This window comes from Tiliqua scincoides, chromosome 1, assembly GCF_035046505.1.
Source record: "Tiliqua scincoides isolate rTilSci1 chromosome 1, rTilSci1.hap2, whole genome shotgun sequence".
Lineage (NCBI taxonomy): Eukaryota > Metazoa > Chordata > Lepidosauria > Squamata > Scincidae > Tiliqua > Tiliqua scincoides.
In genome coordinates this window covers 119,462,439-119,695,950 of record NC_089821.1, presented here as the reverse complement: position 1 = coordinate 119,695,950, position 233,512 = coordinate 119,462,439, and the positions used below count along the sequence as shown (strand labels likewise).

At 42.8% G+C, this 233,512-nt stretch overlaps 1 protein-coding gene across 4 annotated transcripts; it reads left to right on the top strand.

Moving 5' to 3' along the window:
- Positions 1-39,521: 39,521 nt before the first annotated feature.
- On the top strand, positions 39,522-224,201 carry HECW2 (HECT, C2 and WW domain containing E3 ubiquitin protein ligase 2). Of its 4 annotated transcripts, XM_066615068.1 has the most exons (30): positions 39,522-40,149; positions 44,571-44,622; positions 87,294-87,624; positions 132,452-132,559; positions 137,257-137,351; positions 139,598-139,670; positions 141,079-141,248; positions 146,158-146,300; positions 151,726-151,826; positions 153,854-155,206; positions 156,283-156,378; positions 157,366-157,516; positions 159,362-159,465; positions 160,769-160,893; positions 162,020-162,205; positions 167,787-167,921; positions 174,722-174,824; positions 176,626-176,722; positions 179,955-180,038; positions 182,259-182,368; positions 187,830-187,950; positions 188,771-188,884; positions 204,171-204,323; positions 207,836-207,934; positions 208,677-208,806; positions 211,783-211,929; positions 213,417-213,531; positions 215,528-215,613; positions 216,422-216,534; positions 220,970-224,201. In XM_066615068.1, exons 3-30 carry the CDS (start codon positions 87,333-87,335, stop codon positions 221,079-221,081), a joined length of 4,716 nt encoding a protein of 1,571 aa, XP_066471165.1. In that variant the 5' UTR covers positions 39,522-40,149; positions 44,571-44,622; positions 87,294-87,332; the 3' UTR covers positions 221,082-224,201. The 4 variants fall into 4 exon arrangements, with proteins under 4 accessions (XP_066471165.1, XP_066471078.1, XP_066471335.1 ...); XM_066614981.1 differs by lacking the exon at positions 44,571-44,622; XM_066615238.1 differs by lacking the exons at positions 39,522-40,149; positions 44,571-44,622; positions 87,294-87,624 and adding an exon at positions 116,096-116,169.
- The last annotated feature ends 9,311 nt before the right edge of the window (positions 224,202-233,512 follow it).

Sequence of the window (233,512 nt, the reverse complement as noted above, 5' to 3'; positions counted from 1 at the left end):
ATAGGACTTGGCTGACAATTAACTTATCTCAATGGCCATATGGAATTATCATACCCTAACCCAATGATCTAGATCAGTATGGTCCACTGACTGGCATGGACTCTCCATAGTTTTGGAGCACTCTTTCCCAGCTCTACCTGAGGATGCAAGGGACTAAATCTGGCACCCAGCTGTGATGCCAGGCTGTTCAACACTGAGTGCTCCTGTTCCCACCAGTGATCAGAAGGATGAGAGCCTATCTCAGGCTGCAATCCTATCCACACTTACCTGGGAGTAAGCCCCATTGACCACAATGGGACTTACTTCTGAGTAGGCAGGCAAAGGATTGAGCTGTCAGGCTGCAATCCTATCCACACTTTCCTGGGAGTAAGCCCCATTGACCACAATGGGACTTACTTCTGAGTAGACAGGCCTAGGATTGGGCTGTCAGGCTGCAATCCTGTCCACACTTACCTGGATCAGGCACTTCAGTTCCCTTCCACGGCCTCCCCGCAGGAGCAGCTCCCTGAGTGCGACACTAAACCCGCTCCGTTTCCATGGAGCTCCGTTAAAGCTTCAAACTCACCCGCTTCCTGAGCAAGTTCCGTCTGACGCATGCGCACCCTGGCTCCTGCTGCATTGTGGGACATGTAGTCTCTTCGCAGAACGTAGCGGTGAGGAAATCTGGATGCGCATGCGCCGCCCGCCCGCCCGCCCGCGTGTATAAAAGCATGCAGGGAGCGGTAGTTTTTGACTCTTTCTGGGTGTCATAAGTCAGCAGTGTTGGTTTATTATGAAACGAAGTGCAGCCCTACATTTTCTGGACTTTTATATCACATTTAATTGTTGCCTTTTGGTGTCAGCTGCCTCAGGCTTCCTTGCATGTAGAAACACCTGCACACACCCCTGCAGGGTAGAGATATATTGTTGTAGCTGCTCTCTGGTTTCTCCTGGGGGTCTTAGAAGTAGTTTGCAGTGCCTGAGCTGGGGCAATTGGTTTGTTCTCCCACCACAGTCCTGATGCATCCAGCTCTCTTAGCACGAGGCTTCCATCACCCTTTACTCTCTGGGCTGTTTATCCGCCTCCTGCATAAGTGTGCGTGGCAGTGTTTCCCAACGCTTGTGCCCCACTGCACATGGTCCACCTATTTGAAGTGCACCACCAGAAGTAACTGGTGATAACATCATTGCTTGGGAGGTAACAAACAGCAGTAAGAGGCTCAAAGTGGACAGAAGGGCTTTTCAAGTGCAGAAAAGCTTGCTTTGGAGCCTCCAAGTGCTGTTTGTTGTGCTACATTCCTGGTCTCACTGCCTGGTGGCAGGGTTCAGTGGTCCCACATGTACTACCAGACACCACCTCAAGTACCACTGGTGGCAGGGCTTAGGAGAGGGGGGGGAAAGGGGGTAATTTGTACTCAGGCCCAGGGTCATAAAGGGGGCCCAGGAGCCAAAGGAGGTGGCTGGAAATTTCCTGAGATCTGACATTTTCCTATCTATTCAGATTTGTTGATACATGGGATGCTGGGGACACTACAAGGAGCCTGCAGCTGCAGCTACTGGCAAGCCATATACACTGGGCTGAGGAATGCATACATGACACTCCTTAACACAGTGTCAAATCTGGGAGGAAATTGGCTTGCTGCAGTAGCTCTGGCTTGTGGATCTGCTTGCCATGTTGGAGTGTATAGGAGCTCAGGGACACAGCCGCAGGGCTACAGGAGCTGCAGAAGCTAATTTTGGTACGCACAGGACACTTTCCATTCTAGTGTGAGCCTATATATTATGATGCTCATTTTCTGCAATGATTTTCTATATTTAAAAGATTTTAGAGAGTCTTAGGAGTGTGTTTGATATTTCTGTATTACTTTATCTGTCTGCCAATGCCACGTGGGTGGGTAGACCTGGGCTCCAAAGACTTTTCCAGCTAGTCTCCACCCTCCCCGCCCTGTTTTGCCCCTCCTTGCCCCCATTCTGCTTGCCTGTCACTACCCTCCCCCACTCTGTTTCAACCCTCCCCCTTTGCAAAGGGGCTCAAAAGTAACTTTGTACCCCCAGATAAAATTCCTCTCAGAGGCCCTGACTGGTGGTGTACACACACACACACACACACACACACACACACACTTCTTATTGATGAGGATGCTCAGTGCCTTTAAGAGCTGTGTAAGTGGTAAAAATTTAAAATCTGTAGCATTCCTCATCAGTGCATCTTCATGCCAGGAAAGGTTGGCTGCACTTCTGCCCTTTGAGTAGTATTTCATAAGGCACAGAACCCCCACCAGGGGAAAAAAAAGCTGTGTCCTAAATAACATATGTCTGGGTCCAACACTGCTATTTTGTGCACTGTGCGCTTACTTGATAAGTTCTGTTGAATAAAGTGAGACTTTTTTTTCTGTAAATATGCATAGGGTTGGGCTTGTAAAATACTTAGGACCAGTGCTTTTTTTGTGGAAAAAAAGGTGCAGGAACTCACAACTTGTTAATCTTTTTTTAATTATTTATTTATTTATTTTTAAACCATTTTTTATTGGAGAAATAAAATATTTTTTATGTGCTTCCCCCCTAAAGATGAACTTACTTCTGAGTAGACATGCATAGGATTGGGCTGCCAATCTCCACATCCCCTTCCCCCTAGCTATTTTTTCTACACATGGGGGAAAATACTGTACAGGTGCACTTGTAGCATGTAGTATGTAGTGTGGTACTACTTCGAGGAGAGGAAGCAGTAAATGGATTCCGAAAAGTGGCTTACATGAGTTCCATGTAGTAAAATTACTCTAAGTAACTGTGGGAGTAAGAACAAAAAAGAAATTCTTACATGAGAGGGGTCCTTAGGTGCACACAGAAACAGCTGCATTTGGAAACAAGCGATTAAATATGGTTTAATTCAGGTATCAGAATACTCTGTGTCTTTGGGAAGGTGCTTGGCATGTAATTGTATGTTCTCTGCTGCCCTGAGCAGCTGCTGTGCATTGCTGGAGAGGAGCTGCAAACGCTGGCTGGCGGAGGGCATGCTTGTGGGGGAAGGAGGAGGAAGATCTCTGGCAAGGCTGGACAGCACGTTGTACACAAGTAGAATCCCTTTTCACCTGCCCTTAGCATGTGAAAACGGGTGCAGATAATCTGCCAGGATTAAGAGCCCAATCCTAGGTATGTCTACTCTGAAGTAAGTCTCGGTCTAGTCAATGGAGCTTACTCCCAGGAAAGTGCCTAGGATTGCAGCCTAAGAGCCCAGTCCTATGCATGTCTACTCAGAAGTCCACTTTAGTGAATGGGGCTTACTGTGGATAGGATGGCAGCCTTAGAGTCCAATCCTGTGCCTGTCTACTCTGCCTCTGTTTTGCTCCCCCCTCCTGGAATGCCTCCGAAGGGGAGGGGCCCCTACAAAAAGGTGCCGGAACTCCGTGTCCCCCCCCCCTCCATTAGAAAAAAAGCCCTGCTTAGGACAATCTTGATAATGGGATTGAAGTGAGATATTTGAGTCTTGGGCCATTGTGATGACAGCCCTTTACACAATATATTACCTAAAAAGTGCTTGTCATGTGGCTACTGACTTGAGTTGCAGCCTAGTCTACACTTCTTTACTCAGAACAAAGTCCCACTTCCTTCTGAGTAAATCTAACCTGTTTTCAAATGTTTATAAGGCTGCAGCTGTGAAATATTTGCAGTAGTAACCTGATCTCTTCCTTTGCTTTTAATTCTGCCTGATGCAGATATTTTATAGAACTATAATTTCCAAGACTGAATAATTCTGGCTAACTAAAGACAGGGCTACTAGGATGCATTGTCTTATCCCTTTTCTGCATGAGAAGCTGAATTATTTGCCTGTGAAGAGGGAGGTATATGCTGGAAGGAGCAGAACTTCTGGTCCTTTAAGGCAGGGTTTCAAACTCTTTTATACAGCTGGTTGAGAAGCAGTCATGGTGCCTGCTGAGGAGTGGAAATGATGTCATTAAGCAGGAAGTGACATCATTAAACAGGTAAGCACTTTTTCTTACTTATAAGCTCATAGCAGTAAATGACAGAAGAAAAAATATGCAAATTTTGACAATATTTTCAGGAGATGGGAAATTTCGCCCAGACTTACCTGAAGTGGCACTGCTGAAAGGGTGGCCTGCTTGATAATTGGGTTCCCTCAGCACCTTGGCAGCTTCTCCCTTTCTCACTTCTCTTGGTCTACACTTCATCCCTTGTACTGTTCCTTGCCTTCTGAGACTTTCCTTCCATCTCTCTCTTAGTGCCTTGGCAGAAGCAGCACTACTGAAAGGGTGGTGTGGGGAGAGTCCAATTATTATGTGGACCAGGGCCTCTGAGAGGAATTTTGTCAGGAGGTACAAAGTTTCTTTTGGGCCCCTTCCCAAAGGGGGAGGGGTCAACGAGGGGGGAGGGCAGCGACGGGGGTCGATGGGTATAATAAATATAAATAAATAAAAGAGGATAAGAAAGCACATTTGATTTGAACATATTTGTTTACGCTATAATGCAGATGAGAAAGAAAAATACAGATGAGACAGAATTCACATTGAAACATCATTTTATATTAATACGCAAATATGATCATCAGAAGACATAACTATTATTAAGAAACTTACAGTGCAATCCTACTCATGTCTACTCATAAGTAAGCCTCATTGTGTTCAATAAGGCTTACTCCCTGGAACACATGTATAGAATTGTAGCTTTACTGTTTACTTTGCAAAAAGAGCTTTCCTGGCCTTTTTCTGTGAAGTTTTGAATTACAACATGGAAATTAATTGTTCTGGCAAGGCTTGATTCGATACTTAGCCTGGCCAAATCCACAAGTCGTCCCTGAGACATTGTAGATCTTAAATAATTCTTAATTAGCTTTAGTTTGCTAAATGACTGCTCTGCAGAAGCTACTGTTGCTGGAATTGTTAACAATATTCTTAAACTAATACAAACATTTGGAAACAGATCACCTAGTCTGTACTCTGTTAACCAGTTCAACAGATCTAATGGTTTTAACTGTGCAGTTCCAAAATTTGCTTTATACACTGATGGTAAATGTTGCATTTCTTTTCCAAAGTCTTCACTATTAAGGTCAGCAGGATATTGTTCTGACAAAGATAAAACTTTTCTCTCCACATCACATGCAGACATGGAGAGATACTGCCACAAGAAACCAAATTTTTCTGCCAACTGCTTAACAGCATTGAAGCGGACGGTTAATGCTGCTATAACATGGTCCACCAAAACATAAAACACACACTTTCTGAAATAGGCCTCTTCTGGAGTATCATCTGTGTCTTCCATTTCTTCCAAGTCAGCATCAGGTGTATTGTCATCATGTGGCCTTGCCCTCTTGCGCCTAACTCTATCACCTCTGTGGGAGAGTGTTATTTCTATATTTAGATTTGATGCGACCAATTTGGCTTCATTCCATATGCATTTCCAGTTGTTTCGAAGTTCTTTTATCTCTGTGATAAGAGTTTCTATGTTTGCTACTTCAACATCCAGCATGGCATCTCTAGCTTGGATGACCTTGTTGCAAATATCTATATGGCAGCTAATATTTTGTACCACAAGGCTGACTTTAACACACATGCAAACAATGTCGCGTATACTAAAGTTCCAGTGACTCCATTTCTTGCTTTGTTGTCAAATTTAGTTCTAGGAGGTCTTTCAGTGCTAATTTAATGCCAGGCAAGTGAGCTGCAAAAGGTCGTACACATTCAATATGATCAGACCATTGTGTTTCAGACATACCATGAAGAGAACTAATACCGTTTTGTAGTAATTCCCACCTCTTAGGGCTGGAACTAAATAGGTGGTACACAGTTTGAATTGTTCCAAAGAAGGTTATTGCTTCAGGTAGGCATTCAGTAGCATCATTTCCACATAAGTTGAGTATAAGAAAACCACAAGGTGGAAAAATGGCTGTAGAGCACTGTTCAAGAATTTTTGCTTGTGCATCTTACTTTCCGGCCATATTAGCCCCATTATCATAGGCTTGAGCTCTACAATCACTGAGAAGAATACCATGTTCTTTCAATATATCAGTTATCAACTGAGCAATTTCTTCCCCTCTTTTGTTGCTACAATCTGCAAATGTGAGAAATCTTCCTTGAATCTCACACTGCATTTCTTTTAAAAGTACATATCTCAAAAGAAGTGTTGTTTGTTCAGTATGGGAGGAATCTGGTGTGGAATATACTAGTACTGCAAAGTACTGCAAAGTACAGATTGCCTCTCAAGCAAAGTGTGTTGTTTCACAAGATTTGAGCATTCTGCAATAAACTCATTTTGTGAGTCAGGGGACAGAAAATGAACCTGAAGCGGCTCACCCCTTTTCTGTGGCTCCTCCACACCTAGTACATGTTCCTGAACGATGGGGTCCCACCTGGAGAGCAGTTCAATGAGTCCTAAAAAGTTTCCATTGTCTGGATCACCAGTTCGTTGGGATGAACCAGTAAATGGTAGACCACGTTCTCCCAAGACGAGTACAACATCTATTATATGCTTTAAGAGATTATACCATTTTGCAGCTTCAGTTTTGATTGATGCTTGTAAGATTATGTCAGCTCCTGTCCCAGACAGCATGCACCTTTCCAGATCTCGCCAAGCCAGGTAACGTTCTCTGTGGCTATTGCCTTTTTCATGTTTTGGGATCCTGTAGAAAAGTTTCTGCCACTTTCCATTAAAACCCCAGCCTTCAGCAGATACCAGGGCAGACTTCTGTGCAGCAGAAGTGCTAATCTTGACTGTCTTGTGCCAAAATAATCTACATGGTAAGCAATATAAAACTTGTTTCTGTTGACTCCAAACAAGCTAGTCTCAGCCACCAACATTTTTTTCCAGACGTTGAAAATGTTTAGGGAATATTTAGGATGCCAGCAGGCCACAATAACAGATCTCAGCCCCTCATACAGCTCAGAGCACAGGCCCACCTCATGTACTAGTGCTCAAGCCCAGTAGGTGGCGCAGCCACTTTGCCTTAGGGGAGTTGGAGGCCAGTTTGTCGGAGCTAGCATCAGTGTCCTGTCCCCTCAGGTCTGCTGAGCAATCAGGAAATTGTATGGCTCCAGGCCCCCACCTCTAGCTCCCGGGCCCTCTTTCAGACCCCAGGTCCGGGTACAAATAACCCCCTTTACCCCCCCTCTCCTAGGCCCTGATGTGGACCACTCTTTCAGCAGAGACACCTCAGCAGAAGCAGCTCTGCTGAAATGGTGGCCTGCATGATAATAGGGTTGTCTCAGAGCTGGACACTCAGCAGTGCTGCTTCTGCCAATGCACCACTTTGCAGCTCAGCAGCTAAGAGCAGCTGATGGCATGGTCGAGAGACTCCCATTATCACATGGGGTGGATAAAGAGCCTCCACAGGCTGTATCTGGCCTGAGAGCCTTATGTTTGAACCCCTTGCTGTAAGAGCTCTGAACCTGGCAGAGATTTAGTAAGTGACATCCCCATTCCCATTCACTTGTCACAGTGGTAGGCAGAAAGTGTCATTCTAGAACTTTTTCTTTGAAAGGCAGAGAGAAGCGTTCTCTTGGAATGTGATCACAGCCCACCTGCTGATAGAATTGGTATATCTGCTCCAACTTGAGAGAATATAACAGACTTCTTGTATATTAACTAGTCTTAAACAGTTTCAAACTGGAGATGGAAATATTTTTTGTGTAACTTGACTTATTTTCTCTAGATGGCAGAAGAGAACAACCAGGCTCATAGGGAAGAATGCCTGAGAAAGAAGCTTGTTGAGTAGCTTGAGCTTATTTTCACCTTGTTAATGTATGAAGATCTACCATTAGTATAGGGAAGGGAAAAAATTAAGGCTGTTTTTAAAATGATGCTCAGAAGTTAGAAATGGCATGCCTTTATCAACATAAGTTGATATTGTGACAGAAGCCTTCCTCATATGGGTGGAGACGTAGCAGTGGGTATTGCAGTGGGTATGAGCTTGCATATATCTCTCACTGTGCTAATGGCATGTAACATGTTCACCAGGGAGTACATGTGTACAGGCACCTACCCATATCCACAAGGGATATGTTCCAGAGCCCCCAGTGGATACAGACACCATGGATATGGGGGAACCCTATCTCCATTTCCCCACCCCCACACCCATTAATATCACTTAGGTCCTTCCCACTGACACCAAATGAAAATGTTTCTTCTTTTTGCATGATACTATAAACATGCAATCTTATAGTTCGATGTGCAGGCAAAAGACGTGCAGGCACGTTCTTGAAAAGACTAGTTGAATGTTAACAGGAAACAGTTAACTTTCTGCTTTCTGTTAACGTTTGATTAGTCTCTTCAAGCATTCAGGCTGCCTGCCTGCACATCACGCTATAAGCTGGCATGCCTATAGAGTCCTGTAAAAAGAAGAAAGATTTTTGCTTGGAACCGGGGCAAGCACCAAGGCAACATTAATGGGTGCAGAAGCAAGGGAGAGCAGTAGATCTGCGGATACGGGGGGGGGGGGGGATGCCTGTATATTGACATGTACAGTAGCCCCTGTATACGTGGGTCCCATATCTATTTCACTTATCTGTGGTTTTCACATCCCCCCCCCCGGTCGCACTCACGACTCACCTCTCTTTGTTTGCAAATGCTTTGCAAAGTGAAGCTTTTTCTTCTTTTTGCTTTGGAATACTTTAGAAAAGGAAGCAGGCAGCAAGAACCTAGACTTGTAGCAGCTAGGGGAGGCGACAGTGAGAAGCAGAGGATTAACCCATTTCACTGGTATACGCATTTGATCCCTGTTGCGTATATGCAATGTTGGGCAGAAATGGCTTAAGTTTCCTTCCCTCTGTTGTCCCAGTCTGGATCAAAGCTCCACATGCTTGCTATTTCCATTTGAAAAATCAAGCATGTGACTCCCAGTGATGTGATAGACACAGGCCACAATTCTATCCTGTGGCAAGCCAAGAGGCTTGCGCTGTATCCAGTGCAGGATAAAGGCCCAAAGTGGCTCAGCCAGAGATAAACTTTTCCCCTTACCTCTGGGTAAGGAACATTGGCCCCTCTGGGTCTCCTCAAACATGCACTACCTCCAGAGGTGGCGCAAGTCCGGGAAGAGCAGAGTGGCTTGAAGCCACTCCGAGCTTCCCAGGAACAGGGGTTGGGATCCCGCCTCCCACTCCCCACTTGCCCACCCCTGGGGCCGCCCACCACCTGCCCTCCCCCTGCCTAGGAACACCTCCCTCCCCGCCTCCTCCCTGCACATCCCAGAGCCTTGCGTCAGCCTCCACAAGCCAGCACACCTCCATGTGCTGGCCTGGCTTACTCCCGACGAAGCGCAAATGTGCTTTTTACGGCAAGGGACTTGCGCCAACCCAACTTGTTTTCTGGAATGCACCCATATTCTCATTTGGCCCTTAGAGATATCAAGTTCTAATATTGGAATTCTGCCATGTTTTCCACAGGAGAAGCCAAAACAAACTGGAGTTCTCAGTGCTTAAGAGAATTAGGGTTTTAATCTTCTATAATAGTTAAAAAGTCGACTGGATTAGTTCTTATGTGTTGTGCTGAATTCTCCAAAGTAGGCAGAAAGTTGGCAATAGAGTTCCTAGCAACTAACCATGGCACCAATGGGAGCTTTACTCCTGAGACTAATAGCTGTGGGGGTGGGCAGAGGCTGATCCAGCCAAAGATCACAATGGGGCAAGGGATTAAAGATCCCCTCTCTGCTCTTGCTACATTTGAAAAATCAGGAGGCCCCAATCACACAATAGGCATATCATCTAGTAGTTCAGTAGTCTTCAACCTTTTTAGTATCATGATGACCCATATAAATAAATACTGTATGAGACTGGGGACCCACCACATATCTGCCCCCATCCTGGGACCCTATCTTCCCCCCGCCCCTGTTACCATCCACTCCCCACCCCTGTAATCCCCTCCCAGCACTGTAACCAAAAATTCTTATTATAGAGAGCAGAAAAAGTGACCATGAAGCCTGGCACTAGTGAAAGCTTAGCACAGTCGCTGAGAACCTGAGCAGGACTGGGACGCCATCTCCTGGTTCCTAACAGGCGTACATCAGTTACCTCCCCCTTTACTTGGTGGTGCTCTAGTCCAGTGGTCTTCAACCTTTTTCATTACTGTAAGTTGCTGTGACCCCATAACTGAGGCTTTGCAACCCCATTGGAGTCACAACCCCAAGGTTGAAGAACACTGATCTAATTTGTCCCTGAAGGAACACACACTGTGTGGAGAAAGGAAAGAATCTTTTTGTAGTATTGGTTTTAAACTGTATGTATTCTAATACAGGCATGCGCCACTTAACAATCATTCGCTTAATGACAGACCGCATATATGACGGTGGTGAAAGCACAATAAAGATGCGGTTAATGAGGCAATCGCGTCTCCCGTAGCCTACAGCAGAATGTCTGTTTACACAACAGAGAGGTTCTTAATGCAAAGAAGAGGCAGTCTACTTCCAGTAGCCTGTGCAGCCAGCTAGTGTCTGGTAGGGAATGTCTGTTTACACACCAAAGGCTAACAGATTGGACTGAATGTTCACTTAATGACCTAATTGCATAACAACAGGGATAAGAGAATGTATCCCCGTCGTTAAGTGGCACACACCTATATTTTCTTATTGTGTATTCCAATAGAAAGTCAACTGGTACATGTCATATGCTGCTACTACCCATATGTCTACAACCATTGTCTCCGCAGCTAGTTACCACTCTTCCTCTATATATTTTAATGCAGTGTTTCCCAAACTGTGGGTCACAATCTGATCTTTGATGGGTCATGAAAAGTTTTTGAAATGTGATTTTTAAATTATAAAAATAAAAAAAACACGGGAAAAAATAGAAAAGGGAAAAAAACAAGGCACATTTTATGTAGCATAGCCCCTCCCCCCTGTATATTATGCAGATATGGGATTCAACGATGACTGCAAAAACATGGATAAGTGCTCAGCCATACCTCAGTGCTGCTATCTAATGATGAAGACTGAAACTGACTCTCTATTAAACATTTCTCAATAAGATCCCGACCGTATATGACCACCATAGGCTTAACCCTTTGGTTCTTGCACATGTCAGGACCATGTTATCTTGGGCAGTGTTTCCAAGTGGAACCACATGGAGGTAGTAGATTTCTCAAGTGTGCTATCGATCACAGCATGCATCTATTCGAACTTGAAAACATTTTACAGAGAAAACCATGAAAAATAAATGTGTCCTTACTAATTCTTATTAATAAATTATATTTCTCTCTCTCTCTCTCTCTCTCTTTGGGCGCAATTCTAAAGTTGACTTGGGCTGGCCCAGGGGGGCTGCAAACTTGCCATAAAGCATGTTTGCGCCTCCATGAGAGGAAGCCACGTCGGCACATCTAGATGCTCTGATGCACGGAGGCTTGTCTGCTCCAGCGCAGGTTTGGATTGCACCCTTTGTCTAGTAAAGCTATGTGGGTCACAATAGTTTGTCATTTAAAAAATTGGGTCGCAGTGCTAAAAAGTTTGGAAGTACTGCTCTAATGAGCTCCTGCAGCTGTCACATGAAGAGCCATTCCTTAATCAGGATAACATTTGCCGTCATAGCAGCAGTGCCAGCAGTAGCAACAGCAGCTTTGCTTTTGGAAGATCAGGTTATGTTTGTGGCTATAAGTGCTTTCCATTAATTTCATCAGAGGCTGGCTGTGCACCTGCCTAGAGGGCAGAGTTGGTGCCTTGGTGAAAGTGTAGCCAGATTCTCAGTCACAGACCAGCCACAGTCTTTCGAAGGCTGGTGCAGACATTCCGGCTGAGAATATGCTCGCCTGCTCCTGCAAAACCTTATGACTTATTCTATAGGGTTAATAGGCAATGATCACTCAGAGCAATGGCAAGGGCCTTTCAATCACTCACCATTATGCCGGGGGGGGGGGCAGGGAACAATACTGTAGTGTAGGTCAGGGGTGTCCAAAGTTTTTCTCATCTCTCTGACACTGTGTCAGGGGCTGGGGGGGGGGGGGCGGGGAGAATTAATTTACATTTAAAATTTGAATAAATTTACATGTTTACATAAATGAATATATTAAAGATGAACTTATATGAATGAATGAATGAAAGTCTTGCAATAGCTCAAGGCCTATAGAAGGCCTTGCACAAAGCAAGGCTGACCTTTCCTTTGCTGCCGCTACTGCATCACAGACGTGAAACAGCAAGCAGTGGAGGGAGCCCTCATCCCACAGCTCACGCGAGAGGTCAAACAGTCGCCCTCACACAGAGAGCAGTTGCGTCGGGCCAGTGCGGGCTCCAACAAACCTCCGGAGGGCCAGAGGCTCATTGGAGACTGGGAGCTCCCTGAGGGCCTCATTCAGAGGCCTCGAGGGCTGCATGTGGCCCCAGGGCCAGGGTTTGGGCACCCCTGGTGTAGGTCATCATGCCAGTATATGGTTACTGATTGGTCTGGAAATCTGCATGCACCTATAGGTGATCATGCACTTGCATGGTGCATTTCATTGCTCCCTATGCTTAGGGTATGATGAGGTGGGGATTGAAAGGCCCTGCATGACTATTATCTATTAAATGGCCCTCAGGAGTCCCATATATCCCTTTATTTTAAAGAACATTCTTTGTATGACTAGATTACAGAATATATATGACTCCCAAAATGCAAATGGCCTCATATTCCTTAACACAGTTGTGATTCTTCCTCTTTAATTAATTTAATAATATCCTTCCTATTTAATAAGAAAAAGTTTAACTTTGGGCTTCCACTTCAGTTTGGAACAATTGAACCATCATTGTGAAGATTGCCAGTGCATATGCTCAAAGCGAGTGCATACGTACTCTGTTCCGCCACTGCAAAAGCATGTTGCCTTTCTCTCAAATCACAATCAAGAGGCGAAGCTGTATCTTGAATAAATGCAAGTTGTTTCTGACCAGAACACCGGATAATTTAAATGTGGCCCAATCATATTTAGAGCATATGAAAGCAGATCTTGTGATCCACTGTTATCCGCCCCATTCTGGTGGCACAGAAACTGTGTTGCCCCCATGTGCTCCAGAGCCATTAGTGCAAAAAGTTAGAAGCTCCCAATGTGCACCAGTGGCTCACACAGCCAGAGCGGGTAAGGTAGCAGTGGAAGAGGTTCATGCGGGGATTAGGGCAGGGACTGAGCCAAAACCAAAGGTGGGAAGGGGAGGAGCTTGGTGGTAGTTGCTCACTCCGACATACTATCCCTCTTTTCCTGGCGTGACATGCGTCCTGAGGCTCCTCGGATTTATGTCAACTAAACAGCAGCTTACGGCAGTGGTGGTAAGTAAAATTTCTACTTAACTGTCCTGGGCTGTCTGGTCGCCTCCTCCAATATCAGATGCAGCAAGTGTTCCATTGGCACCACTGCAACGTGCAGACTTGTGGGGGATAGGATCGGGATGCTCATCAGGAGACAGCAGATTGGTTATCAAGCTATGCAAAGCACAAGACAGAGCGAAATGCCAAGAGGTGTCCAGTACTTCTTAAGTGAAAAGTAATACCCTTAGTTCTCATCAACCTCTGTTGTAACTGAAGAAGCTAAAAGCTTTGTAAGAGATGTACAGCTGGCAGTCCAGAGAATACTTTATATTTGAAGCTACCATAAGCATTTCCACCTGCCTTGATGGGCATAGACATCACTCATCTGACTGTGAAGTTTCTTGTGTACTCAAAGTTTTTTGAGTACTCAAAAGTGTTAAAAGTGTTATATTTGTTTTGTTTTCCTTCACGATAATTGCATGTACAGGTGCAGCCTATTTGTAAACTAAAAAAAGGCTGGATTCCGATTTTCGACCGTTTCCACTTTTCAACACTGCTCCGGTCCCTAAACTGTTAAATAAGCAGGAGACACCTGTAGAGATCTTTGTGTGGGTTAGGTTTAGGGCACAATCCTAACCCACTTTCCAGCACCAATATAAGGACAATGCAGCTCCAAGGTAAGGGAACAAACATTGCCTAACCTTGAGGAGGCCTCTGTGATTGCCCCCCAACTGCAGGATGCAGCACAGGCCCCACTGGCACAGCTAAGCCAGTGCTGGAAAGTTGGTTAGGATTGCGCTCTTAGTGTTTTTTTAGATAGAGAGTGTACCAATCTGTGCAAAACCAGAACTGTAGCACATCCTTACATTAGGTGGAACCATTTCTTTGGGGTAGCACCCACCTTGCTTGCAGCCTTGAGGGAAGCTGTAGTACAGATGGAACAATACAGTGAACCCTTGATTTAATTGACCTCAGTTTAATAAACTTTGGAAACGACAATTTCTGCTTCATTAAAAACTAGTCATATACGTTGTGTGCATGTGTATCTCAGCTGTCTTACATGAATTCAGATTTAACAAACTTTTGGCATTAACAGATACCCTTTGCTCCCTATTTGCCTATTAAATTGAGAGTTTGTTGTATTTAAGTCAAAGATGTAGAAAAGCAATTTCTATTGGTTGGAAGGGCAACAGCATGCGGGCTAGATTTGATCAATAACAGTGGGTGCATGTGTCCATCCTTGATAGCAGAAGGTGCTGATACCTATTGAGTTTTTAGTTTAAATATTTGTGTTATGGGTTGCTCTCTACTGCTTTGATTAGACTCCTCATTAGTTTCTTTTCCTACCTTGGTTTTTTTTTAACTCCCTGCCCAAGCAGCCATGACCAGTTGCTTCTCTTGTCGTAATTTGCAGTATAACTGTACACTCTCTGTGTAACTCAGATCTGCTATGAATGAGTTGTTTTTTTCCTACAGCTCTGCTAACACTATTTAGGTCAAATTAAAACTTTGGAAGGTGTTTTCATAATTTGAGCTGAAGAGCCAGTGACAATATTTGGCAAAGGGTCTTGTTTTGCAAAGGCATTGTGTTCTTTTTGCAGGAATGGCTGTCAGATCAAACCAGCTTCCTCTCCTGGTTTTCACTAAAGAGCGCAAATTGATCTCAGGGTTTTCACATTCTTCTGAGAAGCTGCCATCCTGTTGAAAGCGATGTTGCCAACATTAATAGGAGGCATTAAAGTTGTAGGAGTTAAAAAAACAACCAGCAGGTTCAGACAGTGGTATATATGATCAAAGTGCTCAGTACTGAGAAATTAGATGGGATACTTTGATGCATTTTGAACAGTTTTGATCTTCTCTTTCTAGCTACTCCTGACACTATTTTATCAGTGCAGCAACATTCCAATTCCCCTCCCCTCTCTAATGCTTCAAATGTCAGTGCGAACTGGCATCACTGAAAATATGTTTAAGTGTGGGGGTAAGAACAGAATCATAAGGGCTGAGCCTAGTATATTGAGGACACTCTTTAAACCATTGCAAAAGGATTTTGATGCGTTGACATAGGTATTCTATGCAGGATGATCTTTCAGTGATAACTAGTGAACTTTTCTAGTTACAAAGATATTTTGGAATATGGAATGGAATTTACTTGTTAAATGGGTCCTCTCCCAGAAAACATAATTTAACATCCAGGTAGGAATATCTGAGGTTACCTGCTGCTGAATCAGATTTTCTGCCTATCTAGAGTAGCTCAGTATTATCCATGCTGATCGGCAGCAGCTCTTCACAGTTTCAAATAGGTGTCTTTCCTAGTCCTACCCAGAGATGCCAAAGATTGAACTGAGGACCAGTCTATTAGTGAAATCTGTGGATACAGGCAGCTCTTCCTTTACATGGTGTTATGCTCTCGAAAATCAGCATGTATATTAATAACATATAAATTAAAACTGTTTTCTCAAAGGAACCAATGTAAATGGTGTAGGTTAGGGCAGAGATGTCAAACTAGTTTCATACAGCAGACAAAACAGTATTCATGAATCTTGATGGAGGTCAGAAGTGATGTCACCCCGCAGGAAGTGATGTCATTAAGCAGGTCATGACCAGAAATCAGCACTTTTTTCTCACACAAGAACTCATTAGCTGCAAATGACAGAAGACAGACAAAATATGCAATTCTTCACCATTATCACATGGGTTGCCTTTTCATCAGTAACACCTAAGTACAACTCAGCAGCAGCGAGAGAAGCTGATGGTGATGCTGGAATAGCCTGAGCGCCAGATAAAGAGCTTCTGTGACTGCATCCGGTCCACGAACTTTATGTTTGACACCCGTGGGTTAGGAGGGAAAGTCATCTAACACTCATGCTGGCAACCTCTGCTTTCCCATGATGCCACAGGGCAGGCAACACAACACTCAAATTCACCACATAACACCTCTCCACTAAATTCATTGCAAGTGGTGAGCAGAGGTGCAGGCAAACCAACCAGAAAGCATGGGAGAGCATCATGGTGCAGATGTGAATGGTGCTAAAGTCTAAAGAATAGATTGTGGAAGAGAAGTAGTATATATATTCTCAACACTGTGGACTTCATATCTGCATGGTAAATCGATTTAAGCACAAACTGATTTAACCCTCATGTGTGAAACATGTTTTAGATAACCCAACCTAGAGTCCAAGCCTATGCATGTCTACTTAGAAGTAAGTCCCATTATAGTCAGTGGGGCTTACTCCAGGTAATTGTGGATAGGATTGCAGCCTGAATCTGGTCATGCAGTGGATAGCCTGTTGTTTGACTGAAGGTTTGTTTTTCAGATCAGGGCGTAGGAGAGGGGGGTAAAGGGGGTAATTTGTACCCGGGCCCAGGGTCAGAAGGGGGACCCAAGAGCCAAAGGAGGGGGCCCAGAAATGTCCTGAGATTTTACATTGTCCTATCTACTCAGACTTGTTGCTTGCATGGGATGCTGGGGACACTACCACAACTGGGGATGCTGGGGAAACTACTGATGCCACATGGGTTAGTCGACCTAGGCTCCAAAGACATTTCCAGCTGCCTCTACCTTTCCCCCACCCTGTTTCACCCCTCCCTGCCTCTATTCTGCTCTCCCGTCACCACTCTCCCCCGTTCTATTTCACCCTTCCCCCTTTGCAAAGGGGCCCAAAAGAAACTTTGTACTCCCTGATAAAATTTCTCTCAGAGGCCCTGTTTCAGATATTTATTGTTCCTCTGTCAGGCCGGCTGCCATGTAGTTTCAGGATTCCAGGAACTAGTGTTATTAACTGAAATCAATATCCCACTCAAATTGTTATTTTATTGGACATCTTCCTAAGGTGAATGAATAAATCAGTGCATGAAACAAGGCTCCTAATTAATTTGCTTCTTGCCATAAAGGTACCTTTTCCAGGCAGACATGATTGTGCTGTGCTGGGCTGTGAAAAACTATTTCATCTGAACATTTTATGTATCAAAGATACTGACATTGTTTTAATTTCTTCAAATCACCCTCTATTAATTTGCCCTTAGAGCCAAGGATCCTAAACTGTGCATCCTCTCCTAGAGGGTCATAGGACAACCTGAAGAGGAGCACCAGTTTTAGATAAGAGAAGATCTGTTTCCTCTATTGCAGTGATTCTCAAACTGTGGGTCTGGACCCACTAGGTAGGTCGCAAACCAATTTCAGGTGGGTCCCCATTCATTTCAAGATTTAATTTTTAATATATTAGACTTGATGCTGCCATGGTATGTGACTGCATTTGGGGAAATGTTACAGATCTATACTTTGAAAAGGCTATAATGTATAGGCTTTTAACAATGATAGTCAATGGGACTTACTCCTGGGTAAGTGTGGGTAGGATTGCAGCCTAGAACTGTTAAAAATTTTGCTGCTTGATGATGTCACTTCTGGTGGGTCCTGACAGATTCTCATTCTGAAAAGTGGGTCCCAGTGCTAAATGTGTGAGAACCACTGCTCTATGGGACAAGAACTGAATATCTTGAATACCTGCATCAGAGGGTGTTCACTCATCCACATTGGCTTGTGGGAGGAGACTGCACCCTCACTTTTCCATCTCCCACTCTGGTCTGGAAAAAATGGAATATCAGGAACAGCTGTTGCTTTGCTCTAATTATGTTTTCTTGAAGCAAGTTTTTTGAGGAAACCAAAGATGTTTTGTTGTCTTGTCCTGCATGACGATCTCAATACTACAAAAGATGATTGAGGCCAGGCTTTGGGGAGAAGCCCAGAAGATAGTGGAGCAGCTGGATCCACTGTTGTGTCAGTGCCAGCACTGCTACCATACAGCATTTGTCACTGCAGACAAATGTTGTATGTTTGGAATAGGGTCCGGCTTCAGGAGCACATCAGCATGGGGGAAGGTTTTGCCAGTGTGCTTCCCCCCCAAGTGGATTTTTAACCACTCAAAGGAAATGTATGAAAAAAGGCTAGAGAAAATGTGGGCATGTTCTAGGGTAGTAGTTCCCAAACTGTGGGTTTAGGACCCACTAGTGGGTCGTCACCCAATTTTTGTTGAGTCATGAAACTGACAGGGCAGATTAGGCTATGTGTATCAAGGAGTAAACAAGCTGCTACTGGGGGGGGGGAGCACAGCTGCCCAATCACCATTATAGCCACATTCCTTGGCATTTATAACCAGGCAGCAGCCACTACAGCCTCTAAAAGGTTTGGGAATCACTGTTCTAGGGCCTGCACTCAGTTCCCAGAGGGCTTTCCGTTTGGAAAGCCCTGCATCCTTGAGCATGTCCTAGAAAGATCTGCAATAATTGGCAAACCTCAATAAATACATTGATGTGGAAAGGATTCCCTGAAGCTACAGATATTGAAAGCACCTGACTTAAATGATACTATAGTAGACACGCTAGAACTGTACTGCGTATTCTATGGTCTATGACAGGGGTGCCCAAACCCCAGCCCTGGGGCCACTTGCGGCCCTTGAGGATTCCCAACCCGGCCCTCAGGGAGCCCCCAGTCTCCAAGGAACCTCTGGCCCTCCAGAGACTTGCTGGAGCCCCTGCTGGCCTGATGCAGCTGCTCTCAGTGTGACGGGCAACTGTTCGACCTCTCACATGAGCTGTGGGACAAGGGCTCCCTCCACTGCTTGCTGTTTCACATCTGTGATGCAGTAGTGGCATCAAAGGAAAGGCCTTTTATAGGCCTTGAGCTATTGCAAGACCTTCATTCATTCATATAAGATCCATCTCTAATATATTCATTTACGTAAATTTATTCAAATTTGAAATGTAAATTAATTCTTTTCCCCCAGCCCCCAACACATTGTCAGAGAGATGATGTGGCCTTCCTGCCAAAAAGTATGGACAGCCCTGGTCTATGATATGTCTTCCTCTCCCTGGCATGAGGTTGAATAGATGAGGCACCTGTTTCTGTTTTGGCTTATTTCTGCTTCAGGATGCTAAGTCCTTGTCTTGGGATAGCTGTGTTTGGCATAGTTTTTGAAAGCCACCATTCTATACTTGCCTGGCATTGAGTCAAGATTTGTTAGAATGTAAAAATCTGTCTTTCAGATACTGAAGACAGTGTAATAGGTTTTATTCCTTGTTCTTAAATGTGGATTGTAGAAGGTACCTGGAACTAGTATCTTACCATGTAATCCTATAATGTTTACTCAGAACTAAGTCCCATTGCATGCATTGGGACTGACTCTCAATTAAGAGGACTGTAACTTTAGTTGCAGGGGTGCCCAAACCCCAGCCCTGGGGCCACTTGCAGCCCCTGAGTCCTCTCAATGCGGCCCTCAGGGAGCCCCCAGTCTCCAATGAGCCTTTGGCCCTCCGGAGATTTGTTGGAGCCCGCACTGGCCTCACGCAACAGCGTGAGGGCGACTGTTTGACCTCTTGCGTGAGCTGTTGGATGAGGGCTCCCTCCACTGCTTGCTGTTTCACATGCAGTAGCATGTAGTAATGCATGCAGCATGTATGCATGTATGCATACATGTATGCATGTAGCATGCAGTAGCATGCAGTAGCAGCAGCAAAGGAAAGGCCAGCCTTGCTTTGTGTAAGGTCTTTTATAGGCCCTGAGCTATTGCAAGACCTTCATTCATTGATGTAAGTTCATCTTTAATATATTCACTTATGTAAACCTATGTAAATTTATTCAAATTTTAAGTGTAAATTAATTCTTTTTCCCCCCGGCCCCCGACATAGTGTCAGAGAGCTGATGTGGCCCTCCTGCCAAAAACTTTGGACACCCCTGATCTAATGGAATCATTATATAAGGAATATTATATATACACTAAGGCTGCATCCTAACCAACTTTCCAGCATTGACATAAGGGTAGTGCAACTCTTAAGTAAGGGAACAAACATTGCCCTACCTTGAGGAAGCCTCCATGACTGCCCCCCAACTGCAGGATGCAGCACATGCCCCACTATGCGAATGCTGGAAAGTTGGTTAGGATTGTGCCCTAATTCACCTATAGCGTTGAAAAAAGTATAATCAAGAATCAATTTTTTTTTTCAAATAATTGAGCATTGACTGGATAAATTATTTCCTGTTAGGTCATTCAGATGCTGGTAACTGGAAATATACAAACAATTCTAGAGATGGGCCAGCATTTTGTGTTACAAGCCAAAGTTTTGACCCTTCCAAAGACAAGCCTGGGGCCATAGTAACCTGGTACCAAACTTGACAGAGGAAGAAGATGCAACTATCATGGACTGTGTTGCTCAGTGTGTTGACCATGCCAAACATGTATTGTATGGCTACTACGTATACTTAATGCTTTTAGTTAAAACATTTGAGACCCCTGTTAAATATTAGTGAAACCTCAGCATACAGAGACTACTCTAAGAGGACTGAAGTGAAAAGAATACCAGAATCCTAATGGAAGTTACAAGGAGGATTATGCAGCCATTAGCTTTATTTTCTATTTCTTTACATCTCAAAGTATCTCATCAAAATTACGTCATATTCCTCATTTTTATCAAATGAAGTTTAAATCATAGGGTGCCATGGTACTCGTTTCTGATTGAGAGCAGAATGCTAGTGAAGATAATATCGGAGACTATTTTTCAAATATCTGTTTCTCATGCAAGCTGAAATAAAGGTCACATGAAAGAGTATTTTTAGTAGTAGGTGTATGGAAAAGACACAAGAGGCTTAAAATAGAACAGTACAAAAGTGGTGGTGTTTTTGTCCTGTAAGCAGGACTGAATCAAAGAATTGAGGATGGGGGAAGGGACTTTGCCAAAGCATGTTCAGAAACCTCCCACACATCTCTTTGGCTAGCATACATGCAAAAGCAGGCTCTGTACCAGCCATACCCTGTCTAACAGTTGTCATAGTATTGGCCATTCTCTTCCTGCCCGTTCTGTTTTTAATGTCTACTAATATATTCTCTCATAGTAAAAAAAAAAATTAAAAAATTCCAGTTCTTTGTAATGTGCTATTCAAAATTCATGCTGATGCTGAATTTTTGGATAAATGAATGAATCAAAAACATATAGCATGCCTATCAAGCTCTTCTACTCTTTCTGTATCTTTGCCAATGGAAGTAAGGAAGGGGAAGGTGGATATCTGTTGGCTATGATCCAAAGAACTAACAGGGTTTCTAGTTTTCTGGGCGCAAGAGGAGATGTTACTGGGAATAGGTGGCAGGAGCAATTGAGCTGGAGAGAGCAGGAGTGGTAACTAGGAAAGGCCATGCACTATTTGTAAGAGTGGTTCAGGATTAGTCTAAGACAGGGGTGTCCAAAGATTTTGGCAGGAGGGCCACATCAGCCCTCTGACACTGTGTCGGGGGCTGGGGGGGGAAAGAATTAATTTACATTTAAAATTTGAATAAATTTACATAAGTTTACATAAATGAATATATTAAAGATGAACTTGTATGAATGAATGAAGGTCTTGCAATAGCTCAATGCCTATAAAAGGCCTTGCACCAAGCAAGGCTGGCCTTTCCTTTGCTGCCGCTGCTGCATTACAGATGTGAAAGAGCAAGCAGTGGAGGGAGCTCTCATCCCACAGCTCACACGAGAGGTCAAACAGTCGCCCTCACGCTGAGAGCAGTTGCATTGGGCCAGTGTGGGCTTCAACAAATCTCCCGAGGGCCAGAGGCTCATTGGAGACTGGGGGCTCCCTGAGGGCCACATTGAGAGGCCTCGAGGGCCGCAAGTGGCCCCCGGGCCGGGGTTTGGGCACCCCTGGTCTAAGACATCCTGGGAGCTGAGGTGACATGCCAAATACTGTTCCTCTTGCCTGCTGATGTGCCAGCCCCTGCTCCTCCTAGTCTCTGGGCCGATAGGGAGAATGGAGCAGGGGAGATGTGGGGGGAGGAAGAGGGATAGAGCAGAAGAAGAAGTGTGAAGGAGAGTGGAGCATTAGGCAGAAAGTGGGAGGAAGGCAATGGAGGTGTGGGCAGCTGGAGATGGGAACTTCCCACCAATCTGCCTTCTGAGATGACTGCCTCAGTTGACCTCATGAATGGACTGGCCCTGTGTGGGAGAACATGTGTACTGGAATAAATTGAACTAGCAAAGAACTGGGGGGAATAAAGATAGTTGCTAGGATACATGAAAAAGGACAGGCCTAGTCTTGGCATGGGAGACAATGTGAGAATAAAGATGTGACTAGAGAGCTGGAAGCAGATGAGGTAGAAAGAAAGGGCTGGGAACTGATGTTTTGGTGGGAGGAGGGAATGGAGCAACAGAGAAAGGAGAATGTTTCTTTCAGTTGCTCCTCAGCATGGCTGTTCCTGCTCTTCTCCTGATGTGCTGAAGCACATTATAGTGACAACAGGGGATAGAGAGAGAGAGAGAGAAGGGGGAAAACCTCCCCACGTAGGCTCTATTGTTGCCGATTTTTCTGCTGCCCTGCCACAGATGTGCTAAGGAAGAGATGGAAGGCTGACAGAAAGGGGGTGGAGGAGTTCTCCAAGACAACTCAGATTGGGGTGGGAAATTATTCCGGTCCAATTTTGGGAGCAGGAACTCTGAAAAACCTCCAAGCAAATCCAGGATGAGCTTTGAGCAGCCTGCCCACCTCTAAGTGTTACCCCTAGGCATTCACACAAATGTTTTAGGGGCAGGGCAGATCAGCCTTGATAGGAGGTAATGACATCTGAATGTCTGAACAGAAACTGCTGGATAGAACATCCTTATCATACACAGCATAGACTGAAACACAGAACCACCAGAATTGCCCCAATGATGCATGAAGGAAAAGTGGTGTCAAAAAAGGCTGGTTTGTTTATCATCTGTTAGCATGCAAGTCTGCTGACACAGCATAAGGATGTCATAAAACATGTGGTAACTACCTTTTGATCCACACAGCAAAAAATACAGGGTCACCTGAGGCAAACTTGCAAGAGTATACAGTATGTAGATCCAGTGATACCAACTCTAAATTCCAAAATTCATGATTCTTATCAGCTAGTTTTCATCGGCCTAAAGTCAGCTGCTGGACACATTGAATTAAGGCTATGTTGGTAACAGGTAAACTTTATTGTAATTGTTATATTGTAATGACAGTATCCAACAGATCCATGTACAGCAACTGGTGCTAATGAAAAATTAATTACACAGGCCTGTAATTGGTAGCCACAAATTGAATGTCATGTGTTAGAAAAAGCATAAAGTGTTAGAAATAAGGGCAAAATCAGCTGCAGGAGCTCCAGAGCATGACGTAGCATTCCATAGGCAGGAGTGTTCTAAGAAGCAATTAATTAATAATAATAATAATAATAATAATAATAATAACAACAACAGGTATTTATATACCGCCTTTCTTGGTCTTTATTCAAGACTTTATTCAAGGCGGTTTACATAGGCAGGCTTTATTTAAATCCCTTATTAAATAGGGATTTTTACAATTTCAAAGAAGATTCTTTCTTTCAAGAACGACTACATTCAAGGTGTTTCAATTCCGATCTGGCTTCACATTCTGGCCTCCATCCTCCCACGCTCAGAGCAGATGGAATTGCTCGGCTTCAGCTTGTCAGCTGCTCCAAGGTTGCACGGTGCGGTGGCCTCGAACTGGCGACCTTGTGGATATTATCTTCAGGCAGACGGAGGCTCTACCCTCTAGACCAGACCTCCTGCCCAGATTAATTACCTATCAATCATCTGTGACAGGTCTTTACCTGAACTTCTAGAGCAGGGCTGGGTGAACCCTGGCTCGAAGGTCGGATGCGGTGTTCAGCTGAATCCATCCCTCCTGTGACCAGAACACTTTGCTCCGGAGTGGCTGCTAGTCTCAAGATCAGGGCAAACTGACACTTTGGCCCATCATGTCTATGGTGCAGCTGGCATTGCGACTGAATTTCCACAAAGATGCAATGGGCCAGAGCATCTCGTCATCCCAATCTCAGAACCGGCAGTCACGCGGCACTCTGGAACACAAAGTGCTGGCCGTGGCAGAAAATGCATTCCGGGTGCACAGCGATTAGCACTTTGCACACTATTGTTCTAGAGAAATGGATGTGCTTTGTTGAGCTCCTTTCAGCAGTTAGTACTCTCAAACCAAGCAAGATTAACAAACCGACTTATGTTTATTCCATAGCACATTTAAAGTAACATCTAGTTTGACTTTAAGACTTAAGGCACAATCCTAACCAGGTCTACTCAGAAGTAAGTCTTATTTTGTTCAATGGGGCTTACTTGCAGGAAAGTGTGGTTAGGATTGCAGCTGAAGACTTTGAAAGAATAGATTTAGAGACATTCATCATTTTTCATGAAGTTATAGAAAGAGTAAAACTTCATATGATGATTACAGGGTAAATATGATGCAAAAGAGGGTCTCTTGCTGCTTTTTAATGCTAATTTTAAAGGCAAATTTAAAGCGGCATATAAATATTTTTAATAGTTATTATTATCATTTTTGTAGGATTCATAGTAGCAAATGTATAAAACATATACTGCATAGATAAGCTTTGCCATAAAAGATGTCCAAATTAAGGTGACTTTACAATACTATATTTTATGACATCTACTCTGCTAGCCTAGGCCTTTCATCCTCTTTGCCCCTGCACTAGATGCTCTCAAATGGGATTTGGATGATTTATGAAAACTGTACATAATCACATCCAGCAAGGAGACCATTAAGGTTATTCAGGGCAACCCCCATTGCTGAAAATTTATTTGCTGTCAGGTGATCCAATCTGAAATTTCATATACTGTTGAGCAGGGCTCTTTTAAGCCATGACAAGAGCAGTTCCTCTTTGCTGGTATGATGCATTTCTCCACTGAGAAAGGGAAGGACAAGTGGCCCTCCCCCCTTATAGAGACCATAGAACCACCAACTGCCCTGTGAGGAGGAGAAGAAAGATATGTCAGTGAGGCATAACTCCCCACTCCCTTTTCTATGGAAAGATTTTCCCCTTGTTTTATTTTGTGTAAGCCATTCTGTGAACTTTGTTGGCTGAAGAGTGAGCCACAAACACTTTTAAAAAATAAATAATTGAAGTATGGAACAAGAAAAGGGAAAGGCTTGTTCCCAGTCTCCTGTCTCAAGATGGACTTTTCTAGCACATTGGGAGCTTTTAAGGACTTTAAAATAAAGGTTGATTCAGACTGCCCTCCTATATAGTCTTCCATGGAAGTAGATCCCATTCAGATCTGTGGGATTGATACATGTCTGATGACCAGTTGAAGTGAAAGCTTCATTTGTTAATAGCCTGACTCATTCTAATGTATACAAATCTCATCAAAAAAGAGTAAAACGTAATCAAACTAAAAATTGTTGTGAAATTTCTTGCCAGCTAAGCCTTAACCTCCAACACGTAGACTAGGGAGGTTAGTCTCACAGCATTTCTGAAAATTGCTGAGGTGAGCATGACTGATTCTCTATGGGAATGACATTCCAGACAGGTATAGCAGACGCTGAAGCTTCTCTGTCCAACCCTTGCAATCTGAAGCCAGCACAAAGCTGCTTTAAAAGTATTAAACTGTGATATAAATGTGTCAAATAATGTGTTAAATAAATATTGTGAAAAGGAAACTTATCACACTGTAGTTTCCCTTGATGAATACTACTACTACTACTACTACTACTACTACTACTACTACTACTATAGTACTAATACTACTGCATCTGTATTCTAACCTGTCAGTACTAGCTGCTCTATGATTGCCACTTCACACAACCATGCTTATATTATTCAAAGCACTGGCATAGCTAGAGGGGGGGTGGAGCACTAACTCTTGCAGGGAGCCTCCCCGCAGCGTGCAAGCGGCCCCTTCCCCTCCCCTTGGGAGCCATGCACCTTCATCCCCCCCCCCCGCCCAAATGGCTCCAAAGGGAAGGGGAGGAGCCACTTGCACGCTGCGGGGAGGCTCCCTGCAAAACTTAGTGCCCTGCCCCCCCAGCTAGGCCAGTGATTCAAAGGGCTTCACAGAAAACAGACTAAGGGCGCAATCCTAACCAACTTTTCAGCACTGAGGTAAGGGCCATGGACTGCCACCCAGCTGCAGGATGCCACACATACCCCATTGACGCAGCTATGTCAGAGCTGGAAAGATGCTTAGGATTTGGGCCTAAATTGTAGAATTTAGGGCACAACCCTAACCCAATTTCCAGCACCAACAGAAGGGTGATGCAGCACCAAGGTAAGGGAACAAACATTCCTTTATTTTGAGAAGGTCTCCATGAATGCCACCCAACTGCAGGATACAGCATACATCCCATTGGCACCGATATGCCAGTGCTGGAAAGTTGGTGAGGATTTGGGCCTTAGGGAATAAAACTCTGAATGTGGTCAAGAAAATGCTGAGTGATGTTCCGTCCCTTTTGAAATGAATGGGATTGAATTGTGCTTACATTTAACTGGATTGGTGCCACATAAACATAGTGTGATTACTTAAAAGGTTTCTTCTCAGGCAGATTGTTTCTGCATCAGATTCTTTTACATCAGGTTTACATGACCTCCTCCTGATTATTTGATATTGACTGAAACCAGTCAACCAATCTCCAGGTTGCTTTGAGTGAGGGCCGAACTATATGAATCTGTGATTAGATTTTTTTCTATTAACCTGAATGAATTTTGTATTCAGCATTGGTAAGGGAGAGTTGTTTTTTTTTAAATCCTTCTGACTCTCTTCTGTTTTCCTGATCAAAATTGACCCTCCCTCTTGGTGGAAAATAGGTACATTGTTACCTGCAGACACAGGCAGTCCAATCCTATGGCCACCGACACCGCCAGATGCAGCGGTGGCAAAATAGTGATCCGCTGTATCCAGCGGCTTCATGGAGGCTGCAGGAGGTCTCCTCTGGGGAAGAGGACATTTTCTCCCTTCGCCCGAGTAAGGGCACAGGCCCCGCAATGGGGCCCCTTGAGTCTGTGATGGCTATTTTGCCAGCGCAGACTTGAGAACCTCCATGTCAGGTTGAAAAGCCCAACATGGAGGATAGGATCTGGCAGAGGAGGCATCCACTGGTCCCATCCCCTCCCACCCCAGCCCTTCCCCTGTTCTGCCCTCCCCCACTCTGGAATGCCACTCCCTGCCCTGAAGACCTGCACTGCTACCTGGTGATGCCACTTACTGCTGGCCAGCATCTTTCTGGCATTGGGCCCAGTACCAACTGGTACTGGCCAGGTGTTGGCACCTACTTCTCCCACTATACCATTAACATGCTTTATGACACATTTACCACACCTAGTGCCAGTTCTGGAGCTCAGCACCAGTGCTACAGGCTGATAGGATTGGGCCCTAAGGGCACAATCCTAACCCCTTATGCCAGTGCTTTCCAGCACTGACTTAAGGACAATGCAGCTCCGAAGTAAGGGAACAAACATTCCCTTATTTTGAGGAGCCCTCCGTGAGTGACACCCAACTGCAGGATGCAGCACACGTCCCATTGGCACCACTATGCCAGTGCTGGAAAGTACTGACATAAAAGGTTAGGATTGCGCCCTAAGTGACATTGTTCAGGAGGCAGATGACTCACAACCCAATCCTATCCACACTTTCCTGGGAGTAAGCCCCATTGAGTCTAATGGGACTTACTTCTAAGTAGACATGCATAGGATTGGGCTGTCAGAGATTACCTGATTAAGGCCCAATCCTATCCAACTTCTCAGTGCTGATGCAGACACAATGCATCCGCAAAGTAAGGGAAAAAATGTTCCCTTACCTTAAGGAGGCCTCTGTGACTATCCCCACACCACAGGATGCAGCACACATCCTGATGGCACAACAGCATCAGCATTGGAAAGTTGGATAGGATTGAAACTTTTACTCTTGCCCTCTTTGACTTATGAGAATGTGTTCCAATCTTGTTCTCTCTATCTCTCTCTCTCACTCACACACACACATTGACCTTGCAATGTGCAGGACCTCCCTCTATGAGCTCTGCCAGCTGTATGGAGTTCAGCATGCCATGAACTCACACACAATCATGTACAGTCAGTTCTCTTTATATGCAAATTTGCTATCTTCGAATTCACTTATCTGCAAGAGGCAGAATTGCCATCTACCTCTCTTTATCTGCAATTCTGTTCTCGTTATCCATGAATACTACACTAGTGCACTTGGTGCAGCTATGAGTAGGTTTTATTGCAGTCTAAGTTATTGCTGATGGTTGTAAACAAAGGTCAGCAATCATGGGGCTACAACCCTGTGGAGCAGGATCAATGGTTCGATGGATTTTATGACACTTCTGTCTGCAGTGCCATGGAAGTCACTAAGGATGCTTCTGAATTGGAAAGACTGTTAGTCTCAGGATGTGTGCTGGGTGTTCTGAGGCTTCTGCCACTGCACCAGATATATGTCTGTAATATTATGCTTTAAGTAATTTTTTTTAAATGCAAAAGCACTTTCAAGCTGTAATCATATACATGCTTACCTGGAGTATACTCCACTGAATTTATAGGGACCTATTTCTGAGTAGACATGCCTAGGATTGTGCTAGGTTATTAATAACCTAGGTACATTTTTAAAATGTATACAAATGCTAAATATATATTGTCTACAGCACTTAAATATGTACTATTTGGAGCATTTGCCTTCTTGTGCTAAACATACATTGAACATAAAACATTTGTGCTTACCATTTAATATGCACATAAGAACATTGCTTCACTTATGCTAGATGGGTGTTTTGCATATATTTTTAAAATAGAAATTCTTGAATAAATTTTTTTTTAAAATGATTTTAAAGAGAGCTTTGCTCCTTGTGAGGATGAGGGGCTTATCAGATCACTCCTTCTTCTGGACTTGGAACAAAAATGGTTTGTTATATATAGTCCTATCATTCATTCATTTTTGTGCTTGAAAGTTAATTTTAAATATCTTCAAGGTTACTGAATGACAACTTCAGCTTCTCTAATTAATGGCACCATCAGGTGGTTGCATGCTTCTGAGTGGAAATATTTCCTTATTTATAAGCATGACCCATGAACTGGACAAATGAGATGACTGTCCTACCTAGAGGCTAGACCATCATAATGGACCAAGTAGCTAGAGGACAAGTTAGGATGCTGGCATAGGAGGATGTGGGTGGGGAGAATGCAGTATGGCCAGGTTTTGTAAAAAGCAATGGTGATATGAATCTTAGTATTAAGAAACCACAATGTGTCTGACTTAGAATGTGGGTATGTTGTATCTGAGGGATCAGAGTGTTCAGTTTTAACACTGTCTTTAAAGTTACAGACCCAAGTTGAATGAAAGCTAGCTATATTTAAGCCACTTGTTTCAATGGGAGTTGTTCTAACTTTAATCCAGGGATGGGGACTTGTGATTTGCAGACTTGAGTTGTGAAAACACACTTTTTTTTGCAACTCATGGGAACTTGAGTTGTGCTCGTCAATGACTCTGGCACTGACTCATAACTTGGGGTTTTTACCCAAAAAGAGTTGTGACTCGTATAGACTCGAGTCATGAAGACTCGTCATTTTGGGCTCAAGCCTTGGCAACTTGGCTTTGTGTGTGAGCGTGCTTAATTACCATTTTTTTGTGCTGTTTTTGTGAGAGTATATCCCAAAAGACTTCATGGGTGATCCAGAAGCTGGCATCCAAATCAGCGCAAGCAGCAGACTTGGTGGGAGGAGGGTAGGTTGGCTTCAGGAGATGGGGCTGGAGAGTGGAGTGGAGGAGGGAGGTTGCACAAGGCTGGGGGGAGGAACCAGAAGGTGGAGGCAGCCAGGGCATGGGGGGGGGGGAGTAGACTCTCTTGTCCATCTCGGAAGGAATGGATGATTGATTGGCTGAATGGATAGCTTGATTTTTTTTTCTTAATGAGGAACAGGAGAAGGATGAGCCCAGTGAAGGGCGTATCCTTAGGCAAGCCTCTCTCAGTTCTTTGGCTCCAATGTGAGGATAATGATGCTTCTTGACCTTTAAAGGGTTGTTGTAAGACTGTTGGCCCAATTCTATTCTTTACTTGTGCCAGCAGAGTGTACGCTCCACCAGTGCATGCTGTTGCAATAGAACTGCAAAGCACTTTGCAGCAGCACACCTTCTAGCAGTGCTGGTGGAAAGGTCAGAGCCTTCCCACTGGTGCTGGTGTGCCAGGGATGTCTGGCATTAGCAGGGACAAATGCCCCCTTAGCCCAAAGAATTTTCCCACAGAATGCAGAGTAGCCCACTGCTGCCACTGCATCGGAATTTAGTTAGGACTGAGTTGTAAATCATTGTAATATGTGTGAAGTGTTTTGCATGAGGAAAGCACTATACAAATGCCAAGTGTTATGAGTAAGCACTCAAGTGGGGGAAATCTGAAGGGTTTTGCTATCCATGCAGGAGGGGCAGGAGGTCTGGCTCAGTTGGTAGAGCTGCCGCCTTGTATGCCTGAAGATCTGAGGCTGCCAGTTGGAAACAACCTGAAGTAGCTGAGAACTGACGACACGCCGATATACTGATAAGCTGACCCTCGGTGGCAGAGAGGAGTTGCTGTCAAGTGGAGTGTGGGAGGCGAAGGGCCAGAGAGAGGCCCGACCGGGAAGGAATCCAACTGGAAGGAGGAGTTCTATGAAAGACTAGAACTATTCAATTGTAAAAATCCCTATGGGGGTTTAGAACAACCTGCCTATGTAAACCGCCTTGGATTAAAGTCTGAGGAGAAATCTGATGACCAAAGAAAGGTGGTATATAAATACCTGTACAAATATAAATAAATAAATAAATAAATAAATAAATGCCACATCCTGGGTGGAGAGACTGAGGGCCCAATCCTATGCAACGCATGCTGAAAGTAAGCTTTCTTGTGGGGGGAAGCTCCTTGTGAGGTTTTGTTAAGGTACCTAAAGATTTCAAGGAGGAGGGAGAAAAACCCATAGCTCTTTAATGCGGTCTTTACTTTCTGGCAACAAAAGGTAGCAGTGGAGCTTCAAAGCTCAATTCTGAGCTGCCTGGTGCCCAAGGCTGTAGCAGTGCCAAAATGGCTGCCACTGCATCCTATGGATGTCAGGCAGCTGCGGGTGGCTCCCAACACCTCCTTGGGGAAAGGGGATATTTGTCCCCTTCCCCTGAGTAAGGTCAGAAGCCCCTTAATGGGGCTACTCAACTCTGCCCTGGCTATTTAGCCAGCGCAGAGTAGTCTCATGTCAGGCCAGGGGGTGAGTTACCTGGTCCCATCCCCTCCTGCCCCCCACCCTCCCCCATCACGCCTTCCCCTGCCTTCCCAGACCCCGGAATACCTCCCGCCCCACCCGACTTACTGTTCCACTGCCTGGAGTGCCAGGAGGCAGCTGGCCAACCTCCAACTGGCATCGGTCCAGTATGCATTCATACTGAGCCTGCTCCGGTGCTGGACTAGCACTGACTGCCGCAAGTGTGCTTTATAGTACATTTGCGACAGTGCACACTGGTGGTGGGCCAGCATGCGTTGCATAGGGTCGGGCCCTCAGTGTCTCCACCCAGAATGTGGCATGGATAGCAAAACCCTTCAGATTCAGGATAATATGCAAAGGAGAGTATATTTATTGGCTATATTGCTGGTTTTAGTTTTTGTAACGTATGTGGTATAGTCTCTTCATATTTTCTCATGACTGTGAGGGATTTTTAAAAAATCAGGTTTACATTCCTTTTGGATTTTTCTTGTGATGTAGATGACATCTGCAGGTCTCTGAGTATATTTCCCACTGAAAACAGCTAGTGTAGGCATAACCCTCTACATCAGTGGTTTTCAAACTTTTAGCACCGGGACCAACTTTTTAGAATGAGAATCTGTCAGGACCCACCGGAAGTAATGTCATGACCGAAAGTGACATCATCAAGCAGGGAAATTTTTAACAATCCTAGGCTGTAATCCTATCTACACTTACCCAGGAGTAAGTCCCATTGACTATCATAGTTAAAACCATATACATAAGTAGCCTGTTCAAAGTACAGATCTGTCACATTTCCCCAAATGCAGTCACATACCATGGCAGCATCAAGCCTAATATATTAAAAATAAAATATTGAAATGAATGGGGACCCACCTGAAATTGGCTCGCAGCCCACCTAGTAGGACCCGACCCACAGTTTGAGAAACACTGCTCTACGTCAGTGCAGACAATGCCATGCTGGTATGGTTGAAGAAGCCTGTTTCTAAACTCTATCTCAGGTTGTGTAATCTCTCTGATAGAACAGATGGCAGTATCTTATTTGAATGTACTTGGGTGATTTTGTTTCACTGGGGAAAAAAACCCTGGAAACAGCTTTAAATGTTTTAATCCAAAAAGTTGAATTTCTGGCAAACAGCTGTTTTCATGTGGTAATATATCCCACTGTAGGGGGGGGGGGAACACATTTAAGCACAAATAGGTTAAAATTTTGCAGTTGCTTTCATTAGCTAAAAATATTACACACACATTCCTTTTCACTCATTATTTTTTGTTGTTGTGCACTGGCCCTATTCATGTGCTAGAGCCCCACACTAGGCTTGATGACCAGACACAACCATGTCCCAACCTGACCTCTTTAAATCTGATAAATGTTCTAAGGCGTAGAAGTAGCAAGCTGTTTGGTATTTGTCAGATGTAGCTAAATAACATTTGTTTATTCTATGCATAACAGCCCAATCCTATCCAGGCTAGAGAACATTGGGACAGCAGAAGGCACTTCTGCTGTCGCAAAATGGCCACCGACAGCATGTAGAGCGCTTCACCAGCCATTTTGGAAGCTGCTGCAGGAGGTAGCAGCGCTTCTTGGCTTTTACCAGTTCCTGCCATGCCTACCGGAGCAGGTAAGGCAGCAGAGAGGCAGCGAGGATGTAAAGTTGGGTGGGGAGACTGCAGGATGGGGTGAATGTGTAGGCAATAGTGCGCCCCAGACCCTATCCCATCTTTTAGGAGTCTCCCTGTTCCTCTAGCTCAGGCTGGAGCCAGCTACAGACCTGGTGCAGATCTGAGGAGACCCATTTCTGAAGACCCAGAAATAATTCCCCTTTCTCCTCCAAAGCTTCCCCACCACCACCACTGGATACAGTGCCGCTGTATCAGCGGGGAGGGGGAGGATAGGGTTGGGCCCTAAGAGAATCTTCTCCTGAAGAACTGAGTGGCATGGGTGACTAAGGGTCCAATCCTATCCAACTTTCCAGTGCCAGTGCTGCAGCAATGCAGCCCCAAGGAAAGGGAACAAACATTCCCTTACCTGGAGGAGGCCACTGTGATTGCTCTGCTACCACAGGATGCAGAACATACCCCATTACAGGACTTAGGAGAGGGGGGTAAAGGGGGTAATTTGTACCAGACCCAGGGTCAAAAAGGGGACCCAGGACCCAAAGGAGGGGGCCCGGAAATTTCCTGAGATCTGACATTTTCCTATCTACTCAGACTTGTTGATGCATGGGATGCTGGGGACACTACCATGAGCCTGCAGCTACTGGCAAGCCATATACACTGGGCTGAGGAATGCATACATGACACTCCTTAACACAGTGTCAGATCTGGAAGGAAATTGGCTTGCTGCAGTAGCTCTGGCTTGTGGATCTGCTTGCCATGATGGAGTGTATAGGAGCTCAAGGACACAGCCGCAGGGCTACAGGAGCTGCAGAAGCTAATTTTGGTACTCACAGGACACTTTCCATTCTAGTGTGAGTCTATATACTATGATGCTCATTTTCTGCAATGATTTTCTATATTTAAAAGATTTTAGAGAGACTTAGGTGTGTGTTTGATTTTTCTGTATTACTGTATCTAGCTGCCAATGCTACATAAGTGGGTAGACCTGGGCTCCAAAGACTTTTCCAGCTAGTCTCCACCCTCCCCCGCCCTGTTTTGCCCCTCCCTGCCCCCATTCTGCTTGCCTGTCACTACCCTCCCCCATTCTGTTTCACCCCTCCCCCTTTGCAAAGGGGCCCAAAAGTAACTTTGTACCCCAGATAAAATTCCTCTCATAGGCCCTGCCCCATTGTGTCAGCTACACCAGCACTGGAAAGTTGGATAGGATTTGGCCCTAAGGCTGCAAACCTAAACACACTTACTAGGGAGTAAGCCCCACTGAACACAATGAAACTTACTTCTGAGTAAACATGCTTAGGATTGTGCTGCAAGTGGCTGACACCTAATGATATTTAGAAAACTTGCACACACATTTCTACACACAGCAGTGTAGTTGAAAACTGTAAAGTACAAGACCTCATGATAATACCCTTCATAGTCATGCTCTATTGTCACGCCTCATTAAGACCAATCATAACTTTATACCTTCATTAGAGTATTTTATTCTCTTCTTATTTCTACTTTGAAACTTATTATTCTTCATATAAAGATCTAGTTCATTCCATTCCAAACTCTTGGAGTGAATTGTAATAGTTTTAAAGCACATGTATAAAAACATTGAAAAATGGGATTAAAAATATCACGTTTAAAAAAATATTTTGCAACAGTAGCCCAGGGGTGCCCAAACCCCGGCCCTGGGGCCACTTGCAGCCCTTGAGGCCTCCCAATGCAGCCCTCAGGGAGCCCCTAGACTCCAATGAGCCTCTGGCCCTCTGGAGATTTGTTGGAGCCCACACTGGCCCAATGCAACGGCTCTCAGCTTGAGGGAGACTCTTTGACCTCTCGCGTGAGCTGTGGGGTGAGGGCTCCCTCCACTGCTTGTTGTTTCACGTCTGTGATGCAGTAGCAACAGCAAAGGAAAGGCCAGCTTTGCCTTGAGCTATTGTAAGACCTTCATTCATTCATATAAGTTAATCTTTAATATATTCACTTATGTAAACTTATGTAAATTTATTCAAATTTTAAATTTAAATTCTTTTTTCCCCCAGCCCCAACACAGTGTCTGAGAGACAATGTGGCCCTCCTTCCAAAAACTTTGGACACCCCTGCACTAGCCTATGCATGTTTAGTCAAGAGTTCTATTACATTCAGCAGGGCTTATTCCCAGATAAATTTGCATAGGAGTGTAGCCTTAATATACCATGAGCTACATACTGTCTCACCATTGAGAAAAATGATGGCTTAGACACAAACGTATTTCCTTAGGCAAATTTGTAAGCTCCCCCCCCCCCCGTTGAGTCTGATGCTTAACATTGGCTAAAGTCCACTGAAAAGAGTTTCAGAGGCAGCATCTGAGCACTCCTGCGGTTGTCACCACTCCTGCTATAGGAGATGTATCAGACATTACTCTCCCTTGGCAACACCCCAGGTGGGGAATATCACCAATCTTTGTATTTCCAGCGATGTGTACAAATACAGCTTCTAAGGACAATGCCTAGGATAGAATGGGCCCCTTGAGTCAGAAAAGTGCATGTCCATTTGAATAAGGTGCCTTCCCTGTGTTTATTGATTCTCCTTCTTCTGCACCTTCCTGAGCAACATGCCATGCTATTCTGGAAGGTTCCCCCCACAAGTTGCTTTTCAGGGGTATGGTTGTGTATGGTTTTAGTGGAACTGAGGAGTCAAGAACGCCCATTGCATGAACAGATTGGAATATGCTTGCACGTTTTGCTAGCAACATGTTGTTGACCTGTTTTAAAAGAAACCTTGAAAAGTATTGCTGGTGCTCTTCTTTAGTTATTACTGTTTTATTCTATGGCTGCTGAGAGACACTTCCTAACCAGAATGGTTGGTGGTTGTTTCCTCAACAGGACCTAATGATTAGGAGATGGTTGGAAATCCCTCTGTGAGCATTTGAATTAGATGACCAAATTCTGATGGGTACTGTGATCTCTCCCAGGTAAGGGTAGGGAGGCAGGGCAGCAGTGTGTATAAGAAGGAAAGAGAGCAATCTGCAGATCGGTTTGGAAAAGAGATGCTGAGTGTTATCTGATTGTACCTTGAGAGTGCAGTCTAAGGTGGGGAATTGAGTCCAATGACGTGCCTCCTATTTGCTTCCAGTTATGCTTATAAATAAAAACAAATATTAGAAAAGTGCTGTAAGTCTGCAGTGCTCTTTTATCCATAAGAAATCAAATTTGGGCAGCATTGCAACTGAAATGTTTCAATGTGTGAGAAACTGGGAAGCGTGCCACACTTCTGTGCAAACTGAATGGGTCTGGAGGATAAGGACTGAATGGGACTCTCCTACTGTAGCAGCAAAACAGGAGAATCTGCGTGAGATTTTGTTGAGCTCTTGAAGAAACAGCTGCCACCTTTAGACTGTAAGGTGTATGTCCCATACCTTATATATAATACTTGCTATTCCTGAGTTAATACTTGCTGTTCACAGAGTTAACTGACACACTACTCCTTTCACTTCTGGTCACACATTTGTTGCAATGCTCTTGACTTTGGTTGTTTCTCTTGGGCTGTGTCCATGTAGCTTAGACATCACTGAAACAGTTTCTTCCTGACTTGACATGGCTTTGGCTAAATTTGCTATTGAAACAGACAGGAAAAAACTGACTTATCTGTTAAAGAGCACAGTCCATATCCCATAAAAAAAATAAATGGAGAACTATTTGTTTTCCAAGATCTCAAGGGCTCTCAGAGTTTCCAGACCCACAATTTGACCATGAACCAAATCTAGCAAGATGAAAGATCATCATCCATCTGTCCTAACAAAAGATGCAGTAGTTGTTAGGTGTGGATGTAGGAATTCCAGATTGAAATCCCTTCTCAGTAAATAAGTTTATGGGAGTTTCGGTGATATCTCAGAATAACCTGCCTCAAAGCATGAGGAAAATGAACCATAGTCCAGTGATGTCTACCATGGATGTAGACATCCAGTGAGGTTTACTATTTTTGGAAGGTCATGAAATGCTTGCTGCTGGTGGAGAGTTTTGCAAAAAATGATGGACAATTTGGACCTTCATTTGACTGTATACACCTCTTTCTGTTCTTAAGGAAGAGTGCATATTCAGAATGACTTAATACATAATAATGATGCTGTAGCAGTTAAGAAATTCTGAGCATGCAATTTTATTTGGTAAATACACATCAGTGGATTATATTTCTGTAGAATCCCTAATCTGCAGAATGAAATTGGCCCATCCCTGACCTACATTTCAGGTTTTTGTGAAGCTCCACTTGCTGCTCTGGCCTCCTTAGAGGAATGGTGGTGTTCAAATATAAAAATAAAAAAAAAGGGCTGTGAAATTATTTACTACTTTTCATTTTTGTGTTTGCATTGATTTGGGAGAGATTATATTTAGTAAAATTTAAAAGTTAATAAGTAATGCAAACAAGCACCTTCCATTTAGTTCTGAATTGCGTTCTTGTTCAGTGTCCCAATGCACTAGGTCAGCCATTTTCAACCACTGTGCCACGGCACACTGGTGTGCCGTGAATGGTCTGCAGGTGTGCTGCATGAGTTTGGGGAGGGTCATTTATTAGTAGGACCATTAGGTGATGCAATCTCCCCACCAACAGCATGGTGCGCCTTGTCAATTGTAAAAAAACTGATGGTGTGCCTTGACAATTTTAGTACCTTGTCAGTGTGCCATAAGATGAAAAAAGTTGAAAATCACTGTGCTAAGTGTTGTGGTTTGATGTTCTTAACAAACATTTATGCTTATATAAATGCTTATATAAACATTTTGCAGATATCAAGGCGGGCTGGATTTATTCATTTTTGTGTGTTCATTTGGGGGGTGTTTCTGTTGTCTGAATCCTGTCCTTGTTGGGATAATATTTTACTGCCCTATTTCAGCAGTGGTAAAAATGTGAGGAAAAAGCTGTTCCCAAATGTGTACAGTGTTATGGGGAAAACGGCAAATGGAAGACTTCTTCAGATAGAAAGTATCTGTTAAGAGATTACATAAAAATCATAGGAAAGTTGATGTGTTATTATAAAACCACCTTCTGTAAGACCTCAGTTGACTTAAAATCCCCTATTGCAATTGAAAAAACTGAATTTCTGTGCCTGCACATGACCATGAGAGAGGCCCGTAGCGCTAAGTCAGTGTTTTCCAACCTTGATATCATGACCTCAACAAGGCTGCGAAGCTTCAGTTGTGGGGTCGCAGCAACTTACAGGAATGAAAAAGGTTGAAGACCTCTGGACTAGAGCACCACTAGGTAGAGGCATCTGCTGTGCCCCTTCAGGTACTAGGAGATTGGAAGCCCAATCCTATCCAACTTTCCAGCACCAGTGCAACTGCAATGCAGCCCCGGGGTAAGGGAACAAATGTTCCCAAATCTTAAGGAGGCCTCTGTGACTGCAGCCCCAACACAGGATGCAGTGCTTCCCCCATAGGCACAGCAGCACCGGCACTGGAAAATTGGATAGGATTGGGCTGTTCGTCTCAGTCCTGCTCAGGATCTTAGCAACTGTACTAAAATAGCTTTCACTAGTGTTAAGCTTCAGGGTAACTCTTTCTGCTCTCTCTAGAAGAATATTTGGTTACAGTGAGCAGTGTTGGAGGGTATTACAGGGGCAGGGAGTGGGTGGCAACAGGGATGGGGTAAATGGATAGGGTCCTGGAAGAGATTGATGATGGGATTGACTGCAGTCTCCACTCTCATATGTTATTATTTGATTCATGGCACAAAAAAGGTTGAAGAAATCTCTCCATATGTGGGCATGTCCCTAATTCAGACCTCTTCAGGCATCCTCTGATGATGCAACGGGTAGGCATGCTCTAGAAGAGCCCCATCACAGTAAACCAATACCAGTGGTATGTAGCCTCTTGTTGAAGTTTCTGATAGTTTAGGATATTGAGGGAGCCTGCTGGACTTTTTATTTGACCTGTTACTTGCTGTTTGATATTTTAATCTGCTGGTTTTAGTCACTATGACTTTAAAGTACCCATATTGTTTATGTATGTTTTAAAAACATGTTTCTAACCTTCTTGTAAGCCGCCTTGAGCACCAGGCTCCTGGACTGGGGAAAGGCAGTATATAAACCTTCTACATAGATAAAAGGTGGAGGATTCAGAAAAGTTTTGCAACGCACAGTGATCTGGCAGTGGGGTAGCCAACATCTGGTATTCCTGATGTGAGGCTGTGGTGTCTCTTGATGCCTTCTAGTGATCTGGGGTTACTGTAGGGGCTTAGTGGGTCTTTCCCCCAGGGTGTGTGCAAGATTTGGGGCTGGTGCAGCCATGTCAATGGGAGGTGCGCTGCATCCTGTGGTGCGGGAGACAGTCACGGAGGCCTCCTCAAGGTATGGGAACATGGGTTCCCTGAGCTCAGGGCTGCATTGTGGCTGCAGCGGTGCTGGAGAGTTGGATAGGATTGGGCCTTTGGTCATCTTTGACAGGGAGGGACCCCAGAGAGTGGGAAGCCCCTGGAAAGCACAGCTGGCCTGACCCACAATTCTCTTCAGCCCCTGCAAGGAGGTGGAGGTTCGGGTTAGTGTCCCACCCTCAGGCAGCTGGAGGAAAGGGCGGGAAGGGGGCTTTGTGGCTGGAGAGTCCAAGGCAGAAGGCAGCCGCAGCAGCAGGAGGGACTGACTGAGAAACAGCGAGGAGGGCTGGTGGCTCCTGCGCACGCTCACTCTTGAAGCGGAGGGGGGAGCCGTCTCTGGCTGCCATCCTAGCCACGCTTTCCTGGGAGTAAGCCTCACAGGCCACAGTGGGACTTGCTCCTGAGTAGACAGGCACAGGCTGTCTGGCACCCTGCAGCCTGGGCAGCCTCCGTGCCACACCGCACGCTCCTCCTATCCCCACCGCCGCCCCCGGGCCGGGAGCAAACGCCCCGCGCCTCCCTTCCCCCGGCGGCGCCTGGAACATGGCACCTCTCGCAGCTCCTGCCTGGGAGGAAATGAGGGCCGGCGGCAGGCCAGGGCGAGAGGAGCGGAGCTGCTGAGGGAGCCCTGAGCCGAGGACGAGCGGCATGCCCGCCAAGCAGCAGCCGGAGGAGGAGCGGGCGGAGGGGGGAGGAGGGAAGGGGAGCCACTGACAGCAGGCAGGCAGGCAGGCAGGCGAGGGGAAGGCGGCCACGCCGGTGACAGCCCCCGTTGCCAGGAGGAGCCCAAGCCTGCAAGGACTGGGGGACTGGGGCAGCCTCCCTTTCCTTCGCCGGCGCCTCCTGCCCGCAGCATCGTTCCCGGGCGCTGCTGCCTGGTGCATGGAGGAGACAGCGGGCACCCTCGCCCACCAGAGCGCAGCGGCTGGCTGGAGAACTCCGCGCGCTCCTGCCTTTTCTCCCCCAGGAGCGCCCGGCCGCGGGCTGCGCTGCTGCTGGCGGTGAGTGGAAATGGGCTTGCCGAAGGGGCAGGCAGTGCCATGGGTGGCTTGTTTGTTTGGCTTGGCTCGCTCAAGCAGGTGGGAGCCTGGGCAGGGATGGATGGATGGATGGAGAAAAGGCTTTGTTTGCAGGGGCTGCTGCTGGGTGATCCTGACAGCGCGCACCCGCCCTTTGGACAGCATCTGGGGGGGGGGGGAGAAAGAGCATCTTTGCCCTCTTGGGTGGGTGGAAGAGGAAGAAAAACAACAATGGCCCATGACTCAGAGGAGGAATAGCGTGTCATTCTTCTGTCATTTCCTTAGCCCGGCCAAAAACGTTCGCCTTTGGTCCCACAGCATCCTTTCTGTTTCCAGGGGAGGCATTGTGTGGGTGAAACCATGGCTGGCGTCAAGTCACCTGGATCCGCAGGCTCCCATGTAGGCGCTTCCTGTGTGATGATGTGCAGTGCAATGGCAGATGTGTCAGATTCCTCCATCCCCTTATTTTCCCTCCCCCCCCCTTTCTGGGCTTCTGCTGCACACACAAGGGGGTGGTGACACAAGGATTTCCTTATTCCAGGCCGGTCATGTTGGCCACATCAGGGTCTTCCAGTTATGATCTAAAAAATGAATCAAATCGCTCTTCAGGAATGCAAGGGTTCGTACAATTCAAATGAACTCTGCCTGAGTCAATGGGAATGTATGGCTTTTAATGTATGGCTCTCTGGGTTTAATGTATGGCTTTTAAGGGTTCCTGTTGCAGAGAACCACATTTGCAGGATTAAAGCAGGGCAGTTCATGGGTTCTTGATGCCAGCTGCTTTGTTTTCAAAGTATTTAAGAATGTCCTATTGGGCAAAAGACATCATGTGTGATCTTTCGATGATTGATACTCTTTGTTTAGTTCAGTGGTCATCCTGTTGTGTTTGCTTTTGAAATTGGGTTGATCTCTTTGATTTGTTAATATTATTGAGAGTGAAACTGTAAACGCCTACCTGACTGTGTAGGATCTGTATTGTTTGAGGACTTGCCTCCCTGCTTAATTGGAGCTCCCTATGGGAAAATATGAACAAGCTGATAAACATGTGGTAGTCACTTTGACACAGAGGGGCTGCTTTTGCCTCATTTTGTGGAGGTTTTTCTTACTTCTTTGGCCTCTTCTGAACAGACATCACTGCCAAGCAAAGGTATTCGAAAAATATAAGCAGCATTATTGAGGGGGGATGAGGAGAAGGTTAACAGTGTCACTGTTTTGGATGGGATAGTGGTTACATAACTGGGTACTATCGCTTGTCTGTGTGTGACCACCAAGAAGTATATAGCTTGCGTCTCCAAGGACATTGGCTTGTTTTTAGTAGATAAATATAATATATAAGAAAGTGTTTTGGAACAACAATTTTTTTGCACCAAGAAGCATCTATAAAACAACTAATACAGAATTTCTTACATATAAGGAATGATAGACTTCACTGTTTTGGCTGTAATTGCCCTACACATGTTTAATCATATGTGCAGTGTTTTTTTTCCTGCTCTGTTTTTCTGATAATGTTAACATCTTTAGTGGGACAATATTATGTTAATACTGAATATTATGCTAATTTCAAAGATGTTTTCCACCATTCAGAAGAGCTTCACAAGTCAACAAGAGATTTTTTTTCCCCCAACGTAATATGTAAATGAAGTAATTATTTTTCCCTGATGACAACCTACATCCAATGCTTATACAAATCTTTAACAAGAATTTTTACCATTTGCTTTTAGGTGTGAAGGTGTAATCCTCAAATTTGAAAAACAAAATGTTAATACAACTGAAGTCATGAAGACTTTCTTGTTGACCTTCCAGATAATCTATGTTTCATCCAGTACCTTTACAAATTTCATTCTTCTTAGTAGCTGAGGATACAACTTCCCAAATTTGGGATGGATGTTAATATTTTATATTGTGGTAAATCACTGACCTAAAATGTAAAGCAAAATCTATAATTTAGGTGCTTTAGGTCAGAAGATTTGTTCATTCAAACACTTCTTTCTTTTCGGTACATTGGCACATTGTAATCATTTTGAAGTAACTATTCTTTTACTTTAATTCAGATACACTTTATTTCTTCAGTGTAATTTGTCCCAATCTACCTGAAGTTCAGTCCTATCTAGCACAAAAGCAGCAGGCACCAGACAGCTACTGCTGGATCCTGTGCTGGATCTGAGCAGTCTGGAGGTCACCTCAGAGGAAGGGGACATTCAGCACCTTACTCCAAGTAATGTCCCAGCTGTTCACTGGGTCTTCTTGCAACTGGGCCTGTGAAATTATAAAATAATTTTGCGGTTATTTTTGTATTTTTAAAAATTGTTTTTTATTATAAAAACAGCACCTCCACCAGATCCTGAGACCTGTGTCAGACCTTGTAGCCTGACACAGGACTCCTTGATTCTGCACCAGCTCAAGACCTGCGGCAGAATGAGTAGCCCCATTGCGGGGCTACTTCCCTTACCCAGGGGAAGGGGACAAATGTCCCCTGAGGATCTGCTGTGGGCTGCCCGATATGTGTTGGATGCTACAGTAGCCATTTGGGCTTTGCGGCAGCCTCTCATGTGGGACAGCTCAGAATTGGGCTGCTAGATAGCTGCAATACAAACACCTTTGCTGTTGTGATACAAACTATGGTAGACTTCCGATAATCTGGTATCTCTGGAACTAAGGATATGCTGAACTATCAGGAAGTAGAGGAGTCCCCCTGTATTTGTGAGGATTAATCCTTGCTACTGCCGTGGATACCTTAAACCACATATACAGTGGTGGTGAACTCTTTTCAAATTCCCCCCCTCCCCGTCACACTCATGACTCGCCTCTCTCCATTTGCAAACACTTTGTAAACAGTAGCTTTTTGGAAAGAGAAGTAGACAGCTGAATGCTAGACTGGTAGCTGCTAAGGAGGTAACAGTGGGAACACTAACAGGAAGTGGACAACAGAAGAAGCAGACGGTCAGCGAGAATGCTAAACTCCACTTCCTGTTAGTGTTCTCTGTGTTGCTTCCTGTAGCGTTCCTCTAGAAGCTACAAGTCTAGTATACAGCTGTCTACTTTCTTTGTCAAAAAGCTTCCATTTGCAAAGCATTTACAAAGGAAGAGAGGTGAGTCAAGAGTGTGATAGGAATTTGAGAATTGTGGATATGGGGCCTATGGATTTGGGGGAGATGCCGGCACTATAAACTGTTATATAAATTAAGTATCTTCAACAGCCAAGAGGTGAAAGGCAAAGGGTTGCCTTTCAGACCATGATCATCTGGCCAGGATCTCTTTTCACACCAACTTCCAAAAGTGTCAGGTAGTGCTGACAGGGTGGGAAGGACCCTGCTGTGCAATCACGGGGCATAGACCTTAGTGGTGGCACAGGTGGCTTCTCTTGCCCTTCACAGCAAGAAGAGTGTCAGCTGGTTTGGTGTCAGCTAATGGGTTTCCAGTTTGTTGACCCATTTCAGTTTCATAGTCTTTCTCATGAGCCTCTCACAGTTCAGCAAACCTCTGAAAGAAAAACAACATGCGTGACAAAATTGCATCATGCCACTTTGGTAATGAAGATAATATGTAAACAACACTTCACAAGGCTGAACAATCATTTTCAGTTGAATAACCTTTCACCATAGAGAAACACAAATATACAACCCTGCAACACATGTAAATTCTTTACAGACACAGTATTTTGGTTTATAAAGCCATACCTAATAAAAAAATTATACATGCATGCTCAAACTTACCCACAAGAATTCTATTTGAATGTTATCAAACTTCCTGCTTTCAACAATGTGCAGATTGTCAAAATGATGTGTGTATACAATAGCATAGACTTTAAAGTTACTTACAATAAATATTTAACACTCCTTCATGCCATAAAATGCATCAACGAGGCAAAAATAACTTTTTATAAACTTGCTTAAACAAACGTATTTCAAGAAATCCTGTTTTGGTATTGCAAAAACTCCTGACCTCAAAAGTGGAGATCAAATGCAGTGAGGGCTGCTACAGGCTGCAGAATTTAACAAAATTCACTTACTTGCTGATCTTTAAATATATATAAATTGGCAACCACACTTGTTGACTTACCAATAGTGAATAATCCCAGCCCTGTGGCAAGAAGTATGCTCAGCTGCGCACAATCCCCATCCCTGACTAATCACTGCACTGAGATTTGGAGAAGGTAAGAAACAGAGTTTCTCTGTTTCTTGTTTTCTCTGTACCAAATCAAATAAACCTCTGCCTCAAACCCACTCTGTGCATGGTGGTAGAGAAAGGGGTTGATGGTGAGTACAAGTAGAGGCTGGCTGGCAAGCTAAGCTGATAATTGTGGACCCTTGGATATATTGTAATATACATCTCATTCTGAACAACTGTTGCTGTTTGGGGAATCTTTCAGTGGTTATATAATTTTGTATTTCTATCACCAACAGCGCAGTCCAGAAGTAAGATCCGTTGTGTTCAGTTCGGCTTACTCCCAGGAAAGTGAGTATAGCATTGTGGTCTAATATTCATAGTTCTAACAATATGTGAGCTGTCAGACATAGAATTCAGAAGTTCCCTTGTCCAAAGAACATGCAATTCACATAGTATCCAGAGCCTTTTTGCAGTATCCAGTAAGACTCTAAATACCATGCAAATTGCAAGTACCTGTACTCTATTCTGGAGTCCTACAGGGTGCAGTCATGGGGGGCACAGGGAAGGGAGTGGAGTTCCAGGACTTCTACATCTGGAGCAATGATGGCATCAGGAGAAGCACTCAGGTGCTGCCTTTGAAACTTTGAAAACTTTAACTTGACCTGAGAAGAAGCATCAGGCTCAGTAGAAGGCATACATTTGCCTAGGTATGTTGACATGTAAGCCATTACCTTTACCAAGGAGTACCAGAGGAGCTTTATGTAGCTCATGTGATGTTGCATACATGATGTTGCATGCCTGATCTTGGCTGATCTTGGAAGCTAAGCAGGGTCAGGCCTGGTTAGTACTTGGATGGAAGACCGCCTGGGAATACCGGGTGCTGTAGGCTTATACCATAGTCTTTCGAGACTGAAGGTTGCCAACCAATAAGTTTCAAAGCAGAAATTAATAATATAAGAATAAGACTTCCTAATAAATAAATTTTTCTTCTTGTTGTAATAGTCTTAATCTGGCATGGCTGTGTGGTTGTGGCTATGGAGAGTGTGATGACCAGCTCTTGCAGTTTAACATTTACCAAAACATCACTGATCCTCAGAACTAGTGTGAGAAAGGACCTGAAAGGAGTTTTGCTTGGAAAATTGTTGCTAAGTGTAAATGGATGGAACTCCCACCTCAACCATAATGAAACATAAATAGGATTTATAATCTAGCCATGCCACTTTATACTAGACCTTGCCTGTGCACCATAATTATCTTTAAACACAGACACACATACACACACACCCTTTAACTAGGTCTAGCATTGCTTCCTGATTGAAATTCAAAGTTATGTTTCTTTTTTTTAATAATACAGTGTGAATAATTAAAATTCAATGGCAAACACATAGCATAGTCTTTGATCTGTCTTGACAAAATTCTGAAATATTTGGTGCTTACCATAAAGAACTTTTGCTTTGTAAAAAAAGAAGAAGAAGAAAGACTGCAATCTATGACTGCTTTTATTTTTCAAAGCAGATCTGAACCGAAGACATTTCTGTTTGTTTTTAATTGACTGGAAAAAATATCATCTCCACCATACCTATTAAGAAGCTTATTGACTACTGATAGTGGCAATTGCCTTCCAGGCACTAAGGAACACTGCCAACTTATTTGAAAAGAAATATAACAAATTTCATAATAAGTGTTTGGTAAGATTTAATTTTGGGATAATAGTTAAAACACAGGAAGTCAATCAACCTTTTGCAAAAATTTATATCTTTTAATGTTAAATGTGCACAGTGAAAATACTCAGCATTTAAAACAACTTACATGCAGCACTGTGGGAATGATATAGGATGAGTTTTGAAATCCAGAAATTAGGTAACATGAAGCTTGATTCCATGCATGTTTTCTTAGAAGAAAACCCCACTGAATTCATTGGCGTTTATTCCCAAGTAAACATATAGCCTTAATCTGCAAATCACGCTATCAGGTAGTTGAAAGCAATTTCCCTCTTTTAATCACATTCACCATTCACATGCATTAAAAAAAATTAAATATCTGAAAACCCAAGGTCACCAATTGAGCTTCATTTATGAGAGGGATAATATAAACCTACTTATCTTGATGCTGCCATAGATAACGTTATGTAATAGAATTATCAGAAAGTTAGCATCTTGTGAACTATATTTCTGGAGCTGAAGAAACTAGAGTGCCCAAGTGCTTCCCTAGTCTTACTCATCAATAGATTAGAGTTGATTAGAGTTTAGATTAAACTAGTGTTTCCCAAACTCCCACAAGGAAGTTGGGAGCACTTTCAGTATGTGTGGAGGAGGGGGATCACAGGATCACACTGCTGCAGATGGGGTTTTCAACTTACCTAAGGGGGTGCTGGCCTCCTAGGGGTGCGGGGAGCTTTGTAGGGACTTCTTCAGGGCTTCCCAAGCCTCTGTAACCGTAAAAAACACTTGAGAAGGGAGAAGGTAAGACTACTGGGTTTCTCTTTGGACACCTTAGTTATGCTTCCAGAGCCAGAAGTGTTCAGATAGCTGACCAAAGGACAATGGGATTTGGAAATATAAAGCAGAGCAGACCTTGGAAGCAGTAGAGTGAAGGGTTTGGAACTCAATATCAAGGAGTCTTTGGTTCATCTATCTCCCTATTTGTCCTTCTTAATGGATGCAAGTTAGCGCCAAATGGTTTCTTGCTCCAGATTTAATGTAACTCCTTCCCAAGTTTCTCTGGGAACATACCACAAGGTTCCATTCCTTTGGTGCCCTTGTAACTCGGACACTATGGAAACCTTAGCCCACAGTTGCTTTTATTGTGTAATTCATGCGAATTCTCGGGCCACCTATGTGGATCCAGCTCTAGAGGGCAAATTAGGGTTCTGGGACATAGAGAAATTGCTTTTTCTCCTCAGTGATGCCCGCCCCCCCCAAAGTCATTGAGTGAGCAGCAAAATTTGTTCTGTTAGTAGACCAGATGTTCTGGGCCATACTTCAGGAAATTGTCTGTTTCTATGATTAACACCTTCTGGTGAGAGTAGTTTGTTAGTATGCCCATAAAGTTTGATTTGATTTGATTTGAACTCCTCCAGGGGAGTTGGGAACCAGGTAAGTGTTTGTGTGGGCGGGGAGGGGGGCAGCAATGACGCTGCAGTGATCGCATTGCCACCGCTACCAAGGGTTTTTTGTTTTTTTTACTTACCTGGGGGGCAATGCTGGCCTCCAGCAGGGTACAGAAGGCTTGCAGCCCCTCACTGCTGTAAAAAGTCCTTATCTCCTATCAAAAGGCGCTTCTGGTTTTCATGCAAAAATCAAATTATCAAATCAAATCAAGTACCACCGGTGATAAGAGTACACTGGTTGAGAAATGCTACTGTAAAAGTTGGATTGGCTCACTTGCTTAAAACATTTTATGTTGAACTTTCATCAAGACTTGATCTAAAGCAGGCATACTATCTTTTATTGACTTGGGTTACCAGTAGAATGTATCACTTCTGTAGGTACAGAATCAATTTACCATTGTTTGAATAGGAATATTTGGAGGAGAAGGAAGAATCAATTTTGTACCTCTTTCTTATGTCAGTGTCAGACCGCTCCCTATACATGCAATGCTATTGACCTCTTCTTGCTCCCTCACTGCCTCCAGAATGTGGGGTGGTAAATTGGGGATCTTTAGATAAATCATAATGACCAGATAGATAGATAGACAGACAGACAGACAGACAGACAGACAGATGACCAAAGAAAGGTGGTATATAAAATACCTGTATAAATAGATAGGGATGTGGGATTGCTGACCTTTGGATGCCCCTATTGCACCAATTGCAATAGGTGTAGCTGCTCCCTATTGTGCTTCCTACTGTTCATTTGCAGATAGCTGGATTGTACCCTTCATTTGTCACATTATATCCCATCTCAAGTTATCATCATTGCACTCTTGGGACTGGTTCAGATACACATGCCCTTCACTTTATTTTTCTATGCCTGATTACTCTGTGCTTGCTGACTGGAAGCTTGTATTAGGAGGGAAGCTTACTCTGAAAGTCAGAGTAAGTATAAGATTTGCTTTTGTATCTCTGCTGCAGTGTTGCCCTTGCTTTTACCATTGCCATTATTGTATTTTATTGTAATTGTATGCATTTGTAGAGTGTATTTGTGGACTCACAAACATAACTCCTGAGTCCCAATGGGTGAAACCTTCAAGTTCAGTTGAGAAGGAGGAACATGTGCTTGAAAGACTGTTTCTTCAGCGTGGAGGGAGGAGACTGGTAGGAAGAGCAAAAGGCAGGGAGACATAAATGCAGGAAAATACCCTGGCTATTGATAAGCCCTAATCTTTAGCCCTGGCAATCAGCTGTTTTGCTGTTGGACTTGAGGGTCCAAACCTATCCAAATTTTCATGCAGATGCAACCATGGCAATGGGGCATATGCTGCATCCTGCAGTAGGGGGACAGTCATGGAGGCCTCCTCAAGGTAAGGGAATGTTTGTTCTCTTACCCCAGGGCTGCATTGCAGTTGCATCAGTGCTGCAAAACTGGATACGATTAGACCCTTAGGGCCCAATCCTATCCAATTTTCCAGTGCTGGTGTAGTTGTGCCAGTGGGTGTGTGCTGCATCCTGTGGTGGAGGGGCAGTCACTGGGGTCTTCTTAAGGTATGGGAGCATTTGTTCCCATACCATGGGGCAGCATTGTGGCTATACCAGAGCTGGAAAGTTGGATAGGATTGGGCCCTTAGTTGGCAAATATACTGTTTATTTGTGCAGTCTCACTGTGGGCTAAACATCATCTTATTTAAGGGGCCAGATCTACAAGACTAAGGGAATATCCCTGGCTCACAGATCAGAACATGTGAACTGACTCAGTTGAAAAGCATTATGTTTTGAAGTCATGCAAGGTCATGAGGTCATGAAATGCCTATCCTTGATGTATGTTTAGGAATAGCTCATATTCACATATCCATCATCATGATATGCAAATGCATGCAGAATTAGCCCTGGTAATCTTCCCTTAGATACCTCACCTGTATTGTACCCATATCCATGGGTATGGAATATTTCTATGCTTCTTGTATACAAATGCATCTTTGAAGAATGCACCACTTCAGGAGAAAAAAACCTGCTTTTTACAGTAAAGAAATAAGTTTCTTTAACACTGTTAAAGATAAGTTTGTTAAACACTGTTTTAGTGTACGCTGCCCCCTCCCCAAGTTTAGATTTCAAAATCTGTATTCCTCTTCATTTAGGCCAGGGGTCTCCAAACCCTGGCCCAGGGGCCAGATGCGAGCCTCTCTCCGGCCCGCGGCCAGCCTCTAGCCCCCTGTAAACCTCTGGCCTACTTGACTGAAAACGACCAGAGTTGTACTCCTGTCATGTCTGGAGGGTGTTCTGAGGGCCTAAAAACATCACTTCCAGGTTTTTCTGAAAAATTATAATTTTTTGTGCCCTCTGAAGGCCTTAGAAGGCCTTCCAGGGGTCAGGGTGGCCTCCCCAGCCCTCAGAACATGCTTTGAATGTTTCCTGTGATGTGCTGGTTCTGAGATATTTACTCCTACATATTTAAGTAAGCTGGGGGAATGGAAGTTCATTTAAGTGTGTGCTTTATTTCTGTTGGTGCTTGGAGAAATCTTGGAAATTTGAGCCCATTCATTCATTTTTTCATTCATCTAAGTTTCATCTTAATGTATTAAATTTTATATTTCAAATTAATTTTTTTTCTCAACACCATGCCAGATTGGTTGAAAAGTGTAAGGAATTCTCAAGAAATTTCTACAACTCTTTCACTAATTTCTCTTCTCTCTGCAATTTGTGTGAAATGAGTAATCATCTTTTTCATGTCTTTTGCTTTGGGGAAAACTATTTGATATTTGCTTGAGCTGTGAATATTGAAAGGGGATGAAACAATAGCAAATTGTCCAGTCACTTTAAGTTCAACTGGTTGGGGATTTGTGGTTTTGCAAGGTGTTGTGGTTTTGCACAGCTCCTTGACTGTGACATTATCGGACACAGGAAATTAATATGGCCATTGAACAGAACTGTGTAGGTTTAGATTAGGTGTGCACACTATAATGTGTGACAGTCAGGGAAGGGGCTACAATCAGCCTATTTGTGATCCCAGGAGAATTCTAACCAGCTGTTGTTTGCAGCCCTTTGCTGTCCCTTTGTGAGAGCATCTACAGGCTCGAGAGGCCCATCAACAGTGAGGCTGGGAAAGGGGAATGCCTATGTTAGGTTCATATTTCTCCTTTCTAGTTTCAGAGGAGCATGGTGGAATCAGCAACAGTTTTTTTCCAGGCTGTTGCAGCCATGCTGCATGGCCCACCTGCCTCTAACATTTCCTCGGTATGTGAGTTACTGGGAGGCTAAAAGCTCCCTACGCTGCCGCTGAAATCAGCCAATAGTAGTAGCTATAAAATGACAAACTAGAGGAATAGGATGCAGTCAGAAATGGAGAAAAGAGTTTAAAAGAAGAAAAGAGTAATGGAGATGAGAGCACAGAGAGAGCAGTATTGAACATATGGGGGGGGGGAGAACTTTCATAAATGATCTGCAGTCAATATGAGCAATGATGCTCAATCCTATGGTGCCCGGAACATGGGGCTGCTGCAAGCATTGAAAATGGCTGTCAGGGCACGCTGAGCGCTAACCAGGCAGTGCTGGCGGCATCTCAGGAGAAGGGAACTTTTGTCCCTTTTCTCTGGGTAAGGCGAATAGCCCACAGTGGCATTACTTGATTACGGCAACTCTTGGGTCACCGTAGAATCAAGAGCCTCCATGTTGGGCGGCGGACCTGACATAGAGGCTCAGGATCCAGTGGAGCAGAGCTCCATAGGTTCTGCCTCCCTCCTGGCTCTCTCCCTCCCCCTAGCACACCTCCACTCCCCCCTCCCTTCGCCTCCCCCTCCTCTGGAACGCCTCCTGCCCATCTCCCCCCCCCCCATGTTTCTGCTCACCTTTTCGCTGCCCGGTGGTCCGCATGACCGACGAGCCCAGGAGCACTGGTGATCCACTGTGCTAGCCCAGCGCTGGGTGGCGATGGGTGGCGATGGGTGGCGATGGATAGCACTGGCGCTGAGGGCCACGAACAGCACATTTGCAACACTCACTGCTGGCAGAGCGCCAAGCGGTGCAAGCTCAGGATTTGGCTCTAAGTTTGTAGATGACTTCAAATTATTCAGGATTGTAAAAATCCAAGCAGACTGTGGAAAGGTTCGAAAGGGTCTTTCAAAACTGGATGAAAGGGCAACAAAATGCAAATGAAATGCAATGAATGGTGACAGGAATGTTGCAGTCCCAAGCTGATAAGTCATTTACTCATGGGGGGGGGGGGAACACAATGGTGAGAATTTTTGGATATTTGAATTTGCTGGATTTTGGATATTTGAATTTGCTGAATTTACTGGATTCTTGAATTCGGGGGATGCCTGTATTACCAACACATTAAAAAAAATGAAATTAGCTTTTACCCAATGTTTAGCTATATGGCGGAAATCATTTAATTAGATGATTCAGCAGATTGATATTAAGATGCTATTTTTTCCATATTTAGATCAATAATTTAGATTCAGTCTATAATTATTAGTGCTATGAAATTGCTGCCTTCAGTGATTATAAAATTTTGATATGTTGTACATAATTTAGCACAGAGCCTAGTAAAAGCTAAATATTAATTTGATCTTGTAGGCCTTCTCAAATATAATAAAATTGATTATGTTTCTCATGGGACTTCTTGTGAGGTCTAAATAAAAAAAAAATTACTCCTTTTCAGATTCTGTGCTCAATTTCTTCCTCTTTAGTTGTTCCAATAAGAAACAGTTGGCTTTCACTTATCTGGAGAGTTTCAGAATTCATGATGTGTCAAATTTCCAGTCTTTCCCAAAGTATAGTTGGCTTATGTTTCTACATCTTTTGTCCATCATAAGACTCAAGGCAGCATATGTGAAGTTCCCAGGTAGGCACCCATCCAGGTACTGACCAGACCCATATTTGCTTAGCTTCAGGAATGTGGCTGTATCATGTGCCCTGAGACCATTTTCCAGAAGACGTGTAAGTCACTGTAAGGATTTATTGGTGTTAGGGAGGTATTTGCCAGCAACTTTATAAGGGGCTAGGCTTCTGTGGCTCTCTGGGCTGAGCTCTTACTGCAATCTGCTGCATCTTTTCTTTGCTTCTATCTACCAGCATAGAACCATTGCTACTGTTTCTGGTCACTATAATAATAATAATTAGGAGGTCTGGTCGAGAGGTTAGAGCCTCCGTTAGCCCGAAGATAACATCGGAAGGTCGCCAGTTCGAGGCTACCGGTAGCTCCGTGAATGGAGAGACCTTGAAGCAGCTGACAAGTCGAGCTGAGTTATTCCACCTGCTCTCTGGTGTGAGTGAAGAAGCGTCTTTGGCTGCCTTTCATGTGAGAGATGAAGGAGCTGCTTGTCAGCCTGTGTGGGAGGCAACTGGAAGCCAGAAGTGAGACCAGACCAGGAAGATCCATCTGAAATGTTGTTGGTTCTTGAAAGATAGAACCTTTCTGTGATTGTAAAAATCCCCTCAGGGATTTAGAAAAAGCCTGCCTATGTAAACCGTCTTGAATAAAGTCAGAGGAGTAATCTGATGACCAGAATGGCAGTATATAAATACCCAGTTATTATTATTATTAGTAGTATTAGTATGAGTATTATTAGCAGTATTTATATACCACTTTTCAATGGAAAGTTCACAAGTTTACAGAGAAAACCAAACAAACAACTAATGGCTCCCTGTCCCAAAATGGTTCACAATCTAAAAGGATGCAAAAGAACAGCAACAGACAGCCACTAGAAAAGACACTGCTGGGGTGAGGAGGGCCGGTTACTCTCCCTCCGCTAAATAAGAGTACCCACTTAAAAAGTGCCTCTTACCCAGTTAGCAGAGGTTTGACTCCTTTTTTTTTTTTGCCTTTCTAAAGACAAATAATAAAATTAGAGGATGCAATCTGATTGTAGGAGGCTCAGGTTTAATTTATAAAATGCTACTCTAAGCTACTGAATTTGATGTACTGTATATTAACATTTGAGTCACACAATTTATACTTGCATTAAAATAATTTGCAAGATGGGTTCCATGGCCACTGTAACTTGATTCAGTTGTTATGGTTGCAGGATCCTTCCCACACATTTATTTTTCTTCTTTTGTCTCATATACACAAATAAGGGTTGTGGGATTGTGCTTTACTCTCTTATGAATACAGGAAAGCTTTTATGAAATGCTGTTTCACTTTGTGCTCTGAAAACTGTTAAGTGTGGGCTTATCAGCTGAACTGCTGATGGAAGCAGTTATACAATGCGAGGGTCTGTTTGAAAAAAAAAAAGAAAGTTTCTCACACATGAAGAAATACATAAGAAGCAGGTTAGGACTGGGAACTGGAATGTATCAAACAAAGTAGTCAAACACTGGCTTCTCTTAATGCAAAGTTGTTGGTTAAATTGCTGTTGGTGGCTAATGAGGTCCATGAGCTGTGTTCGAATTTGTTTTGTTTTTATAATGACATTTGGGCTATAAAGGTGGTGCCTCGGTATCCTCAAGGGATCCGTTCTTGGACCCTTGTGGATACCAAAAAATGCAAATAATTAAGTGGTTTTGGCACCTCTGGCTGTGGCCTCTGTGCGTTTCAGAATGACCCCGGAGTGGAAAAAACCGTGACTTCAAGCCCTTGGAGGGCTTCCCTGGACCTCAGAATGCCTTATAAGGGCAAAAAAGTAACTTCTGGTTTCCCAAGGGAAACTGGAAGTCACTGTTTTTGCATTCCAGGGTCATTCTGAAGCCCATAAAAGTCATGGGTGGTCACATATGGTCTTGGGGGCTTCAGAAAACCCTCAGAGGTGACTGGAGCACAGCTTGGGCCGAGTCTGGCCCAGGTCTTTTGCACATTTTAACTGTAAATTATGAGAAAGCACCTTTGTTTTGTGCTCTGTCCAAGGAAATTGTGCTATTTCTAAAGTCTGAAACTTCTAGAAAAGATTTTGCTACCTTTCTATCTATCTTAATTCCCTCTCGCCCCCCATCCATAGCAAATGTCAGTGACAAATCTACTACTATAAATAGTTTTTGAATGGCTAGTTTCTGCTGTTCATTGATACTTTATAAATAGCAAGTTATCAGATCCTTTGAGCAGCGTGTGATTTTTTGTGTGTGCCTACTTGTAGATAGAAAAGAGAGGCTACCCTTGACTTTTGCTGATTTCACATAGGAATCTTGAGGATAACAGTGTGATGCTTGGAGATGCAAGATAGGCTTATTGCCAAGAGAGCATCTCAATTTCCCAGCATGGCGAGAATAATCTTTGGCTGCCTTAAGAATATGCTTTGACAAGTGGAACTGTGAAGTATTTACTGGAAAAGAAAGATGTGTGACGAAAAGACCAGTTGGGATCTAAAAGATCCTTGTGGTTTTCTGTCACAAAATGGTATTTCTCTTATTTCACTGAAAGTTCCTTTGGCGTCAAGTGGAATTGAGTTCTGAGGATGTTTCTTCCTGTTCAGCCCAACACAGTCCTTCTACTCCCTATAGGTCCAGCATCTACACACTGCCTTCTACTGTTGAGGATATTCTCTGGTGCCATGAGGGAAGAATGCATATGCAATTAGTTTGAGAAGGCAAGGATTGTTCCATCCCCCCTTTTTTTAAATGTTCAAGGGTGGGGAGTGTATACCATCAGTTGACACCCTCTCTTAGCCTGCCTTCTCCCCTCCCCCATTTAGGTGTATGTGTGTAGAGTTCCAGCTGTAAAAAATGTTTGATGGCAAGTGAAAGCCTGCAATAACACATTGTGGTTAGCATGGAGTTAACTCCATGCAATTGCAAGAATAAAAAGTGGTATCTATCTAATTTGCTTGGCTAAACAAAACCAAATATGAATACTACTTTTCCTCTTGGAAGCAGGAAGAAGCCAATATATAATTATTGTTTATTCTTTCCTATTGGATGTTCTCTAGAGTCTCTGCTAGACCAGGGATGTCAGGCTTAAGGCCCAGGAGCCGTATGTGGCCCTCTAAAACTTTTCATTTGGCCCTTGAGCTCTCAGCTGCTGAGCAGTACTGAGGTGGTGCTGCTGAGCAGTGCTGATGTGGCACTGCTGAAAGGGCGACCTGCATGATAATTGGGCTCTCCCTTACCTTGAAATATGATCAAGATTTGCATATTTTCTCTTTTTTGCAGCTAATGAGTTCCTAAGTGAGAAAAACATGCTTATTTCTGGTTATGACCTGTTTAATGACATCACTTCCTGCTGAATGACATCATTTCCAGCCCTCAGTGGGCATCATGAATGCTATTTGGCCCGCTGTATGAAAAGAGTTTGACACCCCTGTGCTAGATCCTCATGGGTATATGTTGGGAAGGAAGGAGGGGCACAGACATGTTATTTCCATATGTATTGAATAACAAGCCTGGCAGAACAGGGATTTTAAAATGTTGAAATGACTAATTCTGACTATCATACTCTGTGAATGAAGTACCGTACAAGTGGATAAGTTAACTTAAGAACTGGAGGTATCCAAGATGGTGAACATTAACATGTTGTCATCTCAAATATTTTTGCTTTAAGCTAAGAAAAAGTTCTGCTCCAGTAACTTTGAAATTGAATGTATGTGTATTACTCATTGCCACCCCATCCCAAAAAAGCTTGGGTGTATCCCTCCGGGTTCCTCCTTAGCAATATATTTTGTGGTCTGTTAGAAACAGCATGATGTTTTGGTGCCAAGTTAAAAATATTCAGTCTGCAGTGCAGTTCAGATTGGTGACTGTGACTAAAGATAAGAACAGTTGGCTCTCTTTTCTGCTTGACCTTGAAAGCACTTTGTTTTGATAGGAAGCTGAAAATTAACCCTTGGACTTTATCCAGAATTAAGTCCATTAAAGACACACATTTTTTTTTTACTTGTTTATAGTTGGTGCAATTTGGTAAAATTTTATTCCATAATTTAAACTGGAAAGTCACTTTATAACTACTTTGGTTCTATTTCTATTTTGACTTTGGATACTTCCAGTAGTCAACCTTTAGATTTGTGTTTCACCACCCATTGCCTCTCCATACAAGTTAGTAACAAAAATAAAATGATCTAAGGTGCTATTTATGCCCTACTTAATGCCTTCCTGAAGTTGACTCTATAAATACTTAATTATTGGATAATTACTATTTGATTCTTTTACTGTTCAGGCATTTATCCATAGTTCTGTGAGAACTGCAGGTGAAACTAGATGTTGTTCTTGATAAGGAACAGCTGCCAAAGACAGTCGAGTGTCAATTTCTCCACGTTTCAGTGGCAGACCTCCAGTTCATTTGATGGGACAAATGCCCCAGGTGTGTAGCATGTTTAGGACCCCACGGAAGCCTCTCTGAGCTCCCGATGGGGTTGGAAACTGTGACTCAAGTTTGCCAGAAGCACAGTTTAAAGTGTCGGGGAACCTTCAGGAGGCTTCCCTGATGTGTCCTGGAGTTGTGCGAGTCACCGTGTGCTCCAGGTGGGGGGGGGGTTAGCACATGGGGGTGCTGGAACCCCACGGGGAGGTTGCCATTGTGAACATTTGGCCTGGGGAATGGGGCTGGGGAGGTCTAAATGACTAAACCATTGAACATAAGAACAGCTCCACTGGATCAGGCCATAGGCCCATCTAGTCCAGCTTCCTGTATCTCACAGTGGCCCACCAAATGCCCCAGGGAGCACACCAGATAACAAGAGACCTGCATCCTGGTGCCCTCCCTTGCATCTGGCATTCTGACTTAGCCCATTTCTAAAATCAGGAGGTTGTGCATACACATCATGGCTTGTAACCCATAATGGATTTTTCCTCCAGAAACTTGTCCAATCCCCTTTTAAAGGCATCCAGGCCAGATGCCATCACCACATCCTGCGGCAAGGTGTTCCACAGACTGACCACACGCTGAGTAAAGAAATATTTTCTTTTGTCTGTCCTAATCCTCCCAACACTCAATTTTAGTGGATGTCCCCTGGTTCTGGTGTTATGTGAGGGTGTTAAGAGCATCTCTCTATCCACTTTATCCTTCCCATGCATAAGTTTGTATGTCTCAATCATGTCCCCCCTCAGGCATCTCTTTTCTAGGCTGAAGAGGCCCAAACGCCATAGCCTTTCCTCATAAGGAAGATGCTCCAGCCCTGTAATCATCTTAGTCGCTCTCTTTTGTACCTTTTCCATTTCCACTATGTCCTTTTTGAGATGTGGTGACCAGAACTGGACACAACACTCCAGGTGTGGCCTTACCATCGATTTGTACAATGGCATTATAATATTAGCCGTTTTGTTCTCAATACCTTTTCTAATGATCCCAAGCATAGAATTGGCCTTCTTTACTGCCGCCGCACATTGGGTTGACACTTCCATTGACTGGTCCACCACCACCCCAAGATCTCTCTCCTGATCTGTCACAGACAGCTCAGAACCCATTAGCCTATATGTGAGGTTTTGAATTTTTGCCCCAATGTGCATGACTTTACACTTACTTACATTGAAACGCATCTGCCATTTTGCTGCCCATTCTGCCAGTTTGGAGAGATCCTTCTGGAGCTCCTCACAATCACTTCTGGTCTTCACCACTCGGAAAAGTTTGGTGTCATCTGCAAACTTAGCCACCTCACTGCTCAACCTGTCTCCAGGTCATTTATGAAGAGGTTGAAAAGCACCGGTCCCAGGACAGATCCTTGGGGCACACTGCTTTTCATCTCTCTCCATTGTGAAAATTGCCCATTGACACCCACTCTCTGTTTCGTGGTCTTCAACCAGTTCTCAGTCCAGGAGAGGACCTGCCCTCTAATTCCCTGACTGTGGAGTTTTTTCTGTATCCTTTGGTGAGGGACCATGTCGAACGCCCTCTGAAAGTCCAGATATATAATGTCCACGGGTTCTCCTGCATCCACATGCCTGTTGACCTTTTCAAAGAATTCTTAAAGGTTTGTGAGGCAAGACTTACCCTTACATTGACTAAACCATTGGTGTGCTGAGGATGTAGGCCAGGGTTTGATGCAGTTGGGATAGGTTGTTTCTCTTTGGTTGGGAAAGAGGTTTGAAGGGAGGTGAATAATAACATGGGGATGATCTGTAGTGGATGTTTGTGCATCTGTGGGTGGATTGCAAGGTACCTGTAGAGGCTGTGTTCTGTAAGTCTGAGGGTAGGAGCTATATTACTTGGTCTTATTTCTGATTAGATAAAAAAAGGGAATCTCTTGTCTCGAAGAAGCTTGGCACTTTTGTTTCATTTACTGTATCACTGCATCTGATCCTTCCTGGATACAGTTGGAGATGTGATGAAGTCACTTGGAGTGTGGGGTAATGATAAGATGAGTTACATCAGGGGTGACTAAACTTTTTGCTAGAGGGCCACATTATCTCTCTGACACTGTGTCGGGGGCCGGGATAAAAGAATTAATTTACATTTCAAATTTGAATAAATTTACATAAATAAATATATTAGAGATGGAACTTATATGAATGAATGAAGGTCTCTCAATAGCTCAAGCTTGCACAAAGCAAGGCTGGCCTTTCCTTTGCTGCCGCTGCTAAATCACAGACATGAAACAGCAATCAGTGGAGGGAGCCCTCAGCCTGCAGCTCACAGGAGAGGTCAAACAGTCGCCCTCAGGCTGAGAGCAGTTGTGTCGGGCCAGCACAGACTCCAGCAAATCTTCGGAGGGTCAGAGTCTCGTTGGAGACTGGGGGCTCCCTGTGGGCCAGATTGGGGGTCCCTCAGGGCCGCAAATGGACCCCGTGCCAAGGTTTGGGCACTCCTAATTTACATTGTAGTTGAACATCTGAAATTACCTTTCTTTAAATCTGTTCAGTGCCATCTATGTGGAAATAGCTATTTCACTGTAAAGAGTGTGAAACTCCACTGTTATTGGCTTTTCCAAGTCAATGGCTGTCTATCATTTTTTGAAGGAAATTCCATCCAAACTTTGGCACACTGTAAATGTAATCAATACACATTTATGACTAATGCCATAGTCATTACTGATGTCAGGAAGCATATATTAGAATTAAAAGCAGTGACTTGTCTTAGTGCCAGTTCACACGGCATGGTGGTATTGTTCTGTGTTATTGTTCTGCCACTTCAAAGTGTGCATGTTTGAGAGTGCCTTTACTTCAAAATCTTCTTCATGCAAAAATCTTTGCAAGTTGTCTGATAATATATACAATTATTCCTCTCTGAGGACTTAGTTAAGGATAATTAGGTATGCTTTTTCACTGAAATTTTTGTAAATCATTTGGGCATGCGTACAAAAGTGATGTACAATTGAAAACTGTTGTAGTGTAGTTCTTTTGGAGTGTGAGCTGTAAGAATGTCTAAAAGGAAAAATTTTGGACACTCTGTATCTTTACAGGTGGAGCCTATTTATCTGCATTAGTTCTGTTCCATGACTCGGAGCAATTAACAAAAAACGCGTTGTGCTGAATTCCATAGAGTTACGCAAACACACTGCAGCCTGACACTTCTGGATGGAAGGAAACTAAGGCAGCTGTTATCAATTCCCTTCCCTCCGCTCTGCTCTGCTCTGCTCCATACTCAGCCCTCCTGTTGCCAGCTGTCCTGCTTCTTTCACAGTTGGAATGGTGAGCTTGCTTGGGAAGCCTCATCCTCTGTGTCCCAGGTGGCCTCCCAACAGCGCTGCAGGTTCTCCTCCTCCTCCTCTTTGCTGTTGCCGCCCCTGCAGCCCTCCCTGGGTTCCAGCATTCTGGGACTTATAGTCCGGCTCTCTGCTCACCCTCACCTGGCTCTCCAAGGCTTCCCAAGGCTTGCTTGGGAAGGCTTCCTGGAGCAGGAGAGCCTGCATCATCTGGGGAGGGGAATTCGGCAAACACTCCTTGAGTTTTTTAAAGCAATCCCCTCTCCTCCCCCTCCTGAGCCCTCCCCGTTGCAGGCTGCCCAGCTTCTTTCACAGTTGGAATGCTGAGCTTTTAAGAGTCCAGCCCTATGCGTTTCTACTGAGAAGTAAGCCCCATTCCAGTCAATGGGGCTTATTCCCAGGAAAGTGTGGAGAGGATTGTAGGCTAAATCTCATGCTTTGCTTGGTGGGAAGGCTTGCTTGTGTCGTGATTGCCTGCACTATGGGGGGGGGGGAGAATTCGGCAAACACTCCCTGGTTTTTTAAAGCAATCCCCTCTGTTGCTACCACACCTGCTCCTGTGTGGTGTGTGTGTGAGAGAGAGAGAGAGAGAGCAAGCTCCACCTCCACCTCCACCTCGCTGCACATGTTCTGGTTACACAGGGTTTTCTGCTCCCCCTCTTCAGCCTCGATTGACTCAGGGGCTCCAGGAATGTTACTGTTCCTTTGCAAGGGGAACCTCTTCCATGGCTCCAGGGCTGTTCCCTGCCTGGGCGAGGCAGAGCCTTTTTGCAGTTTTTTGGGCTGCCTGGAAACGGATCAAGACACCAGCCAGCGAAGGGCAAAGGAGGCAAAGGTGTGTGTGTCTTTCAGTACCCCCACCCCAATTGAGTTGAGACAAATATGCAGATAAAAAAATCTGTGGATAAATAGGCTGTACCTGTACTACCCACCTTCTTCCTCCCTCTGCCCATCCCTGCCCCTAGTAATCTCTTCCATAAAATGTCAAGGTGTTTTATTCCTTTAGTTAAAAAAGATTTGTGGTTGTATAGGGATTAACAAGTGCTTTGGCTAATCCTGTACGTTGACAAAAAGGGGGGGGGGAACCAGGGCATTTTTGAGAAATCAACAGTATGTGAATGGGAGTCTTTGCTTAACAGCTGATTTTAAACACTTGCAAATTATCAGTAGTTTGCATGTATTCATTAAAGATGCACACAGGCCTCATTTGAAGTATGTGTTTTGATTGTCTAAAGTTCATTCAAATTAAACTGACTCAAAACAAGTGTGCTCTATGTTATATTTCACTTGGATCCAGATTGCTGAGAGTCCTGGGGCAAAGACCTGCACTGAACTCATTCATTGCAACTTGATGGTACATTGGGGACTGCTATTGGTACTGAAGGCTCAGGAGTCAGCCAGGTTAGGTGCTCCCTTTAATCAAGGGGAAATCAAGTGGGGCACTACCATTAGGGGTAGACCAAATGGGGCATTGGTTGAGGGCCCAAGCCCATCAGAAGGCCCAACTGGCCACATTGACCCCCTAAACCAGGGGTATCAAACTCATTTCATACAGCGGGCCGAATAGCATTCATGATGCTTGCTGAGGGCCAGAGGTGATGTCATTAGGCAGGAAGTGATGTCATTAAACAGGTCACAACCAAAAATAAGAACTTTTTTCTCACTTAGAAACTCATTAGCTGCAAATGGCAGAAGAGAAAATATGCAAATCTTGATCATATTTCAAGATATGGCAGAGCCAAATGTTCATGTGGGCTGCTCTTTTAGCAGTAACGCCTTGGCACTGCTCAGCAACTGAGAGCCTGATGGCCAGATTAAAAGCTTCTGTGGGCCACATCCGGCCCCCAGGCCTTATGTTTGACACCCCTGTCCTAAACCATCAGTGCAGTGGTGGTGCCTAGTGCACTCTTAGTGGGCAGGGGATGCCATGGGAGGTGCAGTGAATAGATTTGACCCAAGGCCCCTGCAACCTGGTGCCAGCATTGTATCTGATATGTGTGGGTTTTTATGTAGTGCCCAACCCTGATGCCATCCCTTCCTGGAAATAAAGAGTACTTTATTTAGATTACCATTTCAGACATGTTCAGCATTTGTAAGATAAAAGGAATGGCATTTACATTGGTTCTTTAATGATGTATGATAGTACTTAGTTGGCATGGAATACCTGATTTTTTTTTTTCAAAATTATCTCATTTTATTTACAAGACTCTGTAAAAAGTATACTGAGCTCCCTTTTCATGAACTTGCAGTGTTAAAGTTCAGAATTATGGCTCATACTTCATTTTCCCTAGGTAAATAGGTTTAACTCTATTAAGTTTACAACCTGTGCGGTTTAACAGCAAGAAGGTAGGAAATTGGATTTTGGTGTTTTTTTCCTTGTTAGAAGGCATTTAAAGGTGGACCCCAATATCAGTGGTGAGTCAAATTAGTGGATACTGAGGTCTCATCTGTAGTCTGCTTTGATAATACTTAGTAAACTGTATGCATGAAAACAATTTCTAGATCATTCATTTTGGGGTGTGTGTGATATTTTCTGGGGTGATAGAGCCTAAAAAAGAAAAGATAAACGTTTCCATGTGAAGTACGCCCTTACCTTCAAAACTCTACTACACGTTGTTGTAGGCTGTTCTCCATGGATGTATGACTAGATGCCAAGTTACTAGATTTATCATAAAATACATTTGAAAAACAGAAATTAACAGCCCACTTCTAATTGGGCTTTACAACAACAGAACTGTGGTTCTGCTGATGTAAATGGCTATATCAGTGGTTCTCAAACTCTCTGGGAGAGTTTGAGAGCCACTAAGTTCTTGCGTGGGCGGGAGGGGGGAGTCAGCAGGGGCGGGGGAAGGCAGCGGTGCGATCCCCAGGATCCCGCCGCTCAGGGGGGCTGCAGGGGCTTGGGTACACGTACCCAAGCCCCTGCAGCCTCCCGGGGGTACAGGGAGCCCGGCGCAACCTGCAGCAGGGCTCCCTGCAGCAGTGAAAGTGGATGCAGGGCAATCGTGCCCCACCTCCGCTAGGAAGTGGAGTGTGATCACTCCGCATCCACTTTCACTGCTGCGGGGAGCCCTGCTGCAGGTTGCGCCGGGCTCCCTGCAGCCCCCCTGAGTGGCGCGATCCTGGGGATTGCGCCGCTACCTCCTCCCTATCTCCAGGCTGTCCCCGCCCCTTAAGGGAGCAGGGGCCAGGGCCTGCAGGCTGGGGTGTTGTGAAGTCCCAGTTTGAAAAGCCCTGGGCTATATGGATGTAAATGGCTGCATGGTCATTATGGAACTGCCACCACAAACGGTGGTGTTGGGGGCCCACTGCCACAGCTGGCTATGTGTGGGACTTCAGGTAAGCCAGCCCAAGGGGGTAGGCAATAGGAAGAATGGGGATGGGAGGGGAAGGAATGCAGTAGTGTTTACGTGGGAAGGGGTGAGTGGAAGAAGGAAGGAGGGAGGGAGGTGATGGTTCCTGGTGGCACAGGTGTGTGCCAGGATCCTATCCCTGTTCCTCTTGCCTTCCCTCTTCTTTCTTCTCCCCAGTTATTAGCCAGCAAAATGACTAGCACAGATCAAAGAAAGTCCCATGGGGCAGTGGAGACTTACCCTGAGGTAAGGGAACGTTTGTTCCCTTATGTTGAGGCTGTGTCCTGAACTGCTGCACCCCCTCCCCCCGCAGGATGCAGCACACACTCCACTGGCACAGGTGAATTGGCAGGGGAGGGATTTAGTTAGGATTGGGCTGTGTAAATATTTGATTTCATAATGGGTCTGGTTGAACTTATTATAGAGTGGCTATAACTCAAACAGATTTGTTGTGTGGCTATAGGTTTTTTCTGAGGCATGGTAGAAATGGAAGTGAAGCCCACTTTGTGTGTAAGACAGCCAAGGAAGAACCTTCTGAGCTCAGCCTGGTCTTGGACAAGAAAAGAAGTGGCATTTTGAGTAATGATTCACTAAAGAACTGTAATTGTCTCATAACATATTAGCAGTAGCTCTTTTCAGGTTTTTATTCTGGGTAGAATGAATGTGAGAAAGGAGTGGTGACATCATGGTGTCAGGCTATGCACTTGACATCTGTGCATCTATTAAAATGCACACGTTCATTCCTTAGAATGAATAGAACTTCTAACACACATAATGTGGAGAGTCTGTTGAACTGCTCTGATGAAAGCCTGAGGTCAGTGGGAAGAGCCAACCATCACAATGCTGCCCCCTCACCAAGGCACATTCCTCCTACTCTGGATAAACACTTGAAAAGGGTTATACTGTACTTAGGATTGAGCTACACTGTGTGCAAAAGTGTAACAAGCCCTGGTGTTTTCCTTTTGTTTTCAAAATAGCAAACTGGGGGTGGATAGCATGAAATGGGGTAGAACTATAGTGTGTGTGTGGGGGGGGGGGAAGGGAACTTTAGATCTTTATTGCTACTATGGTTCCTTATACCTAAAGCTGTGCACTACATGGAGCCACAGTGCTCATGCTTATGCATTTGCACAAGCACTGCAGTCAAGAAGCATCCATTCTCCCCCCCCCATGTGAAAGGGGCTGTACCTAAGAATAATAATTCTAGTGCACAATTGTAAATTCTAACAATGTTTTAAAAAGACATTCCTAAAATCTCCCCAACAAGCAATATAGATACCCTGATACCAAAGTGTTGGTTTTCTTGTTAACAGATTTTTTTTAGGGAAAAAAGGAGTTTGTGAACCAGTCACTGCTAAGCAGGCCAGCAGTATATTGCCAAAAGAAACAGAGGTTTGTTTTTTTCAATATGTGGAATTACTGCTTTCACAACTGAGCACCAAAGTCTGGCTGTATTCATTTTGTGATGTATGATTTTGTTCCTTCAGAAATCATGAACTGGAAAAATATGTGACTCTGCTACTTATCAATGTAGTTTCCCTTTCCTTTTGTCAGGAGAAATCTGTTCCATACCACTCCGTTTATGTATTATTTAACCAGAAAAATATATATGACTACACTACTCTTCTGCAAAATGTTTCACATCCACTGAGGCTTCTGAGTATGCTGTTGCTAATAATTTATTTCTTACTCACTAATGCAGACTTATGAATGATTTACTAGCCACAGCGGGAGGAGGTTGCATAATTTAAGAACAAGGCAGAGTAAGGATTTCATTCCACAATGGGCACTAGACCCCAATACATGAAAGAACATTGTTACGGGATTGAACCATTTTCTGTGGTCAGAAAATAAATTTGAGAATGTATTAATCTAGATGGCAAATGGGAAATGATGCTAAAGATCAGGCATGCTATCTTGAATGTGCATCTCTTAAGAGAGAATGGTAAGATAGTAGAATGGTACCATTGGGAATTGTAGATAGTAGACCCTTGGAAATTAGTGCAAACAAATGATGCTGTAATACTGAAGAATATTATAACAAAATTGTTCTATAATTAAGCCAAGATTACCTAGGCTCTGTTTTTGCTAACTACCGTATGTCTTTAGAGATTTTAACCTCACGGAAGCCCACTAATACTGGATACCCTCTGTCTGTATTGTATTTGGCTAATGCCATTGTAGCAAATAAATGTGTCAGCAAACCAATGTTTCACAGTATATTTACCAAGTTGTTGGTGAGTACCTTATTGATTCTTCTTACTGGAGTTTACCTGAACAATTTTCATAGTTGAAAATGGAATTTTACATAGTGGTGCAGTTGTAATTTCCTCCAGTCTTTTTGTACTCTTTGCTTCCTCCCATAGATAAGAAAGCATTGTGGCAGAGAGAATTTTTTGTTTTGTTTTGCTACTCTGTAACTATCCTGCCATGAACAGCGTAACAGAATGGAATTAAATTACTACTGATTTCTTCTGGCTTCATGAACTGTTCTTTTGCACTACAAAATGAAGCTCTTTAGTGTTGTCTGTTGATACCAAGAAATGGAAAGGAGTTGTCTTGAGAGACACAGAACAAATTAGAACATATTTTCCAGCATGGTGGAAAACACTGTCCTAGTCCTGACTTCCATTATTTATGTGGGGGTGGTGGTGGTATAAAAATAGAACCTTCCAGTTGCTCAGAGAAAACCCTTCCACAAGTACAAATGTAGATATATAGGCTCTGTTGTGTTCTCCATGGAGCTTGGAAGTCATGACAGTGCACAATCCTGCTTCCCCCCTCTCCATGCACATTGAAAAATGTTTGAAAAGAACTATTGTAGGATTACTACTGGAAAATTCAGCAGTGGAGGTTCAGATACTGTAGTGAAATTAACCCTGTGAGGTGAAACATCCTCCCAAAGAAGAATAGTAAGGAGAATCTTCGTTGATGTTTCCTTCTCATACAGATGTAGTATTATCTGTGTTCATTGTGAGGGGGTTCATAAGGTGAATATTATTGTGTTTTTTGTTTTTTTTTTAGCATAATGCATACATTGGGAGATGAATTACTGGGAACTTTGCTATTTAGTGGTATGTCAAACCCCTCTGTTGAAGTGGGAGTTGCAAGGGTTGGTGATGGAATGTAGATTGTCATTAGGAAGTCACTCTTCCATGTCAGCCATGGGGATAGTAAGACTGGACTTAAAATGCAACAATTGCAAATGAAGGACAGAGTCTTACTGAAACCAAGTAAGGACTCAACTCTATCCAACTTTCTAGTGCTGATGCAAGTGTAATGCAGCCCCAAGGTAAGAGAACAAATGTTCTCTGACCTCGAAGAGGCCTCCGTAACTGCCCCCCCCACTGTAGGAGTGAGCGTATCTCACTAGCATGGCTGCATCAGCACTGGAAAGTTGGATAGAATTGGGCCCCAAAGGACTGAAGTAATTAAGTTCTCAGCATTTTCCAGCCAGGACTACTGGTTTTACCACCCTGATCCGATAGTGCTGACTATGTAGGATTCAGAAAAAAATAGTATGTCGGCTAAAAATATATCTCAGTATTAAATTACAAGAGAAGTAGAATTAGGATGGGGTTTTTTGTTGTTGTTTAAGGGCACATGGGAACATAGCGACCTGGTTAGGGTGATTGGTAAATCATAGTAAGGGTGGGTGAATAAGCCTGCCCTTTCTTCAGGCTTGTGTATCCCCTCTTCTTTCCTCCTGTTTCATGCGCTAAAGGAAGCAGGGCTGGCTCAGTGAAGCAGCTGCCTTAAATGGCAGATTGGCAGGAAATGCCCCAGGCCCGCCACCCAACTTCCACTGGCTGCCTCCATCTCACTTGCTCCCTTTACCCAGCCCAACGTGGCCATGTACCCGCTGTTGCATCTCTTCCCTCTCACTACCAGCATTTGCAAAAAGCAGACAAAAGTGGTAGAGAAGTGTGCTCCTCCTTCCCATGCAACATCTACTCCCTTTTTGAATTGCAAAAGTAGGAATGGAGAAAGAAGGAGGTGTCAGCAGAGGTGGAGGTGATGTGAAGAGCCAGGACGATGCTGTGATTTGGGAGTTGAACTTGGAAGATTCAGGTTCAGATACCCACTCAGCCATGAGCCTTCCAGGGTGACCTTGGGCCAGTCACCTTCTCTCAGTCTCACCTACTTGACAGGGTTGTATTGAGGACAAAAAAGGAGGGAAGAAACCATGTATACCATCCTGATCTCTTTGGAAGTACGATGGTATAAAAATGTGAAAATAGGGTAGGCTGTGTGCACACATCAAGAGCCAACAATAACTCTCTGAGCTGCCTCAGGCATGTGGGGGGAAGGGTCTTGGTTTGACTGTGAGATTGTCAGTGTCTGCTTTTGAACTAGCCACAGATTCCTGTTACATCTGAACTCTGGGAAATGTGGTTTGTTAAAACTGTGGTTTGTTAAAACAAATCATGATAACAAACCATCATTTGATTGAACCAGGCTGGTCTATGACTTCCCTCCTCCAGGGATTTGCTTTAAGGCACCGTTTTATGTCAGCTTCTCTAAGTGGAAAAAGTACTGCTACGTAGTTCTTTGATTTCAATTAATTCTAGAGCTAATTTTCTCTGAATTTTTCCCAAGGGAGGATTGTAGTTTGATGTTTATCAATTTGAGTGTGTTGGTCTTGCAGAAGCTGATAACACTTTTGTTCTGTAATTATACAGGCACGGCAGTGCCTGTATTATTAATGTGACGTGAACAAAAGCATTCAGTTGCTATAAGCCTTGAATGTTCTGTCAGTCATAAAATCTGAATTTGCACTAATGCCTGAAATTTGGCAGGTGCTAACAATTCATCAGGTGTATTTCAAGCAAGGAACTGGGGATACCTCACATGTTGAATTTCTACCTGGATGCATTCCTTCTCTGCTAGATATGGTCGAAAGGCTAAAACATAATGTCAGTGCATAGAACTTGATTTGTAAAGCCAGATAATAGTATATGAGATTGTATATCATCTGTACTCTAACGTGGTACAGAAATTAAGATGAACACTTTAATTCCAATTTCCCTTACTTTTTGGGAAAGAAAGGAAAATTATAAACACCTTCAAAATTATAGAGGGAGATAGAAAAGAGGAGGAAAAACAATGAAATGGATAGGTTTAAGCACAATGGTTTATTTCTTCTTTATTTCAATCTTTTGCTTAGAAGTTTCCTAGCAAATTGTCTTATGTTGCAGTTATTACATATTACAAAATACTGGAAACAAATTCTGCTTTCCTAATTTTTATTATGTTTCTTACAATTGTAAACACACTTTCTTCAAGTGAATTCATGCAAAGGAGTGGAGATTATTTCTGAGCAAGCGTGTCAAGGATTGCAGCCTTTGTACTGCTTCACATATCCAAGCATGTTTTATCATGGGAAATGAACCTGCCATGAATCCCATAAAGGCACTTGTGGATATATGCAGTTTTTCGCTTCACAGTGTAATACTGTGAAGACATAAACAGATCAAGAATTAGATAATTTACAATTACCATTCGTCTCTTGAATTTTCATGGAAATGGGACGATGAAGAGGGCCATCTGAGGAGGGAAGAAGATCAGTGGGTGAGTGACCAACCTCTGAATTGCTATATACAGAACCAAAAGTCTGTGTACAGGTTGCTGTATACAGAACCAGAAAAGCATATGTTTGTTCTTCACTGTGTTTTTTTCTACTGTGTGGAAATTGGCAAGGGAAAGGTAATTATGAGTACAGTATTCTTTTATATATTATTTTTAAAAGGATGGAGAAACCACATTGGTAAATGTGGTTACAATATACAGGTAGCTGGGGAAATCTGTTAGGGAAGTTGTGTCACCACAAATGAAATGGCAAAAGGGAGAACAGCACAACTCCACCAGATAAAAAAGAGGAGGTGGAGGGGAGGAAAGATTGGCATACATGCGTTACTAAAGAATGTTTTTTTTTTCTTTGTCAGGGCTTAGGCTACTGCTCTGACCTTGCTTACTTGAGAGTAAACTCTACTGAACTCAGTGGAACTTTTTGATAAAAGCGCTTGGGATTCAGTTTTAAGATTGGTAAATGCTTACAATCAGTGTTAACATAATGGGGGATGGCAAGTGACCCAAATTATTGGGTTCATTGTGGGCTGTTGGTGGAAAGCAAGCAATTAGAACACATTTTTATGCATTCTGATGCAGATTTTTGTAGTCTATGTATGTATGTATGTATGTATGTATGTATGTATGTATGTATGTATGTATGTATGTATTTAAAAAAATGTGTCCTGCTTTCAACATAGATGAAAATGATTAATAGTAATTCCCATCAGATAAATGGATCCAAATAAAACACAAAAATATAACTAAGCAGCACTGCAGGCATAATAGAAGTAAATATTGCACCATAAAACTCAAAACCAATGAAATGGTACGCAAAAATTGTCAAAATCGTATGCAACAATTGTAGAAAATCAGTTAAACTCAAATGCTTTTTAAAAAGTCAGGTCTTAGCCTGATAACTTAAGGTACGCAGTGTGAGGCTTCATCTGAACCTTTTTGGGAGGTTGACACCAATCTCCAAAAGGCTTTGCTTCCTTTTGTTATGGGGATGTCAATGAAAGCTGAGAGTTTACTGCTTTATTTCTAAAATATAAAAGGCACGAATCTGTGGTTAAATCATTTCCCCTTACCCAGTGCCTAAGAGAGAGGGGTAAAGGAGATAATTTGTACCTGGGCCCAGGGTCAAAAAGGGGCCCTGGAGCCAAAGGAGGGGGCCCAGAAAGTTCCTGGGTTCTTACATTTTCCAATCTCACCCAGACTCACTGTTCATGTGAAATGCTGGGGGCATTACTGTGGGCACCTGTCAGTGACTAGTACCACAAACCACACACACCAGGCCCAGGAATGCATACATTCCTTAAGCCATTTCTGCCCAACATTACATATGTGCTCTGACCAGCAGGAGAAACTAATAATAGGGGAAATTATATTATAGGTGATTACAGGTTATTATTGGTGATTATAGGGACAGTCCATGGCAAAAAGTTGCCTGAACATACTTCCCAATTCTGCTGCCCATCCCGTCACCCCTACCAACACATTATGCCCCTGAAGCACACATGCACTCACACGCACGTGATGCATCTCCCCAAGCATGCACCATTGATGGTGTGTCTGATGTCCCTAACTTCTTACTGTGCTCCAGGAGAGCATGCAAGGAGGGTGAGGAGAGCTTGTCTTAGAAGAAGCAGTGAACATGGAGAGAGAAGGTGGTGGCAAGTCATCACTGTCAACACTGAACACTGGCCCATCTCAAGCTTCAATACCACCACCTCCTCCAACAACCAGCTCCACAATGGAGGGAGTAAGCACTCCCTATCCTCTTTTGTGCTAGTGTGCAAGAAGGAGATATGGGCAGCCACTCACCAGGTGGTGGGGAGGCATGGGGTATTGAGCCCTTCCCCACCAGCTTGCTGCCTTCCCCAGCCTGAGGCAAAGTTTCCTACTCATTTCATGGTTGAGCTGGTGCTGGGTGATTATTGGTTTCAACAAACATACGAATGCTTCCTTCCCCTTCAAGATCCCTATCATTGGTGACACTACTACCTCCGCGGGGCTAGCACTGGGAAGATAGTCTCTTTTCTCCCCACATGTTTGCCCTGTTACAGTGGTGGCAGAGGCTATATAGCAGCTGACACAGACTATGAAGGCAGACTTCCCCGGCAACTGTCTTCTCTTTCCCTTGGTCACATTTGGCCATTTTCAAAAGGTGTGTCTTCTCTAGAGGAGAGGAGTTCTTGCTGCAAATTTTAACTACATGGCTAATTTTCTTGTCACATGCTTTCAGACCTTTTACCCTTAGATAAGTTGATTAGCTCAGGGTTTACAAGAGTTAGAGGCTGTGATTCAGGGCAATTTAATAGACACATAGGTCTAGCTACCTTTGTCTGTTTATACCTCCATGTGGATAGCACTTCTGTACTGGAGTGTGTCTACCCTGAGATTTTAGAACACAGTAGTTATATGTTGGCCGTGTACTTTTGAAGCAATCCTGTCAGGCCCACCCCATTAATTGGCTGTCATCAAGAGGTCCATATAGCTGTACATTTTTATCTCATTTCTGCATGCTTGCGTGGGCTGTGTTCAGCATCAACCATATTGCCTGTGGTTTAAGAGGCTTTTTGAGTACCTTAGGAGCACTATACTTTGGCTGCATCAAAGTGGAAAGTATAGTTGTATCCTTACTGCTAGAACTGCTTGAGGGTGAGCTTGAATGCCTGATCCAGCTTGCAGTGTTAAAATTCTTAGCTGGAGACTTAAATTGAGAATTGTTGTTAGCACTCAGATACTTGCCAATTCAGAAGAGTGGATTGAGTGATGTTTAATTTATATGGTGTACAACATCATCACAATGGACCGATTACCATCTTCTAATTGGCATGCTGCTTCCTCTGCTTAATGATCTTCCTTACCACAAGAGTATGTTGTTAACACATTTCTAATTGTTAATTAATTTGTTTTTCATGTAACCCTTCCTCTATTTCTATTTGAAAGCACTGACCTCTTATTCGATTGGCACAGGTTCTTATTGCAGTGGATGCCAGCTTGGTGGCATGATGCTCTGTGTTGGTGCCAAACTTTGCAATGTGCTTCTTTGGCCTTCTTTCCTTCTCTATATGCAAAGTTTGAACAGCTGCTAATGAGTCGACTGCACTGCCAGCATAGTCCAGGGCATACTGCACTTGGCATGCAACTTGATTAAACTCTTTTGGAATGACCTTGGGGAATCCGGTGTAGTTCTGTATCAGTTCTTTACTTGTACAATAGAAATTAGAGGTTCCTTGTAAGGTGGTTGGGGTTCAAAATTCAGGGGTGATTATACCACCTTGGAAGTAGGCCAGTCATCAGTGAGTGAAATTTTAAATTTTGGCAAGCACATTCTGTCATTCATGTGGAGGAAAATGATTCTGCTATATTTTCACTATGAACAAGTAACTTGAATACATTGACTGCTGCCTTCTTTATGCACAACTAAATGATGACTTGGGAAAGCTAGAGCTTTCTTTTTGTAGCATGAGACTGTACAGGCCTAGCCAATTATAAGAACTGATCTGGTATTTTTTCCTGCCCTAGTTCCAAGCAAGGCATCTTCTTGGTAAATGCTTTATGGCTTGCCATTACCGAGTATAATCAGTTCCATGACTTAACAATTCTGGCTTTTGGCACCAAGAATTCTGGTGGAACCTTAAAACAACATTGTATGTGTCAAGTGCTAGCAGAGCTAACAGAAAACACAACACTGCAAGTGCCAAGTGTTAGCAGAGCTAAGCGGTTGTTAAGAACTTTACCACCACAACAAAAGACATGCTGCCATTGTTACACAAGCAGAACAACAAGACAGGCAAAAGAACCTAATGAGAGGTTTAGTCAAATTAAGAGAGAACAACCAACAAGCCTTTATATTAGGAACCAAATAGATAAGAGCTTCCTCACCTAGTGGGGTTGAACACATACCTATTGACACCCCCTCTTGTACAAATTTAGCTAGCACGCTGTTGCTCTTCAAAAACCAAGTTTGCTGTAACTGCACCCACTTAAACGTCATGCTTTAATATATAATAGGTTGGCTTCATGTGTAAGGCTTATTACCAATAACAAGTAGCTTGTGGAACAATTTCTAGGCAGTTTCACTCATTTTCATTGGACAGCTTAATGCAGTTGACATGAAGCACAACATTCATTGCCTTATCGTTATTAACACTGCATTGCCCTGCCATTTTGACAGACTTGTAAAGGGGGATGAAGAACCTTATCTGAAAACGTCACCCCTTTTCTATGCAGTCATACTTCTGAAAGTGCAACATCTGATAGAGAGAGACTTATATCTCAACTCCGATGGGAGTTTATAAGGAGAAAATGTAAGGAGAGCTTTTCATTACACTGATCTCTCCAGCATTTATTTTTGTTTCTTATCTTTGCAAATCTGTGCTGGAAAGGCAGAGACATTCCAGTAACTTTCCGTGCAGATAGTAATATCAAATAGGCAGGATAACAATAATTGAATTTGAATCAACATACTGTGCCCAGCTGGCATGATCAGTGCGGTTTTTATAAATGATATTTGTAGTGAGGCCTGTATTGGAGATTTGCTGCACCAATTGCCACATCTTTATTGTATTGAGATTTACGGTATATGATTTATTTCTGAGAAGCAGCTGTCATCACTGTTCTCTTTCTCGGTGCTAAGTAAACAAGAAAAGAGAAGGGCTTTTGGGATTCATCCATATTCTCTTTGAATTCTCTTTGAATTGTGAAGTTCTCTTTGAATTGTTTCTAGCTTCCCCGTTGATTCCCAAAGCAAGGTTGCTCACTGTTTGTTGGGGGACCTTTCCTTCCCCTCCCACATTGAACCTATGCAAGTTGATTACTGTACATTCATGGTGCTGAGCAAGCAGCACCTAGCAAGATTTGTAGCATGCATACCCTCTGACATTTCACACCTGAAAACATGGACCTCCTTCCACAACACAGTGCTGGAGGCTCTTCCTCAAGCTTGTTCTATTCCTTGTGTAACTAGGATATGTTCTTATTTTTTTTTTATGGAGGACCTCTATTAAAGAGACTTCAGTCACATGACTGAAAACTGGGAGAGAGATCAGTGCATCCTGAGCAGTCTTTCCTTCAGGTCTTTATCACTGACACCAAGCACAAGCTTATATTTCATTCTTGGTATCTCCACATTCACAGAACCTGCCCTTTTTCTTGAGTTCTGTGACATATGAGTTTGTTAGCTCATTGCCAATTCTGACTGAGCCTAGAACTGATAACATTCAAACATAACTTTTGTTTGGGGATTGTAATAATATCAGCCCCTCTTCTGGAGCAGGAGCATCTTCAGTTTTTGTATGTTGTGTGCTTAAAAGGGCACCTTGAAAAACCTCTGGCTTTTAATCTGCTCTTGAGAATGCCTTGTAATGCTAAAGATACTGTCTCCACCACCTCCAGTTGTCAGCAGGATTTCCCACTAAAGGCAAAAGCAGGGTGATGATGTATAGCTCTCCATTGTGGATCATTAAAGCAGTTACTTTGTGCAACTGCATTAATTAGTGTCCAGTTTCCAGTACTCACTGAATTGAGTGAGAATTAATTGATTCTTATGTAGCTATCAGTAATTTGTGGCCACTTTTACAACTTGAAGTACTATGTTCCCTTTAGGTCAGGAAATAGTAGTGAAAATAATGGCATTTGCTAACTTACTAAACTAATTTACTAAACAATTGCATTTACTAACAAAGAAGCAACAATTAGCTATCTAACATTGAAACAACTGACCTTAACTAGACTCAGGCTACACTGAACTCAGTTTCTAGCAGTGTGACTGGTAACCCAATCCTAAGCGCATGTTAGGCTGGCAGAATGCATGCTCCTCTGGCATAATGTGCTTTCTAGCTATCGCAAATGCAGCAATGCTGGAGAGCATGGCCTGGTCACTGTCAGAAGCTGTGAGTGGCCAGGTCTGCGCAGCGACAGACCATGGACACCTGCCGCCTCAGATAAGACCGTGCAGGGGCTGGGAAGAGGTGGGGAGGGGGCAGAACAGAGCAGGGGTATGCCTAACAGGAAGGAGATGGTGTGGGGAAAAGGCAGATTGGTCTGTAAGTCTCCCTTAGTATGGATTTGGACTATGGTTGGTGGTAAAGAGTAAAATTCTCTTCCCCCATGCAACAATCTGGATTAGGCCCTTCTGTGGCTGCTATTTATAGGAGGAAAAATGGATAAATGTACTAAAGATGCATGCCTCATAGTGAATAATTTGAATCTTTAATGTGAGCAATTCATACAGGAATTTATTATATTTGTTTTATACTCACACATGCACAAACATACACGTACACCCTCCTTCTCTTCTATAATGCCATATACTCTCCCCTAACTGAAATGTAGTGTGTTTTTCTGAGGCATCCCTATTCGTAAAGCCAGAGGCTTAACTTCAAAGTCATACTTGCACAGAACTCCCTCTCTCATGTGTAAATACAGGCTGGGTCTGTGCCTCTAGGTCCACCCATTCAATGATCTATTTAAAGTAATTACTGTGGGAAGAGACTGTGTTGGCAACTGACAGCCTTCAGCTACAAAAAGAGATCCCTACATAAACAAAAAATGATTCACTGACACTAATATGAATAAAGCAAACATGACAGTGCATGAGCTCAAGGAGACTGTGCTACCTTTAGATTTAGTGGCAGGATGCCTTTGAATATCTTTTTTTAAATTTTTCCCAAAACAAAATAACAAACACACACAACGTAAACACAATATTAGAGGGAGAGGATGCCTTTGAATATCTGATGCAGGAGAGCAATGATGGCAAGAGAAGCATGTGTTTCTCTCCTCTTAATGGACCTCCCAGGGGCAGCTGGTATGACGCTGTTGGAAACATGCTGGACTTTTGTCCTGATCCAGGAGGGCTTTTCTTCTGTTCTCATAAGACCCTTTGACTTAGATCAGGGGTGTCCAAACCCCGGCCCTGGGGCCACTTGCGGCCCCCGAGGCCTCTCAATGCGGCCCTCAGGGAGCCCCCAGTCTCCAATGAGCTTCTGGCCCTCTGGAGATTTGTTTGAGCCCACACTAGCTCGATGCAACTGCTCTCAGCATGAGGCGACTGTTTGACCTGTCGCGTGAGCAGTGAGATGAGGGCTTCCTCCACTGCTTGTTGTTTCACGTCTGTGATGCAGTAGCGGCAGCAAAGGAAAGGCCAGCCTTGCTTTGTGCAAGGCCTTTTATAGGCCTTGAGCTATTGCAAGACCTTCATTCATTCATATAAATTCATCTTTAATATATTCATTTATGTAAACTTATGTAAATTTATTCAAATTTGAAATGTAAATTAATTCTTTCCTCCCCCCGGCCCCCAACACAGTGTCAGAGAGACAATGTGGCCCTCCTGCCAAAAACTTTGGACACCCCTGACTTAGATGAAGGAACAGAAGGAATTCTTATCAGTTTTGCAGATGGCGCTATACTGGAAGGAATAGCAACACTGCAGAAGACAGTAGGACCATTCAGGAGGATCTTGACAGAATGGAATACTGGGCTGAAAATAACAAAATGAAGTTCAACAGACAGAGTCAAATGCAAGGTTCTAAGTTTAAGCAGAAAAAAATTAAAGGCACAAATATAGAATGAGGGATATCTGGGATGACAGTATAACATGTGAAAGGGAACATGTGAACATGAGTCATCACGCTTCTGTGATGTAATTTCAAAAAATGCAAATGTGATTTTAGGCAGCATTAGTAGAGCCATAGCTTCTAAGTTGCGATAAGTAGTGGTTCTACTTCATTCTGCACTGGTCAGTCTTCAACCAGAGTACTGTGTAACTCTGGACACCAAGGAGGATGTGACCAAACTGGAGCAGGTTCAGAGAAGGTCAAGTTGGTTACCAGAAAGAAATTCTTAGCAGCAACTGACTACTGAAGAAAGTGGTGAATTCTTCATCACTGGTGGTCTTCAGGCAGCGTTTGACTGACACCTTTTGGAAAGGCTTTAGAGAGGATTTCCTGCTGCAGGCAAGGGGGTTGGACTAGATGACCTTGAAGACACCTCCCACTTCTATGACTGTTATTTGTTTTTCACACTGCTAAATTTCTGTCTTTAATATTGGTCTTGTCTTACAAGAAAAACAAAGCATCATTTTTTTTGTCTGATATTAAATAACTTATGTCGCATTTTCAGTATGCATGTTAGTTCATAATCCATATTTAGCTATACAAGAATTTTCTGTGGAAATTTCATGGACAATGAGAAGTCCTGAGAAATGGGACAGTAGGGAAGGTGATGAGATTTGATGAGACTAAGCATTTCTAAGGAAATTCAGTGAGTCCATAGGTGACCTGGTGGAGTTGGAGCCAACCTTTTCCAGTCAGCTTAACTCCATGGGCTATATTAGCCCTAGAGATATCAATGCATGGGGTACGGGGAGCAGGATTTTACTGGAACAAGCTGACTTCTGCACAAAGCTTACATGTGTACAAGTTTTCATTGCTTTATTTGTGTCCTGTGTAGAATATATGTAGTGTGTAGAACTTTATGTGTGCATAGCCTCTGTACAAAAGAGCCCATCAGCACATGAATGTCAAGGAGCAGGTTCAGCAGGTTTGATCCCAGATATTTCCAACATTACATCATGCTGGGGGAAAAATGAATTCCAGAAATGGCTTTAGTGAGAGTTAGCAGCTGTGTCGGTAGACAGATTGTGGCCTAGTAGGTCATACCAGGAAATGACAATACTGTACCTACAGCAGCTACCTTTTAATAGTCTGGGTAAGAAAATGGTCTTGGAAAAATTCATCAGGTTGCTCAAAGTACAGAGGGAGAATTAGGACACATCTTAATTTCAATTCTGTTGCAATGGCAAAAATATATCTCTCTCATATGCCTGACATTATACCCAATGAAAAAGAAAATTAAGTCAGGCTGCACATTACATTGTGGGTAAAATACCATTGCTGCCTTTGCAATCTTTCATAAATTGTCATACAATTTACAAGACAATCAGTAAATCTTATTAGCAGATCCCTATTAGATTTTTCTGGGATGCCTAAGTTTGATTTCTAATAAAAATACTTAAAAGAGGGTATTTGTACTCAGGCAATTTTAAGACGTCACATAATGTTTTGATCGTTAATTTTTTTCAGTTTGCTTTTATTGAACTCATTTCACTGTTTAAGAGAAAGAGTACAGGGTATCTCTGTTTTTTTGAAAAATTGAGCCAGCAGATATTTCTACTCAGGTATGTGAAATTTAATTGCAACTTGCTCTCATTTGTAGGCGCCATGCTTATGTTAGGTTGCAGAGCAGAGGCACAGATTTCCACAAATGTTTTGAACTGTATTTGTACTGTATTATCTTAAAATGGACCTTGAAAAGCATTTTTAGCTTGCATGTCAAAAAAGAAAAAAAAAAAAAAAGATACTGCAATGTGCACTTGACTTAATAGCATATTGAAACACACAGGGAAAGAGGGAACTATTTAATCTGTTCTGTGCATGCATGGCATCTGGCATCTGCCTTGATTCCCAAAGATAGAGGTGGATATTTAATCAAAATAAGTACTCAAATCCGTTCCACAGACATACTGGTGCATCAGACTGGAAGGCGCTGCCTCCTGCCTTTTTTTCTTTATAAATGCTACCAGATAACCTAAATGTGCTCCTAATTTCCAAATTCCAGTAGTCTGGTTTCTGTTCATTGGGTAGCAAAACAGGACCACCCCAAAATAAGGTAATGGACTCTGCATACTTGAGAAACTCCCCAGATATGGAGAAGTATCCCCCTCAAAATAAGCACCCATGCTACTGAATTTCAGAGCTTGCAAAATGCTTATGGAGTCAGTTGAGTGCAACAGGAGAAATAGGGAATTGGCTTGTGGACCTAATATTTTTAGAATATCCTGGAAGTGGGGCTTGGTTTTGGGAAGATGTTTAGTATGAAGTTAAAACAATCTCCTCCTGCACTGTGTAGTAGAGTAGCATGGCTGCACCACCCCTCCCTACACTTTCGAAGGGGGAAGGTCTGTGTCAAAAGGGTTGGGGAAAGACATGATCAGGATGCTGTTTGCTCCAGGGATCCCATAGGATCAGGAATCTGCTTCATCTAATCAGGTTACAGATCTTTGTACAGACCAGGAACAATCCACAATCTTGAGTAATGTCCAACCTTCTGTGTTATTCTTCATCTCCCAGTTACCCACACTGGGGATAAAAGTTTTGGTTTAGTTTTGAATTAATTAGAATAGTTTTTTAGTGCAAAAAGGGAGGAGGGAATCTACGTAAAAGTAGTGATGGGTTTGTAGAGTGTGAAATGATTGCAGTTTAAAGTACTGAAGTGCTTTATAAGAAATATATGCATGCTATTTATTTACAGATCAATCCTAACGGCGGCACTGCCACAGGCTGTGGCGGTGGCAAAGTGGCTACCACTGCATGGTGTGACCCTGTGGCAGCTACCGAAGGTCTCCTCAGGGGAAGGGGACTTTTGTCCCCTTCCCCTGGGGAAAGCCCCAGGCCCTGTAATGGGGCTTCTCAAGTCTGTGTTAGCTATTTTGCTGGTGCAGAGTTGAGAGACTACGTGTTGGACCTTCCAACCCAACACAGAGTTCAGGATCTGGCAGAGCAGAGCTCTGCTGGTCCCACCCCCTCCCACCCTGGTTCCCCCCAACCCTGCCCTCCCTTGCCCCAGCACTATTTGGCCAGCACTCCTGGGAGTGCCAGCCGGCCCTCCGAGTGGCGCTGAGGCTCAGTGCCGGCAGCCCCTCCTCTCTAGGTACCGCAGATGAGCCTTACAGCACATTTGTGACACCCAGCACCAGCAGTATGTTCATATCACCTGTGCAAAGGAGCTCAGGATTGGGTTTTTAGTCACAGTTCGTGTATGAGTAATTATTATCCAAATTATGCAAATGTGAGCAAATGTGTTCATCCATGAGGTATTGTTTCATGCTACAAAAGAAAGCAATAGTAGACACATGTTAGTGATAGCAGCATGTGCTTTTCATGGATCCTGTATAGTGCAATTCACAACAAGAAAGCATGCATGCAGTAGTATCATAAACACCAATCACATTCACAGTCATCCCCAGATATCTGTGTGTCCTTCACCAATTGATTCTCATATTTGTGACAGTCACTCTTATCTGTCTTTGTCCAGCTACATGTTGGTGCATGAAATCCATGGAGACAGCAGCTGTGAAGTTTGTTGCACATCTTTTCTTCCTACATTAATATTTCATAATTCTAAAATAGCTTGTGCAACTGGTGGCATCGTGGCATCCGGCATACAAAAATATTGTCTTGTATCTCCTATCCATACTCTGCTTCTGGATGTGGAATATCTGGGTTAGCAATAATGTTATTTTACCATACCATACATTGGCAATGTGCCCCTTAGTACAGCAGATCCAGGAGCAGACTGTGTTGGTGGCATCTCCTTTGATTCAGCAACAGAATCCATCTGACAACTCCAGCAGTCGTTTTTGCAGAGTGGGACATGAACAGCTTTTGCAAACAAAATGTTCCAATGCAGCAGTTGAGGCAGGCATCTGACGATGGTATCCACTCCAAGGTCATGAAAATGCTTAGAGCATTCTAACAAGAAAGCTTGATTTTACTACCACAACCACCATGGTATCATAACCAGTAAAGTCATGAAAACCAGGTCTATCCTCTCTGACCCTTAAGCATCATAAATAGGTTGAAGAGCTTTCCTTTTCCTTTGATCAGTGCCTACAAGGCAGGCTGTTATTGGGCATAGCATGGGTTATAATTGAGATGCTGCTGTCACTGCATCTGTACCAGATGCATGAATGTTGACCAAAGTAGCTCCAAGTGAAGTTGCATTAGGTGCTGGAAGCATCATTTTGGATGAGGTGATGACTTGGATTAGGGCAGTGTTTCTCAAACTGTGGGTCAGGACCCACTAGGTGGGTCGTGAGTCAATTTCAGATGGGTCCCCATTCATTTCAATATTTTATTTTTAATATATTAGACTCGATACTACCATGGTATGTGACTGTATTTGGAGAAATGTTACAGACCTGTACTTTTACAAGGTACCGTGGATATTCTTTTAACAATGTTAGTCAATGGGACTTACTCCTGGGTAAGTGTGGATAGGATTGCAGCCTAGGATTGTTAAAAATTTTCCTGCTTGATGCCATCACTTCTGGTCATGACATCACTTCTGATGAGTCCTGACAGATTCTCATTCTAAAAAGTGGGTCCTAGTGCTAAAGTTGTGAGAACCACTGGATTAGGGGATACAAGGGAGCTTCATCAAATTTGTGGATGATACCAAACTGGGAGGAGTAGCAAATACAATAGAAGACAGTAGAAGCCTTCAGGAAGGCCTAGGCAAAATGGAATACTGGGCTGAAATGAATAAGATGAAGTTCAACAGGGATAAATGCAAAGTTCTGCACTTGGGCAAAAATAACCAAAGATGCAGGTATAAAATGGGAGATACATGGTTTGGCAGCACTACATGTGAGCGGGATCTTGGAGTTGCGGTGGATCACAGGATGAACATGAGTCAGCAGTGTGATGCGGCTGCAAAGAAGGTGAATGCAATTTTAGCCTGCATTAACAGAACCGTAGCTTCCAAGTCACAAGAAGTTGTGGTTCTGCTTTACTCTGCACTGGTTAGACCTCACCTGGAGTATTGTGTCCAGTTCTGGGCACCCCATTTTAAGAAAGATACAGCCAAACTGGAGCAGGTTCAGAGAAGAGTGAAGAGAATGATCAGGGGGCTGGAGGACAAGTCCTAGGAGGAAAGGTTGAGGGAACTTGACATGTTTAACCTGGAGAAGAGAAGGCTGAGAGGGGATAAGATAGCTCTCTTCAAATATCTAAAGGGCTGTCACATGGGAATAATTTATTCTCAACTGTCTCTGAAAGTAAAACTAGAACCAATGGGTACAAACTGCAAGAGAGGAGATTTCGATTAGACATCAGAAGTAAATTCCTGATGGTCAGGGCGGTTCGGCAGTGGAACAGATTGCTGAGAGAGATGGCGGACTCTCCCTCACTAGAGATAACCATGCAGAGTCTTGACAAGCACCTGTTGGAGAAGCTCTAAGAGCATTTCCTGCCTAAGATAGGGGGTTCGACTAGATGACCTATTAGACCCCTTCCAACTCTATGATTCTATGATTTTAGAATTTGTTCTCCATATATTAAAGCTTCAGCACTTAATTGGAGACCACAAGTTAATGGTACTGGTTTTTCTACAAGTTTCAACAGATGTGTTGTAGTCTGGTGACATTTCTGTCACAAATGCTAAGTACTCGTAGGACTGGGTGCAGGCTCCTCAGTCCTCGTAGGACTGGGTGCAGGCTCCTCAGACCAACTTTACTGACCATCATTCATGTCCATGCTCTGGTTTACATGTTGACATGTTGACATGTTGCTCTGGTTTACATGTTTACATGTTGACAGCCCAATCCTATGCAGGATTGGGCTGTACTGTGGAGGGTCTTACAACAGCAGAAGACACTTCCGCTGTTGCAAAATGGCTGCTGCCAGAGCATGGAGCCATTTTGGTAGCACTGGCAGAAAAGGCCTCCCAGCAGTGCAAACATTTATGGACACCAGAGCAGGTAAGGCTGTGTAGAGGGAGTGGGGAGGGGGCAAAACTGGGCAGGTAGGGGTAGGAACAGGGGGCAGGGAGTCTGCCAGAGTGAGTGGATCCAGTGGCAATGGCACAAGCTGGATCCTATCCTCTCTTTTTGCAGTCTCCCTGCCCCCTTTCTCGCCTTAGATTTGTAGTAGCTAATGAGTTGGCACAGGTCCAGGAGACCCATTGTGGAGGAGGAGGAGACTTATGGAGGGGTAAAGGGATTTAAATCCCTTTTCTTTTCTGAAGCCTCCCAGTCCTCTCCTCCCCCACCAGATACAGCATGCTCCTTTTTTGCACGGTTACACTAGTGGGTCCAAAAAGGATTGGGCTTTGGGAGCATGATCTGCTACTATGGCACAGAACAATGCTATGTTTTTGTTAACAACCCAATTGCCTTGACAACACTTAGCAAATAAATCAGGACTTGCCACTGGCATATTCTGCATCTCTGCAAGATATAGGGTTATCATGTGTGCATGCTGTTGTTTATCAGAGACCAAAAAAAATCACAAATGCTTCAAGGAAGGATAGGCAGAATTGCAATTTCCTGTCCTCACTGCCTTTAATGAACAAATATAGGTGCACACCATTGTTATGTGTATCAGTATGGTCTTGGCATTGGGTGCATTTCTGAGCACTGTATCACACACAGTCATTGTCTGGAATACATCTCTTGACTCAAGAACTTGTAAAAGTTGCTCAGCAATCGGCAATCTTAGAGCTTCTTGTTCTTTTTCAGTACTGTATATGAAACTTGTAGGCATTCAACAGCATGTATGTTATCCTTCACATCTAGATTAACTGCAGTAAATACATTCGTACGCAGGATGAACAGAGCTTGGGCAGTCATCAAATATGCCACTGTTCCTCTTTGTCTGTGTTTTTCTGTAATCATGGCATTTGTTATTGCAGATCCATGCAAATCACTTTCAGTTCATGTGGTATCAGATTCACTGTTTTTAAGAAAAGAATTGATGCACTTTGTCATCTCTACCTTCTTGTTCTCTAAACAAGGGAACTATTCTGCAATTCTTTTTTTTTTTGTTTTGTTTGCCCAAATGTCCCAGTGGATGAAGAAAATATAAAGGAGGCATCCTCCTCCCATCTTTGGGTTGATGTCACTGTTGTCCTTCTGGGGATACCTGACTGACTGACATACATGGAAGCCTATCTTTGGTGTTGTAGGTCAAGGTAGGGCCTCCCAGGTGGTCTGTGATGGAGCCCTGAGCCCCAGGGTTTCCTGGGCCTTCCCTTTGGTCAAACAGTACCAAGCCTGAGGTGGGGCTAGACTACAGTATTTTGTTGTGGCTCCCAGCTTGAATGCTCCTAAAACCAAACTCTCAGTTGAAAATTCCAATCTGTTCTAAGATAGCTCCTTAGAAGTAAACTCTATTAAAATAAGTGGCATTTGCTTCCAAATGAAATATTTTTGAAAGAGGCAAATCATTTGCTAATCTGGCCTTGGGTTGTGTAAGATTTGAATTTATAATCAGTCTACACTCATAGTCATTTTTATTTCATCTCAGGAAGCACACACACAGAGTTATTTTTCTCATACTGCCACTTACAGTGTTGTGGCATTTGAAGGAAACTTGAGATGGGAAGATGTTTTTTGTTTCCAGTGACTGATTATATGTAGTGGGTGAGTCATTCAGAACACCTGTGATATTAAAATACTAGTCACATCACTAGCTCGTCTAGCATGTTTTACCTGGTGAGGCTTAAATTTGGTTTGTGTCCAAACCAGCCTATGCCACAAATGTAAATTTTTTACATTGGATAGAATGGACACTTGATTTCTGTTTCACAGTCTCTGCAGCATTAAGAACATTTACATGCAGTGCAAATAACAGATCTTTAGCTTTTTCCAGTGAGATCAAGAACACTTTCACTTTTAGAGAGAGAGAATTTGTCATGATCTTGAGGCAGTGCTGCCCAGTACATAGGGTCATTGGATTAAAATCCCTGTTCATAAATTCACTGGCTGGCATCAAACAACTACAGTACTATATTTCAAACACACTTCCACAGCCATGTTACAAAACTCCTAGCTTAATCTGTTGTTCTGCAACATTTAAGGTGATTGAGGTTGTTTTCTGCCTTTCGATCTGATAAATCAAAGGGAATGAGAGAGACAGTCATGGAGGCAAACACTCGAGACACAATTGCAGGCATCGTAACTCCTTTTAAAATCTTATTCCTACATTGTTAGAGGTGCAGTGAAATGAATTTCTAAGTAATACATGTGACTTGTATGTTAGAAAAAGGCAGTGTTGGGAACTCGAGTCAGGTGACTCAGACCTGAGTCACAAAAGTGCGTGATTTTCAGTGACTATGCAACTCATGAGTCATACGAGTGGAAGACTGAAAAAGATTTGAATCAGGGCTCCCCGACTTGTCCCCATGCGTGCTGACTCGACTCTGCCTGGGTCTGGGGGTGCTTGCTTACTGTTTCTGTAGCGTGGAAAACCTCGTGGGGCCATAATGACCGGTGAGCAGCAGGGAGTTCCAGCTAGGAGGCAGGAAAGGATTAATGTGAGCAGGAGCAGGAAGGCAAGACTGGGCTCTCTTTTCCAGTCTGTGATAGGAAAGAAGGAATGGATGATCATTGGACAAAGGATAAGCATTCTCAGATTTCCATTGGCTGAGGGATGGCAGGGGAGGGGAGGATGGGCAACCCTCATTGAATGAACGGCTGAAGTGGGACTACTTCTGTGTAGGGCTGCCAAGGATTGGGTCGTTCTGGTAAACCTCCTAGCTGCTGCTCGTGATCCTCTTGCTGTTTCGGTCTCTATTCTCTCACTGTCCCTCCCACCTTGTTTACAGATGAGCGGGAACAGCAAGGGAGTGAATAAAGAGAGCTCCAACACACACACATACTCCTTGGCAGCAGCCCGGTATTTTTCTACGGTGGGCTTCTTAAAGGGGGGGGGTCGACTCAAGTCCATTTGAGTCATTAAAGGGTGACTCGGAGACTTAGGAAGTGCCTCCATTATGACTCTTTTTCCATTATGACTCCCCATGCGAGGGCTGAAGCAGTATTCCTTAACCTGATCTCCATGTTAGAGCTTTTCTGCAGAACTAACATATCCTTTGGCCCTCATATATAAGAACATGTTGATAGAATCCCCTTTAAACAGTCTGTATACTTATCTTGTAGTTTTGTGTAGTTCAACTTCAGTTATTCTGTTTATTGTAAGGGATTCTATTTTATCATCATGCTAGTATTGTACCCTGTTGAGTTGCTTTTTAAAAAATGTACTATTGGTAAAGCATATACTCGTGTGAATTTCCTTTCTGAGGCGATTTCATTTTATTTTGTGTCTGGATTAAAAGACTCTGATATCGCTATTTTCGAAAGTATTTTGTGATCTTTTGGTTAAAGCAGCTTGTTTGCGTACCAATTATTTTGAAATAGCATCATTCTTTTACCGTCTAAACAATGTCTTGCAACTGGACTCTATAGGTCTCTGTGATAAAACTTGGCTTTCTAGGTGCTCATTTTCTGCTGAATAAAATTAATTCTTGTGGACCCCTGGAGGTAGTTTCTGTTAAGCTTCGCGGCTGCAAAAATGGCATCTAATTACAAAAGGAATATTTTAAATCTAATGTATGCCTATGCACACACACATACACAACATTTAGCATTTTAAAATACACACAATTATGTGTGTGTGTGTTTAAAATTACAGTGAAATCAGTGGCACTTGCTTAATGTGAAAAAAGAAGCAGCACTCTAGGTATTAAGATTGCAGTAAACTCTACTGGAAGGAACATGTCCCTATCACCTTAAAGCAGCAATTCTCAAACTTTTAGCTCCAGGACCCACTTTTTAGAATGAGAATCTGTCAGGACCCACTGGAAGTGATGTCCTGACCAGAAGTGATGTCATAGAGCAGGAAAATAATCTTAGGGCCAAATCCTATCCAATTTTCCAGTGCCGGTACAGCCGTGCTAATGGGGTATGTGCTCCATCCTGCAATGGGGGGTGGGGGCAGTCACAGAGGCCTTCTCAAGGTATGGGAACATTTGCTCCCTTTCCTTGGGGTTGTATTGCGGCTACACCAGTGCTGGAAAGTTGGATAGGATTGGGCCCCTAGTCTGTAATCCTACCCACACTTACCCAGGAGTAAGTCCCAGTACAGTACAGATCTGTAACATTTTCCCAAGGCAGTCACATTGCATGGTAGCATCAAGTCTAAAGTATTAAAAATAAAATACTGAAATGAATGGGGACCTACCTGGTGAATCCCAATCCACAGTTTGACCAACACTGTCTTAAATGATATACCTGTATAGTTCATTCCACCAGTGAAGTCTGTTGCATCTGTTGGCCAGACCTGAGTGCATGTGAAATGATTGATCTACCTGTGGTTGGGAAAAACTAACAGGCAGTTGTTTGAGGAAGAAGCAAGGTAGCTTCTCCTGGAAAAAAAAAAGCACAGCAAATGATTTTTGTGATAACATAGTGAATCATGGATTTGCAAACTATGTAATCACAATCCCCATCATTTTCCCTTTTGGGATACATCTCCTTATTTCAGCTCTTGATAGTGCCATTCCATATATCTTCCCACTGAATTTTGTCCTACTTGTGCCTGGCTCACAAGTGTTCTGGGTTTTTGAAAATTGACCCAAATCCATTCCTTAAACGAGAGACTAACCTTGATATTTGTTAAAGTGAATACGCAGGATATTTCTGAATGGCACATGCCACTGAGTTTGGGTAAAGTAGGTAGGCTCAAACCGGGCAGTTTCAAATAAATGTGTTTTGCTGTCTGCGTGGGGTGACCTTTTGTTTCTTAAGATGAAAGTCTATCCCTGAAACCCTTTGTAAAAAATCATGTCGCTCTCCCCATCTAGTTTCAAACTTGGCAGATATGGGACAGAGCTGGTATTTTAATGCTTTCATTTTGGTCTTTACAGATCTCTAGTTGAAACTTCTTCTGCGTGAAGAAGACCAAGATGACCAGCTCAGCCCGGGAACACCTCCTTTTTGTGCGACGGCGCAATCCCCAGCTCCGATACACTCTGAGTCCAGAGAACCTCCAGAGCCTGGCATCTCAGAGCACTGTGCCTGAAAACATGAATTTGCAGCGTGCCAACAGTGACACTGATCTAGTGACCTCAGACAGTCGCTCCAGCTTGACAGCGAGCATGTATGAATGCACCCTAGGGCAGTCACAGAACCTCATCATTTTCTGGGATATTAAGGAAGAAGTGGATCCCACAGACTGGATAGGACTTTATCACATTGGTAAGCGAGACTGTTTTTGTTCCCTTTCTGTACTACTCTCCTCTCTTTGTCTTGTATTCTATTATTAAAACATGGAATCATTCAGTAAAAGTGGAATCTGAAATGAGTCATTCTCCCAGTGTTTGAAATATTGAAGTGTGAATACATGCCACTGTTTAATAAAGATTCTATCTTAATCTGATGCCAATGGAAAAGTTATCTTAAATTATGGAAAATGTTTTATGTGTAAACGCCTTCCACTCTTACATAGTGCTGGTTGCAATATTGCCTTAAAAATTCAAAGGGCATTTTTAAAACATATTCAGATGATATAGTTGTGGGGAGAGATAATTTTAAATTCGTTACTGTATTCCAAAATCCTGGGAATGTTTTTAAATGAAAGACATTAAGGGCTGGGCACTGTTTTTGAAACTCTAGGCACATGGTTGATAATGTGGTGCCAGTGAAACTCTGTATTCTTCTATCTAATTCAAGAGCAGAAACTTATTTTTATATTGTGCATTCACTTTTGAGGGTGGTTGCATTCCAAAACGTACAGTACTTAGGCTGCAGTCCTATACCTGCTTATTGGGGAATAAGTTCCATTGAATGCAATGCATGGGATTGCATAGGATTGTGCATGGGATCCCAATGCATGGGATTGTTCTGTTAGGCTGCAAATCTGTGTTCAAATATGCATTTTATGCGCCACTTCAATCAGTGGAATTTATGCATGAACAGCTAGCCCCCTGGATTGCAGCCTATAGTTCTGCATAACAATGACAGTCCAGAGAGTGAATTTTCCTGCTCATTTTGGCATGCATTTGTCATCCCATAATAATGGTTTACTACCTTATCTTACTACTACAGATTTGGTTGTATTGATGGTATTGGTACAACAAATATTTTGGATGATGCTGAGTGGATTCCAGTTCTCCCCCATTTAGTTTATCTTCACAACATCCTTCAAACTCTTTTTATACCATGATTGACTTTTGAAACCAGCCCTCTGACATCACACTCTGGTGATGGTGGCTTATGTTAATATAGTGACACTGATACTGACCCTTCTTAGTCTTGGGTTGACTAGCAGCACCTATGCAACTACTTGGTTCCGGCAGTCTATGTATCTAATTTACTTGCTAGATAGTGCAGCATCTCATATGTGCTTAACCTCAACAAGCACTCACTGCGTATACTCGCCTGTAAGTTGATCTTGTACGCGAGTCGGGGGCAGGTTTTGAGCCCAAAATCATAGAATTTGCTATAACCTGTAGAATAGACTTAAGCTTGCCTTGTGCATAAAGAGAGATCACTGACACAGAAGCAGTATAATGCAGGAGCTCTTATGTAATTTTTTTCTCCACATAGCGGAGAACTGTTTGGTGGAGTCAAAGGAAGAATGTTTATTTCTTAGCTCACAAAAACAAGAATAAACATAGCTGGTGGTTTTGTGCTTTTAAAACTTATTAGTTAACTCTTGTGGTGCAAAAGAAAATCAATTGCTTCCTCGCCACAAAATAAGCATACTTATCCAACATAAGCAAACCTTCTGAGAAATTAGAAATGGTGGGTGTTAAGAAAAATGATGAACTTCCATTTCATTCAAGGATAGTCTAACCAGTCATAGGTTAGTTTCTTAGCGGACTTAAGGTCCAATCCTGAAGGCTCTGGGAAGGTTCCTCTGCTGGCGTGGAGTGCCCCAAACGTACCATAAGGCATGCCTGCGACAGGTCAGCACTGGCCATGGCTCAGTGCTAGTTTGCACTGAGCTAGTCCTAGCTAGAGGTGCACCGCCTGTTGCCTGGAGCAAGAGACGACCTCTGGGCGGTGCAGAGGTGAGTCAGGGTGGGGCTGGGGTGGGTGGAGGGAAAGAGGGGCATGAGGAGAGAGGGAAGGGATGGGACTGGCGGAGCTGTGCTCCACTGGATCCACACCCTTGCATCAGGCCTGACATGGGGCCTCTCAACTCTGCACAGTGCAGGCATGAGTAACCCCATTGCAGGGCCTGCTCCTTTACCTGGGGAAAGGGGACGAATGTAACCTTCCCCTAAGGAGCTGCTGCTGGCTGCCTGGCGCACTCAGGATACAGTGGTCACCATTTTGGCACTGTTGCTCCTCTGGGCACCGGGCAGCTCAGGATGGGACTGCCAGTGACATTTTTGAAATGTGTTTTTCATGATGATATTGCAGATTCCTCCAGGCCTTTCTCTTTTCTGTCTTCCTGCAGCCAGTTGCTAGGGTTGATGCTGAGTATAATGCACTTCCAACTATGTAACATCTCAGATGTTGCATCTGCAACATGGAAAGCTGTTGACAATCAATGGGTTTAGATAAACCTTACTTTATTAGTGATCTGTAATAGGAAAAGGCCAGATTGGTGTTAAGGTGTATTTTATTTTTTATTTCAAGTTTTTTTTAAAAAAAAAAAATATAAACACAAGGTTTATGCTTATTTGTTCTTATTTACCTGGCACAGTCCCATTTGGAAGCAACTGAAAGGGCAAAACCAAACTTGCATTTTTGGGGGAAGGGATGGATAAATAGTTGTGTACATCTTTGGTAGCACCAGCTCCTTTTTATGGAATTTTAAATTTTTAGGATCTTGAAAGTGGATGGGACCATGTTACCACAGGAGGAAACAGAAAGAGTGGTCTCTTGTACACTGTAATATTCAGTGGAAGCAAGTCACTAAGCAAACCAAAGAGGAAGAACTAGACGGGAATGAATAGATGTTGAACAAAAATTGTATCATCACCATTATAAAATACAAATATAGCATGAGATGATAACCCAATCCTGAGCAAATTTACTCAGCAGTAAGTCTGAATTAAAACCAGTTCATTTATTTATTGACTTCTGACCCTGTCCCATGCTTTGTAAACCTCATGGAATTTACTTTCTGGTAGATATGATTACAATCATTGTCTATCTTTCTGTGGAGAAAATCATAAGGTACACACAGACACTGTTACAAATTGGCACTTAACACCCATAGTGGTGGCACTATGTTAAGTGTCAATTTGTAATAGTGCCTGACCCTAGTTGTGCATTTGGAGTTTCCCTGAAAATGTTGCAAAGGCTCAACTTTTTAAATGTTGTGCAAACGTAATTGTATTAATACATTGAACAAGCTTTTAAGGGTTGATTTTTAGGCTTAAATTTTTTTACTTATGAGAAATGTCTTTATTTTATGAGAAATGAGAGAAAAAGAGAAACAGACTTCAGAGAAATGGCTGGTCTTTTTGACAAGATAATAAATATCCAGAAGTAGGGTTGCCAACCCTCCAGGATTGGCCTGGAGTCTTAGGAATCAGCTTCAATTTTCAAACAACTACACAAGCAATCAATTTCAATAATTTTTTAAATTATGTAGGCCTAGCATTTCAGCCTAATTGGAACCTTGGAGAAAATATTAAGGGCATACTCCTAACTGCTGTAAAGCATGTTTGCGCCTCCGTGGGAGGAAGCAGCATTGGCTGGCAGAAGCCTCTGCAGCGGCTTCCTTGCCGCCGCTTGTGTCGGTGCACCCGCGCCAACACAAGCAGTAAAGGTATGCATGGGGGGGTGATGGGAGGGGGCGTTTCTGGGCGGGGGGAGGGTGGGTGATGGGTGGCCCTGGGGCGGGCGTGCAGGGAGCTGGGGGCAGGGCTGGGAACCGGCAGTTATGCCGGATCCCAACCCCCTTCCCCATGGAGAATGGAGCTGCTTCAAGCCGCTCTGCTCTCCTCTGACTTGCACTACCTCCAGAGGTGGCACAGGTCTGAGGAGACCCATGGGTGCAAGCAGCCCTTACCCAGGGTTAAGGGGAAGAGCTTCCCCTTGCCCCTGGCTGAGCCGCTGCAGCCAACAAACCTGCATTGGATGCATCACAAGCCTCCTAGCTTGCCTGCTCCAGCGCAGGTTTGGATCGCGCCCTAAATTTCACTTTTTTACTACTCTTCAGTAAATAAGACTGTAGTTTTCTTGGGTAACAATTTGTCATTTGATGTGCAAGAATGACAGCCAGCTTTTCCAGGATTTGGCCTTGGGTAAAATTAGACAAAATGATCTAATTCAAAGAATTTCATAAATCATTAAGTCTATTCTACAGGTCATAGCAAATTCAATGATTTTGGGCTCAAAACCTGCCCTCAAATTATAAGCAAGATCAACTTACATGTGAGTATATGCAGTAAGTGCTCGTTGAGGTTAAGCACATTTTGAAGTTAATTTGCCTGCTTCTTATTAGTAGCACCCCCAAAGATTACACAGAAAGTTTTGGTTGGGATAGAACAGTGGTTCTCAAACTGTGGGTCAGGACCCACTTGGTGGGTCGCAATTCAATTTCTGGTGGGTCACGAGAAGCTGGTGGCAGCCATCTTGGAAGATGGCAAAAGACCTAGGCAACACTATTTTGGAAGTGGGCAAAGCCTGGGCATCGCCGTTTTAAACTTCCCAGCATTGAGACGTGACTAAGAGCGGCTTGCACATGTGCAAAGAAAGCAGCGTGCCGCTTTTCCCCAGAAAGCGTGCTGCTGCCTTCCAGCTGGACCTCCCTCTGCACTTGGAGGCTTCCCTCAGGGGGACCGATCGCAGAGTGCAGGCTTGGATTGCAGGCAAAGAAGGACCGGGAGAGACGTGGACGAGCCAGCCAGGCTTCTTCCCACCAACCTTTGTCAGCTTGGCTGTCTTGATGGGATGGGCTGCCTCAGGGTTGCAAGACAGAGCAGCTCGCCCCCCTCCCCCACACCTGTACTGGGCTGGAGAGTGTAGGCGGAGACCTGAACACAGGGCTTGGGTGAGTAGAGGCAGATCCGCGTGATCTCCCCTCTTGTGAGCCTGCCTTGAAAGCAGCATCGCCGCCGCCGCCACCCCACTGCTGTTCTCGTCCTCAGCATCACAACCTCTCTCCCTCTCTGAAATCACCTGGAAGCCACGATCCTTTCCTGCCCTGGCTAGCACGTCCTCTCTTTATATCTTTGCTGGGGTGAGGGGGGATCCCTGGCTGCATGGCTGCCAAGAGAGCAGCCAAGGGGGGGGGAGGGAGAGCAAGCCTGGCATGTGGGGGGGGGAAGCACCCAGGGAGAGTGCTGCTCCTCCAGCCGCTTCTCTGATGTGCACCCTTCCCCTCTTCTTACTTCTCTCTTAGGCTGCAATTCTGTCTACTCTTACCTGGGAGTAAGCTCCATTGCCAATAATGGGAGTCAATTCTGAGTAGGTGTGCTTAGGCTTGGGGGAGATGAGGGGAAGCATCCCTGCTTATCTTCCTTCTGAGGGGGATACTACTGTTTTTATTTCCGTTATTTACAAAAGCTCAAGTACTTCTTGTATTGAGGTGCATGAGTAGGGTGCATTTGTTTCTGGCTAGTGCTGAGCACAGTATCAATAGCCACATCGATGTTTGTTAGTTTCAAGTGCAATACAAGAAGTAACTTAAGATTTTGTAAATAAAGACAGAAATAAAAACAGTAGTAAATAAATACACAAATATTTTGTTCCAGATGTTTTATTTTTTGCTTGATGGCAACGGTAGCGAGGGCAGGGAGACTTGGAAGAAGCTTCTGAGCTGGAACAGGGTCTCTTGTCATTTACAGTTTGAGTTTCTAGGCAAGAACGTCCTGCTTGATGGCATCACTTCCGGCTCTGACATCACAATGATGCAACTTCCTGTTTGATGTCATTTCTGGCTATGACATCACTTCCAGGTTGCTGACATCACTTCCGGTGGGCCCCAGACAGATTGTCATTCTCAGAAGTGGGTCCTGGGCTAAAAAGGGTGAGAACCACTGGAATAGAAGGTGGTAAAGGTATCAGTGGGATGGAATGGAGAAGAATTGCATGACCTTGCAGATTTACAGCTTAGTGTTTTTATCTGTCCATTACTTTTATTGCTTGAATTTTATATTGAATCCAGTTTCTTCTCCTTCTGTGTCCCAAACTTTTTAGGGGGGGGGTAGTTTTTTTGCCCTGACATCTTAGTGGGGACAACTGGAAGTTTTCTTAATGAAAATTTAAAAGGTTTTTGAAAAAAAAAATCTGCATGTATATAACCCTGTGAAAACTTGCACTTATATCTCTTTAAGCAGAATCCAAGGCCTTCAAATAGACCAAGAGTTAAAAGCTGTTTTTTCCATGTCAAGAAATAATTTTTTGGGGAAAAATTAAATCTGCTTTCTGGTGTTAAGAACATAAGAAAAGCCCCACCACTGGATAAGGTCAAAGGCCCATCTAGTCCAGCTTTCTGTATCTCACAGTGGCCCACCAGATGCTTCAGTGAGCACACAAGTTGTATAACATTCCTGCATTCAATTGTCACTCCCTTGCATCAGGCATTCTGAGGTAGCCTACTTCTAAAACCAGGGGTTTGTGTGTACCCATCATGGCATGTAATCAGTGATGGACTTTGCCTCCATAAATCTGTCCAATCCCCTTTTAAAGGTATCTAGGCCAGATGCCATCACCACATCAGGTGGCAAGGAGTTCCATAGATTAATTTCCCGCTGGGTAAAGAAATATCTTCTTTTGTTTGCTCTAAGTACTGAAGTGTATTAGCAGTTATCATTGTCATCATTGTTCATTATCATCATCCTTATCATATACAGCTCCCCCCATATCTACTGTTTCAGGTATCCACGGATCAGGTCTGCAGAGCTCCCTGCAGGCCCCCCCCCCACGTATCCCCTCTGGAGGTGAGGGGAGCCTGGCTCCCCTTGCCTCTGGAGGGTCTTCTGAGGCTCTCAGTGGCTGTGTGCAACCACATGTGGTCATTGCGGCCCTCAGAATGGCTGAAAAGGCGAAAAAGTGACTTCCAGTTTTACAACAAAACCGAAAGTGACGTTTTTAATACTTTATAAATCAGTGGTTATCACACATTTAGCACCGGAACCCACTTTTTAGAGTAAGAATCTATCAGGATGCACCAGAAGTGATGTCAAGACCAGAAGTGACATCATCAAGCAGGAAAATTTTCAACAATCCTCGGCTGCAATCCTACCCACACTTACCCAGGAGTAAGTTCCATTTACTATCATTTTTAAAAGAATATACAGAGTGACTTGTTAAAAGTACAGGTCTGTAACATTTCCCCAAATGCAGTCGCATACCATGGTAGCATCAAGTCTAATATATTAAAAATAAAATATTGAAATGAATGGGGACCCACCTGAAATTGGCTCGCGGCCCACCGAGTGGGTCCACAGTTTGAGAAACACTGTTTCAAGGCATTAAAAATGCCACTTCTGGTTTTATTGTAAAATTGGAAGTCATTTTTTTTTGCCTTTTCACTTGTTCTGAGGCTCTTAGTGGCTGTGGGCAGTTGTGTGCGGCCTCTATGGGCCTCAGAAAACCCAGAACCCCCACGGATACTGGGGTGCACCTATCTTAGTACTATTATTTTCCCCATACTGAATATGGATTGAGATTGAGCGATAGTAGCTTGCCCACTTAGTTCATGGTGGAGCTGAGATTTGAATTGTACACTACCTGATTCATGCTTTCTTCACCACTGTGCTACATTACTGAATAAATATGGTACAACAGAACATGCATCATATTTATTATTACATGCTTGACACAGAGATCAGGGGCTGGCAAGCAGGTCACTACAGATACTTTGATCAATGAAGTTTTCAGAGTAATTCTTTGAACAGGAGGCTGTTGCAGATAGAGAAAAATAGGTCGGATGAAATGGCATTTTAGTGCAAATTGATGCTTTTCGCATATTATCATGTTTCTTGATGGATTAGTCGGTTCTGTCTTATCTTGATGGAATATACTCAGAAAAGATTCGAGGTTCAGCAGTATGTCTTATCAGCATTTGGCTCTAGCTCTGAAATTTCAGACACAGCAGGATTTGGAGTCTTGGCAAATGGGTTATGGTATTAAGAATTTAAAGTTTCTGGGACACAGCCAAATGTTGGTACAGTGTGACAGTATAAGACAATGAGATACCCTTCCAGAAGTGCTAACCTCTCTTTGATTAGTCATTTCTATTTATAAGTTGGTATTGCTAGGTGCGGAATATAATCTCTGTGTTTGATTTCATTTGTTTTTAGTATTTTTCTTTTCTGATGGGTGGTGGTGTTCACCTTGACTTGGGCATACATTTCAAAAAATCTGTGATCATCATGTTTTGCCTAGAAATGAAAATTTGAGTTTACTTTGCTGGAATTCCATTCTTGCCTATTTCACCCTGAAGAGATGTTTAAGCTTCCTTGTTTGTTTGTTTTGCTCCATGCCATGGAACTGAGAGTTTTCAAGTACTGCTGGACGTAAGAGTCATTGGGTCAGCAAGCTTCACTTGGAGAAAGTCCTTCTTAATTCATCCATGCTCACTATATCAGCTGGATTCAGTCTGCTGGGGTGCTCAGATTTTTCTGTTTCCCCTTATAATGACATTGACCAGAATGGTAAAACTCTTTTCAGATGTTCAAAATAGATGTTAAAAAAAAAAATACATGGAGCAGAAGTGTCATCACAGTGGCAGTCTCCATCTCTGACTTATTCACATTCATTTGAACATCTGAAGAGAACCTATGTACCTACATGAATAGGGAACTCTCTCTATAATCTATATGATCATGAACTCTTCTTTTGCATGACGAAGTCTCAATGCATGTCCAAAATATTTATACTAATTTAATCTTTTTCCCAGTTGAAGCTCTGATGGTACAAGTGTAATGCATTATATTTCATTTACAGAATAATGCCACAGTAAACGTATAAGGACTCTCCTTTTCTTATCTCCTAAGGCAGTCGTTCTGGAACATTTCCGGCTCGCACCTCCCCTGATCCTTGTAGCCATTGGCCACGGCTCCGCATTACAACACCTCACTTCCATAACCCCCCAAATGGGGATGAAGGTGTTATAATTATACACTAGAAACAAAAAAAAAAACCAAAAAAAAAAACCACAGCTGCCAGCACTTGGTGCAATCCTAACCACACTTACCTGAGAGTAAGCCCCATTGAACAAATTAGGACTTACTTCTGAGTAGACCTGGTTAGGATTGTGCCCTGAGTTTGTTAGCAGCACACCTGGAGGGTTTTGGAAAGGGAGGGGGGAAGTGATGAATTTGCTGGGGGAGGGGAAGACTTTGTTTTGTGTGTATCCGCTAATTGCAAACTGATGCAAACTGAGACCTAGAGACTGTTTGGCTAATCCTAACCCCACTTTCTTGGGAGTAAGTCCCATTGAACACAATAGGACTTACTTCTGAGTAGACCTAGCTAGGATTGTGCCTTTTGTCTTACAATAGCAGCCAACAGAGTATTCCCCCCCCCCCAAAAGGAGGCAGGAGGAAGAAGGGGATGGCTGTAAAGAAATGGGGATTTTTATTTTTAATCAATTTTTGGGGACAAAGCCATCAAGAGTGGCTTTTTTTTTTTCTTTTTTGAAGGGGAGGAAAAGAGAAAGGTGAAGATCCTGGGTTAAGCTGACACAGACCCCACGCCTATGTAGGTCTACTCAGAAGTAAGCCCCATTTGAGTCAATGGGGCTTACTCCCAGGAAAGTGTGGAAAGGTTTGCAGCCACATACAGCAAGATTACAACTCACCCCAAAGCAGATGGGGGCTGCTCACACACATACACCCAGCATACAGATGCCACCCCTGTTCCCCCCAGGCAAGACGGAGGGATGGCGGCTGGGGCATTTGGACACCCCCCACTAAGAGCAGGTTGGCTCCCTCCTTTGCTGAGCTGCAAACTCTACCCTCCCAGTTTGAAGCTTCTTTTCCTCTCCTCCAGCCTTGACCAATCCCAGGATGTCCAGGGCAAGGGGCACACTGGGAAATGTAGTCCTTGGGGTGAGGTTGCACATGGAGAGAGCTCCATGATGAGATGCGGCACCTCTGCCTGCCCAGCCAGCCTTCTCTCCCCCCTCCCCTCAGCATGTTTCACAGCCCTCCCAGCCTCACGCTGCCCCACCCACCTTGTTCACAGCTGCAGAAAAGCAGCAAGTCAGCAGGCAGCACGTGCAGCAGAGCAGCCCAGCCCAGCCCAGCCTCTCTCCCCGAGATGCCTGGCGATGCTCCTGGAGGCTAGCCACGCCTCACCAGGGAGGCGGGGCACACAGATTGAATATCTCAGTCCTGAGGATAAAAGGATTTTATTATGATTTTGTTATTATGACTTTTGGAGCCACTTAATATGCTACTATGTTTACAAGTACATGCTATAAATCTTCTTTGTGTATTTGCGAAACCAGTAACCTTTGAAACGCATATACATTCTTTTTTCTTTCACAAACACTGTAGTAACAAGCATCAGGAAGCTATATCCAACCATATAGTGCCATACCGTGCTCACAAATCTGTTAACATTCTGAAATGTTTCTTAGTGGTCAGCATCAATTGCTGCTGTTCATCATTTCTGCTTTTGCTGTGAGCTAGAACTGTTTTGTGTATATCTAGGCTGCAGGAAATTGGAAAGAAACCTGCCTGTTTCTGAGCCAATATGATGCGAATATCTGAGGCTGATTTTTGTTTTAAATCTAACTTGCTCACTTACTTTACTATGAACTCCCCTGGTTAGAACATTTCACCCTGAGTACATTCAAGCCACTAATTTCTTTTCACTTCCTATTGTATTGCAAGGCTGATGTATTCAGTGGAATTTCAGAACTTTTCTGAACATTGTGGAGATGATAGTTCCCAGGGCTTGCTGATCAATTTTTGCTAGTGGTGATCTTGCTTGTTGTTTAGAAATATTTTGAGCCAAAATGTGTCCTGGTTTCAGTAGTACAGAATATAAGAAATGTATCACCTTTGCTGACTGCACATGCCAGTGAGTCCTGTCAGTGTGAAGTTCTGTGGAATGTTGGTTGGAGAGATTTGTAATATTGATGGTGCATCAACTCCACTTCTCCGTGGTGATGGTGTGTGGGCATGTTGCCTGGTGTAATTTTCCCAAAACCTGAAAGTATATTATGACCCAGAAGAGATGTCTTTCTCTCAGGACAACTCTTTCATAGTGATACAGCAGTAGCGATGCAAGTGAAACTCCCTGGACACAGATATGAGCTTTGGTGGCTTATAATGCGTATGCCGAAAAAGAGGTGAGCATTATGAAGCTCCTGAATTATTCTCTCGTTTGAAATCTGCGGCAGAGAAGATTTTATGGTCATGATCAGTTCTGAGGTGTGAGGAGGCTCAAAGCAGTGGTGTTGCTAGGGGGTGCGGGGGGTGCAGGCAGCACAGGGGGGTGACGCGCACTGGGGGGTGAAACGCTAAAATTGTGGTGGTTAGGAGTAACTCCATCATATTATATACAGTTGGATGTGGAATTTCGAGTGGAATGCAATGCAAAAAACCAGAGCGAAATATCGCCTTTCTATCAAAAGTTATGGCCAAAAAACTGGAGAACAAAAAATGCATGGATCCCTATGGAAAGTGAAAGTGAGCTGTATCGCGCGTTTACTCGTGAGTAGGTGAACTTGCCTTAGTCTTTCAGAAAGGGCAGGCTGAGAGAAATCCAACAACACCTGAATGGTCCTGATCCAATGAATGCAGCCCCCAAAATCACCTGAGAAGGAAGTCCCTCCCTCCAAGCAGATGAATGTATTGAGCCCTATGGAAAGCGAAACTAAGCCATACTGTCATGTTTACTTGCCAGTAAGCAAACGTGCCTTGGCTGTTGTGGAAGATCTGGTGAAGGAGAGTGCAAGGCCACCAGAATGGTCCTGATCCTATGCACCTGGAGCTCAACAAATGCTCCAGAAGGCAGCCTTCCCCCCCCCCCCCACGAAAAAGGATCAAAACAGAGGCTTCAGCTGATAAGGTGAATCTTTTTGAGACTTGCGAAGCCAGGTCGATCCTGACAGTGATCTGGTTTAAACAGAAGTTCTTAAACTGAACAGGGCACTGGGTAGGGCTGAAAACCTTACTGGTTTTGGAGGGGGGTGTTATTGCAGGCAGACTACAGAGGAAATTCATGTGGTGGAGCAGGGCTGGCTTCTGCTCATTTAATTATTTATTTTACTTTAATTATTTATACTTATTTATTTTAATTTGCCTGATGATGTCACTTCCACCATGACATCACTTCTGGTGGGTCTTGGACAGATTGTCATTCTAAAAAGTAGGTCCTAGTGCTAAAAGTTTGAGAGCTGCTGCAATAAGGTATTAGTAAGTTGACACCCTTGGGGGGGTGACACCACGAGTGACCAAAATAACTAAAATCACAGTTTGGAGGAATAATACCAGTATGTTATATATCAATCAATGCATAATTTCATGCAGAATGTGTTCTATCTTTGTTCTATCAAAAGGTACAGCCAAAAAACCAGTGGGGGCGGAGTGATGTTAGATCACCACACCCACTACCTGGGGTGTTACCCCGCCCACTGCATGGGGGTGACGCACTGGCATCCTGCACTGGGTGATGCAAACCCTAGTGACGCCACTGGCTCACAGAGGGGGCCATGGGCTCCCTGCACCTTCTGGAGGGTCATAGTGGCAGCCAGGTATGTGTAAAAGCCCTTTTTGTCATGGTGGCAGTACAATAATGGGAATGCTGTCACTACCTTCTCCCCCAGAAAGACTTACAAGATCTCTGGGACTCTCTGGGAGAGTTTGGGAACCTCTGGATTACGGTATTTGTGTGTTGATGTAAATTTGGCCTGGAGAGTTGCAAGTTGCACCTGCTGTTAAAATCAAAGGCAATGCTGATATGAGAATATATGTCTGAATGAGAACAGAATGCACAACATTAAGAATGAAGGAAAACATTCTCTGTTTTAAATGCATCAGCTCCCTTGCTCACCTCATATTCTGTTTTTGGCCTGTTTTCTGGGACACAATGTATAGAAATCTGTCTTCTCTAAATTTGGATCTCGAGTACAATTTTGATAAAAATGTAAAACTGTTATTTCTATTATCCTTTCTTTGTTATCATTTCTCTTGAATAAATACAAAGCTGCTTTTTCATAGCTCATTTATTATAAGGACTATATTTGACAATTTAGATAGGATTGGTATTTATACTAAAACTAACTACAGTTGGGGAATTTTAGAGGCTTTCCATTTTAGGTCAGACAAGCTTAAAAAGAAAAAAAAAGCTTTCACATAAGCTGTCTTTAATACACTTATGCTTGTAGCTCTGATTGAGTGGAGAGATTGAAAAAGTTAGACACTTAATGCGATATTCAAAAGGCTTTGTCCAGCCTGTTCATTGACATCTGAATTGATAACTTGCATAGATTGAAGAGGATGTGATGGCATTGGCATTTTCAACTCAACATCTGTACAGTGCAAGCAGAGCAACAATATTCTGTGATTGTTTTAACTGTGAATGTAACATTTCTGTACAGGTATGCCCCATTTAACGATGGGAATATGTTCTGTTGTTAGACCCATCTGTTGTTGCTTGGACAATTGCAAATGGCAGCCAGGTCAGGCCCCAGAATGCTTGTGGCAACCATGTAACATCCCAAAATACCTTCTGGGGCTGGGAAAACAGGAAGAATAGCTGGTGAAAGCGTGCAAAGCACCAGTTAGCCTGTTGAGCTGGCAAAGAGGGAGAGAAAGAAGCTAGCTTAGTGAGTTCATCAACCACCATTGTATATTCCACAATTGCTGACTAGAATGTTGCTTCATGGCACATACCTGTACTGTAAATTATTTTTAATACATTGGTATACTAATTGTATGTGATACAAAGAACTTTATCAAGTACTCAGAGGTGTGGGTGCACTCAGTGAGATCAGGAGTGGTATCAGAGGTCAACCAGGTTGGAAATTCATTGAGGGTCCACCTGACCAGGCTGACCTTGAATCCTAATTACTGGTTCATTGGCAGCACTCAGTGCTCCATTGGGGAGGGTACCATGGGAGCTCTAGTATAGGGCTTGCCCAAGTTCCCCTACAACCTGGTGTCAGTATTGAGTGAGATGTTTGAAAAGAAGTCAAACTGCCATGCAAAATCACAAACTCATTTTGAAAGAGCTCTCATTTTCAAAAGGGGTTAGCTGTGGAGTCTATTGTTCAATACACACAAACTCAAAATGCCACTGGATGCAAAGAATGACATGTGTAGGTGTTTGAATCCCATTTGTATTTTCCAACACTAATCTGTAACTAGTCCTGATGTCTATAAAGTGTAGGCCCCAATCCTATCCAACTTTCCAGCACCAATGCAATTGCAGTGCAGCCCCGAAACACAGTCCCTTTACCTTTCTGAGTCCTCTGTGACTGCATTCCCACAGCAGGATGCTGTGTATACCCTGTTAGCATGGCTGCATCAGCACTGGAAAGTTTGATAGAATTTGGCTGAATATGTATTTCTTTGCACATGAACAAGAAAGCTCTTCTGCTTCAGTGGGAGTACTTCCTCAGAATCAATGCAATATTAAATATTTAAAATAATAATTTTAATTTTAAAATTTCATATTAATTTATAGATTTAAAGGGAAATCTCCTCCCTGTTCTGCCCATGTTCTTCCCCATTCCACCCACCCCATGCCCCATCCTCTGCAAGCTAACCAAGACTGGCAGTGATGAAGGGTCACCCCAGCACTACTCTGGTGCTCTGGTCACTTGTGACAGTACTTAGTACTAGGAAAGTGGCCACCAGCAGTGCGCTGTGCACATTGTTGGCAGCCTTTTTACAGCAGCAGAACTCTGTTCTGCTATTGTAAATCCCTCTGCACAGTAGCCCAATCCTAGTTAGGATCAGGCAGTCCATCAATACCATCCCCCCTCTGGTTGGTCCCAATTTAAGGCGTAGATGTGCACACTTCACTAAACACTCATTACAATAGATGAGTGAATTGGAAACCTCCAATAACTCTATAGGATGACACCCTGCGCTGACATTGTCCTTTCTGATACAAAGCAATGCAATCCCATGTTTTTCCAGAGTTCACATTTTTTTCATTTGTTTGTAGTAGCCTTCTGTAATGTACAACTTAACTATTTCCTTCCGAATTCTTCCCTTCAGTAGAACATTACACAGTGTTCTTGGCTTGGCTTGGCTGTCGTCTTATATTATTTGGGTTTGGTTTCCTTTCCTTGTTGAGGAAGAGCTAAAAAGCTTACATAAATGTGCCTTTAGCATTGTTAAATTGATGGCCACAACAAAGCTAATTGTTTCAAAATTGGTTCTGAATGTGCTAGCTTAATAGCAATTTGCTTTTGAAAGCTCAGTATTTAACCTGAAGAGATAATTTTGAAAGTTTTATTCATTTTACTCTTAAAAATTTTTTTAAGGGGTTTCTATACATAGAATTTGAGTTTGCTGAAATTGTTTGTATTTCAGAATCCAAGTGCCATAATATCTCTTCCTATACACAGTTCACAATGTGCTGTGATACATGTTCAGGTTGCATTGCAATCACTGCGACTTAATCTGACATAACCATGCACTTGACTGTGGCCATGGTTGGAATAGTCCATTAGGAACCAAAATTAAACACATATATCATTAAGAACATAAGAACATAAGAACAGCCCCACTGGATCAGGCCATAGGCCCATCTAGTCCAGCTTCCTGTATCTCACAGCGGCCCACCAGATGCCCCAGGGAGCACCAGATAACAAGAGACCTCATCCTGGTGCTCTCCCCTACATCTGGCATTCTGACTTAACCCATTCCTAAAATCAGGAGGTTGCGCATACACATCATGGCTTGTACCCCATAATGGATTTTTCCTCCAGAAACTCGTCCAATCCCCTTTTAAAGGCGTCTAGGCTAGACGCCAGCACCACATCCTGTGGCAAGGAGTTCCACAGACTGACCACGCGCTGAGTAAAGAAATATTTTCTTTTGTCTGTCCTAACCCGCCCAACACTCAATTTTAGTGGATGTCCCCTGGTTCTGGTATTATGTGAGAGTGTAAAGAGCATCTCCCTATCCACTCTGTCCATCCCCTGCATAATTTTGTATGTCTCAATCATGTCCCCCCTCAAGCGTCTCTTTTCTAGGCTGAAGAGGCCCAAACGCCGTAGCCTTTCCTCATAAGGAAGGTGCCCCAGCCCCGTAATCATCTTAGTTGCTCTCTTTTGCACCTTTTCCATTTCCACTATGTCCTTTTAGAGATGCGGTGACCAGAACTGGACACAATACTCCAGGTGTGGCCTTACCATCGATTTGTACAATGGCATTATAATATTAGCCATTTTGTTCTCAATACCTTTTCTAATGATTCCAAACATAGAATTGACCTTCTTCACTGCTACTGCACATTGGATTGACATTTTCATTGACCTGTCCACCACCACCCCAAGATCAGTAGCATATATGTGAAGTTTTGATTTTTTGCCTCAATGTGCATGACTTTACACTTACTTACATTGAAGCGCATCTGCCATTTTGCTGCACCTGCTGAAATTCTGACAAGCTGCACCTGCTGAAATTCTCTCTTCTATATACTTGTTAAAGGTCCAGCATCCCTAAAGTTGAAAGTTTGAGCACCCCTGTTCTAACATATTTGAAGAAGCTTTTATTATTCCCCTTAATGTTGTTGGCCATGTGTTCCTCATAGTCTCTCTTGGCCTCCCGTATCACCTTCTTACATTTCTTTTGCCGCAGTTTATGTTCCTTTTTATTCTCCTCATTAAGGCAAGACTTCCATTTACGGAAGGAAGCTTCATGGCTCTTTACGGCCTCTCTAATTTGGCTTGTTAGCCATGCGGGGACCTTCTTGAACTTAGTCGAGCCCTTCTTCCTTTGCGGTATACACTTCTGCTGGGCCTCTATTACTGTTGTTTTAAGCAGCCTCCATGCACTCTGGGGAGATTGAACTCTTGTTACCTTCCCTTTCAACCTCCTTCTAACCAGCCTCCTCAATTGAGGGAAGTCTGCTCGTCGGAAGTCAAGGATTTTTGTGAGATTTGCCCGGTATTCTTCCCCTGACGTGTATGTCGAAATGGATTGCAGCTTGATCACTATTCCCCAATGGCTCAGTAACATTGACATCTCTAACCAGGTCTCTAACCAGGTCTAACCAATTTAACAATATTAAATCCAGAGTCACCTGTTCTCTGTTGGGCTCCATGACGAGCTGCTCTAAGGCATAGTCATTTAACATGTCAAGAAATCTGGTCTCCTTTTCATGACCAGAACACAAATTGACCCAGTCGATGTGAGGATAATTGAAGTCCCCCATGATTACAACCCTATCCCTCCTTGACACCTCCCTGATCTGTTTCCTCATTTCAAGATCCCCTTCCGGTTTCTGGTTTGGAGGACGATAGTACGCCCCCAGTATTACATCGCTCCTGAGGCCTGGTAATTTAACCCACAGAGGTTCTATGGTGGAGTTGGACCCACCTTCAATCTCTACTTTGCTGGATTCTATCCCTTCCTTAACATAAATGGCCCCCCACCTCCAACACGCCCCTCCCTGTCCCTTCTGTAGAGTTTATAGCCTTGGATTGTGGTATCCCACTGATTTTCTGCATTCCACCAGGTTTCCATTATGCCCACTATGTCAATATTTTCCATAGTCACCAGACATTCCAGTTCTTCCATCTTTGCTCAGTGACTTTGGGCATTTGCATAAAAGCATTTGTACATGGAATGCCCCAGGATGGGCTGCTTATTAGCTCCTTTGTCCCCGCATCCTCTCATTGTGCCAAACTGTCTATCACAGGGTGTCAAACTCGTTTCCTACAGAGGGCCGAAGTTAGCATTCAGGGCTCCAGATGAGGGCCGGAAGTGATGTCATTAAGCTGAAAGTGACATCATTAAGCAGCTAATGGCCAGAAATCAGACCCTGTTCTCATACAGAAACTCATTAACTGCAAAAGACAAAAGAGGAAGTATGCAAATGTTGGTCATATTTCAAGATTTTGGAAAGCCCGATTTTCATGTGGGCTGCCATTTCAGCTGTAACACCTCAGCAGCTGAGAGCCTGAGGGCTGGATAAAAAGCTTCCAGGGGCCGTATCCGGCCCCCAGGCCTTACGTTTAACACCCCTGGTCTATCACATCCCATCATGCTACCATTCCCAATTTCTTCTCCTACTCTGTCTTTGCCTTGTTGTTCTCTAACCTCCCCATTCTCGACCCATAGGGATGAGGAGTCCCGAACCGGGTGCCCCTCGGCTCCTGTCGGCTTTACCCCAGGGATCAGTTTAAAAGCCGCTCTGCCACCTTTTTAATGTTATGTGCCAGCAGTCTGGTTCCATTCTGGTTCAAGTGAAGCCCGTCCCTCTTGTACAGGCCCTGCTTGTCCCAAAACGTTCCCCAGTGCCTAACAAATCTAAACCCCTCCTCCCTACACCACCGTCTCATCCACGCATTGAGACCCCTGATCTCCACCTGCCTAGCTGGCCCTGCGCGTGGAACAGGTAGCACTTCCGAGAACGCTACCTTTGAGGTCCTGGCTTTCAGCTTCCTACCTAATAGCCTAAATTTGGCCTCCAGGACCTCCCAGCTACACTTGCCCATGTTGTTGGTGCCAACGTGCACCACAACCACTGCCTCCTCCCCAGCACTATCTAGCAGCCTGTCTAAACAAGAAGTGATGTCCACAACCTTCGCACCAGGCAGGCAAGTTGCCATGTGGTCCTCACATCTGTTGCAAACCCCCCCCCTATATTTCTAATAATCGAATCCCCCACTACAAGATTTTTTTGCTTCTGAAAACTGGAAGTGGCTTTTGGAGGCTTCTGTGGGTCATTTTGAGGCCTGTGGAGGCCTGTAGAGTGGGTCGCCAGCCTGGTGTGACCAGAGGAGATCTCCAAGGCCTCTCCTGGCACCACAAGGTGTGTCACAGTGCAGGAAACTTTGGGGACCCCAGTATAGGCTGTGTGTGCCAAACAGCTGAATCAGTACATGGAGGGAATCAGCAGGTGTGATCTCTATCCCAACATACATGTTGAATAAACCTTATTTAGTCAATTGAAGAGCGAGGGCAAAGTATTCTAGCTGAGCCTTCTCCTGATTAGCGAGTATTCCAATTGCAAGGAAATCTTGACGTGTCATCACTTTCACATAAGCAGTTTTCTGTCTGCATATTGAGACAGTACAGAGTGTACCATGTGTTTTAATGTTGGGTCTGCTCATAGTTCCAGTGATGTTATTTGAAGTCCAGTGCATAATGTACTTGCATGTAAGCCTTGTTCCAGCGGGTGCTTAGAACGTATTTCTGGATTGTGCTAATCCAACAAGAACTTTTATTGGCCTTTTGGCTGCTTTCTAAAAGGGCATTTTCCATACTTTCAGTTCACCTAAAAACCAGTATCAAATAAAGCCAGCAAATGGTTTGAGGCAGATATTCTTATAAATGTCTTATATTGAGTATCTTTTTCTCTCATATATCATTTCTAGGTCTTTTGAAATAATGAGACTCAGATATGTGTAGAACTGAGATATAAATTTGTTCATTTCACCACAGGGCCATGTTTTCAAAGATAACAGCCAGTGCATTAGGTTAACCTTTCAAAGCCTTTCACAGCCAATGCTTAAATTTTTCATGCAATGTGGAGTTGGACCCCAATACATCTGTATCTGCAGCAATATAATGACTTGTTCTGAAAATTAAAGCTATGGAATTGTATATCATTACTTGTAATATCTCTGTCTTTGAGAACACAGTATGGATCCTAAATATTTATAAAAAATTAAAGTCCATTGATTTTAATGTATGTAACCTGCTCAGGATAAGAGTCTTCCAACTGGATCCAAAACATGTTTACTTGGATGTAAGTCGCACTATGTCTTTGATACGTGTATTTAGGATTGCAGTTTTCAGACTGTAATATTTACTGATTTTTTAAACTTACCTTTCTCCGTAAGGATCTGAAGGCACGTGACAATTCAGGAAAAACTAAACCAATTATAAACAATACAGTTGAGAGGTAGTATGCTGACTAATTTTCCACCTTCAGGGAACATTTTCCACCTTGGTTTATTCCCTGATGATCAAAAGTATTCTGTGACATATTTTAGAGCACTCAGTGTTCAGCTGGGCTACAGGTCAGACCATGCAAACTCAAAGCACAGCCTTGGATAAATCTGATACTTCCCTGCATATTGCAGATGGAAAATATCTGTGGTGTGGACAGGATTGTCAACACTAATTTTATCGTTTAGGAGTTCCCCCAATAAGCTTCCAAGGAATCTCAGATTCCCTTGCGACTTATTGGAAATCCTTGCTATTCATCCATAGCTGGTCAGTGAGTATCGCTGGTTCCCCCAATAAGCTTCCAAGGAATCTCTGAATCCCTTGCGACTTACTGGAAATCCTTGCTATTCATCCATAGCTGGTCAGTGAGCATTGCTGGTCTTGCTTCATGTGTTCTAGATGATTTATTTTCCAGCTAGGTTGAAAGAATGCTCCAATGTTTATGTTGTACTTGGGACTGTTTGTTTAGGTTTTTCTGTTTGTTTATAAGTTTGCCTTTGAATCATTTAAATATTTTCTGTTTTCCTGGAGCTTTAAAAATCATAGTTTTCCCACTATACCAAAACTTCTATTCTCTCTCTCTCTCTCTCTCTCTCTCTCTCTCTCTCTGCATGGTGTCCAGTAAACATGAACTTCTGCTTATAGGCAATGTCTGGACTAAATCCTAGAAAGTCATGGTCCCCTGCCGATTTGCTGTTATTTCTTGACAGCGTTTGATGTATGATTTGCTATATTATAACCACAGCAGTTGACAGATAGTAGTTTGCTTCCTGATTGTCGGTCATTTCTCAGGTCATGCCCCAGAAAGCTCCTAAAATGGATATGTATACAAGGCAATTAAAAATATAACCAAGTCATGTGGTAAGCTATGTGACTTGTGAGATGGTTTGTACCTCCTTTCCTTGCTCGTGTTATCAATGTAATATAGATTAGGGAACATCAACTTGTGTATTCTTAGGCACCACCTGATTCTTCAAAAAGTGTTTTGTTGGCCAGAGGTTGTATGTATTTTGTGTTAAACATTTTAAAAATGGCACACATGGCTCTGCTAGATCCTGAAGTCCTTGTCAGACCAGAAGGCCAAACATGGAGTCTCTCAAGTCTGCACTGGCGAAATAGCAGGCGTAAAATATTGCAGGGCTTGGGACTTTCCCTGGGGGAAGGAGACAAAAGTCCCCTTCCCCTGAGAAGACCTCTAGCGGCTGCCAAGGGGCTGCAGAATGCAGCAGTAGCCACTTTGTCTTTAGGATTGGGCTGTTAGCAAAAATGAAAAAGGAAGGAATTTGAAGGGGAAATGACAATATTGTACTTCTGTTTAATTCATGTTCTCCCCAAATGCTGAGAAATACAATTTGCCTTCACTAAAGATTTTGTTCTGTCAGAGGTGTGGGCAAACTTTCAACTTTAGGGATCCTGGACCTTTAACAACTGTATAGAAGAGGGAATTTCAGCAGGTGCAGCTTGTCATCTCACAGAATTACCTACTGAAATTCTTTCTCTTACACAATTGTTTAATGTCCAGGATCTCTAAAGTTGAAAGTTTGCCCACCACTGCTCTATAACAGACAAAGTTGAAAGGCTATTATGTCTTCATTAAATGAGTTTGGGATAGTTTATGTTGTGGCTAACATTCATGTGGATTGTATTCCTTTGTATGTGCCTAATTTGGTTCAAATATGACACTTTGAGTCAGCAGAGAAGATCTGTGGTGAATCCATTCACAAGAATGGCTCCTGAAAACCCCACATTAGTGCTTTGTATTAGCTTGTCTTGTTCACAGACTTTGAGAAATGAAATGAAAGATTCATGATATTACTCAAATGAATCAGTGTCTGACTGAAAGTTTGTTCTGATACAACATTGCAGGAGTCACTAATGGGAACTAGCTGGCAGTAGCAAAATGAAGAACATCAGAGAAACACAAAGACTGTAACATGTTGTAGCCATCAACTCTAGAAGCTGCAGTATTAGAGTATTTTTTTTTTTGCTTTCCTTGAAAATGTAGCTGAATTGTAGACAGGTTTCAACCATCATTCATATTGCAGTGTCACCTGGGCTTGGCCCTCATAGCGTGGGTCTCATCGGGAGTAAGTGAGCTGAGCAAGTATTGCCTGGAACTGGCCCACAAGCAGAGAGTCTTCCTGAGAGTAAGGCCCAAAAACTTGCAGGATCTCAAGCCAATTACCTGGCCAGAAGTGGTGATGCTGGCTGGGCTGGCTACTGGGCTCATAAGGAACCTGGCAGCCAAAGGGAGAGATCTCTTTGCCTCAAGCTGGCTGGGCTAAGGGAGGGTGACCCAGGGAGGTGGAAACCTCCTCTGCACCTTACCTTGGCCAATCTCTGGCCTGAAGGGGTCTAGGGATACCCCAGCCCTGAAGATGGAGAGTAGACTCCTGAACTTGGAGGGAGCTAACCCTGACCCTTGGGGGCGCGGGCTCTCCTCCACCTGGACCCCTGGGAGTACAGACCCCCTTCACACAGGGCAGGAGCAACAACTCCCACCTGGGATCTCAGCACTTCCTCAGTGAGCAAGCCCTGAGGCACCTCAGATCTATGGCCCCCAAGGATGAGCAGGGGTCATCCCCAGTGCCCTGCCCTGCCAAGCAGAAACCCCACAGCCCTACCAACGCCTGAGAGAGAGGAACCCTGGGCCAACCTACCTGCCTTCAGAGAGCCTTTGGGGAAAGCTTGGGGGCCATCACCCTGAGCTGCGGAGTGGGCCATAAGGAACTCAGTGTAAATGGTGGAACTGAGGTCTTGTGAAATAACAAGGTCCCAATGAATGTAAAGACATTAACCAGAATAATCTGGCTGTGCAAGACCTTCCAGAGGACTGTGTGTGTATCTCTGAGATGTGGTAAACCCCTGATTCCCCAAGTCACCCTGCATGAATCCCCACACCCCAGTATGGATGTGTCATGCAGTTAAAATAAATAGACATGGCACCTACCAGTCAGGCATCCTTTTCAACATCTGTTTTCTTAACTTAGTGACAAACATGCTGCAGTTATACACGCAAAGTGTTTCAAACCCCTTCAAATATTTTCCTTCTGTGTTGTTTAAGTGTGAGAGCCAAGTTATCTTGTGCAAACTTTGTAGGATTTTCTTCCAGGATGTGTTGGCTTGTTTCCTTGAATACTTTTTAAATTTTCTTTTTTTTTTTAAAAAAAAAATAAACTCAAAACAGATAAGTAAGGAAGTGAGTAAGTCTCTTGAAATAAATCACTTGGCTGACTTTAGGTATTCAGGAGCACATGCTCTTTGACTGACCTCAAGAAACTGATCCAGATTCTCTGAAAAGAGAGCAGGACTATTTCAAAAGATAAAGATAAAAATTCCTAAACTAACTCCAACTTTGTTGTTACTAGTTTATGACCATTTGATATTATGAAGCGAATGGGAATAAAAATCTAGGGTAGTGAGTCCCTAACATTGGTCAGGACCTATCACTGGGCTGTAACCCAATTTTTTGTGGGTCACAAAACTGACAACCTGATAGCTGACAAGGGAAAAGTATTTTCCCCTATGGAAACTGAAAGGAGCTGCATGTGCACATTTGCTCATGAGTAGGCAAACATGCCTTCCTCTGCTTCAAAGAGCAGGCCGAAGGGAGCACATGCCCATTGTAATCGTGCTGATCTGACCAACGTGGAGCTAAACAAATGCTCCAGAAGGTGGTACCGCCCCCCCCCCATAAAAAAATCGAGTGGCTGGTAAAGTGAAACTTTTTTTTTAGTCTTTAAAGCTAAGTGGGTCCTGACAGACTGCCATTTTAAAAAGTGAGCCTTGGTCCTGAAAAGTTTGAAAACCACTGATCTAAGATATTAAAGATTACACAACCCAACTGAAAAAAATGTTTTTTGTTGTCGCATAAGTTAGACATATTCTCAGATATCTTTGGGGCACTGATTCCATAAATGGCATCAGTTTTGCCCAATCTGCTCTAGTTTTAGAGATGCATATTTCATAGATTCAATGGAAATTTGATGGTTGTCCATCAAAGCCTTATTGAATCTATGTGTCTCCAAAACTAGAGCTGATTGACAAAACCAATACCATTTTTGGAATCAGTGCCCCAAAGACACCCGAGAATAGATCTAGCTTTTAAGGCACCAAAATGTGTGTTGGGCTTATGCCTGCTGCAATCCAATTCATTTTTACCTATTCTGAGTGAGCATGCAAAGGATTACACTGACAAAGTACGTATATTGAGTTTAGTGTCTCTTTGGACATGACTCATGGACATCTGTTTCTACTTATTGCTCAAATTATATTTAACAAAAACAAATATTATTTTGGTAAAGAAAAGTTGAAGTTCTCAGCATAAAGTTATTATACAGTTTTTTTTTTAAATGATGCCTGGAAGCAGGACACTAGTTTCAAATCACCAGGCATTGCAACAGTCAAGTTATGTTCTGTTTCCACCTGTGACATAATTTAAATATTCCTGTAATTCTTGGAATCTGTAGATCTGGAATCAGAGTTCAGCAGTGTAAACTTTAGTGCTTTCTTTTACTTTGTACAGTTGTCTGGAGTCTTCTCATGCCCCCCCCCCCCATCTTGGTACCAGGCAAGATGATGTGCACACTGAAATCTGCTGGATTGGAAACCATGCCCATAGGAAGGTGCTTATATGTGGTTTCTGATGCTTACCACCCACAGATGGTCTCTAACAGATGGTCTCTATCAAAGCATTCCTAGCTTGGATAGCATTTGTTCAGCAGTTTTTTGGGGGTGGGCTTAATTCAGCTTTTCTTTAGCCACACCGGAGGCAGGAAGTATGGCTTAGGTTCAGTCTTCCTATCCCTGGCAAGCAGGCAGTGAACTTTCTTAAAGCACAGTTAACTCTCATTTTATTCAAGGATTACATGCCAGAGTCAGCAATGTAAAGCTAAAATAGTGCTCAAAATTGCCTTGAAAATCCCTTACACTTGGAAAATATGCACTGCCTCTTTAAAAATTACAAAAGACAGGTGGTAACTGAGGGAACAGCAGTTTCATTCTCCAATCTCACACTCACAGGCAGGCATCTATTTTGTAAGTGGAATGATGGGCAGAATCACCTGCACTATTTAAACTGCTGTTTTCCTCTATTTTTTTTCTTTTTGCAACAGAGCAGCCCACAGCTGCAACCATCTATCTTTGGAGAGTTATTGGCCTACTTAATTTCTCAATGTGTATGTTTAGCGGAGATCTTATACACAAGCAGCCAGGCATTATAGTGCAGGGGCTTCAAACATAAGGCCTGGGGGCTGACTGCGGCCCCCCGAATCAATTTATCCAGCCCTCAGGCTCTCCCACCACCATCATTGGCTGCTCTCAGCTGCTGAGGTATCACTGCTGAAAGGGCGGCTCATGTGATAATTGGGCTCTCCCATATCTTGAAGATATCAAGATATTTTGTGTATTTTTTCTTCTGTCATCTGCAGCTAATGAGTTCCTGTGAGAAAAAAAATTGCTTATTTCTGGTCGTGACCTGCTTAATGACATCATTTCCTGCTTAATGACATCACTTCCAGCCCTCAGCAGGGATAATGAATGCTATTCAGCCCACTGTATGAAACAAGTTTGACTCTCTAGTGAGAACGTATTCAGTACTCCAATCTGTTGCAGTCAGCATTCTGAACAAGTTATGGAACTAGTTTGGTTTGAACATTCTCTTCTATGGAGCTTTCTAAATTACACTGGGATATTCAAGGATTTCCTTATTTTCTGTAACTGCAGTGACAAACTTAATAGTGCTGAACTGCCACACTCAGAGCGGTTCTCAAACTCAAATGGAGAGTTTGAGCCGCTGTAATCTTGGTGGGGGTGGGTTTTGCGGAGGCAGAGTGCGATTGCTCCACTTTCACTTTTAGAAGGCTGGGAAGCCCTGCAAACACTAGTTCAGGGCTCCCTGCACCCCCAGGATGCTGCAGCAGGAACTGGCAAGTAAATGCCAGTCCCTGCGGCCCCCTGAGCGACACGATCCTGGGGATCATGTTGATGCCTCCCCCTGCCCCCACCCTTTAAGGAGGCAGAGGCTAGGGCTGTCTGGCTGGGGCATCACGATGCCTCAGTTTGAGAAGCCCCGGGTTAGTGTATTAAGGCCATGTTGAATATGCTCCTTTACCTAATTTTCTGTGTCTTATAAATTGTGCACCATAGCTGTACATTAACAAAATGCTTGCTCTGTGGATGTGCAGAGAGGTTCGCATAGAAAAGCATTGGTTTGTAAGCTTTAAAAGCTTTTTTTTTTAAAACCTGAAAGTCACGTGAGTGTAGTGGGAAAGCCACATATTGCTGGCTTCATTTTGATTCTCTTTTCATATCCTTAATCTCATTTAAGTAGTTCATTTAAGCTAATGAAAAATGTCTGTTAACTTTGTAAATGGAGTGAAGGATGAACTAGCTGCAGAAGCTGCTGCAGTGATATGGGATCTAGCATTGTGACCTAGTTGCATACATAAATAATGAAGGGGGCTGTCTCTTTGAGGAGGAATTTCAGACCTAGTGGTTTTATGCTTGATGTATCTCTGACAAAATGATTTATGATTCTGTTGTGAATATTATTTTATTTTAGTTTTGATGCAGGTCTTCATAAGTTTCAAGAAGGGCACTTGGTAAGTTCATGTTTGCAGAGAATGAGGTTAACCTCTGAATGAGTGTAGGCTTCTGTTCTAATGGCTCTACGAGGGCAATCAAACAGTTATCAGCTAATCATGCAGAGGGGAAAGACATGAAGGAAGAAGGAGGGAGACTCGGCAATTTCTTCTGCCCAAATTTGGACGGATAGTTGCGCAGATGCAGGAAATAGGACTTTAAATGCTGTGAAATTTAAACCCCGCAGAGCTGAGTGAGCTAGTAGTGCAACCTAGCCTTAATTAGATTAAGGCATCCAGTTGCAGCATTTCAGTGAATCTATATGGAGAATTGGGAAGTGTCAGTCGTTCTATTTATAAAAGCATACTTAAAATGTATACAGGTCCAGCCTTGTTATACATGGATTTTTTATACACGGATTTGACTCAACACGAATGGCCCCCTGCAAATGAGAAGGAATGTGCTAATCCCTGGAGAAGAGGAAAAATGCACCCCTTTAAAACCACAGTTTAAAAAACTGCTTTTTACTGTTGCAGAGAGACAGTCATACAAGTGATTACAGGTATAACCCAAGTATACACGGATTTTTCTATCTCAAAGCTGATGAAAAGGGCCCCTTAAATTAAAGGAAAACAGTCTAATAATGCCAGAGAGGGCAGCTGGCTGACAATCCATCAATCATTCTCTTTGCAGGCTTCACTCCCCCCTTCACTCTGAGCAGGTGAAAGAATGGCAGCGATTATCACCTTCTCCATTCTTTCCCCCTTGTTGGGGCTCCCGGAGAAGGGAGGGATTGCTGCCTCCTAGTGAAGCCTAAGCTCCTGGAGAGAGACTGATTGTCTCTGTGTGCATTAAAAAGGTCAGCAAGGCTGTTTTTAAATCACCAGAGAAAAGAGACTTTGTTTTTTAAACTGATTTGCTATAGTGCGTTTTTTGCCATCCATGTGAATTCTTGGAACAGAACCCTCACGAATAATGAGACTCAACCTGTATATCCAATACCAAAGAACTGAAACCAGTTTCAGTCACATAGTCCTCAGGAAGAGGGGAAAAAAATCTGTTTCAAGATGACCAACTACTCACTAGTCTCTTGTGTATATTGTATGTGCTGCTAAAATAAAGTACCGGTATGTATGTTTTATAATGTTTGGAATGAAACACTGTTACATGCAAGCAGTGTAAAGATAGAACACAATTTATTCTAGTCTATTTTCAGGCCTGTCAGCTATGTGATTCTCCTTTGTGTATCTTGCTAAAAGACAGGGCTCGTTGAAGAATAAGTTATTTATGAAGTCAGTGTATGTGAGAGATGGATGGGTCCTTATGATGTTTAATTCATAAGCAGATTATTGTGAACATTGCACTTAAGTTGGTCTCCAGTTGGACATCACATGATCTATGATGTAAGATCTGTGGTACAACAAATTTCTGTTTTTCTTCTTCCTTCCCTTTTCCTGCTCCTCTCATAGAATCAAAGAGTTGGAAGGGTCCCACAGGACCATCTAGTCCAACCCCCTGCCTGTTGAAGGAAATCCTCCTAGAATATCTCCATCAGGTGCCTGTTGAGCTTCTGCTTGAAGGTTTCCACTGAGGAAGAATCCATCACCTCCCTTGGTAATGGGTTCTACTGCTGAACTGCCCTTACAATTAAGAATTTCTTTCTGATATTCAACTGGAATCTCCTTGCTTGCAGCTTGAACCCATTTGATCTAGTTCGACTCTCAGAGACAGTTGAGAACAAATTTGTTCCTTCTTCCATATGACAGCTCTTCAGGTATTTGAACAGTGCTGTCATATCCCCTCTCAACCCCTCTTATATCTTCTTAGCCAACATATCAAGTTCCCTCAACCTTTCCTCATAGGGCTGTTTTCTAGACATCTGATCCTCTGCATTGCTCTTTGAATCTGCTCCAGTTCTGCTACATTTTTCTTTAACTACAGTGTCCAGAACTGGACACAGTATACCAGGTGAGGTCTGACCAATGCAGAGTAAAGTAGAACCACTACTTCTCACGACTTGGAATCTATCCTTCTACTAATGCAGGCTAAAATTGCACTCATCTTCTTTGCAGCTGCATAACACTGTCGAATCGTGTTCATCTTGTGATCCACTGCAACTTCAAGATCCCTCTCACATATTGTGCTGCCAAGCCAGGTATCTCCCATTCTGTACCTGTGTCTTTGGTTATTTTTGCTAAGGCACTAAAATTGTTAAGGCACACCATCAGTTTTTGGACAATTGACGAGGCACACTGCACTGTCTGCTGGGGACTCGCATCCCTCAATGACTCTACTATGTGACCCTTCTGCAAAGTCCTGTGGCACACCTGTAGACCATTCATGGAATACCAGTGGCATTCCACTGGTAGTGGGGACAAGGGGGGCAAATGTTGCGGGAAACCATGCCTGCAGGGGTGGTGCCCTCTTCCTAGCCCCTGCTGCCTTCCTTGGCCCCTACATGGAGGGCCGCTGTCTCCCTTTTTTCTGAAAACCAGAAATGAAGTTTTAGATGTTCCAGAGGCCTTAGAACATCTTCAGAGAGCTGGAGGAGGCCATGTACAGCCTCCCCCAGAAGGCCCCGTGGCCATACAGTGGCCGATTACAGTGGATGTAGCTATCACATGTATTATGCTTTTCAGTGAGTTTGCTATTCTCTAAAAACGTATTCGTAGTAGTCCCACTTCTCATGCTTTGATGATGGAACTGCAAAGGAATTCATGAATGTCTGTTTTTGTGCTGAAATTTGCATTTAGTGAGAATTTTTCATCAAGCAGCCACACAAAACATGAAAATTGAAAGAATTTCTTTGCTTTTCATCCAAGTCCTCAATGCTAATCACAGCTCAGGAAGAACTATGTAAAAACCCCAAAGACTGAGGTGGGCTTGGAGGAGGCAGCCTCACATGGGCTGGCGGAGAGCTTATAGAATATAAAGGGATTTTACCTAAGCATTAGCTCGTTTGGTTCAGGAAGTTTCCCTGCTTAGTCAAACTCTGAGGTTGCACAGTTCCCTGGTTCCAAGATTCAGGAGCTCCACTTAATTGTTCCCATGGGGCTAGCTCAAGGACTGCTGTTAGCCTGTGACTTAGAGTAGGGCTGTCCAAACTTTTTGGCAGGAGGACCACATCATCTCTCTGACACAATGTCAGGGGCTAGGGAAAAAAAATTAATTTACATTTCAAATTTGAATAAATTTGCATAAATGAATATATTAGAGGTGGAACTTATATGAATGAATGAAGGTCTTGTAATAGCTCAAGGCCTATAAAAGGCCTTGCACAAAGCGAGGCTGGGCTTTCCTTCCTTCGCTACATCTCAGATGTGAAACAGCAAGCAGCAGAGGGAACTCTCGTCGCACAGCTCATGCGAGAGGTCAAACAGTTGCCCTCCCGCTGAGAGCAGTTGTGTCAGGCCAGCATGGGCTCCAGCAAGTCTCTGGAAGGCCAGAGGCTCATTAAAGACTGGGGGCTCCCCTTGGGCGGGATTGAGAGTTCTCAAGGGTTGCAAGTGGCTCCCAGGCTTGGGTTTGGACACCCCTGACCAGAAGTTAGGCTTTGGGAGATTTTGCAGATTTCGTTTTAGTGTCAGGACTTGGTTGAAAAATAGATGAACTGTTGAGGATGTGATTGAAAGCACACTAGAAAGGGCGTGTGTTTTTCAGTAATAATAGAAGTGAAAGTTAAAATGAAATGCTTTTGGCTCAACTCATATTTTATACTCATTCTTCTGTAAATTATAGCATTAATTGTCACTAGTCTGAGTTTTGTAGATCTGAGGCACAAGGGGTGTGCTCTCCTTCATCTTCTACAGTCCAGATGTACTGGAAACGAATAGAGCGTATTATCTAACAGCATATTATCTCTGTTACTTCAGAAATACAGTCAATTCCCCTTTTTAAAACACGTTTATCATTAATTTCTAAACATGTTAATGAAAAACGTGGTCACAAAAATATTGTAATGGGCTTTTGTGAAGCTCATGCATAAAATTTAAAAATAGCAGAACGAAATACACAAAACACACTAAGCACTATACAATGATTTTCACAGCAAATACATTTAAACCAGTGCTTCCCAAACTTTTTTGAGCCAAGACCCATTTTTTAAAATGACAATCACAACCCACTAGACTAGACAAAAAAATCTACAAATAAATATTTTCTTTATTATTATTAATAGTAGTAAGAATTAGGGTCCTGTGCTTCCAAGGCTGCTAGAGACCTTACGAAGAGAGAGAGAGAGAGAGTGGACATTTACTAGTCTCCCAAGAAATGGAGTCCCTAGAAACTCCCTAAAGACTGTTTCCCCAAACCTTTACAGTCATTCCAGGATACCCAGAAGGCTGAACTAAAGATGTGCAGTTAGATTTCCAGGCCAGAGAAAAGGCTGAAACTGGATTCACACATGATCTACAACATGTCAATTACTAGAGAAAATCAGAAAATGTGACATTTTAATTTAAAGCTTATCTCAATTTAACCCCTGGGAGCTGGGGGAAAAGAATAGGCCTTCAGTTTGGCTGTACTTGTTGTAAGAGGTGACTAAACAGCGACCGGGTAGATGGGACTCGTTAGCCTGGGAAGGCAGCTCATCAGAGAGAAGGAAAACTCTGATCCCAAACCTCCACTGCCTTGTGGCTACATCCAGTTATGGAAAAGGGTTCAGGAGAAAACCTTGAGGCAAAATCAGGAGTCGGAGTCCCTGAGGCAGTTCGCGGCTGTATATAGTCACGCGCTGACAACTCCTGCGACGCCGCTGGAACCAACCGTACTGGCTTCTGCCTTTCCATTGGACCATTTCAGTGACGTGGAGAGGGGGGATTTGCTGCATGGGTAACAGTCTATCCTCCATATCTACTCTACCCAGGCTTTGCACACTGGAGAGGACACTCTGTTCCAGAACCACCATTCAGAGCACAATACCATAGTCTTCCGAGACTGAAGGATGCCAACAGACTATCTCAATTTGAAGCATGAAGTTTAGCTCATTAGCATTCTAGTTAACAATTACTTAAAGAATAACTGAAAGAGTAACTTCCAGAAAGCTATATTTTGTATATGCAGGTATGACCTAGTTATCCATGGATTTTTTTACCTGGTTTTATCTCAATGCAATGAGAAGCACCCTTTAAATTAAAGGAAAAAAGTTGTTTAACAATAGCCTCATTAATGTGGGAGAGGGCAGCAGACCATCAATTATTCTCTCTCCAGGCACTTAGGACAGCTTAACTCTGATGCAAGTGACCCCTCCGTTCCCCCTGAGCACATGAAAGAATGCAAAGGGAAGTTCTTTCCCAGCTCTGCACTCTGGGTGAAGAGAGGGGTCCCTGCCTCAGAGTAAAGCCTTTCTATTCATCTGGAGAGAGAATGCTTGCCTGCCTGATGCCTCTGTCCTGCATTACAAAGGTCAGCAAGACTGTTTTTAAATCGCTGAGCAAAGGGACATTGTTTTTTAAATGGATTTCCTTTAGCACGATTTTTGGCATCCACCTGGGTTCTGGGAACAGAACCCTCATGAACACCAAGACTCAACCTGTATTGTACACAATTATGTTTTAAAAAACCAAAAGAGAAACTTCTATAAGTGTGTCTCTAAAAGTAGGGAGCAAGAGGTATATGGCTTAAAATTTGCTATGTATGTAGGCCAAGCTGCACTAAAAATAGTGCGTTCTTGTGCCCAAAGCTTGTGGGATGAGGTTTACCTCTTGATGTGTGTGAGTGTGAGTTCCATGGCCTCTACAGACTTGGATTTGAGGGAAGGGACACTTCCAGTAGCAGCCAGACTCATGGATCTAAACTTGTAGAATATAAGCTTCATTTGTAGCTACTGCCAATTAAAACAGCTGTTACCAGGAACTCACAATATTTCTTCATAGCTGTAAAAGTTGCCCAGATGCTATAGTTATTCTCCAGAATAATGTTTTTGTTCAGAGGAATCACTTCATGCATTCATCTCAGAGTCATCAAGTGATGTACACCTATGTGTGGACTTGTCCACTGTGGGCTTACTTTACTTTGTGGTTACCCTTTTCATTTAGTTTGTGTTAGATTTTGTGTGAAAGGAATTTATTTTGAATGGCTCCCATGTCATCAGCACAATGCTAACGAGACTTAGGCTGCAATCCTAACCACGCTTTCCTGAGAGTAAGCCCCATTCAACAAAATAGGACTTACTTCTGAGTAGACCTGGTTAGGATTGTGCCCTTAGGCCCAGATCCTAACCAGCTTTCCAGCACTGGCATAGCTGTGCCAATGGGACGTGTGCTGCATCCTGCAGTTGGGTGGCACTCACAGAGGCCTCCTCAAAGTAAGGGAATGTTTGTTCCCTTCCCTCAGAGCTGCATTGTCCTTATGCCAGTGCTGAAAACTGGGTTAGGTTTGTGCTCTAAGGGCCCTTAGAGCACAATCCTATGTATTTGTACTCAGAAGTAAGTCCTGTTGAGTTCAATGAGATTTACTCTCAGGGAAGTGTGTATAGGATTGCAGCCTTAACCAGAGAGATTTGAAAATCTGACTGCTTTTGTGATCTCCTGTATAATAAGGATTCAGTAACCAGGATGAATTTATTTATCCTAGCATAGCCTATGCTGACTGCATTTAGCACTCTGGCTAGTGTTTCTTCTATTCAGAGGGAGCTTTTGTTTGCATAGGGAGCTTGGACGATGGGAACACTAGTCAAGATGCTACTCTTTTATTTTAACAGACATTTGTGCTCTTACCTGATTCCTTTTATTTACCCCTTTGTCTGTACACTTCTTTTTTATTGCACTTGGAGGCTAATGGGTAAGAGATCACCAGTGCCAGGAATGAGTTGTCTGTTAGCTTCTGGGTCAATCATGTGTCTGGCTGGTCTTCAAATATTTATGGTATGCAATTTCTAAGACCTCTTAGGTCAAATATACTTTTCTTGCCATTTTTAGTGGCACCTAGTGTATGTTGAAACTTTACTGCAAAAATCTTAGGCCAGTGTTTCTAGTTAGTACAGACATATACATTCATCTGCCCTGTGTTCAGCTTCCCCTGTGTTCAGCTCTTATGTTCTAAAAAGAGAGTTGCTGGTGTATAAAATTTCCTAGAAGCAGAGATGGCCCAAATGGATCTGCCACCTGACAACATGCTTGACCTGCTGTTGCACATCTCTCTCCCCCCCACACACATTTTTAAAGAAGAATGCAGACTCTTACCTTGCTGCTTCCCAAACATCCTTTCCAATAAAACAGGAGGTATGGATCATACTAGGAATCATGTTTTATTTTAAGGGACCTCAGAGAAGGAGCAACACAAGTGGATAAGGAGGTGGATTGTTGGTGCCTGTGTGGTTTTAAGGTACCTACAAGAAAGGAGTTGTGGTGAGTGAGTAGGAAAATTGATTGATGTGGTTCCATCTGCAGCAGGCTGTAAAGAGGCTGTGGCAGACTTGGTGTGAATGGCATCCTGAGTCACACTGCTTCTCTCGCTGCATCATTTGCTTCATGGATGGGCTGGTCCTGCCTGGAATTAATACACTCTACATTAGCAGTCCTTATTCTTAATACAGGATGTGCCAGGGTTGATTGTGATACTTCAGTAATGTTGGGAGTGAAAGGCACTCTGCAGATACTAAAGAAAATACACCTCTCTGTTGCTGCTTCATGGGGGCTGGGGACAGAGACTGCCATTATATCCTACACCCCCCCCCCCAACCTGGGCCTGAAATCCCTACATGGGGCTACTTGGTTCTGCATAAGTTACTTTGCTGGTACAGATCTAAGTAGACCCATAGTGCCTGCTGGGAGTTTGACACAGGGTTAGGGAAAAAATGTTTCCTTACTTGGAGAGACCTCCAGCTGCCTCTGTGCCCATGTGGGATCCAGGACCGGCCATTTTGGTGCTGCTGTATTGCGGTGTGGGCAGCCCATTTAGGATTGGGCTGCACATCTCATACCAGGTGGATAAAGTCAGTCTTTCCTGGAGAGTCTGTAGGGTGCTCTGCAAAGCTTGACAGAGACATTTTGGAAACAAGGGGCAGTAAATATGATGTAGGCCATAAGGATTGCAGGCATTTAGGAAGTAGATCAGAGTCAGGTTCTGCAGGCCTGGGTAAGATCCCAGGGTTAGAATGTTGCCTCCGTAAAGCCAGAAATCAACATCTTACTAGCAGAGGATGCTTGCTGGCTGCAAAAACATCCTAAACATCAGTAGTGAGTAGGCATCAGTTGCAAAAGCTGGTGGGCAAATTTCTAGGTTTAATGCTTTGCAAATCTGGTATTGGTGGCTAGTCTCTCAGCTGGAGCACAGGGAAATCAGGGGCCTTATGTAGTTGGTGTGCCTGGGAAGCAGAAGATTCAAGCTTTTCTTCTTCAAGAAAAACATGCCACTGGTGCGAAGATACCACCCACAACATCAGTGTGATTTAGGGGACGTTAATACCACTCAGCATATGGCGATCATTGGTCATCCAGTTTATTTCATTTTGTTACATTTATACTCTACCTTGCTTCCATTTTGGTACATCAAATGGTGTATGTAGGGTTTCCAGCCAGCTTGCCATCCAGGCACTGACTGGACCTAGACCTGCTTAGTTTCAGCATGGTTGCTGCATTATATGCCCTTCAACTATGACCTGAAACCAGAGATGACCTGGTTGTATCTTTCTACTCTTCTTATAGCCAAAATAGATGCTCTAGTAGCAGAAGATGTGTATGGTTCATGACTATACCATGTCCTGGCAAATTATACTGCTTGTTTAGTTGGTCCAGGCATGTAAGAGATGCAGGGCAGTTTGAAAGACATCCTCAGTTATTGGCCCTGATCAAGAATGCCGTACAAACAAAAAATATGTTCTTTGGCCAACTAAAATGAAGTTGGTGCAGTAAAAAGTGTAATTGGGGGGTGTGTGGGTGGGTATATCACTGCAGGACTAACTTGGCACTCAGTAAAGGTGGAACATCAGGCTTTACCATGATGCATCCCTACAGTCAATGTAATGACGCAATAAATATGAAAGACTTATCATTCTTGTGTGTTTTTCTATGATTAATGAACATGTCATTTCTGGGTTTTAAAAATTCTCCCTGTATATCTCTGTCTGCATGACACTGTGCTGGGGTGTGATTAGCTCTTCAGGATTCTCCCATGGAAAACAGTAAAGGAAGGAAGTCAAAGGAGGATGGAGGCTTTGCATCCTGTGCTCTTCAGAGGGGAGTGGCTCCAAATAACATAATCTGAAGTTCTTCATATATACTAACCTGTGATGTTTAAACCTAGATAAGCACTTGCTCAGAGCACTGGAGGGGGTTAATTATCTGCATAGGGTAGTGTGGCTGGTCAGAGAGATCTTTAGAATGATCAGAGCTTTTTTAAAACCTTCCAGTCCAACAAGAAACAGAAGATGGAAAATAAAGAATTATTTTTGAAGTGAACGTATCATAGTACCAGTCACTGAGCAGCTCAGTGTACCTCACTTTTCCGAAGTCAGAAGACAGCTTTATTTAAAATGGAGCAATGAATTAACATAAACCTTAGAGAAGAACTTCCATCACGTAACATCTCCAGATTAACTGCTCTGAAATTGGACAATGCTATAACCTCTGTAGGATAAGTCAGGTAAGACCAGGAACTAGCAGTAAAGTGTGACTTAACCAAAGACAAATTTAAAAGTATATAAACTGTTCCATTTAAATGGCATAAGTTTTTGGACTGTAGATGTGCTATGGAGAGTGACTGTTAAAAAATCATCGAAATTATTTTACTAGTCAAAAGGGCTAAACCAAGTTGAAAGCTTTTTACATTTGTAGTTTAATGAGTAAGTTCAGCCATACACAGTTTGCTTACACTAACTTACTTAAAAGTTACTTTTTCAGTACTGTCTATTTTGTGCCTCGGGTGTTCAGTAGCCGGACAGTAGGTGAAGTCATTTGATGTGTGGTGTTGTAATCCTTTTAGATTATTTTTAGGTATTTACATACGAACATAAAAACAGCCCCACTGGATCAGGCCATAGGCCCATCTAGTCCAGCTTCCTGTATCTCACAGCGGCCCACCAAATGCCCCAGGGAGCACACCAGATAACAAGAGACCTCATCCTGGTGCCCTCCCCTACATCTGGCATTCTGACTTAACCCATTTCTAAAATCAGGAGGTTGCGCATACACATCATGGCTTGTACCCCATAATGGATTTTTCCTCCAGAAACTCGTCCAATCCCCTTTTAAAGGCGTCTAGGGTAGACGCCAGCACCACATCCTGTAGCAAGGAGTTCCACAGACCGACCACACGCTGAGTAAAGAAATATTTTCTTTTGTCTGTCCTAACCCGCCCAACACTCAATTTTAGTGGATGTCCCCTGGTTCTGGTATTATGTGAGAGTGTAAAGAGCATCTCCCTATCCACTCTGTCCATTCCCTGCATAATTTTGTATGTCTCAATCATGTCCCCCCTCAAGCGTCTCTTTTCTAGGCTGAAGAGGCCCAAACGCTGTAGCCTTTCCTCATAAGGAAGGTGCCCCAGCCCCGTAATCATCTTAGTCGCTCTCTTTTGCACCTTTTCCATTTCCACTATGTCTTTTTTGAGATGCGGCAACCAGAACTGGACACAGTACTCCAGGTGTGGCCTTACCATAGATTTGTACAACGGCATTATAATACTAGCCGTTTTGTTCTCAATACCCTTCCTAATGATCCCAAGCATAGAATTGGCCTTCTTCACTGCCGCCGCACATTGGGTCGACACTTTCATCGACCTGTCCACCACCACCCCAAGATCTCTCTCCTGATCTGTCACAGACAGCTCAGAACCCATCAGTCTATATCTAAAGTTTTGATTTTTTGCCCCAATGTGCATGACTTTACACTTACTGACATTGAAGCGCATCTGCCATTTTGCTGCCCATTCTGCCAGTCTGGAGAGATCCTTCTGGAGCTCCTCACAATCACTTCTGGTCTTTACCACTCGGAAAAGTTTGGTGTCGTCTGCAAACTTAGCCACTTCACTGCTCAACCCTGTCTCCAGGTCATTTATGAAGAGGTTGAAAAGCACTGGTCCCAGGACAGATCCTTGGGGCACACCGCTTTTCACCTCTCTCCATTGTGAAAATTGCCCATTGACACCCACTCTCTGCTTCCTGGCCTCCAACCAGTTCTCAATCCACGAGAGGACCTGTCCTCTAATTCCCTGATTGTGGAGTTTTTTCAGTAGCCTTTGGTGAGGGACCGTGTCAAACGCCTTCTGAAAGTCCAGATATATAATGCCCACGGGTTCTCCCGCATCCACATGCCTGTTGACCTTTTCAAAGAATTCTATAAGGTTTGTGAGGCAAGACTTACCCTTACAGAAGCCATGCTGACTCTCCCTCAGCAAGGCCTGTTCGTCTATGTGTTTTGAGATCCTATCTTTGATGAGGCATTCCACCATCTTACCCGGTATGGATGTTAGGCTGACCGGCCTATAGTTTCCCGGGTCCCCCCTCTTTCCCTTTTTAAAAATAGGCGTGACGTTTGCTATCCTCCAATCTTCTGGCACCGTGGCCGTTTTGAGGGACAAGTTGCATACCTTAGTCAAGAGACCTGTAACTTCATTCTTCAATTCCTTAATAACCCTTGGGTGGATGCCATCAGGGCCTGGTGACTTATTGATCTTTAATTTATCAATGAGGTCTGAAACATCTTCTCTTTTAACCTCTGTCTGACTTAACTCCTCGGTCAGGAGGGGCCGTTCGGGCAGTGGTATCTGCCCGAGGTCTTCTGCCATGAAGACAGATGCAAAGAACTCATTTAATTTCTCTGCCATCTCTAAGTCTCCTTTTATCTCCCCTTTCCCTCCCTCACCATCCAGAGGGCCAACCGCTTCTCTGGCGGGTTTCCTGCTTCTAACATATTTGAAGAAGCTTTTATTATTCCCCTTAATGTTGCTGGCCATGCGTTCCTCATAGTCTCTCTTGGCCTCCCATATCACCTTCTTACATTTCTTTTGCCACAGTTTATGTTCCTTTTTATTCTCCTCATTAGGGCAAGACTTCCATTTACGGAAGGAAGCTTCCTTGCCCTTCACAGCCTCTCTAACTTGGCTGGTTAGCCATGCGGGCACCCTTCCGCATCCATTTAAGATGGATATAAATGCAACACAGCCTTGCCTTGTAACTTAACATTATGTAGAAAACATTGTCCAGTTTGTTTTGTTAATATCTGCAGGAAACAAAACTCATTTTGTATGGTTACAGAATAAATCTGTGTATCTCTTCAACTGTCAAAATGAAAACCATTTATGTGAGGAAGTAAGGAACCATATGGGATGCACTGCATGTTGGGGAATAAGTTTGTGGAATGTTCAGAAGATTTTAATGCAAATGCTATTGCTATATTTATCAAAACAAGGACACTTTTGCAGAAAATTTGGAGATATATGCCAAGGAATTGGCTCAAATATTTCAATGTAATTGGATCGAGTTCATCTGGAAATCTGTATTTTGAAGTTCCATTACTTTCAAAGGGAATGTTAAGCACATGCTTAACTCTGTTCTGTTAAAATCAATCAGATTAAAAAAAATGCTTACCTTTGCTTATATGATGCTAATTACAAAGTGCTATGATTTATAATTATCAGTTTACCATAGGTTGGTACTAAATTGGAATTGGTGTAGTCCTGACCTGCAGCATGTAGATGTAAAATGTTTGAAAGTAGTGTGGGTACCATCACAAGATGGGATTATATGTTCTAAGCCATTTGTGTCTGGTCTGCCTGGTATCAAGCAGATGGCCAGGTTTCAAGCAAAGCATTTACTTCATGGTTAAAAAAAAAAAAAAATCTTATTTTGCCTAATGATGCAGATTCCTGTGTGATTTCTTCAGCACTGTTATACAACTCTCCACATTTTTTTAAAAGAGGCAAGTAAACATCATTCATATTGGAGAAGACTTCTATTGCTATCTTTCTGCACTACTAAATTTCAGTACTGTGGCATGTGTTGTATAGTTTAGAAAAGTGACAAGCTCTGCTCTGCTGGGAGGAATGGGGGCAGTTGCGCTCCTGCTCCCAAGTGTCAGAGTGTCACCACTTTTGAAAAGTTACCTTTGCCCAGTTAGCAAAGATGACCCTTTCCATAAACTTTGCATTTTCTAGTTCAGCACCCTCAGTGTTTCCAAGGTCTCCTCTGTTTTGATTTTATTCATTCTTGCCCTTTGTAGTTGGACCTTGCTCCCAGATCACTGGCATGGTGCTATCCTCTTTCTTCCTTCAAACCTCTCCTCAAGACCCATTGGCACTTAGGTGTGCCAGTATTCTGTGCTCCTTCCTTCTCTCGTACTCAGCTTGGTTTTATGTTAGCAAAATGGCTGGCGCAGAATCAAGGAGACCCATTGGGGAAGGTGTGGTTTTCCCCAGGGTAGGGGGTGAAAGTTTCTTTACTCTGAGGAGACTTCTGTGATTGTCCCCCTACCATAAGATTCAGGGCACAATCCTATCCTGTGCTGGAACAGGCAAGCCAGGAGACTTGCACTGTATCCAGCGCAGGATTGTGGCCAAAAGTGGCTTAGCCAGAGGCAAGGGGAAACTTTTCCCCTTACCCTTGGGTAAAGGCTGTTGGCCCCTATGGGTCTCCTTGGTCTTGTGCTACCTCTGGAGGTGGCACAAGTCCGAGGAGAGTGGCGCGGCTTCCGAATCCCAGTCCTGCTTCCCTCTCCCTGCCCACCCGCCCCCGCACTCAGAGTCAGTTTTGCTCCTACGGGTATTTTCTCTTAAGCATGAAATTGACTAGATTTGGAAGAAAAAGCTTGTGGTGTGGTTGGAAGAAAAAGCTTGTGGTGTGGTAGGGGAAGGAGGTAGCATTTACTATTAAATGACTTTAGGGTAAGTGCTTCTGCTGTGTAGTGGAAAGGCAGTCATCCTTAAAACAAATTTGAAAAAGTAAAAGCAAAACAAATTTTTCTGCTTCTCAAAATCTGAATTAACATTGGGGAAGAATTGGCCAAAGGGACACAAGAAAACATTTAGTACTGAACAATATGATTGTTTATACAGCGTATCACATAAATCAACTTCTTGGAGATTCAGGTCTAGTTACACATTACAAGGAATGTGTGTTGCATAATGAAATGAAATGAAATGAAAGGGGGAGGTGGGGGATTCTAGTATTTAGGACCTGCTACAGTTTCTATTCTGATTGTTCCCTCCCATGTGCTGTTTCCACAGGGAAACTTTTCTTTTTTTTTAAATTGACTGTAAACAGTGAGGTGGCACAGCTGGGATAGAAAAAGTACTAAAGCCCCCTCATTCCCATCACTGTTTTACCAACCCTCTTTAAAAAAAAAAAAGACAAAAACTAAAACCCCACAGTGCACTAACACATGTTGTACCTAGTTTTAGCATGTGCTTTCAGAAATACTGTACTGTCTGTAATTCAAGTGTCACATTTTCACTGGCTACAATTATGCATTTACCTTTAAAGTGGTTTAGGGCACAATCCTAACCAGGTCAACTCAGAAGTAAGTCCTATTTTGTTCAATGGGGCTTACTCTCAGGAAAGTGTGGTTAGGATTGCAAGCCTTAGTGGAGGATATGGTGAGGATTGAGATCTGCTTTCTGTCCCACATTAGCAACACCTTCTGTCTATGCAAGTGGCCAAGAGAAGTTCAAAGCCACCATGTTAGTGACACTCAACAACTGTAATCTGTTATAGGAATGTTAAAGGTAAGCCACAGGCCACTGAGCAAAAGTACACCAAATCCTTGTGGACAGCAGCTGCTTTTCAGTGATGCAAGGTCACTCCAAGTCTTATTCCACTCATTCTGATGCAAAGTCTTATTCTGCTTGCTCTTTACAACAGTACAGATAGAGTGAGCCAGTGATTGAAAAGAAATGAGGGGGTTAGCTATATACATCCTAAATTAGATTAGTCAGCTTGACTGCTCAGGCGCTGGGTTTGATGAGTGTCTGCCCCCCCCAATCGGTGTCATGACTGTATCAGTCATATTTTTTGTTACTAGGTTATCAGCACTACAGAATGACTCTTGAAGCAGTGTTGCTTTTAACAAAAGCATTTCCTGTTTAATAATAATAAAATGAGCATGAGGCAAAGCTCATAAGTGTGAATTTCTCTGTTAGTGCAGTATGGAGTTTAATGCCTGTTACCCTTCTGTAGCCTCACTTCCACTGTGAGTTACTACTATTAAATGGGAATTCATCTGAAGAGTTTCCTGCATTTGGTTTTGTGACTCTAAGGCAAGAACACTGCTTACTAAACTACTAACCTTTGGCAGTATTTGACCCTGTAAGTGTTTGGGTGTATATATAGCTGAACTGAGCTTCAAGTTCAATTCCCAGTTTACAATTTCAGCTGGTTAGAAGAAAGAGGAGAGAACCATGTCAGCTGAAGCTTACAGCCTTGGATGATATGATGAGGCAGCAGTGGATTTGTACTTGAAGGGGACTTACCACTTCACAGAAAGGTGAAATCATGGCTTTATTAAAGTCAGGGGAGCTTGTGCCATGGATTTAACTGAGGCAAAATTTCAAATTCAGTATCCTTACTCTTGGAACTCTGAGTATGTGGAAAAGTATTAACTCCCTTTTGCTAGTTTCCCTAGCCAAGATTAGTGTATGTATATATGTATGGTGGTTAAGCGTGGTTAAGTGTCTGAGCTGCAACACAGCTCAGAACTTTCCTAGTTGGAATCTCACCACTGCCTTGAACTCTCTAGGACAGGTGGCCTCAGGCAAAACTGCTCCCTGTCAGCTTCAGCTCCCTAGTGCAATATGGCAATAGTAATATTTATCTTACAGAGCTGTTGTAAGGACAGCATAAAGATAATGTATGTGAAGCAGTTTGCACTCTCAGAAAACATTATACAAATGTTAAGTAGTATTCTAAATTCACTCACCATTTTTGAAAACAGGATCAGGAATCTGTATATGAGAAACAAACTGACCTAGTGATGTGCCATTAGTATAAACCAGGGGTGTCCAAACTTTTTAGCAGGAGGAACACATCATCTCTCTGACACTGTGTTGGGGGCTGGGGAAAAAAGGAGTTATATTTCTAATTTGAATAAATTTACACAAATGAATACATTAGAGATGGAACATATGAATGAATAGCTAATGGCCTATAAAAGGCCTTGCACAAAGCAAGGCTGGCCTTTCCTTTGCTGCCACTGCTGTATCACCCATGTGAAACAGCAAACAGTGGAGGCAACCCTTGTCCCACAACTCACACCAGAGGTTGAACAGTTGGCTGTCACGATGAGAACAGTTGTGTTAGGCCAGTGCAGGCTCCAGCAAGTCTCCAGAGGGCCAGAGCTAATTGGAGACTGGGGGCTCCCAGTGGGCTGGATTGGGAGTCCTTGAGGGCTGCAAATTGCCTCAGGGCTGGGGTTTGGGCACACCTGTTATAAACCATCTGGAACAAACCAGGATGTCAGGCCACAGTTTGGGCCTGGTTTGATATCCTGGCTTGTAGTTAGTTAACCCACAGATTCCTGAGTTGCTACATAATTGGGAATTGTGGTTTAACAGTGAAAGCTTCTGCTCTCTCTCTGAATGGAAGGAGGAGATGGGAAAGGCCTCGAGGATGCCCATTACTCCTTTAGGTTCATGGTGCAATACAATCCAACTTTCCAGTGCTGATGCAGTCGTGTGCTGCATCCTACAGTGGGGAGGCTGTCACAGAGGCTTCTATGCTAAGGTGAATAGATGCAATTGCTTTCCCCCTGCTTAATACAAGAAGAGCATCACTTTGAAACGTGTCTCTTTACTCAGTTAACCTGCTTAAAGGGAATACTAATTTCTCCAGTGTTTCCTCCATGGCAGGGTCAGTCCTTCAGATCTGGGTTGCCCCTCCTCCTCAGACAGGCAGGTCAGGTGGAAAGTCTTACAGAGGAGAGGAGCACCATCTGAATTTGCTGTTAGTAGAAATGATGAACACACACAGAGAAAGTAGATATGACTACATTTCTACCCAATGTTGCATATAAACAACAGGGATCAAGTGTGTACACATGTGGGCTGGACAAAAATGTGTTAAACGAAAACTCCAGAGGTTCTAGATTAAATATGTGGTCTCTCTGCAAGGTGGATGTGGCCCAAAACAGTAATTTCTCAAGCACTTTGCCTTAACTCTTCTGTCCTACAAAACTATTGGTTTGCTTTGACCAAGATTATTAACATGTAGGAAAGCAAAATGCACAGAAGAGTCATAGAATTCTTAGAAGACGTAAAATGTTCATATTTTACTATATTCACATATTTTGTTAAATGTTAGAGGTGCTTATCCTTCCCTTTCCACTTCTTATTTCCCTTCTTAGTGGTGATTGGAGATTGTCTAAACTGAGGCTACAATCCTATAAAAACATAATGCTGACTGCTGAGTAGATGTGCATAGGATTACACTGTGAGCTTGCTTGGTTGAAGCTCCTTAAGAGGCATTCATGGAAAACCCAACCAGATGTGAACAGTATACAAGAATTCAAAATGTACCCCTTAGCCATGCAGAGTGGGACTTTCACTCCCTGCTAGTCTACTTGCTTACCAGTCACTCCCCACCCAATCATCTGACCTCCCTAGGGGAATGCAGTAGAAAAGAAGAAATTTTTCCCAAGGGTTAAATGTCAGGACAGCTTAGTATTTGCACAAAGCCTTAAATGATTAAATGTGAAAGATAGTTTCAATTGTAACATGTTAGTTTTGAACTTTGCTTATTTTGTTGTGAAGAAAAAATATTTAGATTGTGAGCCCCTTGGGGACAGGACTATTAACATGTAGGGGGAAAAAATATAATAAGCCACTCTGAACTCAAGGGGTAGAGTGGCATATAAATAACTAAATAAAACCTCTGTTTGATCAGCCTTAAAATGTAGAACTTAACTACATTTGTCTGCTGTCTTATAAAGACCACACATACACCCACATACCTGTCATTCAGTTAAATAAATTGTGGTTCGTTAATCAAGTTGCAGTCAAAAAGTTTTTAGCCATTGAAAGTGTTTTAATTTAGTCAATAGATTAAATCTGTTGTTTTAAAAGCAATTACTCTAAAGGAAAAGTGTATGTTCTGGATGCACATGCGAAGGAATCATCATAAAAGGCATTCTTTTTGTTCCTCACACAGAAGGGAATCTCTTTTATGATGAAGTGTGCCACACACACACACACACAAAATTTGCTTACTAATCAGAAATACATATTTAGTTGAGCAAAATGTTGTAATTAATCTGATTGAATAAATGTTTGTAGACTCAATAAATATTAATGTACGATTAATTTACTCAATTTACTCGTATATTACTCAAAATCCTTTCTAAAGATTTTGATCAGGCAAACTGATACAAAGATGCACTCAGGAGAGTGAATCAACCTTTTGTCTCAGTTAGCTGCTGACTACTATGTAGTATGCTTTCCCTGACACACAGTTTTACAGTATTATTGCATGTTAACAGTTTACAGAGGAAAAAAGCATGTCCTTTGTCTTTCAGATGAGAACTCACCAGCAAACTTCTGGGATTCCAAGAATCGTGGTGTGACGGGAACACAAAAAGGACAAATCATATGGCGGATTGAACCTGGCCCCTATTTTATGGAACGTAAGTAATCTGGGTAATACGAGATGTTTATATGAATAGTAGTGTCATACTTGCTTTTCTGAAACTGTTATCCTCTGTAGTCTTTTGTTGCTGAAGAGGGTGGGAGATCACCCTCAGAATCTGAGTGGGAAGGAAGTGGTGTGATCGCAAAATCTAAGCATTTTAAGGGTATTGATAAATTATCAGTTTTCAGTTAACAGAATAGATAGGCTTATTCTGCAACCAATGCAACAGATTTTAGGTGGATCATGAAACATAAGCTTAGAAGAATGTGTTGATAGTATATGTAATGGTTTGTTGAGAGAGAGGCTGAAATTGGAATATAGATGATACATGAGCAATTTCAGCTGTTAGAAAAATGTTTGGCAATTTTCTTCAGTTGCTCATCTTTTATGTAACTTGTGTTGCTGTGCTTGTTAAAACTGAACTAGCAGGCAAAAGGGAACGATTATTTTGAAGAAAGTCTAATTTTAAAAACCTCAAAGAAGTTCAAGCTTCTTGCTCAGAACAGCTGAGGCTCAAGTGTTTGGTTTTTTTCTAAAACAGCACAGGGAATTGAACTGCAAAAATGTAATTTGAAGAACATTGTACAGTGATTATGGTCCTCTTGGTTAAAATGGGACCATGTCAGAATAAATGGCTCTTGGAGATATGAAAGGTTATATGCAGCCTGTTCCAATTGTAACACAGTGTTTGTCAAAATAAATTAAAAATGTGGATTTACTTCTTAAACATTGCTGAACTTCAAATGAAGTTGCACTCATATTCCAGTACATCATATATAACAGTTCACCTAAACAGCTGGCCTAATGACCACCTTTCCTACGGTTTTGTGTCTTTCATATCCTAGAATCAATGGTACAGCAATGTTCTTTGTCCAACAATTCATGATCTTGGAATCTTCTGAGTTAGAAATTTTTCATAAATACCTTTTCTCCTTCTGCTGTTAATGCTTTTTTAAATCACAAGATTCTAGTCAAAAACTTACTCTTAGTCATCAGCTTAAATATAAAGTGGATATCTTAAAGGAAAATTGTGTGCACAGTGATTTGAAAATTATTTCGTTTCTGTCTGCCTAATTTTCCCTATAATCATGCTCTGCCACTGTTATCAGTTAGAAAAGTCTGATGCTTTAACTGCTTTCTTTCTGTTGTGTTGTGTTCACTTGGGGACAAAAATAGAATTATTTCAAATGACAAAACACATCTGAGAACAAAAATTTTGTGCAACATCAAATATTTTTAAAACTTTAAAGGTTGCAATCTCACATGTTGCATGTTAGGCTGGAAGGGGCGATTTGGATCCGGTGGGAGCCTTTGTCACCATCCATGCCCCTTCTTGGGCCCAGTCTGCCCACAACCTGCCCCATGCCAACCTCCCCCTCCCCACCCTCCCCTACCCAGGCTGTCTTCATTCTGTTTGGTGGGAAACTTAATGTTGTCACCTCCGAGAATCTCTCTGACCAGCTTTAAAGACCATGCTGGCCTCCACGCTCACGTCTGCCTCAGCTCAGCTGCCGCATAGTGCTTTCTGGCACTTTCGCAACAGCTGTTGCCAGGGCAGCATGCCAGAAACTGCCATTGCGGCCCTGGTGGATTGGGCTGTTAACACTATTAATCACTGTGTGGAAGCTCCTCACAATCATGGAAATATAGTGGAGGAATTGAGTGTAAAAGTAATGGTCCAGACTTAAGACACCCTTATGTCCACAAAACATAACAAAATTATACATGCCTCTATTTTTTTCTCCTTTTAGCTCATAAATACCACACCAACTATTCTGTCACAAGAACTCTGAAATCCCCTGTCCTGATCTTTTTAGCATTTAGTAGTGGGAACTTAGAGTTAGGAGGAAGTGAGGGAGAGAAAACTAAAGGTAAGGATGAAGGGTTATAGTCTTTCTTAAAGTGCTTCTTTTTCACACTCAAAATGGAGCTGTAAATTCATGCTGGTGCACAGAGCAGTGGCACCCAAAGCTGCAACTGCGGTCCTACAAAATTGCGGTCCCCGTCGGGACCGCAGCTTTTTGTTCCGTCTCTGCGTGGCTCGTCCTTCTGGTAGACCTGGGGACTGGGATGATCTGGGAAGTCATGTTTGTTGCCCAGCATCCCAGAAGTCTGCGCAACAGGACGTCTGGGCAGACGCAACTGCCCAGAACACCCTGGTGCCTGGATCTACCCTGAAGAGAAGCCATGCAGAGGCGTAACAAAATGGTCCGCTCACCGAGCAGATAGATCCATCTGGACCCCAGATCCAGCTCCTGGACTGGGCTGAGGTTTGAGTGGCCTTGCTATAGAGTACGGCCTATTGTTAAAAATTTGAGTGAGGGCTATAAGGCATGAGCCAATCTGAATGAGTGCTATGAGTGGCACAAGCAGGATACGTTTTTGGCACTTCATGACTAGAACACAAGGACCTTTAGGCGTGGCCGTAGCATACAATTAGGCCTCCATTCCAGCCTGCCTCTCTAGTGGTATCTGGTGCCCACTCTGGTCTAGTAAACTGGAGCTAAAATACTCCAAGGCAAAAGATGCTGCATATATACTATGGTGTTCCCTGGAGTGGTGCTGTCACCTGTCACATTTACCAAACTAGTTTGGGACCTCTCTGCATTAAAGTCCACTTTCAATTGCTGTATCAAGTTCAGTTTCTCCACCCACTAATACCTTCTGTAACTCTTGCCATAAATAACTGTTAAAGGCATAGCACAAAGGGTTTCTCTCATGTCTCAGTTTCTCCCTAGTACAAAGAAAAATATAACTCCCCTAGATGCTCCAGAATATGCAAGGACAAGCATAACAATATAAAAATCATTTAAAGGCCCTCTTTTTGTCCTGTAAGACATCATCATATCCTACCTGAAAATGTTTTGGGGATAGAGGGGGGGAAGAAGACTTTGACTCAGAATCCAGATACAAGCTGAATGTGCTTGATACATGAGAATGTGCTGTCCAAATGAATAAGTTGTATTACTCAGGAGAGGACATGAAGAGGAGACTGAAGAAAAGGAGAATGATACAGCTGCCAAATACAATGTTCTGATCTCCGTTGCAATAGACAGGCACCCTCAGGCTGTCACCTGCAAAAAAGACTTCAGTGCTAATGCCATCAGAGGTGCAGGAAAGTGTCACTCTTCTCATTGCCGGCTGAGCAAAGAGTGAAATGGCAATATCTACATGGAATGTCACTCTTTTTTTGGCTGTGGAAGTTGAAAAAAGCAGCAAAAAAGGTGGAAAATTTTCACTGATGGGAATGCATCAAAAAGCTCTTTTGGGTTACTGTTGGTTTTCTGTGACAGTTTTTGTGTGGAGAGGAGATCGCTGTCTTCTAGCTTTTGCATACAGAAGAGCACCTTTAAATTCAACCCAATTTCTTTTAAATTCTTAGATTTACTTGGTTCTGTAATTTTCATAGAGAAGCAGTAAGCCATGCAAAACTGCTACCAGTGTTTTTTTTTAAAGACTGAATTAATGTAGTAAATAAAACCTGATTTATTTGTGTACCTACTGTTCAACTTATAGGTAGAGGCAAAGTAATATACTTGGATTTTAAACTAAAAATATGGAAAACATATACAGTCATGTGTTGCTTAACAACAAGGATGCAGATCAGCATCCCTGTCGTCAAGCGGGGCTTGATGCTATGCGAATCCTACAAAGGTGGGGGAAGCTCTGCTCCCCTTGCATCGAGAGGCTTTTCTGAGCCTCCCAGAGGCAGTACATGACCGCTCGCTGCCTCTGAGGCTCAGAATGCTAGAATTGCGCGAGAGACGTGACTTCTGGTTTTCAGAAATTGCAGAAACCAGAAATTGCATCTCTCGCTTGATTGGGGCATTCTGAGCCTCTCAGAAGCAACATGCAGATGTGTGCTGCCTCTGGGAGGCTTAGAAAAGCCTCCAGAGGCAAGGGGAGCAGAGCTCCCTTCAGCTTCGGAGGCTTTAGGGGGTGCAACCTCCTGACTAACATACTGACTAACATACCCATTGGGTATGCATGCCTCTGTATTTCAGCAGAAGAAGAAGATCATCTGTGCATGCCCTAATCCAACTGCATGTAGCAGAAGAGCCGTACCAAATCTAAAATAACTATCATTAGATGACTAACATACCCATTGGGTATGCATGCCTCTGTATTTCAGCAGAAGAAGAAGATCATCTGTGCATGCCCTAATCCAACTGCATGTAGCAGAAGAGCCGTACCAAATCTAAAATAACTATCATTAGATGACTGTCATCAGATGACAAATATTTTGTTTAGGAGACTTTCCACATATTTTTAAAATATGCAGTTTAGATAGGGCTGATGGTTTTTAGCTGTTCAGCTATTTGGGGTTATCTCAACCCTTTGGGGTTGGCCATGATAGGGTAACTCAGTAAAGGCTGGTGTTTACAACTACCTAGTAAGAGAGAAATAGAGGAAAAATTTCAGGGCTGGAATCCTGCACACATGGTTACGTTGCTTAATCCTATTGACTTCTGTGGGGTTTAAGCAGCTTTACTGTATGCGATTTGCAGCCAAAGTCTTTGAGGATCCATATCAGAGTAATGGTTTTTCCCAAATTTCAGTACCACATTATAATTAATATGAACTCAATGACTTATGACCTCAGTAGCTACAAAAGCAACTGTTCCATTGTCTGTTTCTATTCAACACGAATCTTGCATAAGATCTACATCATGTTTTAACTCTTCTTTTCAGCTGAAATAAAGATTTGTTTTAAATACTACCATGGTATAAGTGGAGCCTTGAGAGCAACAACTCCGTGTATTACTGTAAAAAACCCAACTGTAATGGTAAGTATATTCATTGGTTGTTTTTAGGCCTAAAGTTAACATTAAATCTGCAACAACAACAAATTTTCGTCATTTGTTTGTTGCTTGCTTATATATACCTTGGCACTTGGCGACCAAAATGGCCTCTGGCGGGACTTACAACAGAATAATAAACCAGCCACAAATTAAAATGCCAAATATACAATAATCAAAGCATAAAACCAATTGTAATTAATAAAAATTTAAGGACCCAGGGAGAAGGAATAAATTCATCAGGTGATCAAAATGAAATGCCTGGTAAAACAGAAATGTCTGTGTCAGATGCTAAAAGCGAGGGGGCCATGTTCCAGTGTGACTGGAGGTGCATTGCAATATTAAAACCATTTAAGCTTAAGTCTTTAAGGGCGCAATCCTAATCCATTTTCTAGCACTGACATACGGGCAATGCAGCTCCAAGATAAGGGAACAAACATTTCCTGACATTGAGGAGGCTTCCGCGACTGTCACCCAACTGCAGGATGCAGCACATGTCCCGTTGCCACAGCTATGTCAGTGCGGGAAAGTTGGTTAGGATTTAGCCTCACTTACAGCACAATCCTAACCTGCCCTAGAGCAGGCCGGCCGGAGGGACTACGCTGCATCCATGGCAGGATTGGTGCTGAAAGCAGCTCAACCCATGGCACAAATCCGAGCAGCCTGGTTCTGCCTCGAGTTGCCTGGGAACGGGGTTAGGCCAGTATAACTGCCGGATCCTGGCCCCGCCTCCCACTTCCTGCCCACTCCTGGGAATGCCTGCTGCCTGCCCTCCCCCTACCCAGAAACGACTTTCTCCTTCCCTCCCCAGATCCCTGTGTCAACTGAGCTCGGTCTATGCAACGTGCCAAGGCCCATGTTGGTGTGGGGAGGCTGGCACAACCCTAACCCAACTTATGTTGGCGTGAAAGTGCTTAACGACGATGGGCCAGCGCAAGGGACTTGTGTCGGCCCAGGGGACCCTCTGGATTGCACCCTTAATTCCCAAGTCACTTCAGTGACTACTGTAATTACTCTAAGTAATGACAGAAAATGTAGCCACCCTGGCAACATTCCAGTTTAGTATTTCCTTGTCTCTTTTTTCCCATGTCAAAGTGTAATGTTGTTTATAAGGTACAGTATTAGCATCTAAAGAAGAAATATTCGTGTATAATAACTTTGGTGTGTGGTTCTTAAACTCTCCAGGAGTTTGGAAGCCGCAGTAAGTCTTTGCAAGGGAGGGGTGAATGCAGTGACATGACCCCCAGGATTGCACCACTGCCAGGAGCTTTGTTTTACTTTCTGGATGCAGCATCCTCCTGGAGGTGCAGGGAGCTCACGGAAGCCTCTGAAGGGCTCCCCAAGCCTTGAAGAATGTAAAAATAACAATCAGAATTGCAAACCGGAAGTGGGTTGTGACTGTTATTTTTACATTCTCCAAGGCTTGGGGAGCCCTGTAGAGGCTTCTGTGGGCTCCCTGCACCCCCAGGAGGCTACTGTTGTGACCAGTAAGTAAAACCCAGTGGTGATCCTGGTGATCATGTTGCTGCATTTTTCCCCCTCCCTGTCCCTTAAAAGGGCAAAGGCAGAGGTCCTCAGGCTGGGACTTCACAATGCCCCAGTTTGAGAACCTCTGCCTTAGATACAAGAATCAAATATGAGTTATTCCACCCCTCTTCATTATATGTTGCATATGTATATTGCAAACAGTTTCTAGGGCTGATTCCAAGGTGAATCAGAGTGAAGTACTGCAGTAGACTCTGCGTAACATGGATGCTTTTTGTTATTTATTTGAAGTAGCTGATGTCATACAGTAAGATCATAGGTTACCAGTTACTGGGATATGTTTGGAATACTGGGTGAGCCAGGGATCTTGTCATTGGCTGTTTGGTGTCTTTGAGCAATCAAACACATTCCAATCACTCCAACAAAACATCCTCTTCCTCTCAACATGGGCACTTGGGTAACTTCACTGCATCAGCTATTCATCTGTATGTAGCTTTGTATTATATCCCTTATCACCACCACCCCTCCCAAGGCTCTCACTTATTTTCAGACATACTAAAAATAAACAGTCCTTTGTTTTCTAGAAATTCCCATTTTTGAAAGGTGGTAATAGATTATGTTTTATGCAAAGTGAAGTTTTAGGCATTCCAGTCACAACCCACCCTCATTTGCTATGGATCCTTTTTACAGATGTACATGTTATTCGCATATGCAAAATATTACCACAAAATATTCTCCCCTTTTTGCAGGTGGGGGCAGATGGCCCTGAAGGTGCTTCAACAAGTCAGCACTCTCGAAAATTAGTTAGCTTCACGCTATCGGGTAAGAACCTTTGCTATTTCTTATTTTGCCTTTCTTAGGCCCAGAGCAAATATGCGGTACATCTGTGAGAAGTCACATCTGTGACTTCAACCCACATGGGATTTTCAACCACACATTCATGCCAATCAGGGTTTATCTGTTTAAAAAGCCATTCCAGTCCCTCCTCCTGCACTGTGAATCATTCTTTTGCTTTTCTTCCTGTGTCTGCACTTATCCCAGCTGCACTTGCCAGCTGAAAGGAGCGAGAATTGTTCCCTGAGGGTTTGCCCTTCTCAGGCAGCAAACCTCCTGGTCCTGCAAACCTTCCCTGGGAGGACAGTGTAGGATATCATCAACTCTGAGGACTCAAAAAGCACAGATATCAGACAACCATGTGCATTTCCAATCCTACATTCAAAACCCACATGGAAGATTCTGAACTCACAGATGAGTTCAGATCAATGCAAAATTGAATGAACAGTGTGTGCAGGGCTGAAGAGAAACATTAGAATTACCTTTTACTAATGAGTTGCCTGCCACCTTTTTGTAGCTGCTGGATTATTACCAAAAAAATATAGAGGGTTCTGTAACTGAGGCACTTGTGCTGTTACCACATGTTGAAAGAAACTGCCTAGTGCTTTATATGAATGGCTTGTGGCATGGCATGGCAGATGCCCTTAACCATCTCTGGAGCAGTTTTGTATGCTGAAAATTTTCCAGTTAATTATTTCCCCTCCCTTTTATTCGGCACTGAGCATTTCGTTCTAGTGATAGATGGATTATGCACTTGTTGGTTTTATCACTTATCTTTCCTGGCCCATTGTATCCAAAATGCCACCTCTTTTTCCAGGATTTACCTATGTGATTTCTGGAGTGGTATTCCAAAGAGACTGCTTTATGAGAGACTGCTCATGAAGAATGATCAAAAGCAAATGGTTTGAGGGAATCTAATGAGATTTAAGTTTCACTGTGAAATGACAGCATTCCTTCTCTAATTGATTTACCTTTTTCACCCTGGTGTGTAAAAAGTTTAAAATTGTGGTGTATTCTAATTCCTCTGTATTTAGTAAGGATAGACACCAACTCACTGTTTGAAAATGATAACGGAAGTTACTCTGAACTAATAGATACAACTCAATGTTGGTTTGTTTTCTGACTTTAACATCTTTGTTTTCTTTGTGCACAGTGAGTGGTCATTTTGAGTGGATTTGATGTGTATTCAGTTCACTGCTGTGCCCATAATGGACTGTGCAGTTTTTTTGTCAGTATGCACCACAGATACAAACACATTTGATGTGAGAGGCATGCACTTTTCTATAGATAATCAACATATATTGCGTTACATTGTCAGAGCATTTGATCAGAAAATTAGTAGCAAAGTTGAAGGAATGCTTGATGTATACTCTGCTTTTTTTTCTCTATTTTAAAGATATTAGGGCAGTTGGACTTAAAAAAGGGATGTTCTTCAATCCTGACCCTTATTTAAAGATGTCTATTCAGCCTGGGAAGAAGAGCACATTCCCTACATTTGCCCACCATGGTCAGGAGAGACGGTCTACTATCATCAGTAACACAACTAATCCTATTTGGCACAGAGAGGTAAAATATTATTTTTATCATCCTATACACACTTACCCTGAGAGTAAGCCCCATTAAACAGTGTAATTCTGTTACACAATTCTGAGAAAATACCTTATAAGCAGTCTAAAATGGCATTGGCAAATAACACATCCATAACATGAAATTGGGCTTATAAAATGACAAAACATGATATCTTGCTCAATTAATGAAATAACACCACCATGTACCTATTAAAGTGGCTGTGGAGTGTCTGTGGATTGTCCCTAGTGCTTCTGACTGTGTTTCTGTGCCCTTAACTCCCTCGGAGCTCTGTTGCTTTCACTGGCTATGGAGTCTTCTGAGCATGCTCAGAAGCTGCCAAGGAAAATGTGTAGAGCCCTATGGAATGTGAAACTGAGCCACAGTGCACATTTACTTGTGAGTAGATGACCCTGCCTTGGTCCATTGGAAACGGCAGGCCAAGAGGCCACCAGAAGGGCCTGATCTGAAGAACACAGGCCCCTAAAAGATTTGAGAAGGAAGTCCCTCCCTCAAGGCTGATAAGTGTATTGAACCCTAAGGAAAGTGAAACTGAGCTAACTTGAGAGTAAGTAAATGTTTGATGGTTCCTTGCTATGTTGGTGTGTGATTTTTTTTCCTGCACTTTAAAACCAGTTTGTTTCCATAGCAATTCAATGCTATGCTCAACCCTGTGGGTTCAAGTTGCTATTTTCTCAATGTTGTAATTTGGCAATGTCTTAATTTGTGTTTGGCAGCATTGGGTTCGTTGTAGTTGTTCATACAAGTTGCATGCAAATCTTAAATGGCTCCTGCATTAAAGTAGCTGACTATGTAGTTGTGCTCTTCTGGTGCGTGTGTGCGTGTGTGTGTGTGTGTGTGTGTGAGAGAGAGAGAGAGAGAGAGATGTACTTTTTGCCTGTTTTTTTCCTGTGGCTATGCCTGCTGACAGCCACAGACATGAAAACATATATACCACCTATATGACCAGATTAAAATGCTTTAAAATAGATTAAAATATTAATTTGCAATAAAAACAGATAACACCACTATAATACCACTTTCGGCCCTTTTTTAGGATAACATCGCTATCCACGGAAAAAATAAAACCATTTTAGTCTGCCTCTACTTATAAGGTTGTGCTATAAGAAACCTTTCCATTGCCAGAACAATAGTGCACCAGTCTAGAATTCCCTGCCTTTGAATATTGATCAGTGCTGTCTGTTTCTGTGTGCTAAATTGCATAGCAATTTATTTCAATTGACAAAGGAATTGTGTAAGCCCCCTCATTATGTGAGAAGATTTATCATCCGTGCTACTGCAAATTTATCTGAACTATGCAGTTGTCAGACTCATAACTCCTTCTCTGACCAATCAGAGTGGGATCTGCTCTCCTATCACCAGTATTACCTTAAAATGCCAAAAACAAAATTTAGTTAGTCGCTGCTTTCATAATTTAGCAATCCATTCTAAGGGCCTAACTTAGACATTATACACAAATGCTTATGACAACTCCATTTAGCGTTGTTGTTGTCACTTTCAGGGAAAGCTGCTTTGGAAGGAGATGATTAGAATAAAGAAGCAGTGGGAGGGCAAAGCTGTACTTATGGTAAACTTCTCTGTGGTTTGGGTCAGTTTGCTGCTTCACAACCTCAGTTCCCTCAGTTTGAAAATAATTCTAGGAGCCTGCCTCTCAGTGGTGGTGTTACCCTGAGCCTTAGGAGTAAGGTGAGCTGTACAGTTGAATAACAAACCATAGTAGAAGACATCTGGAGGAAGCTTTCTCCTGCAAATAGATTAGAAACTTGTTGATGTTTCTAATGTTTAAAATCTTTTTTTGATGTTTTAGAATCTTTTTGATGTTTTAGAATCTTTTAATGATGTTTCTACTGTTTAGAATCTTTTTCTAAACAGTAGGTTATAAAGGGATTACTCTAGATCTATATATTTTTGGTATATAGGGCTGCCATATACCCATGTTTGATGGGTAGCGCTTCCCCACACTTGCAGGACAGATGCATTACACGCCTCCTTTTGTGTTGTTTTTGTGCTGTGTTACTGCAAATTGTGAATATGAGTCCTAAAGAACAGAAGGACAAACTCATGTGAAAAGTGGAAAAATAGGTGAAATGTAAGGAAGTTGTTCACAGGTTGCCATTAAAGCATGAAGTGCTAAACCTCATTATGTATTTAGTAAATAAGTATAGTTTAGTAATACTATAACATTATGTGATGCTAGAACTTCTGGCACATGCCAGATTTTAATACTTTATTGATGCTGTATTGTTATTAATTGTTATTTATTATATTTTATTGTGCCACACAACTTCTTGCTTATGGTATTAGGCATTTAGGGTGTGTGGGGGTGTTTGAGTTCAGTGGGGCAGATCCCAAAACGTCCCTGGGGCGAGGCCTCAGATAGTAGCAGGGGGAGGGGGTTTGTGTCACCCTGGTCCTCCTCCTTGTTGTGGCTGTAGCTCTGGTCTTGGGCAAGGGTGGAGAGAACCACCACCACCTCCTACCTCTCTCCAGGCAGCCAGCTCATCACTTGCCCCTCAGTTGAGGGGTTGCCTGGTGGCTCTTGCGCCCCTATCCAGGCCCCTATCCCGGTTGCTCTGCTCTCCCCCTCTACCTGGGGTTGCCTCCCTTTCGTCCCTCTCACAGAGCTGCGTTTGACGTTGGCATCCCTCCTCCACAGTGGCTTGGGGGCTCTCCTTTGGACCAGCAGGCCAACTTGCCCTTCCAGGTGCACGTAGTTGGGTTGGGGTCCCTGACAGGGTGATTTTGGGGTGAACTGGCTGTGGAACAAGTTAGAATTTTTTCCATTTAAATTAATGTATGAACTGTTGCCTGCCTCCTTTTTGTATTTTCATTCTAAGGGCTGTTTTCAGGAAAGAATTAGGCATGGATAACAAGGGAAGAGTGTATTCCAAAATGGTTCAAAGGTAATAAAGTCAGCCTCCAACCTTCCTTCGATCAGCAGTCATCCTCTAATGCTGCCTCTGTCACCACACCTGGCTCTAAGTTACCGACTTCCTTAGAAGCATCACTTCTATCAGTAATTGCCACTTTTGCCTGGCATGAGAGAGATTGGACAACAAAGGAAAGAGATAAATTGGAAACAACCCTTTTCTTCTTTCTGCTCATAGTACAACTGAGCATCATGCTGCAAGCTCAGTTATCACAAGCCTAATTATCACATGAACCAGATAAGGAGCTTCTGCAGGGTGTATGTTTGACACCCCTGCTCTAGATCATTGTTCTTCTGGATAACACATAACTAACAATTCCAGTTCATGAGGCTGTTTGTGTGTACCTGAAAGTTGTTATGTTTTCCGTGCTGTAACTATCTTGATGAAATCTTGGATATTCTAAAATTAACTGAGATAGTGAATTAATACATTTTTGCTTATGAGAGGCCAGCATCACCCCAAAAACATCTGATGCAAAAGAGGTCAAATAGTTCTTAATTGTGTTGACAGTAATTTAATTTGCTGAAATTAAATATCTAATTTGCAAATGCGTTAGCAACTCTATATGGCATCTGTGATGAAACCAAACAGTGTCTGGTAGATTTGTATCTTCTAGTTTAAATTGTGTTTAAACTGCAACAAAGCAGTCCATTTTAGAAGTATCTATTGACATTAGACTGTACTGGCTTGGCATAGAAATCTATGTGGTCCTCTGCTTTTCCAGTAATGTCATGCAGATGATGTGCTTGGCGAAGTGTAAGTGAGCTTCACAGTGAATTCTGGGTGTCTTTTTCTTATGCACCTATGTACATGTTCTTTGTATAAGCTTGAGAAAAGATCATGCCATCTTAAAACTGCAAATCTCCTCTCTTGCTGGGTGATGTCAAAGCAACAACTTTGGTGACAGGATTTAACGGTGTGTGCCCATGCATGCCTTTTTGGTTCTGTTGGCCATAATGTAGAGCAGCCATTCTCAATGGGAGCCATATGGCCCCTGGGGCACCTTGGCACATTTGAAGGGGGCCACAGACTGAAAACTGATAACGATAAATGATTTATGTTTATGCTTGTTTGTCCAGGGGGGGGGGCAGCACTGGAACCTGAGAAGAGCAGCTGGGGCAGGGTGACCAGATGTCGTCTTTTTCTAGGACATGTCCTCTTTTTTAGCCTCTTTTTAGCCTCTTTTTTAGACATCCTGGAAAAGAACTTAAATGTCTCCTTTTCCCTGTGAGCATGCCCCTGCAGGCAGTGCACAGCCTTGTTGTAATTAATAAATGATATGTAATAAATGATATGTAATATAGTTTTAAATTTAATAGTACGTAATATAGTGTTTAAATTAACCACATGAAATCAATATACAAGTTTGTTTAGCTTTTATTTTGTCATGTTCTACATTTTTCTTGGATGTCCTACATTTTGAAGTGCCTTGTCCTCTTTTGTGGATATGGTATCTAGTCACCCTGCATAAGAGGAACCAAAAAAAGGTTGAGAATGGTTAATCTAGAAAATTTGTCCATGCAGAAAGATGGTGAAGTTTGTAAAACTTGCCATGGAGAGAGTGTTCATGTGAATGCATTCTGTAGAATGCTGTTCTGTGGCTATTTATCTTTGAAAGTACTTATAATGTTGTTTAAGTAAATCAGGCATGCTGTATTTTGTTCCTTGTACTTGTCCTATATCTTATCTACACATCTTGTCATTAACTGTTTGTTCGTATATTAAAAGATTTATATCCTGCCTTTCCTATGCCAAAGCAAATGTCCAAGGTGGCTTAGAAATACCACATTAAAACGTACAATATGTAAAAACAATAAATGAAGTCATAGTAAGAACAGTAAAACCACTGGGAGGGTCAACTAAATAGACCATAGCATTATTTCAGAGACACAGACCTTATCTACGTCATGGGTGTGATGTGATATAAAGTATTTATCTTTTTTTTGTTGTTGTTCCAGAAATATTCTTTTGTTGCACTCCTAACTGATGTCCTGGAAATTGAAATAAAAGATAAATTTGCCAAGAGTCGGCCTATCATCAAGCGCTTTCTTGGGAAGCTAACCATACCAGTCCAGAGACTTCTCGAAAGGCATGCAATAGGGTAAACAAATAATTGTTCATTTTAAGTTTGTCAGGAGTGAAAGCGTGATTGCCCTTTCTCAAAAAGGCAACCTGAAATGTATCCCATAATCAGTTGCTTAATAAGGAAGTTAAGTCCTTTGTAATCTTACACTGTGATTTTGAATTTACTTCATTACAAAGTTTTCTCTTGTATGCACTATCTTGCTCTTTCAGCATTTCCATATAGTGTTTGTTTACAACTTATAGTGTGTGTGTGTTTTTTGTATTAAAATATTGAGTTGCAAGGTCCATATTCATACAGTAGTGTGCAAATTTATTTCCAACATTTTGGGCTTTTTTCAAATTCCAAATACTTTGAACTGTCATTTTATTAAAAAGAAATTTGCAAATAATATCAGGGATATTTCGGACAACACTAATATATTCACAGATCCTTTGCCCCCTATATATGAATCTTTTGATGCCTTATATTCACTACCCAGCAATTTAATAATTTTATAATGTTGACTCTTCCATAACTGGTAGCAAAGGATAGTTAATAAATAAATTTTACAGATGTCAAATTTTTAATCTACAGTAAGAAACCTATTTACTTTATAAGCAAAAAGGATGATGATTTAAGGTGAAGATTTGCTATAAACAAATATCAGGTTGGGAAAGATAATATGCTGAGGACCTTTGATTTGGTATGCTGACTATATTGACTTCATGTAGAAAAAGAATATAAATAGAGGAAAAAGAACATAGGACTTAGCAGAAGCCTTGCAAAACAGAGGATGAAATATTTATTTAATGTATTTATACCCCTCCTTTCCCCCACACTGTGGGTACCCAAGGCAGCTAACAAAATATACAATCATAAAATATAAAAGCAAACATTAAAGCATAAAATAATAAAGCCACTGAAAGCAGCAATAACCATAACAGTACTTATGATATAGGTCAGTGGTTCCCATAGTCCTACTCAGACTTTGGGAACCCTGTAAGTATTTGCTGGGAAGAGGGAGGGGCAGGGGGCAGGGGGCAGCAACATGATTGGGATTATCATACTGCTGCTGGGGAGGGGAGGGCTTTTCCAACTTAATTGGGGGTTGCTATGGCTCTGCAGAGGGTCCGGGGAGCCCTCTGCAGTCCTTCCCGAGGCTTCAAAGTTCTGTAAAAAAGAAAAAAAAAACACTTCATTTTTTTCATCACAAAACTGGAAGTGTTTTCCCCCCTTTTTTACAGGGCTTTGAAGTCTTGGGGAGGGCTGCAGAGGGGTTTGCAGGCTCCCCAGACCTTCCGGAAAGCCATAGCGACCCCAGGTAAGTTGGAAAAACCTTCCCCTCTCTGGCAGGAGCATGATAGTCCTGATTGTGCTGCTTCCGAAAGGGGAATGGCCCTTTTCCAGTTCCTCTGGTGGGTCGTGACCCATCAGTTTGGGAATCACTGATATAGGTAGATAGGTATAGGCATATAGGTAAAAAATCAGTACCAATTATAATTTGGTAGATTATTCTTATCTGTATTCACGTATAGCAACATTCTTACGTGTACTGTAGTTTTTCTGAGGGCTTCCACATAAAGGCTTCTCCAGCAACATAGGTAGGAACTTGGGGATACTTTTTAGTACTTGGGTTCTACAGCCACTGATTTGGTACTGCCCATGCTGTTCCTGCTGCTTTGTTGAGACTAGCAGACTTCATCAAAAGATCAGCATAGCCTCTCTATTACCTTTGTGTGTCAGCTGCACTGGTTCAGCATGCTTGACACAGACACTTACATCTGGAAACACAAGCTGCCAATGCATCTTAAGTAGTTGCTGGATTGTGTCCTGTAGTTTTGGTGCTGCCTGGGCTCCAGTTACTGGATGGAGTTCAATAGACCCAGTATACAAGTAATTTTCTCCAGGATTTCTGCAAGACCAATTTTCATAGGCATCTATACAGAATAAATTCCTGGTGGATTGGGCTGAAATGATGCAGGTAGTCTGGATCTGTTGATGACATAATGACATTTGATTCTGACCCAGAGCATTCTGAAGTCCATGGGATGCTATCACTTGACTATAATAGACATCCAGGCAGGTTAATATAGATTTTTGGAAAAAGTACCTGCCTCAATTCTGTGCAGTTTCTAATTCATCATAGTGTTGTCATGCTCTTGCATGACTGTCCAAAATAAAATCAGCTTGTAAACAAATGGCCTCCTCTTTCACAGATTTTCCCTTCAAAATAACATGTTGCATAAATGGAGAAAGACAAATTCAGTTTGAAAACAATTGTCAGCTTTTTTCAAGGTGGTGTTGATGCAGGTAAGAAAAATACATTGCAGATTTGGCAAGATAGGTCAGAATTTGTGGGCTGTACTTGGCCCATAAAAGGAGAGTCTCATTGGGCCACTAACTAGTTTTAATGTGTTCTTAAAAATGGGTCAGTGCCTTAATAGTAAATCGTCTGAAGAATAGTATATCGTCTGAAGTCTGTTGAAAAGTAGTAGATAAATATTCCTAATAATACTATTCATAAGACATGCTGATTTAAAATGGACTTTGACTACTGTCTTGCTTTTTTATACTGTACTTTGATTTTATTTTGAATTCAGTAAATTGTGATGTGCTAGTCTAATGCATTAATAAATTTGCACACTGCTGGATGTTAGAATATGATCATTACAGACTTTGCAAGTTTGAGATATTGCTTAATTGCTTGCCTGTTTTTTAAGTCAAAATTCTCCTCTCTATTTCTTAGAAGGGTTGTTTGCTAAAATATTACACATATTCCTGAATTAGGCTTGGCTAGATTTCGTTTGAGTACTTATGGATTTTTTTTTTTTAAAAGTCTAAATTGGAAAGGATCCTTGAATATCCACAAATGGAACAATCGTATGTTAAAACCTGGGCTAATTTATGGGTTTTGCTGCCACCTGGAGGTTACTGTAAATGGTTCCATGTGACAACAGACACTGCCAAACCACTGCAAATGTCCTGATGGAGAAGGTGTGTGTGGCACAGAGAAAGTTGTCTCTCCACATAATGTACAAGAGCTGTTTCTTATGCAATGATGGCAGTCCCTTCAGTGATGTGTTGATAAGCAATGTAGAAATCAACTTCAGCATTTAAGCAAGTACATTCATGAGATTAAATGGTCCATTTTAAGGGGTGAAAATTTCCCATCCTGCCAGCCACAGCTTTCACCAGAGTTTGCATGTTGAGTCCTGTTTGGGTTGGCCTTATTTTGAATGCTTATGGAAGATTCTCTGTGACAAAGACTGAAAGATTGCTTTTGATTATCTCTTCAAAGTGAAGAAGGACTTCCTGAATGGGAAGTATTTCTCTAGGTCAAACTAAATTGCTCAGCACAGTGCAGGATTGCACTCTAAAACTTAAATAAAAAAAATTTAAAATTGGTTCCCTCCAGTGAAAATCACTGGAGATCATGCAGGTAATTAAAACTATAAATACGCGTAAGAAACTTGCTCAATTCTGATGTTACAGGAAAAGAATGATTTGTTGTGTTCAGTGGAGGAAATATTAAATACCCCTGCTAGAACCACTAGGGGGCATAAGAACATAAGAACAGCCCCACTGGATCAGGCCATATTCTTCTTACTTGAACTTAAGACAGGAGCATGGCAGGTTTGTTTGTCTTGCTGTCCATTCACTGGCAACTACAGTTACACTGTTTCTGTCCTGTGCTACATAACATTGACTGACTACTTTTTCCCATGTTGCTTTTCCCATTCATAAGAATCTAAGCTGTTACAATTAGTACTGCATTAGATTTTCAAGGATAAACATTTCTGGCACCCCCAAAGCAAAAAAAAACTAAACTAAAAAACAGTTTTGTTTGACCTGAAATGTTCACTGAACTCTACCCTCTCTAGCTCACGTTTTCAGTACTGTTCGCTGCCGCTCCTGGATGCCGCTCTGACACCATTTTAAAACTTTAAAACAAAAGTCTTCCAAGGCCCAGTTGATCAGGAGTCACATAGCTCACATTCTTACATTTTGCATAACCAATCAGACTTGGATACATGACAGTATCACTGAGTAGAAGTATGGGCTTTATCCATGCTCACAATGGAGAGGTGAGAGGTATACATCAGTTCATTGGTAAAGCAAACAGGTTGGCAATCCCTGCTTTGCCATGCTACACTGGCAGACAGTAAAATTTCTGGTGCAGTGCAGCATAGCAGGTGCCCCAAATCGGTGATAAAGATTTGCATGTGAAGACAGGTTCTCATGCAACTTTCACTTGTTAGATCATGCAACTGCTGTGTAAATTGATGTGCATCCATATCCCACCTGAGAGTGGATGTAATCTGTCAAAACTGCACTGACTTTAGTGGAATACGTGGAAATACATCTGCATCTGAACATGCATCTTACTGAAAGCAGTGCAGTTCAGATAAATAGTCTCCACATACATGTGTGCATTTGGTCAAACACCCAAATTATTCTGTAGTCCCTGATCCAGTAAATCTGTGGTTTTCAAACTCCCAGGGGGTTTGAAAGCTGCAGTAAGTTCTTGCGGGGGCAGGGGGAGGCAGCGGGGCAGGGGGAAGGCAGCAGCGTGATCCCCAGGATTGTGCCGCTCAGGGGGGGCTGCAGGGGCTTGGGTACACTTACCAGAGCCTCCTGCAGCCTCCCGGGAGTGCGGGGAGCCCTGTGTGGCTGTCCGCAGGGCTCACCGATGCTTCAAAAGTGAAAGTTCCGATTTAGCGGAAGTGGAGCACGCTTGCTCCACTTTCACTTGTGAAACTCCTGGGGATCGCGCCACTGCCTCCTGGCTGCCCCCGCCCCTTAAGGGGAAACAGACCAGGACCCACAGGCTGGGGCGTTGTGACACCCCAGGCTGAAAAGCCCTGCAGCCCTGTGATCAGTGCATGGAAGTCTGTGTCTATGTGCTGTCCTCTTGGCTAGATCAGGAAACCTATCTTGCCGCACCACATCTGCAGTTTCTGTAAGCCTACCAGCACAGTGCAGAAAGGCAGGGAACATTGGCTCAGTGCCTTTGGAGTTCACTCTTCTCCCATGTGATTTCTCCTTGCTCTTTCATGTGATCCAAAATGCCAAAAAGTCAGCAAAACTTGTCTTTGCTAATTGAGCAAAGAAGTACATTTTAAAGTAGTAATCCTTATGTTTAGCAAGAGGAACACTACTGTCCATATTCACCCCTGCATTATGTCTCTTCTGTTGATGGTGTTTTCATTTGCAATTTTTGTTAGGTTGTGAACTCTTTTAGGGGAAAGAATTATTTTTTTTGCTATGTAAACTGCTTTGTGCAGGGTTTTTTTTTTGTTTCAAATTGACATGTGTATAGTTTTTAATACATATAGTTTTATGTATAGTTTTAATAATAATTTCCCAGTACCACTTCTTTGTTTTGACTCAGATCTAGTTAAAACATTTTAAAAGTTACAGAGAACATAATAGAAAAATGATATTTTGTTCCCTTTTGCAGAGACCAAATTCTCAGCTATAATCTTGGTAGAAGGCTTCCAGCTGACCATGTAAGTGGCTATCTCCAATTCAAGGTAGAAATTACATCTTCTATTCATGAAGGTGAGACTTCACAACAAAGAAATGAATTTTTTCACTTAAGTGAACAATATTTCATGTTCAACTGATATATTCTTCACAGAGTCCCATCCCCACATTAATGCTCCAAAACTTTTGTACTCTGGTTTGTCAAAATGAAAGGCATAAAGACTTGGGTTGTTTCCCCCAGGAACTTTCCATCTATGGATTTTGTTGGTGGTGGTGGTGCTTATGTTAGTCTGCAAAACACCAGGTATTACACCAAATGTAATAAAACTATATCAATTATTATACATTAATCAAACTTAGGGCGCAATCCAAACTGCGCCATATGCTGGCGCAAGTCCCTTGGGTCGGCCTGGGAGGGTCGCAATTATGCCGTAAAGCACGTTTGCGCCTCCTTGGGAGGAAGCCAGGTCAGCGCTCCCAGAAGCGCCAGACTGTGGAGGCTGACGGAAGCCTCCGCACCAGCTTCTCCCGAGCTCCTTGCACTGGCTTGGATGAGCTCAAGCAAGGGCAAAAGGTAGGCATGGGTGGGCGAGGAGGAGGAGGGAGGGAGGTGTTCCTGGGTGGGGGGAGGGAGGGCGATGGGCGGCCCCGGGGTCAGGTGGCCGGGTGGGAGCGGGATGTGGGGCTGGAATCCGGCAGTTATGCTGGATCCCAACCCCTGTTTCCAGGGAGAACAGAGCGACTTCAAGCCTCTCTGCTCTCCTTGGACTTGTGCCACCTCAGGAGGTGGCACAAGTCGAAAGAGACCCGTTGTAGCCAACAGCCCTTACTCAGGGGTAAGGGGAAAAGTTTCCCCTTGCCTCTGGCTAAGCTGCTTCTGACCACAATCCTGGGCTGGACACAGCGCAAGCCTCCTGGCTTGCCTGTTCCAGCGCAAGTTAGGATTGTGCCTTTAGTTTTCTCTCCACATGCACTAAAACCATGTGTACCTGATATTCATCTAATTTTACCCAATAGCCCTGTTTGTAACAACAACAAAAACTATCATGCTGATTTGGAACTTCGGCTCTCTTTTATAGGCACAATAGTGCCTCTGTGCCCAACATTTGTGACTTCACTGCATTCTGAGAAAGTGTTCGCTTTTGCATTCATGACAGTTCACACTCACATTGCTGAATCAGTGAGTGGTTACATCCCAGAGCATGTGTTTTAGGCTGCAATCCTGTACACACTTACCTGGAAGCAAGTCCCATTGAACTCATTGTGGCTTACGTCTGAGAAGAAATACATGGGCTTGTGGCATTAGAAAACTAGCTGCTATCTTCTTGGCTCATGTTACATGCTCATGTAATGCGCTGACTAGCCCTTTCTTTTAGTGAGGGCATGTTAGTGAGGAGCTGCTTAGAAGTGATAGGAGTATTCTAAGGCTGCAGCCCCACACATACTTACCTCAGAGTAAGTCCCATTGAAAGAAAAATATAGAGATCTTTCTAGGTAGTTAAAGTTCCAGAATATACTGTTAATTGTCCAGTTCATAACTGTTGACAAGTTATTTTTCAATAACTGTTTCTGCCACTTCTATTAGTCTGATGTAAAACGTCTACCAGAGTCTGCCTCTTATAGGGCATGACACTAGAACTGATTTTGAAAGAACTGACAGCTCACAAGAGTTTACATGATAGGTATGACAGCATTAGATTTTCTTTTAATGGTCCTATGAAAGCAAGTTCCACTAGGTCTATGTGCTCCATGTATACCTGTTGTTTTTTTTATCATATCATTTTCATTTTACTTTCCCCCCACCAAAGTGGGGGATTACCAGTTAGTTATAACTCCATAACCATGGAAAAGCTTGGGATGGTGTACCAAAAAAGCCATACTGAAACCATCTGCCAAAAAAAAAAAAATAGTTTGTATATTCTCCTGACTCAATTCTGAATCCCAAAAGCAAACTCAACTAGGCCATTATTTCTATAAGGTGCTCAGGTTTGTACTGCAGCAAGTGTCCTGCGGTCTTTATGATTATATTTTCATCCAGAGAGATTCATAGTTGTAGAATGACCAGCACGTTTAACTAGTCCATGTTTGTTTTCCCCTTGTAGATGCTTCTCCAGAAACAATGGGAACCCTGCTGGGAGTAAACTCTATAAATGGAGACTTGGGGAGTCCTTCTGACGATGAGGATATGCCTGCAGGGCATCATGATTCACCCCCAGGTTGCTCAAATGGTCCGGTCCTTGAGGAATCAATTGGAGATGTAACTCCAAGGCATTCTCTGAGGACTAGTACAACTCTGGAAACTGACCAGGAGGATTTGACATCAGCAGCTTCACGGTCTTCACCTCCCAGGGGCCGCCAGGACTCACTAAATGACTATCTGGATGCAATAGAACAAAACAGCCATTCCAGACCTGCTTGCAATGAGCGAGTTGTTGGGGCATCCCCAAAGTTAAGAAGTAGCTTCCCTACTGATACTAGACTTAATGCTATGCTTCACATTGACTCTGATGAGGAGGAGCATGAATACCACCAAGGTTTGGGGTTCCAGTCATCATTGGATGATGATGGTGGATTAGTCATGCTGAATGGAGTTACCAGGAATGCTGAAAGTGAATTCTTAAATTGTTTGTCAAGTCAGATTCTGCAAAGCCAGGATCTAGAAGAAAATGGGAGAGTGCCTGATATAGAAACTTCCCTCCAACCTTCTGATAGCCAGCAGGAGACCCTTGAAGAGCCTCCAGAACCAGAGTCAGCTGGAGGAGAAACTGAAATTCATCAGGATTCCCAGGAGGATGGTCCAGCAGATCTCGTTGGGAATGAAGTTAGTGCACCTGAAGAGGCAGAGCAGCCAGCCACTGGCACAGATCCTGGAGTTTCTGAGTCTGCTTCTGGGGACAGAAGAGTTGTTAGGGAAGTTGAATCTATTGATCAGGGATCAGAACCTTCTCAGGTTTCATCTGAAACTGAGCAGAGTGACCCTGCTCGTACGGAAAGTGTTAGTGAATCAAGCACCAGGCCAGAAGGAGAAAGCGATGTAGAAGGGGCAGACGGGTCATGTAATGAAGGTGTAACTCCCCGACTCTCCTCCACTGAGACTCAGTGCTCTTCCTTTGAAAGCACCCGCTTTCCTGATACCCCAGCCTTTTCTTCCCAGGAGGAGGAAGATGGGGCTCTTGCAGCAGAGGTTGCCAGCAGTGAGCCTGCCACAGAAACCCAGGATGTTGTCTGTACCCAGGCCTCTTTGCCTGCAGTACAGATACCAAGCGCTCAGGAGGAGGGGCAGTGCTCTGAAACAGGTGGGCTGCATGATAGTGATGAGACAGAAGAAATCTGGCAGAGGAGACAGAGTCTGCAGGCTGCAGCTGCAGCACATAGCCGATCTCAGGAAGAAGAGGCTGCAGAAGCACAGACAGCTTGCGAGGGAGCTGCTTCAGAAGTTGATGGAGCTATTGGGGGTAATGATTGCAAAAGAGGGCTGATTTGATGAAGTGTTCAAAGAGTGTAAAGCTGACTGAGGGGATGCATTTGTGTTGCTCCAAGTTCATTCTATAAAGCAGTGATTTTCAACCTTTTTTGTCTCACGACACACTGATAAGGTACTAAAATTGTCAAGGCACACCATCAGTGTTTTGACAGTTGACAAGGCACACCATGTTATTGGTGGGGAGGCTCACATTCCCCAATGGACCTACTAATAAATGCCCCTCTCCCAAACTCCCGCGGCACACCTGCAGACCATTCACGGCACACCAGTGTGCCACGGCACAGTGGTTGAAAATGGGTGCTATAAAGTTTCCTTGGCTTATCTCAAGAATATAAAATATTTTTTAAAATGCAAAATATAGCATCTGGTATGTCATAAGTAGCACTTTTTTGAAACATGCTCAGTCTTCAGATGTATACACAGTATTTAATCACTCACGGCAGGCACATACACTCCCATACTCTTTTGAGAATGTTTTGTATTTTTCAGAAGGAATGTGAAATTTTTTCAGATGGTTTGTGTATCATAATGCAGCATTGTTTCACCAGTCTGGAAGCTGCCCATCTGGCTTAAAAGAAAATCATGATTGCTTAAGAGGGGGAAATGGATTACTTAAGGCTGCAATTCTAAGCACACTTATTAGGGAGAAAGCCCACATTGAGCTCAGTGTGATGTTTTTTTGAGTGACCCTGCTTAAACTATCTGTCAAATAGTCATTCTTTTATTACCTCCTAGACTAAAAGGAATATGTTTGAAGAGAGTTCTTGTTAAATTATTAGTAAAGCAGTTATCTTCTAATTTTGCAGCTCTTTGAGGCCAAATTCTATGCTGGCGAGGCTGGTAGCATAGTTTATTTAGTAACCATTGAAAGAGGGTTGCTTCTCTCTCTCTCTCTCTCTCTCTCTCTCTCTCTCTCTCTCTCTCTCTCTGAGAACTAGGGATCATGGTAGAGTTGCACTGTCTATCCTGCTGCATTTGAGATAGGCAAGGCATGTCCTTTTGGAAAGACGAATATATTCGAGAGCTGAACAGCTTGTTTGTTTCTAGGTTCCCAAGCCAATGGTCATCAGCCTATAAGATCCCTCCCTTCAGTTCGTCAGGATGTTAGTCGCTATCAGAGAGTGGATGAGGCCCTGCCACCAAGTAAGTAATAATTTCTCTGAATTAATTCCAAGGATTTGGCTACACATCATTGAAAGAATACAGTGGCTGCACAAGTTTCTCATAGAACTGTGTCCCCTGGAGAATATGGAACAAGGCTTTGGCTGGTTCTAGTCCAGTACCCCCTCCTGCTTCACCAGGCTTAAAGAGCAAGTGATGTTTTTAGCCACATGCTTCTGCATCCCTGCAAGTGCTGCTGCAATCTACTTCTTAACAGAGAATGAATTTGTTCCTTTGTAGTTGCTCATGAAGCTCTTCTGTATTCCCACTATATTATTAGTATTAGTATTAGTATTAGTATTAGTATTATATATTTATATACCGCTTTTCAACGAAAGGTTCCCAAAGCGGTTACCAAATCTATAACGCCAAATCTTTGTGTTGGAGCACACTAGTGCAGCACAAGAGAACTGCATGAAAAACAAGTGTAAGTCTCCTGTGAGCCCAAATTACTAACCCACAGATGAGGCATCTGTTGTGTCTCTGCATGGTTCACTATTGAGGTCTAACCTTTTTTCCACTCTTTCACTGGGTATGGGTATAATTCTGATGCGGTTCTGAATGGCAAACGTGGAAAAGTATGATGCAGAAGAGGCTGCCAATTTGCCGTTTATCCACCCAAAGAGTAAACACATGGGCAGCAAAGAGTGAAGTGTACTTCTGATTTTAATTTACTCCCCAAAAATTTGTCTCAGAAATTTGGGGAACATTGCTCTAAAACGTGGAATTTTTATTATTACAGTATTTATATACCGCCTTTCTCGTAGACTTCATAGTCTCAAGTTTACATAGGAAGGCTGACCATAAACCCCATTTTTTTTTTCGAAAGTGGTTTTTACAAGTGTTATTCTATGAGAGAAACTCATAGAATCCTCCATTTCTGTCATTGTTTCCCTTCACAGGGCAATCATTGTTCAGACTGCCCAGCTGTTGCGCTTATTTATGCTTTGAAATGTTTCTTTAACTTAGATTGGGAAGCACGCATTGATAGTCATGGGAGAATATTTTATGTGGACCATGTAAACAGAACGACAACATGGCAACGGCCAACAGCTCCCCCAGCCCCACAGATTCTCCAGCGTTCCAATTCAATACAGCAAATGGAGCAGCTGAATCGTCGGTGAGAATTAGTCTAATTGTTTATTGCACCTGCAATACCTAGGGACTCCTAGGCATTATTTGTGTGTGAAAAAGGCTAAGCACCCTTATTGCAGAAGGTACAATTCCTGGAACTAAATAAATGTAGAAATATTTGTTTTATTAACTTACCCATTTCTAAAGACTGTCAGACTAGAAATATGACATTGGGAGTTCAAATCTATGCATGACTACTCAAAATAAGCCCTGTTGAGTTTAATGGTATTTATTCCCAGGTAAGTGCTATTAAAATTGTAGCCTTAGAAAAGGTGCTCATAGATAGATGAGGACTAAATATGTAAACTATTACAGTTTACAGCTAAGCTGAATACCAGTTGCTTGTGAGGAAGAGAAGGATATTGCCTTCATTTCCTGCTTGTTGAGTTCCCAGAGGCAACTACTTGGCTGAGAACCCAACCCTATCCACTTTTCCAGTGCCGGTGTAGCTGTGCCAATGGGGTGTGCACTGCGTCCTGTGGTGGGGAGGCGGTCATAGAAGCCTCCTCACAGTATGGGAACATTTGTTCCCTTCCCTTGGGGCTGCATTGCGGCTGCATGAGTGCTGGAAAATTGAATAGGATTGGGCCCTGAGTAAGAAAAAGATGATGCTGTACTTAGATAGGCAGACAGGTTCATGAATATTTCCTGGCCATTGAAATGTGTTGCCCATTTTCATCCATTTTGGATAGAAGGGCACTAAAAAATGCTTGAAAATGTTCATAGGGCGATTTCCAAAATTATTTTGAAATCAAGGTGTTTTTATGATGTGCTATTTCCAGCAATAGGGCTGGAAAAGCAATGCATCTTTATTTGAATCACACAGTGAAGTCATACTCTCCTAAATTTAAGTGTGGTTGTGTTTGTCTGTGACACTATCACATTCAGGGCTCAATCCTAACCATGAGTCAGGCTGGCACAGCGTAAAGCACGTTTGTGCCTCCTCAGGAGCAAGCCTCCGTGCATTCAGCCTCTGCGACAGCGGACGCAAGGCTCTGGGGTGGGTGGGTGGGGCGGAGGCAGGACAGAAGCGTTCCAGGGCGAGCAGAGGGCGGTCCCAGGGGTGGGCGGGCAGGAAGCAGGAGGCGGGGCTGGGATCAGGCTGTTATGCTGAATCCCAACCCCCATTCCTGAGCAAGCTGCTCCGCTCTGCTCCCCTCAGACTTGTGCCACCTCCTGAGGCGGTGCAAATCTAAGGAGACCCATAGGGGCTGCAGCGGCTTACCTGGGGGTAAGGGGAAGAGTTTCCCCTTACCTCTGGCTGAGCCACTTTGGCGCCCTGGCTTGCTTGTTCCAGTGCAAGATAGGATTGCGCTGTCAGTATGTGATTGCTGATAGGCTAATATCCCACAAACATGATGCTGAAGCAGCAATGGGTCAGGGAACCACAGCCATAAAACAGGTGCAAAAAGTGCACCAAAGAGTAGAAAGTAGGAACGTGTGTTTTGAATTCTTTGTTGCCGATCCGAATTGCAATGACCATAATGAAAATGGAACACCATAAACTTTTGGCACACCTCTATTTTAAGTACTAGTGTAAATACCTCATGGGAGGTACTTATCTTATGGGGGCCATAGTTTACATAGGTTGCATTATTACCCAGTTTTCATTCAAATATATGTAGTGTTTCTCCTTCCAAATTCTGCTGTTGGGGATAAGCACCAGGAACAGATCTGGCCCTGAACTATTAATCCCAAAAATCAGGGGAAAAACTGTTTTCACAGTCAACCTTCTTGTTACATTCATACATCAATATTTTGCATCTGCTAGAGGGAAGGTTACTCATATATTTATTGCATACTGTACATAATGCCAGTTTTGGAACCTTAGGTATCAGAGTATTCGCCGAACGATGACTAATGACAGACCAGAGGAGCAACCAAATACCATGGATGGAGCTGGAGAGGATGCTGATTTTCATCATCCTAATGCAGGTAAGATTCTGTTCAGTTCCTCATTTGTCCTTTAAATTTTTCTACCTTCTACTTTACATGAAATTGGAGCAGATCTGTATTTAAATACCTAAGTCTGCTGTCATCACAAGTACTTTGACCAAGATTTGCAACAACCTTTTGGTTATTCAGCAGGTGAATCTCTGCTTTTCCTCTTGCTGCTACATTCAAACATACATTGAAGTGGTGATCACCCATATTCCCTGAGATTTGCCATGTCAGTGCTATACAGTGAGCTGCTGTTGGCCAAATCCATCTTAATATTTTCTTGGTTCTAATTAAACTAAATAAGTGCAAACTAGATTGTGATCTGAATTACTATCAGTTCTTTTGTATTCTCCCTTAACTCCTACCACATCTTTGTTTTCCTAGAATTTGCTCTTATCTATCAGAAGCATCTCCACTTTTTAAGCTTATAATATTTTGTCCTTTGGAAGTACATTTTGCACTTGACCAAGGGTGGATCCTAGAAAATTATTAAATAATAACCCTATATATAGAACACTCTGTCAGATGTCAAAAGCAACTTGTGAAATACAGGGGGGGGAATCAATATTTGGAACCTCAAGTGTGATTGTTATGATTTAACTCAGTGGTTCTCAAACTGGTGGGTTGCGACCCACCAGTTAGCGTAAAGGTTCCCCTATCCTTTTAAGGGGCAAGGGAAGGGGAGAGGTAGGGAAGTGATCCCCAGGATCGCCTCCATTTGGGGGGGGGGTGCTTGTCACTTACTTTTAGAAGGCAGGGCTGCAGCAGACTGCAGGAGATGTGGGGAGCCCTGCGCAGCCCTGCACAGCGCTCCCCAAGGCTTGGAACTTTCTCTGAAAGTGGGTGCAAAGTGCCTCCTGCAAAACGGAAGTGCTTTGCCCCACTTTCAGGGAAAGTTCCAAGCCTCGGGGAGCACTGTGCTGGGCTGCGCAGGGCTCCCCGCACCTCCTGCAGCCTGCTGCAGCCCTGCCGTCTAAAAGTAAGTGACAAGCACCCCCCGCACCCCCTTAGCAGCTTGATCCTGGGGATTGCGTTGCTGCCCTAGCCCCTTCCCCGCAAAGACTTACTGAGGGAGTAAAGCTCCCTCAGAGTCTGAGTACCACTGATTTAACTGGTTCACCTGAATGTCTAATTTCAAAAATGGATTTGAAGCATTCTGTGATTGACATTAGAAAACAATTTGTTTAAATTATTTGTTTAATTATATATTTACTCATCTATATCATATGTAAATGAAAAAGTACTAATTTTATTAGTGTGTGATTCTGAAGTCTCTGCACTGATCTGTGTATGTTAGATTTCCGAAGGGAGAATATGCTGCCTCATTCTACCTCCAGATCCAGGCTTACTCTACTGCTACAATCTCCCCCTGTGAAATTCCTTATCAGCCCAGAGTTTTTCACAGTGCTGCATTCTAACCCTGTGAGTATAGTATGCACAAATAAAGCATGTGTTTGCTGAGCTGTGTACAAACGTTGAATGAGTATGATGTATTTGCACTTTTAAAACCTTAATAGAGAGTATTAAAATAAGATCTCTAGACAAAACCCTGTTGTACTACTGTAACAATTTTGAAAAACTGTTCTAACAAGTTATCATTCTGCTGATTTTATGTACTTCAAAATAATAAAAATTGAAATGGAAGAATGAGCTAACAACCCAGTCCTAACCAACTTTTCAATGCCAATGCAGCTGAAATGCAGCCGCAAGGTAAGGGAGCAAACTTCCCTTACCTTGAGGAGACCTCTGTGACCTCGTCCCTACCACAGGATGCAGCGCACACCCCATTGGCACTGTTGTGTCGGCACTGGAAAGGTGGTTAGGATTGGCTTGTAAGTTGCTGAGTGATGAGTCCTGCAAGACAGTAACACATGCACGTCCTACTGATTTTGTACTTGTAAATGTTTTAGGCTTTCTAGGAAACAATCAGTTTTATCCATCAGTCCAATGCAGTTATGCAGCCTGTCATGCAGAATGCATTGACCCACACAACATGGATTCAAATTGGAAGCTGTCAGTGGAAATGATATAGACTTTGTTCATTGGACTGAGTCAGTGCAGAAGTGTCCTGTGTTTTGCTGGTAGAACCTAGTATGTTGAAATTAAAATTAAGCCAGTAAATGAAACATTAATGGCCACAATGCCCTAGGCCTTTGGAATATTGATGAGAAGATGCATGTGATGGACAGAAGCATTCCAAGGCTGTTTGAGTCAGTGTCGGGTACAGAAGATGAATTAGTCAGATTTGTGTGCAAAATGTGATGTGTTTAATTTCAAAAAGGAGCTACAGAGGCTCCTTTTTGAAATTAAACACATCATGTTTTGCACACAAATTGACAACCTGATGTTGTTTTATGGGTTGTAAAGTACTGGCTTGTAAAGTACAAAAAACCACCATAAGAGGACAGTTTAGCAGTAGATCTAACTAGCTATTCAACTGGAAATAATTTATCCTGAACTAGGTGGAAGTCTTTTGAAAACTTTGCCATTCAAACCCACCTCTAGCTTCTGAAAATAATTACTTCTTTCTTCTTCTCCCTCCTCACAGAGTGCCTACCGCATGTTTACAAACAATACGTGTCTGAAGCACATGATCACCAAAGTCCGACGGGATACCCACCATTTTGAGCGCTACCAGCATAACCGAGATTTGGTGGGCTTTCTGAACATGTTTGCCAATAAACAGCTGGAATTACCCAGGGGATGGGAAATGAAACATGATCATCAGGGCAAGGTAACAAATCAAAATAAACACAGAAGTTACTTGGAAAATAAACACAATGCTTGCTTATTTATTTAAATGTTTTTTATCCTGCCTTTCCATCAGAATAAACAGAGCAGTAAAGTGGAGACAGCTACTTAGACACAGATGTTCCATAACTTTCACTCCAGAAAAGCAGGAGAATGATCCTGTTAACATACCAGTGCATTCCATTAGACCATGCAGGCTTAGCCACAAAATCCCTTTTTAATGTTAGGGTTCAGCCTAGATGTAGTAATAATGTGGTTGGGGGGGGGGGGAGAGAATTCCTTCTCCAGAATGAATGTACTAAATAATTGTATAGAGATCCTGTACAGAGAAAAATGTTCATCTGATCATATGATAGGTTATCATCTGATAGGTCATACACAGTAATTTTTAAAAGTTTCAGTAGGAAGGAATATACTTTTTGAAAATCTGAATGACAGTCTCTGGAAATGGTGGAGCAACATTTCTTTAAGGAGAGCAACAGTCAGCCTCTTGTGGATACAGAACCATGTGGTAGAGCAGTGGTATAGAAATTATTGAAGCCCGGTTAAATGTGGGCTAGAACACTGAGATAGAGTAAAGAGCAACTGTTCTCTATACCTGATTGGTACCCCTGCCTCTATTTGATTGAAAGCTTGTACAGTACTCTTTTTTAAAAATGTCTGTGGCATTGGTCTTTCTGAGGTTGTATGTCTTGATTGTACCACTTCAAACTGCAGATGGTGTTCACATGACTGAACACTTCTCCTTACAAAAGAAATTCCCCCCATATAGGAAATGAGATGTCAAGGAGAAGCCTTGCTAGTTTTCCCTTCTAATTTTCTGTATTCATGTTTTTCTCTGGAGGAACATTCAGTCATGTGCACCAATGTGGTATAATTCAAACATCCTCTTAAGCTTGCTCGAGACTTGTAAAAGAGGTTTAAAGTTTATTTTAAATGGGTAGCAAACTTTCAAGTTATTTATTGTGCTATCAATAATTGTAAGCAACTTGTCCTCTTTCAACAACTATTGGCCTCAGTTGCAGAAAGCCACCCCCTCTTTTGTACTGAAAGATGCATCCAACCAGTTTGTAGAGATGTGTACAAATATTTTAACACGGCTTAGTATTCCTACTCTTATTTTAACATTTATTATCAATATTATTGTCAGTCATAACAAATTAATTATACAAAACAAAAATGAAAACGTGAAAACATAACAATCATAAAAACCATCTACCACGTGCACCGTGATCGGTTAGGCTGCTATGGCCCACTATGCAGGGATGGGGGAGAAGCAAAGCATACCACCTGTGAACTTGACCTTTCTGCACACCCTTAGGTACCTCACAGTGTGATAGACATGGCACTCTAATATAGACAGTCCCCCAAGATTACAGAGGTCATGATGAAGGAACTGTCCACGACGAAGGACTGAGCAAAGGCAGCTCCTTGATAATATATGAACAAGGCTTCCCCTTAGGGCAGTGGTTCCCAGCCTGTGAGCTGTGGCTCCCCAGGAAGCCACAGAAACCAGTCAAGGAAGCCACAGAATCATCCAGAAAAACCCACCACCTATACAATGTCTAGGATTGTAGCCCTAATGGGGAGTCATGGCCAATGGCCCAGTAGGTCTAGGTTGCTACCAATCAAACAAGTTTGGGAACCACTGCCTTAGCGTGAAGGCATCCTTTTCACCACAGCATAGGTAAACATGTTTGCTACCCACATTGTCATTATTAGTATTTTGTTACTCACATTATTATTGTTATTGTTATCATTTCTTAAGCAGCATTAGTGTCCAAACTGCTTTACAGTCTTTTGTTGGTTTAACCTTTTTTAACCAGCTTGAAGGAGATTTCTAGGAGAGGACACATTCCATTTGGGCTGTAATCCTGTGCACACTTCCCTAGTAGTAGGTCCCAGTGGGGCTTACTTCTGTGTAGACTTGCATAGGATTGCATTGTCAGTCTGTTTTAATATTGAAAATTACCATTATATAATCTGTGATCATTATTTTTAAGTGGTTCTTTTAATGTGCAAAACACTTACAGTCTTTATCTGGTCCAACTTGTTTGAACAAGAAAAGAAAGGTTGGGTTTGAAGTAATGTTAAGAATGATCTAATTATTTCAATAGCTCAGAGGATCTGCTTAGTGACAACTCATATCCTAATGCTCTACTTAGATTTGAATCCATTCTCATTATAAGCTCAGTGCTGGTGGTATTCCTCTTTTGCCCTGCATGGCACAGTTATGGTGTGTTTTTTTAAAAATTTATTTTAACTTCTTGTATATTGCCTTTCAAGCCAAGGCGCCTCAAAGTACTTGATTGCTACAAAGAGCTATTATGACAAGTCAAACGTGTTTTAAATGATGGGGACTACCCATTCCTGCACCATTAAGGCCTCTACACTCACTCCCATCCACATGAGCATGGGATTGCACCAGCTTAGATGGATAACCCATCCTGTATGCATGGATGTCTTCTATAAACATATACTGTTTGTGCCATTTTTCTGGTTTGTTTGAAACAATACTTTCTCTTTGAAGCGACACATGGTCCATCTGGAGAAAATATGATGTTCGTACCAACCAAAACACCCTGTGTTTCTGCCCAACCAACATAAATGTCCAGGCAACACCCTTGCCTGGTGGCCAGTTGTGGGAGCTGGTATAAAATTAGGTTGTTCATTTTTAGTTCACTTCAACTCAGTTTCCAGTTGAAGTGCCAGTGTCTGGATTAGCCTGAAGCTTTGAAGCTCCAGTGAATTTTCTTTTCACTAATGATGCATCAAAGCAGCAATTCTGGGTTTTTTTGTATCGTAGACTGCTACTGGCTGACCTCCTAGCACTTGTGCTTAACAAGATATGATTGCATTCATTTAGTGTAATCCTTAAGCATTCTTTCCTGTTTGCTTAAGTGCATTGCATAAATGAATGTTGGACGCTTTGCTAAATTGCTGCATAAGACTAAACAAGTACATATGCAACACTGTTCATATGGAAGCATTTCTTGCCCTGGAAGACAGACTTGCTCTGAATTTATCTTTGTTTATATGCTTGATTTAGGGTTCATCCGATTTAGATTTTAGCCCTTAGGATGCCAGCACTTTCTTCTAAATGTAAAAGATTGAATGAGATAAAACAGTTCATACACAGGCCATTTCATTAACACATGAAATCAGGATGCTTGAAAGAAATTGGAGTAAACCAATTTGAATGAAAAGATTCCAGTTTAATGGGTTTGAAGACAAAAATTGCTTGGTTTAACCCAAGCCTACCACACATTAAAAAAAAAAAAATCCTAAGCAAGGCTTCTAAGCATTTAACCAACTCACTTTGAACTTCATATGTCAGTTTTGAGATCACCTGTGCATTTCCCTCCATTCCCAAACACACTCTGCTCCCAGTGTTCACGAGTATAATAGCAGTTCTCTTTTTTCAAGCAGAGATGTTGTGAACATACGAAAAGCCCTGCTGGATCAGGCCAACGGACCATCTAGTCCACCATTCTGTTTCCAACAGTGGCCTCTGGGAAGCCTACAAGCAGGAGAAAAAGGCAATTTTTTTTTTCCGCAGTTGCTCCCCTGAATCTGGTAGTTAGAAAATTACTGCTGCTGAACCTGGCAATTGCGTATAATAATCATGACTAGTAGCCACTGATCGCCCTGTCCTCCATCTTGAACTAGGTACTAGCATATTTTTCTGATCACTATAATTTTTAAACATCCTGCTGCTCCAGTAATGTATCCCATACTCAAAACAACAGAATAAAATAAAATTCCAGGTTACTGTCAAATTTCTGGTTACCTGGTGGGTCAAATTAATAGATAAATACAGGTGAGGTGGCTAATTAATCAAATAGTAAGTCTGAAAGAAGTTTGCCCCATGGCATTTGTGTTACACATGCTGGTTTCTGCTGCTGTTGTTGCTCTACCCCAGTTATTTGTTTTGTTGCTGTGATGTAAAGACGTTAGTTCTAGCTATCACTCCATTCATTACTGCAAGGAAGACAAGGTACTCCTTAAAAGAAGATTCTAGCCAGTTCTATAGCTTGGGGAAATAGCTTTCCCCGTCAACATCACCAGCTACATATTACTTACTAATACAGGCAATCATCCAACTGTGTGGATAAATTTGGTGAAGACTTGGTAAGAAGCCCATCCATTACTACACATACAAACTTATGTCGTTTAAAAATACACTATGATTGTAATAATACAGATAACCAAATAACCTTATAGTAAGTTGATTGTCTATCCTGACTCAGAATAATTAGCCTTACTAAGTGATTGCCTCACATGAAGTGACTGGATAGGATAAGGATGAGGCTTCTCTACCTTTGATATAGAAAAATTGTAATTTCAGTGTGCAGCTTTTCCTTCCAAAACTAAATTTCAGGATCTTTGTTACCCTTGGAACTGCTTCCCTGAATGTATGTGTGATATATCATCTCTCGCCCTTAAATCTCCCCTCGGAGCTCACCTTTTCTTCATACCAGTGGTTCATGTCCTTTATCTTCATTCCGAACAGTAACCAAGCTTCAATGAACTGTAACAGCATTTTCCCATATCCATCTCTCCTCTCCACGTATAACTTACTGAAGATTGCAAACTCTTTAGGCGCATGGTTTTGTCTATTTTTGGTCTATGAAACTCTTTAAGATGTTATTTACACTGATGTTGCTTCTCTCTCTCTCTCTGTCTCTGTGTATGTAATACTGTATATAAACAAATGCCAGATTCCTGAGTCATATGCCCATTTAATGTGGAAGTTCTTAATTAGCAGAAGAATGTACAGAAGAATACAATTATGTATTAACAAATTGCATTATAGACAGAGGAGCTTTTGCTCATGTCCTGCACTGTATGAAGATTTTCTGCTTTAGGCAACTAGGTCATGTGGTTGTTTCTTACGAAGCTGTTGGGCTTAGATCTCATTTTGTAATGCTCCTTTTGGCAAGAGCTTCTTAGGCTGTCCAGATATATTTTTTTTGGTCTGCTTAGAATAGCCCTACTCAGATTGCACTAGGCATGCTTCAACCTGTAATCACATTGTGCCATAGAACTTAATCAGATGTTTCACATGTGTTTTTTCCCATTTGTGGTTGAAATTATACAGTAAGTAGGATTTGGAAAAAAAAAATTTGTTGGTTTGTATTTTTAAAAAGTGGGATACACGTGTGCCTTCCTATCTGAATGTAGGTGAAATTGAAGACCAGCAGCCAAAGATCTGACTGGCTATTTTTAGCGGCTATTTAAATTCAGCCTTCCTACACCTTCCTAGGTACCATTTTCACTAACAAAGCCCATCCTGCCCTTAAGCCTTGTATGGCTTTGTATTAGCTACTCCTATCTGCTTGGTCTCCTTTGAATTCTTAGCCTTCAAAAAAAGAAATGTGAAATGCAAAAGTTTCCTGTTGCATGTTACTTGTTAGAGCTTACACTTCCCGTGCCTGTAACCACTTGATGCTTGATGTCTCACAAATGTAGGTTATACAAAGAAATGCAGTCAGAAATACCCGCAAGTGACAATGAGGATTTAAAAATAATGCTGTGGTTTCTCATTTCCCTTGCTTTACTAGGCTTTTTTTGTTGACCACAATTCCCGCACCACCACGTTTATCGACCCACGGCTTCCTTTGCAGAGTAGCAGGCCAACCAGCGCATTGGTCCACCGGCAACACTTGACAAGGCAACGCAGCCATAGTGCTGGTGAGGTAAGCCCTGCACTGGTCTTGCTTTTGCTAGTTAACCAGTCACAGGGTTTTCACAGTCCTTCCATTTGTACATTCATTAATATGTCAGTATATTATTTGAGGTGATAACCTAGGTAAGAAACAATTCATAAAACTATCACATTTTTATCCTGTTCTTTCTCCAAGGAGCTTGGGGGAGGACTGTATATAATCCCCTCTCCTATCCTCAGAATGACCCTGTGAAAGTAAGATTGATTAGAGTGACTGGCCCAAGGTCACCTTATTGAGCTTCATGGCGGACTGGGAAATTGAACCCAGTGCTCTCTGACACTCTAGCTATCTTTATCATCTGACACTCTAGTCTGATGCTCTAGCTATCTTTACCATACTGACTCTTTCACACATACTTAATCTGGGCAAGGCCAAACTAACTGAAATAGCAAACTATGTTGCAAAAATGCACTATTCAGATGTAGCAGTCATAGGAACATTCACTCGTTGAATGACTGCACCTAGCTTTCAATTGATGCATGATGGTTAATCATAGCATGCTGACATGTATCTCTGTATGTAATGAATCTTTTATCTCAGATCTTGAGCTCTTCAAGCTTTATCCCCAGCCACGTTCAGGGCACCACCTGCCTTTCTACTGATCTCAGCAAAGCTAGGCATCGGCTGTGAGATAGTGCAAGGCTTTTAACTGAGCACTGGGCTTAGGGAGCCTGGTACAGAATAGAGATATGCAAATACTAAAAATACATTTAATAGCTACCGCATATAGGTCAAGGTGACAGACTACAGGAACTCTCAGTCATTTTTTGTATATAACAGTCTATCAGATTGTGGTTTGAGTCAGCAGAATCCAGGCTGTTCCAGTATTGCAAAAGTACCCTGACCTTCTCAATAGCAATTTTATCTTTTGCTAGGTTCTTGTCACTTTCTCTTTATGCCACTGGAGGGCCTTTGAACACAGAAGTATTCTGCTATTTATACCCTGCCTTTTGATATGGTTATCTGTTTCAAATCCTTGCAAAAGAGTGTGCAGCAAGTCAGAATTGGGGAAAAGGATCACATGTATAATTTGGGCAGAGAAATTGCACCTCTGCTCTTTGCAACAGTATTGAAATCCTTTCAACCAGTGGTTCTCAAACTTTTTAGAGGCCCTGGAGTAGGGATGTCAATTTCATGCTGTGGGCCAAATAGCATTCATGATGCCTCCTGAGTGCCAGAAGTGGTGTCACTGAGCAGGATATAATACCACTGAGCAAGTCATTACCAAAAATAAAGACTTTTTCTCACTTAGGAACTCATTAGGTGCAAATGACAGAAAATATGCAAAACTTGAACATACTTTCAAGATGTGGGAGAGCTCAGTTATCATGCAGGCTGCTCTGCATGACATCTCAGAATAGCTCAGCAGTTTATGGTGGTGCTGGGAGAGCCTGAGAGCCAGATAAGGAATTTCCACAGGCCACATGAGGCCCTTATGTTTGATACCCCTGTCCTAGAGGCTGCTGCCTGATTTATAAATGCCAAGGGGTGTGGCTGTAATGGTGATTGAGCAGCAGTGCTGCCTCCTCATATAGCAGCTTGATTCACATTGCCTAATTTGCCCTGTCAGTTTCGTGAATCATTAAAAATTGGGTCACAATCCACTGGTGGGTCCTGGACCTACAGTTTGTGAACTGCTGCTTTAACTATTTAATTAGCCCTTCAACAAGTTGATAAGCATATATGAATTGATCTTAAGCCAACAATATATTAAAACTACTTCCTGTATAGTTCTAAGCTGGTCTATGAACACACATTTTCCCCCTTAATTTATTAAAAGCCATAATATCAAAGTGTAGCAATCATAGAAAAAACAACTGTTTTTAGGAAGGTGTATTTTTTTTTAAAAAAAGGAAATATACAGTGCCAATCAATCATAACTTGTAAGTATCTAATATTTACTTATTTGCTTATTAGTAAATACTTACAAGGTATTAAACGGAGAGATCGTTTTTCAAAAGGTGTTTATTGAGCTTCCAGTGTTGAGACATAAATCCTTTGGGTTTAACAGAGCCTTACTTCCTAATAAGTGTTGGATCAGAGCCTGAAAGGGATTTATCTTCCAGCAGTTGGAAAGACAAAAATAAAACCTGATGCTAACTACACTTGCATTTCCAGTGCTGGCTCCAAGTTTGTGGGGGCCTTGGGGTAAATCCCTGCATTTGGCTCCCCATGGCGTCCCTGATTGTTCCCTGATTGTTGCATTGAGGCATCTTATACTGAGGCACCACCAATTCTGAGGATTCAGGGATCAGCAGCGCCAGATGGCCCCTCTGACTGTGGGCCCTTGGCTCATGCCCAACCTGACTCACCCCTGACCATTTCCTTCCACAAATTTCAAGAGGAGATGTTTGGGAACTTCCAGAACTTTGTGAAGTGTTCAGCTTCTGCTCTTGAGTAGAGGAAATCCTGTACATGGGGTGTACCTCAATGATAGGAAGAAAACCCAATTCCTCAGTTCCTTGTTGGCCTCTGCAGAAGCAGAATCCTAAGACTTCCTTTTGTCTTTGTTCCTCAAAAAAATTTAGAGACTGTTACCTCAATGATCATTTCTATTATCTACCTTTGTATTAGTAGTTCTTAGATTTTACAAAAAAAATCATTAAAAGCATTCATGTCTCATTGTATGATGAGCAGGGTTACCATGACAACGGGCTGTGGGTCAAAATTCCCCTCCACAGATGGTCATAGTGTTTCTCTCCTCTGTAAGAAAGTCAAGATGTGAACACATCTTTTATAGTGCATCCACTATAAAAAAAAACCAACTTCTGGGCAGATGAGGAAGGTTGCTTTGCCTCAGGTTGCTTCTCTGGCAGTTGGTCCTCACTCCCACTGTGACAGAACTCAACTCTGTCTCCTCTACTACTGCCAAAGACTTCTGCATGGCTGCATCAGTGTTGGAAAGTTGGATAGGATTGAGCCCTTGTATGGGAAGCATAGATAGTCAGCCTCGGTTCAGAGGGAATAAGCCTTGAGGTGGCAGATTCCTCCTCCCTCTCACTGCTACCACCTACCCCTTATGAGTCAAAGGGATAGCAGGTGGCAATGGTGAACAGCAGTGAGTGTTTCATGCTGACCCTGATGTCAGTCCTGAATGTGTATGAGAGAAAAAGAGTCCAGTTAGCATAAAAAAACAAGAAGAGATGGACTAAAAAACTGAAGTTCATGAAACAAACAAAGACTATCTGGAGCCAGGAAATTGCAGAACTAAAGGCTGCTCTTACAAAGCAAAATCCACTCAGTTGTGACTGTGAGGGGAAGTGACGGTAATTAATGAGCAGGTTTTTGACTTTCCTTCTTAAGACTCAAATCAATACAAGTTAATATTTTTACTCCCTTATACTTCTCTGAGCTCTGCAGTGTCACTGCAGTTGAGGGAGTGAAATGTTGCTGTTTATCCTGTTTATTGCAATGAGGATATTGCAATATTGTTTATTGCTGTTTATTGCAATGAGGATAGCAAGTTGCATTGAATCTTAATTTGTTCACACTGAAGGATTTAGAAACTGCAAGAGCGTACCAATTGTCTGTATTTGCAGAGCTCAGCCTGTGAAACTTTTACTCAGAGGTACACATCATGCGTGTTTGTATTTAAATGATTTTTCTACCACTTTTCCAGTGCTCAAAGTGGTGTACAACAGTAAAAATTCAATATAACATACTTAATAGAAACATTGAATAAAACTGATTAAGGGCGCAATCCTAACCCCTTATGTCAGTGCTTTCCAGCACTGGCATAGCGGTGCCAATGGGACATGTGCTGCAACCTGCAGTTGGTCGTCACTCATGGAAGTCTCCTCAAAGTAAGGGAATGTTTGTTCCCTTACCTCAGAGCTGCATTGCCCTTATGCCAGTGCTGGAAAGCACTGACATAAGGGGTTAGGATTGCACCCTAAAACATGAAACAAACTTAAAAAAAAAACATTCAAATCCTGAATTCCAGCTTTCCTGGCTGAGTAATGGTCTGACCTTCCTAGTAAAAAGCAGCTTACTAAGTTGATACTGGGTCAAATAGTCAAATAGATAATAGGTATTGAGTCTACCTAAAAAAATTTTAAACAGTGTGAGAATGACACCAGTGTGGAAAAAAAAGGTATTGCATTTCTGTTTAAAATACAGGGATGCAACCAGGAGTATCTGGATTCTGTAATGACTCCTGGTGTTAATTCCTCTGGGGTTGACAGATCCCTTATGCCATGTTCACACACTTTTTCCTGCAGCTGTATACATCTTGAAGAATGAATAAAAATGCTGAATGGTAATCCAAAGATCCAACTATAGCAGCAGTCTCCAAACCGCAAGACCATTGTGCACCAAAAAGCCCTTCTCCATCCAGCTCGGTGCTTACCATAAGCTCGGATGGCTCATGTCTTTGCCTCCAGTCTCCCCAGAACTTCGTGCCAGGCAGCTGCGTCTGCCCAGAAATCTGGGCGTAGAGCCTGCTGAGGTGATGGGCAGCAGAAGCAGTTGCCCAGCACAACTTTCTGCAGAAATCAGATATGCAAAGATATGAGGGTACTGTGTGGAACAGTAAGTGCCTTGTGGGACAGTAAGTGCCACGTGGGGCTTTTTGATGCACTGGATCTGGCCCATGGGCCATTGTTTGGAGTGCACTGAGTGGTTAGGAAGTTCTCATGTACAATGCTTTATGTAGTTAATATTAATAACATAAAATATTACATAATAATGTTTTGTCATATTTGGATCTTGGAAGCTCAGTACAGTATTTCATCCCCCCATACACTTTATTATTAACATTATTATTATTAACAGTATTGACACTTTAATTGACCTCAGTGCCATTTTTTTAGAGACATGAGAGCTTTCAGACACCAAACAATAATTAGTCACTTTATTGTAGCAAAATTTGTAGCATATAAAGTGGCACAAGTTAGAGAGACAAAGCTTTACATCAGGGGTGCTCACACTTTTTTGGCTCGAGAGCTACTTTGAAACCCAGCAAGGCCTGGAGATCTACCGCCCCCCTCCAGCTGTGCCACCACCTCTGAGCATGTGCAAAGTGTTTTTCCTCTCGCCAGACTGGGTGCCCCGCCCCCTCCAGCTACGCCACCGGCTGGAGGTGCTCCTGAGCACGTGCAGAGCGCCTTCCCTGCACAGGCTCGCCCCCTCCACAGGGACGCCCTGCCTGGCCGGTGCTGGGAGCCCCCGCCTGCAGGAGGACCGGCAGAGGAGCAGGTAGCCGGGCTTGCCCTGGCAGCCCCCTCCCCACAGGCTGCGGAGGGAGGGGGAGGGACCGCCTGGTCCAGCAGCAGGTGCAGGTGCAGCAGCAGCAGTCACACCTCCTAGAGCGGGCTATCTAAATCGACCTATTGAGCACCCCTGCTTTACATGATTTTCTACCCTCTTTGGGTTTATTTTGGATCTTGTGGGAGAAGAGGGATAATTATTAAAATATTACGCTAACATTCATTTGTCAACCTTCCAGTGCTATTTTACTCTATTGTCAATAGACTATTGATTTTTCATTAAGGGCCAAGCACTAAACAATATGAAGTAGGGCCTTTCTTTCTTACCATATCAAGCTGTTCCTTTTCGCTGCTGTTGTAAGAGAGTGCTTACAGTCCTTCCTTGTGAGAGACAATTTATACAATGTTTTGAATTTTGAATGTTTGAGGAAGAAGCACCCTGTGTTTTTGGAAAATGCATATTTGTGTTTAACCCTCTCACCTGTATGTATTTTGGTGAAAGCCCATTGAATAACAGTTTCCCCCCCAAAAATGGGGTGGTGTCCTCAATATTGCTAGAAAGCTGTCTCCAGACTTGCTTTTGAAGTTAATATCCTTCTAATATTGTGAAGATCATTTAAAAAAAAAAAATGTTCCCCTCCTTTAAAGAAGAGAAACCAAAACCTTCTCCCAGATTCACTGAAACTGGTCACTCTAGAGCAGGGGCGTCCAAAGTTTTTGACAGGAGGGCCACATCATCTCTCTGACACTGTATCAGGGGCCAGGGAAAAAAAGAATTAATTTACATTTAAAATTTGAATAAATTTACATAAATTAATTTACTAAAGGTGGAACATAATTGAGTGAAGGTTTTGCAATAGCTCAAGGCCTATAAAAGGCCTTGAACAAAGCAAGGCTGGCCTTTGCTGCTGCTGCTGCTGCATCACAGATGTGAAACAGCAAGCAGTGGAGGGAGCCCTCATCCCACAGCTCATGCAAGCGGTCGAACAGTTGGCCATCACGCTGAGAGTCGTTGCGTCGGACCAGTGTGGGCTCCAGCAAGTTTCTGGAGGGCCAGAGGCTCATTGGAGACTGGGGTCTCCCTGCAGGCTGCATTGGGAGTCCTCAAGGTCCGCAAGTGGCCCCAGGGCCAGGGTTTGGGCACCCCTGCTCTAGAGTGAAGCATGAAGATCTGTTAAAAAAACAAACATACAAAAAAAGTATTTTCTGAGGAAGTCAAAACCTCAATTTTTTGAAAATTCAAAATTTTCTGTCTGATTCATATTCACTGACATTGAAACATGCATCTCCAGTGATGTGAGGTTTGGTAAAAATAGTGTTTTGAAATTTGAGAAAGCACTTTATTTTTCAGAAAACTATTGAAGGGTTGCGGATTTTTCCCATGCCTGTAATTGGTAGGTAAACTCTGTATGTGCCAAAGTTTGATTTCCTAACTTGTCTGGAAAATCATTTTAATTTTGGTGTATCTTTTTGTATCAAATATAAAGAAGTTCCATAGCTTAGAAGGAACATGTTTTTTGATGTGGTATACAGCACCTGAGAATAATTATGATGTATTTGCAGGTAGGAGAAGACTCTCGTCACTCAGGACCTCCTGTTTTGCCAAGGCCATCAAGCACATTCAATACAGTCGGCAGGGCTCAATATCAGGATATGGTTCCTGTGGGTATGTTTACACTATGGAGTCTCTTTTGAATAACGTGCTTTGTTTGTACAGTATTTTGCTTGTGACAGTATTTTGCTGCTCTGCTTCTGTGACAGTTTTAAGACATGGGATCTCTCCTGCAAATTACTCCTGTTCTCAAAAATATCTTGTCAAAACTTTTGCTGCTTCATAAATAGCAGCAGCAGCAACAACATGCTTAATGTGTATGACTAGCTCTTAGAAATAGGAAGTTGCAGATAACTACTTTGCCATGTATACATGTCTAATTGGTGTGAAGTCTACGCGTTCATGCTCTGACAAGGTAATAATGACAGGTCAGACATCATGTGGAGCCATAGTTTAATCCTGGTTCTGTGTATAGAACCAGGATTCTATACCATAGTCTTTCGAGACTGAAGGTTGCCAATACGGTTCTGTGTGAAAGAACTAAGCCTTGTTTTCCCTTTATCTTATCATTTGAAAGGAAGGAGGTTTCTACATCATCTTTTAGAGCAAGCCAACATGTGTTGCGATTTCAAATTCTGGCAAGTTCTAACCATGGTAACCAGAATATTTGGAATTGAAACCCATTTTAGATGCACGTGCACAGTGGTTACCTTAATAGTTTTTTAACATTAGATAAGGATTGGAGTAAACATGGTATAGATGCACTCACATTTATGAAACACCCTTTCCTCCCATTCATGTGTATGTAAGTGGAATCTTGTCAAATTTTGTGTCATGGCTCTTTTTATTAAAAATATGAAAGCAATTTGGATAGAAGAATCAAATGCTATGCTAACAAAATGCAAATACAGACAAACAGCATATGCTTAATATGCAAATTAAGTGTTTCCTAGTTTGGTATTTTGCATATGCCAACCTTGATGTGCAACAATAATTTACCAGAACAGAAAACCAGACAGTTAAGTAATAGAATTTTTCCTTCAATTTTTTGGGGGAAGCGGGGGCTATTTCTTGTGTTGATTATCAGGTTTCATGAGTTAGAAAGAGATAATCCCCTTCAGAACTGGTTTGTACTTTATGCAGTGCCAATGATTTCAATTTCAGTCTTGTCTTTCAGTGGGTTAAGTTGTCTTGGAAACTGTAAGTTTCATTCTTATTACACATGACGAAACCCATTGGCTTTAGTGATGGTGATTCATGGCTTTTGAGAACAGAAGTTAATTCATTGAGTATAACAGCTGTCACATTGTAGAGAAGACACCCGTGGTTAATTAACCTGATGGAGTGGCTGGATGTTTGTTCAGTGGCACTGTTTCTTGGCAGAAACAGTGCAAAGTTTCTTGGCAGTTGGTGCTGATTTAAACTCCTTTTGCTGCCACTTTCATCAGTGCTATGTTTAGTATAGAGATCCAGTTGGTTAATATCTGACTATATAATATATACACCATTTTAAAATTATGTTGTGACTTAGAAGGCAGAATTAAATTAGCAATTTGGATAACACTTTTAAATGTTTTTATGTATGTGACAATGTATTTGTTTTTTTAAAAAATAACATGTAAATTCAAACGGTGTGGGGTAGCACTTGGACAGCTAAATTGAGTTGCCTGTAAACTGTGGTTCTTCTCTCTACAGTTTACTGAGTGTTTCCCTGTGAAGGTGGCCCTTACAATCATACCACAGTCACTTACCTTAGGGATTTAGCTAGTAGTAACTTGCCACCATGGTAAAGGAATCTTCTTCTAGAAAGGCAGCCACATCTAGGTGAGATGGGACGAGTTTAAAGTTCCTGAAGGAAATGGATTACATTTTTAGTAGACCTTGTACAGTAAGGTGTTCTGTATTGAATTTTCAGCTTACAATGACAAGATTGTTGCATTTCTACGGCAGCCCAATATCTTTGAAATTCTGCAGGAGCGACAGCCAGATCTTACCAGGAATCATTCACTCAGGTAAGCATGGTGCTGCCTTTTCCTTCTCACCATTAAAATTGGTTATTAGTCTAATTTTGGGGTACAAGCAAAGTAAAACTGAACCTATTTAAAATGTACATAATATGTAGATATATGTACATATCATATCCAGATTTCAGAACTATTTCCAAGTCTATGGCTAGGCCACAATAAAAATGTGAAATGGCATTTCAGCAAGGCTGGTCCCCTTAGGTGAGGGGCGTCCAAACTCTGGCCCTGGGGCCACTTGTGGCCCTCGAGGACTCCCAGTCCAGCCCACAGGGAGTCCTCAGTCTTCAATGAGTCTCTGGCCCGCTGGAGACTTGCTGGAGCCCATACTGGCCTGACACAACTGCTGTCAGCATGACAGCCAACAGTTCGACCTCTCACGTGAGCTGTGTGATGAGGGCTCCTCCACTGCTTCCTGTTTTATGTCTGTGATGCAGCAGCGGCAGCAAAGGAAAGGCCAGCCTTGTTTTGTGCAAGACCTTTTATAGGCCTTGAGCTATTGCAAGACTTTCATTCATTCGTATAAGTTCCATCTCTAATATATTTAGTTATGTAAATTTATTCAAATTTGAAATGTAAATTAATTATTTTTTTCCCAGCCCCTGACACAGTGTCAGAGAGATGATGTGGCCCTCCTGCCAAAAAGTTTGGACACCCCTGCCTTAGGTAGTAATGCATCCACTTCAGTCAACCTACTTGCCTACTCTGCTCCTCCTCCTCTTTTAGCTCCCTGAATTGGAAAAGGAGGAGGAGGGTGGAGCAGAACAGGAAATGAGGAGGAGAGGGGTGGGCTAGAGCAGCAGTTCTCAAACTTACTAGAGCTGAACTCACCTCTGCCTTCAGCACTGCTGTCGCGACCCAAATGAGCTTCCAAATACAGCTGGAAGTTGCATTTGTGAAACTGGAAGTGACCCATAAGTCAGTTCTAGAAGCATTCTAAGGTCCTTGGAGGCCTCTGGAGGTAACTCTAGGCCTGGTGCAATGCAGAAGCAGCTTCCAGAGGTGGGTCACAACCCGTAAGTGGCTTCCAGTTGTGTCTGTTTGGCTCCAGTACAGAGCCAGACAATGGCAAGGGTGGGCAGGTAGGCCCAACTCTTGACCCACCTGGCCTCAGGCCACGCCCCACAGTTTGAGAACCAATGGACTACCACATTGAAGACAGCCTCCTCTCCTCTACACTTCCTCCTTTGCTTGGTTTCGCTCTTTATTTTTAAATCCAGGGTGTGAGGAGCAGATGTTGGCACATCCCCCGTTAAAAAGAGGCAGCATTTGGTATAATCAGGTGCAAGGAGGTCTTGGGTTTCAGAGTTCAGAGAAGGGCAGTGGCGTCACTAAGGTTCGCGTCACCCGGTGCGGGATGCCAGCGCGTCACCCCCCATGCAATGGGTGGGGCAACACCCCAGGTGGTGGGCGTGATGATGTACCATCACTCTGCCCCCACTGGTTTTTTGGCTTTACCTTTTGATAGAACAAAGATAGAACACATTCTCCATGAAATTACACATTGATTGATATATAACATGATGGTATTATTCCTCCAAACTGTGATTTTAGTGACTTTGGTCACTAGTGCTGTCACACATCCCCGGGTGCCAACTTACTAACACCTTATTGCATCAGTTCTCAAACTTTTAGTACTAGGACCTACTTTTTAGAATGACAATCTGTCCAAGACCACCAGAAGTGAAGTCATGGTGGAAGTGACATCATCAGGCAAATTAAAATAAATAAGTATAAATAATTAAAGTAAAACAAATAATTAAATAAGCAGAAACCAACCCTGGTCCACCAAGTGAATTTCCTCTGTAGCCTGCCTGCAATAACACAACCCCCCTCCAAAATCAGTAAGGTTTTCAGCCCTACCCAGTGCCCAGTTCAATTTAAGAACTTCTGTTTAAACCAGATCACTGTCAGGATCCACCTGGCTTTGCAGGACTCAAAGAAGTTCACTTTATCAGTTGAAGCCTCTGTTTTGATCCTTTTTAGTGTGGGGGGGGGGGCGGAGGCTGCCTTCTGAAACATTTGTTGAGCTCCAGTTCCATCAGATCAGGACCATTCTGGTGGCTTCACATTCCCCTTTGCTGGCCTGACCACCAGTCAAGGCACGTTTGCTTACTCGTGAGTAAACACGACCATAAGGCTTAGTTTCACTTTCCATAGGGCTCAATACAATCATCTGCTTGGAGGGAGGGACTTCCTTCTCAGGTGTTTTTGGGGGCTGCATTCATTGGATCAGAAACATTCTGGTGTCGTTGGATTCCTCTCAGCCTGCCCTTTCCGACGGACTAAGGCAGGTTTGCCTACTCACGAGTAAATGCGTGATACGGCTCACTTTCACTTTGCATAGGGATCCATGCATTTTTGTTCTCCAGATTTTTGGCCATAACTTTTGATAGAAAGGAGATATTTCACTCAGGTTTTTTGCATTGCATTCAGCTCAAAATTCTGCATCCAACAGTATATAATATGATGGAGTTACTCCTAATCACTGCGATTTTAGCATGTCACCCCCCCCAGTGTGCGTCACCTCCTTCTGTGTGCGTCACCTGGTGCGGCCTGCACCCCCCCGCACCCCCCTAGCGACACCACTGGAGAAGGGTTTTGCTTCATTTCAGGTGCACTGAGTGAAGAAAGAGCCCTATTAGTACTAGCATCATGGAGCAGTTATACACCTTGATAGACAATTTGTCTGTGGAAGGTGCAGAATGGCTGTGCAGGTGTAGCTGGAGCAGAAAGCAGGGTGGAAACAGCAACAGCTCTTGCAACAATCCATGCTTTTTCTCATCTACTGCTGCTGAGTGGTGGAAGGGAAGAAGCCGCACTCCTTACCTGGCTAACAATCAACTATTGTCACTGAAAAGTGGCAAGGGGGGAAGGAACAGCAAAGGGAGCTGTAGCTGAGTGATTCTACTGCAACAGCTACACCTGTTTTGAAAGTATTTGAGTGTGATGATAGTGACAATATAAGTGCAGAAAGGCATGATGTGCAATGGAAGAAAATGCTGATTTAGTGGCTCAAATGAAAAAGAGTGGGTTCATGTCCACAATTCAAATGGATTTGTTTCTTTAAAATATGTTTTTCCCCCCTCTTTCATTTGAATATGGTTTGATATGTAGAAAAACTGTGCCTGAAATCTGGAGGGATAATCTAGAGGACTTTCTGATACCCATATTACTGTCTTACTGTGAGAGATGTTTTGGAATGCTTCCTCCATGTCAATAGGGAGAAGATCCAGTTTATTCGGACTGAAGGAACCCCAGGGCTGGTGCGCTTATCAAGTGATGCAGACCTTGTTATGTTGCTGAGGTATGTGGTGCCATTCTTCAGAGAATGGGATGAGAAAAAAGCATGAACTTCCCCCGCTTTGTATACCTAGTCCTGACAGCAATTGCCTCACTGTGTGGCTATGTTTTGTGCAAAAAGAAAAAAAAAGAGGTATTTCAGGTTTACATTTGCATGTAGGTCTATTTAAACTTTATTTAATGGAAGGGTCTCCAAACTCCGGCCAAGGGACCACATCCAGCCCTCCAGAGGATTGGAGCCAGCCTGTGGCACTTGGTGGGGAAGCTTGTTTGTTCTGGCCCGCAGCAACCTGCTGATGGGCCAGGTACACAGAGCCTTGCATGGAGAAATGCTTCCACTAAAGAGGCTTCCCTAAAGATTGCCTCAGAGGGCTCTGTGCCTGTGGGAATTCCCTTGGAAAGAGATCTCCTGTGGTTTGTGTGTGGGGTGGGGTATATAGAGAGAAAGGACTGATTTTCAACCCCCCAAATTATAACACACCCTTTGGAAACCTGAGAGAAGGAGTTTCAGAAAACATTCAATACCCTGCTGGCCAGTGTCCCATCTATCCAACAATCAGTTCCATCTATCCAACATATGTCTTCTCTTTACAAATTAATTTATTTTTCAGATTTCTCCCAACTTATTACTCAGTTGTTCTCCAACTCTTTATCCCTCCAACACATTAATTCTCTACCCAGTCTCTTCAAATAATTTCCTCTTCTAAAAATGTTTCTCCCCAAAATGCTGATTTTTTTCACCATATTCTCCTTTCAAAAATTCATCTCCCAAAATTAATTTTTATTTTCAAAATCCATTCCCCCTTCTATCTTTTGTTTTTTTATTGGCCCTTGATACTGTGTCAGATATACAATGCAGTCGAAAAGTTTGGAGACCCCAATTTAATGTGCAGAAATAATGATGCTAGTAGCTTTTAAGATCCTATCACTATTGTGTCCATTAAAAGTAGGAAGGGACCATTTTTGTTGTATTTATAGTAAACACAACAACAAAACCTTTTAAGGCTTATTATTGTTGAAATTCTGTTATAAAAGTGCTTATTTAGAGTATCAGGGTTATCTAATTTGTCTGGAGAAAATTTATTTTAAATGTAATACTAGGGATGATGTAGATGTATCTGATCAATTAATGTAAATAAAGCTGCTTTTAGGTTTTGTTGATGCTTTTATTTACTGCTTTTATAAATCCTACCCCTCACCACATTATAGCATGAGGCTGCACTGCATGCTGTGATGGAAATTAGGTTATTTGGACAACCTGCAGTAGGTAAGTAAAATATTTTTTACTTACCTTCTAGTAGGCTGCCTCATTGCCTGTTCAGCTGGTGCAAGTCCTAGGACAGCCAGGGGGTAGGAAATGCAGAAAATAGGAATAGGAAGATCTGGAGTGACTGCTGCCAGATACGAATCCACCCTCTCCCCTCCCCCAGCATGCCTCTAGTTCTTCCCTAACTTTCGCCATTATTCCCCCCCCACACACACACACAGACTTACCAGCACCTGCAGAGCTTACCAGAGCTGCTACCATGCATACCATATCTCTTGCCATGTATGGCAGCACCCCAGCAGTGTGTAACAATGGTTTGGCTTTCATGCTGCTGTAAAGGACCTGACTCTGCTAGAGTGCTAGTTCTAGCAGCACAAGGCCCTGGGGGGCTAAAGGCACAATCCTAACTAACTTTCCAGCACTGACATAGCTGTGCCAATGTGGTATGCACTGCATCCTGCAGGAGGGAGGCAATCAAGGAGGCCTCCTCAAGGTAAGGGCATGTTTGTAACTTTATCTTAGGGCTGCATTGTGGCTAAGTCAGTGCTGGAAGGTTGGTTAGGATTGCACCCTAAATCTCACAAAGAAAAAAGATACCAAAAAAACAAAAAAGTGATGGTTCCACTGTTGTCGTCCCCCACCTTTATTTAAATACACACATCCACTTCTCTGGCCACTTAATGTGTTTAATGTGACATGAACTTTCCCTTAATTATAGGTAGAAAAAGCCAGGATAGCCATAAACTGTGATTTTATATCCCAGTTTGTTCTAATGATGTTTGATTAACAAATGACAGTTCCCCAAATTCATTTGCAATGTGCATCAGTTTTCAAACACGTTTATGAACATTTCAAAGGTGCATGTTTAGCACAGGAGCATGTTGTTATACAATATTAGGTGTCATTGCTTCAGAGAAATGTGCATGTCTGTCTTATTTTTGTTTGTTTTCCTCCTAGTTTATTTGAAGAGGAAATCATGTCATATGTGCCACCGCATGCCTTACTTCATCCCAGTTATTGTCAGTCGCCACGAGGTTCCCCGGTATCCTCTCCTCAGAACTCTCCAGGTAAGACCTGTTGTGGTTTTCTGTAAAGGTTTTAGAGACTGAGGACCCAGTCCTATCCAGCTTTCCAGCACTGACGCAGTTGTGCAAATGCACATGAGCTGCGTCTTGCAGCGGGGGGGGGGGCAGTTGCAGAAGCTCCTCATGGTAAAGGAATGTTTATCTTGGGACTGTATTGTGGCTGCATAGGCATGGGAAAGTTGGATAGGATTGGACCCTAAATCAGGCAGAATTTGTTCTCATTTATTGTTGTAGCCTGACTTGGAAAAGTACCTGAGCTTCTTTGAGCACAAGCAGTAGGTGAACTCTGTTGCTGATGCAGGTGCATTGACTATGTATATGTTATTGCAGACACTTGATACGGGTAGATGCCAGTTATCCTTCACAGAGCCGGCTCTGCTCTCCACTGCTTCCTTTAAATCCTCCCCCTTGGATCCTTAGCCCTGGTGGGCTTTTCAGATGATGGTGGGAAGCAGTTGCAGCACCAGACCGTTCACTGCCTGAAAGGCTGGCTTGGTCAGGCATGGGCGAGGATCTTGACATGTGCCAGCCTGCACGCGTACATGAACAGTATATATAATTTTGTTTATAAATAGCCCTATTATTCTTTTGTTGTTCCTAAGATAGAATAATTGCTATATAATTGCCCAGAAAATTCTTGGCAGTCGCAGGTGATTTGTGTTAACATCTTGCCATGTGCTGGGAGGATAATTTAATGTTAATTTGTGAAATGTGAGGTGACGTGTTACAAAACTCAGTTGACACACTCTATCTTTAAGTCAGTTTTGAATAACGCAACGTAAGAAGCAGTGAAAGTATTTGAGGCATCCATGCACGCAGCAGTCTTCAACCATAGATAAGCAAAATGGTAGAATGTGTATCTTAAATAGCAAAAACACTACATTGTGTAATCAGCTTTTGGTAGCATGTTACCAAATGCTACTTTTTAATTGCTACCAAATGCTGCTTTTTGTTTTAATAAAACTACAGGCAAAAGCACTGAGTGTACATTTTCAATGAATGCAATGACAACATTGATTTTAACTCATTGCACAGAGACTATGTCATCATCGTACTTCATGATACTCATAAATAAATATTAAGTGGTGCAGCAGCTGTAGTAATAAGAACTGTATTCTATATTCTCTGTATAGATTCTGCATGTTAAAGCTGAAATTCTGTCTTTCCTAGGTTACTGTTCCTAATACTACACAGCAATAATACCTTGCCTTATAACTCCATTCAAATAGCCCATTGCCTTTTTATCATTCCTTGCTGAACTGTCTGTCATCCATTTTCCCCCTTTCCCCTTTCTCCTGGCACCTATAAGAGTCTGTAAAATGGTTTTGAAGAAAAGAGGTCAGAGGCTTTCCCCACCACACGCATGTATAACAAAAGCAGGGACTGTGCCCACTGGTCTTACTCTTAATTTCTGCATGCTTAGCAAAGCATTATAAAGGAGGGGCATCTACATGCCTACAGCTATACAGGTGTGGGCTCTCCAGGTATGTAAGAACCCTGCAGCACCAAGTTTTGCATTAGTGTGGACAGTCTATTTGCACATAGGTGTCCCTTTCTGACACTTTGCTGAGGTTGTAAAGCTTAGCAGAGGTGCTAGAAGTGTGCTCACGTTGGGGTGGACTAGGCAGGCACAATTCTGCTTCATGGCATTCATTATACATGTGGGGAGGGGAGTTTCTAATGAGCCCTCCTATTAAGGTCATTTGAAAGAACGATCGCTGGTAGGATATGTCTGCTTTTGTCTTTGGAAAACAGGTTTTAAAGGCTTTTGTATTTTTCAAAATTCTCCAAAGCTGTTGATTAAAGGTGGAACAAGATAAATCTGTGCATGCAGAAACAAATGGCTTAAGAGATACAAAGCCTTTCTCAAACTACTCTGAGCTTTCTCAAAAGCTGTTGTCTAAATTTAGCCTTAATTCTACTACTACCTTCTCTTCCTATTCCTGCTGCTCCATTACTCGATGCGTGGCACAGGCGCGCACACAGCTGAAACTACCAATGTACTGTTTCTCTTCCATTTAACATGCTCTTTGGGGCTGCTGCATCTACTTATTTTCCATCCAAACTAGAAATAGACCATACTTTTTATAGTGATCTTGTATGGAGAACAATAACACAGTTATTGTAACAAAATTCAATCTCCATAGAAACTCAGGGCCCAATCCTATCCAACTACCCAGTACTGATGCAGCCATGCCAATGGGGCTTGCGCTGCATTCTGTGGTGGGGGAGCAGTCATAGATGCCTTTTCAAGGCAAGGAAACATTTGTTCCCTTACCTCGGGGCTGCATTGCAGTTGCTTTGGTACTGAAAGTTTGGATAGGATTGGGCTGTCATTCACTTACAGCTCAATCCTACCTGACTCCCCTGGCGCTGATGCAGCTGTCCTAACATGGTGAGTGCTACATCCTGAATGGGAGTTTTGAGCTGCAAAGGCCTCCACTAGGTAAGGGAACATTTGTTCCCTTGCCCTGAGGTAAACCTTTGCTGCCCCACTGGCTCTACTGGCTAGACTCAGGAACGAGCATTGAGGCTGGAAAGGGGGAGTATGATATCGGCACTGGTGCTGCCACTGATACTGCCCTTTCCCATAAGAACATAAGAAGAGCCCCGCTGGATCAGGCCAAAGGCCCATCTAGTCCAGTTTCTTGTATCTCACAGTGGCCCACCAAATGCTTCAGGGAACACACAAGACAACAGACATAACCTGCATCCTGGTGCCCTCCCCTGCATCTGGCAATCAGAGGCAGCCTACCTCTACCTTGCACATACCTACCATGACTTGTAACTCGTGATTACCTTTTCTTCCAGAAATCTTCCAATCCCTTCTTAAAGGCATCTAGGCAAGATGCCATCAGTACTTCCTGAGGCAAGGAGTTCCACAGACTAATTACATCTGGGTAAAAAAATATTTTCTTTTGTCTGTCCTAACTCTCCGAACACTGAACTTTAGTGGTTGTCCCCTGTTCTGGAGTTATGTGAGAGGGAAAAGAGCGTCTCTCTATCCACTCTATCCAGCCCCTTCATAATTTTGTATGTCTCAAACATGTCCCCCCTCAGGCACTTCTTAGGCTAAAGAGGCCTCATAAGGAAGGTGCCCTTGCCCCTCTTTTCTCCCCCCTCTCTTCTGCCCCTTTTCCATTTCCACTATATCCTTTTTGAGATGTGGCAACCACAACTGGACGCAATACTCCAGGTGTTTACCATCGATTTGTACAACAGCATTATAATATTAGCCGTCTTATTCTCAGTACCTTTTCTAATGATCCCAAGCGTAGAATTGGCCTTCTTTACTGCCGTTGCACATTGGGTTGACACTTTCATCGAGCTGTCCACAAGCACCCCAAGATCTCTCTCCTGTTCTGTTACAGACAGCTCAGAGTCCATCAGCCTATATGTAAAGTTTTGATTCTTTGCCCCAATGTGCATGACTTTACATTTACTTACATTGAAACGCATCTGCCATTTTGCTGCCCATTCTCCCAGTTTGGAGAGATCCTTCTGGAGCTCTTAACAATCTCTTTTGGTCTTCACCACTCGGAAAAGTTTGGTGTCATTCGCAAACTTGGCCACCTCACTGCTTAGCCCTGTCCCCAGATCATTTATGAATATGTTGAAAAGCACCGGTCCCAGGACAGATCCTTGGCACACTCCGCTTTTCACTTCTCTCCATTATGAAAATTGCCCATTGACACCCACTCTCTGCTTCCTGGTCCTTAACCAGTTCCTAATCCAGGAGAGTACCTGCCCTCTAATTCCCTGACTGTGGAGTTTCTTCAGCAGCCTTTGGTGAGGGACTGTGCCATACGCCTTCTGAAAGTCCAGATATATAATGTCCACGGGTTCTCCTGCATCCACATGCCTGTTGACCTTTTCAAAGAATTCTAAACAGTTTGTGAGGCAAGATTTACCCTTACAGAAGCCATGCTGATTCTCCCTCATGCTGATTCTCCTGTGCTGATTCCCAGCCTTGATAATCTGTCCTCCTCCTCTCTCCATTCTGCCCCTCCCCTCCCTGTTCCGCTCATCCCCATGCACTGTCCATCTCCCATGCCAACTTGCAAGCTACCATGGTGGCATGTTGTTTATTTCTTGCTGCTGTAGCCAGTCTACACTCTATGGCACATTGCTGTTTGCGATGGCAGGTTGCGTGGCTAGAATGTGCTTTTCAGCAGTGCAGAAGCCCAGTAGGATTGGACTGCCAGTAGGAATCCACTCATTCAGTCACTCCCTCATACAATAAATATTTGTTCCTACATTCAAACTTTCCAATTTTCATGCACAGTATACTATTAGTCCGCTTACAAAGTGATTTACTAAGAGCTGAGATATCATTATGGGCTTTCAGTGATTTCAGCTGCTCAGGTCTGAATTATATTAGTATTTGGAAGGTGTAGAAAACCAAGAGGCATAGCAGATATACAAAGGAAATAAAAATGCGGGTAACAGGAAGAGGGTTTAAATCCCCACATAACAGGATTAGGCTGCAAAGTTAGTGCTTTTAATCTTTAAAATAAAATGGGACTAAAACAGGAAGTGAGATTGCTAGTTTCCACTAAAGATAGCATTTGTGGTTCATTTACCTATGTGGCTTATCAAGTTGCTCTCTGCAGTACATGTGGGTAAATGTGACTTTTTTTGCAGCCAAATCTCTTTTGAGAAAGACTAGTTCTGGAAGTCAGCTGTCAAAGCTGTGTATGAGTTTCACTATTTGTCATTTTATACCGGAAGCTGAAAGCAGGTTTCAGAGAGTACAAGTGGCAATTAACTCCGTTGTGCTTTTTAACATTTCCACAGTTGACGATAAGAGACGAAATCAACCTCAGATTGAATAAAAATGCCAGGCCTGCTAATTTCAAAATGTTTCAGAACAGCTTTGTGTGTGGGAGGTGGTGATGTGCAACCTCCTGATTTTAGAAATGGGCTATGTCCGATGCAAGGGAGGGCACTAGGATGCAGGTCTCTTGTTATCTGGTGTGCTCCCTGGGGCATTTGGTGGGCCGCTGTGAGATACAGGAAGCTGGACTAGATGAGCCTATGGCCTGATCCAGTGGGGCTGTTCTTATGTTCTTATGATGATGGGATGTTCACATTTTTTCCACAGTAGGTGCTCTGTTTAGTTCAGAGAGGTATGTTTTAGGGCCCATGCCTAAAGGTGCATTATGCCTCTGGAACTAGCATTCTGGTAGTGTAATGCGCAGGAGGACGTGGGCTCTTGACTGCCAGCGGCCACCTTCCTGTCCCACCGTATCTTAGTCCAACTTTTTTTCAAAGATTCCCAGCAACTAACAGGCATATGGTGGTCTGCCAGAAAGTGGCAAGAGCTCCATGTTCTATCTTTTGTCTACCCCTGCATTATGGTTTACAAGTTTCTTCTTAGTATATAAAACAATATGATAGTATTGCACAATTGCCATTCATCTTCTTTCTGTCTTTGATGCAGGCACTCAACGTGCAAATGCTCGAGCTCCTGCTCCTTATAAAAGAGATTTTGAAGCTAAGTTGAGGAATTTCTACAGGAAGCTGGAGACGAAAGGATATGGACAGGGCCCGGGGAAATTGAAGTATGTAGAAGTGTTCTGTAGACCTGACTGTGTGACAAATCCAGTACATTATACCACAGGGAGTTCTTCTCACTAACAGCCCAGTCCTGAGCTGCCTGGCATCTAGAGGAGCAGCGACACTGAAATGGCTGCCAGCAGCTCTTCAGGGGAAGGGGGCATTCATAAGGGAGAAGGCCCTGCAATGGGGCTACTGAACTCTGTGCTGGCCTTTTAGCAGGCACAGAGTAAAGTAGCCCCATGTCAGGCTGGGTGGCTTGACTCAGGGCTCTGGATATCGCAGAGCAGGTGATGGTTATTCAAGCAATCACTCCTCTCATCATTCTGGAAACTTCATTTTGTCCTTTTGACAAAATTCTATTGATGTTCCTCAATGTGCACCTTACGAGCACTTCTAGTCAGTACCAGCTGTTGGCATTTGAAGCATATGTCTCTACTTACGGTGTCTACTGTTGAGGTGTCTAGGAGGCTTCTGCCTGTACAGGTGAATACTGGTTCACATGACTGGCAGAGACAAATGTGGACTGTGTTGCCCACCTAACTGGTTTGTGTTGCCTACCTAGCTGGTTTCTCTAGGTGAGCACCCAATCAGAGAAAAAGTTCCCCACTTTTACCTCAGATATTCTGACATTTCAAGACCTTAACAGAAGCCGAGGAATAAGTCCTAAGACATATTCAACTGCTGACACTGCATCTAAGATGAAACTGACTGTAGTTTGTGGTAGTAATTTATCACAAGCAGTCTAAAGGTAATAGAGAAGATAGTATAGATGTTAAAATGAGGCTTGTGAATTATTGTGATTTAATTTGTCTCGTTATATAGATTAATTATCAGGAGAGACCATTTGCTAGAAGATGCCTTCAACCAAATTATGGGTTATTCAAGAAAAGACCTGCAAAGAAATAAACTGTATGTCACGTTTGTTGGAGAGGAAGGGTGAGTAGAACAAGGAAGTAGCTACCAATACAGTGTGTGCTTTATATACAATGCTGTGCAGCTGTGTTAAGATATTTTATCATGTACTTTGTGGTCTAAAGCAAAAAGAGGAAGGATTACAGCCAGGAAATGCCTTGTATAAGCCAAGAACCAACAGCTGTTCACAAGTAATTTTCTTGCTTTGCGGTACATGAAGTTTTTTTCAAAGTTTTAATTAGTGTGTATACACACTGTGTTCCTTCCAAATCTCTGATATAGTAAGAAGGCTCAATCCTGCATATTTTTTGTGGTAAAAATCCCTGATCATTCTTATTTTTTTCTATTTGTTTTCACTTGTTTTGTGCATTTCTGTCACCTTAGAGGTTTCTGAGATGCTCAGCATCTTGAGGGGGCTGCTGAGTTACTTAGATGTGGTAGTCACTGTTATTGTTGACCTTCTCCAATTTACTGGTAAAAGAACTTGACTTTGAGCCACCTGATTTCCAGGGGCAAGAAATTCAAATGGCTGAAGTGACTCCTATTACCTGGTCCCATAGGTAAAGTAAGGTTAATGCCCACAGATCATAAAAAGCGGGGTGATGAACCAGCATCCTTCATGCATTTGCTCAGGTCCAATGTCAGGAGCATCTGATGTTCCACAGGGACTCTCCTATCCATTCTGCTAAAGAGTGGGCACAAGGACCAAGAACCTGAAACAGCCTGAGTTAATAGGGTACAGCAAGTACTCAGAGGAGTCACTTCAGGTTTTGTTTTATTTGCCTTTTAACATCCTTGCCAACTGTAACTGCCACCACCCTTTTCTCCTCTTATTAGAATTATCATTGCCTTGCATTTTACCTTTGCTTTTCTCCCAGCATTGCCTCTCTCATTGCTTTGATATTTTACAGTCTTTTAATTTCTTGTATTCTTGCTGTTTCACCTGCCTGTTTCATCCAAGAAGGAGCAGATTGCCACCATTCTCAGATTACGCACATTCCTCTGCTGTTTATTTTTAAGGGGACTTTCCTAGATTTAACCTGGGAGGAGGTTTTCCCAAGGCAGTAGCGTAACAAGCGGGGGAAAGGCTGGGGTGGCCTACCTCGGATGATGTGCCTGGGGGGTGATGGACATGCCACCTGAGCCCCTGCTGAGCTGAGGTGTGTGCCACATCTGGCAGTGGATGGGCCTCCCCCCCAGGCTCTGAACTGCTGGAAATGGCCAACCCAGAAGTAATTCAGTGGTGTGTGTGATGACACGATTATGATATCGTATTACTGTTGTACCACTTCCGGGTGCCACATGTCACTTCTGATGAGTACGGGGTTATCACTTGTCATGGAGGGTGATATCTGCTCTGGGTAGGGCCTGCACTGGTGATGTCACTGTCCTAAGGCAACATTCCTCTTTCTGGACTATCAAGCCTTGGGTGATGGCAGCAAGAACTACCTTTTCCTTATTCATTCCCAGTTTACCCACATAGAAGTGTGAAGCAGGGAGCAGGACATGGTGCTGGCTATTAACCATTAAGCACTGCATCTGTTTTACCATCTGTTTAACCTTACACAATAAGACTGGAGAGAACAGACTGGCCAAGAGCTCATCCATTCACTACCCTTCCAAGGGTTCTGCTCCGTGTGACGATTTCAGGTTGCTTCACGGCAAGGCTAGCCCTGGCAGTTGCAGTAGAAGCTTAGGCAGTCGTTGGGGCAAATTAATATTGTAAGACGCTGGAAATGATAAAAGGCCGTCTTTTTTCATTTCTGAGATGTTTTGGACCATTTCTCAGGGTCTCGTGGACCAGAGGTTGGGAACCAGTGATCTAGAACAGGGGTGCCCAAACCCTGGCCCTGGGGCCATTTGAGGCACTCAGGGACCCCCAATCCAGCCCGCCAGGAGCCCCCAGACTTCAATGAGCCTCTGGCCCTCCAAAGACTTGCTGGCTCCAATGCTGGCCCAGCACAACTGCTCTCAGTATAAGGGTGACTGTTCAATCTCTTGTGTTAGCTGTAGGCCGAGGGCTCTCTCCACTGCTTGCCGTTTCATGTCTGTGAAGCAGCGGTGGCAGTGAAGGAAAGGCCAGCCTTGCTTTGTGCAAGGCCTTTTATAGGCCTTGAGCTATTTCATTCATTCATATAAGTTCCATCTCTAATATATTCATTTATATAAATTTATTCAAATTTTAAATGCAAATCTTTTTTCCTGGCACCCGACATAGTGTCAGAGAGGTAATGTGGTCCCCCTGCCAAAACGTTTGGACTCCCCTGATTGATCTAGAACAGGGGTCAGCAACCTGTGGCTCTAGAGCTGCATGTGGCTCTTTCAGCTGTCTGCTGCGGCTCCTCCAGGTGAAAGTGGCAAAGAGTGTGACAGGAGGCACCTGTGCTGGGAGGGCAGGCTGCTTCCCTCCACCCCCTGAGCTCACTGCCCTCCTCTCCCTTCACCCCCACCTGCCCCACATTGGTTTCCCTTTCCAATTTTGCCCGCTCTGCAGGCTTAAGGTCCCTATTTTTCCCTTCCCCAACTTTCCAGCAGGCTCGGCCAATCAGCATCCAGCAGACTTCTGGCTTTTTCTGTTGGAATGGCTCAGGGCCCTTCACTGGCTGACCACCAGCCAATCCTGAGCCGCCTTCCTCCTCATCCATTGTGAACCCTTACAGCCTGCCTTTCCCTGAGCAGGTTCCCACTCAGTGCAAGGAGTGGCTTTTTCTCCACAGCAGAGGAGACATCCTGCGTGTCTACTCAGTAGTAAGCCCCATTACAGTGGATGAAGCTTACTCCCAGGAAAGGGTGCCTGGGATGGCAGCCTTGAAGCCTGCTCAAGGCCAAGCGCAAGGACAGGTGAGTGGGAGCCCGTGCAGGTCTGTTCCAGAGTAAGCCCCAATGTAGTCCCTGGACTACTTCCAGGAAGGTGTGGAGGGCTGTATCCTCAGCCTCCTCCTGTGCAGGTCTACTCACAAGTAAGCCCCGCTGTAGTCAGTGGGGCTTCCTCCCAGGAAGGTGTGGAGGGCTGCAGCCTCAGCCCCCTCCTATGTCTACTCACAAGTAGTCAGTGAGGCTTCCTCCCAGGAAAGTGTGGAGAGGACTGCAGCCTGAGAGCTCCAACCAACTTGTCTGCTCAGAAGTCCCATTGTAGCCAATGGGGCTTACTCCCAGAATAGTGTGGAGAGGGTTGCAGCCTGAGGGAGGGAGGGAGGGCAGGCAGGCAAGGCAGAAGCTGGCCTGTGGTTACCCCCCCCCCTGGCTTCTTCTCTTCCCCACCTCTGGAGTCTGTGTCCTTTTTTCCTTCCAGCAGGGTGCCTCTGGAAGGTAGGGGGAGTTCTTTAGTATCCATGTAAGATAAGCAGATGTCATAACTGCCATATGTATTGGAATCCTGGAAGATCTGGCATCTGGTGAGGAGGTAGATGTGGTGTCAGCAGTGGCCCCTTTAAGGGTAAGGCCTGGGCATCCAGCAGAGTGTGCTGCACAGCTGCAGCCACTTGAAGGCAATAGGGCCCTCAGGGATATAATAAGCACCTGAGGAAGGGGGTGTGGGTTGTAGAAGGAGTGCAGGTTGGAGGTAGGAGAGGAGACTGACTGACTGGCTTGGCTTATTGACTTTGACTTGGATACTCTGACTGATTTGACTGACTTATTTGGAATCTGATCTTGGACTGTGACTTGGCTTATTGACTTTGGACTCTGCCCTGGATGATCTGACTGACTTTGTGACTAATGGACTGCTGGAGACACTGGAGTTTGGTGTGTGGCTGCTGTGCCCAAGACCTGCTGAGGACCTAGGGTCTGCTGTAGTGGTGGGAGGCTGCTGGCAGGAGAAAGGACCTCTGCAGGTTGAACAGGCGAGCTACCCTGGAGGTGGGGTCCAGCAGGACTGCAGGGCAGAACCAGGGTCATTTGTTGGGGGAAAGAAGTGGAAAGAAGGGGAGCTAATTTGCTTAAAGTGGGCATAATTCTCCAGGCAGAGAATGGCCTTGGAATCAGGCAAAACACCATAGAGGACCAGGCGTCTGTAAACACAGGACAAGAATGTATGACAAAACTAACTAAAAGCTACAAGAGGGGGCTACATTATAAAAATGGGACCTATAAGAGCATAAAGGTGAAAAAAAACTATATATGCAGTATTATCTTCATTTTAGATGTCAAAAGGGTTTGTGGCTCCTGAGGTTTTTTTTCCTCCAGAAAATGGGTCCAAATGGCTCTTTGAGTATTTAAGGTTGCCAACCCCTGATCTAGAAGATAACATTTGTGTCCTGGAGAAATAATTTTTTGTCTGCACTCATGCAAAATATTTTATTGCTGCAATTATATCTATCCCTTTACTCTACTATGTCCCAATGATGCATAATGACAACTGGAATTTTGATGGTGATTATGTGTCATGGGCACTTACTGACTAGTCACTATGATATCACTGACTAATGCGCACAACTGTTTTCTCCTGGATCTCCATGGCCACACTGTTTATTTTATTTATTATTTATTGTACTTTATACATTTAATTTTCCATTTTTATAAAAGAAAGTTGTAACTACTTTAGAAGTAAAGCGCTCCTACACTGATTTGCAGTGCTGAGAAAATGCCCACTTTGTCCTTTAATGGCAACAAAAACTGTTGAACAGCAACAAGGCTATCCCTTTCCCCTTCAGCAATTTCCTGGCACGTTGAGCCTTTATGTAATTTATTTTTTTTCTTTAACTTCTATCAACCTAGTAAATTCTACAACAACAATGCACATCTCATTTTTGGGTTTTGACATAGATATCAGATACAGTGCTACTGGCTTTGGATAGAGGCTAGTATGAGTATTGTAAAAAGAAAAATCACATTTGTTTAATCATCTGGAGAGACCTAAAACCACATCAGTGCCAGTGCTAAATGCTGCAGAAATGAATACAAAATCCCTGGTGAATGTGATAAAACAGCAATAGAATTTTCTTCCATAAATAATTAGAGCAATATGTATCGACTGAAAGAAGTGTTGGCTTCTAGGTTTGATGTTTCCTGTCAGCATTCACAATTTTACCACTAGTTGAAGTATTCTGAAGTTGTTTCTCATACAGTTGTTCCTATATCTCTCATTTTTGAGCCTTACCAGATGACAAAAAAGTGATATGACATCTGTGGTGATCCAGTGAGGCCACTACAGCCCACTGTGTGAGAATGGAGGAGAAGTAACCCACGCTGCCTGTGCACGTGATATTCTCATGCACCCTTGGGGATTCTTTATTAAAATGTTATGGTCTTGATTTTACTGAGGTAGTGAATCTGTGTTATGACTATACCACTTTAGACTGAATGAGGGATTCAAATGCTTCCCCATACAAAAGAAGTTCTCTCCATGTGGGAAACTAGTTGTCAGGGAGACGTTTGACAGGGGTGTCAGACTTAAGGCCTGGGGGCCGGACGCGGCCCTCAGGAGCTCTTTATCCCACTGGCTCTCCCAGCACCACTATCAGCCACTGACTTGTTCTGAGGTATCACTGTTGAAATGCAGCCCACTTGATAATTGAGCTTTCCTATATCTTGAAAATTGAAAAAGATTTGCATATTTTCTTCTCTGTCATTTGCAGCTAATGAGTTCCTAGGTGAGAACAAAAGTGCTTATTCTGGTCATGATCTGCTTAATGACATTGCTTCCTGCTTTATCACATCACTTCCAGCCCTCAGCAGTGGCATAGCTAAGGGGGTGCAGGGGGTAGAAGTTGCACCGGGCATCAAACTTTAGGGGGGCAACAAGCTGAGCTTGACACTAGTGACCAAAATTGTGAAAATCTTGGTATGTATGAATAATACCATCATGTTATATATAATTGGAAAGATAATTTTATGCTTAATGCAATGAAACAAACTGCATTGAAATATCTTTATTCTGTCAAAAATTACGACCAATTAACCAGAAAATTAAAACACAACTGTCTTATGGAACAAAAAATAGATTTTCTTAACTCAAAACTGACTTATGAAACTGATTGTTCTGAGAGGCAATGACATGTTATTATGTTATTGACATGTTGCAATGACGTGTTAACATGATACAGCATGAAACCGATAAGGTGTCAATATGAGTCAGCTCTCATTTCCATGTATTATAATACAAAGGCACTTTTTCAAGTGGTGCCCCTCTTGTATTTAGCAAGGGGAAAATAACCATTCCTCTTCACCCCTGCACTGTATCTCTGACCGATAAGGGGCATACTTTTTTATTTACTTAATGAAATTTGATTTTGCCTGGGGAGGGCTACAAATCTTCTTTGAACCCAGGTAGCAGATAGATGCCTAGCTATGCCACTGACTGAGGGGAGGCAGCAGAGCAGGTAGGTGGCAAGCTGATGGGGGAGGAGGTGAGTTCCTCCCAATTTTCACTTTTTTTAGAAGTCCGGGCGTGATGTCACTTCCTGTTGTGACATCACTTCCGGAGCAACATTTTGAGCTTGGCACCAGGCTACACAATCATTAGCTACGCCACTGGCCCTCAGCAGACATCCTGAATGTTATTTGGCCCACTGTATGAAACGGATTTGACACCCCTGGTCTAACTAGTTTTTCCTGCTAGTTTTCTGTGTTCATATTATTTGTTGTGTGGGGAATGGAGGAATATTCAGTCATGGTAACCCCCTACAATGTGGTACAATCACACACCTCACTGTGAGAACCTGGCCTATGACAGATGTGAGCAAAACCCAGCATATTGTTGTCCTTACTCTAATAAAGTCAGGTGTTAGCCACACCAGCTCTGCAATACACATTCCAGGTTAAGCCATTCCAATGTATGCACAGATAACAAGGATCATGATGGCAGACTGTGCAGGCTGACTGAGCAAAGACAGCTCCACGTTAACATACAAACAGAGCTTTGCTTTAGGATAAAGCAGTCCTGTTCACTACAGCATCAAAAAACAAAAGATCGACAATGAATTACATGAAAGAGAGCAGTATGTGAAGCAAGTAATCACAGCTTCTTATTGTAATAAATTCCACTGTATTTGAATGACTTCCACTGCACCCAAAGAGGACAATTACTAATTTCCCTGTGATTGAATCTTTGGAAATAATGTGATTGAAAATGCATGGAAAATCTCACTTCTCATCTGTATTGGACATCAGCGCAATGTGAATTTTGCTTGCTTTGTGTTTTATCTAACTGTCCCCAAGGTTAGGAAGCTACGAGCCACAGTTGTTGTTTTTTTGTTTTTTTTTATGCTACAGCACTAAGATGTTTGCTCTTGCACCTGTTGGGTGCAAATGTTGTCTCTGTTTGGCCCTTCTTCAATTTTATGCTAAGGTTTCAATTTTATGCTAAAGCTACAAGGACTGTCATGATGGGCTGACAGTCATAAATGATTCATAAATTCATAAATAATGCAACAGGAGTCATATCACATCATTTCTATGAAAGGAACCGAATTCGGGTTGTTTCATGTGACCTACAGCAAACCACATTAATCCTGACATTGTTGCTTATGTTTGGAGAGAGGAAGGAAGCAGGGGAGTATCACTCTGTATGTAGCATCTTTTGACCACAGATGATTCTTTTTGCTTGTATTTTACATAATCGGAACAGGGAAAAACTAGTAAAGTCTTTGGGTGTTCTCAGACACCATTTATAGGTCATGAAGTTTATTTGTCATAAGACTGTGGCTCTGTATATTATGCAGTAGAAAAATGAAAGTTCTGTGTAATTCAACTTAAATTCTGCTTCAGGTAAAAACTTTAGATTTTTTAAATCTAAAGTATTTCAATCCTACCACTGGGATAGAACAACGAGCCTATGCAGGTCCCACTAATGAAAGGAAGCCCAACTGCGCATGCTTTTGGCTTTAGAAATCTCACTAAACATTTCTCTCTCACCTTGTCAAGCTTATCTTCTTTCCAGCCATAAGGGCTAGAAATTTTTATTTAATGAAACTTGAAATTCTCAAGATGTTGAATCCTCCCTCCTTGTCTAGTTTAGAAGAAGCATGGAGTGGCAGGGAAGGTAGGGGGTAGATTGTGCACACATCTGACAGACAAAAGGTAAAAGTTCCCCCTGGCATTAAGCCTAGTCATGTCTGACTCTAGGGGCAGTGCTCATCTCCGTTTCTAAGCTGAAAGTTCATAGACATTGCACAGTGTCTATGGCCACAGTGTCTGTAGACAGTGGCCAGCATGACTAGATGCCTAAGTGCACGGAACGCAGTTACCGTCACACCGAGTTGGCACCTATTTATCTACTCTCATTTTAACATGCTTTTGAACTACTAGTTTGGTAGGAGCTGGGACAAGCAACAGGAGCTCACCCCGTCGCACAGATTCAAACGGCCAACCTTGCGGTCAACAGGCTTGTCGGCTCAGTGGTTTAATTTGCCGTGCCACCGCATTCCATTGACAGACAAAAGGGGAGTTGAATTTGGGCATCGCTTCAGGCTCTGGTTCAGCTCCAAATGGGCCTGCAGGAAGGGCACACAGGTTATTCCCATTTTGAGAACTATTGTGGTGTAGTGGTTGGAGAGGTGGGCCAAAGCTACGTAGAAAGACTGGAGTTCAAATCTCCATGCAGCAATAAAATCCACTGAGTAACCTTGGGCTTTCATCTTCAGCCTAATCTATCTCACAGGGGTTTTGTAAGGATAAAATGCATGGAAGGGGAGATAACATTGTGTGCTGCCCTGAGATCCGTGGAAGAAGGCTATGATAAAAATAAAATAAATAGGAACTTACTGTTTACAGTTCAGAATCAGGCAGTACTTACTTTTTTTAATACTGTACCTTAAAAAGAAAATTAAGGAATTCTTACCAATATTGCAGTGCTTTTCAACCAGTGTTGCAAATGCTCCTGATGGTACTTTACGGTATGGCAGGTGATACTTTGCACCCCTGCGGTGGTGACTGCATAGCATTTCCCTGCTTGGCCCAACCTTCCTTGGAGTGGAGATGACCGGGGTGACAGTGCATCAGCAGCAGTGCCTCGTCCAGCCCTTCAGAAGGGGCATAGGTTGGGGAAGGGGGGAGCAGAGCACAGGAAAAATCAGGAGGCAGGAGCAACTAGAGAAGGTTCTCCCTTACTGCAGGGACAACTGTGTGGCAATCCGTCCTCTGTTGCACACATAATATCAATCTCTGGTGGCAGTGGTACTAACAAAAGTGCTACCTGCAAAGGCAGGACCTGCTAAAGTCGCACTTGGAGAAGAAACCAAATTTGAAAAGGCCTAATTTAGAAAAATTTAAGTTCAAATTCACCAGCAGACATTCATTTTAGGAGATCGGTTTGGGGCTCTGTTGCATACGGAGTATTCATCTGTAAAGAAAGGCTCTCCACAGTAACCCTAATGATAAATCAGTTTTCCCACTCAGCAATGCAAACATCTGAAAATGTGCAATGACTGTTTGGCTTCAATGGTTCTGTCATGCCGTTTGCCAAACTATAGAGGGGATGTCCTCAAGCTTAGTTACCTTTCTCGCCTTCCCCAAATACAGAAAGAATTTAATGACATTGGTGTGTTGATGATGATTACTAGCATTTTTAGGGGGCTTTTTAAAAATTCTCATAGTGTTGATGTGTGGGAGGCCAGGAGGAGGTCTTTCCCTTCACAGGTGTTAATAGATGGATTTGTTGTATAAACTGTCTTCGTTCACCATCAGAATTATGGACTGAATCATTATGAATCAGTCAATCTGTCTGCTCCTGAAAGGTAGCAGAGGAAACATTTATGTTCTCTGCAGGTGTTTCAGCCAATATTGTTAACTACTTCTTCATGGTCTCTGATCTATGCAGTTACATGGAGTGCTGCACATGTGCAAAGCAGATTATGGAAACTTCCAGAACTTTGTGGGGCATTCCACCCCTGCTCAAGTGGGGGAACACCATACATAACTGTGCATGCAGAACACCCAATCCTTCTGTTCCTTTTCAACTGTCCTTGAAGCAGCATCTTGAGAAACATTCCCTTTGCCTCTGTCATACAAATAACTGTAGACTATTTTCTCATTTTACACCTTGTCCATGCAATCCTATCTTGCACTGGAACAGGCAGGCCAGGAGGCCTGCACTGTATCCAGCACAAGATTGGGGCCAGAAGTGGTTCAGCCGGAGATAAGGGAAAACTCTTCCCCTTACCCTGGGTAATCCACCATGAAGAACAGGGTAAGCTACAAGTCCGAGGAGAATGGAATGGCTTCAAGCGGCTTCGAGAATGGAGGAGAATAGAGAATGGAAGAGAATGGAGCAGCTTCAAATGGGGTTGGGATCCACCATAACAACTGGGACCCAGCCCTGCCTCCTGCTCCCAGGCCTGCCCTCCTCCCGCCCTCCCCCTGCCCTGGAATGCCTCCCTCCCGCCTTCCCCAGACCCCTGCTTTGACCAAGCTCAACCAAAGCAACCCTCCGTCCCCAAGTCATTGCGGAGGCTGGATGCAAAGGTTGGATGTGAGGTTGGGAGCCGATGCCTCATTTGGACACAGAATGACTTAGCTCTGTAGAATATCTTCCCCTGACCATCCTGTGCCCACCTCCAACTAAGGAGGAAGCTGGCTAATCTCTACCCTGGTCAAGAACTATCCAACAGAACTGTTTAAGGCAGAATTCATGTAACCAATTCAATTCAATTCAAGGGGAATCAGAAAGAACACAGTGATCAAGTATTTCAAAATAAATTGAGGGTAACGGGACAAAAACTTCACACACTTCTATTCCAGATTTTAAAATGTAGGAGCCGAGCACTAGCTGTAGAGGAATTATCAGTCCATATTCCAAACAATATATTTAATTCCAGCAAATGGAAATGGAAAGCAAATGCCAGTTTCTGAGTCAGGCTTCATTGTTGGTCATTCATAGGCAAGATCATCAGACAGTCATCTGATTATCTCCGGGACAGGTAGTATTTTAAATTAAATGCCACATGACTTGGGACTTGGGACCAGTCATATCACACTTCCTGAAGAAGCTGTATGTGCACTAAACTGAATTAACTATACAAATTAGGACAGCTGTGGATATAGACAAGAAGTTGGACAATAAACATTTATTCCTATAGCATGGATGTGACAGAAAAAGTTAGAGCCCAATCCTGACCTGTGCGGGAGCAGGCAGACCAACTGGCCTGCACCATATCCAGCACAGGTTAGAAGGTGGTTGTGGCACATCTTGGGTTAAGGGGATATTTTTCCCTTTACCCCAAGCACTGCCCCAGTTACCTCAGTGGGGCTACTCAGATCTGCGCCAGCTAAATCACTGGTGCAGATCTGAGCAACCCAGTGTAACTCCAGACTACTTGGGAGGGGGGTTAGAATCTGACCTTTGTGCCGGAGGGAGAATTACAGGTTAAATTAACTTTTAGAAAATCGTTTCAAGGCTGCTTGTTCACTTCTGAAACGGGAATGATGTGCAGTTAAGCCAGGCCTGTACTTGATGAGTCATTAAATAAGAGCTACTACACAATTCTGTGCCTTTAAATGGGAAACGAAGCACTATTACATTAGGATGTAGTTGAGAAGCATACCCTTGTAAGGATCACATATCGAGTCTTGAAGATAAGCATCTAACATATGGGGTGCACTTTTTTTTTGGCAAGGTGGCAGTATCTCTAGAAAAGCCCTCCAGCTGGGAATGCAGTTGGAGGGAGACTTGCCCGGTTCCCCGCCTGCATGACGTGCTGAGCAGCTATTGGTTGGGGGAGAGGGCAAGCCTGGGGCGTGTAGTTTAAAGCCTGGCGCCCATGCTTTCCCCAGCTTCTTTGTTCCTCTACAAGCCCGGCTGGAGTCGATGGAGCCAGAAGGAAGGTGAATGCGCACCTGGGGAGGGAAGTGTTGGCAGCTGGCAGCCTGGTGCTTCGCCACCCAGATATAGTGAGCTCTCTGCCTCCCCCTTACAGGGGAGATGGCATGCATCTCTCAGAGGTCGGGAACCATATCTTTCTGTCAGACTTGCAACGGGTCCTGCAAGGACTCTTAGATGGGGCGGGGGGATGCTAAGCGCCAAGCTAGCCCCCCCCCGGTGTGGCAGGGTAGTGCGGGAACGGGAGGAGAAATAGGGAACCAGTGTCTACCTTCAGGCAAGCAACAGGCTGGGTTAAGGCCAGTGCTGAGCCTTGAAGCTACCCGAATCGGGGGCAGCCTGGCTTGACCCCGGAATGGAATTGGGATGCTCACCTTCATGGTTCCCCGGCTCAGGGTGGGCAGAAGAATTCAGCTGGTTGGACCCCATTTCCAGGGGTTGGTGATGAAGAACCTGGAGGAGCCTTGGGCAAGCTCAGGTTCTGAGTCAAGGTGGTTCACCCAAAGGAGGGCTCAGACAGGAACTGTCTCCTCCTAGTTAGGTGCCCGCACTAAAGGGGGGTGGAGTATAGTCAGGACCCGTTGCATTGCACCAATCGCTGTGCAACCGATCGGAGTGTAACACCTTGAATGTAGTGGTTCTTGAAAGAAAGAACCTTCTTTCAATTTGTAAAAATCCCTGCGTGGATTTAATAAGCCTGCCTATGTAAACCGCCTTGAATAAAGTCTTGAATAAAGACCAAGAAAGGCGGTATATAAATACTGTATATTATTATTATATTATTAACCCTGTAATGGAATAAATCATGACCCTGTTTCAACCAAGTCTTTTGTGGCACGCATGTTTGTGGGGGGATACCTGGGCAAATACTTGGAAAGTTTTCATAGCTTTAATGTTTAGTCTTCTGAACTATAAAACAGCATGTTATTTATGGTTGAAATTTATTCTTTCTTTTAAGAAATGGAATTTTTAAATTAGTCACGCCAGTTGATTTTTGTGCATCTCTAAGGGCGCAATCCTATCCTGTGCTGGTACAGGCAAAGCCAAGAGGCTTGCACTGTATCCCAGTGCAGGATTGTGACCACAAGCGGCTCAGCCAGAAGCAAGGGAAGACATTTCCCCTTACCTCTGGTTAAGGGCCGCTTGCGCCTATGGGTCTCCTCAGACTTGCGCCACCTCTTGAGGAGTGCGGAGCGACTTGAAGCCTCTCCATTCTCCCTGGGAACAGGAGATGGGATCCTGCATAACTACTGGATCCCAGCCCTCCCTCCCACTCTCCGCCCGCCTGCCCCTGGGGCCGTCCACAACTCACCCAGGAACACCTCCCTCCTGCCTCGTCTCCACCTCCTCACCTACCTTTGCTGCTTGAGTCAGCCCAGCAGGGCCGATGCGAGCCTGAGAAAGGAAGCCCATGTGCCAGCCTCGAGGAGGCACAAACGTGCCTTACGGCACATGTACGAACCTCCTGGGCCAGCGCAAGAGGCTTGCATCAGCACAAGGGCACTTTAGGATTGCATCCTAAACCTGCTAGGAAACAGATATTTATTAAATGATGGTTGTGGGAGAGAAAACTGGTGAAATTTCAGTCCACTTATTTTTCTCCCTGGATTGTGCTGTGTTAATGACAGATAGGTAACAAATGAAAAAAAAGTAATATGCAAAATTATAAGGAATATCTCATTCTGTTTAAAGATGCATTTTATGTATGTTATCTACTATGATGTTTCATTCGGTGTTGTAGAATAAGCAATGCAATGGAACTGGGGCTTTACAGCTTACTCTCTGCCTTCATTTGTACCCTTTAAAAGACAAAGGGTAAAACAGAACTATGAATGGTTAAGGTTTGTGTCCACAACTGCAAAAGTTAATACTGTGATACAACAACCTTTATAATAGAAAACACAGGGTTACTGTGTTAGATGGTCCATCAAGCTCAGCATTTCTCAGTCTTTGGGGACTGGTAATTCTCTCTAGATGTTTAAAAAAAAAATGCAGCTCCCTACATAGTGAACTCAGTGCTGATTGTGCCCTTGAAAATGAAGAATGTCTAATGAATGAAAGTTCATTCAAGATTTATACATATGTTGGATGGTGCCGAGACAGGAATATACCAGATACTCAACCAAAGCATTGTGTTAATAATCCTTTTGCAATGTCATTGTTATGCAAATTTGAATCCTAATAGGTGGTTGCAATAAAAAGTCAGGCTGGAAAGGTTTTTACCAAAGTCCCTGAAGAGCTACCTGTAGTCCATTTAGACGGTAGTGGGCTAGATTGACTCTGTCAAAGCAGCTTTTTGTGTTTAAAAACAAAGCAAGGAAATGATCTGAGGAGGTAGACCTGCTGCTGAGTACACAGGCCTACAAAACTGAGGGTCAGAAAAGTTTTTTCCAAACTTTATGGTGGTTTGATATGAATTTGGGGTGCCGATTCCAAAAATGGCATCCGTTTTGCCCTATCACGTCTAGTTTTGGAGATATAGTATAACCTCATTAGTGAATGGTTCAAGCGGCTTCGTCATGAGGAAGCCATTACTCAAGGGGAAGCTGCTTGAACCATTCACTAAAAAATGGTTCACTAAATACTGTGTCGCCAAAACTAGACATGATAGGGCAAAACGGATGCCATTTTTGGAATCAGCACCCCAAATATACCCTGGAATTGGTGTAACATTTAAGGAAGCAAAATGTGTGTTGGCCTGTGGTATTCACTGTCTTTATCCTCTTTGGTTGTGAGCCCATGAAGAATGCAAGACTGTGAATTTAGCTTACTACTGTTTAAGCCAAGACAGATACCCTTTCCGATGTCCACAACTGTCACGTGAGAAGTGAATTTCTTTTGGTTTCTGACAGCTCTGATTAAACTCTGGTAATCTCTGACAGCTCTGATTTTGATAAAGCTCTGATTTTGATCTAAATGATTTCTAGATTCTTTAATAAAACACAGAAATCTGAAGAAAGTAAAGTAAAAACCAAGAAAAATGACAGCATGAAAATTTGCAATTTATTCGTAGTGAAAAAGTTAAATTATGATCATAGTTACAGTTTGCAAAAGTAGAATTTGAGGATTTTCATTTCCAGTACTAATTTCGTGAGACACATTGTAGTTGTTTTGAAGGCATTATGCCTTTTCCCTCTCATTTCTTAAGAAAGGCTCAAACTGAATTTATAAACAAAAGCTAGTAGGAGATAGCACTGAAAACTAAGAGTTGTCTTCCTGAAGAATGTTATTGTCATAGTACCAACAAAAAACAGGTTGCATACTATATTTATTACTTGGTAACTATATCATCAAGTAATGGTTTGTGTACATGAATGGGCCCTCCCAGATACAAATGCATAGAATGGAAATCTCCTATCACCTCCAAATATATAAGTAGCAGTATAAACTGTCATTAAATTCCTTTCTAAACTTTCAGTTCTGAAATGTGTGCTGAAGAATCAAGGACCAGGGCCTTTGCTATGGAAGAAAAATTACCTTATAAAAAACTTGCAAATGTTTTCATTCAGTCAATTTATATAATTTATATAATGAGTTTTCTTTTCTTTTCTAAAGGTTGGACTACAGTGGACCTTCAAGGGAGTTTTTTTTCTTGGTATCAAGAGAGCTCTTCAACCCTTATTATGGCCTGTTTGAATATTCAGCGAATGATACATACACTGTACAAATAAGTCCTATGTCTGCTTTTGTGGACAATCACCATGAATGGTAAGAATTCTTAGTCACAGAGTTCTTATGTTTTATCATGTTTGTGGAGCAGAAATTACTTCCCCCATGAAAGCACCTTGGAGCCCAATCCTGAGCTCTTCAGCGCTGGCGGTACAAGCACATCACTGATGCTGGATGTTGTAAAGCACATTTATAGCACCCTCCATGCAGGGAGTGTTGGCTTCAGCCCAGTGCCAGACAGATGCCACCTGGAGCAAGAGAAGAACTCCCTTGGTGGTACCAGCGGAGCCCTGCTCTGCCGTATCCTCTTCTCTGTGCCGAGATAGGCAAAATAGCTGGCACAGACTTGAGAAGCCCATTGCAGGGCTTGGGGCTTTCCCCAGGGAAAGGGATTGAAAGTCCTCTTCCCCCGAGTAGATCTCAAGCAGCCCTGGCAGGTGCTGCTGCAATGGTAGCTGTTTTGGCGCCGCTGCTGCCTTTAGGATTGGGATGTTACTTATTCTACTGTGAAACTTCATCTATTTACGTAAAACATGTGCAGCTGTTTTTCTCTGTGAAATGACAGAAGGGAGGGCATACTGAACTGGTTCCTTTCTGAGTGTTTGAAGGCATGACAGATCAATAGTCAGCTGTTAGCAACCGTATTGGAAGTTAGGCAAGATTACTGTGCGTCCATAGATATAGTGCTCCAAAAATTACAGTGTTTCGGGGCAAAAAACCCACAACGCAAACAATAAACTCACCAAAACATCAAGGACAGATCATGACCACTTTTGAATTTCGGTGAATAACTCATCTTCATGCTGAGGTACAGTACTAAAATTGACTCTTTATGATTCAGCAGTAAACTGCATGTTTTTTAATTTATCTTGTGTTCAATGCTGTTCTTGTTTCTCCCATGGTCAGTAAAACTGTGGTTTTGTGGATATTTATACCAGTTCTATGGGACTCTGCATTTGTACTAGAAAGCAAACAGTCTCTTACTCTGTCAACTTTTGGGGCGTGAAATGCAGAATAACATTACATCCGGAATCAAGTCAGCCAACAAGAGAAGATTTCAATCAGTGTTTACTGCATCTCATTGGTTTCAGCTATTTCCATGAATACAGATTAGAGGGGAAGGTGGGAAATGACCTAGTTTTTTTAAATTGGAAAAACTGCAGCTCTCAACAGTACTTAGAACTGTTCTGTATTGAGATTTTTTTTTAAACAATATGGCTAGTGTCAGTTTGAAGCACATCTTAAGAGATCCTTGACCTATGTTGTGTGTAAAAATGACTTTAAAAGTTTGTAGAAGCAGTGTTCCACTCTCCTGAAGTGCAAAACATCAAAACAGACGCGCGCGCACACCAGTTTGATTTCCACAAATGAAACCGCACGGCTCCTGCCTATTAGTCTCTGTAATGTTCGTGTTACCTCTCTCATACCTACATATGTCTTATTGGAAGAGGCCAAGTGCCCATCTAGTCCAGCTTCCTGTTTCTCATAGTGACCCACCAGTTGCCTCAGAGAGCACTGAAGACAACAGAGTACCTGCATCCTGTTGCCAGTTGCATACCCTTGCGTCCGGTATTCAGATTTATGTCTCAGTCATGTCCCCCCTCAGCGTCTTCTTTCTAGACCAGGGGTGCCCAAACCCCGGCCCTGGGGCCACATGCGACCCTCGAGGCTTCTCAATGTGGCCCTCAGGGAGCCCCCAGTCTCCAATGAGCCTCTGGCCCTCCGGAGATTTGTTGGAGCCCGCACTAGCCCGATGCAACTGCTCTCAGCATGAGGGCGACTGTTTGACCTGTCGCGTGAGCTATGGGATGAGGGCTTCCTCCACTGCTTGCTGTTTCACGCCTGTGATGCAGTAGCGGCAGCAAAGGCCAGCCTTGCTTTGTGCAAGGCCTTTTATAGGCCTTGAGCTATTACAAAACCTTCATTCATTCATATAAGTTCATCTTTAATGTATTAATTTATGTAAACTTATGCAAATTTATTCAAATTTTAACTGTAAATTAATTCTTTTTTTCCCCTGGCCCCCGACACAGTGTCAGAAAGATGATGTGGCCCTCCAGCCAAAAACTTTGGACACCCCTGTTCTAGACTGAAGAACCCCAAACATTGTAACCTTTCCTCATAAGGGAGATGCCCCAGCCCAGTAATCATTTTGGTCACTCTCTTCTGTAGCTTTTCTAGTTCCACTATGTGCACAAGCCTAACCAGGTCTACTCAGAAGTAAGTCCTATTTTGTTCAATGGGGCTTACTCTCAGGAAAGTGTGGTTAGGATTTCAGCCTATGTCCTTTTTGAGATGTGGCAACCAGAACTGGACAGAGATGGCCCTTCCATTGGTTTGTACAATGGCATAATAATATTGGCTGTTTTATACTCAATTCCCTTTTTAATTATCCCAAGTATGGAATAGGCTTTTTTCACCACTACCACACACTGTGTTGACACTTTTGTTGAGTTGTCCACCACCACCGAAGATCTCTCTCCTGATCTGTCACAGAGAGCTCAGAACTCTAATGACACACTAATGAGTTTCTGAGTGGTGAAGTCCAGAATGGATTGTGAAGAGCTCCAAAAGGATCTCTCTGAATCGGGCGAAAGGGCAGCAAAATGGCAGATGCACTTCAGTGTAAGGTAATGCACATTGGACCATGTACGCTACTATGTGCATCTGCCATTTTGCTGCCCATTCCCCTAGTTCAGAGAGATCCTTTTGGAGCTCTTCACAATCCCTTCTGGACTTCACCACTCAGAAACATTTAGTTGCACCTGCACACTTGGCAACCTTGCTGCTTATCCCCAATTTCAGGTCATTTGTGAAAAAGTTGAAAAGCACTGCTTTTCACCTCTCTCCATTGTGAAAATTGCCCATTTACAGCTTGGTCTTTCTTGGTCTTCAAACCAGTTCCTAATCCACGAGAGGACCTGCCATTGTATTCCCTGAGTCAGCAGAGTGCCAGTGTCCTGAAGCTTGTGGGAAGTCTTCAGGAAGGTGTTTCAGGATCTTTTGGGTCTCCCTGAACTATGGAGACAACCTGCTTTCCAGGGAAGCCCTCCAGTTTCATAATGTAAATGATAAGCATATGGGAAAGCGATGCAAAAAAAGCTCTTCCAATATTAACTGAATGTTATTTTAACAGGTTTTATTATATTTCATCTACAGTTGGGGCCTTGGTATCTGTGAGGAGAGGCTTCCCCAGATTGCCTTGTAGGGCATAAGAGTGTCACTTCCGGTTTCCCTCTGGAACTTGGAAGTAGCATGTTTTTGGCCGTAACAGCCATTTGAAAGCCCTCAGAAGCCACGGGCAGATGCGTGCAGTCTCTGTGGGCTTCAGAAAGCCCTTTGGAGGCTACCAGAGCCCACTCCAGTCGCCTGCAGAGAGTTCAAGTTGGGCCAAGTCTGGCTTAACACATGTCCAGGGGTCCTGCGTTGAGCCAGATCCGCAGATATAAAATCTGCAGATAAACAGGCTTCACCTATATAATAATTTTAATGACTTTTTCCTAATAACTAATAATAAATTTGATCTGCTCTCAATTTTTTTTCTTATATAGGTTCAGGTTCAGTGGTCGAATCCTTGGTCTTGCTCTGATACATCAGTATTTGTTAGATGCCTTCTTTACACGGCCATTTTATAAAGCTCTCCTCAGAATGTGAGTAGAAACAGTTTTTTGAGATTCCATAAAAAAGATAATGCAATTTCTTGTCCACAACAGAATGCCTTTATAAAAACTAGTTGTCTAAATTTAAGCCAAATTGAGGTTTAATAATATTGGTGGCTTACTTCATATTTCCTACAGTTTGGCTGGCTTAATATTGCATAGTGGAACTACTGCATATAGTGTAGAAAGCTTCATTTATGGACGAATGAATAAGGAAAGAAATATTGCTGGAAAGTTTGTACAGAGGTCTTTGTTATGGTTTAGCAAAAGAACTGTTGGTGTAGACAAATGGATTTATATACGAGGGCATTAATGGCAAAATGACCTCTTGTGTTTATGGAGGCTTCTGGTTGCTAATAATGATAGATCTGTTTTTTAGCAGGCAATATTGCTGTCTTGTGCTAAATGGTTTCTTTCACATAAACCAGCACTGAAGCTGAATTGGATATAATGAAAAAAACAGAAACACTGATTTAAAAAATCCAAGTGGAAGATTTTACTTTCTGTTCTTCATATAAAGACACTTCACAAATTAATAACTGCTGTTGCCATTATGAAAATCCACAGATTTGGAAAAGTCTGTTTAGCACAAGGGAACCTATTAATAATGGTTGTTTAGATGCCCTTCTTTGTTATTTCTTCTGTTGTTAAAAATATCCTGTCTCTTTCAATAGCACATGTCACTGCAAACACTGTCATTTCTTTTTCTCTAATTTCTTCTTGTTTATGTTAGACTGTGTGACCTGAGTGACTTGGAATACCTTGATGAGGAGTTCCACCAGAGTTTGCAGTGGATGAAAGACAACGATATACATGATATCCTAGATCTCACATTCACTGTAAATGAAGAAGTCTTTGGACAGGTGTGCACAATTTTTCTTTCAAAAACTATATCGAGAAGGCGAGTTCTGTGGTGCTTATTTTTCCTTTTCTTTCTGTGCTCTTTTGCTAGATAACTATATCTCCTTCACTCAGAGGTGATTATTTCATTGCCACATTATTTGAGAAGGTTCCCCCCCACTCTGTAAAACACTGGTTTACATTTTTTTTTAAAACTCTGGATTAGCTTTCCTACAGGGCTTTGTAATTTCAAAGGCTGCTTCTGATGCTATTTATAATGCTTTTAAAAAGTAGAGAGCATCTGAGCAGCCATCATTCCCTGCTAGCGAGGCCTGATGTAGAAGGCACCGCACTGCGCAGAACAAGGGGTGACAGAGAAAAATGCTTTCTTCACTGCCATGACTATCACAGAGTAGGTTTTAATATGTGCTCTAGACTGTGTTCAATCAGACTTATGAGTTTTCCTCCAAAATTACTCTAGATATCTGTCAACCCTCCCAACGGGTTTCGTTGCCTGCAGTTCCCCAGTAAACCAGGGGGCTGCAACAGCTCTATGATGAAGTATTAGTTGAGCAGGAGCAATCTGATCCACAGCTCTACTCATTTCCTTATGTATACACTTGAGTCTCATGTACATGTAGGCGGGAGACCCTCCCAGGGGGCTTAGTGGATGCAAGGACAGGGATTACAATGCCGCTACTGGACAGTCCAAGAGTTTGCTAAGGCATAGACCACGTATACTGTTAATCTATGCAAAATTGCATCCATGAGTGTCAACCCACATTGGACTTGTAACATTCACTCCCATTGGGTGTTTATCCATGGAAAAAGCTGCTATAGTCCCTCCTCCAGCACTCTTATTCTTCCTCTCTCAACATCTGAAGATGCAAAACACATGGTTATCAACCAAATGAGTTTCCAGCCTCATTTGGTCTACCTCAAATTACCTCCCCAAAACATACTTGATACGGCTTTCACCTTGTCTCTAGACTTAGCTAAAAATACAGCAGGAGTTCAGTTTGTTGCCATCTCTGCTTTTTGTCCAACAGTAGAAAATACATCAATTCAGTCCTTTTACAGTCAGAACATTCTTCAACCGTCTAGCTCAGGGGTGCCCAAACCCCGGCCATGGGGCCACATGTGGCCCTCGAGGCCTCTCAATGCGGCCCTCAGGGAGCCCCCAGTCTCCTATGAGCCTCTGGCCCTCCAGAGATTTGTTGCAGCCCGCACTGGCCCGATGCAACTGCTCTCAGCGTGAAGGCAACTGTTTGACCTCTTTGCGTGAGCTGTGGGATGAGGGCTTCCTCCACTACTTGCTGTTTCATGATGCAGTAGTGGCAGCAAAGGAAAGGCCAGCCTTGTTTTGTACAAGGCCTTTTATAGGCCTTGAGCTATTGCAAGACCTTCATTCATTCATATAAGTTCATCTTTAATATATTCATTTATGTAAATTTATTCAAATTTTAAATGTAAATTAATTCTTTCTTTACCCGGCCCCCGACACAGTGTCAGAGAGATGATGTGGCCCTCCTGCCAAAAACTTTGGACACCCCTGGTCTAGCTAATCTGTTTTTGCCTCTGGAACCTGTTTACCCTTGGTCTTGTCTCAACTATGGGCAAGTGATTTTATGGCTATACTGAATGTATACCTTCTCATGTTCAAGCCAGGACTGTCTCATAGCCTTTACTTCAGGATGGAGGGCCAGCAAACTATGTGTTCTAAGTTCTGAATCTCCATTTATCAGATTTAATCTAGCTAAAATAGAGTTGAGACTGGATATGACCTTTTTACCCAAGATGGTCAACAGTCCACATCAATAAGGCATTGAGATTGCCTCTGTACTTCCTGAACCTCACTTCAGAGGAAGAAAGGACTCTGCACACATTGGACATCCAGTGAGCTCTTTTCTTCTATGTTAAGATAACTGCATCATTTTGGGCAGATAACAGGCTGTTTCCAGGGACTGGAACTGTTTCCAGGGACTCCACGAAGGCAAAATATATCTATCCAACATCAAATACATTGGGGTAGCAAAAACTAAGGGTGTGGTTCTCAAAGGAATTGAGGGATTGGACATTTTTCCTGCCTTTGAGACACAACATATGCATGGAGTTTTACCAGTTTTACCACTGCAAATCAGAGGTAGAATGCTGGAAAAAGCTCTAGGAATTTCTGTGGTCATCTCTGCAAATGTCCAGAACTTCACTACATAAGTCAGCAGAGATGACTGCTCAAAAAACTACTTGACAGTTGTACAACTTGTCCTGTCCCTGGCTTCCTGCCTGGCTTCCTCTTCATTGTACCAGAGCCACTCCATGACAGGGGAGCTCCCTCATTCAACAGAGAGTAGGCAGAGTTTCCCAAAGAATTCTTGAAGCTGAGCAAGGGAACGCCACCCCCCTCTTGAAGCCAGTTTAAGCATGATTCATATGTTACTGCTGTGATACAGCTGTGCTAAACCCAATATTTTGTGTGAGGTTAGAACTTCATAGGACAGGACTAGCATGCGCAGATGGTAACTGTATAGGCCGTATGCCAGAGCTTGTAGCATTGATGAAGATGCAGCACTGAGAACTGTTATCTCAGTGACCTCCCTAGTACATGCTTGAAGACGTTGCCACAGCAATGTGGAACTTTGACCATGAAAAAGTATTTTTTTTTAAATATTTGCCACACAGTAACAGTAGTGTTATTAACTTGTCACTCTTTCTTCATATGATACTTTTATACAGATGTGTTGTTTATTTGAAATGGTGGGGTGTCAGAAAAAAAATCTTTCTTTGCCTTGTACGTGAATTCTTGTTGTAGAATGTAGATTAGAAATAATCTCTGTCTGCCAGAGATGAAGTTTGCTTGACTATCATTTTGCAGCCCTTTTTGCTTTGTACTTAATATTGCTGACCCAAGAAAGAAACTTTCAGCTTCTTTGCCCAAGAGAGATTTCAGCTTCTACAATAGATTCCTCTTTGTAACATTATGTTGCTTGTTTTTCTTTAAGATTACTGAACGGGAACTAAAACCTGGGGGTGCCAACATCCCTGTCACAGAAAAGAACAAGAAGGAATATATAGAGAGGATGGTGAAATGGAGAATTGAGAGGGGTGTTGTGCAGCAAACAGAGAGTCTTGTACGCGGTTTCTATGAGGTAAAAACAAATCTAATGCTATGTGCAATATATCATAATACATTAAATGCCACCAGCGTTTAGTAGGATTACTTATGAGTCATGATTAATGCATGCCCTGCAATTAACTAAATTGTTCTGAGAAGCTCTGAGTTGTCTTCTTTAGTACTATATTTGCAGAATTTATCATTACAGCTGCTGAGTCAAATCATAAGGCTGCATTTTATAGGGGGCTGGCAAATGGAATGATTGCTGTTCATGTCGCTAGAAGTCAACAGATAATTTAGGGGTTGAGACACCAATAATTTAGTCTGAGTACTCAGCATTTTGATGTTGTTTAGCATATTTATATTTATATATATTTTTATTACTATTGGGATAGACTTTTAGCCATTCCTAAGATGTGCTGGTTCAAAACCTTCTAGTGATTGGGTGGCCAATCTCTGGTTACTGAAATGGGATGACGAGATGGACATTAATTACCTCTCTATCAGGCAATAGTACTTTGTACTAGCAGGAAAACTTTTTGGAAATCAAGCATTGAGCATCCAGTTGGATTCTTCTTTATAACTGCCACCCTGCCCTCCATGAAATCTGTGCTCATGTGAAATCTCCACTTTTCCAGGAGGCAGGACCTCAGGCAGGGCAACCCTAACTTACACTGTATCCAGCTTTGCGGCTGGCTGAGGCTCAACCTGAGGCAAGGGGAAACTTTTCGCCTTACTCTGGGGAGAGCTGCAGAGACTCCAAAGAGTCTACTCGGATCTGCGCCACCTGATGAGGAGCAGCCGGGAGCTGCTCCGCACCACCCAGGAATGGGGGCTAGAACCTGGCATAATTGCTGAATCCTGGCCCCATCTCTGCTCCCCGCCTGCCCACTGGATCACCAGCTGTCCTCCCTCCCTCCTCCCTGAAACGCCTCCTCCCCACCCTCCGCCCACCCCCCAGACCCTCCTACCAGCTGAGCTTAACCGGTGTGGACCTACCTTTTCCTGCTGCCGTGGAGGCTGGCTTTGGCCTATGCGGGCTGGCGCACCTCCATGTGCTAGTGCGGCTTACTTCCACAGAGGTGCAAACAAGTTTTATGGCACGTTTGCGACCCTCCCAGGCTGGTACAAGAGACTTGCGCCGGCTCAGGGCGCAGTTAGGATTGTGCCCCAAGAGTCATAACTCAAGCAAAACTATCTACCAGCAGTGATTCCTAGTTGCCTATGTAATGCCAGAGGAAAAGGACATTTTGGGGCATTCAGAACTGTATGGTGAATTTGGGCTGCCCATCTCTTTTAACCTGGGGTTATTTTATTATTTTTTTTATCAATTTTATCTTGCAAATACTTTGATCATTGAATGAATCTGCAGCCAAATAGGAAAAACTAATCTCTTAATTTTTTAAATTCAAATATTGTACACAAAATTATACAATATTATATACTGGGGAGTCTGTTTGATGGCAGAAATAAAAGGAAACAGCAAAGCATATATTTTGGATACATTTTTTTTTCCCCTAGGTCGTTGATGCTAGGCTGGTGTCTGTATTTGATGCAAGAGAACTGGAGTTGGTTATTGCTGGCACTGCAGAAATTGACTTAAGTGACTGGAGAAACAACACTGAGTACAGAGGAGGTGACGCCTTCTAAAATATACATATATACATTTTGGTCACAATCTTCTGGCAGCCTGGGTGGTCACAGTCTGAATAAACCAAAAGAAGTAACTGTTTTCACCAGTTCAATAAATGACTCTAATTTAATTTAAGAAATTAATCTGTTGCAGTGTAATTTTAGAATGCATGTGATCCTATTTTAAGCTTGCTTCAGAAGGCCAGGATTTTCCCCACTTAGCTTTGGATTAGGGGCAGGCATTTCATTTGATAAAAGGGGTAAAATCCAGAATAGCACAGCTGGTAACAAGTGAGACAGAGTAGGTTAATCTGAGATATAAAGGTATGCTCAGCAGTAATTTTTTGCAGATGGTAAAGACTGTGGGACTTGTGAAAGATGAGAAACCTCCATCTTCAGAGATATTTCACTGACAGATATCTTTGAATTAACTGACATTTGGAGTTCATTCCTGGCTCTTTGAAAATGATTCCAAATATGCTTAGACACAAGCCATTGGAACCAGAGTCTTGACAAAATTCTTCTGAGATGCCAGTGTGCACAGAAAGAGTATGCACTCAGAAACTGATTTATATATGATAATGAACCATCTCTAGAAATAAAATAGAAAAAAAGTTATTAAAACTTTGACACATGCATATTTTATGTGCTATGATTTGGAGGGCTACTTTAGTTAATGCAGTGCCCCTAGCATGCACACTTGGGGATTTTTGATATTTATTTAAGAAGCAGGTTCTTGACATACCATTAGAGGAGGGTTTTTCAGTGATAACAAAATAAAAACACGTAACACCGCTTTCTGCACTTCTTGTTTTTCTAAAAAGCAACAACAACAAAACACCCGAAATCTGTGAAATCTGCAAAAAACAAACCATTCTCTATCTCCTCTACATGCATGTGACTGCATCTGCTGTTACTATACCACTTATACCACCTACCTAGTACACTTTTAAAGCATTTATAATTTATAAAAATGCATTATTGACATAAAAACACATAACACTGCTTTCTGCACTTCTATCTTTGAAAAACACTAAAATTCATGAAAAAATAAAATGGTTTTCACCCACCTCTATCCATTAGGTGTTTTTGAGATTCTCATCAGTTTCAAAAATGATTTTCCTATGCGGCATTTTGGGGAGGAAGATACTTTTCAGGAAACACAAGGCTAAATCCCCTTTGGACAATATAGTACCTGTTTTATCATGGTTCTTTGAATCTTGAGATATATAAGCTATCCTGAGATTTTTAATTATATTTTTCAGTTTTAACCACTGGTGTGCAAAGCCCTGAGTTTCTTCAGGTGCTTGGCCACCGGTGTAAAGTAGCCCCTTCTCCTCAACTTCAGAGCCCGTCACAACTACAAAAGCAAAAGCTTTTTGTCTTTGCCAAAGAATTCCAAAAATTGCCATCAATTTTTAAACACACACATCCTTCAGACTTAATATGAGTGGCATGTGTATTTTATATTTGGCTTCTAAATTTATATTTGGCACCCTAATATGCCTTGTATATTTATCCAGGATAATTTTTTTAAATTCCATTTTTTTTAATGTTTATACATTTGTTTTAAAACTATTCCAATCCACTCAAAGTCTGGGATGAATACAAAATTGGAACAGAGAATCCATCCTGAGAGGACCATAGTAATCACACCCCCTGAAAATGGAACCAAGTGGAAGTTTCATTGTCATTAATTACTAGACAATCTTTGTAGCTTTCTTAGCTGGGTGTAGATTAGCTGCTGTCTGACTGAGCAAATAGGAAAGTATTGCCTGTACCTGCTCCCTCAGTTACTGAATAATTTTAAGAAATCAGAAGAAAATTAATTTTACCCAATTTTGTTGGAAAGAAATTTAAAGTAGAAAATAGTTATCTAATCAGTTTTATGAAGGCTGTGTTAGGCAAAGTTATAGCCCATGAATAATTTGTATCTCTCAGTTAGTTACTCTATGTTGGCAAAATGACCTCAAATCAAATACTTCATTATGATTCAACAGGGTACCATGATAATCATATCGTAATTCGATGGTTCTGGGCTGCTGTAGAACGGTTCAACAATGAACAGCGCCTAAGGCTTTTGCAGGTAAGAGATCAGTTGATGTGCATGAAATGCTTACTGCTGTTTGACCTTTAAATGTCCATTCTAGGTTAATGGAACTTTAAAAATAATATAAGATTGCATAGTAGATGAATGGTTTGGTAACTCATCTCTCTTGATATATTTATCGTTATGGGTAGAAATGATACTTCTAGTGGGCTTATCATTTGGCTTACATTTTTAATAGGTTCAGATACAAGTAGGAGCATAGTTGAGTGGAAGTGCGGGGAAAGTAGAGCTCTGGGCCTTCTCTTACAGCAGAAGTGATGATGTCATCAGCAAGGGCATTCAAGTACTGACTGAAACTTTTTCAAAGGGCCTTTGTCAAGAAGAAACATCCGTTTCAGCAGGATATAGACTTAGAAATTCGGTGTGGGGCATTTTAATATCATTATCTTTCTTAAGGGCTGCCTGAGAGACAAAATACGTTTCATTTTACATTATGGCTATGATACTATGCAAACTTACCTGGGAGTAAGTTCTACTGAACACAACATGGCTTACTTTTGTGTAAATATGGATAGGATTATAGCCTTAATGTACTGTATATATTTATCCAGATAATTTTTAAATTCAGTTTTTCTTTTTTTAGACATATGTTTTAAAACAATTTCCCCAATCCACTCCAAAAGTTTGGAATGAGATGAACTAGATTTACTGTTTGTCAGGCTCAGTTGAGACGCATAAGAACTCACCTCTTTTTTAAAATATATAACATGAGAAGTGATGCTGAATGTACATTAAACATGTTTACTCAACATGTTCATTTACAGTGTTTTACTTGGGATTTCAGTTTGTTACAGGCACATCTAGTATCCCTTATGAAGGTTTTGCTTCTCTGAGAGGGAGCAACGGACCAAGAAGATTCTGTGTGGAAAAATGGGGGAAAATAACTGCTTTGCCTAGGTAAAGTAAAACTGAATGTCTTAAACATAAATCCTCCGAATATTTCAGAATTCAGTTTTGTTTGAACAAACATACACTCTTGACTGATATGCCAGTTATTTCTATCAGTTTTAGGGATTATGTGAACACCGCTTTGTAATTAATGCCTGTCATTAATAAACTGAATGTGATTTGTCTCAGATAAAGCTCTGCTGGTTAGTTGTCCTTTGAGCTGGGCTGAAACTACTTGTGTGGTGTTCATTTAATAAAGTCTGCTATGTTGGGCAGTTTTGTGCATTTGTTGCAAATTTAGCTTTGTTTTGATGCTGTTTTTTCTCGGGTCAATTTTCTGCCTTTGCCCTCTCTGCCCCTGACTTCATTTGCATTTGTCACAGCTATTAGCTTTAGTAATTTGTGTGATTTTTGTAGGTGACATCACAACACTGTCTGATATGATGATGATGATGATGTCATGAATGCTCACAAACAAAATCATGTGGATCCTTGCAGCAGTTGAGTGAATTGGTAGTATAAGCAAATGAGGAGAGTGGGAGAAAAGAAGCAGCATTCAGGTGAACAGAAGGGCTCCAAACAACAAAAATGTGAATGTTTGCTAGGTGATTATTTTTACAACAATTGGTGGAGCTTCATCCAAACATCTGAATTTGAGAATATTCAGTTCTGCTATATACTCGAAACATTCTATTTCAACTTCAGATGCCCTTATCCTATATTATGAACTTTGGCCATCTCAACTTGAGGCTGGATGAGCCATAATATTTAATTATTTTCAAAAAAAAATCTATTATTTATTGCCATCGCAGTACTTTTAAAGATGAATATATACTAGAAAGTGAGTTGCTGCTCTCACTTTCTTTTTTAAGTATTGTTCCCGAATATCTTTTCCATTCTCATTATTACATGCTGGAATAGGATTATAGTTAGCAGAACTATCTGTCACCACCTCTCTTTCTCTTCTGGCTACTTATATGGGTGTAGAGACCAAATTCATGCCAACTTCCTGCACAGTCTAAGAGAGACTCGGATGGTATCATGAGTGCAAGCCTAATGAAATGGCAGAACAAATGGCTGGTGCTAGCAGGAGATAGACTCATTGCTGATATAGCCTGCACTGTTAAAGCTGTATTTATCAGAAGAAAGGAAAATTGAGTTGCCTTATCAACACCTGGCAAAGCACTAATATCTCCAGCAATGCAAGCACCAGGCAGCATTGAGCAAATTATCTCTCAGCTTGAGCTCTCCACCTGTAAAATGAAAATAACAAGGGGTTGTGAATGAGCTTGAGAAACCTGACCCCTGTATAGAAAATAGCTTATAAAATACAGAATTTTAGCATTCTACTTGAGTGCAGGACTCAAAGGGACAGAGTTAGTCTTTAGTTTTGAATCGTCTGGGTTTGGTGATGTTGGATCACAAGCGTAGCATCACTCAGAGGCATTTGTAAGCCCGGGAAAGCTTAATTAAACAAAGGCTGAGATAATACCCCTTCATCGACAACTTTAAGAAATGGCCCCTTGATTCCCCATAAACCAAGTGACCGCCTCAAACTCTGTTCTGAGCAGAGTGAAAGTGATTTGTTTTCCGAAGTTCCCTGGCTCCTCTGCACAGTGCATCTTCAGCCCTGAGCTGTACAGCTTCAAAGGCTTTGTTGTGCAGACACTGCTGAGCGTTGGTGGAGGCTGGCCGTATTAAAAGGCAAGGCGCATCAGTGGGTGTCAGCAGGCTCTTCAAAGAGACCCTGCAGACCTTGTGCTGCTGGGAGTTGACTTAAAATGTGGCCTTAATACTTTGATGGGCCCAATCCCCTTGGGCAGCAGATTTATTCTTAGGAAAGGGCCTGCTGATAGTTATTGTGGTTTTATTCATCCTTGGAAGGTTTGGGGCCAAACTAGTTAGTTTTGGTTATTATACTAACAGGGTTATTTGATGATATGCCTGCTCTGTTTCCATCCTGAATGGTGGAGGGGAGAAGTCTAATTTTTACCGCAAAAGGTTTGCGAAGCTGAGAGGAACTGAGCTGTCCTCTGCCTTGCCTCTCTACATGCTTCAGGTACTTTCCTGCTCAACTCATATTTATATCCAACTTCAGAGCCAGGTTGGGAGAAGTGCCTGCAGCACTGGAAGTAAGGGGATATGTGCAGGGGTGGGCAGCTTCGCTCACTTTACTTATATGTCTCTTGTGTTATAAAAACTAAAAACTCATAACCCACTCACCCCATGTTAAACATTAATGAGGCAGACATGGGACCACCAAATGCGACTTCCCCCATTGCCTCTAGTTTGACCCTTAAGAATGTATCCAAGTCCTGTGTAATCTGTTTGAACTTGCACGTGTGACCTTTGCTGGTGAATTTTATAGGACTTTGGACCTAGGGTATTTTAACTGGCAGGCTGTAATGATATGTGAACTCAGTTGAAAGGGAAAGTATATGGACATGAAGGGTTAGCTAAGATAACATTTTACATGAGAGTTAGGTGTAAACACATTGTACCATAGGAGATAACTTTTGTCCTCAATATAGCCATGCTTCCAGAACACTAAAGCCTTTTATTAAGGTAGGAGCAGACCTCATTTTTTTTTCAAGAGGATTTGTTGTCCTGCTATAGAAAATTATTATTCACTAACTCCATAGAACAAGATAACTGCATTTTGAACTTCCTTGAAATTCTAGTTCTTCTATTTATTTGATTAAATAAAGCCAGTTTCTCTAGCAAAGTTTGTTTGATTTCAGGCCATGCCTCCTGACTTTGGGAAAGAACAAGCATTGTTCTTCTTTTGATTGTTTGACAGTTTGGCATTCCAAAACTAGGCCTCCAATAGCTGGTTCAAATGATATGCTCTTGATAGATGGAATCATGCCTGCCTCTGTCCCCTTACCCTATCCCTCTGGCAGCTCAGGTAGTTAAAGGCTGCTGGAGAGAGCCTCCCCAAGTGCATTCTTCCTGCTGCCTTCATTTTTCCTAACTCTCTGGCAAGGATTGAACTGCTGCTCCTCACTTCTTGCCCTCAACAGGGCAGCTAGCATGATTGGCTGACAGTACCTCACTCCCTGAGCTCTTTCCTCTTGGAGTTTATGTTGAGGGTGAGTGAGCAGCAGTTTTCTTTTCTTCCTTATCAGAGCTTTGGAGAGAATAAAGACTGAATGCTTGAAAGGACAGTCAAGCCATTTCTGACTGTGGTTACTGCTAGGGAGATGGAGCAGGTAGTGGAGGCAGATTTGATTGACAGTCCATATGTTTCCTCATCAAAAGAGTACAGAGGGATCTGAAGGCCTTAGGGATGGACCTCAACAAGTGGGAAACCCTGGCCTCTGAGCAGCCCGCTTGGAGGCAGGCTGTGCAGCATGGCCTTTCCCAGTTTGAAGAGACACTTGGCCAACAGTCTGAGGCTAAGAGGCAAAGAAGGAAGGCCCATAGCCAGGGAGACAGACCAGGGACAGACTGCACTTGCTCCCAGTGTGGAAGGGATTGTCACTCCCGAATCGGCCTTTTCAGCCACACGAGACGCTGTTCCAGAACCACCTTTCAGAGCGCAATACCATAGTCTTTCGAGACTGAAGGTTGCCAACATGAGTGTGAATCCACCCTCAGGCTGCTGCTCTTGAAATTCTCATCCAGTGGATGACAAGGATGCTCCCTGCCCTACCAGTCAGAAGTTGTCAGATTATATTTCAAGAAGAAAGTTCCTCCTTCCCATAGGAGGGAACTTCCTATTTTTCCTTCTCACAAAATAGCATTTTCTTGATGACTCCCCCATCTTGGGAGAATCCCGCTATTACCCCAATTAGGAGCTTATCCTTTCTCTCTCTTACCAATGGTTTCAAAAGGTGGCACATTCTAGAAGTGATTAAAAATTGTACCTTCAGATATTATAACTACATCCCAACACATGACTCCTGAGCAGAACAGAAGTGGATACAGAGAGCAGCATTCCTATTTAGTGGAAAGAAGGGAAGGGTCAGAAATTCTCTACACCAGGGGTCTCCAAACCCTGGCCTGGGCGCCAGATGCGGCCCGCAGCAAGCCTCTATGCAGCCCACAGCCAGCCTCTTGTCCCTTGAAAGCCTCTGGCCCACTTGGCCGAATGTGACAGGAACTATGCTCTGGTTGTGTCTAGAGGGTGTTCTAAGGGCCAGAGAGGCTGAATGAATGAGCCCATTCATTATTTATTCACTTATCTAAGTTCTATCTCTAATTTATTGATATAAATTTTATATTTAAATTTTTTTTCTGGCCCTCAACACCATGCCAGGTATTTGATGCGGCCCTCTGGCCATAAAGTTTGGAGACCCCTGCTCTACACAATTACTGAGTTTATTCCTAGGTTTTAAACAAATCCTAAATCAGAGTAACGGATTAAATCATCCTTTTTGTAATTATTTTCATGTTGTTTTCTAATGTCACTCTGGTTTTCTTTTCCTCTCTCCTTTTCCAGAGCGCACACGTGTTTCAATCGTCTTGACCTTCCCCCTTACCCATCATTCTCTATGCTCTATGAGAAGCTCTTGACAGCTGTTGAAGAGACAAGCACGTTTGGACTCGAGTAAAACGCAAACCATAGTGCCCAGCTCCTTGGACCTTTTGTGGATCTTGCCTCAAAGAATACATGAATGTTTGTATGGAGTTTCCTACAGGAGAACGGTTTTACAATTCAAATTCAGTCATGAGACTTTCTGAATGAGGAAAGCTGGACTGGGGGCTCCTGGCAAGCTTTGAAACAGCCACACACGTGTACTCTGCAGCAAGGTGTGGTCCGTAGGAAAAACCACCAATTGACACTTTTTTCCTCGGCCCACCAAACATTTAACAGTTGTTGTGATTAAAACTAAAAAGAGATGTAATGACAAGTGACCAGCCACACCAGGACCATTGCAAAATCTTTTGTGTCTCAAAAATGGATTTCACCAAAGTACTTGAACAGAGCAAACTATGTAACTTGTTAGCCCACTGCTAATTGTAAACAAGTGAAAGCACTTGGTTTTTGTTTTTGAAAAATTTGGTAGGAGTTAATTTCCCAGTGGTACACTACTATATGTCATATACAGTACAATAATTGAATATGCTATACATGCTATACCTAAGACTACGAGTGCCTGCATGGTTGCACCATAAAGATCAATTTTCTGGGGCTTATCAAGAATATGAAAGAAAGTGACCAAGGAGAGATACCTTAACAGTGATTTGCAATTAGGTAGTTTGTACAAATGTATATGCAAAATGGTGTGTTCAGCGAAAGATGAGCTGTTATAAGAGAATCTGACAATTGATTTTATGCTTTATACTGCATGAAGAGTGTTTTTAAAAAGAAAAAAAACCTAGACTTTATCACAGCATATCAGGAAAAAAAAACTCTTACACAGTGACTTTTGTTTATTTTTATAGGTTCATGATATTGAGTTCCTTAGAGTGTAAATAAGAAATAAGCAGACAAAATACTCTATTTGGTTCTTTTCACTTTTTTCATGCTTAAATAGATATTGTTCTTGTGTTTTGATTCTTTAAGCATTCTCAAGGGAAAAATATATATATGCCTTTTATTTTTATAAGAGTGAAATATTCCTGAACTATTTTTTGCACTGAATGTACCAAAGTCAAAGGGACATCATGATCTGACTGACAGAAAACTGCATCACTCATACAAATCTTTAGGGAAGTAGCTGCTTTAAAGAACTGAGCTTTCTTCACAGTGCCATGTCTGTAGATAATATCAGAACTGAGCACATTAGGTAATAATTTTCTAAGGCTCACGACATGTGTAATATGCATTTATTTCAAATGCATTTGATTCATTTTTTCATCCATCAACTAACTTCATGGAATAGAGTTGAATACAGATATTTCGTATCTTCCCTGCAACATTTTTTTTGTACAGCACTAATAAAGCTCTACAATGGATTTGGAAAAACAAGATGGCCAGCATCTAAAAGGATGAACCTTCTTGTAGGAATGACTCCACTCATGTTTAGCAGTTAACCATCTCCAAGGTGTAAACTGTTTGTAGTGTCTTTTTAAGCCTGCATTTTCACTGAGTAGTTTTCTTATCAATGTTTATTAAAATGAAGTACTTTTCTATAGTATACGTGAAAGCATAAATCCACCATGTCAATAAGCTTTTGATTTTGAAAACATTCATGAAAGTTCTTTGAGTCTATTCCTTACCAGAATCATCCACACTGATGACTTTCAGAGTAGAGAGCAGGTCTAGTCTTCTTATTCTCTTATTTCTATAATCACTGAGAATTGTACTCATGTTCAGTCTAAAAAAAAAACCCACTTTCTAGGAACCACAAATTTAATGACAAATATGGTGTTACAAGTCTTGGCAGTGAGACAGGCAGAATTGAGACTGAGAGTGATCTCAGATCTTCCACTCTTACTTTGCTGGTGGGTGTTTCATGCATACTCTTCATTGTAGTCATTGCTGTGATAAAAGCCTACCACTCAACATGGCAATAGTGGTGGCCTACAGTGAAGACTTAGACAGTAGATTCCTTTGGGGTGGGGTGGGGCTGAGGAAGAGAAGATCAGCCAGAAAGGCACAGGAAATAAGGCCTATAGAAAACTGTTATTTCACAAACTGTTTTGTTTGTGAAATGACAGCTTTCTATAGGCCTTATTTAAAAACACATTTTGGTTTCATAACTAGAACCCTGTCTAGCTTCTACTGCTTCTGCCCTTTCTCAAACAGTGAAAGAAAGTTCAAACCATTCTATATTTGCACACGTATTTAATATTGATCCAGATCTTGAAAACATTACCAGAGTTAGTGTTATCAGTCAGCTGCAAAACAGTAGAACAGCTCTCCTCAAAGTCATTTATGTTCCATGAGTTCATTTAGGATTAGATATCAACGTTGCTTGGATAATAACTGTATGGGACTTGATTTTTACAATAGGATGGCCATAAAGGTAATAAAGAAAATCCAAAATGGAACTAAGACTGCAATCCTATGCACACTTCAGAAAGTCCCACTGAAATAAATGAGCCTTACTTCTGAGGAAATATGTGTAGGATTGAGTTGCCTATATACAGTCCAGAAGAAAATAACTGATAAGTCCCACTTTTCTGGGCAAAAAGGTTCTGTGCATATGCTGGGAAATTTTATTTTCCTTAGCTGATACAGGTAGAATACCCCTTATCCAGACATCCAAAATCTGGACTATTGCAAAATCCAGACATTTTTGTTCAATACTTCTTTTTAAACTTTCTTCAGTGTGAACATTAGAATGTCTTATTCTCAATTCCACTTACAGTCCAGGTAAGGCTATAGGTTCTGTTCTTTGCTCTGTGGTGCGTACCTGTACAAACATTGCTGGAAAATGTCATGAAAGCCTGCAGACAGCCACTTGGGTAACAGTGAAAAGAGCAAGAGGAAGCATTTCTCGTTATATTTTTGCAATTATTCCAAAATCCAGACAAATCTGAAATCCAGACACCATCTTGTCCCAAGCAGTCCAGATAAGGGATACTCAATTATTCCTATAATTGAATTATTCTGGTTTACTCAAATTCCTACTTTGTTTACTCATAGTCTTTAATTTCAGGTATTATCTAGGAAATTGACAGATTGATTCAGTTAAATAATTGACCAGGGTGAGGAGGGTTTCATTATTGTGTCCATTTTTGTAAAAACTAAAGATAATAAATGTGTTCATCCATTTTTTTTACATTAGGTTCTATTATTTTCTTGTTAAATTGGTTCCTTAAATCATCCTCACTAGTTAATGGTAATCTAATAGCATATATAATTCTCAGTGGGACTTTTGTTTGTTTTGTACCCGCACCAAGCTTCTTTAAAAAGGCAGTGTAAAAACTTAAATAAATGAAAAGTCATTCCTAATTTTTAAGTACTTTACACTGAAAATATTACAACTTTCCATAATGTGATGGAACCTAAGCACCCACTACATGTTGGGTATGTTGGGAAGACTACAAATGTTCCCATACCTTAAGGAAGCCTCTGGGACTGCCTCCCCACCACTGGATGCAGTGCATGCCCCTTTGGCACGGCTGCACTGACACTGGAAAATTGAATAGGATTGGGCCCTGAATTGGGTGAGTCTAATTCCACCTAAAAGACTTTAGAACAATATTTTTAAATCCTGAACAGCATGACTGCTGCTATCCTTCTTCACTAGCTCATTTGTAATATTATTTGCCACTTACCTATACACTGTTTCAGAATACGTACTGTGAAGGCAGAGCTCCCTATGATTTTTCAAGATGATTTTACTTCTAGCGTTAACCTGGTCTATCACCAGTGGGTGGTAGGAGAGGAATAGTCTTGGACTGCAATACTGTGCACCCTTTTCTGGGAATATTATGCATCACTGAACACAGTGGGCCTTCTGTGTAAACTTGCAAAGGTTTGCCCTGTAAGTATGATAATGATTGTGGGAATAATGGGGATGATAGTTCCACAGTTTGTATTTTTTAAGAGGGTAAATATTTTCAAGCTTTGAGGAAAGGGAGGGCACATCCCAGTTGGGGAACGGGGGTGAAAATCACAAAATAATGCTGTGAATGTGGTGTATGGGGAGTCTCGGTGCTTATCAGATCTCACCGCCCTCTTAAAATTTAATGGGACACATGAATGCTGGAATCAGAAAAATTAATGTGGAAAAATGCCATGGGTTTTGGAGGACATGGACTACCAAGTACGTCACAGGTACTAAGCAGCAGGTGTCCATGGCCTAACTAAGTTTCTGAGCACTCTGAACTGCAAAGAAGCGCACCAGCAACCAGGGGGTTGCATATTTACCATGACAAAATGTTGGTGTTTGGGGATAGGGAAAAGCAGATTGTCTACAATGAGAATCCTAGAGGAGATCCTAGAGATCCTAGAAAACCAAGATCCTAGACGAGGAGGTTGTTGGATCATTGTGCGGTAACTGAGTAGCACAATCCAGTTATTCTATGGAAAGATCTGTATGTTCTCTTAATTTCTCATCTCTTTCCCCTTAAGGCATTTTAATAGACCTTTATCTTCATTAGGGACTTGCCTTTACAACAGAGTGAGCTAAGAAGGGTGGAATTAACCAGAAGGCAGCACCATCCTGTTCTTCCTTCTAAGAAAATGTGCAATGGCCACCAGTCATGTCTGTTACTGGTTATGCCATTTTTGTCTCTCTGTGCTGTACATTGAACAACATCAGTTAATACCCTATCCTCCCATCTTGAGAAGTATGGCTAGATAGACATAATGCTATCTTCCAAGATATTTGGAATGCTTACTTCCAAGATATTTGTGCTACAACCAAACAACTCAAGACATCTTTCAATCATGATAAGACCTCTTAGTAGTGGTTTGTGTATGAATTTGTAGAATTGTCATCCCATCCCCATATAAATGCTACAGTTAGATAGCCTTCATTCAAGAAATCATTTGGTGGGTTTTACTCATTTTTATGATACTTCACATCATTCATACAGTTAAAAAAACCCTTTGAAGTTTTGAACAAATTGATTTGATTACTCACAAATCAGAGGCATGAAATGAACAAGCATATCAACCCTAGTTAGGTTACAAGGGCATCTAAGGTGAAATTCAATCCCGTTCAAAAGGCTAGTCTGTGCACAACATAAGCTCCGTGATACGGTTGTTCGTCCCAGTTCACTGAATATACAGTGAACATACACAACATATAATCTTCAAAGGAAATTGGAAATCCAGGCTGTAGCTGTCTGGCAAAGCTTCTGAAGGAAAGTCTCTGGCAGGATATAAACTGGCAGAGAATTGTGGGCTGGCATTTTGCTTGCTTTTTTAAGTAGGGGAATGAAGAAAGTTTTGTGGTTTCTTCAGTGCTTCCAGAAATCCAAAGGGCTTTCAGTTTTGAACATCAGAAGTTGTATCTGCTTGCTTATGCTTTGACATCTGAAGTGTTAACTGCAGCTGTTTGTAAGGCTGTGGATTATTGATTGCAAATGTTTTGAAGGTAGCCAAGCGTTGCAGCAGATGTTACAGAGATTTTCGAAGATGTTCTTTTGGACTCAGAAAACAATAATGCATAAATTTTAACTCACAGTAACTCTATTGATTTTACATCTTCTACTGTTTAGTACACAGCAGTATGAATATTGTTTACAACCACTCATTTTGATTAAAATTTAAACTTGTTTTAATTGTATATTAATAATCATCTCTTTTGTAGTAGGAGAGGAGGCTTTTGAAAGATCTTTTGGACAGATTTTAAAGGAACAATTTGTGCATACTCTAGATCAGTGTTTCTCAAACTGTGGGTTGGGACCCACTATGTGGGTCACGAACCAATTTCAGATGGGTCCCCATTCATTTCAATATTTTATTTTTAATAAATTGATGCTCCCATGGTATGTGACTGCATTTGGAGAAATGCTACAGATCTGTACTTTGAATAGGCTACTATGTACATGCTTTTAACAATGATAGTAAATGGGACTTACTCCTGGGTAAGTGTGGGTAGGATTGCAGCCTAGGATTGTTAAAAGTTTTCCTGCTTAATGATGTCACTTCCAGTCATGACATCAGTTCTGGTGGGTCCTGATAGATTCTCATTCTAACAAGTGGATCCTTGTGCTAAAAGTTTGAGAACCACTGCTCTGCATTTTAAAATATTGCACTGGTACAAGAAATAAACAGAGCGGCCAGTGACGAAATGACTGATTTGGAGCATCCAGCACAGTATCTGTTACAGCCAAGTCTATTTTATCTCATTAGCTACTACTCAAGAGTCTCTCCTTCAGGGCTAGCTCCCACAAGTGACAAGGTGGGACAGCTGCCAGCATCTGATGACTCGCAAAACGCCCACCAGCCCAACGGTGCAGCTATTCTGATTTTGTACAGAGCACCAAAGAAGGTCATAGAGAGCACGAGAAACTTATTGGTTTGGATGTCACATCTTATTCAAGTGAAGAAAGTCCACTGAAGTTCCCCCCACCCAATCTTGGTGCCAATGCGGCTCTACTCTATTTAGCTGTCCAATCTAGCTGTCACTGGGCTCCAGTGTTCCAAGTTCTTCAAAAGAACTCCAAACAGTTCATGAGTGGAGTGGGTGGGCCACTGGAAAGTTACTGATAGGTCACACAATTCATCTTGAGCATATGAAATTTTAGTTTATTAGCCATCCTTTCCCCTCATTCCAAGGACAAAAACCACAGATCAGTGTTATGGCATATACAAGATGATGAGTATAAATTTCAGGCTACACTATTTTCCTCTACAGAGAGATCAGTTTGTCCTGACAGAACTTAGAAGTAATTCCTTTCCAGTAGGACAGGTTGGGATTCTCGCACTCCTCCCCTGCCTCCATTTCCTGCTTGGGAAGTATAATTGCTTGCTGACACTCTGTGAGTCAGCTGTTGTGCTCCTATAACTTTGCGTAATGATCATATATCATTTCCACTCTTAGGTATACTAGGACTATCCTGTAATCAGCAACCACCCTGTACACGGCTGGCACAATTTGGAAATTGTCGCTAGCTATAATTGCCGGTTTTTTCTTTGTACCTACTTGTTTTGTTTGTACAGCCAACATTTTTTGTTTGCCAGGGAATTGGAAATAGATGCTGTCAAGGAAGGAGACCCTTCGCGGCTACTGAAGAGTTCTACTGAGCTAAGAACTGTTGGAAGTACTAGGACTTTAAGCTATGGTACAGCCACGCTAAGTGATTATGGCAAGGAAAAATGCAGTGGGAGTATGGTCTGAGTGGATGTAGCAATATCCCTTAAAGTAAAGCCTTCAACTGAAAACATGACTTCAGAGGAAGAGAAGGGAGGCACTGCATTGTCTTAATCACATCAGTGCAGGCACTGCAATACATCCTTCAATTGTTACCAGCACATCTCTTAAATCTGCATAAAACCATAAAAATTGCCATACTTGATTAGATCTACTCATTCTGCATTCTGTATATCCCAGTGTGTTCAGCCGGATCATGGTGCCTAGGGCTGCTTAGAAGCAGGGTAGGAGTAGGAAGATATTCCCTGTTCCCTGCATCTGGTATTGAGATGCCTATTTCCTCTAGTTGGAGGTTCCATTTAGTTATCTAACAGTACAATCTTATGGGTGTCTGTTGGGGAGGAAATCCCACTGAGTGAATCCAAAGAGACTTACGGTACTCCCAAGTAAATGTGCATCATATTGTAGCCTAATAGAATATGCTGCAAAGAAATGTACTTCATTGCTTAATCTTGGGCAGCATCAAGATGCCAGCATATTGGGTATTCTGTTTAGCCCATTTATCTGACAGGGGAATCTGGGAAGTACAAGAAGTGAAGAGTTATTTTTTGTTTGCCTGTGTGTTGAACTGATCCAAGGATGGGGTGAAGAGCAAATTCACAGAGTCTGGGTCCTTCTTAGCTTTACCCAGCCAAGCAGCACAACAACAACAGTGGTTTGTTTTTCATCTGCAACCGGCCCTCAAGGTCTCTCAATGCAGCCCTCAGGGATCCCACAGTCTCCAATGAGCCTCTGGCCCTCCGGAGATTTGTTGGAGCCCACACTGACCCAACGCAACTGCTCTCAGCTTGAGGGAGACTGTTTGACCTCTCATGTGAGCTGTGGGACCAGGGCTCCCTCCACTGCTTGTTGTTTCACGTCTGTGATGCAGTAGCGGCAGCAAAGGAAAGGCCAGCCTTGCTTTGTGCAAGGGCTTTTATAGGCCTTGAGCTATTGCAAGACCTTCATTCATTCATATAAGTTAATCTTTAATATATTCATTTATGTAAACTCATGTAAATTTATTCAAATTTTAAATGTAAATTAATTCTTTTTTTTCCTGAGAGACAGTATGGCCCTCCTGCCAAAAACTTTGGACACCCCTGTTTTAGAACATAAGAACAGCCCCGCTGGATCAGGCCATAGGCCCATCTAGTCCAGCTTCCTGTAATTCATAGCGGCCCACCAAATGCCCCAGGGAGTGCACCAGATAACAAGAGACCTCATTCTGGTGCCCTCCCTTGCATCTGGTATTCTGACATAACCCATTTCTAAAATCAGGAGGTTGCACATACACATCATCGCTTGTAACCCGTAATGGATTTTTCCTCCAGAAACTTGTCCAATCCCCTTTTAAAGGCATCCAGGCCAGACACCATCACCACATCCTGTGGCAAGGAGTTCCAAAGACCAACCACACGCTGAGTAAAGAAATATTTTCTTTTGTCTGTTCGAACTCTCCCAACACTCAATTTTAGTGGATGTCCCCTTTCTGGTGTTATGTGAGAGCGTAAAGAGCATCTCTCTATTCACTCTTTCCTTCCCGTGCATAATTTTGTATGTCTCAATCATGTCCCCCTGAGGCGCCTCTTTTCTAGGCTGAAGAGGCCCAAACGCCGTAGCCTTTCCTCATAAGGAAGGTGCCCCAGCCCAGTAATCATCTTAGTTGCTCTCTTTTGCACCTTTTCCATTTCCACTATGTCTTTTTTGAGATGCGGCGACCAGAACTGAACACAATACTCCAGGTGTGGCCTTACCATAGATTTGTACAACAGCATTATAATATTAGCCGTTTTGTTCTCAATACCTTTTCTAATGATCCCAAGCATAGAATTGGCCTTCTTTGCTGCCACCACACATTGGGTCGACACTTTCATCGACCTGTCCACCACCACCCCAAGATCTCTCTCCTGATCTGTCACAGATAGCTCAGAACCCATCAGCCTATATCTAAAGTTTTGATTTTTTGCCCCAGTGTGCATGACCTTACACTTACTGACATTGAAGCGCATTTGCCATTTTGCTGCCCATTCTGCCAGTCTGTAGAGATCCTTCTGGAGCTCCTCACAATCACATCTGGTCTTCACCACTTGGAAAGGTTTGGTGTCGTCTGCAAACTTAGCAACCTCACTGCTCAACCCTGTCTCCAGGTCATTTATGAAGAGGTTGAAGAGCACCGGCCCCAGGACAGATCCTTGGGGCACACCGGTTTTCACTTCTCTCCATTGTGAAAATTGCCCATTGACACCCACTCTCTGCTTCCTGGCCTCCAACCAGTTCTCAATCCATGAGAGAACCTGTCCTCTAATTCCCTGACTGTGGAGTTTTTTCAGTAGCCTTTGGTGAGGGACCATGTCAAACGCCTTCTGAAAGTCCAGATATATAATGTCCACGGATTCTCCCACATCCACATGCCTGTTGACCTTTTCAAAGAATTCTATAAGGTTTGTGAGGCAAGACTTACCCTTACAGAAGCCATGCTGACTCTCCCTCAGCAAGGCCTGTTTGTCTATGTGTTTTGAGATTCTATCTTTGATGAGGCATTCCACCATCTTACCCAGTATAGATGTTAGTATAGATGTTTTAAATGACTCCAGGTTCCAATCTTCCTTGCCTAAAGAATGTTCCTTGTGTTTAACAGGCAGGGTTAATAGGCAGGGTTCTGTCGCTCTGCAGGGGCAGCAGCAGAGGTTATCTAGTCAAGCACTGGCTTAGGGGCACACATGACCAGGCAGAACCTGGAATACCAATAGCAGTGGTTGTGAGGCAGGCAGAGGGGCTTGGGGGGAGGCATGATCAATGCAGGGGGCATATTTCACATCCCTCCTCATAAAAATTTTTGGTATAAAAAAAAATAGACCCCACCTGCACCTTATTGGCAGATGAGCCAAGCACATGTTTAAGAAATCATTTGTCCTGGATGAGCTTGCTCTCTGAAAGGTACAATATGCTTCGGTTGGAGAACTGCCACTAAGAGCACATGGACTTTTATTTCATCTGCATTGACTACCATTGTGTTTCCAGGCCCCAGTTCAAGGTGTTCTTTATTACTAAAGTCCTCAGTGGTTTGGGTCCAGGGTACTTGAAGGGCTGTCTGACTTCTACATGAGCCGGCTGCCCTCTGAAGAAACTGGCAAAAGCTCTGCCCTGTGCTCCATCACCACCTGAGGACAAAGTCTTCTGATTGGTTGCCCCCAGGAAATGGAAGAGGCTCCTTCTGTAGACCTACTGGACTTCACCACCTTTCAGGAAGCAAAGCCTTTTTTGCTGTGTCATACTTGGGTTAACTGATTTTGCCTGCTGTGTTTTTCTTTCTCACATGATTACACAGGCCTACAAAAAAAATATCCTTGGCAACTAAAAAAAGGTTGTTGGAACGAATTTAGGATATTTTTGCAGTGCTGAATCCAAAAATGGCATCATTCTTGTCCAATTGGCTCTAGTTGTGGCGGTACGGCATAGCCACCTTATATGTTAATTCAAGCAGCTTCCTCATGAGAAAGCCAATGCCATGGCAATGCCAGCTTATAAGATGGCTATGTCATACTTCCAAAACTGGAATCAATTGGGCAAAACTGATGCCATTTTTGGATTCAGCACACCAAATATACCAAATATTCAGTGCACCAAATAGGTCTAACTTTTACAATAACAAAATGTGAGTAGGCCTGTGTTATTATTGGCATTCTTTATATTGCTGTGTTTTTTAAAAAAAAATTGAATGTTTTTTATTTTGCTTTTATTGCATTAAATCACTGTTAACCTTGGAGGCCCTAATTGTCAGGAAGTTGGTATACAAATCTTAAAATGAACAAAAACACCCATTTACCCCTAATGTCTAGTTTGGCTTTAGGGTGAGGGTGTTTCATGAACAAATTTGCTGAAATACAGACCTTGGAGGTAAGGGAAATGGTTACCCCAAAGCAATAGCATAGTACAAGACAAGGGAGCTAATTGGGCTGAAGAATATATCTAGGATTGATAGCAGATGAGTTTATAGTGAATTGACAAAGAAAGAATAGGAGTAAGAAAAAAATATGGGAAGGGTAAAGAATAGTCTTTAAAATCTAAAGACTTATTTATAGCTAGTTCATATTCAAAGAAGTCCCCAAAATATCTTGCTCTGATTTTTGGCACCCATCTCAGATCACAGTTACTAAGCTTCAACGTGAGATAATCACATCACATGTCACATCACATGATACTGGACATGGTTATCACATGGTTATCATGTGATGGTCGTGGGGTATCTTGGGTCAGCCATTACAACCTGTTTTGGAAGCCAAACATTAATGACGGCCACCAGTTATCTATGACTGTAGTTATAGAGACAGATTAGTACTCTTGATACTATGTGACTAAAGGGCAAATGAATCATATGAATTGATCCCTAGCATCTCTCTGTTGGACACAATTGTGAAAAGAGAGATAATATCTTATGTAATGATATCACTACTGAATATGTCCAGAAGGTGGTACTTAATTTAAAACAATCTTGACATCATTGGCAAGGTTTACCTACAGTAAACAAATGTAACGCTAATTACTGATGAAGTAATAGACACACAAAGAAATAATCCAGTACTGTATGCTTGTTGCTGTCACCAGCAATGTGAGTTTACAGCTATGTTACAAATCTTAACTCTCAGCTAGGAGTTGTCTAGGAGGTTGTTGGATGATGATGGCCACAATCCTATCCAAACTTTCCTGGGGGTAAGCCCTACTGAACACAATGGGACTTACTTCTGAGTAGACATGCATAGGATTGTGTCCAATGTCTCCCAACTCAGTTACTGGTGTGAGGGGGAAGAAATCTTGACTGATGGTCCCACTCAACAGTAACAGTGCTCTCTCTCTCGCTCTCTCTCTCTCTCTCTCTCTCACACACACACACACACACGCGCGCGCGCGCGCGCCTCTCTTTTCTATAGCATGGGCAGGTTTGTTTAATCCAAAACAAAGAAAAAGTTTAATTGGAATCACAAGAGACAAAGAGGTAAAACAAAAGAAACATATAATTGAATTATATACTTGAGATCAGTGGCAAAGTGCAAAAGAAATTAAAACAGTTTCTGAAGGGCAGCCCAGTGCTGTGTTGCCCATTCCACTGGGACTGCTGTGGCACTGAAATAGCTACTGTGGCATCCTGTGTGCAACAGGGCAGGGAAGTAGCCTTGCAGTGGGGCAAAGAGCCTCTATGTTAGGCTGCATAGTCCGACATGGAGCTCAGGATCTGGTGAACCCCGCCCCCTCCTGGCATGCCTCGTCCCCGCCCTCCCCCT

Bases quoted from the DNA above. Each gene is read 5' to 3' on its own strand.
- HECW2 (XM_066614981.1), top strand. From the start codon at position 87,333: ATGACCAGCTCAGCCCGGGAACACCTCCTTTTTGTGCGACGGCGCAAT. The intron at 141,249-146,157 runs GTAAAATATTAT...TTGTTGTTCCAG, and splicing joins ATCCTATTTGGCACAGAGAG to AAATATTCTTTTGTTGCACT. The intron at 216,535-220,969 runs GTAAAGTAAAAC...CTCCTTTTCCAG, and splicing joins AAAATAACTGCTTTGCCTAG to AGCGCACACGTGTTTCAATC.